Below are 252,090 nucleotides of genomic sequence, written 5' to 3'. Positions count from 1 at the left end.
TACATCAGTCTATAAATATGTTTCCCTAAAGAGGTCACTCGGCACACAGCCAAGAGGTTAAAAAAGTCCAGCAACATGCAAACAATGCCGGGGCTTTTTCTGGGTCGATGCACATCCTACGACCAACAAATTTATACACATTTTGTTTTGTTTGTGTATAATCAGATGCTTCCTTTTCCGACAATTCACCAAACCACGTTCAACAATGAGAGGACCGACAAGGACAGACACAGAAACGAGTCAGGAGGAGAAGAAGATAGAAACAGAGCAAGAAAAAATGAATGCATTAGAAATTGTGATTCATGAATGTTTCGTAATATTATTTATAGCACATTATATAGCATGACTCAATCATTTTTGCCTGTAGAATTCTTGATTTTTTCTGTACTACAAAATAAAACATTAAACAAATATTAAAAAATGTTCTCTTATGTCATCAGACAGTTAAACACTTAACTTTGAACACTGTGATCATTGTAAGAAATGAAAGAAATGAAACTGCGTGATGGAGCAATGAGACCAAAAGAAGGCATGACAGACCAGAACCCAAACTGTCCTCTGTACTGAATGTGTGGACCGGTTTTTGGAACCATATTGACCAGCAACTGCCTGGATTCCAGTGAATGGCAGATCTAGCACAAGTGTAATGTAATGTAACACACCAACAAACGGAGAAAAACAAACAGATGCTCTGCATCCCCAGCCAGAAGTCTCCCAAGGGACGAGAGAGATGCTACGTGCAGATGCTCAGTTCAGCTCCACTTTCACCATATAGTCGAACCTCCTCCATAAAGGATTTAGTTGTGGTTCGATAATTATCTAATTTAGGCCCGTTTAGAAAAAAGATTTCAAGATAATTTAAGAAGTGACTATTGAATTAAATTGCAGAGTTAACTTGTAGTTATGTTTGGATATGTATTAATTTTACATGATACTGTATATGTCCCTATGCTTATTTATTATAGAACCATTCTATGTTTGGATGTAAACCCAGCTGTTGCTATGAACGAAAAAAAAGTTAAAACCTTTAAAATATTGTTTCTCTATGGCTATAGACTGTTTCAAAGCAACAACATTAACAAACGTTACTGCGCATATGTGTTCGTGGACTGCCCTTAACTTCCGGTACACATTCACTAACAATAGAGCGCCTGTAGATCATTTCTGATAAAAAGCCAAATAAACCGAGAAGAACCGTTACTTGGCTAAACTTGCCTCTCCAATATTTTGAATTTTGAATGCGATACCAAGCTCAACCACTAGATGTCAATGACTAAATTTACATGCAAAGCAATAATGCGATTATTTCCAATAATCAGAGCAAGGACTTAATCACAGTAACATGTTTACATGTCATGGGAACACCTCTTTGCTCCTGTTTACATGAAAGTTGAATTAGTCTGATTATTACACAGCACAAACGATGATCTCAGGTAGGCTACAGTAGGTGTGTTACTGGCTATCGTTTTAGTATTTTTGCGTCAAATGCAAAACACCATTATATGGATGTATTTTATGGTTATTCGGCGGCGTGATATAGAAATGGGATGGAAAATACCTCTGCAACAGTGGTATGCGCTGTCATGGCGTTTGCGTTGTTTCTGTATGAAGATATGGAGCAGAGACTGCTGACAGCGAGTTGTGTTGACGGTGAAACTACAGATTGTCATGTTTACAATGAATGAGCTTAAGGTGCGTGAGAGAAGCACATGCGCACCTTGGTCAGAGCAGCATAAATGCGATTAAGGTGTTTACATGCCTTCTTATTGCGATTAAAACTGGCGTATGCCACATATGTTACTTCAATTGCTTACTGCGATTATGAGCTCAATCGCATTATTTAGATCGAATTATTGCGTTTACATGAGGTAAACTGTAATCGCATTCGCAGTATCGCCAAAATCCTATTATAATCGCATCATGAGGGTGCATGTAAACGTAGTCATTGTCCCATACGGTTTCTTTAAATATGACCAAACTAGACGACCCATTCAACAAATTGTTTATTTAATAAAATTAACATACAAGACAATTCAACAAATCGTTTATTTAATGCAATTATTATACAGTAAACATAGTTATATTATTAGATACTAGTCAGACAGGTAAACAAACACAGACCGGAAGTTTACTGCAGTCCTGGGACAAATGAATGTCTGCAGTATTGGAGTTAAACTTGAATTCAAGTCTCTTTGTCAAGAAACAGTAATGGGACAGCTTGTGGAATCATGGGGTTGTGCTGATTAAAGGGATACAACATGAAAATTCTGTCATCATTTACTCACCATGGAGTTGTTTCAAGCCTATATAAATTTCTTTGTTCTGTTAAACACAAAGAAAGATATTTGGAAGATTTCTGGGACATCACTGAGTACCATAGTAGGAAAAACTAAAATGATATAGTCAAAGGTGCCCTAGAACGGTTTGCTTTCTTAAATTCTTCAAAGTATCTCATTTTGATTTCAACCAAAAATGAAGCAATAATTCTTCCTACTATGGTAGTCAATGGTGCCCCAGAATTGTCAGTTGCTCACATTCTTCCAAATATCTTTCTCTGTGTTCATCAAAACAAAGAAATGAATACAGGTTTGAAACAACTCGAGGGTGAGTAAATGACAGGAGTATCCCTTTAACCCTTGCAGGGGCTTCTCTAGCTTACCGAACTAAGGCAAGCTTTGTAACATATTGACCTTTCCAATAGTAATACTAAAATAATAAGACCTCCACCTACTCGAGTCTACTCTGGGTCCAGCTAACTGAGTTTACACAACAGACTACTGTATAGGAGAAACACGAGGCTCTGATCGGTCAAGAGTTTTATAGCATTACTTACTGTATTTTGGATTGGGAATATACAGAGAAAAACCATTTCCCCACCCATTTTTGGCAGGACCATAGAGTCAAAAAAATAAATAAACTGAAGAGAAGCAGAAATCTTTGACGGTGTGAGCTTGAAGGCCAGTGGGCGTCCTTAAGCGAACACGCAGCTCATATAAGAGCCCCAAGTCCCATCTGTTTTTTGTAGGTCACAATTACATCATGGACTTTATGGAAAAGACTCCTGACCTATTTTGGATAGTGACACACCTTTTGTTGCATTCTGTACCGTTTTGTCACAGTGACCACAAGAGAAAGACTAAATCTGTACATTGTGCTGTAGCAATCGAAGACAAACAACAGCTAAAGCTGAAAATCCTTGACCGACGGAAATGATATCGGTGTTTCATTGGTGATCGAACACACACTCTTAAAAATAAAGGTGCTTAAAAGGTTCTTCACAGCGATGCCATACTGTAGTAGAAGAACCATTTTTGGTTCCACAAAGAACCACTCCGTCAAAGGTTCTTTAAAGCAGTGGTTCTCAAACTTTTTCGTTGTAAGGTCCCCTTTGTGTAGAGTGCATCGCTTTGCGGCCGCCCAAATAAAGACTTATAATCTTAAATTTAACATTTTTATTTAAACAAAAACATATTCGGTTATACAATGCTGAAACATCAATTCCTTTGTCTGGTGGTCTTATTTTTCTGATGTTTGATTGCATAAAATCTATGATCAATTTCTCAAAAATTTCTCAATTCCACAAAATCTGTGGCCCCCCTGGATCCATCTCGGGCCCCCCCCAGGGGCCACGGCCCCCAGTTTGAGAACTACTGCTTTGAAGAACCATGCATCTCTTTCTTACTTTTTTGTAATCTGAAGAACCTTTTTTCGCCACAAAGAACCTTTTGTGAAACAGAAAGGTTCTTCAGATGCTTCTATGGCATTAAAGAACCTTTTGAAGCACCTTTTTTTAAGCGTGTACTAAGCAATGAACACTAAGGGTCTAACAAAGGAAGCGGTGAGAGTGTTTGCAATTCTCCAGACACAAGCGTGACTCACGCATCTGAAACTTCATATACCTCCACATCCTCATTACTCTCCAGGTACTTAAGGCTTCGGGATGTTTATTGACCCTGTAAACTCTCCAAATATTTCCTTCGTCTCGGTGTTTTATCTGCATGAATGAACACAGATGAACTGCCCTCACATTAGGTTTCTCTTTGATGATTAAGAGCCATGTCATGACAACTATTTTAGCACCGGAGGACACCGAAGAGCTCATGTCTGAGATGTAATGAGTTGCCATTGCGTTAACCATTTAGCTGGAAGGAAAAACACAATACATTCTTATTGTAAATGATTATTTGAAATAAAAATAGCTTGAGGATTTGGTTGGTATCGTTAGAGCTGACCTTGCCAGATTCCCTCACTGGCCCTTGTCAATCATGGCCTCCTACTAATCCCCACCCTCTGAATTGGCTCTATCTCACTCTATCTCTCCTGCACTGTGGCTGCCGTTTCATCATCCAGGTGAGAGAGAGACCCCCCTCATATGATTGTAAAGCGCTTTGGGTGTACAGCAATACACAATAAAGCGCTATATAAATGATTCATTCATTCATTCATTCATTCATTCAACCCAAACTCTTGAATTGTTTTTGTCTCTCTCAGGGATGTTTTCCTGGCACTGATGAATGGACTCAGGTTAAGTACTGACTTTGGCCCTGGTAGGAGGTCATGCATGTTCCTCTCCTGTGAGTAAGCTAAACTACACCACATGCTAAACTTCCACCTCTCTCACACACGCACACGCACACACACACACACACAGCCAAAAAGGTCATTTTATTTTGCCTTTTGAAATGTGCAATAACTTTATTAAAAAAATTATAATGGAATAGACTTCAATTTTGTCATGCAAAAAAATAAAACATTGGGGGGACTTTGGGTGCACTGCAGAAAACAACTAGTAAGATTCACTTAATTGTTTGTGTAAATTTGCGCAAAATTTACACACAGTTCTTTAAGTAAAGTTTACTTTAAAAAACTGTGTGCAAAAACTTGACACAAAAAATTAAGTTCCATTTATTTACAAAACTTACACAAAAACTTATTACACAAAAAAATAAGTAAATCCTGAAGTTGTATTTTACAATGTGGTGTTTCAGAAAGGGGGGATGGTTGATCTGGAATTGCTTTTTGTAAATTCTTCTTCACATTATCCAAAAGCGTGTGTATTATCCTGCAGTAACTGTAAAAATGAGAATGCTATGATGTCTTTATCAGAAAATCGACTGGATTCTACAGTATAAGATACTAGACAGTACTAGATAGTCTCTCTCTCTCTCTCTCTCTCTCTCTTCCTGTCAGTGTTATGCAGCTGTTTCTCTTGCTCATGTTCTTTAATTCCTCTCAAATCCTTTGTATGTTAACTCTCTCTCTCTTTCTTCCTTTGCATCTTTGCACTCTACTCTCCATTTTGTTTCTCTCCTTTTTTCACACATTTGTTCATGCTCACTGGGACTTGACAGTAAAATACTTTAGTCTTCCCAAGTTTTACATACATCGACACCATTTGAACTAATACTTGCCTGATTTTCCTCAAAACTACAAACATCGTGATTCGGTGTCACAAAAATATGACTCGTTTTCTGAACAACCTGACCAGCATAAAAAAATTGGCTCAACCAATTGTTTGGGGCGGGACTATGCGTGTATCTGTCCAATGGCGGACAGAAGGAGTATTTGGGGAACAAATTAATTTTAATGACAGTAGTTGTGCAGAATTATTTATTAACCTTTGACATTAGTTTACACATTTCATACTTGCTGCATCGAAAATTCCTATTGTAATGTGCATAATGATACAAAGTTGTCACCAGTTATCTTGTGCTAATTGGAGAACATAGATGAGAATTATTACAGCAATCTACTGTAAATTACATCACGGTTAAAAAGTTGTGTGTGTTTGTTTTGCACACTCGCTGAAGATCTGTTATTGAACGTGTGGAGGCGGTTTGTGATACAGCTGTTGGATAAGTAAAGACGGTTTACTCAGGGTACAATAACAACCTCTCCACTTTCCCCTGTCATATCAAAATCTTTGGACATGCAACAGCTGTGTCCAGCAACACATTTCCTTCTGATAACACACACCCTCTTACACCATTTGTCCTTTTCCTCTCTGGGACTCTCTGTCTCACTCTTCTATTTTATCTCTATGTCTATTTTTAGTCCCATCTGTCCCAAACACCCTTTGGAGAGAAGGCACATATGCAGTTTGACAACTGTCCCCCGTAAATAAAGACAGCAGACCCCAACCTAAAATTAACTTAATATCCACACCTGTCCTAAACCAAACAGGAGTAGAAAAACGTTTTAGACTTTTAAACACCAAAAAAAAGAAAAACGTACGATTTCAATGATCTAATCCCTCGATGTGAAGTATTTGTTGAAAACTGAAAACTGGAGGAATTATAGCTCATCTGTAAGTGCTTGTGTATGTCTGGACGTCGAAGCAGCTTGGAACACTGGTTTGTTTTTCACAAAAGTAAACATTTGAAAATGTGATCACTAGATGGAAAAGTCAAATTGGAGAACTGCAGAGATATTTGAGGCGAACTCTATGAGTAAGCCAATACATAGCCTACATATCTTTATTTTCTTAAATAAAAGAAAATTATTCACATACTTAAATGTTGGATGTTAAACATTAAAGAAATACAGTAACATACTTGCAATATAGGGCAACACTCAAAAGAAGAAAAACATTACGTGTGTAATTGGGGTAGTTGTTTCTTTGTCTGTACAACATTAAAATTAATTCTTCAACCGTAATCATGATGAAAAACCCACCCACAAGATTTGCTAATGCATAACCAGAAGTTCATGCCTACAACCATAGTCCCACAGTTAAAGGATTATTTAAACAATTTTATAGGTTAAAGTACACACAGACCCCAGAGGGTTAATATGATACAATACAACACAATACAATGCAATATAATATTACTATCAAAATCATCCTGGTGGTGGTATAAGGCGAGGGGTTTCTCCACAAAACATGTAAACGTCGCTGAAGTGGAGGTGTGACAGGAGTCTGTCAGTTTTTAGCGATTAAAATATATCGGCAGTTGCTGTCTATGGATCACAAGCGCCCCAAAAACACTTAGTTTTTCTTCTGTTGAGATGTGATTTAAATATCCGTGGCTTGAAACAGAAATCAAATTGACCGGCTTGTGCTGTATCTATGGAGAGTGTAGTGTAAGCCGCCACTTTCTTGCCCACCTACCCCCCACATGACTGAAAACTACAGATACACAAGATGTACACTGTCGATGTATTGTACGTGCATTACTGTAAATATAAAAATAAAATATTTTTGAAAATATTTTGTAAGCGATTCGACAGCATTTGTATTCAAAACACGTCTTGTTTAACAAACAAGGCTGTCAAACGATTCATCGCATCCAGAATAAAAGTCTGTGTTCTGTGCATAAACACATTTGTAAACACAAAAACATACACATGTACATATATTTTATATTTACCAATAAATGTATATTTTTCTTAGATATATGCAATGTTGGTGTTTATAAACACATAATATCCACAGTAGAGATATATTATGTAAACAGATTTTAGTCTGGATGCGACTAATCGTGATTAATTGTTTGATAGTCCTACACACAAGTAATTTTTTTCATTTTCAGCTTTCATTTCATTTTAATATTCCGAAGAATATCTTTTAAAACGATTCATAAGAATCCTAAATAGAAGTTATGTAATAAAATATATTTAACGCAAGAAAAAAACTAAAAGGTGTCTGAATCAGTGTATACGACAGCTATGAATTGCACAAAGACAGTTTTCTTTTTGTCAAAGCGTTAGTATACACTTTCATGTTGTCTGCAAACAGCAGAGAGCACTGCAGCACACCTGTGTGTGTGTCTAAACCACTGTCACAGACACGCACACATACCATCTTTAAAAAAATGGGCTATGACATTTTGAAACTCTGAAGACAACAGATCTGGGAAGTTACATGTTGTAAATCACAATGTTACGCACAAAAAAGAAAGTTCATTAACTTATGTGTTGCTGTCTGCTAAAATTCATCCAAAACAAAAACAGCCTCACACACACAAACACATGACAGTGCCTCCCTAAAGTGATCTGTATGTGGAAGGTAATCTGTCTATCTTGTGGTAGGGTGAACAAGTGCAGATGAGAGGAGACACATAGGCAGGGTGGGGTGTATGTAGATGCTGTCACACACCTGCGCTCAGCCGGAAACCACAGCTGGCTTTGAGACCACCTCACAACAATTATTACACAACCTCTCTCTCTCTCTCTCTCTCTCTCTCTCTCGCTGGCTGGCTGTGGGAAAGCTCATCGCAAACTCCTACACATCTTTTACTTTTATCTCTGTTTTTCTGTGAAACACACATGTTAACCTGTGATACGCGTTCAAGAGCGCAGCTTCCACACAGGAAATGTATTTTCAATTGATTCGTATCTATCTTTGATGAGCGCAGTGGGATTTATTGAGTTAAGGGCTACAAAATGTCTCTGGCTATAAATGATTTCCCATACAGATACTCGAAGACACGAGCAGAAATGCATTTGAGAGACGGGGGACAGGGGGGGGAACGCTAAAAAACACCCGGAGGTGAATTTACTAAACATTAAGTGAACCACTTTAAAGTTTAGAATTTTTGTGCAAAAACCTGCATCTTGTTCACCAACGAAAGGCCATCCGGTGCAGATACAGCTTTCCTTCAGTGCCGATGAGACTGACCCAATTAATGTTGAGTTATGAAACTTTCTCGATCAAATGTTTACTGTGGTAATGGTGTTGGTGTTTGGTCTTGACGGATGACATTAAATCTGCTTTACGCACATGCTGATATTGATATTTGTTAATGTAATGACTGATGCTGTGTCTCATACAGCTCTCTAGATCATGAATCTGTACTTGACTTTGGGCACTAGTATGGGCCCTGTCTCATTGATAATTCATTTTTAGGCTACTAAGCGCTTTGTTCAACATCACCAATTATGGTAAATGGTGTATAATATTTGGGCATGCAAATGTCAACCATGCTTTTTTACCATACTGATGTAATTTCAGTCAGATAAGTGCCGTTTGAATTGTCTGTAACAGTCCATATTCCTCATAAATAGGCACATGAAAATAAAAATACATATGAAAATTAAACTATATTATGAAGTGGCATCTGTTCTCCATTTTGTATTTCTTCTGGTTTGTGCATTTTAACTCATTGCACCTTTTGTCCATAACTCATGCATTATTCTCTCTTTTAAAAGGGAAGAACTGTGCATAGAGTGATGTCTGAACTCTATCATCAGGACTTTAGTAAAATACAGTATAAACAGATAATTCAATGTAAATACATTCTCTAACAGTTTACATGTCACATCCATAACGCAAAATGTCACGTGATAATTGACCATTTATTAAACGTTTGCCTTCTTTATAACTTCTATCGCATTCCGTGATGTTATTGTTTTGGTTATCTGTTGATTGATTTTTGTGAGTGGTTTCATTGTGCAAATTTGAGAAAATTGTATTTGGTTTATGGTTAGAGAATCGATGCTCCCCGATTCATTTTTATGAAACAAACATCTGAGTGCACTAGACTGATTTTGTAAACGAAATAGTTCTTAAAATGGCTGATATGTGGTTGAAGGTGAGGGGGCGCCAGTTTGTTTTAAAGTTTTAACAGATAGCATGACATGACTGAACTTAACCAATCAGTCCGCAGCATGGTTTCCACGCTGACTGCAACTACATTGAGTTAATTCTCACTCCCCCATTGAAGCCAGCTTGAATGTCATTTAAAATAAATGTTTGTTTACATGTTATATTGATCATGAGAGTTACAGTATTCATCAGATTGATTAATTGATGTAGCTGGACAATTTCAAAGCATTGACTGAGGTGACAACACCGCCACAAAGTACACCAAATCAAGACACCGAGCATTAAACAACGGCCTGCAAGATGGGCAAATGCAGCAAATTTGGGTGCATTCGAGCTATTGCCTGGTTTGCAATTCCTTTAAGAAATTAGCATAATATTTAGAGCACAATGTATGCTTTGAGATTTACCTCCCAGTAAAACAAACGGTAAAAAATGAAATTCTGGATGTACCGTACAGTACTGAGCTTGTTTATGTGTCTGTCTGTGCACATTTGTCTGTGTGAATTTGTAATGGGTAGAGCGTCATCAAAACAGGAAACCGTTTATGTTGCTAAAACATACCATTTTTAACTCTCGCAGGCAAGCAAAAATAAATACAGCACTGAGGAAAATGTGCGTGTGAACGTGAGTGTGTGTCTCTGTGTGTGTGTGTCTGTGTGGGGTAGAAAGAGAAGTAGCACAGCAAGGGAAAAGAGACCGAGCGAAGTGCAACAAACGCCACTGAACTGCAGAAAAGCCTAGTGTACTGTAGTCACAGACCCAATCCAATCCAAAAGAGCCAACACAGCCTTGGGAGGGACAGACACAGGGGTTTGATTTTTAAAATGTCCTTTACTTCAATATATGTAAGATATAACAAGGTCAAATCATGCAATATAAAAGAAATCCTACTCTTAGAGGATAAATTACGAAAATGGCAAGCAAATCAAACTCAAATGTGTCCAAATTGCAATTTAAGATCAAGAAGAGAGCACAGTGTTCCTTCACTACTCTAACACTAAAATCTGAGAAGTTATAGGATCTCCCATAGATTTATAACCACAAAAGTCAATGAACACTCAAAATTTTGGCAAAGGGTTGAAGAACATAGAGACATTATGTTCAGCTTTGTTATTCCGTGTCTTTCGAAGCAGAATAAAAGAGAGAGAGAGAGAGAGAGAGAGAGAGAAAGAGAGAGAGAGAGAGTATGTAGGCTACTGTAGTCTAACACACAAACACACTGTACTCTATTAGAATGGCTCAAATGGATTTTGGTGTATCAGGTCAAACCCTCCAGTCTCATCATTTTGTGGTCTTTAGCTTACAAAAGCAATAAAACACTTCTCAAAAAACAACGTTACAACCATTTGAGGAAGCATACAGTATATACAGAATCCATAGCATAAATAGTGTGGGATGAATTATAGGCCAAAGTTTAACACTTGGGGTTAGTGGTTTGGTAAAATCTCCAACCCTTCATATGAGCAATAAGGATGCTTGCCTAAGCAAACACCACTAATTATAATATTTCAATGTCAAACCACTTAAAAAAAATATACCGTACAGAAGTACTGCACCACGACACAATGTAAAAATGTGCTTTATTCAAGTATACTGGTTGTGTCAGATGTGCCATGCTGTTACTATTTATATACTGTAATTTGTTTGTAACAGAATGCAGACAAACATCGGACTAAGAGAGAATCCCCAATCCCCAATCCCCTGACGTGCATTTACAAGTCAAAATCACTCTCTTGTTAAGTGTGAGATTATTTGATAACACACACATCCCAGTACTGAGGAGATGAACGTCTCTATCCAGTGCCAATAGGGGAAATGATTTCCCCCTGCAAGCAATCATCAGGGCAGACCCCATATTTGAGCCGACACAGACCAGCTATTGTTTTTGTCTTCTGCATTTGGTGTTTCTTATTAGTCACAGCTTCACTCTGTGCATAGCTGTTGACCCACCCTGTGAGAAAGAACGAGAGAGAGAGAGTCTTGTTAATTAAAGAAGGGACGGGAGAACCGGGCTCAGAAATGGGCAGGTCCACACAGTCCCAAAATGGCCCTGATCAGTTTTACACCAAAATGTAGACTCCAACTATTGGAGAATCACTCAAGCCTTTATATTAAAGGTGCTGTGTGTAGTTTTTTGGAGGATCTATTGACAGAAATGCAATATAATGTACATAACTATGTGTTCAGAGGTGTATAAAGACCTTACATAATGAAGCGTTATGTTTTTATTGCATTAGAATGAGCTATTGCTATCTGTTTATGTCTTTATTGGAAACCTCCGCGTCTGTGGTCCGTGGCAACCCGTGACAGAAAGTCATGTTATATTCATCATTTTATGGCCATAATTTAATGTTGTAAGTGTCTGCGTATATATGACTAGTAAAGACAATCATTTTAATTTCTTACCATTAAGTGTTTTTCCTTTGCAATTAAACTGAAAGTTGGCATGAAACAGAAGTAGAGATCTTCTTTTCATTAATTTTCTATTTAAAAATATTTTGGTGGCTCTCGAATATACCTGTCTAGATAGGTGCTTGAATGAAAAGGTTTGGGAAACGCTGGTTCACATAAGATTTGTTGATACATTCACTCAACCACTCTGTGTAAAGAGTTAAATCTAGCTTTACAGCAGACAGCTTTACTCATTCAGAATAACCGGATGTTGCTTGAGATTTAGGCTGTCTTATCCAGTTAGCTGACCTGTGAATATTAGCACTGGGATCATGGGAACTGTTAAATGAACAGTAGTTGCTTTATCTATAGTCACAATGTTTGTTGTTCTTCTGAGCCAAGAAATGAAAATGCAGTATTAACGTTGATAAATGACTAGAAAATTCTTCCAATTTCATAAGGTTGTTTATAGCCACCATCAGTGAAGGTCATGGGCTGTCATCGGGGACTTTTTGAGGCAGACTAGGGGACTAATGGCAAGCTCACACTACGTGATTTTTGGCTGGATTTTGCTGTTGCGGACAGATTTCCAAGGTCTGCGACAAAACTCCCGTTTCATGACCAAATCGGTGCTCGTTTCGGTCGCCAAAGCTTTTTAAGTATAAGCAGGTCAGCAACATGATCCGGACCTGCGTTGGGCCATCCCAGACGCTACAATATTTTCAAACCTGCTTGATATTATCGCCAAGTGATCTCGTTGCGTGTAACACTGTGGAACTAATCCAGCCAATCACAGGTTCTTTGACGCAGAAGGTTTACGTCAAATTATTGCGTCGAGGAATTAAAAACTGCTGGCTTATATTCATTAACATTGCAGAGCATGTTAACTTGCTATTGTAACAGACATAACGCTATTTTAAACTATCCTTCAGTGACAAGTTTGTATAATAGTAGATGGAAAACCCTTTAATAACACTTCAAAGTTTCTCGCTCCATTCCAATCCACCATCAAACTAAAAGTTAGCCGATGTGGGAGATGATTTCGCTGTTGGTCGCATCTGCTCCTCGACTAAGGTCTTGTTGTTAGTGCACTTTGTCTGCATTGTGTTGTGTAGTAAGCAGGATAAAGGTTTAAAATCTAATGCTGCTAATCCTGCATTTCAGGCTGCTTAAATCAGCACGCACAGTTTTAAATTTGCTTCATTTATTTTTTCTCTTTCATATCTGTAAGCGGCAGGACCAGCGGTCTTCAGCCCCCACAAACCAGCCTGGAGCCTGCCACACAAAGCCAGGCAACCTCGAGCTGTGGTAAACATACCCATTGTTGTAATTATATTGATTATTGTAGGTTTTTTAATGTTTTACTATGAATTGTGCAATTAAATTGTGGTAAATTATCTTAGAAGTAGCCTAAAAGCTCAAGCAAGTTTTTCTACACCAAAGCACCCGTTAACTTTTTACAATTGCCGTTACAATTAAATGATCATAATTAGGCTAGAAAATAAAATATTTTATTAATGTAATGAAAATGAGAAATCGCATCGGAATCTATTTTACATTTGTTATACTAAACGAAAAAAAAACACTATTCCTAAAAACACTATATTGTCACTATTCCTTTTCAGTTATCAAAACAGTAAAGCGTACACAGACCTTCACCCTATCTCAAAACTCAAAACAACAGCTCACGTCCATATTGATAAATGCCAAGTTTTGCGTGGAAACGACCGTACGACCAGTTTTCGGTCGTACGCTCGTTTCATAAATGAGGCCCAGTAGTCAAACTGTTGCGCATTTTCCAACTCCACAATTCCTACCAGCCCACAAACTTCCTTCAACCCCAACAAACCCAATGTCAGGGGCCTGAATTATAATAGGATGGAGTCCAGAAAACAAATCCAGCATTGCAATAATCTGGTTGAGGAAAACGAAAAGAGACACGAAAAGAATGCGTCCTTTGCCAACGTGACAATTATGTTTATGTGAATCAAAACACAACAACAAGTTTCGGCCAATCACAGCGGTCGCCTTTCTATTGTTTTAGAGATCAAGCCGAGATGAAGTTACAGCGTCAACATATACATCCGTAGCGGTCCCGTCCGGGCGGAAGAGAGGCCCAGTCCCACCATATGCAAAAGCAATGCTAATCCACGGCAAACCCTGGGGACGCACACTTCAAGCTTCACGAACCTTTCCAAAAAAAGAGCTCACTATTTTTATCGGAATGACGCTCCCAGAGGGAAAGCACCAGCACTGGGCTGTTATGGTTTTCCCTTAGATATGTCGTCCCTCCAGAAAATCTAAATAAACACATGGAAAACCACAAGGATATATCTGGACCGTGGTGCGGAAAGCGGGGTTTTTTTCGGCTTCTTTTTTCTCTCCTCTTCCCTCTCTGCGATTGTACTCTTGCATGCATCCGAATAAAGACTGAAGGGGAACCAAGAGGGTGGAGAGATGGAACACACAACAATCAAATAAAGAGATCGACTGAGAGATTTGGGCCCAGTGATGGTCCATACGTATTTAGATTAGGAAATATGCTTTGTGTGATTAACTTCACTGCGATAAGCATTTTTTTCTCTAAATGTTGTCAGCACATATTTTTGGATCAGATATTTTCAGCTCTGCCTTGTAGTTTTTGGCTGGATACCGCTATAAAAACATGACAATAGGAAGATTTCACACTAAACACCCAGTGCCCAAGCCTTGACCTACCATTAGGGTTTCTGAATACCTCAGTGTGGCAGTGTGAGCACAGAGATTTATTTTGAATAAAAACAGAACTGAAAACTAAATGGGGAAAATAGCGCAGCAGCTTCATTCTGAGGCTGGCAGGGAGAGAGAGCGTCATGAAAGCCCAACATCATGATGGCCACAATGACTGTTTCCATCCCCAGCGTTTCCTACCCAGTCTTAGGAATGGACTGGATATACAGACATCAGGACTCTAACCAATGGCCTGTCAAATCAATTTTTACAAAGTAAATATTAAAATATTTCAAGGAAAGTAAAGCGTGAAGCCACAATGGAGGGCTACATACGCAAAAGGACACAAACACAGGCAATACTAACTGACGTCGTTCTCTAGTTCGCACATAAAAAATAATTGTTAGTCTTCTCACATGCTAGAAGCCAAACATATGAATAGCACTTACAGTAGCCTATAGGTCACTTTAGTCAAATGAGTAAAATGTTTCATTATTTACCTTCTACATAGAAACTTCATATTTTCCTATTTACAACTTGCATATCGCTGCTGTCCTTCGGTAACCTCGCATCTCTATATTTCGTGATTTTAATTTTTTGACATAAACCCTTATTATTAGTCACTCTTTATGTTTGTCACTGGGTTTTGCAAATATCTAACCAATAAAACGTATTAATAGAAGTGCTTGTCGACTTTGACAACACAGTATTTAATCATTATTTTACAGTGTTTTTTCAATTCCCAGAAAAAAAGCTAATTTGAACATGGAGGATTCAGAAAGACAGCGTTGCAGTTCGCCCCCCCAAAAAAATCTGTCATCATTTATTCATCCCCATGTCATTTTAAATCTGTATTTGACTCTTTCTTCTTTGGGAAACAAAAGAAGATATTTTGAGAAATGTCTCCGTGCTTTTATGTCCATACAGTGGAAGTCAATGTTGTTTGGTTGTCAACGTTCTTCAAAATATCTTCTTTGTGTTCTGCAGAAGAAAAAAAGTAATACAGTTAAAAAAAAGACAGGGATAGTTAAATGGTTAAAAAATCATTTTTGGGTGAACTGTCCTTTTAAGTGCCATTTAAAAGTGTCTATTTTATGCACATAAAAATACAGTAGACATCAATGTGTCATCTAAATAGCCCGCAATATTGTATTATTAGCAAATGTGATACGCACAGCAGGCAGGGATGGATTACTCACCGGGCCAATGGGGCCAGTGCCCAGGGGCCCTTAACTAGCATGAGCCCGAGGGGGCCCTGGGTTTCATAGTCTCGTGGGAACTTTGGCTGCTTTCTTTGGTCAAGGCCCGCCCAAGAGGTCATATGACTGACAGGTAAAGCAACCACGTTTGTTTTGTGCCACGTCATGTTTAGAGGCGTGGAAATGTCCCCACAGTAACAGACCGATGTACATTCACGAATAGGTCAGAAGTTAACAGCAACAACAATGTTTATGAGTTTATGTCGTGAATCTCGCATACGTCTAAGAATTTGGCGTTTGGTCGATCGTGAGGAATTCTTATTGGAACCGATGTAAACGCGACAGCTTACTACTTCAATCAGGCTTCATTATTTTTAGCGTAACCCAGGCATTTGACGCAGAGCAAGAACGGTTTGGATACTCGCGATCATCTTAACTTTCACTTTCTATTACTGTGAATGCACAGCTAAGGGAAAGAACTGAAAAATTTTGGGAGGGGGGCCCTTGGAGGTCACTGGCCCCGGGGCACTTTGAAGTCATAATCCATCGCTGACAGTGGGGGATGATCCACTTTTTGTATTCTCATCCCAGCCTGGACCGACGAGGACACCATTGTACATGGGAGGAGAGATTACTCACAGGTATGTAATATATGAGCTGCTGTGCAAACTAAAAAACTGTGTGGAAACTTTTTATTGGCAAACATGAAAAACGGAAATTATGTCTGTGTAAATTGTGTGTTTAAAATGCCGAAAATATTCCTCCCACGTAGAGTTAGTCTTTGTAAGACGAATTCTTGGGGAAGATGAATCAGACTCCGTAAACAGAGATTTGTGACCAAGGCAGGGCGTTTCCATGACGACCTCTCAGTGAACTCGGCGTCTGCGAGATAACCCTGTCCTTACCCTGAACGCTTTGTCAGGCCACGGCAGAGATTCAAACAAACAAACACAGCTGCACAAAGGAAATACTTTCACTGCAATGTGCCGCCTTGAGCTGACACCCGTAAAATCTCTTCTGGCCGCTCTCCACACACGCATCACCTGTTCCATCGCATCTCTGGGTGCGTTAAGGATGGCGGGCCGATATGTGTACAGTGGTTTACTTATATTGTGTGTCCGTGTTTGTGCGTTCACCCAAACAATCCCAAAGACCACACACACCAAAACACACACTGAAGAACAAGACACACGCCCACGCTAGATCGCTCACGCTCGCAACCCCCACACACACACACATCTTCCTGTTGACTGTGGCTCGCGCCGTCCAAATCCAGCTGCAGGAACAGTTGTTCGCTGCTCTTCCCGGATCTCCACGGAAACCAGAGCCTGGCTGTTATCGGATCCCGCTCGACTTTCCTCCGCGGAAAAGAAGAATGCAGCGAGGAGGAGAGAGAGAGCGAGAGAGGGAGAACCTGAACGAGTGGTAGGGAGGGGGGGGGATGGTTTGGTCATGGTCCCGTGTGGGAATATTTAATAACAAACATTAAAAATACCACAGAAAGACTTTGCCACATTCCCACGGTCCAACTACAGCCAGGGCCTGACAGCACGGTTATAAATACCAGCTATAGAGTGGCCCCAGAGTGCACTTACAGTACAACACACACACTCGTACACACACACACAAGGAACGCACACAGACTCACATTCAGCACATATGGATAAACAATGTGGAGTCCTGCGGATGCTTTTAGAGGCATAAACATCCGCGTTTTGCGTTTGAGGTTAATGTGTAAGATGCATGCACACACAAATTTATAAACAGACAAATTCTAAATCAGCAACGCATGTGTCCTACGAATGCGATCCCAGAATGCACAGCAAACAAATCCAATGGCAGATGAAGAGAACTAATTGCCCTGTTGAAGAAAACAGCATATTCTGGGTTAGGTGTGTTTTGATGCTGGTTTGACCGGCTTAAACCAGCTAAGGACCAGCACATGACCAGGGTCATTTTCATTTTCAGCACATTAGTAAATACACTGTATGCAGAGCGGAAAGTGTGCCTTGCTCTCAAGCGCTTTCTGCCGCCATGTTGCTTTTTTTTGGTGCCGTTGCCATGGTGAATCGTAATATGGGAGCTCCATTGATCATGGCTTGTCGTAGTCGTGGTGCATGCGTTTAACTCAAGGTAAGTCTACACAGAGTTGATAGAACTAACTCAAATCAGCTGTTCTGAAACCAGTAACTCAAAGTTTCGCATCTCGGTGTTAAACAACTCAGAGTTCACATTTTAACTCGGTGTTGGTTGAACCAGCACAAACCATCAAACCAGCATCAAAACTTACCAAACCAGCATATGCTGTTTTTTCAACAGGGTGCTGATTCTCTATCATAATTCATTCTTTCAAAACTGAAAAGTGTACAAAAATAGTTTGTGTAAAATGTTTCCTCATAAAATCAAAACGGACTGTCACCTAATGTTTGTGTATTGTGGTTATTTTTGCATAGTACAGCATCACATCGTTCGTTTGCTAACATGTTAACCCCAAACAACAGGCTAACAAAAGTTTAGCTGCTTATGTGCCACGTTCTGAGTTCTGTTCTGTTGGAGGTTAAAAGGAAAATTGTATCATTTATTCACCCTATGTCATTCAAAACCTGTATATGACTCTTTCTTTCTCCGTTGAACACAAAAGAAGATATTTTGAGAAATGTCTCAGTGGTTTTGTGTCCAAACAATGGAAGTCAATGGGAGCCAATATTATTTGTTTATCAACATTCTTTAAAATATCTTCCTTTGTGTTCTGCTGAAGAAAGAAAGTAATGCAGGTTTGAAATGGCATGGGGTGAGTACACAATGACAAAATATTTTGGGTGAACTACTCCTTTATCATCCTACTGTATGCAGTGTTGGGTGTAACTAGTTACTAAGTAATTAGTTACTGTAATTTAATTACTTTTCCCTTGAAAAAGTAAAGTAAGGGATTACTCTTATTTTTTCTGTAATTTAATTACAGTTACTTCTGATGTAATTAACTAAATACTTTGTGTAATATGTGTGTGTGCAGAAGAGGAATTTACATCAAAATTCAAATGTCTAACTTTAAAATCCATGCTTTAATGTATAATTCTCACATTTGTAATTAATAATACTACTTTATGTAGTTTTATATTATTTATTTGAATGAATTAAAAGTGCCGTTTCAAGTCTATCCTTGAATCACTTAACTCATCAAGGTTGATGTAGGATATAGAAAGTAATTAGTAATAAGTAATTAAATACTTTTTGAAGAGAGTAACTTGTACAGTAATCTAATTACATTATCGAATGTGTAATTAGTAACTAGTAATTAATTACTTTTTCAGAGTAACTTACCCAACACTGACTGTATGTAAGCAGCATACAGTTGACTAGGCCTTAGAACAGAGCTCCTATTTTCATCTATGTACTGACCATTTTGTCAAGAAAGCTCTTCCATCCTCACACTGGACCGTCCGAGGAAAACAGGGGAAGCTCTCAGTGCCTTTCTTTCCGTTCCTGAAACAATGAGACTGGAAGCTGGCCGTCTGCCCCCCGGTTCAGTGTGTGTTTCTGTGAACAGTATGTGTGCGAGTTTCTCTAGCACTCAGCTTTCACCGGACATAGGGCTTAACCCAACATGGCTCCCTCATTCCTGTTATTGGACAAGACATTAGTCTCAATGTCAAGGAGGTTTGGGCCTTGTGTGAAAAAACAGTTTGGTGTGTGGAAATTTCTACAGTTTGACAGGCTGCTTTGAAGTATTTATAGAAATGTGTGACATAAGTTTGCTTTACAATAACACTATACAGTCTTAAAAGTCCTGGGTTGTTTTTGACCCATGCTGGGTATTTATATAACAGACTGCTGGGTTAAAAATTACCCAATGCAATTTTAACCCAATTGCTGAGTTGTCTTAACCCGTAGGTGGAAACAATTTTCCATATTTTAAAAAGTTTTTTAAATTATCACAATCATAATACTGCAACCCTGAATAACTGCATTTAAACAGACTGTATGTCGGATATCCATCACATTTTATGTGTGTCTACTTTGACATCTGCTCTCATTGAGGTCTTTGAGTGACATCCATCTAGCATTAAAGTGATAGTTCACCCAAAAACTAAAATTCTGTCATCATTTACTCAACCTCTTGTCATTTCAAACCTGTATGACTTTCTTCTGCAGAACACAAAAGAAGATATTTTGAAGAATGTTGCTAACCGGCACCCATTCACTTGCATTGGTTTTGTGTCCATACAATAGAAGTGCATGTTGAGTGCTGTTCGGTTATTTCTTCAAAATATCTGTTTTTTTCTGCAAAAGAAAGTCATACATGTTTGAAATGGCAAGAGGGTGAGTTAATGAAGACAGAATTTTCATTTTTGCATGAACTATCCCTTTAACAAGGCTGAATTATTTGTAAAATCTTACTTTTGCTGCACATATAGACTTTGTAATTGTACTGACGTTTGATAAAGTGCAAAACTAGCGTGACTGTAACACAAACTGGCCAGATTAATCACTACCATATTATGACTACAATGCTTTAACGCTCAGCTTGGGACATTTCAAACAATACTTCAGAGAAGAACAATATTTAGGCATTATTTGATCTGACTCTTACAACAGGCACTCCCAGAACACGCAGAGGAGAGCGTTTAACTCATCGCAACAACAACATCTTCTCTTGTATCTTATTCACAGAAGCAACGTCTCGCTAAGGCCTGCGGAGAGAGTCACACAACAGAGGGGTCTCACTGTCCTGAATGTTCACTATTGCTCACAAAGGCGGGTTCCACAGATCATATTTATTGCTCTAATAAAATGAAATGCATGGCTGTGGTGGCAGAATTATTGTGCAATAAAAGGCTGAAGAACCAAAAGATTCTTACCGCAATAATCGAGTCATAGACAGCACAGAAATTTCACTTATGGGCTGCTCTGATGTCATAATCCATGAGTCAAGTCAGTACCCTGTTGAAAAAAAACAGCTCAGGACAAGCTTAAACCTGCACATGACCAGCTCATGACCATCTTAAACCAGCACATGACCAGCTCAGGACCAGCTTAAACCAGCACATGACCAGCTCATGACCAGCTTAAACCAGCTCATGACCAGCTCATGACCAGCTTAAACCAGCACATGACCAGCTCAGGACCAGCTTAAACCAGCACATGACCAGCTCATGACCAGCTTAAACCAGCACATGACCAGCTCATGACCATCTTAAACCAGCACATGACCAGCTCATGACCAGCTTAAACCAGCACATGACCAGCTCATGACCAGCTTAAACCAGCACATGACCAGCTCATGACCATCTTAAACCAGCACATGACCAGCTCATGACCAGCTTAAACCAGCACATGACCAGCTCATGACCAGCTTAAACCAGCACATGACCAGCTCATGACCATCTTAAACCAGCACATGACCAGCTCATGACCAGCTTAAACCAGCACATGACCAGCTCATGACCAGCTTAAACCAGCACATGACCAGCTCATGACCATCTTAAACCAGCACATGACCAGCTCATGACCATCTTAAACCAGCACATGACCAGCTCATGACCAGCTTAAACCAGCACATGACCAGCTCATGACCATCTTAAACCAGCACATGACCAGCTCATGACCAGCTTAAACCAGCACATGACCAGCTCATGACCATCTTAAACCAGCACATGACCAGCTCATGACCAGCTTAAACCAGCACATGACCAGCTCATGACCAGCTTAAACCAGCACATGACCAGCTCATGACCATCTTAAACCAGCACATGACCAGCTCATGACCAGCTTAAACCAGCACATGACCAGCTCATGACCAGCTTAAACCAGCACATGACCAGCTCATGACCATCTTAAACCAGCACATGACCAGCTCATGACCAGCTTAAACCAGCACATGACCAGCTCATGACCAGCTTAAACCAGCACATGACCAGCTCATGACCATCTTAAACCAGCACATGACCAGCTCATGACCAGCTTAAACCAGCACATGACCAGCTCATGACCATCTTAAACCAGCACATGACCAGCTCATGACCAGCTTAAACCAGCACATGACCAGCTCATGACCAGCTTAAACCAGCACATGACCAGCTCATGACCATCTTAAACCAGCACATGACCAGCTCATGACCAGCTTAAACCAGCACATGACCAGCTCATGACCATCTTAAACCAGCACATGACCAGCTCATGACCAGCTTAAACCAGCACATGACCAGCTCATGACCATCTTAAACCAGCACATGACCAGCTCATGACCAGCTTAAACCAGCACATGACCAGCTCATGACCATCTTAAACCAGCACATGACCAGCTCATGACCAGCTTAAACCAGCACATGACCAGCTCATGACCATCTTAAACCAGCACATGACCAGCTCATGACCAGCTTAAACCAGCACATGACCAGCTCATGACCATCTTAAACCAGCACATGACCAGCTCATGACCAGCTTAAACCAGCACATGACCAGCTCATGACCAGCTTAAACCAGCACATGACCAGCTCATGACCATCTTAAACCAGCACATGACCACCTCATGACCAGCTTAAACCAGCACATGACCAGCTCATGACCAGCTTAAACCAGCACATGACCAGCTCATGACCAGCTTAAACCAGCACATGACCGGCTCATGACAAGCTTAAACCAGCACTTGACCGGCTCATGACCAGTTTAAACCAGCACATGACCAGCTCATGACCAGCTTAAACCAGCACGTGACCAGCTTAAACCAGCACATGACCAGCTCATGACCATCTTAAACCAGCACATGACCAGCTCATGACCAGCTTAAACCAGCACATGACCTGCTCGTGACCAGTTTAAACGAGCACATGACCTGCTCATGACCAGCTTAAACCAGCACATGACCAGCTCATGACCATCTTAAACCAGCACATGACTTGCTCATGACCAGCTTAAACCAGCACACGACCAGCTCAGGACCAGCTTAAACCAGCACATGACCAGCTCATGACCATCTTAAACCAGCACATGACCAGCTCATGACCAGCTTAAACCAGCACAAGCTAGCTCTTGGCCAGCTTAAACCAGCACATGACCAGCTCATGACCATCTTAAACCAGCACATGACTTGCTCATGACCATCTTAAACCAGCACATGACCAGCTCAGGACCAGCTTAAACCAGCACATGACCCTACCTAACCAGCACATGCTGGATTTTTTTCAACAGGGTTTGAAAATGAAGCTGCTTTAATAGTCATAACAAATATTAAAGGGATCATTTAGTTGAACATGAGTATTTTTTTCATCATGTGGCCTACCCACCCTCAAAACCAGATTGACTTTCTTATGTCAAACACAAAATACAGAATGTTGAGACTGAAAGTCCCAGTCACCATTCATTTTCATTGCAACTTTTCATGTAATAAAAATAAACGAAACATTTCTTCCATCAGTGGACTGGCGGTCACACCTGCTGCTCACAGGTGTACAGATTCAAACCTACAGCCGTACAGCCATAGACAAGAGGACATGGACATCATCCTCATTTAAGTGTCTGATGGTCTACAAATCTCTCTCAACTCTCAGCATCACACATTATGACTGCTCTGGAAACACACTCACTCCTAATGAAGTGGCACTGATGCAGGAATAAACTAAACTTCATTTTTAGGCAAAAGCAAAAGATGCACAATTGGGGGTGCCAGGCATCAGCCGCCACTGGAAATTTATTCTCCAGAGTGATGAGACAAGAGAATGCAAGTCGGTCCAACAGAGTTTGGTAAATGCCAGGAGAACATTACCTCCCTAATTTGTATGGTGCCAGCTGTGAAGTTTAGAAGGAATAACAGTCTGGGGCTGTTTATTAATGTTTTGGGCAAGATATGGTTGTTCCAGTGAGGAATTCTAATGCAGCAGCATATGGCGTGTGCTTCTGGATTCGTCTCTGATCGCAAATGCTAATGTCTGTGTACAACAACTTATTTGGCCTGCAAACGTTACAGCTTTATAATCAGAAACGTATTTAGACGCATTGTGTAGAAAAGCAAATATTAGATGCCTATTTTAGTGGAGCGAAGCTGTACATGCCCAATAGCAAACTATTCAAGACCCAGTACATTCGGCGAACATGTGGCAAACTTTAAAAAACTCTAAAAGTCTAAAATGTATTAAGAAACATTCTTGCAGTAATGTTAAAAGAGCATTTTAACAACATATGTAATTACTATTGTAATATTTAATTTGTAATTTGCTAAACAGTCTACAATCATTATAAAAACGTTGGTAAAACATTATTCTTTCATAATCAGTGTAATGTTTCAAACATTCAGAAATAACTTTTTTAGAACTTCTAGTCACTACAAAACTAAAAATGACGTATTCTTAAAAAAACCATGTGCACTATTAATGTGCGATAAAAACCGTTAAAAATGTGCAACCTCGCCCCCTATTGAAACAGTGGCTGTGTCCGAAATAGCCCCCTATATCCTAATATAGTGCACTATTTGAGGGGACATCCATTTTTAGTGGTGTCCGAATTCATAGTGGACATTATTGAATGCACTCATTCAATCCCATGATGCATCATAATAACCAATTTACTCACTCGTCGTCACCCGCTCCTTAAAGTGGACTATATTAGTGAACTAATGTAGGGATTAGTGAATGAGGGTAGGGGGCGTTTTCGGACACAGCCAACCTCTCTTCACTTCCTGTCACGAGTAATGGTGCGAGGGCGGGGCTATCAGAGACTCATTTCTGCCCAGAAAAATTGAAGTAATTACTTGACAACGACCCAATCAGTTCTGGATGGACAAAATCATGCTCTAGTTTTTCTCATTTCAGAAGCTGTTTCACTTAGATAAACCTCACAATACGGAAAAAAAGATAACCGCTACTTCCGTTTCATGCCGACTTCATTGGGAATGTAGGCAAAACGTTCTTAATTTGTTAGCTAGGCTAGCACTCTGACTCGCATGTTTGGAAATTGCTGTTCAGCCTAATTTGCGCAATTCGTTTGCCAAAACAACGCAATTAAACCGGTAACAGCGAACAAAGTTTCTTAGTAAATTTCCGCTGCATTTGATATGCTAGTTGCTGTCAAATACCGTCAACGGTATGTTTCAATCTGCCGTATGCATGTACTGTAGCCAGTCTCTCGGCCGTTGCCTCATGTGCGTCAGCACTCTCACCGCAGTCTCTCTTTCCAAAATCTCTCCCAAGTTCTTCCTAACCCCTACAAAACCACCCTGGCCTCCCTGTCTCTCTCTCTCTTTCTCACCCAGCTGTGCGGAAAGTGAACCCCATTTCCTCAACTGCCTGTTTTCTCCCTTTCTGGCGTGATGTGTGGAAAGCAGCCTTCATTTTCTGTGGTCACCATTCCAGGGGAGCCTCCCTCATTCCTGACGGTTTATGTCAAACAAGCTTTGCTGGTCTCCTGGGCAGCAGTAAATTAAGCGCTGTTTAAATACTCATCTTATTGAGTTTTCCTCTACTTTTGCTGTGTATAGAAATTGCTGGTGACTTCTCTGGTATGTCTTTCTCCTGAACTTTACACATTGTTTGTGTATGATTCACAGCTTTCAGTGCATGATGCATGGGTTCAGAGATCGGGAGGTGGCTGTACTATCTAACATGATACCGGTTATTTATTCAATTAGCTTGTGCAGTAACATACAATGGAGTGCTGTGACAGTTTCATTTGAATGTATTTAGGGAAGTAATTTTACTTGTTTGCTTATATTTTTTGAGAATGTGTACTACCAACCGACCTATAACCAAAGCTATAACTGACGCGATTCCCTTACAGTGGATTTTAACCTTCTTGACTTTAGGGCCTCCATATTGTGCACAACAATATTTGAAGGCCCCACTCACTAATCTACCTTGGCGTAACTAAAAAGATGTTTTTTTATATATAAAAATATCCAAACACTATAATATATCATTATTTTTAGTTGTTTAAGCTTATTTTCATTTTTGTTTTGTCTTATTTGAAATACTTTGAAGTCATCTTGAGAACCCCTTTGAGAAACTCTGAGGCAGTTTCATAATTAATGAACGTTGCTGCAGATCTGCTTTAAATCAATCTGAATTGCATGAAGTGCAAATAAATAAAAAGGTGACTAAGCTATGACCTCAGTAATTTTACTTTAGTACATGCTTATGATAGCGTAAGACAAGTCTCATAAAAGGCATCGAAATGAAAAGTTAATACTTTAGCGCCCCCTGTTGGCCTAACATCACCCATTTCTTTTACGATGAGATATGCCGTGTTGCCAACAGAGGGCGCACTAAACTAATAGTGATCATCTTAATTTCATTGCAATGAAGCAGCTCGAGGTGTGATTAAGGTTCTTTAGACTATTTAGTTGGAAAAACACTGTTAACTAAAATACCAACATTGTTATTAAAAATTCAAGGCATTCCTTTTATATATATTTTAAAGTCAATGTAATGAAACTACCTTTGTGAAATTTATGGTAGGTTTTTATTGCAGTAAAACCATAGTAACTTAAAATTAAACATGTAGTTGTAATAAATCTGCCCAAAAACCCTGGTTACTACACTTTTACTATAATACAACTGTGGTAAAATGGTAAACATTTTTAGGCCTACTTGGAAAAACAGAACATTCCCATCTGTCAGTTTATTTTTCATAATTTCATCCAATCCAGTAGAATCATATCTGATTCTTAGACATTTGCTGTTTGATCCTTAATGTATCACTACAGGAAAAGTTCATTTGCAAAAGCAGATTACTCCACTTTTAAAACGTATCAAAAATCATGTTTTGTTTTATTGTGCATTCCAATTAATATCAATCAAACTGCATTTGGGTAATAATTCAAAAAAACTTTACAGCTAACTAACCCAAAAAATTACAAAATACAATACAAATACAAAACATGATAACATAATGATAAATTAATTATGAAAGAAATTCCATAAGCATTCCTTTAAGGAATCTTTAACAGGTGTTTCTATGAAACTCCAGACGTGTTTCCAACTGAGAGGAAACAGGACAAAATCAGTAACGGACTGAAGTTCGATTATAATGGAATGATTCCAAATCATTTCAAAGTGGAGATTTCTTCATCAAACAGAGATATACTCACACTGCTCAAGCCGGGGATAACCGACAGTAACCATCACCCCTCCTTCACTTAATTTTACCCTTCGTTGCTGATCCTAATAGGACTACAACTAGAGAGAATTGTGCATGTACAGTATGTGTGTGTGTAGTTAATGAACACATCAAACGCAAACACACCGGGGGATATGGATATGTTCCACAGTAGGGTTTTCTGCAGCCCGCTCGCTTGAACAAACATATTAATATTGCAACGTTTTCACTTTTAATGAGACAAATTACAGGGCTGCCTGTGATTTATTATGACTGGTACACAAATGCACAGCTGTACAGTACTGAACAATACGTTCTAAAGTCTCCCAGCAAAAAGGTCTCGGCATGCAATACTGCTACTGATCTTTAAATCACATTCACAAGCAAATTTACATACCCAACATATCCCTATGATCGCCACAGCACTCTTTAGACAGCGGAGTGTGTCGTGTTTGAGGTGTATTATGTTATAACAAAAGCCAGCGAGTGGTGGTTTTGGCCTTGGTTTTGGTATCAGGATAATAACCGTCTGCACACTCAGCGCCTGTGATCGCTCTGAGGAGAGAAATAGCAGCTCTGGTTCAAGAGCGAGAGAGGGACGGTACGACAGATTATTTTGTTCTCTCGTCTCCCATCTATTACATGGTCAGAGCGGTTAAGCTCTACGTGAAATCGGCCAAGATTTCATGCCACAATACCACAGAGCAGCTTTAGTTTAACCTACACACTAACCTCGCTCTTAAACTGTGGGTGGCTGCAAATATTGGATTCTGGGGCTTATGGTGGACAGACATTTCCGTGTAGATTTGGCCACAGTGGGAAGAAATGTTTGTGTGCGACTCTGACAACAAATCGCCAATCGCATAGTACTGCACAGTTTTGGACAGGATACTTTGCCATGTATTGTAAATATCATTGTACGTTAAAAGGATGGTTCACCCAAATATGTAAATTCTTTCATCATTTACTCACCCTCTTTCAAACCTGTGTGACTTTCTTTCTTCTGCAGAACACAAAAGAAGATAGTATGAAGAATGTTGGCAACCAAAACATCGGCAGTACCCATCGACTTCTATTGGATTTGTGTCCATTCAGTAGAAGTGAAAGGGTACCGCCGTTGTTCAGTTACCAACATTCTTCATAATACAGTATCTTCTTTCGTGTTTTTTTGGGGGGAAACTATTGTTTTAATGTGTTAATCCTTCAGTGTGTACCTTTGATTTCATTATTGTACCAGATGGCACCACTGAAGACTTGCATAAGCAGGCTACAATGCCCATGCAGTTCATTGATATATAAATTGTTTTGTTCAAAAATTAATTAACTAATGAATAATGATATACATTTTCTAAAAGAATGTACGTGAAGTAAGATTTTTATGCTTCAAGCCAGTGGCGTAGCGTCTGGGTATGCGAGGTATGCATGTGCGTATGGGCCGGGGGGATTGGGGGCACGTAGGGTTAGAAAATACTGTAGGGTTAGAAAATGAGGACTGATCTCAGATCTGGCATGGGGGTCGGGCGTCGGCTAACAGGTGTTTAATAATAAAGTGTATGGGTAAGGTTAAGGGAAAGGTCTTTATTGTTCCAATTAGTTGGCATCCATTTAATCATTTTAATACATAGCGTATAATCATTTACACTCTATTATTATTGTATAGTGTATAATGTACAACATTACTTTGTTTACCTTGCTGGAATGAAGTTTAATTAATATAGACTCTGATTGAGCTCGTCAATGTCTGATTGAGGTAGCCAAACAAATTAAGGATTTTATGAGAAGGCTAATTTGAATGAAATAATATGATATTAAACATACAAAAACGTATAATTAGCCTATTTGGAAAAACAACACTGAAGCCCCAGCCCTAAACCTGATAATGACTGGCACTCAAGCGCGGATTAACGCACAGGCTTGCCAAGGCTGCAGACTATAGGGGCCCCACCTGTTTAGGGGCCTCTGATTGGATTCTTTATTTTGAATTTACTTCAGCGCGAATAAAAAATAGACCCTCATTGGCCCATAAGAAATATAACAAAAAATAAGCCGGTGATTGGATAGATGTTACTTTTGGGTCACATCTGTCCAATCAGCTGCTGGTGAAACGTTGTCAATCATTTTCATTTACGTCACTGCTATTGCTAGACGGCATAACGGCAAAATGTCTGAAAGAAAGTACAATAGTGGAGCACAAAAATGGAAAATGCAAAGGTTAAAAGAACAACGTGACTAAGATAGCAGCAGGAGGACTGGTGGCAGCTCGCATTGGCTAACATCGGTGCTGCGGTTGAGACAACTGCAGCGGGATCCTTAGCCGTTGCAGCAGTTAACTCATCATGTCATAGGGAGTTTTCAGGGAGTTATTCCACAATGACACGCATATTATACAGGTTGGTTTTTAATTATGGCTTTGTTTTATACACAGTTTATGTAATGCACAGTGGTTTGTGTCTCAGTAAAGATCCACCGAGGCGTTTTTAGAGGCCGTTTATATTTCACGTGTACTTGTATAAAACTGGAGCTTGCGCTCTTGTGGTGTTTGCCGTTGCAAAGTAACCCGGAATGTAACGTAAGAGGAAACACTGTAGTATTTGATGTGTGTGTATTCCGAGTGCGATTGTTCTGACGCCCCTCGCAGCGTTGGTTTGTGTCTCAGGCTCAGCTTGATTCTGTCGAACCTACTAGTGTTGTCAAAAGTCCCGGTGTTGTGTAATATTCAGTTCCCGTGAAAAACTGTTCCAGTGGGCGGGGTTAGTGTGAATATTCATTTCTCGTTCCGCGGTGGGTGTGGCCTTTTGACCAGCGCACAAGCGACTGGAACGGAGTGTGTTGTCGTTCTTCCCTAGTTTTGTGAATTATTTCGTTAAGGTAATAAAGCTGGATGGTCATATGCCCCGTTTAGATGTACAACTTTTTATGTTATGCACATAATATGGTTAAAATGCTTAGTTTTGCATGTGGATTTTAAAAATCGCTTTCTCATGGCCATGCGGCAATGTTTTTGCTGTGTAGCTTACGTGGATGACACTAATCCATAGGCCTACTAAATAATTGAATCTAACACATTTCTCTTGTTTTTCTCTTGTTTTCAAAGCTGGGTCCTAGTTGCTGGTTTTTTCTTTTCATATCTTTCATTGACTGCAACTACTCTCAGATGTGGTTCCATGCATGTTCAAATAAAGATTTGTTTAAATGTTCTCTGGTGTTGTTTTGAGTTGACTCTTGTCAGTATTTTTGTTACAAACCTTACAACAATTCAAAAGATCCATGAGCAGGTGAAATGTGTTTATTGGTGTTTTCCCTGTGAGCTAAAAGACCATTTATGAGAGAACAAACGACAAAATGGACATATTGAAATTATTGCCCATAAAAGGCTTTCCTTCTAGTACTTACACACGCATGCACACACACACACAGAGAGAGAGAGAGAGTCCATTTTCCCCATATTATTCATAAACACATGCAACAAAGCATTACACGTTGTAGGCGTTGCCAAAATCCATGTTCTCTCTGGATGCACAATCACAAGAATTACAAAGTTAAATAAATAAACATAATTGACCCAAATTGTTTTGAAGCACAGCAGCCAATATTGACATGTTTCGCAAAGAAATGGGCCCGTGTCTGCTTCAAGAGAGTGGTATGTATATACGCAGGCACACACACACAACATATATAATATGAAAAAAGTTCAATTGACGCATTTGTTTCATCAATATTAATTGCATAATGTTGATGCTTTTATTTCCACCGATGACCTGTCAGACTTATGCTTGACATGTGGGGACAAATATCCTTTCACACAAGATTACACAGAACTCTTGGGTCTGTTAATCAGCAGTTACTCTTTGAATGTTCTTTAAGTGTTGCTTTAAAACATGGTGTAATGTCATTGTCTTGTTTAGATCCAGTGCGACTGCTGTAATGGGTGGTTTCACTAGGAATGTGTGAACCGACCCAATTTAAAGGATGTTTTTGTTTGTCCTGGATGCCAAGGTCCTGTTTAATTTTGGAATAGGATTTCTACATACCATTTGACTAGTAATAACCTAAATCTAAATTAAATACATCTCTTTAGCCTGAATTTACAGAATACATCCTGTGTCTACAGTTTAATAGTAAAATATTAAATTAAAATAACAGTAATGATTATGTGCTGTTAGAAATTCATAAACTTCAGTTAACTACTCTTTGTCTAAGGTGCCCTTCCACCTTACCTCAGGATCATCATATCATTTCCAGATCCAGTCTAACAGACTCATTGGAGAGATGATGCCAATCCCTGTGAACGACAGACGCACTCGTTCTTGCTGTGCTGTGAATGTACTCTCATCTTAATTCACTCCTAGGTTTTTTTTGTCATGTAAAGCTGCTTTAAAACTCAAAATATAGAATAAAATGGATTTTGGGGAAATAGGAAAAGTTGACTGTGTGTGTGTGTGTGTGTGTGTGTGTGTGTGTGTGTGTGTGTGTGTGTGTGTGTGTGCGTGTGCGTGTGCGTGTGGGGGGGGTTGGGTTAAGGGTAAACCCTACGGTATGGGGACAAAATGTCCCCACAAAGATGGCAATATCCAAAATCCTTGTCCTTGTGGGGACATTTTTTTGTCCCCATGAGGAAACAAGCTTATAAATCATACAGAATTAACTTTTTTGAAAATCTAAAAGAGCAGACAGTTGTATGTTAGGGGTAGGGGTAGGGAATATGATATACAGTTTGTTAGGGGTGTTGGGAAAAATCGATTCACCTAACTATATTCTTTTTAAAACGATTTAAAAATCGATTGGTTTATCAGAATCGATTTCTTTTTTTTATTTTACTTCTACTAAGCGGTGGTGGAGTTACCACTTTTATTCCAACAGAGGGCGTAAAGCATATCCCTGATAGCACACATACATCTGGTTTACGTCTATTTGACGTCTGCATTTACATCTGCAAGACATCTACAATACATAGTTTGCTCATCTGCAATACGTCTCAGAGATGTCTGCTGTCAGACATCATATAGACATCTAGAAGATGTCTGTAAGATGTTTATGATTTAGAATGGATGTACAACAGCTCTTTCTAAGATGTTTAGCAGATGTTTTTAAGCAGCAGATCTCCAGATCTTTAGCAGACGTATTACAGACGTTCAGACGTCTCCGAGACGTATTGCAGATGAGCAAACTATGTATTTAAGATGTCTTGCAGATGTAAATGCAGATGTCAAATAGACGTAAACCAGATGGATTGTGCTATCTGGGATGTTTGTATCTGTATTAGACGACGTCGTATCCGTTTTAAGATGGCGAGAGGACGCAAAAATCCTGGCCGAGTCAGCGGATCAAAGCTCGGAAATTTTTTCGGCACCTTCACGTTTCAAACCCCAAGTGTGGAAACACTTTGGATTTGACACTTTACCGGGAAAAGCAGCGCTAGACATGACTAAAACGGTATGCAAACTCTGCCATACACCGAGTTTCATGGTTCAAGGTATTTAAAATATACACTGTGTATGTGTATGCTCCTGAAATAAAAGTTCAGAAAGATGTGATGCATTGTTTTTGTTAATATGACTCATAATATACGTCAGGACTATTCAATTAGTTTGTCATGAGGGCCAGTTCATGAAAAGCATCCCAAATGAGGATGAGGAGAGATATGGCTTTGCAATATGAGGGATGACACAACAACAATAAGAAATCCGTTTGATTTTTTCCCAAATTCCGTTTTTTCTGTTTTAATTTTTCTGAATTTTCCGTCCTTCACTATACAATAGTCATATATTTGCCCACATGAAAAAAATACTTCAGTATACTACAGTATTCACTTATAAACTATATTAAAAGCCTACAGTAGATACAGTACGTTGAACCATGGGAAAATAAAAATAGAAATAATAGAATCTTACATGATACATTTGAAAGATTCTGTGCCATTCCGCGTTATACAGCAAAATCTGTTTAATGCCTGAAATCCGTGATTCAAGGGCCGTGTATGTTGTATTTTTAAATTTTTGCCCCATAAGACACACAAAGTTTTTTCCTACATTTAAACATGCTGATGTTGTATGTTAAACTGCACAACAACAACATCGGTGCATTGTAAGACGCTCAAGCAGGCTTTTCTACATTCAAACATGTTCATGTGTTGTATTTTAAAACTGCATAACAAAAAAGGAAACTTCACCCTGATAGCACACATACATCTGGTTTACATCTATTTGACGTCTGCATTTACATCTGCAAGACATCTACAATACATAGTTTGCTCATCTGCAATACGTCTCGGAGATGTCTGCTGTCAGACGTCATATAGACATCTAGAAGATGTCTGTAAGATGTTTATGATTTGTACATTATGGATGTACAACAGCTCTTTCTAAGATGTTTAGCAGATGTTTTTAAGCAGCAGATCTCCAGATCTTTAGCAGACGTATTACAGACGTTCAGACGTCTCCGAGACGTATTGCAGATGAGCAAACTATGTATTGCAGATGTCTTGCAGATGTAAATGCAGATGTCAAATAGACGTAAACCAGATGGATTGTGCTATCTGGGCAGTGAGTGAAACAACATTAACCTACACAGGCGCTATTCTCCGCCCTTGCCTCTGTACTTTTGAAATGGTGGTCCTATTCGTGCTAACAAAATGTCAGAAATGAAACTAATAAAAGTTATCATCCGTCATCGTCCTGTTCACCGCGTCCCACAGGAGAGAAGGCTTGCGAGTCGCGCTACTCGCCTAACGTCACGTGACTCCTGCTTGGTGTTGGTACAGCTCGTGCTGAATGGAACAGGCGCACGTCACTTCAGTACTGTAGGGTCCGTTCCCGACTGAACAACATTTATTCTAGAGATTATTTTTCACACTATGCTACTTGAAGGACCGGAACAAATTACATCGAAGACCGGGTTCGGCCCGCGAGCCGCCAATTGAATAGCCCGGATATACAGTCTCTCCAATGGTATCAAGTATTTTCCTAGTCTTTAATAAGCAAACAAAAATCACAATAAATTGTAATATCAACTCGCAATAGTTATATAATCGCAATACTCAATAATCGCAATATATATTTGTAATATTCTGTGTTAATACCAAGCTATTCGAGCTGCACACGTCCAAGGCATCCCGTGGAAGCAACAGCTTAATGTGTTCCTCCGTGAGTACAGATCTACACCACACAGTACCACAGGGATATCCCCAGCTGAGTTGATTTTTCAAAGGAAGGTGAAAACAAAGATACCCTTAGCCTTTCCAAGCATCATTGCTGCGGACGCTGACATCCGACAACGAGACGAAAGAGCAAAGGCCAAAATGAAAACCCTCTCTGACACACGCAGACATGCCACACACTCTCACATTCGACCTGGAGACACTGTGTTGTGCAGACAGCAGAAGCATACCAAACTGACAACACCTTACAACGTCAAACCACTTGCGGTCACCAAAGTCAAAGGCACCATGGTAACCGCAGAAAGAAATGGACATTCTGTCACACGGAATTCTTCCTTCTTCAAAAAACTAAATCTTGGTACGTCAGATTTCTTGTTGGACTTTGAGAACGAGACAGAAGAAATTGATGTATTTGACAATCCCTCAAGATACCCCACTAGGTCCAGTCGCAGGCCCACTGCTCACCTTTCTGATTTTGTGTAGATGGCCTGTGCAGCAATATGTACATTGTTAAGGACTGTTCAAAGTTAGTGTTTCAGATACTAAACACACATAGACTGTCCACAGAGAGATTACAACATTCTAGTTTGTTGGTATATTGTTGAGTTTTCAGTGCATGTTAATAGCAACTCTACATTTCTGAAATGCATACAGTAATGTTGTTCTTGTAAAAAAAGAAAAAAAAGAAAGAGTGATGTAATATTCTGTGTTAATACCAAGCAAAGCCACGCCCATACGTTAAGTGCGAATGGACGTAAGAGAGATTACGTGGAGCGCAGGGCGGAATAAAGTGGCGACTGATTGTTCATGCATCGATGTCAAATGGTTATGTTCAACGCAAAGTGATAAAATAAAATGCATTACAATATTGAATCGGAACACAAGTATCGGGATAGTATTGAATCGGTAAAGTAGTGTATCGTTACACCCCTACAGTTTGTACAGTGTAAAAACCATTGCGTCTATGGTATGTCCCCATAAAACATGGAAACCCAACATGTGTGTGTGCGCGTGCGTGCGTGTGTGTCAATTTAGTAGGCCTATGGTTTAGTGTCATCCACTACACAGTAAAAACATTGCCATATGGCCATGAGAAAGCGTTTTTATAAATCCACATGCAAAACTAAGCATTTTAACCATATTATGTGAATAAAATAAACAGTTGTACATCTAAACGGGGCATATGACCATTCACTCTATTACCTTAACGAAATAATGTGGTATTAAGAGAGCAGACAACACACTCCATTCCAGTCGCTTGTGCTCAAAGACCATGCCCACCGCGGAACGACCAATGAATATTAACACTAACCCCGTCCATTGGAACAGTTTTTCACGGGAACTGAATATTACACAACACCTGTACTTCGGGTCCAAGTCGGTACCTAAAAATAAAAAAGTTGGCAGTACCTAATTTTCATAAGACCCGGTAGCACCGACGTACCGGGACAACCGGGTACTGATGCTCTGTCTGACAGGTTGTCAGTCGGAAACTTTTTATAGACGCAATAAGACGTGATGAGCGGATAAGCGCGGCTCCGATCCACAAGAGATGCGCACAGAAATACTTCAGATTCAAGTCATATCACGAAGAAAACGAACAGAGTTTTGTGGTGAAAGGAGGCAACATTCGGATTTATTTGTTCAAGTTCAAGCGGAAAGTTTCTAATTCTGTTCGCGTTTGCATTATGAATGTTGTATCATATGTTAAGTTAAAGGTTACATTAAAATAAACGTCCCTGTTTGCGTGTTAATTATTAACCATTTAATGCTTTTATAACTGTAATGGGGTAAAATAAATGGGAGGACAGCCTATCTGTAATCTATATGCTAGAAAACTAGCATACTAACTGTATGACTAGCAATGTGTATGTCTTGGATAGATAACTCTATTAGGTTTAAAAAGCCACATTTAAACTAAAGAAAAATCTATCTGTTGCATTTATTTTTTTAATATACAGTTACCTTGATGTAAGTAATCTTGTGTAAATGCAGTATAAAAACGGATGTTTGTTTTAATATTGCATATGCATGTTTGATCAGTCAGTTGACTTACTGAAGTTTATTCTATTTGTCTTATACAGCAGCAGAGATGAAAGACTGCAGTGAGCACCGTTTCAGCAACAATTAACTTGTATACTTCATGTATACAAAATGGCATTGCTTTTTATACATTTATATTAACAATGAGCTTTATTACTAAAATTGTGTTTCAATTAGCATGTACTGGTGTTTTGCTTTGGTACCGAAATTGGTACAGAGAACCGTGGAAAAAAATCTGGTATTGGTACCGACTACTGAAATTTTGGTACCATGACAACACTTGTCGAACCCTGGTGCGTTTGCATTCATCTTACATCATCAGTAATGTGCATGACACATGATAGTAAACAACACTTGGTTTTACTGTATACTATGTTCGCTTACAGAGCTTTTTGCTGCTTGCAAACAGACTATCACAACTATTTTTAATTCTGGAAACATCGTATTACCATTCATTTGCCGCTCTGATTCCACTCGCAATGCGCAAAACAATGCAGGCTCACTCCTGCTCAAATCCAAGGTAAATTACCAATGATATCATCTCTTACACGTGTTTTAATGAAGTAAATACATTGTAATCGGCTAAAGCGCATGCGCAGGATTCGGTACCCTGGTTCGGTACCCTGGTGCGCACCTGAGTTCGCGTGACATCTTTTACATTAGAGGCTTTTCATGCAAACCATGCTCCGTTCCGAACTAAACTGCAAAAGCGTGAAAGGCACCTGAAAGCCACCTAAGGGGGGCCTCACCCAAAGAGCAGCCTAGGGGCCCCTGACCGCCTTAATCCACCCCTGCTGGCACTTAACCATATTATATCATACAAATGAAATCACACCAATGATTTTGAGATTGTGTTGGGTTAGCTTTACAGGCTAACTGATTAGCATTCTAACAAAACATTTCTTAATTTTGTCACATGAAATATCATATTATGACACTCGGGTTGGACAACCCCCAGTCCTCATTTATTTAATTATTTTCATTAAATGAAAAGAGCGGGCTGGATCTGTAGAAATCTCTTGAAAAAAAACCTGTAATATTCTGCCAGCTGGGGCGCCAGAAAAACATAATGCTATTTTACATTCAACAGTTTATTTCTGTAATTTAACATTTTGACATTAAAAATACACGAAAATTCTGTAAAATAAAACTGTAAAATTGTTTTTTTTCAGGATATTTATATCTATATTTATGTGTATGTATGTAAATATATAATATAAATATATATAAATGCATTTTTTGTGTTCTACGTTTTTAAAGAAAGTAATTAAAGTTAAGAAAAACATGAGAGTAAGTGACACAATTTGAATTTGTGGGTGAATTAGTTTAATAATTTATGTATTTTAATTATGTATTGTAAAATAAAAAAGTGAAACTCAGGGCTCTAGAGTGCGACCTTATTTCTCAATGGTGCGACTAAGAAAAATCTGAGGTCGCACCGGTGCGACCAGCCGTTCCAGGGAGAAAAAAAGTCTCTGCGACTCTGAAAGTCTTCCTGTGATTCAACAACAGACACACATTAGGCGCATATCGTGGTCTAAACCAATCAGAGATGAGTGCAGGGCGGGCCCCCCTCTGATTGGCCATGTTCCAGATTTTCCTGTACGTGTGTGTACCAGAGGTCGCGTTAAACGAAAATTCTCTGTCATTGGCAGATTTTTTTTACCAGTGACAGAAAAATCTGAAGGCCGTCCGTCCGTCCGTCATTTTGACGGATTACAATGATGGCAATTTGTAACTCCCCGTTTCCCTTCATTAGAGCGTGATATGCTCTCGAAGGGACGTGCGTGTTTTCACCCGTCAGTGTTACTGACTAGACATATGTGATGCGATCTGGGAAAACCCGTCGGATGTCGCGCTGGGACGCGGGAAAGACAGTTCACCTATCAAAGTAAACTACATAACATGAAGAATGAAGGAGCATCAATGCACATTCCCCGCCAGTCCTGTGTAAACTACGACATGCAAAGTTTTTTATACAATGTTTTTGTGAGATGACAGAGCTCCCCGTCTGCAGCACTGGGAGTTATCCGATCGAAAAACATACAAGGGATGATCAAAAGTCCAGACACTATGCAAATGATAAACAAGGTAAAACTTGCTTCACTGCTTATTAGTTGTTGTCCGTAATGTTTGCTAGTTTCCTTGTGTAGTGATAATGGCAGAGCTCTCGTTCTTTAAGTGTGCCCTGCACCATTTTCCTTACTTTCGTTTTATTCAAACGGTTTTGTACAGTATTTTAAGACTTCAACACTAGGAAATGTTTTTTTATTAAATTGTTATTAGAGTAAGTCTTTAACCACTGTAAAGTGACTTTTACTTGTGATACTGGACTGTTGTGCTTTTATTTTCATCACTTAACCTTAAACCCGTTTTCCTCCAAATTCCGTTCCTGAAAATCATAGCGCTTCAGCCGACCTCAGCCATAACTTTTGTTACATACCCAAGGTATGAGCAAAATAAAAATGATTTGGAAAGGGCTTGAATATGGTATCAAAAACTGTAATATATAAATTTGCACCATGTGTTGGGTTTTCCCAGATCGAATCACATATGAACACAAACATTAAAACATTAAATATATAGATGAATATAAACAACAACGGCTTTATTGGGCATTCAGTTGTATTAAAATACAAGTTCCGAGACGCAAGTACAGCGTGATGACGTCACGAACAAACTAATTACCACCTAACGCCACCTTGCACCATAGTGACAGGTAATAATAGATTATGACGGACTTTTTATGCGCCTGTCAGTCAAAATGACGGACAATAAAAAGTCTAGCACAACCTCTGGTGTGTACGTGTGAAAATGCGTGTGCTGCAGTCAGACAGAGAGGGGTGGAGCCTATAGGCCCGTCAGTTAAACAGAGTGGATGTAGCGCGGATGATGAGAGAAGATGAAAAGAACGATTGACAACATTTTCGTGAATAATGTTAAGTTAAGGCCTGATCCGTCCGAAAATCATAAGCAATGCTCTGACACGGAGCCATCAACCTCCCAGGTTATGTCAAGCCCTGGTCCATTTATCTTGAGCTGTTTTAAGTTTCAGTTCGGTGAAGCACTTTAAGCACCAACACTTTTTCAGTAAGTTACCTTTCTTGTAGAATTGTGCTTCAAAAATAAAGAACTTTATGATGACCAGATTGTTAGTTAATCATTTACAAGTCAATTTTGCCTATATGGACAGCGATTTTAAAAGAAATGAACTGGTAAAACTTTAAAGTAAAAGTGTTAAATGCGATGCGGTCGAAAATGTTGGTGCACCTAACTTCTGTGCTGGTGCACCTAAGAAAAAAAGTTAGACGCACCAGTGCAACCAGTGCAAAAATTTAGTCTAGAGCGCTGGAACCTGTAGGATTTTTAATCAGGCATTAAAGGGATACTCCACCCAAAAGTGAAAATTCTGTCATCGTTTACTCATACATTTTTGGGTGAACTATCCCTTTAAATATAATACCCAAAATGTTCACAACAATACCTTTTATGTTCTTTTATCCAATGTAATCGCTTTATGTGTCCAAGAGGGATTTCTTTCTATAATGCTGGACACCAGCAGCACATCCCATTAGTGATCAGATGTTCAATAGCTGTGGCTAACTGGCAACCTCCAGTGATAAAATTGTTAATTGTCCATGTGAACCCCCTGCAGAGTATTGGACATGTTGTTTTCATCGGGAAAAGGATAGTGTGTGTGGCTTTCTGTTTAATGAAAGGCTTGTAGGAGACTATGTGAGGCAGCCTGTAATCTTCCACTGAGATGATTCTGATTCCTTCTATAAACATGTCGAGCAGCAGTGCACTCAGGAGATACCTGCCCGAGTCCAGACTGATCAGTCACAGCTGCTCAGATCAATACACACACTCTCTCCCATTTTCCAATAGTGACTCTCTCACTAACACATTTAGGTTTGCCACTTAAGTCTGTGGGGCTCTGCAACAACGGGGAACCAGTTGAATGAGGGATGAGGAAAAAAATCAATGTGAAGAGGTAAGGGTGACTAGGACTAAAGCAAGTAAGTGTGACTGATAAATGAATAAAATTTGAATGAGAGGGTGCAAAGATTGGCATGAATGTCAGAGGGTGTAAACACAAACTAGTGTGATGAAATATAACGAGCAGAAAAGCATAAAAGCAAATTTGATTAAAAATAAAATTTAAATTAAAAAAAAAAATCAAATTAATTTGAATATTTGCCAGTACTATATTTTCAGTTGACATTTTGTTTCTTACATTCATTTTTTGGCTTAAAGTCTGAGTTGATTAGCATATAAAATCTCTATCTTTAGGAACAAACAATCAAAAATCACATAGGCCTACATATAAGGTGATACTTATAAGAAGTCTATTTAATTCTTCAAATTTATTTCTATAGCATTTTTCACAGTTTTACAGAAACACATTTTAGCAGTAAAACAGGACAAAAGAAATTATATAAAACATGAAAGAAATATACAATGGTATTAAGACAATGTATTGTGTTCTATGAGGACATTACATTATAACTGAATGTGTGGTTTACTAGTAATATTTTAGTCGGTTCCTTTCAAAACTCGGAAAGCCTTTGAATACAGCACAATACAGTAAGGCTATCTAACTTATTTTTTGAATGTCTGTTTTACATTATAATCCGCCTTTTTAAGGAAGCATTTTAAACGCCAGCGCCGGCGTCTTTTTCTGTAGCGCAGAGCGTCTTTTGAAGTTGAAAAAAGTTTAACTTTTCTGAAGAAAAAAAACACCCTACGTCAAGCACCTTTTCCACAGCTAACCAATGACAAGCGAGTAGCGAGACCTGTCGTTTCCATTAACTACATGAGAGGAATGTGATTGGTCAAGCAGAAAAAGTTAAATGGCCAAACGCCGGTTGGAGCATAGTTTTGTATAAATGTAAGTTTAATTTTTACTCAATAACTTTTTGACTGCATTTCTAGCAAGAAATTAGTTTTGTACTTTTTAAATGAAGAGTTTGTTTTTTAAATTGTTCAAAAATCATGTTTTGTATTATGTTATCGTGTTTTTATGGTGTTTTATTGTGTTAGTTAGCTGTATTTTTTGAGTTATTATGGCTGAAATCAAAATTATCTCATTTTTGAACCAAACTCTTCAAATACTGTATGTGATTGGTTATTGCAAAGACGCTGTCTGTTTATAATTCAAATAGACTTCCATTACGCTGCCTATGAAGCCTGTCTGAATGTGTTTCTCTGAGCTGCCTTCCTGCACAAACGCTGCCTCCAAAGTCATTGCCAACTGCTATTTGTAACCACTAAAAAAGCACCATTGTCAACTTTTTCTTGTCAAAAAAGAAGTTAAATGTGAACACAGCCTAAGTAATGTTAAGTATAGATTACTTTATAATGCCGTTTTTTGTTCTATTAGATCTACAGAGGTTGTTGTTAAAAATGCAAAAATCTCCACAAAAAATAACAGTACACATTTATTAACATAATTCTAGTGTGATAGAATAACATTTTTACAAGCTAATGGGGAGAAGTAAGTATCTGTAGCATTCTACACATGCTTTCAGCAGAAATGTTTGGAAACAATAATATTCCTTTAGGGGACATTTTGTGATTAAATTCAGTGTGTGTCCTGTTTTTTTTTTTTGGACGAAAGGCTCAATTTTTTTATTTGTGTTGAGAGAGAAATGTGTGGCGTTAGTCCACGTCCCCTCCCTCCCATCCCTCCTTCTCAAGGTGACACTTCCATCTGCCCCTTCCCTCACTTTTCCAATCTTTTCTTAAACGCCCCTTAAGAGTCGATGTCACAGCTTTTTCATGGGGTTGCTGAAGGATATGCTTTACTCTCTGATCTATATTCCATTCATGCCTGTATTTCCATTCTCGTTAGAGTCAGTGTCCATTACAGACACAAAGATATTTCATTGCAACTGAGAACAAGGGGGAGAGAAGGACTAGAGAAGCACAATTTGCATGAAGCAAGCATTGTGTCCCTCAGAGGAATTTATAAAGAGATGGACAAAGGGAACTCTCATATCAGCAAATGCATGAACAAAATACTCACGACTCTCATTCACATTCCCTGACCACCTCAGCACTGACATTTGATTAATTGAATTCACGAAATCGTTCAATTCTTAAAGGGGTCATATGGCGCGAATACATGTTTTTCTGTGTCTTTTGTGTGTTATAAGTTGCCCATGCATGTATTAGACATGTAAAATTCCAAAAATTAAAGTGTGGGAACAAAAGATGCATTCTACACCTCGTGTAACCACACCCCCACAGATCTATGTCAGTTGGTGGTATGATTTGAATAAGACCGCCCAAATGTATACGCAAGTAAGGTGGGCGTACCTGTCAGTACAATTGAAGAGGAACCTGATGTTCCAAATATGGTAAGAGGTGTTACATTTCCGTCACACGCTTGCAGTATTCGACCAATCACTACGCACTGGTTAACTGGCCAATCATAGCACACCTCGCTTTTCAGAGCAATGAGCTTTGTAAAAAATCTGAGCATTTCAGAGCGGCGGAGCAAAGAGGAGATTCAAACATGCACGGTATGTGGAAAATACAGCATTTTTTAACCTTAAATCGTGTATACACATTGCGTTACATCTCAAACAAATGAAAGTATTCATTTTAGCCGTGTCATATGACCCCTTTAACATTTTCTCAATAAACTCTAAGGGATGCTTGTCCATGTTACTAGTTGCTAGTTGGTTGCTAAGGTGCAGTACACTCTAAAAAATGCTGGGTTATTTTCAACCCATGTGTTGGCTCAGGCTCAAAAAGGGACAAACCCAACCGTTGGGTTAAAATAACTCTTTTAACTCTTTCTGGGTTAAAAATGTAGCATCTTACCCAACAATGGGTTACACCAACCCAGAATTTGGGGTTGAAACAACCCAGCATAGGTCCATTTACAACCCTACAGTTGGCTTTGTCCCTTTTTACACAATGCTTGGTTGAAAATAAGTCTAAGGGTGTGCTTAGCGGTTGCTAGGGTGTTGTTAGGGTGTTCTGAGTGGTTTCTAGGATGATGCAAGGTGATTCCAAGGTGGCTATAGTGGCACAAGTCACAAATCATGTCATTGAGTGTGCTCCATTGTAATTGTTCTTAGTTTGCACATATGTGTAAGCAAATGGAATCAATTAGAAAAACAGAGAGGCGGAGACTGTCGGAAACTGTGATTGTAATTCACAGCGTGTATGTGCTTAGTGAAGACTCCTTGAGCAGAATGCACATTGCCCTTGTATGTGTTTTGCTGCATGCAGGCGTGATCTGGTTTGCAGCATTGTGTGCCAGTGATGGGTGTGGCCTTTAGTAACCTCAATTCATTCAATAGAGGACACATGGCTGTTCAAAACCTATTGAGCTGCTCGCCTACTGACAGCATGTATGCATTAGATATGTGCTCCCAACATGAGGGCCGTTTCAGACAAAAAAAAAATTCTCTGAAGATACCTTTTTGGACGAATTTGAAGGTAGCATTGTATGCATTAGGCTATTTATGAATAAGGCAGTCCCACAATACATTGCTATGAAAAGATGGCCGATGAAGTTGATTATGGGTTATATTGCTAGCATGAGAGAAATATGATTATCAATGTTTTTTTTTCAATACTGCACACACTGTAATAGCTGAATGTAATTTAATCCACAATTCTTGACTTTTGCCTGTATATCGCCATCTTTGTTAAAAAGATAAAATTGCAGGTTACTTAACATACTTATCTTTTCACTGGTCATATGGATAAAACGGGTCAAACTGACATTTTCAGCAAAAAAAGGTACAGATTGCAGTTGGACTTGCACGCATTATACTTTGTGCATTTCAAAGAATTGTGTTGGAAGTGTTGTACTGTGCTAAAGCCACACTTTTAATATTCATGTAACAAGCGTAACTGTTTCTCTGTGTGGCATACTGTTTGTGCAATCATACTTGTTTCTAAGAAATGTATCAATGCTAAGTGCAGCCCTTCACTATAGCTAACTATATGAGTGATTGAAAGTGGTGTACAAATGTATATTATTAAAGCCGCCTTAAATATTTTTATTCATTTTGCATAGTTGTGCTTGGAGTTTAAATTGAAGCGTGGCTTTGGGAGGAATAGAAGGAGGCTTGGCAAAATATAACACATGGGCAAGGATTACTGACTTGTTTTGGACTGTGTGTGTTGTGTCCAGGTTCAACATGTGATTGGCTCCTGCAAGCTGATTGGTATTGAGTCCCGAATGACCCAACAAGGTTAAAAGGCATGTCACCAGTTCCTTTGGAGGGAGATCTTGGGGGGTTGATAAAGCTGTGTATGGGTTGTTGGAGTCTGTTGAAGCCTGGTTGTCATATTGTTTTTAGGTTAAGATTTGATGTATTGGTTTATGCTTGACCTTTGCCTTTTTTTTCTGACACTGAGTTTGGGTTGTCCTCTAAACTGAGACATGCCTTCGTAAATACACAATTCTAAACATCTTTACATACTTATATATTGGGCAAGTAGGGAGTCTGATTTTCTTTATTGTAAACCTTTTGTTGAACTTTATGGTTAGGGAGGTAGGTAAGAGTCCTGTTTTTTATTTTATTTTATTTGACTAGATGGGAGGGAGGTCTAACAAGAGTTTTTGTTTGTTATTTTGGCGTGTTTAGCTCCCGAAGACTTTATCCCAATCCCCAAAATAAAGTTATTGTTAATTATAAGTTATTATTATTTCAGACAATTTAGCGAAAACCCATTCAAAAACGTTTAAGGCAATGAAACCAGAAGTGCTAAAATGTTAACTTGCTTCTGGGGTTTGCATGCAAAATATATCATCCTTGCGATACTGTTTTGGTTTTTCGGTACAATAAATTAAGTAAACAGCAAATTACCCATGCTCTTTTTGTGGCTTGTAATTGCTGTAATTAAATGTGTTTTACATAAATATTTATGGCTCAATTGATTTAAAAACTGATTAATGATGTCAGTCCACTAGACCCGTGAACACCATACAAAGGTAATGTGTAGATTTTCATACTGTTGCAATATAACTAGCCAATAAAAAAAATCAGTTGTTTCTTCTGTAAAGTACTGTATACAGGTGCTATTATGCATGTACTGTTTGTACAGAGCAAGTGATAATCTGTGATCTCTCTGCAGCATGCAACACCATCAGTCAAGTGTGCTGGTGAAGGCTTAAGTGTCAATTACAAACTCAATCACTCTTCACCCACCTAGACGTCACTATATCCCTCATCACACCAACAAAGAGAACACTCACTTGTCTCTGTTTAATTCCCTTCATTGTGTATGTACTTCATTTGTTTTCCGTCTTTCATCTTTCCATCTTCACTGATCTTCATTATGCAGTCATCTGTTTTTTTAATAAAGTGCCTTTTGTGTCATATTAACCTGCGAAAATAGATGAAAAAGAATTTGTAGCTTTGATGAAAATGTGTGCACTCGGGCGGAGGTTGTACTGTAGATAGTTTAAAATGCTGATGTAAGCAGGGTGGAATGGAAACTGCAGAGAAAGAACCCACCTAATGATGTATTGATCTGACACAGCCCCAGGGCACACACACTTCTTACGCACGGCGCTGTGTGTCTGTGTGTATGGATGTACATTTGCATTCAAGGTGCGTCACTTTCAGACTCACAGACAGACAGCAGTGTGTGAGACTGAGCATGTGCACAGACGAGAATTTGAGACTATTTGCCTATTGTGATGGATCTCATTTGTAAATAAAGGTTGTAACATTTCCCACAAGGACTAACACAAACACTTCTCCTGAACTGAGAAAGCCTCCCTCTGTGTCTTGATACCAACTCGATGAAAAACTTAAATATGCAATCTGTTTCTAATGAAGCTAATGTCATTAAAGAGTGCTGCTCTACATTCAGACATATGATTCAATCTTATTACACTTTTACTTAATACAAACTCTGATCCACAGTCTAATAGACAGTCTATTAACATTAGCAACAGCATTCATTGACATCCGGAAAATCACTCTAGATTCAGATCACTTGTAAATTTCCGATTGGCTCACTGCATTACAAAATGCTGGTTATTTTCAAACCTGTATTGAGTCAAAAAGAGACAAAATCAGTTGTTGTGTTAAATTAACCCAGTAAATGGTTTATATTTGACCCAACAATGGGTTAAAACGATCCAGCCTTTTGCATTGAAACAACTCAGCATAGTTTAATTTGCTACCCAACGGTTGGGTTTGTCCTTTCTTGTAAAACGCTGGGTTACGGTATTTTTAACCCAGCATTGGTAAGGGACAAACCGAGCCATTCGGTTAAATTAACCCTAAAAAGTTTATATTTTACCCAACAATCGGTTAAAACAACCCAGCATTTAGAACTGAAACAACCATAATAACCATTTTTTAGAGTGTAAACAGTTCAAAACTGCCATAAAATTGTGTAGAACCATTAGATCCACTGGTGCAAAACCTAAAATAACACTTATTCACATTCACTTTGCAGAAATATTACATTCAAATCCACTAGATTTATATGTTCAGAGGTTGATTCTCTGTTTAATTTAAAATCAGAATTACAGTGGTCATGACATCAAAGTTAGTTTTTGTTTTGACATATCGTCACCTTAGAATTATAAAGTTCTATCGTACATTATGGTCAAAATTGATTTATTCACATATTCTTATTCTGTGTCAACTTATTTACATTATGCCATGTTTGTTTTTTAAAATGTGTACATTTTGGGACTTTTTTTAAGAATACAGAAAGGTTCTATCTACAAAATCAAATTATAACTGGGTTCTATAAGGTTCTATCTGCAAGCCAATCAGCACTTTGAATGCAAATAAGAGGACCAATCAGGATCACCTTTCTTTGTCATGTGGCCGGGCTCCTCAGTGACAGTAGGAAATATCTGAGGAAACAGTTCAATGTTTAAAAGAAACCTCGAGGTTGACTGTTTTATTGATATTCTTGTCAAGGAGAGCAGCTCAAACTACACATTTTTTTGTTTTGTTTTAGGTTTTGTTGAGGAGATTATTTTTTTATATTTATAGAAACAACACTACCCAGCAGCGCTAGCTTCCTAATTCCTGTGTTTACACAAACTCTCATAATGCCTTAAATCTTGGAATTATTATTACATAATTTGTACAATATGTTATTTCAGCCATACTTATCTCTAGAAAGTAATTTTACCTGTCCCACCTTCTGTGGATAAAACATTTAGATACAACAGTTAAGCACCGCCTTTTATAAAAGTGTCCTAAAATATGAAGTAAGTGTCATAAATGTACATGTAAATGTAATGTAAAATTTTTACACATTATTACAACACTTGTTTCATGGTTTAACAAAAAATATAAGTAAATTGTTTATGTTGCTTGAAAATGTATTGCTTTAATGAATGTTTTGTATATAGAACCGAAAGTGATTTTTCAGAATCAGAAGGTTCTATCTGCTTTTGGCCTGTTCCAAAAATCCCCATTTACAAATTTCAGAAAATGTTGATATTGTACATTTAGGGTCTCTGTCTTTTCACGTTTGAAAGAGATTTGTTCCCCATATCATTTTTCGATATATGAAATGCAAAAACTTTGAAGGTCAATATCTCAAAACTACTCACAATGCAGAACCTTATAATTCCAATGTGTGTTCAGATTGTTCCTAAAAAAAATAATGTTTTAGATTTCAAAACTTCCTCTCAAATGCAATAAGAGGATATATTGAAACTAAGCTGTAAAACAGATTTTTTGGATTTTTATAAATTTAGGACGCCATTCACCTGCCTTCACAACAAGACATTAAAATCTGCTTTTACATAATCGCCTCTTTGAGCCATTTATACGCAGTTGGCTACAAACCATACAGCCACCAGGACAAATACTACTACTCCTTATGGAGTATACTGTAATTGTTGTTGTTGTTATTTAGCAAACAATAAATGTGATGTGATGTTTGGGAAGTTTGCCAGTTCAGTTCTTGGCTAAGGAAAGTCAACATCTCTGATTATCCTTCCAAAGGATCCCAACCTCATGAAACCCCTTGTAATGTAGCCAATGTAACTGTATATTTGTCTGCCAATTTGAATCAATAGATTATATGTAATCGCGGAAAAACACTTATTTTATAGGTATGTGTTTAAGTAAAGCTTTTTTTTTGCAGAAATTTAAAACAGGACAAACTGCAGATCTTGAATACGGCAAACGAAACAAGTTCATATTCATGTAAAAAAACCCACAATGTTTTACATGTATTTTAGGATCAGATCAAAAATGAATATTTGACTGAATAAGGCTGATTTTTTCATGGGTCTTTCATGGCATTCTCTCATTGCTGTTGGGTGACTCTGTCCATCCTGAGGTTTGTTTTGATTGACATTCAAAAGACGCTGGACTGGAATTTGCTCATTAGATGCAGAAATGCTTATTAAAGGCAAAACTGAGCTGTGTATTATGGCTGGCAAATGATGAATTATGAATTATGTTAATTTTGGACCCTGGGTTAATACACAAAAACTAGAATACAGAATGAAAGTGATGAAATGTTAAGTTCAGTAAAATCATAGCTCGGCAGTCATCGCAGCTCATCACTATTCCGATTTCATACAGATTTAATTTCAACAACCAAACAAGGACTAACACGGGAGACATCAGAGGAAAACGTTCATTTGAGAAAGAAGGATTGGACTGTCAGCAGTCAATAAAACAGATCAAATGAGAACATGTTTGATATGTGTGTTTTGATGAAACCTGCTGAGTGTTGTATTTAACTAATAATTTCGGAAAAGAAACTCCTGGTGCAGGAACGAGGGAAATTCTCTATTGCGGTGGAAACATTATGAGAGAGGCACCCAAGAGTGTTGTTTATCAAGAAAGATCTATCCAGTAACCACAGTTGCAGTTCCCATATTGACTGAAACTAAATGGACGATGAGAAATGTAAACGGAACTGCTTATCAAGCTGTTAGGGGTGGGTTGAAGAAAACAAAAGAGAGAGTTTTCTGTTCTTCTGAGGGCGGCTTGTGCTGTTTATGTGAAAAAAATTACCGGAGGCAGATTTGTCATTAGAATATTGATCGAGTTCGGGCTCTCCGGAGACGAAAGCAAAATTAGATTACAGCCGAAAAAAGAAAATTGCAGCGTTTGGGAGAAGTGCTCGGCGTAACTAATAAGAAGCTGTTGAACGGACTTTACTATATACTGTACAGTATATATTTTCCCGACGGATTCATACATATCATGAGAGGCAATGCTGAGGTTGTGGTTTAAAATATGCCTGAAACAACGACATTCGAAAGAAAACAACTCGACAAATAACCCAAGAATCCCTGCAGAATTGTACAGTAGTTTTCATGTTGTATATTTCTGGATCAAATGTTCTGAATCTTTAAAGCCCAGTTCATACTATACACTATAAAGAAGGGGGAATAGAACAGAACAGAATAGTACACCTTTATTGTCACTGTACAGATACACACAGTATTAACTACTGAATATGGTGTTTGAAACAGATGCATTAAGCGTCCCCCCACCCCAGTAGCACTTGCCTTTATATCTGTTTATACCTGAATGTGTCACACACATTTATAAAGCAGCATTTCCTCTAGCTGTGATGTCAGATATCTATGAAAGAAATAAGTAACATCACAGTTTTCTGCTCATGAACATACTGTACAATCACGATATAAACTGAACAGCTATTCCACATCCAGCATTACAAACCTGTAATCTGGTGCAAAGCTGATATCGCATCACTTTGATTTCACATCTGAGGCACCAAAGTGCGTTAAACACTATTTATTATCTGAATTAAGCATAATCCGTCTCTTATTTCATGTGAGGGATTATCCCTGTAGGAGATGTAATGTGCTGCTGGCACAGCAGGAATACTTCACACTGCACCATCAGCATGACCTTTACACTGACAACATGTACTCGTGATAATGACACTACAGTCTCTACTCAACCATCTCCCATAGCACGCAGGACTCACAGCCCAATGCTTATTCTACCTAAAAATCATCACAACGTTTTTTTTCGGGTTCTAATTGTGGAATAATTTAAGTCCCAAAAGGCAACAAAGGTGACAGATCTTCCTCTTTCCTTCTTTGTCTTTCAATCAATCGTTAGCATTCGCCGCTCGTTTCAGTTCTTGTTTTCATGCGATGGCTCTCTCTGACCTGCAGGTCGATACTGTTTTATCCACCCCCCCCAACATCACGTGTTACTCCACCCTTAGCTGGTAAAGCAGCATTCTCACCAGTAGCTATCAAAGTCTGCATTTTACACCAATTAACCTCTACTGACATTGAGCTCATCTCTCGCTTGCTCTGTCTCATTTTCATTCATTCTCTGTTTGATACACATTCACCGCCTCACTGCTTGCTTGAGAGCACCTTCTATCAGCACCTTCTCTAAGATCAATCCATTGATACCACTGTAAAGAAACTTGATAAGCTTGATAAGTATCTTTTTAATAAAAATATTTATAATGTGTTTGGAGCTCTACTCATAAAAATGTACCGTATTAGCAGCTATACACACTTTATTACATGACAATGAGTAATTGTATAACATGTTATTGTACAGCTAAGAATACAAATCATTTTCTGTAAATTGTAATTCATTTATACATTTTTTAACACATTTCAGGACTGAACATTAATGAATTGTGAGAATATATGTTAATATACATGTGAGCAATAAAGTACTTTATCCTGAATAAATCATGGCTGAAGGGCGTTGTTAGGCACGATGCGAAGCGGTTAACACACAATACAAATATTAAAGCCAAACAATATCAATGCAACTTCATGAAGTAATATCAAAGTTTTCCGTGTGCTGGAAAAAATTGTTGTTTACACCCTGTCTAGGATGTGATGTGGTGCGAGGCGACACGACAGAACACAATAGATCCCATTTTAATTCAAAGTTTTGTCCAAACTGGACGTGACGCGATGCAATGCGCTGCGACAAATGCCTTGTTCTTAATGAGTTTGTCATGTCGGGTCGCTATGGTGTAGAGAGGGTGTAAGGGTGGTTGCTGTGCAGTGATACACAGAAACATTAGGTTAAGCGGTCATAACTGTGCTCTATCATAAATAAAGCACAGCCATTGACCAATCAGAATCGAGGACTGGAACCGTTTTATAAATGTGAATATATAACAACAAAACATGCTTAATTGTGCACCCCATGCATACTTGCATAATAATTATATCTAAGAGCAGATATACTGTATAAATACTGTTTAAATGAGTACCACAGATTTACAGATGAGTCTTCATTATCTGATTGATCAATCAGATTGTGGCATTAAAGTAGATTTAGAGTCCAATTGTTCAGATTTTAGGGTCCAATTGATATTGCGTTTGGGTTTCTTTGAAATTTCCACTGTTTCCAGACCAATAAAAGTGCACTGCACCCCCAAACGTCAGTCAATACAATTTTTGTCTGAGCTGTGAATGAAAAATTTAAATAAAATAATTCATATTTTCTCCTTATCGACTTTTAGCATTTTGTATAGCAATAAATATTAATAGTAAAATAAAATGTTAATGTAAGAAAAAATTTAATGTAGAATCAGTGTTTCCCCTACACCAAAAATCCTCCCCACGTGGCAGCTGCAGCTTCTCAGTGATGCATGTTTCCCATACATTTCTAATCTGTCCCGCCAGTGTTGCTAAGTTAACAACTCTTTCAACCCTTTAGCAACTTTTGTTCAGAAGAAACGCATAATGACAAACCTAGCATCTTTTTGGATAAACCTTAGCTTTCATTCAGTGGGAAAATGTTGTCAGTACTGCCCCACGAGTGCAAGGTCTCGCTTTCCCGGCGCAGGGATTGTCTCTCTCGGTGTCTACTTTGTGCAGTGAAGGGTAGGGAGAAGCAGCACATTCAGTTCACCGAGTTTACTATTATTTGTGAAATTCAACATAAGAAATACATAAAAAATATCACCATTCCATTAAAGAACATATACGTTTTTGATCATACTGCTGTTGCAATCATTTTATTAAAGCAATAAATCACTTGAGAGCACGTACGTTAGATATTTTACCCAAGTTCATGAAATGCATGTTTTAGCTTGGGTCTATGTATATGTTAACAGTAAATATTCAAGAACAGCTAGTTTATCGAAACCATTCAGTATGCATAAACACTCTATGCATGACAGGATATGCAGCATGAATATTCAGAATGTGATGTGAATATTGATTTTCATGTTAGCATACTCAGAAGAAAGCACAAAGACAGCCAGACAGACATACACATGCACACAGTATCAGGTGAGTTATTTAATGATCACCTCATTCCCTCCAGCACTAAATAAATAATGAGAACACTGTTAAAATTCTGCTCAGATTCACTCTCTCTCTCTAAGGAAGGTGTTGGCACTTCACAATCTAACCACAGATTTCTAACCTTACAAATGCCATTTGGCACTGACTTGCTTGTTTTTACCAAATCGTGTTTAAAAGCAATTTTTGGCTTAAAACACCAAGCTCTTCTTTGCTCTGTTTTGGAATTGCTTTTATTTTCATTGTAGTTTCTCATTTTTTCATGTTTCACTTTTCTACAAAGAAACCCTTTTTTTAATCCTATTTAGCTTTTGTCATGACAAGCTACTATTTTACAGTTTTATGATTGAACTATTCTGCTGTTGCTTCTAACATTGGGCATTATTAGAAGGAATTCTGCTGCATTGTCTCTCTGATTCTGTCTGATGTTTTATTTTTTCTTTGCTTGCCATGCTGTGTGAAGGACAAAATGAAAGAGTACATTTTCAAGCCTCTTAGGGTCTGTCAAGACAGAATGAGCTCCACATGTCTGTGAGGACATTTCAATGTACGAAAATAATTAAAAATTCACATTTTAAAGTATGTAAATCATGTTATGAGAAAATGTTGGTATGATACATGGATGTGTATATTGTGCATGCACGAATGTATGATGCATTCAATAGATCAGCCATGTTGGTTGGGAAGGAAATTTCAGACAATAAATAAAAAACACATTTTTATGTAGGCTTACAGGAAATATGAGCCTTACAATTCCACTTTAAACCCACAGGTACACCTGTCCCATTGACTTCCATTGTAAATGCATTGGTGTAATCATAATTTTGTGATAACAGCCTGTCACAGATGTTGATAAATATAGCTGATCATCAAGCTGTGCAAGAATTTGGGGTGGGCGTGGCTTTGAGCACTTTCAGGTACTCTATTGAGCTGTGGATTTCCATTACTGGACATTAGCAACTGACTGACAGCTCACAAAGACTAAATGGATAGGCTCTATCTGTCGTGAATTATGGAGCAACTAAAACTACAAATGGGGTCAGTTGTATCTCAGGCAAACTAGATGACATTAGTTCATCTCATGCAGAGAAGGCCACTGTTGAACTAAAGCAGCACCTGTGTAATGCAAATATTAAAAAACTTTAGCTGGATGCAGTTGTAAAACCTAATATGAGCAATTATAATACCTCATTTTATAATGGAAATGCCATCCGATTTTTCCAATTTCAAGTGAAATTGTGTGATACGTTTTGTATTGTTCCTCAAGAATCAACAATCTCCATGAGCTAAGCTAAGGAGAACGAGAGACCGAAATAAGCAGTTTACACTTCTCTGTCTTCCCTGCCCAACACCCCAAATACTCTGATGCCCTTCCTTCACACACGCGCACACACACACTAATTACATTACAGGTCTTGGCTCTTTTTCAGCTTTCATCAGTGTCTTGCACCTGTTACCTAGTTCTCATTTTCACTAAGGTTTTTCTTACATCTGCTCCTTGTTTCCATCGCTATAATATAAATAGTCCAATTGAAATATTGAAACAACTCCAAACATCCCCTAAAATAAGTAAGCATCAAGGGTCTTTCCATCTCAATGAGCTCCATGATGCTTTGATCCATACAGAGGATAAATGATTCATATTTCACAAGATCACAGACCTGATTCAGACACACTAGCAGTGAATCTGTGACCCTATGAATATCACATCCATTAGCACATAGGAGGTTTAAATATGCATTATGCCGACTGAAGGACAGAGACAGCAACGGGTGAACGAGAGAGAGAGAGGTGGGGTGGGGTGGAGTGAGGTAATGCATTTAAGACAGGCAATGAATGGAATAATAATATTACTGTATTTTTGTATTACTGTATCAATTGTACATTTATGTTTTATTATTATTAATATGTATATATTTTTGTTCATTTTATAATATGTCTTTGTTTTATCATATTTAATACTACACTATATTTTTATGTGACATTTTTATGTGTTACGTGTACCGTATGTGTTCTGATGCTTTGACAATACTGTACGCAAAACAATCCTGTCAATAATGCGTTAATAGTAGTTTAAAAATATTAATAATATTTATTAGAATGTGTTTATAATAATGAGACATTATATAACTGTAAAATATATTACTTTTTACTAGCAGATTTATTCTATCTAAATGTAATGTATGCCTGTACTCGTGTGTGTCCTGATGCCTTGGCAATATCATTCAGGATACATTTAAGTCAAGAACGTACTTTACAATCAAAAATTAATAACCAGTTATTGAGAGCGAGAGAGAGAGAGAGAGAGAGAGAGAGAGAGAGAGAGAGAGAGGGGCTGCAGGATGTAGATTTCTGTTGCATCCTAAACTACTCCTCCAGTGAATGTGTCTGTGTGTGCGTGTGGTTGGCTTCTCTGGGCGTTAATGTCTTTGTGGTGCTGTCTCCCTCTCTCTCTCTTTCTCTTTCTCTTTCTCACTCTCTCTCTCTCTCTTTCTCTCTCTCCGCTGCAGTGGGGGAGTTTATTCAGCCGCTCACACGAGGGGACGAGACATCAGCAACCTCACCTCACCTGCCTGCTCTCCCTCTCGTCTCCTCAATCAGAGAAATGCCGCTGTAACCCGGACCGGACTTTTATGTGTCAGCTGCAGGAACTTATACAGTTTGGTGCCTCTTTTCAAATAACCACTCCTTAAGGATTTGGGGATTTTGGGGAACAAGAAAAGCCAGCATGGATTACTCAAATCCCAGCCAAACAAAAGGATTCCGCACTCTTGGGAGGAACAAGCGAGAAAAAGAGGGATGATACGCCGACTTTATAATGTCCTGTCTTTTCTCGCCCCACAACTTGAAGGGTATTACCAGGGTGTGTTGATGCTGCATGCTGTCTAGTTGAGAGAATGCTTTTGAGACTGTTGCATTGTTTTTGTCTCACTTTTTATCCCATTCTCTTAAAATCTTTCCTTTTTACTTCTTAACTCTCCTAATAAACTCTTTGAAGCGATTGTAAGTGAGTGTCTACGCAACAGACTGTTTTATTTGCATGACCGCTCATGTTAACGCTTGACCCTCTGTTTATGTGGGTGTACTAGGGCGACGCCTGTATGTGTGTCGGAGCGCTCGGGGTCTGTCTAGCACGTTACTGCAGCGTGAATGACTAGCCTGAAATCTCAAACAGCGGGGTGCGTGAAACAGCATGACCGCCTTTGACAGTTTAATGAGGTTAAAGCTTTCGCTGTTGTCGAGGTAGGATTGAAACCCTGTTTTGTTCAAAGTTGGCATGTGGATCAAGTGAGGATAAATAGGAGTTGTAGTTAAATATTGGGAGGTACTCAAGTAGAAATGTTGTTACAACGTTTTGCATGTTGGAGCGGAACGTTGATTTTTCCTCAGAAACTCAGTGTGAATAAAGTGTGAGGGAAGTACGCAGAAACAAAGAAAGAAAGGCGGAAAAGGTTCAACAAAATAGATAGCGTTAGATGGCACAAGCTTAAATTAGGTAAAGTTGTTGTGAATCTGTTTCATCTTGAAGGATCTTGAAGACTGCTGCCTCATATTCGATGAAGATTTATACCCACCTTCACACAGCTTGCCTTTCAATTCTCCTCTGCAGCAATGTGTGCCAGTAGGATGACACCTAGATAGCACAAAGCGGTGGTTTTAACACAACGGACATTGAAACATTTCTAAAAGCAAATGCCTGATGATTATGTTTCACAAACCACTGAGCACCAAAGGCGTCCAACTGGTACCTTATTAAGAGAGATATGGATTTCTTTGTGACAGAGCACCACTGACCACTATTAAGGGCTTGTGTTATTTAATTGAATTTTCTTTTATTGATCTAAATAATAGTAGCATTTCAGTCTTGAGGCATTGGGATAATGACTGCTTTTGTATGCAAACATGGTTTTTCAAGAACGAAGTAAAAGTTTATGTTCAGTTCCATGCGAAGTTGCTTTGCCAGCTGCTATTCATCCATATTTTTTGCTCACAGACAACTTCTGTATTGAGTCATGTTTGTATCCTGAGCGTGTTTGGTCTAATTGTCTAGAATCGTGACTTGTGCAGATGGGAGGCCAGTCAGACAACGCTGTTTGCTGTCATTTAAGCAGATGTAGCTAGGAGTGTGTGGGATTCAATTTCCCTCAAGCATCTTTTTATGCACATTGACCCTCTAACCTTACGGTTTTATGTGCTATCCTTTTTGCCAATTTATTCAGCATGCAACATGAGCATGTTCATGTTTGTTGAATGCGACTATTTACACAGTTTAGAGTGTTTGAAAGGCGAGATAGACAAACAACACCCATGTGAAGTGCGGAAGGTGATAACAGACAGGTTCGGAGAAGATGGAGATATTGGAACCGTTTTCGCAGTAAATAGAAAGTAGAAGCAGGTGTAGAAGAAGCTGTTGAATGATTCTGTATGGATGTGGAAAAGTGAAAAGTCAAACTCTTCTTTGAGATCCACGGCAGATGAACGAGAAAGAAACCTGGTCACTTTTTATGATTAAGGGTGAGAAACAGCGAAAGGACAGTCTGGAAGAGAATCTGATGCCACAGTCAAGAGCATGAAAAATTGTTGCACAGAGAACATTTAGCGATTCAAAATGAAAATGGTATGTCACATAAATTGATTCTTAATCAACGCAAACACTATGACACTGCTCTGGAAATAAACTGAGAGGACTGATGCAAGGACAAAACTGGTGGTCAAAGGACGCCAAATGATCACTCATTTCGTCGAACAGTAATTTACTTGCTTTACCTGGAACCTGCTGCATTTACGGCCTCTCTTGGATGAATATGATTGCCCGTCCAATCACCCATAAATCCTTCCCTCACTTCAGAATGAAACACTGAACACAACACAAGCCTTTACATGCAGCATTTACTGATTTGGGAATAATATGGCTGCAGTCCCAGTAAAAGCGCTGGAGAAAGTGGCTTTGATGAAGTCGTGAGTGTGGCAGCGAGCCGTAATTTCATGCCGGTTTCCTGAATTAAGCACATTAGTGAGGGGCTGCGAGTGTGGCACAGCATTACATTTTAAGCACAAATGGACTTCACAGTGCACAACAGACCTGAGATGTGACTTTTTGTACCATCAAAAAACATTAGTTTCATTTGAACAGGTTTTTTGCATTTAAAACTTTTTTTAAAAACGGCAGCTGAAAAGCTAGTTAATGGACTCCAGCACAAAGACCTACACGTGTACCGTCTCTGAGTGTTAAACTGGAGTATACCCAGAAAACTAGAAACGATTCAGCACAGGAGTGTAAAGTGGGAACTGAACAACCGTGACATCTGCCCAGGGAGATCTAGTGTATGATACTGTTTCTCAACTAGCACAACTCTTCCTTTGCGGAAAAGACAGACAGCTATTGTTGGACTGAAGGATTTGGGGCCGTCAGAATGGGTTGCAACATGTGCGTGGTGCAGAAGCCTGAGGAGCAATACCGGGTCATGTTCCAGGTAAGAATCAAAACTGGAGTGTGTCAGATGTCTGACTTGTTTGCACCTGGACATAACCTGTATCAATATTTATTTACATAGAAAGGCTAGAAATTGATTTTATGAGTCTGTACATCATCTATTGCAGACACCTGGGGCCATATCACAGAAACTTCCTCAAGTCCTATAATATGAACAAGTTTCAGATTGAACCTTGGTTACTAAACAGATAAGATAGGATTGTGAGTTAGGATGTTTCGGTAATATAGCCACTTAGCAGGCTCTTTAAAATCTTTTTCTTTAACATATTTTTGTTTCTGATCAATAAAATTCATTTTACCATCTGCATGTGCAGTAATAGCGTGATGTTGAGAGCACCAGTCAAATACCTCTGGGTTTTTGAGTTCACCTGCCCATTCAGTCTTAATAGTTAATGGTGAACATGGCTTGCTTTAAAGGGGGCTTGAACCTTGAGGCTCGGTTTGAGCTCTGACCTCAACCACCCCATAATGAAAATGCACAGTGGACGCATAAGAACAGTGAAGGTGGAGATGGGGAGGAGGAGGGATGCCAGAAGAATTGTCACGGGAAGGCAAAGACTGCCACTTATATATGCACATAATTATGACATATTATTATTGACAGGACTGAATGTTTAGGCTCCTCCCAAACGTACATTTATAAAATAAAATGGAACATGCCAATAGAAAAGCTGCAGTAACTTTTCAGTGCATTTAGCATCCACTTAAACTGCATTATGTGTGAAACAAATATGTGATGCGAACAGTTCATTGAATCTTTAGCTTGTCTGACCTTATTACAATCTTGTTTCGCATCTTACATGTGCTTCTAATTTATTCTGATATTTGCTCTCTAAACCCTTTCACTCTCTCTCCTTGTAATCCCGTTCCCACGAGTTTCCTCGCTGTCTGTGGCAGCAGTAAGCTGCTTGTTTGTTTGTCTTACTTTAATGAGATTTAATGAGCTTTACTACAGCTGGAAGAAAACATACCATCCAAAACATTGCATTCTCAAACAAGGAAGCAGTCAAAAATTCCACTGAGGTTTTGATTTACAACTGTTTCGGCCTGTTATATTTTTTTCAGTTAATATAAAATGCGCAGAAGTGACTTGCAATGAAGCGAATTGCAGCTGGTGTTTGAAACTAGAGGTGACTTTGAGGAAAGCCACAGATACCCGAAACGCTTTTCTGGGTGTGAAATTGCACCCAGACTGCATGCGTTTCATCGATAGAAAGTTTTGTCGATAAGAGACGGCTGATACTAATAAAGCCAATTAGCAGAAAACTGGATGCTTTAACACTAATGAGCTGTTTGTGTACAGATGGAAAGGGCTGCAACCGTGTAATTACCAACATCATCATTACTTATGCATCCAGATTACTGATTCACACATGCTAAAATTTCCAGAAATAAAGAAAACAAACATACCCACAATGTTCAGTGAAAACCACTGTGGTTTCTCCTATATAAGAACAGAGAGATTAAGAGACTAAATGATGCCTTTATTAAAATCTAAAAATGCCAAGAGGTTTCACTAATGGGACGGTGTGGGGTTAGGTTGTAGAAAATACAATTATGTAACATTTATTTGCAAAGTAAATAAGCCATAAACTGGTTAATCTCCCCTCTAAAGTTCAAACCTCTGTTGTGCTATCAAATCATTGATCTACTTGTTTAAAGGTCCCGACCTAACCAAACGTGATGCGATGAGATTCCTGCGATAAGCAATTTGTTTGTCCATACCCGAACGCGAAAAAGTCGTGGGATGCGACAATCAATCACAAAACACAGCCAATACACAAAACTTTAGTCTGTTGTGACAATGGCTTTCCTGTGGCTACGTGGTTCAGTGGTTAGAGCATGGCACTAGCAATGCCAAGGTCATGGGTTCGATCCCAGGGTATTGCGCATAGTCAGAAACAAATGTATAATACAATGCAAAATGTATTTTTTCAAATGCGTAAATGATATAGAGTTTTCATACCACAGGAATAATTAGTTCCAGAACGATTTGGCGGAAGTACCTGCTCTTTGTTGTGTTTGTACCGCAGAACCGGACAGAATTTTACTTCAGGAAAACGTTTTGGAGAACAAATTTAGCTCCTTCTGCATAGCAGGGTCTAATCCAGAAATAAAGAAACTATACTCTTAAAAAGAAAGGTGCTTAAAAGGTTCTTCACAGCGATGCCATAGATGAACCATTTTTGGTTCCAAAGAACTATTCAGTCAAAGGTTCTTCAAAGAACCATCTCTTTCCATTTTTTCTCCACAAAGAACCTTTTGTGAAACAGAAAGGTTCTTCAGATGTTAAAGATTCTTTATGGAACTAAAAGGTTCTTCTATGGCATCGAAGGACCTTTTGAAGCTCCTTTTTTTAAGAATGTACCAGCGAAGCAAACGTGTTGAGTGGCTAAACACGTCACAGAAAAGTGTTTTACAGTTTTATACTGTACGTCTACATTACATGCCAGTTATCAAGAAACCCTCCACAGACAACACAAACACAACTGCAATAGCGGTGATCTTCAGTTTCACCAAAGAGGTCCTAATGGCGATGCAAATGCAACCAGGAAAATGGCCTGAGGGAAAACTTAGTTCGCGAACGACAGTCCTTTTACATGACTTTTGTTCCTGAAATTAACTGGTGGGAAAGCGGCTATAGTCACAGATGTGATATCCCAGATGTGACAACCTGTCATGGAGGACTGAATCAAAAAAATTTAACATCGGGACATTGTGAGGTGTTGCAGACATGGGGTTGGTTTTTGTCACCATGACACACTATGTGTGGTAAAACAACACCCTGACACCCATTGTCAATTACGAATCACCACAATGAATGTCGAATGGAACATTCCAAAATCAGGCTGAAATCATGATAGTGTGAGCCCAGCATTAGGCATTCACTTTTTCCAGCAGGCAGCTGTTAAAAATATAAAATAACTTAGTTGTAAGCTTTTCAACCAAGATATGAAAAGAACCAGCTCATAAGAGCTGGAAAGGATTTGTTTCTCAATCGGACCCACTGATCGTGCTTTATTGTATCAGGCTTTAGCACTTCTTGAACATTTTGTAAATAACGATTTACAGTTAATAATACAGTTAATCTGGAATTCATGTAGATTGGGACAGCTGTTGACAGTCATCTGGAAATTTCCCAATTTACACTTTATGAGTCATTTTGTGTTGATTTTGTGCTAAATTTGTTGAGTTTATAGTAAAACAAAATTTGTTGTCCTTAACTATACATAGATATGTGTTCAGTTAAGGACAGGTTGTGCTGTTATAAATAGATTTTAGAGTGTAGTACATGAACCAAAAACTGTTATTTTTCCTCAAAAAAAAGGTCAAAGGGTCAACATACATAATGAAGGTACCAAGCAGAGTTGTGAGAAACCCTGCAATAGTTTTCAACAAAGGTCAAAAGAAATGGGAGAAAGCATTGTAAAAAAAAGTACAATAGAGATTTCTTGACAGGATTTGATTTCTCCGAGGACGCCTGAGTTGAGAAACAACCCCCTGAGCCGACAAACCGTACTGTATGTAATTTGCTCCATAATTTTTCAGAATTTTGTGTGAGAAAAACAAGCTTGTTCGATCTGGATGAGATTGAAATCGCAGAGTACACCTGCAAAGCACAAATTCACTTGACCTCCTCAAGGGGCAAGAATTCAGTGCCGTCGCAAAAGGTTTTTTTTCTCTTACTGCTGTTCAATTCAGACCGCGAACTCATAACTCAGGTGAAATATGATTTCTTTTGCTGTGGTGCTGTGCAGAAGAAACTGGTGTGGTGAGTGAGCAGTCTTGCTCCAAACATCTCTCTTCAGCCTCAGCAGATGGATGTGTTGAAAGTAACCCGTACACGTGTCAACACTAGACGCAATGCAACCTCGCAACAAATCTTTTCCATGTTATTTTGAGTTTTTGTCCACACCGGCCGCTACAATGATGCACGACAAGCTGCAATTGATTCTATAGTAACTTTTGAAATGTCATACATCAAATCTAGTACACACGGTGTTAGACAATGTGGAATTCTCTGGAAACATGGCAAAACGTCAAATGGAGCTGATAGTACTACACTATAATTCCACACACAAATTCTAAAAAAAGTTTTTTTTTTAAAGAATTTTTTCGAACATTCTACGTGTAAGAATAACGTTTTTACTACAACGCTTTTATAACATTTCTCTTTTAAGATTACTTCAGAAACTTTTTTCAGAGAACACTAAGACAATGTTAGCTATCGTACTGCTAACGTTTACTGTTTGCTGGGTTAACCTTTCCCCAGAGTCCATCACCCTTCAAATAAAGAACAAGATGACAGCTAAACCTTTTTTCCTTTTTATATGGAGACTTGCTTAACTGCCCTGCTTGTTTTTGCTGAAAAGAGTCTCACATTTAGAGTTTTAGAATAGGTCTCGTAAAATATGTTCAGACTGTCCAAGCTACCAAAGACTGTCTGAAGAAACATCTGAGACCATATCTGAACTTAACATGATAACTTAAATAAATCTTCTGAGCTGTGAAACGCATCCTCAAAGCAGAACAGTTTTCTTCTGGAATTAAACTTATAATGAAACAAATAATAAAGCTGAAGTTAAAGAGAGCTGGACTTCAGTCATGACAGATTGAGAAGAGGGTTATAGAGGAGTGAGCTGAAGGATAGAGATGATGAAGAGCATTAGAGGAATGAATAGATAGGAGGATGGATAGATGGCGGTTTTTCTTCGGCTGTTTGCCCTCAGACGACACAAGTAATTGATTTGTATGCATCGCAGAGCAGGAATGAATCGGTGGACCTTGGTGGCTCGTCGGGAATGGTGGGGCTGTCCGTGACAGTGCCTGGCTGTAAATATTCTGGGCTTCTCTGTCGATTTTAATCTGAGTTTCATCTCTCTTCTAGTTTCATCATAGCCGCAGTTGCTGGACTTAATACTCGTCACACAAGTGAGTCACATTTAAAACTCAACTCGGCTACACACTGAGACCACAGACTGCCTGACACAATACATTTGCTTTTCCTCAAGGAAATAGCAGCGCTTAGGCAGTGAAACAGTAGCTGTTTCAGGTTATAGACTCTGGTTCTATGTAAATCAAATGCGGCATTAGAGCCGTTGATGCTCAGGACACGTGAGAATAAACACAATGCAACACATGAGACTATTGCCAGAAAAAAAGGCCTGTTGTTATGATGGAAAACAGACGTCTGGAAAAAGAATTACAAATATTCTAATAGATTAGGGCCCGGTGTCACAGACAAGGCTTATCTTAAACCAGGACTATGCCTTAGTTAATTTAGGATATTTAAGTCTCTTATAAAAATGCTTTAGAAAAATACATTACTGGTTTGTGCATCTTAAGCCAAAACAATGGCACTGATATATTTTAAAATATGTCAGGTCAAGTTATTTTCTGTTCAAACATTCATTTTAGTCTGGGACTGTCTTAAACGTTGTCTATGAAACCGGGCCTAAGAATACCAAACATTGTAAATTAAAATATTCTTCTTAATTTCATTTAAAAGAGACAGAGAAAAGTGTTAATGATGTCTGTATATTAAGCGTCTCAATCTGAAATCATTTAATATTGGAAAGAAATACACTGCTGACATGCAAGCTGTGTAAAAATGATTAGAAATGTAGAATACACAAAACACACATTCACAGATCAAGCAGAACAGCATTTGACATGGATGGCGGATTACTAAAAGAAATGTTATTCTCTTTGATCTCCATATAAACATTATAATCCCTATATACTCCTGAATCCTTACATCCTGGTTCTGGTACAACAATAAATAATGTAGAGGCCAATAAAAGAAGAACTTTGGTGGGGGGGTGAACTGTTCTCTTGAAAATTTGAAAAGACGTATTCACTTAAATCATGTCTTAGTCCCATTTTACTAAACCCACGTCTTACGTTCCAAACGTTATTTACCAGACAACACTGCTCTTTCAATATGCTTTGCAAATCCATTTCCACCTATTAGATATGAAACATGAAAATCAGCCTTAGAGGAAACAAAAAAGGATCCCACACAAACACATCAACAGTATAAAAGCAGGAAAATGTTTATCAGATGTGCATGTTGAGGCACATGTGTAGTTTCCCTTCCACTTGCAAAACCGACAGCAGAATAAACACCATCAATCTGCCCGGCACACTAGTGATATCACACAACCCATCAATCACTCCGAGCACCCCCTTCCCCTCTCTCTCTGCAGCTCTCTCTGTTTCTGAGCTGCAGTGGAATGGGATGCTGTAACTATGGCAACCAAACTCATTAGGCAAGCAGAATGCGTCTTCTTACACTGAATTTTGTGTAGTTACATTAGTATTAATGAACATATGGCACGAATATGGTTAAAGTGATCAAAGAAGTGCTGCCTATGTCAACACAAAAAAACACACAGTGCTGCGACTTTGCTCGACCACACCCTGCGTCACTGTGCCAGACATATCATCATAGATCTTTTTTTTCTTATCGAAAGGTTTCTTTAGTGTTGTTTGTGTTATTTTAAAGGGGTCATATGACACGGCTAAAACGAATATTATGGTTTGTTTTAAATGTAATGCAATGTGTATACATGATTTAAGGTTAAAAAACACTGTATTTTCCACATACCGTGCATGTTTGTATCTCCTCTTTGCTCTGCCTCTCTGAAACGCGAGGAATTTTTACAAAGCTCATGGCTCTGAAAAGCGAGGTGTGCTATGATTGGCCAGATAACCAGTGCGTAGCGATTGGTCGAATACTGCAAGCGTGTGACGGAACTGTAACGCCTCTTACCATATTTGGAACATCAGGTTCCAAAGCAATTGTACTGACAGGTACGCCCACCTTACTTGCGTATACATTTGGGCGATCTTAGTCAAATCATACCATGAACTGACGTAGATTTGTGGGGGTGTGGTTACACAAGGCGTTTCAGGCAGGTCTGGGTGAGCATTTGCTTTTAGATAGAATGCATCTTTTGTTCCGACACTTTAATTTATGCAATTTTACGTGTCTAATACATGCATGGGCAACTTATAACACACCAAAGACAAAGAAAAACACGTATTCGCTCGAATCGCGCCATATGACCCCTTTAAAAAACTAAAAACACTCACTGTAGCAAATGCTTAGCAAGACACTTACAAATATGTGTAACACCCTAGTAACTGCTTAGCAACGCACTTTAAACACTCAGACCGCAATAGCAACTGCATAGCAACGCACTTGAAATGCTCATAACACCAATGGTTTAGTCACACATAAACAGACTTAAAACACCCTAGCAAATGTATAGCAACACATTTAAAACACTCAAGCAACTGCACAGCGATATACGGAAAACACTTAGACATTTAAGTAACTGTATAGCAACACATTTAAAGGACTGCACAACAACGCACTCATTATATTCAGAACAGCCTAGCAACTGCATATCAACATGAGTAAAACACTTAAAACACCCTAGCAACTGCATAGCAATGCATTTGAAACACTCTAAACACCTTAACAACTATAGCAATGCCCTAGCATGTTGTACAGGCAGCCACCACTAAGACCGTGCTTCCTGTTTTCATCCTTTTGCATAATTTCATAGAGGTGTTTCCCAGACCTCACACACACATACATACACGCAGTACATTAGTAGTAGATCAGATCACAGGAGTGTTTAGTAATGAGGGCTGAGCACCATGTGTGTGTTTAATTAATCCCGGTGGAGTTAATCGTCAGGGGAGGGATCAAGATCTATTCAGTATGGAAATGAGTGTCAACAGTGTGTCAGTGAGGTTCATCTTTCACCTCATCAGTATGTACCCCAACAGGTATCTCTGTCAGATGTGTGTGTGGGGCTATGTGCAGGAGAAATGAAAGGGTCAAAGGGCTGTAATAGAGAGAATATGACAGCAATACTGATATGAACCCACGCAGATAATAGCTTTGGTCCAAAATCTTGATGAGCTGCCTGCCTAGGCAGTATTTTGAGGCATTATTGGCATGAGGCGAAGGTTTTTGTAAGTAGGACACTAATGTTTGTTTAAAAAATTGTCTATTTCGTATGAATTCATACAAAGTGAATCGAACAAAACCATTCGAATATTAAAAAAACAAAGCTGTCCCTGGCAGCCAGATCCAACACAAGCTCACAGGAATTGGTAAGTATTTTACGAGGTAGCTAATTCGTATAAAGTTATACCATCTCATTTGGACGTTTTAGTACTCCAATGACCTTAGGTTTAGGGTCAGGGTAAGTGGAGGGATTCCAGTATTGCTTTCATCTAATAATCATAGGTTTATTTACGTTTGACATTGTACGAATTCATAAGAATTAGCCGTCTCTTGAAATAGTTACGAATCTTAAGGCGGCATTGCATTTCTTCTTACAGACCAAGCAATCCGAGAATGCATTGTGACATACTAAACCCAGATGGCATGGAGAGTTAAAGACATATTAATACCACATTTCCTTATTTAAATCTTAAAATATATGATGGTGATTGCTTAGATACTGGAGCGAGAGAACTCACTGGATTTTTACATAGTTAATATCTTAGACAACAGAAAAAAACAACAGAGAAGTCCAGAGAGAGCAGATATCGACTAAACAATGAAGATGTTAGACTCTCTCATGGTGTATGTGTTAAGATACTGCAAAAATGAACAATGATCCTCTTTGCAAACAAAAGCAGATTGCACAAACAATGCCTGCTGCGACATCATCCAATTGGCTTGTTTTTTTAAGAGACTTTCGTACATAATTTTGTATTTCATTTAAATAAATCTACAGCAGCATGGCCCCAGTAGACAAGATAACGCTCCGCTTCATAGCATCCGGCTGTGAAAGTGAATTCTCTTGACGAACTGTCTGCAGGCTATGATATGAGTTCTGCATAGCTGATTTCTACACACAAAATACATGTTGCATATGTAAAACTATTCATCTCAAATACTTTACCTTTATACTTAATAGAAGAAAAGAGAGCGAATTCATGCGCTTTTAATTGTCATATGTTCCAAAAAACTGGCAGAAAATGCAGAAATAATTCTACAGAGGGGAAATTAAAGTGTTCTCGCAGTATCTCAAAGAAAAATTGTCGCTACAGGCTTAATGATTCAACAAAACTCTTTCAAGCTACATGAGTAAATGTATTGCTGCTCCCAGCATTGAGTTTCTGTGTAGAGAGTGTTTACTCTCAACCGCTGTCGAAGGGGAAGCCCCAAGGGGATGAATGAGAATATTAGTATTCCTGTCACTTACATCACTGATGCGCCACACTCTCGGTTTGTTCTTCCCCGCAGAAAAAAACAGGTGTCAATGTTTTGTAGTGAGACGCATACACTACCACAACATGTTAAAACAGTGGTGTTAGTTTTATGTCTTATACAGAGCCAAATCACGAGAACTGTTATTTAAGTAGCAAAGACCCCCATTACAATCCTTACATTGCAAAAAAGTCTCATCGTATTTTCTGTTTTACACATTGCACATTAGTGCCCATATTAATTCTTAGGAATCTCATTATCAGGCTTCTATGAAGGAACATAAAAAATGGAGCTAATTACTCACCCATTGTCGGAAACAAGACGTCCGTTGTGCTTGATAACACTCAGTGACACTCTGGGCTGTGGATTTCATGTAAATTAATTACAATTTGGATGTAAATGAGCTCCTCCCTAACGGAAAATTACATTCCATGATGACTGTTAATGGGCCACTCCCATTAAAAATGTTGTAATTGATGGCCGTTGTCAAAAGCGAAACACAATGTGGTAACCCAGAAGTTCCTGCATAACCGCAGCAGAAACACTTTGCTCTAGAATTCTTGTAAAACAAAGAAATTGTAACTTTTGAACCGTCTTATTTGTAAACCATTTCTGTATTTTGCCATTATATCATTGCTTCGTACCGCAGACGCAAAATCTATGGATTTGCAGTGTATACATAACATTGTATAAACAAGACGATTTCATGCAAAATGAGTTGACTCATCTGAGTCATCTGACTCAACCATCTGAGCCTCACTTTCTTTCTATGTCTATTATCCTTTCACAAATAAAGTCTAAAAAAGCCCAACAATAAACATTTTTATCGTTTTTGTGTTTTTAAGCGTGTAACAATTGAATGACAAGCAATGCAAATGGTTTTGATCTCTTACACTCTAAAAAATGCGGGGTTATTTTCAACTCAGCGTTGGGCCAAAAAGTTACAAACCCAATCCCTGGGTTAAATTAATCCAGAAAAATGTTTATGAGACTGTCCTTCAAAGAAACAAACCTATAGATCATTTGTACAAGCATCTTATTACGACCAACGGTTCCGATTTAAGGATGAGCGCCCTCTAGCGCCAGCAGCTCATTATGTACTACACGTACTATGTTACGTGTATTGATGTGCCGGGTATTCCATTGCTTTAGATTGTTCACTTTTTATGCATTTAATACTTCGTATTTGTTATAGTATGAATAATTTCATGAATATTTAGGGTTTAAAAGATCTTTTGTATCTTTGACGCTTATTTTTTAGTGTCTGTTTCTTCACTCAAACAATTAAATGTTCCTGAAATAAACTCTTAGAGGAACTCTGGAGATATGAAGTTCATGTGTTCATGTCCTCATAAAGCACAGACGTAGACAAATTCATGAGCATCACGCGTGTAGCACGTTAAACTGTGCAGTTCATTCACTCAGACACGCAGAACAGCCAGATGGCATGTGTAAATAACAGGAGTCTAGTTTTATGGACTCAATGCAACCGGAAAATAGACTAAAACTATGTAAAATAGCATTTCAATAAGCTATCACTTATTTCTCCACATGAGAAATGTGAGCGTGTGAACAGACTAAAATGCATGTGTCTCACAGAGTTTAGCAGGTTGTGCGTTGGTAATAATGGTCTGTGGGGAAACGCAGTGCTCCGTGTGTAGTGTAGTTTAATGGATTCATTAAGTTGAGAATTTTGTTTTATATTCTGTGTTTTATGTTATGTAATAAGTTAATGGGTTACGTTCCTTGCTCAAAATGCATGAATGGTGTAGTGTAAATACACTTAATTAATCCTAACGGTTTAAATTTAAACACTCCAAAAACTGTCATCATTGCAAATTTATAGCGCAATATATAATTTTATAATGTAAGTAGACAAAAGTTTCTCCTGCTGCTGGTAGAGGCGCTAATTCAGTGAACGGTCCAGTGCGTCGTATTTGAGGTAAGGAACAAACCACTTTTCTTGTCATATGAGTTGGAGGACAGGTAGTTATATTTGAACCAACAATGGATAAAAACAACCCAGAATTTTGGGTTGAAACAACCCAGTATAGGTTAATTGTAACCCAACGGTTGAACCCTTTTCGACCCATCGCTGGGTTGAAAAAATAACCCAGCACTTTTTAAGAGTGTACCATGGGGTATTTTGGGTTTGCAAGTAAACTTACAGTATATAAAAGACAAAAAGAGAATGAATATGTATTTTCCCCCCATGTTTTAATTTCAAATCATTTTGAAACTTAAATCATATGAAATATCTAAGGTGTTTATTTTAGCATGAGTTTGTGGCTACACGTCCAAAAACCAACACATGGATTCTCTCTGGATTTGCATATATATGATCTCTATATCTATAACTCTTCTACCAGTGCTCCAGCATGACCATTTCTAAAAACCATTGGAGAAGATGATGGAAGGTGATAAGTGGCCAACCAGCATCTCAGCATCATTACTGATCCCATTAACCACTTCAGACTCCATCTTTACATCTCTCTCCAGCTTCTTCTACGCACTTTTCGCTCCTCTTAAGATCAGTCCCATTTCTCTCTCTCCCTCCCAGGTCTCTCTACCATTCCTTATCCCCTTCCCCCGTTGTCTTTCTCTGTCTCTCACGCTCTTTGAACTCCCCCTCCCCCTTCTATCTGCTTTTGAAGGAATATTGAAGACTAGCCCTGTCTTTTGTTTCTTTACTCCAAATTCCAAAGTGTACTCTCTGTCTGTCTGCTTCTAGACGGAAATTCCGACGGACATAAATTCATCCTCAGTCGTGCAAAACTTTTGTTTTGTTTAAGTCTTGCATGCACTAATACATTGTCCTGCATGGCCGTCTGGGCTCACGGTCACTCCGTAAGGTTTAACATCTTGACTACTGTGCAAGATATAACAGCGGGTGGAAAGCTAAGAACATGCCAGCCTTATCTCCCTCTGCCATCATTTATCTGCCCCCACCCCCATTGTTCAGGATCTCTGGACTATAGCCCTGCAGCCGCAGGAGTGGACGTGCGGGGAAAGATGTTTTCCGCATTACGGCTGCTTGAATTAGCGTCTGGGGATGTGGTTATGCCTCCGTATCCGAGATGAGGATGTCTTCTATGTAATAAATCATCGCTTACTGTTAATTAAACCGTCCATCCAAACTATGCTCCAAGTGAGTGTGTGTTTAGGGAAGAGGCGTTAAACTGCATGCATGATTTCGTTTATGAAAGCCAGTGCCCATGATGGTCGTATCCTTGGATGTGATATGACAAGAAGAGAGCAGAGAGGGACAACCTTTACAGCGAGACTATTAAACGCTGTGGGACACTGAATCCTCAGGCCTAATGTTGCAAATTCTGGCAAATCAGAGCAGCAATGTTGCATTGAAATAGATTTGAGATGAACAGATGGGTGTGCGGAAATCTCCTGACGGTGGACAAGGTCAGTCTCGGCCAAAAAAAAGAGTGTGAGCAAACTGAAGACACATGGAATGTCTGCCCGGAGAAACCAACCGCTATTTACGATGATGTGAAACGCAACTTATGTGACTTTCATAATTAGATGCATTTAAAGATTTTAGATGCATTCAGCGAGAACAAAAAATGTAGTGAGTTTTGATTCAGAACTATTGTAGTCATTGGAATAGGAAGAGATTGGAGAGTAAAAAGTGGGCGTTGAGAAGGACCCACAGAGATGGAACAGAGATATTTCATTATGCTGAAAGGCTATAAAGAGCGAATATTTTGATTTATTTGTTTGTGCTCATTTTTTGCCCAAATTTCAAGCCAGTTGGGCCATAACCAAGTCGGTGGAAGTACAGCCTTCCCATTCCAACATTCACAAAACAAACAAGCATGGCCGCCAATCAGACAATCTGCATTTAAGAAGCACAATGAGATAAATGATTGCACAGATTCAAACACAGCAAAAGCACGCACATCAACTTGAAATGGGTGCTCGACCAAAAACAAATCATATGAAAAAATGTATACAAAGTCGGCACACCAAGGCTCCAAATATTTTTGGAGCCTTGGTGTGCCGACTTTTTATACATATTTAATCTATGCATCTGCACTAAAAAACATTTATACGTATTTCAGCCCCCTCGAAGGAGTATTTCACCTTCAAAAGGAAAATTCTGTCATAATTTACACGCCCTCTTGTCATTTCAAACCTGTATGACTTTCTTTATTCTACAGAACACAAGAGAAGATATTTGGAAAAATGTTGGTAACAGAACAGCACAGCCCCCCATTCACTTCTATTGTAACCGATGCAAGTGAATGAGGGGCTGTTACCAACATTCTTCAAAATACCTTCTTTTGTGTTCTGCAGAAGAAAGAAATTCATACAGTTATGAAATGACAAGAGGGCGTGTAAATGATGACAGAATTTTCATTTTGAAGGGGAACTACTCCTTTAACAGACCAGCAAATCAGGAGTTGTAGGGAGTAGAAAGCGAGGGAGGAAGTGTCTGTGCTTTGGGTGGGCCGGATTTCAGCAGCTCTGAATGCTTTGATTAAGTTTCTCATCCTGACCTGAACGAGAGTATCTCACTCTTTCTATCAGAGTCCTGCTGAATATTAACACTCTAATCCTTATCATCTGACTTGCCACAGGGATCATGAGTCAAAGCTGAACCAACACAGTGAAACATAATTTGAGAATGTGTGAATACTAATTTGAAGATTTATTCACTGATTCATTTCAAGGGTTTATAAAACCATAAATGTCTGGAAGGAAGGGCGGTGTACCGGACGTTAAGTTTGGGCCGCAAAAGCACTTGCGCAGTAACGTTTGTTTATGCTGTTGCTTTAAAACCATCTATAATATATATATATATATATATATATATATATAGTATATATATATACATATAATTGCTAAATATATAATTGCAATAAAAAACTGTAATTTTAATAATTATAAAAAACCATTGTTGTTTTTGGATGCAGCCAATAAAAATGCTTCTCTGTCAGTGTGCGTCCCAACAACAGAACCTATCTTAAGGGAAGATCACTTCAGAAAAATGAACAATGATGAACCGGAATCTGGCCAAAATTCTGACTAAGGATAAACTGTATCTTAAATGATCCCGGTAAACTCTGTTTGATAATGATGTTGCATTCCTGTCAAGGAGACAGATATTGAGCTAAAACACAAGCATGCAACAGATCCCAAAACATATGGTAGTGCTCCTCAGATGCACATGTGATTGGATGGTGGGAGAAAGCAGAGTACTTGAAGGAAACCCAATGCAATACGAGGAGAACATCCCAAAGGAAGATCTCACCATTACCTTCTTGCAGTGAGGCCACACGAGATCCACAAATAAGTGTGCTATATGGGAGAAAGTCTTTAAAGATTCAGTAGATCAACCTTTGTGAAAAATCTACGTACAAAATCACGCTGCTTCCAAACACTGCTAAAATATATGGAAACATATTTGAAAGTACATCATCTTAAGGCTAAAATACACTACAAGACTTTTGCTCAGATTTTGCACGGATTTTCAGTCTGGACTTGTTGCAGAAAGTCTGTGCCAGTCTGCAGATATGATCAGTTAATGTGTTTCTATCTGAAACTTTCAAAAAGTCTGCTAGTGTATGATGTCTAGTTTAAAAAAAAGTCTTGTAGTGTATTCCAGCCATTAAGAGCATGCCATAGGGCATGTTTAAACCACAGCTGTGTATCGCTCATGTTAAACTCTGAATCATAAATCACGCACGCTCTTCTCTGCACATATTGAGTTTTGTGGTCATTTATCACCATGATTCTTAATTCTGCTGAGTTGTTTGTAGTTTCCCTTATTGGAGTTTCTCGATTGTCCCGTCAGCGCTAAATGAACCGGACTTGCATTAAGAACTGCTGTCTCTTTAATACTCTTTTTTAATAATGCGTTTGCTATCTTTCTTTTCTCAGAAGAGACAGATAAACAGCATGCTGTGTTCCATTAACGGGGAAGTTGGATTTAAGGTTATAATGTTTTTTTTTCCGTGTTATTGTGAAATAAATGTTGTATATTTGTTGAAGTGACGTGTTTGGATGTTTTTTTTATTCTGTATTGTGCGTCAAGCCTGTCATTTTTGTGTATGTTTATGAAATATTGTTTTTTGTAATGTTTACTGAGTGTGGCATTCATACACCTGTCTTTGATTTAATATGTTTGTTTCTGGCATAATACATATAGGGGCGGTTTCCTGGACAGGGTTTAAGACTAGTCCTAGACTTTAATGAATGTTAGAGCTGTCTAAAATTAAAACAGCTTGCGCTGACATATCTTAAAAAAACATCAGTGCCATTGTTTTGTTTTAAAATGCACACAAGTCATTTCTTTTGTAAAACATGTTTGTAAAAACTACTTCAATGTCATTTAACTAAGGCCTGGTTTAAGATAATCCCTGTCTGGGAAAGCACATAATGTATGTCTATCTATGAACAACTCCTTGAATTTACAAACAAGCTCTACCTAGACATTAAGATGATCTTTTTGATGTAACATCACTTCTTGCGTGGCCATTATGTCTTCCTGTGTAATTATATTATGGCATGCATGCTTCTAATAATAATCTGTTAAAGGAGCATATCCTAATTTTTTATATTTTAAAGTCCCAGTGAAATTAAAAAAATACGAAGCTTATTTTTCCATGAAATATTGCAGCGTTTATTGTAAAGAGTTTATCAATGTGGGTCATTCTCTTTTAAAAATTCAAGTGTCCTCATAATCTTCCGTTAAAATCTGAAAATGCACTTGCGTCCTGTAGTGACTATCCATCTTAGATGACGTATGTTAGACGGCTTGGGCGGAGCCTCCGTTAACTCCTCCCCTTCAACTCTCAGTCTGCTGCCAGTTCCATTTCAAAATGCAACGGCTGTTTTTACACATCCAATCAATTCGCAGTGAAAAACGCAAGCCACTCCCACTAATTTTCTCCTTTGAAATTCCTTTTCACTCGGAAATGCATCAGAATACAGAAGTAAAAACGATCGCAACTTCCGGTTCACAGGGATTTTAATAATCTAATAATTGTTTTAATAATTAATTTTTTTTATATTTCACATCATCCGTGGATATGTTGAAATGAGCTCACACGAATGGTCATTTTGTAGTGATTATCTTAGGTTTTACAGCTTAGCATAAATAAACGATTTATTGTTTTATTGTTTATTTATTGTTTTTACATACTTGAAATGACCCCTTTAACAAGCCAAATCTACCACAAAATGCTGTACAAATGAGCAGTCCTGATCCTGGCTCTTTCTCTTTTAACGCAGGTGAACAGTAAAGGTTTAGCTCACCACTCTCGGGATCAGAATCTACATGCGCTGCACTGCAGGCGTAACATGAGGTGGAGTCAGAGGAGGAAAGTAGGTGTGCCCGGAGTTGCTGGTACCACGATCGTAATGACTGACTGTGTAGACAGCGGGACACAGACAGATATCAGTTTCCAGCACATGGTGACGTTAGGCAGACCTGTCCATCACAACAGACCAGAATCACCTCCTTCACCTCCACTTCCACCCGTGCCTGAACCCTACCTCTTCAACCAGCTGTAAGTGTGTGCATTTAGAGATGCTGCGTGTGATTTAATGAAAAGTAATACATTACTATAAAACACGGCTAATGAATAAATAAATAAGAAAGTATGTTTGTATAAAGAACATGATGTCTACACTGTAAAAAATGATTCTGTGTCGTAGTACATTTCATGAAGTTATTTGAGTAAATTTTACTTAATACAATTGTGTTCTTGTTTTTTAACCAAAAGTTAAATTAAAATGATAGAAATAATCTCAGAATTCTAAATGCACAAATTATTGAGTGAATTCAACTTAATTTTATTACATTCAACCCACTTAAACTTGTATAAAGGATATTTACTTAATTATTTTGTGGTTGGACTGCATGAATTCTTTTAGTTAGTTTCCCTAACTGAGCAGTGAATTTAGAGTTCCCAGCATGCTTTGCTGTATTCTTGCTCTACCATTTGGTGCTACAGAAATAATGCATTTCATTACTGTCATAACTCAGGAAGGGTTCATTCTGAATGTTGATTTTTCTCGATTTAGTCTGTAATATTGTGTTTCCTCCCCAGACCACCTCTAGACCACATGTACTACGACCCAACAGATTATTTTGACATTAGTCAACATGAGGTGGACAGACAGGATGATCTGGAGTATGAGGTCATTGTCTCTTTAAATTTCCTCTATCACAGACTCACAATCTTCTCTCAGACTGATATACTGATGAAGTGCTTTATCTCTGTTTTTCTTTTCTCTAGGAGGTGGAACTGTATAAATCTTGCCAGCAAGATAAACTAGGTTTAACGGTGTGTTATCGCACAGATGATGAAGAGGATCTGGGGATCTACGTGGGTGAGGTGAGAAATGAGGAGTAATGGGAAAATACATAATACATTTATCTAAAATGTCATATTAAAGTGATAGTTCACCCAAAGATAAAAATTCTGTCATTATTTACTCACCCTTCTGTCTTTTCAAACCTGTATGACTTTCTTCCGCAGAACACAAAAGAAGATATTTTGAAGAATGTTGTTAACTAACTTCCTTCAAAATATCTTTTTTTTGTGTTCTGCGAAAGAAATAAAGTCATAAAGCTTTGAAATGACTAGAGGGTGAGTAAATGATGACAGAATTTTTATCTTTGGGTGAACTATCCCTTTAAATGAATCTCTCTGGTATCAGTGTACACACAAGACTGAGCAGATTTTTATTTTATTTTAACTATAGCAAAAATCATCCATTTAGAAAAATTCAAGTAGATTTTTCACACACATTTTCACATGCGTGTGTACAGTTTTGAATAGCAAAAGCATAACTGAGGGAGGTTTTATTTTTATTAAAATTTATTTTACAGTAATTAACAACATGTCGTAGTTGCTGTAAAATGAATACAAAATATTCCTTTAAAGGAACAGCTCACCCAAACAATTTCAAACCTGTAAAAATTGTGTTGTTTCCCTGAACACAAAGATATATAAAAGAACGTTTGCAACCAAATGGTTCTGGGGCACTATTGAGTGCCTACTATGGTAGTCAATGGTGCCCCAGAACTGTTTCGTTTCCCACATTCTTCAAAATATCTTTTGTGTTCAACAGAACAAAGAAATGTATACAGGTTAATGTATGTAAATGATGACAGAATTTTCATTTTTGTTGAACTGTTCCTTTAAGATGTGTAAACTTGATATACTGTATCTTGCCATTGCAGGTGAACCCCAATAGCATTGCTGCTAAAGATGGGAGAATCCGCGAGGGAGACCGAATACTACAGGTACAAAAGGCTAAACAAACCCCTCTGTCATCATGTTAACTACCTAACAGATGTTTATAAGATTATTTGAACCTGCACCGAATGTGTTTCTGTTCAGATAAATGGCATGGATGTTCAGAACAGAGAGGAAGCCGTAGCCATCCTTACCAGAGAGGACAGCACCAATTTTTCTCTACTGTTGGCTCGACCCGACGTTGAGGTGAGATTAACCTTAAATTTTAATAAATAACTGTAAATACATTTCCGTGTTCAAGCTATTCAGTCAAAAGAATTGGTTTGGTAAATGATCAAATGTATTGAATAACGCAGCAGAAAGCACATTTTAACTGAAAATATAATATAATATAAAATATATAAAATATAATATAATAATATTTATATTGTCAAGCCTCTGGTTTGCTTTTTCAAAGAGGAAACAAATGTGTTAATGTGCAGGAGGTGAAATGGGCTTCATTCTGTTCCCTGTTCACAAATGAAAGCAGACAGGAAAGGTGGCGTATAGGACACAGCAAATTACAGACGAGGAAATAAACGGAGAGCATTGGACACATGTGGAGGGCTTATGTTGTTGTCTGGGTTCGGCAATCCTTTATTCCACTCAAGGTCATACTCAAGAGACCGACTCATTAGCACATACCATAATACACACACAATGAGTCACTACTGTCCATTTCATTTACTTTAAAACATTCGATAGAGTCACAGACAAATGCAAATGTTTTTGTTGTTGATAAATGGAGCTTACACATGCCAAAATCACGTCCATAATGCAGCACTCCAAAACATGCTCTAAAAAGTGTTGCAAGGAGGTCGCAAACAGTGCAGAATGGGTTCATTAAACACCAAATTAAGAGACAAATGATAACGACAGGCTTGTATGAGGACAAATGAGACTTAACATCTACGTATGTCTCTCACTCTCAGAATGTTTTCATCGATTGGCCCCAAACTTCATGGTCCGACGTCATGTTTTAACTGTGAGATTGAGCATATTTAGTCCATAAAAAAGCCACGGCAACCATCCCACTGGTAAATATTTAAATAAAACATAATTCACAAACCCACTTCATGAATACAAATAGACTAAATCAGCATTTATGAAGCTCATTTAGTATGATCTTAATTGACATAAGGCTGTGCAAGAAATAAAGGATATTAAGTTTGAATAAAAATCAGAATAAGTACAAAAATGCTGATAGTAAAAACCTTCATTTATTTTCATTAACATTTAAAAGTGTATAATTGAATAAAACAATTAAAACAATTTATGGAAGCGCTAAACAATATTTTACAATGCAATGCCTATAATCAACAATACATTAAAATAGTTTGAAACAAAGTAAAAAGTAATTAATATTTTCACTAAATAGTGAAAATGTATTAAATTAACAGAATAATTTAGAATAAGAACCAGGAGAGTGAAGGGTCATATGGGAAATGCTTAAAGATTCTACCGCTTTCAGGGTTTAGGGTCAGTAGCACACAAGTGTGTATGTTTTGTGGAAGGTACAGATGGTGTTTGAGCCTCTGGGCCTGTATATTCCCCAGCACAGGTGGCTCATCTGAGAAACCTCTCACTGTTTAAACGTCTCATACAGCAGATGGGAAAGACCCCCATAGACAGATATAGAGCATCCAAACTGTGACCCAGACAAACACTGTCCTCTACTGTTCAAACAGGGAATATTTTCATGTTTGACTGTTTTAGTATTTTAATGAATCCGTTTTTTAACACTCTATATATACAACTGTGGCCAAGATGATGTCAGATTCAATTATACCATGAAAATATGAGGTTTAAGATTTTTAACAAAATTATTTGGCAAAAAAGGAAACTGCAGCATATGAGGAAATGTTTTTATTCAATGAGAGTCCAGCATAGAAAGAAATTCCTTGTAGACGACCTTCCCAGGTTGAGACCTCAAGAAGCTGGATGGTAAAACGATTTTGCAAATTCTAGTCAAAGAGTGGCTTTTGAGTTGTTTTGACGAGAATATGAATATTTGTTGGTCCTGGTATAGTAATATTTTGTAGTCACTTTCCTGGGTCTTGCTCGTATGTCACCAAGCCTCCTTAAGTTCTTCTGAGAGCTAAGCTTCAGTTTACACATTACACAGAATACACAAAAATCCCTAATATACTTTTCACGCTTGTTTAAACAAATGGCAAAGACATCAAATTTCAATTTTTTAAGTATTTATTTGGCATTTGCACAATTTAAACACATGGAAAATGGGCTTTAAAATGTTTGTGATGAGGCTCATTGTTACAATAACTTTCCATGGCACATATGACAAATACACAAAATTAAAATACACAAGTGAAGGGAACTGACATGCTATTACTTTTACAGAACTATAAAACAGGCAGAACAATCAAAACAGATAAGTGACTGTAACAATACAATCAATTGGCCACTGTATAGTTTGCATGTTTTGAATATTTTGCTCACTTGTCTTTTGGTTTCCTTCTTAATAACTGATAAACATTCTCAAACCCCTTTCTTGTCAGAACGAGGCAGATGATCTGGATTTGGAGTTGGATGTGGGCCTGGATCTGGAGGATTTGGACAATGCCTCTAACTTACCCAGCCCTCAGCATCATAGGAAACCTAGCTCCTTGCTGAGTGACATCAGCGGGATCCGAGGCGGTCGGCCCAACCTGTGGCAAACTGCACTCAATAACAGCCAGGAGTTGGACAGTGGGGTGGGTCGCACTGATGAAAGCACACGTTGCGAGGAGTCCTCCGAGCACGACCTCCTGGCTGATGATGCTACCAGCGCGTGCACGACTAATGCCACCAACACACCCGGCAGCATGCGCAAGTTCCTCGCTGCTCAACACGGATGGGAATTCCATTACAGTAATGACTCACTACTGGGGACAGATGGGGTGGGAGCCGCAGACCACGGTGCTCCTGAAACACAAGGGTCAGGGACAAGCCGAGTTCTGATGCCAGGGCTTACAGAGGAGGAATACGAACGTTACCGTGAGCTGCTGGAGATCCGGTGCCTTTACGAGAAGAACGGAAATGCGCTTCTTTATTTCGACAGGAAGGACCATGGTGCGGGAGGTGATACTGCAGTAGGTGGTGCTCCTGTAGACATGAACTGCAATGAGAATTTGATGCAGCATGAAATTGCTCTTCTGGAGGAGGAAATTCGACATCTGGAGTTCAAGTGGCGCAACGTTTTGCGGGCTCAAAAGATGCAGCAGTTGCGACAACGCTGTCTAAAGGTCTGGCCAGCTGACGAAGAGGACGATGAAGATAAAGGAGCCAAGTCAAGGTGTGGGGTTGCAGAGGCGCTCCACCATGAGCTGTCAGATATCAACGAGATCCCAGAAAGGGAACGCTCTGACAAGGAGAGTACAAGTGCTTACAATACCGGTGGGGAAAGTTGCAGGAGCACACCTCTGGCAAGTGAACGGCACCCTGGAGATTCCAGTGCCTCTGCAACTATGAGACCTCGGGCACCACGTCACAGAACGGGTTCAAGTAGGGATAAGAATCTAAACCTGCCTTCTTCATCAGAGGCCAAGAGAAAGAACGAAGAACAAGGAGACAGCAGGAACTCCAGTCCAGCAACAAGAGTTCGGTCATTATCTCGGAACGGCGGCAACAGTAAGAAAGGCTTGGATGGGGCACGACGAGGGTCCCAAGGGACTCTATCTTCTGGGATAGTCAAAGGAGGAAGGAGTGCAGAGAACAGTCCATACCTGTCCCGTCGCCGCTGTGGAAGCACATTGCCTCCACGTTACCAGAGCTGCATGCAATTGAGGGATATTTCTACCAATGACAGCCCAGACATTAAGGACACTAACGTAGAGGTCACTGCTAACCCGACTAGTGTAAATAGAGACTCGGCAGCTGCCCCTGCAACTTCTCTGAGTGGACCACCGCTTCCTCCAGCTTCACCTCGAATGGAGTGGAAGGTAAAAATCCGCAGCGATGGTTCTCGTTACGTGGCTAAACGTCCAGTAAGAGATCGTTTACTAAAAGCCAGAGCCATGAAGATTCGGGAGGAGCGTAGCGGGATGACCACGGATGATGATGCGGTGAGTGAAATGAAGATGGGGCGGTACTGGAGCAAAGAGGAACGCAAGCAGCAGCTGCTGAGAGCTCGTGAGCAACGCCGCCGCCGCGAGTTTATGATGCAAAGCCGACTGGACTTCTTGAGGGAGAGAGAGAGGGAGCAAGATTACGGAGCGCAGGGACAAGCTTCAATACTTGAGCTCAGCCAAAAGAAGAGCATGAAGAAACGAAGCCGCCGTATTTTGGACAACTGGATCACCATTCAGGAACTCCTGGCTCACGGGACCCGTTCAGTAGATGGAAAGAAAGTGTACAACCCTTTGCTATCTGTGACCACAGTTTGACAAGTGAAGCTGGAGTTTTAACATACATCTGAAGGAAGCAGGCAGAACTAAATGAGAGAATAAAGGATAGAGAACTTTAAATGAAGAACAAAAAAGAATTTGATTTGGCGGTCCATTCAGGAAACAATTAAGATGTAAATGTACCTTCCAAAACGGAAAAAAGGTGCAATGCCAAATGAATGTGAACTTTTAAGTTGTAAATTGCTTGAAATGTCATAATCACATGCACATGCAGACTATTACAAAGTGAAAAGAAGGCAGTTCTGACTTTGGTTTGTAATCATAATTTAATCTTTTAACATTTGTACATGAGGGGGGGGAACAGACAAAAAACAAATTGTATTTTGATCTCATGATGGTGAAGAACCTAAAAGCAGGTTGACTAACTGGAAAATATAAGGTGGTCAAAACAGTCAATAACTGTTACTTTTCATAACTACCTTGAGCTGATCTAAAGCACATTACTTATTGAAGAACCAAAAAGCACACAGATAACGAAAATACACAAAAGTTCCAGCACACAAACATAGGCACAGTGAATGTTCATGTCAAACAATGACATTGGCCAAAAAAATCGGATGCAATGATTGTATATTTTTGGGATACATTGGACATTTTTATCATTACTGAATTATGACCAGCTTGCGAAATCCCATTTGCAGAAATTTCTTTGATATTGTAAAAATGTGCATGTTGTTTGTAAACGTTTAACCATTGTTGAGTGAAACTGTCGAGTGAAAATGTTGCAGTGTTGTCTATAATAATTGTATACAGGACACTAATATATTGTGTCCAAATCTTCATAACATGTTGCAGGTATAAAAGGACAGGATGTTCTCCAAAATGTTTTTGAATAAAACTTTTGCAACGTAAGCACTGAATGCTTTACTTTCATACTTTCACAAATCAAAAGTTCGCACTCACTGTATATTTTACTGATGTAATACTTTACAGCAACATAACAGAAAAACTGTCAAATTGTAAAATCAGTTTTCTGTAAAATTATCAATTTACTTCAATACATCCCAGATGGCACAGGTACACCTTTAAGATCTGGAAAACATCTGCTGTGTAAAAACATCTTAGAAACAGTGTGAATCATAAACATCTTACAGACATCTTCTGAATGTTTATATGACATCTGACAGCAGACGTCTCAGAGACGTATTACATTACGAGAATGTAAATGGAGACATCAAATAGACGTCTTTCAGATGTATGTGTGCTATCAGGGATGTGCGTAGACGTTCTTACCCTGATAGCACACTCCATGTGGTAGAAGTCTATTTGACGTCTGTATTTACATCTGAAATACATACTGTAGTTTGCTCATCTGCAATACGTCTCAGAGACTTCTGCTGTCAGATGTCATATAGACATCTAAAAGACATCTGTAAGATGTTCATGATTTAAAATGGATGTAAAACGGCTCTTTCTAAGATGTTTAGCAGATGTTTTTACACAGCAGATGTCTTTCAGATCCAGATATTTAGCAGACGTCTTAAAGACGTACGTGTGCTAGCTGGAAAATTCAGGCAAAACCCAGAGCTGATGAAATGTAAATATTAATTGCGTTACATATAGCAGTATTTACATCATATAGAATTTCTTTCATTTGCTGCTACATTTTCATCAAATAAACACAAGACGACATACTGGATACCATCTCTTCATTTATTGGATGTACAATTATGAAAAATAATAATCATAAAAAAGACTGGAAGCCCAGGATTATGTACAATCGTTCTCTTTGATTCTGTGGCAACATCTCTCAAACATTTCATTGTCAGTCTCATGCTCACTCGCAAACATGATATGTTGAGCGTTAAAAAGACTTTACCCTCTAGATATGACAAAAACATGACCAAGTAAACAAACCAACAAAAATTACATACAGTATTACATACATATACATATATATAGAGAGAGATATCTATAAAAGCAGAATCATTCAAGTATCAAAAGACAGACCACCCAGAATTATTTTACAATTAAACATTGTTTATATTTTAATCATTAAGCTGCGGATATAATCCAAACTATCACCGTTGAACTTTCTAACGTGATTAGTTGTGCAAACACTGCTGCTGTCACAGGTGCTAGCATTAGCATCTGCTTGTACTTAGCACTGTACCCATTTTTAATGTATTGTGTTAAAAACAAAGTGGAAATTAAAATAAAAAGTACCAGACTTAAAATGCTCGTAAACTAAGGCTAAATGCTTACAGGAATATTTTCCATCTACACATCATATTGATGAATTATCTACACACACGCCTAAGGACATTGTTGCCAGAATGAATATGCAAATTTAACATCTGAATGTATTTCTTTTATTTTGTTAAAATATGTTTTATTTTTAACCAACCCTACTTTCTGCAACGTAATCATTACAATGAAAGACAAAAAGTTGCATTATAAACCCTTACATATAAACAACTCCGTGTTGTTTGTAGTGTCACATTAACATCATTTTGTATTAGAAATCACAGTATACTTGTAAAAGTCACAAAATATACCAGAATTGGACTGTACCGTTCTCGTCCCATCAAAGTCTTTCGATAATTAAAATAGTGTACCGTTACATAGCATTGTATCTCCCATTTATCTTTCTGTGATGTACACAATCCTATTAAAACATGACGATCAAATTCTCTAACCCATATGGTTTAGCGTTTCGAACTTTATTTTTTACAAAACCTTGGTTGTTTGACTTAAAATACTGACAAAACCGATTTATAATTTCTAGGTATGGATGGATTTACCTTAAACTGCTATAACAGGACAAGACTATATTCAACCAGTCAGTGTTTTGCTAAACTGAAATCAGTGTTTCTAACTTAAACTAGTTTTATTTCCCAAGTTATCAGACATAATATGAGCTACTACACTGAGATGAATTGGCATCGGTTCGGACACATCTTGCAGGTGTGTAGAACAGCATCAGTTCACAATGAAAAATAAAACAAAGCTCAAAGAGAATCAAAGCAATGATAAAACAACACTGGCTCTTGTTATTGCCCGAAAATACAGTGATGGTGCGTTTGTTCTTCCAGTGTTTGAAAAAACAAGTCTTTGAACCTGAAATCTTATAAAAGTGAGATTTCTTTTTTCCCATTTCTTTTTTCCCGAGGATGAGAGGGTTTTGTTTACTGAGAGTGGCGCAGTGGACGGGATACTCCGTGTCTGTGTTCGGCTCGTGTGTGTTTAAGAGCAAAGCCATATGATGGACGCAGTGAGTTTGCTGCAGGTTAGAGAAAACACACACACACACACACACACACACGCACACACACACACACACACACACACACACACACACACACACACACACACACACACACACACGCACACACACACGCACACACACATATGATGGACGCAGTGAGTTTGCTGCAGGTTAGAGAACGCACACACACGCACACACGCACACACGCACACACACACACACACACACACACACACACACACACACACACACACACACACACACACACGCACACACACACGCACACACGCACCAAACAAGTGATGTTTTATCCAGTCATGCTGCCATTGGCATCCAACTTTTCTTGTCTGTTTGGCATCCAACACAGTTGTCAGCTACAGAAAAACACACATACAGGGATTAAAAAAATGTAAGGTTTGGATAAAATGATAACATTTACAACACACATTGGAAAAGAAAAATTAAGAGGAAGGTAAGAAGTCACCCCAAACCCCTCGGACCCCTAAATAAATTCTTCAACTATATTCAATAAGGTTGACACAAAACTGCTATTCATAATTATAACTCAATGTTGAATCAATGTTGACAATAACCAATGTTAAATTAATTTTGCTATCAGGGTTGTGTTGGCACATACTACAACAGTCGGCGGATTCATTCGGTTTTCACATAGCGACTTGTTTGCAGCGATCCAAGGGTGGCAGGATCTTGTGAAGGATAAAGGATTTTGCGTGACAACACGAGACAGAATGGCGTAAGAAAAATAAAGGCGATGAAGAAATAAGCAGCAGGTAATAAAGTTAGTTTGGTTATGATCTTGAACACTTTTCTCAAGATGAAACTGACAGACTGTCAGCGTGTCTAGTATTTATATTCGCTGTGTGCTACATATTTGTAAATGCTTAAGCACCCATCTCTTGTGATCACATGAGGATTAAGGCTTGTGAGAAATATCGAAACACATTTCCACCTTCAAATCCCGAGACAGGAACATGAAACAGCCAACAGCATGTCCTAGCCACATCTCGGATCGATATGCCGTGACACTCTTGGACACGTGTTTGCCACAACACTGATATGAGACGGCTTATTCGGCAAGTACTTGATACAGTCACTGATACACATGCGACATTATTTTACTTTGACGTGTTGGCATCAGACACATCGCGAGCGTTCTCAAATACTTCTGTGATTTGGTTCAGACGTTTAGGCCCAGCCTGGTCTGATTACTCAGACGTAAGACTGCATGTCACATCACAGTGTTAAACACAAATCCATATTTTGGCAGCGAAATAAAAGAACAGTAATGTAACGGCTTCCAACGTCCCACCTGGATGTAAAATACAGGACTGAACAGATGCCAGGGTAGTGCATAGTAACAAAACAGGACTAAGAATTCATCAAGTCCTCACAGTTCATAGACCGAAGATTTAAAGGAAACAACGACTAAAAAAAGCTTGCATCTGATTATCTACTGGCACTTTCCATGAAAAGGGTACAAAACAGGAGAACAGTGAAAAAAGGAGCTTAACCACTCAATGTTTGTTTTATGATTGCTTCCAACTAAAATATTTTTTTTTCACAAATTACATAAAATAATTAAATAAAATTACTATTAAAAACTGTTTCAATCATTATTTAAAAAATGAACCTATTGAAAATTAATTTACTTGTAATGATTGACTAAATAATATATAAATAATAATCAGACTAAATAATAATCTGACTAAAAGAAGCGTAACATGAGTTTTTAGAACTGCCTGTTTATAATAAAACCACTGAAATAAATAAAAGACCTGTTCAGTTTATTTTATACTATTTGTTAATGAAATACATAAACCTACAATGTCAGGATCTTACCTGACACTGATATCCCAGTGGCAATAGTCTTTTTTTTACCCTATTTATTTCACTAATATGATGTTTTTTGTATATATGGCACCTACATCCATAATGAATGGGACAGAGCAAGCGGAAAACACCCAATGGTATGAACTTCAACAGTAGTTAATGTCGACCAAAACACAGAAAAGCGGACAACAGAGTTTTACGAAAAACCGTTTCTTAAATTGCTCTGGAATTTTAAAGAGTTTGTGACAAAAAACAGACTTGGTCACAAACTAAGTCTGTAAAACACAAATTTCTCCAGCGTTCCCTGGAAATACTAGTTTCATCCCAATAAGGCTTGATAGTTTTAGCTTTGTAAAACCATGTTACATGAATCTGAATACAGGTTAAAATGGACAATTCAGAAATAGACCTCAAATATCATTACTTAACATTGTAATATAGAATGGGCAATAGAGTTATAGTGTTTACACCAAGAGCGAATTGAATTATTTGTGCGAGTAAATTACATACAAAGTCAATGCAAAGTTGCAGACAGACGTGAATGGCGCGAACTGGGCGGTGCGACTGCGCGAACATGCGATATTCGTTTCAATCGCGTCTTCAGCGCAAGTTGAAACATTTCACAATGAGTGGCATATTTGGGCAAAGAGCTTATTGACTACTACAGTTTGACACGTCCTGTGTATATTCACGCAAGTGAAGCGAAAAACAAATAATCCTAGAGTAATATAGAGCGTTTGATGTGAACACACAGTTATTAACAACGTTAGGTTACTGCTCAGTAAGGGCTAGGTAGTTTGGGACTAAACCGAAATATGCCATAAATTAAAAAAAACATTTAATGAAAAATATTCGAAATCATGTACTAAAACGAGGGCGTATTTTCAAATTTTTATGCTTCTGTATTACGATTACTCAAAACATATAAGAGAAGGTCAAGACTACTTGTCGTGCAATGAACAATGCTAGTTTATCTAACATGTCAAATAGTTTTTTTTGTGCCTTTATTGCATTAATAAAAAGGGCACCAGTTTGTACCCTACTCATTTAAAGTGCCTCATATATCCTGTGATCTGATGCTACATATTCGCAGAACCAGTGGTTTTTATCTCAAAATGATGCGGACGACGATGACGAAGTTCTTCATCAGTTCGTCACTGTGACTGCAGCCAACGTCTGCTGGAGAAGCACCAGAACAGGAAAAAATCAAAAACATCAAGAGAAAAAACGGTCACTATCAATGATGAATGGAGAATCCATTGGACAGTGTCAAGTTTTAGTTGTGTCAGTTGTGAAGAATGACTGTACTAACAGAGATGATCTGGTCCTCGGCACAGTTTGACTTTGGTTTCAGGCCAGTCTGGATGAGACTACAGGTGAGAGATGCTCCTAAAGTGAGCGGCATAGCTTTACAAACTTAAAGGGCTACGACCGGACAATCGTGAGGACTGAGGGAAATCTGTTTGTGAAGGTTTCTTTGGGCCGGTGTAAGCCTCAGGAAAAGATGGTTGGACAGTAAGAGCAGAACCTCAGCAGGACTGTGTGAGACAGACAGAGTTAAAGGAGCAGTTGGCTTCCGTGTACGGAGGTGAGAGAGGAGGAGTCAGAGTCTATCTAGAGAGTAAAGGCACAGAGCGAAAGAAAAGATGAGAAGGGAGGAGCGTGGAGGAGAGGATCGTCCAGTCAGAATATGGTGGTCTCGTACTTGGTGCTGACGGTGCGTTTGGGATCTTTGGAGTCCAGGATCCAGGCGGCGCTGCTCTGACCGTGAGCGTCCACATCCATCGCTTCCACCTAAAAAACACACACACTTGCTGACTGGATGTGATTAAGAATTGATTTCAGTGTTAATTCAGATCAATATGAAAATAATTAGCAGGTAGAACTTAAATGTACTCCAAGTCAGTTTGAATAAAAGTGTGGGATAAATGCATAAAGGTAATGTAATGGATCATGAGACATGTTATTCTTCAAATGACCAACAGGGGGCTCTACAACACTGAAACAGCATTTTGTAGTCCAGAATGCAGCTGAGAACCACCAACATAGATGTAGTGTTAAATGCAAAGCTCTAGGAGATCTTTGCAGGAGGTCTCACACAAAACTCTGGAATATGTTTTACATTTGCATTTATTCATTTGGCTTTCATCCAAAGTGACTTACAAGTAGGAGAGCATATAAACATTTTTTTAAAGTCCCCATGAAATCAAATTTAAAAATTTTTGTTGAGTAAATTAGCCTTTATGATATTTATAGTGTACCCCAAAACACCAAAATTTGCTTTTAGAAAAAATAACCATTTAAAGCTTACAGTCTCTCACTTCTGCCAATACAGATAAATATTTTTTATGACATCATTCTGCACTTCAGCTTTTCATCACGCTGTGAGGTAAACTAAACGCTAATGGCTATTTTAAAGGGGGGAGGAGAAAATAGCACATTAATCTTATTACATTTCTCCAATATGCCCTCGGGGATTCATTCTTTTCACTAGATGCAATGCATCTGCCACTGGGATTCTGCCACCTCCTTGAAGCACATGAGATGCAGTATTAAAACGTGGCTAAAACAAAGTATCTGAAGAGCCAGAGTTGGCTTTCGTCTGGAACATTTCTCACGTTGGCAGCAGGCCTGTGGTGCCTTAAAGTGCTGCACCCGTAGGCAATGCACTGGACTTTTTTAACCATGTGTGTGTGTGTGTACTCTCACCCCTGACTTGCGCATACTCCCTCGAGGTTTGGGGACGGGTCGGCTGCTCTTGGTCTCGATGATTTCTGCTCCCCCTGCAGCGCTCTGCTGTTGTCTGGTCCTCTGGGCCTGCAGTGCTAGCTGATAGGCCACTTCAAATGCCTGTCCCAGTGTCAGAATGATCTCATAGGTCAGGTTCTGGCAGAGGGGCGGAGACGGCGCAATTAACAATGATGATAGGGCGCTTAAACCATTATCACAACAAATATCAGTGAGTTCTCACAACGGTAGCAATCTTCCGATGAAGGATCTTTAATACCATCATCAAGAGTCATACATCAATAATCTGTGCCATTAAACTGCACTTATGATACATTATAACTCATAAACGTCTAATAACAAGCTTAGTTACAGAAGGTAATGTGATAAAGAGCAAGTACTTTATATAATTGTACATTAGACACTGAGTTACAAGAACTCTTGTAAGGAACCCCATGTAAGTTGTAAGTTATGGTCCGTGTTTAGCGTGCAGATCCACAAGGTTGTCATCCATCAATTCATCTATCCATCCAACATTCTTGACTGTAAAAATATACCTCTGAAACTCCATATAAGTGCGCAGAAGAAAATTTCTCGGCTTTAAATAACTGTTACCATAACAGCGCATCTGACATCATTCGTTTGTTTGTTTGTCTCACCACGTCTACGGTGCTGAAGACGTGACAGTAATGATGACTGCTCTGCAGGTCTTTAGTGATGTAAGCGAAGGTGCAGAGGTCTTCTGGGTCCTGAGCCGCGCACGAGATGTTCCTGATCTCATGTTCTGCGATGATGTTCTGGACACACAAGACCAAGTGTTTCGTCAACAATTGTTATAACCAAACGTAGACCAGAAAAATGAACACAACTGCGTACTTAAAATCAACAATTTTGCAGAACATGTCAGTTTTACTTCAACCAATATAAAGATAAATAACCTGCAATTTTATGTTTCAAACAGAGATGGAGATATAGCGCAGCTTTAGTTGTAATGTTAAAGCATCCTCTATTATTAGATTAATATTAAATCAGTGTCTCATGAAACGCATCATGTGATTTCGGTCACATTAAGCTTCATTTTATGCACACGGACGTCTGTGTTTAAAAAATGCAGTAGCACACAGACACCCGCGACCTTTAGAAACGAGAAAACGGCAAAGAGCAGCCAAGAGTCACTAAAGAATTCCTTCAGCAAAGAAAGGCCTGTGAGCCGCAGGCCTGTTTATCCGTCTGTTAAGAGCAGGATGATGTCATCACCTTGTTGGCAGCATCAATGAATTTCACACCCTTGTATGTGATGGAGAGGACGATGGTGGGGATCTTCCTCATCTGCTCTGTCGACTTCTGAGAGAGAGAGAGAGAGAGAGAGAGAGAGAGAGAGAGAGAGACAGAGGAGAGAGAGAGAGAGAGAGAGAGAGGAGAGCGAGAGGAGAGTTAAGAGATTGAGACATGGAGGAGAAGATGATTGAATTGAGAGATGAGAGAGAAGAGAGACAGAGAGTAGAGACCAGAGAGAGGAGGGAGGAGGAGGGAGAGAGAGTAGAGAGAATTTGAGAGAGGAAGAGGAAGGGAGGGGGGAGAGGAGACGGGAGAAGAGAGAGAGAGAAGAGGGAGAGAGGCGAGAGGACGGGCCGATGAGAGAGAGAGAGAAGAGAGAGATGAGAGAGGAGGAGAGAGAGAAGAGGAGAGGAGGAGGATAATTGTAGGGGGAGAGAGGAGAGAGAGAGGGAGGGAGGTGAAGGGTTGAGAGAGAGAGAGAGAGAGAAGAGAGAGAGAGAGACAGGGACAGAGAGGGACGGGGAGAAGAGGAGAGGAGAGAGAAGAGAGAGCAGCAGAGAGAGAGAGAGAGAGAAGAGAGAGGAGATGGAGGAGAGAGAGAGAGGGAGAGAAGATGAGATAGAGTTCCCGAGGGTGATAGTGCCTGGGGCGTCGAGGGGATGGGATGGTGACGGAGGGAAATGTGCCGGTAGGACAGATGACGGAGAGAGAGAGAGAGAGAGAGAGAGAGAGAGAGAGAGAGAGAGAGAGATTTGATGGGTTAGATTTGACACCAATAACAGAAAGAGGGAAATCAGTCAAAACATGTCAGGGTCACATTTTGCATTTAGAAATTATACTTGACAAAGATAATCATGTTTTTCATATATCAATATATATATGGTTATACAGCAGCTGGAAAAAACTGGAGACAATTTCAAAATCATCTTTTTCTGATTTAAAATGTACTACTTATGGGTGGTATATATGTTTAGGTAAAATTATCTTTTTTTTTTCATTCTGTGAACTACTACAAATATGTCTCCCAAATTTCTAATCAAAATATAGTTTCTATTTGCAGGAAATGAAAACTGGAGAAACAGGTCAAAATAACAGAAAATGCTCTGTATTTTTCAGACCTCAAATACTGCATAGAAAATACAGCATTCACTTTTAAGCAACGCTTAAGCAAGTCTTTGTTCACACTGTCCCGACTGACGGACCGTTCACTTCCGCTGCAGTCTATTGATCTGCTGAGCCAACTGTTCTGCTAATTATTTAACTATTTACACGCTCAGGTAAACATCTGCATATCACAACAAAAAAAACCTCTAAAGTGCAAATCTGCATCTGTCTCGCACAAACAGGCGGCCAGCGAGGCAGCCCATTTTCCACTTCCTGCACAGACCTTGTTAGAAGGGGTTTAAATGATAAAAGTGTCCTTTGTGTGCCCACGTCCTGCTGCAGAAGACTCACACTGGTGGCATTTTACTCTCACAGCGATGCAAAATATAATCATATCCTCCCGGTGTCCTGGTGTGACTGCTCACAGCAGACCTTCAGATAAAGAGTCCGTGAACACCTACCCTCATTTTAGCACAGGCGTCCTGCGTTGACTCGGTTCCTCGAAGTTCTTTAATGAGCATTGAGCCGAGATACTGCAGAACAAGTCAAATTTGAGATTAGGTTACAGTTCACAAACGCAAGTTTAAGAGACTTCAATGTATAAAGATCTACAAGAGAAATGTTATTACATTGGCCTCATATCCACACGATTCAAAGATGAGCTTTTCAGGTTGATGGTGCCAGTTTTGGACCGGCGTGTAAGGTGCCGCCAAACTTGGGGGTCGTAAGGTCAAGCGAGGTTCCCGTTGACGTTCCTCATACCTCTCCTTAAGAAAAAACGTTTCAGTACAGCTTGGGTACATTCCAAAAAATCGACCAGAATCGTGGATGTGAACTCACCTGTGGTTGTGATCTGTCATTGGGCCTTTGTCGGGAGGTCAGGTCGCAGTCAGATTCGGGTCCTTTCCTCCTCCCAGAATCTATTGTGGGCAGCAGAGGATCCATTGAGCATGTGTAGGAGTCCGAGTGACTCAGAGGAGATGAACTCTGTGACACGAGGTCCTGACACTGAAAAATAACAACAAGGTGCCACATGAAGCGATCAGAAACCAGAATTCATAAATGAAGAAAACCTATCGGGGATTGGAAACACAGTCCATTCAAGAAACTGTAGTGTTGTCTCTTCAAGCATGCAGATATAAGGGGCAGATATGTACATGTCATGTGTATTTTATATACTGTATGTCCATCACAATGTGTGTCGTACGGCGAGGAATGCCCAGGTGCCCAGCGTCAGAGATCCCAAGATGAATAAAAAGACACCACCATCGAGTGTTCTAATCAAAACTCTATTTAGTAAACTCTACTAACTCTGATCTGAGAGAGGCGGGGCGGTTTGACCGGAGGTTCCTCATAGGGCCGTTCGGCTAATGATGCAATAATCCGTTTCCTGTGACCCAACAGCGTGATCTTCAGCACCTACATGAACAGAAACGCCGAAAAACAAGGGAAATGATTCATTAGACAGCAGCGCAAGTATTCTGTCCAATAACTTTGGCATTAATAATTCAGTACTTCAAGAAATTCAATCCTTTCCTCAAACCAAACACGTACACAATTGTTTCTCTTCATTTCAAGCTACATACCGGTTTGGAAACTACAGTTTCATACCCTCTCTGCAAAAAAATGTAACACTGTTGAAAAATACTGCACGTGTTAAAGAAATGTTGGTCTTACATTAACAATCTCTAATTCCCAAAGGTTCTTCACACACTCAAGTGTGCGATAGCCTCTGGACAGGAAGTTGTGCAGATATTCCTGAAGACCCAGAACATCCAACCAGGCGGCGAGAGATGTGCTTCCATCACAACCCAATGCTCTCACCTGAATAAAACATAAAAACAAAGCGAATCAGACAGCATGCTAATGTTCAGCTGACAAACCCTGAATAAAAGTTTATAAATGATTATAAAAAGCAAAACAGAATAAAACACTACTGTTGAAAAGTGTACTGCAGCTTCATTTACTCTATTTCAGAATGTTAGCATGCATTATTGACAATATATAATAACACAAATGTAAATTTGGAAATGAGTTTACATTTTAGCATCTTTAGGGCAGTCGACCTTCGACTTGTACAAATTTTGCTCTGAGGTGGTCTTACTTTTTTCCTCATTATTTGGTCCAAGTCACCCAAAAAAACTATTTATTGCTATTCATTTAATTTATTCAAAACATTTAATGAAATGAAACGCTGTTTTCGTTTGTAATTAAGAAATGAACATGCTGGCACAATCATATTTTTTGTCTATAAAGCATTAAGCAACCCTCAGATCAAAAGAACTACTTTCAAACAGTAGTGTAGATGTACAATCTTTGCCTGTGATGAGATCACCAACCTTTGGTAAAGAGCGAGCAGAATTCAGGATCTTTCTCCGGTGTACAGGATCCGTGATGCCAATTTCCTTCAGATCCTGTTCTTCCATGACATCACTCCCCTACACAAACACACACAAGCAGTCTACATAAGTACTTTTCCACCATATGAAGAAATGCCAAGACACTACATTATTGAATATAACGTGGAAGTCAATATATTATTTGATTTCAGCATTTCAGTCTAAAGTTGAATCTGTTTTCCAATGCATTTGTATCCCTTGGTTCTCACTGAGCGTGTTTTGGTGTCTGTAGCAGTTTAGAGGTCAGCGGTCACGCCTGAAGGCTTTTTTATGAGTTCTGCTTAATAATCAATTATACTAAATTGTACCAAGACAGCCCTGATAAATACACAACACCGGGTCCATGTGTCTTTATGTGGCTCAGTGTACAAGCACAATGGAGAAAACCCCGAATCAATTTCATTCTCTAAACGTTCTCTGCTTTCAACGGCACACACACATGGTTTCTATTTTATGGGCATACGGTTGTAAAGAGGCATCTCAGCACCGTCTGCGTGTGTGTGTGTTACACAATTCTTTGATCGATGTCATATAACACTAAACACAATAAATGTAACCGAAGAAGCAACTGAGCGATCGATGCAACTGACAGTGGAGAAAGTGCAGATCCCGTAGTGATGTCACACACGCACACACACACGATTTTCCCATCAGTACAGCTGTGTTTGTGTCTAGCCATTACTCGATCCACAATGTGTATTCTGAAAGAAAACATTCGCACCTCTGGAGCACCAGCTGTCATTATGTGCCCATCAAGAGTCAATTTCATTTCAAACAAAGAAAACAAACAAACGAAAAGGAATACCTAAACTAAACACAAAACAAAATCACTCACATTTCTCTCATTTACATTTTTGTGATTGTTTGGGTGGCTGTAACGTATAAACGCATAACTAGCTCACAAAAAAAACATTGAACTATCTGCATATGCAAGTCTATTGGCAGCTGGTGACGTCACCGCTTGCTCTCAAATGACAAATATGTGATTTGTCATCGCACGTGGCACATGGTTTAAAGGGGTCACGACATTATATATCTAAATTTCCTTGATCTTTTGACCTAGAAGAGGTCTTGGTATCATTAATACATCCTGTAAATTTCATATCTTAAAACGTCCTCCTCACCAATAACAAAAGCATTTTTGAAATCGTTCTCCGGCAAAACTCGGCCGTATAACTGGACCTTAAAATAAAGTGTGACCGCATTTTTTTCTTGTTTATAAAAACTATGACATTTTACTTTTTTTTAATCTCACATTATTTTACAGCCAATGGCAGTGTTAATCTATTAAGGCATACAAGTCTTCGTAGACAGGGATCCCTTTAAAAGGGAAAACTTTAACTAAAAGAATTTAGTCATTAACTTAATTTTGTCATTTTGTTTTTCGCCTTAAACTTTAGTTATGTTAAATCTACACCTCAAAATAAAAAAATAAAGTCATGACCCTTGTAACCAAGAGTAGTTTGTACCACAATAGAACTGTAGTTTGGTTCTCTTGGTCTAAACAAAAAAATAATATTTATATATTTAGTCTTGGTTTACTTAGCGTTCACACCGTCAGCCGAGAAATTACGAAGCACACAGAAAATGTTTTAAGGAGTCAAAATATTGCAAAATCTTGCCAAATCTCATTTATTTAGGGTCATATTTTGTTATATTATCTCATGATTTTGGTTCGTTTAGATGTCTTTGAATCACAGTGGGTTCTTTTCTCACTTTTTAGGGATCTAGGTCTGCTTGTTGGCGCTTTTTCATATGAAGTGCAACAACAGAGCAATTGCACCAGAGTTCGATTTAATCGATCCCAAACACACCCTAAACATATTGATTGGTTGTATTTTTTCAGTGTGAAAACACATACTATGACAAATCACAGAATTTCAGCAAGTAGTAAGAAAATGGTGGCATGGATGATCAAAACAAAAGATAGCCCACGAAGCTGCAGATATGCCGTCAACCGAACACGAGAGGTAATGCTCTGATGGATATATCGACAAATAAAAATCTAAGACACGTCGCTGCTTTTTCATTCAGGCCTTCATCACTCACTCACACACACACACACACACAAAGCATGAGGAATCTAAAGCACTTTCAGTCCGATCCATTCATTCGTATGATAAAGCGAGAGCGGGTTGGGCAGATGGGGAATAGGCTTAAGTTATACTGCCCAAATCATTTAGAGTGAAGAAACGCCTGCCGGCTGAATGCAGAGAGGATGTGCTGGATCGATCTCTCTCTCTAGCCTCCATTTTACCTCTATAACCATCTCATCTTTTCTCATTAAAGCCTTTCAGTGCGGTCGGAAATCACACACACACGGTTTATACTTTAACAGACAGGATTATGTGACATAATGAAAGAAATAAACACCTGATACAGTAGCTGAAACTTTTGCCTCTATATAGCCATCTCTGTTTGAAACATAATGGCATAATGAACGCTTGGGTGTTTCATGTGCGTTCACATTCCTAACCATAAACAGCTTTCATTCACCCTCATGTCGATCAAAACGTGTGTGATTCTTTCTTTTGTGGAACACAAGAGAGAATCTTTTGAGAAAGGTCTCAGTGGTTTTGTTCATACAATGGAAGTTGTTGGCTTATCCAATTTTTTTGTATATCTTCTCTTGTGTTCTGCCGAAGAAAGAAAGTCATACAGGTTTGGAATAACACTAAGGTGAGTAAATGATACAAATTTTTTGAAAATGAATTATTCCTTTAAGTCTGAGCAGTAGTAATACGGATGTATTTCTTTAGCAAACACTACTGTCAAAAGCTTAAATGACTACGAGCTCAGGAGACACTGGGGCAGAGCCAAACTTCGCAAGTAAAGAACACTTCCTAGAGTTAGCCAATTTCATTTGGGAATAAAACATTGATTCCAGTTGAGGAGAGATTCCTCAAGACAGTACAGGATCAATTCAGCCACTAATAAACACATTTCACAAAATAACAACTCCATTCCACAAGCAATGTAAGACCCATCAAAGAATTATCTTAAGCCAAAACTGGCTATCGGTGGTTTGGAACAGTGGAAAACTCAGTGGAAATCTCACTAATGCAACTAATGGAACTTTGATTTACTTCTGCAAAATGATGCAGTTTACTGAAAAAGGAACTCTTAGGGTGTGTTTACAGTTATTTTAATCCGGAATCAAAATAAAATAATGCATTCAGCTTTACGACATATATTTTGTCACAGAACATTTATTCAAAATGATGCTGTGTGCCGGGCCAAACCAAAGATAATCAATATTAACAAGATGCTGTAGTTCTATTACTATAAATAGGGAAACGTGCAACGCTTAGCACAGCTGCTTGAGCAATGGAGAATCAATCGCTAATCGCTAGTCAATCAGCAATCGCTACACACTGATGATTCTCTGAAGAACAGGTTCAGTACAGCGTGTTGTATTTATTTATTTATTATGGCGTGCCAGATTTGGCCAATACTGAATAAATGTGGTGGTAGTCATATTGAAGTCAACATAAAACTGTCTTCCCTAGTCATGTTACTTTCATAATGTTAAGAACTGACTTCATGTTGACATGAATGTGATTAGGGGTGTGTTGTATAGAGTACAGCATGTTGACTTGAGTGTGTGTCTGGACTTTTGTTCTCATAAACGTCTGTATTGTGAATAACTGAATATTCACAATACGCTTTGCTGGCAATATAAATTGAAGCAACTTTGCAAATTTCCCATAATGCATAATTACATGAAATACAGTCTAAAACTCAGATGAAACCTTCCATTATATTTCAGTACGAGTAAAAATAGCGACACAAAAATTTGAAAGGGCTTCTTACTGCAATACCCCAAAACATCTCATCTGTGCTCAAAGGGGATCGTCGTCTTTTGGACAAATTAAAAAGTAATGCAAGAGACAAAGTGGAAGGGATTGATAAAGACAGAATGGGGAGATGAAATGAAAGGAGATGTGGGGCAGGAATGCCTTTCTGGAAAGAAACTGTCAGGTTGCTGAATAAAAATTGCCCCTTCTCAAAGCAAATATATTCAGAATTACTGAAAACCACTGTGTTTTGGTAAACACACAATGTTTATTATTGGAACTATAACGGTCAGGAGCTCTTTAATATGCATGAAACAAAACTGGTTGAAGACGAGATGTGAACTGCAAAATTTTTTATCTTTCCACTTAGATTGACCATCACTACAAAATGAGAATGTGATGTAGAGTAGAGTAACACTTCCCCACTTCAGATCACTGGGCAAATTCAAAAGAACGGCTTATGGAAATACAGATTTTACACTAAACATCAACGGCGTTCATAACCCATTTAACTTCTGTCATGTCTCAAATTTTAGCAAAAAAATTATTGGACTATAGACCCCTTTTGGGCCGACGTCACGATTACGTCACAGCATTAGCTGGAGGCAAAACAAGGGGAAAACTGGAGGCGGCTCATTAGGAGTCATTAAAAAGAAGACACTTTGGGCTACGTTCAACATGTTTTAAAATTGTTATAAGTTCAAAAAGAAAAAAGTTAGAGAGGCTGAAGTACATTGAAATAAAAATATTTGTTGCATTACACATTTACACACCTAATCACAACACAGTGAACAAGTTAAGTTATTTTTCACATATTAGCGCATATATAAGCTAACTTTGTTAGCAGTTAGCCAACGACCGGAGACTAAACATTAAGGAAACTGTTTTCCGTTGCTGTTTCTACAGTTTTCATAAGTACATTAGTAGAATTGGGGAGAGAAAACAGTGAGAAGGTTCATGTTATGTGTCAGGTGTGTTAAATAGTTGCATTTGCTACCGTTTGCCACTGTGAGTACACATGAAGAGTTTGGTTCCAAAATGAGATAACTCAAAAATCATGTTTTTTTATTGTGCATTCCAATTAATATCAATCAAACTGCAATTGGTTTGCTTTGATTTACGCCATAATAACTCAAAAAATAAAGCTAACTAACACAATAAAACACAATAAAAACATGGTAACATAATAAAAAATTTGATTTTTGAGTTATCTAATTTTGGAACAAAACACTTCATATAAGCATCTAAACATGTATACTCCCTCAGTTTCTCTTTACTATACACGCTTGGTTTCTTTATCTGTGGCCTGTATCACGAAGCCAGTTTTTACCCAGGTAAATTGGCGATTAGTTGAGCACACTCCGAGTTTTCGGGCTCAAGAAGGTGGATTGGTTTTGAGCAAGTTTCGTCGCCATGGTAATTTAGGCTACATGGCTAACCTGCTCTGGAGCAGGTCTTATTCTGGGTTAGAGATCGCAAACCAAAACTGGATCAATCAGCTGTGAGAAAGTGACATATATCTGACGCAGTGAAGCCACCCCCTCGTATCTCTCGCTCCAAATAAAAAAAATTAAAGTGATAAGATGTTAGAGGGAAAATCTTTTGCGGCTAAGTGTTTATTTGTATTGTATATTTACATTTATTGATTATAATTCAAAACACATTCATAAAATAATTATATGAGTTGATAATTAATATTAATGAATTAAAATTAAACACAGCATTTAAATTAATATAACTATATTCGTATGAAAACAAACTTCAATATATAAAGCATTTTAAAGTAATGAAGCAGACATATTATCTTTTGATCTTATTGTAAACCTATATAAATCATTTAAATTCAGTTGATTCTGCATTGATATAGTCAGTAGCTGCCTTCTCAAACTTTCACTGCAGCCATGTTTATTCCTGCCATGTAAAAGTCTTTCAATTCATGACATTTTTTCACAATGATCTCTTAATCTTCAACAGAATGAATTGCACTTGATGAGAAGTAAATCAAACTGATGATGCTTTCCATGTTCCATGTGATTGGCTGTTTGCCGCACGTGTCACACTTTCAGGTGCACACACCTCACAAATTCTGGATCAAAGCGGAGATGACAGAGAAAGTTTATACCAAGCGTTGTGCTACAGCTGAACCTGATCTAAACCAGGTTGGGTTTGTCTGGTTTTGTCAACTCAAAACTTACTCTGCAACTCAGTGTTTGTTAACCTCGCTTTGTGATACAGGCCACTGGGGTATGTGTGGATGTCAGACCACTTAACTGGTATGGAAGGTAATCCTGACAGTTCCTCCATCTATTGAGTGAGTGTGTACAGGTCGGCCAATCTGGTTCCTTCCGTTAAAGTTCACATATTCAACAACAGTCCCAGGCAGTTACTGACCTTACACATTCAAAGTAAATCATATTTTCTCCAGTCAAAAAAACAAGCTTTCAAACCATGCTTGCTAGCGTTAGTAAAGCGGCCAGGGGAATCTTTCTGCTTCCACCTAAGCTCCGCCCACAAAAACGCATCACAATGTTTACTAACAAAAAAGGGGCCTATACCAAAATGCAAATACTGCCCCTTAACAAAAAAGTTCAGTTTTGCATAAAGTATATTTTTGTCCAAAAAGAAAAGCGACACGAAATGAAATAAAAATGAATTGTTATATTCTTACAAAATACATACGTTGATACGAAATTGAGGTTTTTCCTTTATAAGCTCAATGTGTATGACAGAAACAGACCAGCATACAGGCACCTGGCAAATTTAAGCTCAACCCATTTCTTACTACACTCCACTATCACAATCAGGTTTTTACGTAAGAGAGTACAGCTGTATGGGCAAGCAAAGATTTATTAATCCATACAGTACATAAATCAGCACAGGTCCTCAAATGCATTCATGCAATCAGCAGTCAGCAAAGAGACTGGTCTCCAGTATCTGTACAAGTGTAATTGACTATATGCATGGTTACTTCCTGGTTTTCGATAAGCCAGCTCAGGTATTTCCGGTTAACTGATGTCGTTTTGCCCTCAAAAATTGTAAAAAGTGATTGCTGAATTGAATTTGCTGAAGAAAAACACAGAGACGCAGCAGTGTTCAACTGTTCTCCTCTTATGCCGCTTAAATGTAACTGGTATATATTTATCTGACTAGATTATAAACTAAGTATTAAGCTATTTGTGCTGTTAAAGCTACCTCCGAAAATTGAAGATACCCCCACACCAATGAGTGATGGTTCATCTGAAGTTTTCCAGCTGGCTTATATTATTGCAGAAGTTCTTAAAGGGAGACTTCACCCAAAAATGAAAATTCTGTCATCATTTACTCACCTTCAAATTGTTCCCAATCTATTTAAATTTCTTTGTTCTGATAAACACAGAGAAAGATATTTGGAAGAATGCTTACAACCAGACAGATTTTGCCCCCCATTGACTCCTATAGTAGGGAAAAATACAATGGTAGTCAAAAGTGCCCCAGAACTGTTTGCTGTCCTACATTCTTCAAAACGTTCAACAGAACACAAAATAAAATAAAAGTAATATTTCCTAGTATGGGAGTCAATGGGGGGGGGGGGGCAAGATCTGTTTGATTACAAGGATTCTTTCAAATATCTTTCTCTGTGTTCATCAGTACAAAGACATTCAAACAAGTTTGGAACAACTCAAAGGTGAGTAAATAATGACAGAATTTTCATTTTTGAGTGAACTATCCCTTTAAAGGCGCAGTTCTTGATTAACAGCGTCCACTTGCGTTGTATTATAGATTTGCCATGAATCGCTCAGTCCAAACACGACGGTGGCCACCACAGTACAAAAAGATGTGGTTCTCATGTTGACGCAGGGAAGAGATTTTGCGGGCATTAGAAGGACTGTAGAAAGAGCTATGACTTATGTATTACATAAAATAAAAGATTTGTGGATTTTAAGTATAAAAAGAAGGATTAAAGTCAGGCAGGAGCTAGGACCTGTGTTAATATTATAAAGACTTTACAGCAGAGACGCGTTATGACCCGCGGTACTGAGGCTTTTAGCAGAGATACTCACAGATATCTATGGAGATACTTTCCAGCAGAGACGTTGGAGAGAAAGATCGTCTAAAAATCACCCCCGAGGAGGATGCTTTGATTCGGATCAGTATGTGAGTAACATACTAACATACCAAGATATGTTGTTGTGTAATGTTAGCTGTGTGACAGAGCAGTTTTGAGCGTCATTGTTTATCTGGAACCGCTTTAATATTGTACTCGTCCAGATACTTGAGAGAGAGAGCGAGAGCGCGCTGGAGCTGAATCTGGAGAGCAAGCGAGAGCGCGTTTTACTCTTTTACTCAATGATGAATAAACTTACAGTTAATCCGAGGGTCACATGCGTTCCGCACCGGAGAGCACGATCCGTACGGGTCATCCCGCGATCCATTTCACCACGATACCGCAGTGGAGAGGAAGAGGAAACGTGCGTTGTAGAGTTGTTTGTCCGTTCAGGGCTGCTGTACAACATGGCGGCGAATTCAATGTATATAGGGCCGCTCTGTATGTCGATATAAACAGCTTATTCTAAGGTATTACAAACATAATGGTTCATTACGTAAGGTCTTTACACCTCTGAAGAAATAGTTTTGTATATTATATTGTATTTCTGTCAATAGATCCTCCTAAAAATGCCATATTGTTCCTTTAAGAACAATCTGCGCATATTGTCAATTGCGAAGTTCACCTCTAACTTGCAGATTCAAATAATACAGTATTGTGTAAGCGTATCTTGTCACATGACTAATTTGAAGTATATCTTCATAGTATCTAAGCTAACTGAAACAAATGAATATTGGGGGTTTAGGTATGAAAATCAATTACTTTGCTTTTAAGACATATATAGTAATGGAAATTGTAGACAGATAACTTATTTAGGATGTTGTTATAACACCCACACATTGTTTTTTCACAGAAAAATAACACTGCTAAATAAATGTGAATGTGGGATAGTTCAAAACTAATCTTAAGCGCAAAATGTACAATAATATAAGTCATTTTAATTTATTATTTTGAACATTTAATATTTTTATTATTTTATTTATTACATATCTGAACATCAGTAATCATGACGATGATGTAAATGATGGTGCCCTTGTCTTCCATTTGTCAATTGAAATAAAAACACGTATCGTGATGAGTGCCAGCCCAATGCGTCAAGACAGCTCATGCCTACACATCAACACGCACAGCCATCAGTGACCAGCGTGGCTATAAAACCTTCATTACTCCTGCAATGAGATGGTCTCTATCTGTAATTTACAGCACACACGTCGCCTCCTTCGGCCAGCTGAGGCCTTGGACCACAACACCATCAATCCTCATTACCTCACATGCTAAAAACAACACAGCATCTCAGTTCTTTGATAAACCCTGTGGACTTCTCAATCTGGCTACAGGTAAGACAATCTAACACTGAGTCATGGTGGTCTGAGTTTGCGGGAGCTGTTTCTACGTATCAATTTGCAACAACATACAAAACAACCAAAAATAGAAGACTCTTTTTAAGGGCGACATTTGTGGTTGAGTAGCCAAACCCAACCACCAAAATCCATATATTGGTTAAAATAGTGTTAATCTTGTATGGTCAAGCAGTACGGTCAATTTTTTGATTTTCACACAGTTAGGAGAGAAATGTTGGCTGATGTTACAGAAGCTTGCTTTTTCTCAGTGCGTGGGATGATGTGTTGCTTCAGCAGTTTTGAGCAAAAGTATGTCAAAAGTACAAATATTATGACACAACAAAAACTATGGTTGAACATTTATAATCAATTACAGATTCTCTTTTTGTATCCAAAGATGTTAGCCAGTCATTAACATACAAACGTTTTAAAAGTATATTAGCAATAACAATGACAAAGTTTGGATTAGTAGCAAGGATAAAAATCTGGGAACTCACCATGAACCGCAGGTCATCAAAGCCGTTGAGTAGCAGCTTGCTCTCATACTGCGGAAGGCCTATATGCTCCAGCCAATCACCAACAGGCTGATCGACTAGCCGCCCAGCTCCACCTGTAGACAGAGGAAGGCGCTTGAGCAGGGAGAAACCGTTGAGACGGTAGCATCGGCACTCGGAAGAAGAGACGTGGCACTGCCACATCATCCTCGGCCAACAGTGCCGAGAGCACAAACACCAGGAGGGCAGAGGCGACAGTGTCCCGGCCGAGAGGTGTGGCCGCTCCCACAACAGGGGGGCAACCACGCTTGCTACCAATGAACGAAACTTTATGTTCCTTGTTGGGATGAAGATGACGGGCACAGTGGTGGTATTACTCACAGTTTTAGGCAAAGCATGACTTCCTGAGTGAATCAACTGACATCTAGAAGTTTATGATAAGTTTGATGTTGCTTTTTAGATGTTGCTGTAAAGAACAGTGCTGATTGCTGAGAAAAATTGGTAAATGTCAATGTTTCCCATTTGAATCCAGAAAACTAATTCAAAAGTTCTGCAATGCAAAGTGAAAGTTGCATCTAGTGATTAAGACGCTTGTCCACAGAAACCTCATCACAATAATCCACAAGGAGACTTCAAGTGAAAATACCTGTAAAGAAATAATCCCATTCCTTATAACCTAGAAGAGGTTAGTTCCAGAAGGCGTGAGCGTGTAGATCCATCTTCGTATGCTTTAATTCTACTTGACCAACGGCCATTTCAAAAGGCCATTGTGAAACACTTGGATGAAAGTTGAAGTCCACATTGAGGTAGGTGCAAAATTAACCTGAGCTGATATCTACCTCAACCAGGCCTTTGTTGTCAGTGCAACTCTACCAATGACAGAAATGCATCCACACACTAAATGTACTCTAAATGTACTTGTAATTAAGTACAAGTACTCACTACAATGTGCAACAAATCTACTGATCTCCCAAGAGCAAGTAAATTGCTGTGGTGCTCTCTCATGAGCCTTTAAACTCCTAACAGTAATGTGCGTACTGTGCCCTTCATCTCAACATCATGCAAATTAACTTCCAATCCAATCTCTTTGAGAACTTAAAAGCCGGGAAGGATTGCAAGACTTGCATTGTACAAAATCACGCAATGGCTTTTGGGATCAAGCGTACACAGCTGTTTGATAAAAACATTACTTCGGGGAAAAAGCCAAACTACTGAACTGCTATTTGGCAGGCAAAGAGAATATAAGTAAGCTTTACTAAAACTCTTGATATATCAACTTAATTCGACACCAACCATGTCCTTCTTAAATTGAATTTAAACACATCAGCTAAGCTTATTACAGCACCAGGCTTTCTAATAAAAGCACAATTTAAAGCAAAGCAAACGTGAACCCATCACTCCCGGGGACTTGTCTCTGCCCGAGTCATTCCACTTAATCAGTGACGCTCAATCACAGAGTAGTAGAGTTAGTTGTCCGGCAAAAAAGTCTCCCAGAACGATCCGGTAGAACTCCAAACAGTGAACGCAAGCACACTTCGTGCACATCAGTTTATCTTCAGAGAACGTTGCAGACGTCGAGTTTCTCTAGACATCACGGCCACCGGTACTTGCTGTTTTAGTAATGCAAGGTCAGAGGGGTGTCAGCCGACCCTCCACCCTGCTTCACAGAACGCCGGGGAAACTTGAAACACTTTGAACGATTGATGGTCTGGATGTTCCAGGAAGCGAAGCAGTAATCCTGTGATCACTAAAGGTGCGGTCTTCTTGTTCAACCGGACGGTGTCAATTCTGCTCTGCAGCGCTCTCGCGCCGTCTCCTCCTTTCTCTCGCTCTCTTTGCCTTCCCCCTCCCTCCCGCTCCTCCTCCCTCTCCATCTCCTGCCCTCCCTCTCTCGCTCGCTCATCCACTAAAATAAACAGCAGGCCAGCTGTCCATTGTTTAAGGACTCATCCAACCATTGTTCTGTTCATTGACCCAACCACAATCACTGCTATTTATTCTTTCTATTGTTTACGCCAACATTATAGTCATTGCTCTAAAGCACTAGAGAAAGGAGTTGCAAAGCTATCTGTTGATCATCAAGACAGTCGAGAACAAACACAGAGGCATATGCTTCTAGGCTTGAGGGTGCAGATCTGGGTTTATTGGTGATCTGCAGGGCAGTGCTTCTGATTCCCCTGACACACAAACATGTTAATATTTTAGCACCTTTTGCCATACAGACAGAAAACAAGCAAAATCTGCCAGCAATTCGGTTGCAGGAGTTTGTTGCTGTCATGTATTTTTTATGTAAACCATTGCTTGAAGGGACAGTTCTCCCTTAAATATGAAAATTCTTGATAATTTACTCAAACCTGTATGACTTTCTTTCTTCTGCAGAACACAATACAAGATATGTTGAAGAACGTTGATAACCAAACAACACTGTCCACTATTGGCTTCCATTGTATGAACACAAAACCACTGAGACATTTCTCAAAACAATTTCTTTTGTGTTTCACAAAAAAAGCAGGCAAATGCAGGTTTTGAATGACATGACGATGAATAAATGATGACCGAATTTAAATTTTTGAGTGAACTGCCCTTTTAAACAAGGATGAAAACAGCCAATTACATTATAACATAAAAATGTGTGTGGCTGGCCAGTGCCAAACTGGCCAGCATGATGCGAGAGTTCTGTGATTGGTTGCCAAGGCTTTCTTATACAGTGGCTAGGGTCTTCTGGGTGGTCATTAGGGCATTGCTGCTGTAGGTGGTTGCTAAAGGGCCCGAGAGCCCATCCTAAGTCCAAAGCACAAATGTGAGGGATGAGTTACATGGACATAATACCTGCAGTTTTCCATACCTCCATTGTGCCTGCAGGAAACAGGAAATGAGGTCAGGAGACAGTGTCATGTGACAGAAGGATGGAGCAAGGACTGGTACTCTAGCTAGGCTTTGTGTTTATATGGGCCAGTGAGTCCAGCTGGAGCACAGAGGACCCTTGCGGCGATACAAAACCCCTTTAATGGTTTATAGGCTTAGGAGAAAGATCAACTCAAGTAAAATTGATGCTTTATTCAAGGATAACTTAAGACCACAAGCTTTCCCATCTGATTAAAGGCACTGGTGGTGCAGCAACAGTGATGCTCTCGACAGTTGTAGTTGGGTTAATTCTAGAGGAAGGCCAATAGCCGAGCTCCCTCCATATAAAGCAAGGTCACGCATCATCAGGTCTGAATTGTCAAGCATCCCAGCATCAATTGATTTAACTCTCAAGTGTCCCCTCGTCCTTCGACGGCACACTGGGATTTCTCGCTCTCCATTTAAAGGGCCAGCCAAGACCATATCCTTCATTCACTAATGCAACCCTTCTGGACTTGGCCAACGTCCTCCTCTTGTCCATCAAGAGATTATTGTGTTTCACTGCTGGACTGCTCAGTCAGGTCTCCTTTCATAAGGGAGTTGATGAAATGCACTCAAATGCTTCATAAAGACACACGCTGCTCAGTTACAGTCCAGAGACAACAGCTCTGACTACCAGACTGGGTAGTTTTAATATTAAAATTCACATTTCTGTCCTTAGCTATTTATAAATGAATAACATCACAAAGATCTTGTCATAAACATATTGCAACATTTCCACTATTTAAAGCGACAGTTCACCCAAAAATGAAATTCCTGTAATCATTTACTCACTCTCGTCATTTCAAACCTGTATGACTTTCTTTTCTCCCACAGAACCCACAAAAGATATTTTGAAGAATGCTTCAAATTGGTTTTGTGTTCATACAATAGAGGTGAATGGGTGCCGCCACTCTTTAGTTACCAATTCTCTTCAAAATATCTCCTTTTGTGTTCTGCGGAAGAAACAAAGTCATACAGGTTTGAAATGTTAAGAGAGTGAGTAAATGATGAAAGAATTTTCATTTTTGGATGAACTATCACTCACACTGGAAGTCTTCTAAAACAGATCACCTACAATTTTGAATTATATTCTGAGAGGATTTTGCCTTTATCGGGGTCAAAAAAATCTCAGCAGGTGGACACAAAACTTTAAAAACGTTGTTTACTCTGGGAAAAAACTGCTATGTTTCAACCCACGAATTGGGTAAAATATGAACAAACCCAACTGAAAATAGCCATATTTGATCCAATATGGATGGATTAAAATGCAAGTAAAAATGATTACTTGTGCCATTGTGTCCTTTTGTTGGCCAATGTTAGCCTAGCTAAACAAACATAAACATATGTTTACACGAGTTGAAACTGTAGCAATAACTCCTACCTGAGACGGGACAGTCCTGGTCTTTGGAGAAATCAATGCCAGCTCCAATCAGAGTCATGATCTTCTCAATCTGTAAGAGACAAACAAACCAATGTGGAATAACCATCTTCAGATGATAACTAAAGGCTATCAGAAAAAGCAGTTTCATTCACGTTGGAATTTTTGGTAACACTTTATTTTACAGTCCCCTTGTTACACGTTACATATATTTACTGTAGCATTAACTATACATTTTGCATAATTACATGTAACTAATCCTAAAACAACACCCTAATTCTAACATTAACCCTATAGTAAGTACATGTAGGTAATTATTACTCAGTACTTAAATATATATTATTAAACTGTAACACAAGACATGTAAAATAAAGTGTAACCGAATTTTGAATTCATGATTTCCAGGCCAAGCGACAAGGCAACAACGACGGAACCAACAGAGATATCCATAGGTTTCGTGCAGACTGCAAAAAAAGAGATGACCGGATGTTCAGATGCTAAAATACTTACATACACCGGCTCTTATTCAATCCAATCAGTGCATTGGTGTCACATCACCAAGCCCTGGCTACCCATGCAAAAACTGGGAGACAAACCACCATTTACCCCACAGCCTGTAAATACCCAAGAAACAAGAAGATACCCAAATACCCATTAAAACATGCAGGAGAACAAGAAAACAGTATATGTGGAACGTCATTTCATATCAGCATATTTAAAGTTATCAATCACTACAAAGCAAAAACACCCGACGAAGAGAAATAAGGGTCAAATTAGATGTTCTGCATCATCTCTCTATGGTCATGTGATGATATCCAGTAATTTAGCCAAACATGCTCAAGGTTCAATATATTGGAGTCAGCACTTACTGATCACTGATCAGTCCCATTAGTGACTGACAGTTCAGCGCAAAATGACATTGGCTGACTACTAAGCATCAGCATATATCAGCATAGCCTTGGGTCACCATTTATATGTAAATCTCACTATAGATATTCATTAATTCAGAAAAAACTGCTGTATCCAAGTCACTGAGTTTAGGATCTCTGTCCTTAACAGTTCGCAAATCTGCTCGTGTACTGAAGGAGCTCATAATTCTTCAGTTACGTAACGTGAAGGCACTTACCAATGGCACACAGGAATTCTTTTAATAGGAGAATAATGTGTCTCTACGACTGATAATAATCGCTGGCAGAAAGTCATGCAAATGCTTTTGAGAAATAAGAAAAGGTGACTTAGTAAAGGAGGAAAACTTCAGTTTCAGTGACAGCAAAGCCGCCGAGCGATTGCTTATCAAGCGCGGCAAGGTCAACAAAAGAAAGAGACAGAGGAGTTTGAATTCTTCCACCGCTGCGCAGATAAGACGGCCCAAGGGGGTTTGCGAGAGGACACAATCAATGCGTACAAACTTATTGCGACAGTCGATTTTTTAAAGGGACAGTTAACCACATAATGAAACACGAAAGGAGATGTTTAGAAGAATGCTGGAATTTTCCATAAAAACACCATCATTTTATCCGTATGGTTATGGGGCTTGCAAAAAACAAGTCATGTGGAATATTTTTATGGCGCTTTTATGTCCTTTTTGACGCTCGGGACAACAACAATACTTGACTGGCAGTTCTTCAAAATATCTCGCTTGGTGTTCCACATTGAAAGGAGAACATCATACAAGCTGGGGACAACATAAAGGTGACACTCGCTGTGCGTTACACGGCAGCTTGAGGTTTGTTGCGATTTCAGCAGCAAAAAGTACTCTTGAGGTTTAGCAGTGTTGGGTTTCTTACTTTTTTGGTGGCTCGTGGTCTCCAGGGAATAGAGAGAGAACGCCTCTGTCTCTGCAGTGAGAAAACCAAGTTTTGGTTGAATTGCTATTTTTGATCAAAGGGAGAACAATGTTTGGTCTTCAACAACAGAACCACGGACAAACTCTTTTACTGCAGCCAGTGAAAACTAAATATGTGGCATCAAATGTGGCTTTGGCACCCTTGTAACCACACTTCCAGGAATACACCATTTGAAGGGACACCGATTTTTGTGAACACCTGGATAAGTGGATTGGAAAAGAAGCGGAAAGGTTGTGATCTTGAAATTGATGCCGTTTTTGATGCACCAAAAACTTTCTGATTTACGGATAAACTGCAAAAAGTCTTTTCATTCCAGACTCATCCAGAATCCATCAGAAGACGAGGAGTCATCAATTATATCTGACATCTCCTTGTCACACGGCAGGTTTCGCATTTTCAATGTGCAGCACATCGCCTTCACAGCACAGGACTGTCAGTTTCTATAGCTATTATTTGCCTGTTTTTAAACAGAAATACAGATTAAATGTATAAACAGACATAAAACGTGTATGCACAGAGGGGAAATATATTGCCAACATGGAGTCTTCCATATGTCTACTCCACTGTTTCTGATGAATGTGGAAAAAAATCTGCAAAATGATGTTTAATGGATTGAAGTATCACACAATCTATATAACTTCCCCAACCAGACCGGTTCAAACCCCCAAATAATATTCCAAAAGTATGCAATTAAATAAAAGAAAATAATGCACTGACTGATATCAAAAGACCAAACAGAGAAACTCCACTTTGCCAACTGTGTTCATCCCTTGCTTGAAGAATCAACGTCTCCCAGCTAGTTTTCTTTAATACTATCACTGTGTTTGCTGACCTTATCACACAACTTATAAGATGAATAATAATTATGAATAATGAATGTGAAGCCGTGATTTATTTCCAGTCAGACAAGAATGCTAGATCTCAAACAACAGTGATGACAGTCATAACAAGAACACTTAACACATAACTGATCCATTATAATGATACTCTTACGCATGTAATGGGACATTTAAGAGGTAAAGATGTGCAAATCATTTTAAAGAAGAAACAGAAACCTCTTTCTCCTTATACCAGACCAACTGTGATATGAATGAAAATCAAAGCCGCAAAAAAACTCCTCTCTTGTTTTTAAACCCAGCTTAAGAAACTATTTCTTCATCTGTTTTTGCTTTTATCTTAGTTTTTCCAAAGAGAACAGGACACACTTCTCAATACAGCTTTAAGCTTATTCTAGAGAAACAGTGCTGCATACAAATAAGGCAAAGCATCATGATCACACACACCATGTTCTGCTAAACTAATACCCCAAACTAACAAATAAATGAGTACACGCTAAATAAATAAAAAACATATATTTCATGAATTAGCAAAACAGCTTGCATCATATTTGGCCTGTAATGGCAAAACAGCTCAGAGCCAACAAATTTGAAGAATTATGTCTGAGGTACACTAAGCACTAGCTGTACTATATCTAAAAACACATCAAATACAAATAAACAAAACATCTGCTTCTTAAAGGAACAGCCCACCCCAAAACGAAAATTCTTTCATATTTTATTCACCCTCGCTTTATTTCTATCAATTGAAATATCATTGAATCTTGGGTATGCCATGACAAAACATGCGTTTGACAAGTTATCGGCATGCCGCTTTATTTAAATTTAGCGGTTGGATCTGCTTGGAGCGGTTCACATTTTGCTAAGTAAGCTAAAAACATGATTTTTTTTCTTTCACAAACATATCTTTTAGCTTCAGAAGGCGTTTATTAACTCACTGAAGTCAAATGAACTACTTTAATGATGGATGTCTGCGCTCTTTGGAGCATAGGAATTTTCTGTAAGATAACAATGACATATACAATGATTAAAGTGTATTGTTAGTCTGTCATATACATCTTGAACGGCATGAGGGTGAGTAAATTGAGCGAATTTTCATTTTTGGGTGAACTATCCCTTTAATTTAAATGCATTATAACAACAAGCACTGGTTTTTGTTGAGAGGTCATCGAGTGAGGTTTTGGCCCGTCACAGCCAATTGGAGTGTCTGATACAGGATTTTGGACCATTGAGATTTAACTATGATCTCACTATGATAGAGTCTATGCATTGACGTCACTTTCCCACTCAAAACACTGGCAAAATAGCTGCTAACAACAGGAGAAACCAAGAAATCGGGACAAAAAAACGCAATTACTTGCTGAAATTAAAAGCATTTTTGGACTCGACGGTGATCCTTACGACTTATATAGGAACCAGGTGTCCTTGGACACTGAAATATTGCATAGAATTGCGTTTCCTGATATTTATTTTGTACCTGATTTCAACGGCGGGGGAAATACACCAAGCAAAGCCTTAAGTAAACATTTTCTACTCAAGCAAAACATGTTTAGTGGTTTAATAAACCGAATCTTACAAGATTTACATTGCTGCTCTAAATGTTTACAGTGTTGATAATACATAATCTTTAAGATTGTATGAAATACATCTGCCTAGAATGTTAAAAGACATACATTTACGCAACCATATAAAGGTGTAGAAAGTTATACGCTATTACGGTATGGTTCAACAAAAACAACATACCTGAGCTGAGTCTGATATAATGGCTAGCAAACATCCACGTTTCAGTATTCCATTTGTTTCAGCAAATTGCAGCGATTCATTTGCTTTTTTCTATCCTTCAGCAGTCTTTAAAAGGAAATATATGATTTCATGCTCAATCGGTTTGCACAATCAATCGCACAATAACTTTATTCCGTTCTAAATAGAGTACAGATAGAGGTAAACACTGCTGCATTCAGTCTTTCTGCCACTCAGTGGGCGCGACTCGCTTGACCTACATGTGCGGTGATGTCATGTGCATACCCTCTATCCAGCACAATGTAATAAGACTGAAATCAAGCGACCAAGATAATGCTCTACAGCTCACTATATTCGCAGCTGGTTAGGACAAAATTTAGGACAGAAATTAGTAAAAGTGCCTCACTTAAAGAACCTCTTATCTCTGAGGTAAAACTCCCCCTCTCTCCACAGACTTCACCATCTTTAAAGCTCTTTAGAGTATCATTCATTGCCTGTATTGAGTGGTTATTCGTAAAGGTGGCTGCGGACGTCGATAGCCCAGTTCAATATTTAAGAATGAGATGAGAGAGCGACGGAGAGACATTAGTTCAGTGATGAGCTCAGCAGTCTTTGCTAATGAAACATTTATTTCATCACTAGTCTGTCAGATTAGATTCATTGACATGCATGATGAATACGGCATTCAATAAAAAAAAACTTCCAAATATCTACCCCATGACCCCATGAGGGGTTAAGGGGAAATGCATAATTAAATACACAACGGAGATTGCCAAGCCTTTGAGCAAACCTTGTTCTAAAACACACACAACCTTGAGCCGTGGGCCACTCTCATCCAACATGAAAATTGTATATTGGAAAGACAATTCAGATCAGCATCAGTGGGATAGCATGAGGCATTAATGCACCTCAGTGGAGAAGATAAATCCAAACCGGTGAACCCCGCGGGTACAAACACACACACGCCCAAAACAAAACACTGATATTGATTCTTGAAGCCTGTAATCAGTTTCTTTAGATAATACAGAGAGTAGAAGAGAGAGAGTCATTGAAAAAAGCCAATAAGGGCCTCTTCATGGTAAACCGCTCAAACAATACACAAGTCAAAGGCTACCGTAGAGTCACAGGTCGACAGCTGAAGTATAGCCAAGCCGTGGGGTGCAGAAGCCGAGGATTGTGTGTTTGGGATACAGCAGTTCTCTATTCTGAAGGGGGCCACAAAGACCCCAGGCATCTGGCAAGTCTGGCACGACTGAACAAAAGGATCTAGAAAGTGTGGCGAACATTTTTCACAAAAGAAGACTGGCATTCATTCAACAGGCCGAAACTCAGACAGGATCCTGCCAAGACAGGTGCCAGGAGACCCAGAGCCAGTCGAGACATTCACATCCACAGATCAGAGCAGAACAGTCAACAACGGTAAATCACAATCACAGCAAAGGCAAAAAATGTGTTGGCCAAATCAAATGGAAAAATCATATTTATGACAGACGCTTGCTGCTCATCGAAGTTTGTGATATTGTTCGCATAGTTTAGAAAAAGATATCAAATGCTTAGGGGAATAAATAAAAAACATTGTAAACGCTGGTGTTTGTGCTGGAAAATCTTTAGCGAAAAACGCTTTGATATGCAAATCGTCATACTGGTCCATAAATTTTAAGACATTAAGCAAAATCATAGCAAATGCTGGTGGGGAAAACAGAAAAAAAATATGAATCTGCTTATTCGTCAACTTACAGCGTTTTTGATTAAATGTTCTGGAAAAAATCAAAAGTAAACAAATAAAAGTTTTGTTGCATGCTAATCGTTATTAGCCGTATCTGCTTTTTTCGATTTTAAAACGTTTTGTGATACCAAGCAAACACTTCGCAAATGCTGGTGCAAAAACACTTTTCACAAGAAGAAAAATATGAATTTATTTATTAATCACCTGACTGTTTTTTAGTTAAATGTTTAGGGAAATAAAAACAAACAAAAGCTATTTCATCATGATTAGTGATACTGGTATTCAGAGTTAAAGTTTTGTAAAAACCTTAACAAAACTTTAGCGAATCTTGGTAGAAAAAAATCGGCAAGCAGAAAAAAATATGAATTTGTGTATTAGTCACCTTATAGTTTTTAGTTGAACGTTTAGGGAAATAAAAAAACAACAAATAAACAAAACACAAATTCCAAAACGCAACCATTTATTATGTATTATGTAATAATATATGTAATATATATTATTCACGTAAACTACATCACACAGCCTCAAAAATGTTAAATAAATAAATAATGACCATCCCTCCACAACTACAAAAAGTGAAAAGATCACATTTGTGTCCAGAAAATCTAGATTTAAGATCCATTTTGGTCTGTTGCTATCTTGCTATTCTGCGATGTCCACCAACACATACGTCACTATAAGATACAGTACAAAAGTCCTCACAAAACCACTGTATCAGAGACTGACGTCTACATGACGCCTACTGAAATCCACCTCAATGACATTTGCTCTGAAAAACTGTTGCATATAATTCTCTAGGTAGAAAACAATCACACTCACAAACGCTGGTCTGGTAGAAGCCATTGGGCCCAAAAGAAACGCCGGTCGAATAAACGCATAAACAGACCGGAGATGATGGGGACACGACCATCTCATTCAGACCCCTCTGTGTCTCTGAATCCCCTCCGTCTGTGAAGACCACCCCTCTCCACATCAGCCGACCCAGACAGAGCTCTTCCTGCATCGTCACGTTCTGTGTAATCCTGAGGTCTGTATTTCCATAAGTATGAGGTTCACCCCCCCACCCCCCAAACAGAGACCCTCATGCAAGTCAAATCCTCCTATGGATGAAAAATGTGACTCTGCGCATGTGGGAACAGGGAGACGCACACACACAGTGAAAGTGACGGGTGTTGCGAGTTCTTGCACCCACACGCTGTCATTCAAACCGGCAAAGTGTCCCGGGCCAGCCAGCCGTGACCGCTGGGGGAGGAGAGAGAGAAATAGACAAACAGAATACAAAAGATGAAGAAGAGAAAGTGCTTGGACTATAGGGACCGCAGGGAAGAATCTCTCTACACAATGTAAAGTGAAGTAGGGTTTTATTTATTCGGATTAAAACTGTGTGGCGTATGTCCGTGCACAAATTTGCAACCAAAATGCTGAAGTGTTCGGGATGGATGCCAGGACACTGCAAGCAGTGTTTGTGTATAGTTGCTGAGGTGCTATATGGACAAATTCCAAATTGAGTTTTTGCGCATTTGAAGATTTCAGGAGTGGGACCCCATTTGTAGGAGCTTTTCAAACTTAAGTAAACTAAACTTAAGTAAATGTACCCTAGTTTAGCTTACTGAACATGTGACAGTCACTTCAAAAAAGTGATTTCCATTTGTGATCATGTGATCTTTCTTTGTGATTTCTTGCGATGCTATTTACAATTAATACGGTGGAGGATTCAGACTTACAAATGTAAAAATAATTCAGTTTATTTCATTTTAATGGGTAACACCGTGTCTACACCGGATGCGACCGTCAAATTGCTTTGTGCTTAATGGGTTTGTGATGTTGTGTCGTGTCGCATCGCGCTACATCCAGTGTGGACAAAATGCGAAATTATAATGGGTTCTGATGGGTTATATTGTCTTTTTTCGTGTTGCGTCATGCCGCATCCGGTTAAGACACGGTGTAAGACTAAACATTATTTAATGCATTAGCTAACATGAACTAACAATAAAGAATATTTCTAATGCATTTATTAATCTTAGTTCATGTTCATTTCAATATTTGCAAATACATTTTTAAAATGAACTGTTGTATCTGTTAACATTAGTTAATTAGTTAATGTTTTAAATTAACATTAACAAAGATTAAGAAATGCTGAAAAACCACATTGATTGTTAGTTCATGTTAGTTAATGCATTTACTAAAGTCAACAAATACAACCTCATTGTAAAGTGTTACCCTTAAGTGTAAAAACAACATTATTCGTCAGCATTAGAAATATGCTATAAGAGGAGCAGGATAAGGATATGGTTTAGTTTGTAGAAATTATGTACAAAGGGGTCCTATTACGCATTTAACAACAAAATCGTGATTTTGTTTTTGTATAAGAATAGGTTGTTCAAAAACACATTAATTTGACATATTTTAAGCATACAGATTTAAATAATTTTGTTTTTAAGACAAGAGAGGTAGACATATAGACAGATAATTAACAATGATAGATATTATGTATGTAACACTGCCTACACAAACATACCACATCAGCTAAAAATAAAGAGGCATTTATGCCAGCAGAGGGCAACAGAGAGTCACAAACAGTGTGTGAAAGTCATGTTCTACACAACACACACAGCACAAGATTTCATACAAATCTCAAATCTTTGACTCATGAGAAAGTATGAAGGTATTTTTGGTGCAAAACAACTGAGCGCCTGTGAGACTGGAACTTGCAGTTGAAGACGTTGGCCACACATGTGTATCAGTAAATTTGAAGTCAAAATTTGCAGTTGCAAACCTCTCCTCTCCCGCAAACACAACAGTTACACCATCTTGAATCCTTCAGTGCAAGTGCACAAATCCAATTCTACAAATTACGAGCTAAGATACTCATGCACTCACATTTTTAGCAACAATTGCTGCAGTAAATATGGTGCAAAACACATTCACACACCTGCACCAAAAGACGTGCGTTCACAGACGAGTTTTGCAAATCAGTACGTGTTTTCATGCAATGAGAGTTGAATGCTTGTAAAATATGTTCTCACAAATTAAAGGTTTTATTCTTGCACATTGTTCTAGCACAAACACAAGAACATAACTACAACTGCTTGAATCCGCTGCTGCGAGTCTCTGACGCAAGTTCGCACCCTCTCTCATTTTGCACCACATTTCTGCGGGATATATGGCGCAAAAGTGATTTGTGCATTTGCAGAGGCCAAACCAGCTAGTTTAGTGCCCAGCAGGTGGCGCCCTAACGCGCAAGTGAAAAAGTCTGCAAGACTTTAAATAAGTATGCTGGCCAGCTATGTTGACAATGCCTTATTAAAGCAGCTCTAGATAACTTTTGCTCATGGTTCTCCCATGTGGTTGATAAGCGCAATTGATCTGATCACAGTGTCGTAAATACTGTCGCTGTATAAGCTTCCCCGTGGACAGCGCAATGCACGTGAATTTGTTGACTAAGCAGAAACCGCTGTTACATCATGTCACTTCGTAAAGTGGATACTGAATACTGTTACATCATGTCACTTCGTGGATTTGTGCACTTGCACTGAAGGATTCAAGAATGTGTAACTGTTGTGTTGTGTTTGCGGGAGAGGAAAAAAGGTTGCACTTTATTTTATAGTCATGTTTCCCATGTACATACCGTGTAGGGATGCACCGATACCGATACCAGTATCGGCCCGATACCAAGCTCGTGTACTCGTACTCGTACTGACACACGGATACCAAAGACCGATACCTCACGTGACATACATAGAGCCCTATGATTTCCGCAATGCGGAAAACGTGGACGGAATCCAGGCATTTCCTAAAAAGAAATTAGCGCTGAACAGCTAACGCAACAGTTAACGAAATATTCAGATACTGTTTAAATATGTATTCTGCTTGTTTTGTGTTACCGTGTGTGAAAGAGTGGTGCGGTTGCGTGTACTGAACGCATTGTGCTTGTGGAGCTTTCAGCGCCAGCGTTTCACTGCACGAGGACACGAACACATAAACAAACACCATTTGCGGCGACCCGTCAAAATAAAAGTCCGGTTAACTTAAACAAACGCTCTTTGCGGCGTCCCGTCAAAATAAAAGTCTGGTTGACTTGAACAAGTTATAATACACTCACATTTTACCACCCACCCCTCACATTTTTATAATTCTGACCACAGAGTATATTGTTTACTTTAGTAAACGAAGTAAATGTGCTAGTAAAATTGTGCTACTTATCATAAAAAATAAACTTGATTAAAAAGTAATACAAGAAGAAACAAAAGAAAAAAGAAATGTACCAGTAAGATACTGGTTTATTAACATTATTTATACATTATATCAGGCACGGTATAGGTATGCGGTCGAGTACCGAAGAAAATATTCGGTATCGTACTCGTCTTAAAAAATACGGTGCATTCCTAATTTGGGTAGAGAGAGAGAGAGAGAGAGAGAGAGGAGAGAGAGAGAGAGAGAGAGAGGAGAAAGAGAGAGAGAGAGAGGAGGAGAAAGAGAGAGAGAGAGAGAGAGAGAGAGAGAGAGAGAGAGAGGAGAGAGAGAGAGAGAGAGAAAGAGAGAGAGAGAGAGAGAGAGCGAGAGAGAAAGAGAGAGAGAGAGAGAGAGAAAGAGAGAGAGAGAGAGAGGGGGAGCGAGAGAGAAAGAGAGAGAGAGAGAGAGGGAGAGGGAGAGGGAGAGAGAGAGGGGGGGGGGAGAGGGGGAGCGAGAGAGAAAGAGAGAGAGAGAGAGAGAGAGAGAGAGAGGGAGAGGGAGAGGGAGAGAGAGAGATGCACACGGCAAATGAAAAACCGTGTCAGAAGGGGTTGAGGAGATGAAGAAAATTGCTGAGTGATTTCATTTGCTCTCTGACCTCCCGTCACTTCACGTTGAATTCATCCACACACGAGGAAGCAATATCACAGGTGCTGCTACAACAAGCACACAAACTAACTGAAATTGTTACTGTTACAACGAACAACACGTGTCCACCCCTAGTGAGTGAGGTCACTACAGTTTTGATAAGGACGATGTGAGAAGTAATGAGAAAAACATGAAGACAGAGACAACCTTTAGAAATCCCCGAGCTTTCGCAGATATCCAGAGTTTGAAGAAATAATAAAATCCTTTAAGTAATGCACTATTATTCACAACTAAGGCTTTTAGGAATAAGAATGAGGTACTAAAATGAGGTTCAATACAAAAAAGAAGCAGAAGAAACACATTCCTCTGCTTAGTAAGAACAGATCGGTCTTCCATCACCTGCGAGCGTTTCTTCTGACCAGACGTGATGGAAACTGTGCACTTGTATCCAGTTTCTAGATCCTCCGATTGAAACCAAAGCTACAGCGACAGATGAAACTTCAATCTGACTGCTTTTCTCAAATTTCCAAAACCCTTTTAAAGAAATCATTCTGCAGAAAATGTCATTTTAACGCCGAGGGAAAGATGTAAAGACACATTGTTTTAAAAACAGTTGCCATGTACCAATTTGCAAAAGAGAAAATTGTTTGAAAATCACCAGATGTACTGGAAAAGAACAGTTTCAGCATTTACATTTTCTGAATACATAAGACCTTTAATCGCTGCGAAAAGAAAAATGGCCAGCTGAAAAGGTCAAACATTTATCATACATTCCCTGCATCTCATAAACAACATTCCCCACAGACTGACTGTGATGCTACTAACAGCTTCTAAAGTGAATTAAAACTGGTTTAGCTCAAACATTTTCTTTAAGCGATGCACTGAAATGAAAATTCTCGACCACAACCTGATTATAAATTCAATTTACAGAGTTTTTACAGAGAGCTAACTCAGCTGCAACAACTTTTAAAATATTAATTGTGAGCTGACTTTAGCTCAACATATATATGACAACACGTGCTTGGAAAAACAAAAACGACAAAACACAATTTTCATTTATTTAGAATGTGAGCTTTTTAAATCTATTTCGAACATTCACATCGCTCCTATTTATTTTTTTGTACATCCAGGACACAAGGGGGCGATCTCACCTCATCCCATTCTGAAGTAAACGAAGGTGATTTCTCCAGCCTCCTCTTCGCAGTGCTGCAGTTGGACACCGACTCGCTTCGGCCACCCAGCCCCGTCCCTTCCTCGTCCGGTGGGGACACCAGCAGGTCCGAGTCGGACTTCGAAAGGCTACGAGCCAGCTTGAGATCACCGGGCGGAGGCATTCTCCTCGTTGACGGAGAATCGCGAGCAGGCAAGTTGCGCTTCGGCGAATCCCGTGGCTCTTTGTGTACTGTGGCGTAGATAGCTTGAGGGTCAGTGTCCTGGAGAACGGTTTCCATGACGACCGCCGAGGTGGGATTGGGGAGAGGCGCGGCGCCGGTGGATGTGTCAGAAGCTTCGCAAGACTTGACTCGAGAAGAAGGCAGTTTGAAAGCTCCCTCCCTGTGGTCGACCACCGGTGAGGAACCGTGAAGCAGACCGGTGAACTGCTCGGGAACGGCTGCGCTTAAATCCTGCGATGAGCTCTCTGTCAGAAAACAGAGGAAAAACAGAGAGTTACAGACGGACTGGGGAGCGATATCTAGTGTGAATAACATGAAACCGCCCACACTACCTACTGTCCAGTGCCTGAAACAGATCGTGTATTGTTTTCAAAGAACAAGAAGGAAAGAAAGAAAGCACAAGATAGGCTCACCAGTTGCAAAGTGTTCGAGTAAGAGATTCCCAAGCCCAACCTATGAGCAGCTGACATTTCTCCATAGAGATTTGTTTGTGACTTGCTTGCACTATCGCCTGTACTATCGCCTCTCTCTCCGTCTCTGTCTGTCTCTCTCTCTCTCTCTCTCTCTCTCTCTCTCTCTCTCAGTCACATTTCTAACAAGCAGACAGCTTTATAAGGCTTTGCTTCCAGAGAAGTTATGCCTCACAAGGATTCCCTTCATTATGAGTGGCACGCTTGAAACACGATCCACCGAGAAAAAAACACACAGACTCCATGACACAAACAGCATTCTGTCACACCGCTCCGTGCATGACTGTTAAAAGTCAAATTCCTGCTCCGTAATTATGAAAAACTTTCTTCTGAGGCATCACAGACACACACTTGCGTTGTTATTTTAATTCTTCTTCGAGGAAAACCTTATATAGACCGTTTCATCAGATGCGCACGCAGGGCTGCAGTTAACTTCCGGTCTGTGTTTAGCAAATAAATTGTGTCTAATAATATTTAAACTATTTATATTTAATTTATGTTAATATTAGTGCTGTCAATCGATTAAAAAAATTAACCAGATTAATCACACATTTTCTGTGATTAATCATGATTAATCGCACATAACAATAATATTTTAAAATATACTTTTACATTTTAATAATTTCACATTTAATCTTCAAATTCATGTAGAAACAACATATTTCTTTAACAGCGTCATTTTATGAATGAAAGAAAACATTTTGATATTAGTACTGTAACTGATGTCTCTATTAAATTGATTATTTTAACATTAATTATAGCCATTCAACAATATAATTGAGAGCTATCATGAAATATACAGAAATTGAAGGAAGTTCTCAATCACTTTAGAGTCTTTAATGCTAAATTATAAATTAAATGCAGAAGAATTCTCATTAAAGCTACAAAATCACATTGATTTCTTCTTTTATTTTGTTCTTTGATTAACATTAGTGACAGGAGTCACAGCAGCACGTTTAAGAACGCGGCCCCTTTAAGAGCTGTCTCAGTACGCAGATCTGACAGTCACCGCACTCCCATTTTCACAACTCTTTGCATTCATTTAAGATTTTATTTTACACTTTGAAGTCTTGCTTAAGAAAATGCTAGACAAAACGGGCTTTCTGACATAATCTTGTATGGTTTTATCCATTCAAGCACGAAAGAGAATTTAACACGGATGCGCTGTCTGACAGAGATTCACCGACGCAGCCTTCAGCCTATGACTGTTTACACCAGACTGGGCATCGCGTTGCGTTTTGCGCGTCCCACAGTTTAGAAGCTGTTTATCTTCATTGAACGCGTCAAAGCAACTGTTTAAAATCGCGCTTAAGTGGTTTAAAAGCCTGTACACGAATAAGAGCGTGATTACATAATGTAACGCTAGACAAAGAATGTCAAAACAAACGGATGCTGCGTTAATTGCGTTAAATATTTTTCACGTGTTAATTTGAAAAAATTAATCGCATGCGTTAACGCGTTAAAGTTGACAGCCCTAGTTAATATTTAATTTAATATTAATATTATTAAATATTTGATTGTATAATGATTGTATTAAATAAACGATTTGTAGAATTTTGTTGTATGTTCATTTTATTAAATAAACGATTTGTTGAATGGGTCCTGTAGTTCGGTCGCATTTAAAGAAAGCGTATGGTACATTGACATCTAGTGGTTGAGCTTGGTATCGCAGTCTAAATTAAAAATATTGGAGATACAAGTTTAGCCAAGTAACGCTTCTTTTCGGTTTCATTTGCTTGTAATCAGAAATAATCGACAGGCACTCTATTGTTTGTGAATGTGTACCGGAAGTTAAGGGAAGTCCATGAATGCGCGCATGTGCAGTAACGTTTATATTGGATGTGTATTTATTCATGTAGATGCTATAGACTTGTCAACAGTCGAGGAGTGGGTGCAAACTGCTTCTCTTTTATGACAGTAGTTGACCTGACATAATATAGCGGCATTAGCATACAATCTCTCCGCTAGTCTCCTTTGAGATTGCCGCAAGTACTTGTGTTGTGAATTGCCTTCTGATGGATTCAGGAACGCAGTGAAGTGTAAAATCGAGCTCACATTGCTAGAAGCATTTGACCTCACATGGGAGGAGCAGTGGATCTCAATTGAGGGCAGGTCTGTTTTGACAAGGTTGAGGAAAGCAAGGATAAAACCAATTAAATGCTGCAATCCGAGATGATTTCAGCCATAAATGAACAAAAATCAGTTATTGAGGAAGTACATCACAGAGTGAAGTGTTCAAAACTGTCTCTGACTCATAACAGTAAGATTATAATAAGGATTTATATTTGAGCTGTTGGGTACAGTTATGTGGCAAATTTGACATAATTTGACTTCCACCCACTTAAAGATGAGCACGTATGCTACATTTTTACGTTTCAAACAAGCATAGAGCTTGTTTCTCGTCTTTTAAGTTCCTGGTAAAATGTGACCTACTCTCAACTCAGACAGATCATGAAAACACACACACACAGAGAGAGAGAGAGAGAGCTGAGAGAGACCCTGGATCTGTGTTAGCATGTGCGACTGAAGCCCAAGCCATGATGTAATTTTATTCAATTAGACCCTCCGGAGATGTAATCATCTCTGTTCTCCGTCCAAACCTCAAGACTTCAAGTTAACACTTCACATTGACAGCATTTCTCCGAGCTAATGTCAGGTGTTTACTGAAACAACATGTCGTGATTCCAGTAACTACAGGCGTGCAATGGTGACTCAATGTTTAATGAAACAACAGCGGTGTAGACCCCAGCCGAAATACACTGTAGCTCCGTTTCAAGCCACCTTGCTGTCTACATAGGCATGATCCGATAGCATACGCTACATAAACACACTATTTTATTAGTCATGCACATCACACAAGTACAACTCGTGTGATACATACCAGAAACTCATTGACAACTGAATCAAATAGAGCCTCATGTTGCTAAGAATAAAGGCTTTATGGCAGGCATACTTTTTGAGTATACTGTAAGATATTTGAGACAATTGTAAAGGTGACTACAGGATCAAAGCTGAGGAAAACAAATGGTGCCTTAAGTATATTTGATTTTTTTACAGCGGTTAAAACCCAGGTCCTCAAGGGGTGGATAAAAATGGGACTGTAAGATTCTTTTATGAAAATGCTCATTTAGTCAGTTTGTATTCTCAGCCAAAGCTGCAAGAGAGTGAAACACTATCCCATCAACAATTAGAAGATTGGATACATATAGTTCTTTTAAGTATCTTAAAAACAGGGTTACTTGCATTGTCAACATTAGTTAGTTACTCTTATTTTAGTCTTTTTTGTATTCTGGTATAAGATGCGTTGCTTTGTTTTGTTTTTAGGATGACTTTTTAACATTCTGTCCAGGGTCTAAAGATGGAAAAATCCCCTTCTAGGCTAATTTCGGCACATTTACAGAAATGTTTACTAAAGTGCAATGTCCCTGCAAATCAATCAACTTAGACAGACTCGAGTTGTGTCTGAAACCGCCTCCTATCTGCTATATAGTGAACTATATTGGGTGTCCCCTACCTTCCCTACATTTGGTCAATCTTTGTTACCCACAATGCACTCTGATTTTAAGTGTACATTCGATGTACCCTCGCTCATTCACTATTCCCATGATACAACACGAGACGGCCGCTTGATTAGAATTAGCTGGAGGACACTCTGACCGTTAATGCATGATTATACACACTTATGTTTGTTCTTATCGACAGTTATTTTCTACTTTTAAAGAATAAGCAGATTAAATGAATGTGATAAACAGTAGTGTTTTATTTTAAATATATTCAATCGTAGCATGTCTGTAAGTAAATGTGACGGTTGTTTTGTTTTCTTTATTTTAAACTAATATAATAAACGTGACAAATAAAGTGAAAATTGTCTTTATATGTCATCTCACAAGGTTTTGGAACAGACCTCATGTGTGCATTAGATAAATTCAGTCACCCTCAGAAGAATTTTCCACTTTTGGTAAACAATTACTTTAGATTTTGACAAGGGCACAAAAATTAAGTAAAAAAAAGTTGCACAAGCCTCCAAACAAAACAACAAGATAATTCACAACAGCTCACAATAACTTGCAACACTTTGTTGTATGACCTTCTGCTGCCAGTGTGAACTGACATGTCTTGCACAAGGGTAAGGAGACAGTTTTGATTACTGATTTTTGTGCATCTGTCTAATAAATGATTTTTGTTTATTTTTAACCAAAAAGGTACGCATTGCGGCTTTAAAGCAACACTTTGTAGTTTTTTTACCTTAAAATAATGTCTCTAAAATGATTTAGGTGGTAGAACAACTCTTAACCGAAGAATTCTACTGCTGCTGCTACCTAAGCAGCCTTAAGACTTGTACACACCGGGACGTTAACCACACGTGCTTATCGCCAGCATTTTCGAGACATTTTTCAGCGTTCATACCCAAGCGATTTGCACTGGCGATGAGCCGAGTGAACATGCAAATTCACTCCTTGACATCGATTGCGCTTAATGAAAAACAGAAATACCCCGGTTCACAAGGTGGCGCTTTGCAACTTTATGCTTCCGACACACGCTTGTCACACAGAAGAATACATCTTGCTTCCTCTTCGTCAATGTGTGCTCGGTAAGACGTTTTGTGCTTGAGCGCCACCAATTTGTGTTTAACTGTAACTTTAGCAGGTCCAGGCACGTGAACAAAAGCGCCAATCTCATTGGTCGGCCAGTTTGTAACGCGGCACGTCAAACCAAAAAAACCGAGCCGGAGGCGTTTATTAAAAAATTACGCTTTTACGCCTGCTGTTTTGCGCGTCGGTGTGCACACTCACATTGGCGCCCTTTGTTTAGTCACGAGGCGTTAAACGTCTATGATAAACGCGCGACAAGCCTTTATAGCGGCTACAACCACACTCTTTAAGTTCTGTGTTCGGGTCGGTACACACAGCCCCGCCCAAACGCTGGCCGTTTCTCAACTCCAAGAACGCAAAGAACGGACTTGTGTTCTCGTGGAGACCGGTCTTGCAGAAGAACGAACTCATATGGACGCGCCACAGTGACGTCTGGGACTTCAAGCAGGTACCCTTCGCACGCAAGGATGCATTCGATGCATCATTGACATCGAGAACACATCCGGGTACTTTTATGCGTTCTCTGTTCTTGTGTTCTTGAGTATTGGAACCGGACTTTGACGGTTATTGATGACGTAGAGCGAGAACACGAGGACACAAGACCGCTGAAGAACACATATTGAGAAATATGCATTCGCCAGTACCATTAGCTTAGTAAACAAATTCATGTGTATTGCGCTGCCCACGGGAAAGCTTATACAGAGACATTATTCACGACACTGGTAACATACAATTGCGCTTATCAACCACATGGGAGAGCTGTGAGCAAAAGTTCTAAAGTGTTGCTTCAAATAATTTTAATTTCCAATATGACACCATTCAAAACTCAACATGATGACTTTGTTACATTATTGTTGTCAACACAAAACATTATTCTGTTTAAAACAGAGGTTTTCATGTAGAATGTCTTCAGTACAGGAATGCATCTGTCTAACTGTGAGATGCAGACAGGAGAAGTGTGTTCGCCTCACACTTTTTTTGGGTGTGTTGCTTTCCTTCAGCGCGACTGACAGGTGCTGAGCTCCGCACGGTTGCTGAGGTGGCAGCTGAGGTTTATGAAGCATGTTGAGGAACGAGAAGGGCGGACGGCATGGGAGGAGACGTTAGGCTGTTTGTTTTGCAACACAAGGCGAGTTTGGTGTTTTTTTTATAGGTTCCAGTGGCAGTCTCTCCCAGTAAAATGTACAAGTAATGCACCTAATGCATCCGTTCTTATTGCCTTTAACAATCTGTTCTGTTAGTATCTAGTAGTAGTATAGTATCTGTTAATATAGTATCTGTTTTGTTAACAACCACGTGGGAAAAGCATTACTCTTGAACTTGGAGTGGTAATGCTAACTCGAGTCGTATTACACTTAGTAAACATTGTTCTAAGTTTGGAAAGGATTTCTGAAGAATGACTGAAGCAGGATCAGAAAGGGTCACACATAGACAGATCATGACATGCATATTGGGACAAGTTTGTCAACAAGTTCTGGTCAAAAGTGACGTATACATTTTTAAGCTAAATATTGTAAACTGAAGCACAGCTTTTTAAGGTGACTTTAAGGAAGCTTGGCAAAAAATTGAGTGAAAAAACACATGAGCGAAGATTACGAAGTCGAGGTGACTGGACTACATGACTACAAAATATTCCAACAATAATAATAAGTGATAAAACTGTAATCAATTTACGCTTCACTTTCTGTGAGCTTTTTGTTTTTTATGCATTTTTGAATAAAACCCATATTCCCTGACATGCTGTAGTTTACCTAGGTATTTATAATTTTAATAAATACCTTTAAAGTTTAGTGTTTCGTCCATTTTTTGCACCATACATTTCAAATTTTGATGGTTTAATCAAACCTGGGGGTTCATCAAAAGCAAATATTGCACAAAATTAACTTTTAGTGAAAAAACACTTTTGTCCACTACTGTATGTGAAAATTTGTGCGTGAGTGACGTGAGCTGACAAATATTCTCAATTTGCACGGAAGACCGATTCGCACTGTGTATTCACGCTTAATTCGCGTTTGGTGTGAACACAGCATAACTATTAAGATAAAAAAAACTATAAAGACATAAAAATGGTAAAACTCTAAAGCATTCTAGATTTAAGAGAACAGTACAGTGCACATTAAAACTATAAAAGTACTATAAAATTTAGAAAAATAAAGATAATGAGAGAAATTATATTGTTGGCACATGAGCTTAAAATAAACATAGCGCCGCGTCTGATGGTGCGGACGCTAATATAGTTTATCTTTATAGTCATGATTCATAGTGTGAACGGGCCTTTACACAGAACCAATTCCATTTAAACACCTGAACTTCTTTCGCAAATGTGGACAGAACAAAACTACAATGAAAGAGAGAGTACAATGAAAATAAGTATACTAATAAATGCCCAACCTCTGCCTGCAACAAACATACAGAGCGTCTAGTGAAGTGCAATCCACCTTGACAAAGTAATCCACCGGACAGTAGCGTACTGACCGTCAACTCCTCCGTATGTCAATGTCATGTTTAACTGATAATTTTAAAGATTTTTATGTTCAAAGACCTAGTGAGCTGCCTTGTTACCTACTCTCTACAGGCAACAATATTCTATGGCAACATCGTGCAACGATGTGACCGATTTGGACGTCTCTATGGCAGCATCACAAATCTGAGTTCCTTACCTTCTCACGCTTCGAGGTCACTACTGTGGTCAGCTATGAAAGTCATTTCATGCCGTTTTGATGGCATATGGGCCTAGCTGCACATCATCTACTAGTACATTAGTACATAATCCTATACAATGCAACTTCTATTGAAGTCCCGAAAAGTGGAAAAGTGAAAAATGTGTAGTTGAAATCTTGTTTTTCACACCCTAAGAGCAATTCAAATGCAGAAAAAAATTCCTCACTAAGGTTTCATAATTCATACATGAAAAGGTTAAACAAACCGCATGGGAAACTTGACAATTGATTTCAATAGAAAGGTGTTAGCATGACGCTAAGCTAATTCTAACACAAAAAGCAAAAATACTTAAAGCCCCATAAGACATTTACATTTATGCATTTTGTACTATACATTTGTTTCTGATGAGCAATCCCTGGGATCAAACCCATGACATTGGCGTTGCTAACGACATGCTCTAACCACTGAGCCACAGGAAAGCTTCAAGAGTGAAAGCGAAGAGAAGTGCAAGTGGCCCTTAATAATGGATTTAAATGGAGGTAAATGTTAACATGACGCTAAGCTAACAACTCAATATTCAAATGTTGAAGCATTTTTACTTAATTGAGCTTTAAATAGTTTCTATATTAAATCAAATAACTATTTGTGCAATCAATGTTTTTTTATTGCACTGCCCACAGGATTTTCACTGAGAATACTGGAATGCATTCTGGGATAGTCTTGGCCACAAATGACATATATCCAAAACGTTATTTTTAAAATGCAACACAGCTTACTTTTTAGTGACTTTGTGTCAAAAACATGCCTATGATATTTTAAAGGGGTCATATGACACGGCTAAAACAAATATTATGGTTTGTTTTAGATGTAATGCAATGTGTATACACCATTTAAGGTTCAAAACACTGTATTTTCCACATACCGTGCATGTTTGTATCTCCTCTTTGCCCCGCCTCTCTGAAAGGCGCAGATTTTTTACAAAGCTCATCACTCTGAAAAGCGAGGTGTGCTATGATTGGCCAGTTAACCAGTGCGTAGTGATTGGTGGAATACTACAAGCGTGTGATGGAATTGTAACGCCTCTTACCATATTTGGAACATCAGGTTCCTCTTCAATTGTACTGACAGGTACGCCCACCTTACTTGTGTATACATTTGGGCGGTCTTATTCAAATCACACCACCAACTGACTGTCGTTTGTGGGGGTGTTTACATGAGGCATTTCAGGCAGGTCTGGTTGAGCATTCGCTTTTAGATAGAATGCATCTTTTGTTCCAACACTTTCATTTTTCTAATACATGCATGGGCAACTTATAACACCGTGTCTGCGATGCGACGTGACACATCTAGCTTGTTCTAATGGAATTGTCGCGCTGCATCGCGCCACGCCCGGTGTGGACAAATTTTTTAATTATTATGGGTTCTAATGCATTCTATTGTCTCTTGTCACGTTGCGCCGCATCCGGTGTAGACACGGTGTTCCACACCAAAGACACAGAAAAAAATGCATTCGCGCCTATGACCCCTTTAAAGCGTTATCTATGTAGGCAGCTCGCAAGTTTTAAGAAAACAACTTTAGTGTTGATTGTGTAAACTCTTGTGTTTCCACACACACATACAGACACTTACCTGCAGATGTCTGGCCTGTGGTAAAAGCCGGTGCTGGCAGCTGCAGTGCGTTTGTGCTGGACGCTGGCGGTCGCAGGTCACTGTGTGAGGAGTTCTTCCGCTGAAACAACAGCACCAATCATTTTCATACATCGAGGAATGTCTCACACTTTTTTACAGCTGCGATACAATACCCCTCAAACACACACACATACAGATCTTAAATCAAACACACACACACAGTCAGCTGCTGCATACTGATGATAATGAACTGTCCACTACACAGCAGATAGTGTTCAGACAGCGTGACAGATGTGAGGCTACACAGAATGTGAAGTAATGAACCAATCTAATAAACAAAGTTCTGCAAGACTCACCTGAGGTAGGACACTGTTGGAAGACTTGGCCGACGGCTCCTCATCTGGAGACACAGACAGATTATCAGATTATGACAGTATATAGCTACAATTTGCAATTTGAAGTGAATTGTCAGAAAAAGAAGACAATATTTAAGTGGAAGAAACATCCCCGTTAGGTCATGTATATAAACGTTGGGGGGGCAAAGAAGCCACAGCCACATTTCGTCAGTAAAGCCTGCATGAGGTCTCATAACAGTTTGAACACTCTCACCACCATGAAAAGGTCAAGTACCAATTTAGTAACATGTCAACATGTACCCGTTTTGTTTTGGGAGGCTTTGGGGGTTTTGGTCTGTGCGGTGAGCAACAGCTCATATGTGTGGTCCTCCTCTGACTCGACACGTTCATCAACACTGCTGTTGGTGTAAACCGCCTGTAGAGATAGAGAGACAGATCAGCAGCACCATTAAAATGCCACACAAACAGGTTTGATGTAATAACAGCTGATGTTACAGGAGCTGAGTGCGATTGGCTGACTCGACATGACACGGTCCGGCGAGCGCGAATTCTGCTGATGATGCACAAGCAGGTTTTTGAAATATACAATATGGTCAAAATGAGTCGCTTGTAATAATCATGCTTATTGAAGTGAAAACAAATCTAAACACTGAATTACATTACAGTAGACAAGACATTATAGAAATAACACACTTAATATTATGCTTTTTTGCACAATGGTAATAGGAATGAGATTTTTAAACAAGTTAAAATCATATAGTGGCTACAGCATAAAAAAGGCCAAGAAAACAAACCAAGTATAGTTCACTATAGTTTGTTAGTGAAAAAACAGCAGTCAATCTTTTTCTAATATAAACAATAATATTTATTGATTATTTGATAATGAGCTTATTCAAAAATATGTATTGTTCTATAAGAAGTAAACATAAATGTGTGTTGTTAATATGGAACTTTTAATAGTAAAACTAACATCTGAAGGTTGTCATCTTGTCTTTTTACTTTATTGTTGGCCTGTTGAACAGATCCGATTCATGTACACTGAAAATGATGTGATATTGCTGCAGTGAACTAGCCTGTGTACATTAATGCTTGTGCTTTTGAACTTTCTAATTTAAAACATCCGAACCAAAACCTATTTTAAAAATTAATCAAGATAATATTTGAATGACAAAAGTTCAAGTAAACAAATATCGGTATCATGACTGGTCAATAGCAGTTTGTTAAAATCGGACAAAAAAATGCATCCATGGAAATTTTGTTAATAAAAGTGTGGTTAATTGTAGTAACATAGTGTTATATTTTAAAAACGGCCATAAAACAGACTGAAATAGGCTTGTAGCAGATTTTGTGAACTTAACCCTCATATTTTTAATCAAACTGAACAATGATCAATCTTGATACTCCATCTATTCCCTGCAGTTGATTTGTCAGCCGCAGGATTTCAGTATTGGTCATGGGCGGCTGAATCTGTCCAGACCGAAGCTTGGCTGTGTTGCGGATATGCTCAGCATTAATATTTACGAGGCGGCTGTTTGATTTGGGTAGGCGTGCGGAAACGGCAGTCAGCGAGTGGAAACACAGAATCAACAGTCTCTCTGTTGCTGTGATATTTAACATTGACCCACCCTGCAACACTGCTGCAACTGAATATGTGCATTTATTACCCACATACACAAACACAAGCATATTGATTTGAGTTATTTTATTATTTAATACTATGGTATTACAGCATATTACGTGTACCGTTTTGTTTTTGTAAGGGAATATAAAACCAAAAGCCAAGTAAATACTTCTAAATATGCTTTTATATGCAGTCTATAAGTGAGAGTTTACCTCAGAGCTGAGCTCCTCCTCCTGCCCGTGACCGGCCTGATGAGAAGACGGTTGATCTTTCTAAAGAGACCAGAAACAAAGACTTGGTTTGAAATCACACATGAAATAAAGTAAATTTACAAAGTGATTATGGTTCATTGTGAAAGGTATGGGTGGGACCTTTAAGATCATGATTCACTGTCTCCATCTAGTGGACGAAACATTGCTACAGAAAATACTCACATTTAAAACAAACAAAAAAGATTAAAAATCGTATGTACTCAAGCCCGGATTGGCTAATCGGGAGGACCTGAAAGATTCCCGATGGGCCGGTCTGTTTTTGTGGCCGCGAGGGGCGGTGTTGTTATGCCACTGCAGGGGCGGACTGGCCATCTTGCATACCGGGCCAAAACGCAAATGCATGGGCCGAAACGCAAATGCAAATGCGGACAGATGGATGGATTACGAGAATGCGAACCCCCAACCCCCCCCACCCCCCGTCGACGGAATGGATGGAGGGCCGCTTTTCAGTCCCAATCCGCCCTGTACTTGTTCTTACACAAACAGAATGCTTATCGCAATAACTACATTCAAATTACACTTTGTTATTTTGCTCTACAACTTCAGGTTCACACACACTTACCTTCCCGCCTTCACTGTCCGGTCGTCCGGAATCTCTGTCCGATGATTTTCCGCTGGCGAGGCTGTCCAGTGAGTGACACGAGGACGCTTCGCACAGAGCTTCATACGGGCTCTCTTCCACGGGAGCCGGAGCCAAGCCGGATATGAGCTCACTGACCTGCTGCTCCATTTCTCCTGTGACCGCACAACAGAAACCCACATTACAACATCTGTGTAACATCTATCTCGAAAACACAGAGAGCATCAGCCGTTTGACTAAACACCCTCTCACACACAAGAGCTGACGTTTAGTAAAAGGTGCTGAACATGATTTTTGCTATCCTGGCGTTTTAAAGAGAGGGTGTGTGGTTGAAGGGATGGGGGCAGTGAAGTCCGGAGGTTTACAGTTGTATGTATGTGTGCTTTTGCATTGTATAAATATAGAGATTCAGCAGAACGCATCAGGAAGGCTGTCTGTCTTGGCAGTGCGGGTTCAGGACACGTTGCTGGCAGAACTTGAACTTTAATAATCCAAATGAAGCTTGGTTTAAATAATAAGTCAAACCAATCCACACTGTTTATCTAAAACGTCACATCACATGCAAGTTATATAATTGGCCAAACACATAAAGAAACAGAAAATGTATAGTATTATGTAAATAAGGTAAGCAAGGATCTTTATGGTTTATCCTCTTACCTTTTCTCTTTGGGCTCAGGTTGTCTTGAGGTGGAGGCACTGGTGGAGGGGGAAGAGTCATGTCTGTCTTACGACCGCTCATATGAGCTGCAGATAGAGAACACAAACGTAAGAATGACTGAAGACCAACACCGTAGTTACATTTTAATAAATCCTTTTTTTAAGGAATAGTTCACTTTAAAATTTATATTTTATGATAATTCACTCACCCACACCCGTGTGTTCATTTCTTCTTGTTATCCATTTAATGCACTTAAACGGGAGGCCAAATTTCAGTTTCATCGCTTCAAAAGGCTTTACACGACACCAGCTGATGAATAAGGGTGTTGTCATGGGATTCCATGATTCGCGTCTATGGCTTCCGTATTACACAATCACATTGGAAAGGTCACGGAAAGGTAAGCGGAAGTTCCGACCCAGTGTGGAGAAATAGGACCTTTCAAAAGTTCTTGGATGTTGAAGGACACGTTATATGCCCTTGTGCAAGATTATTGTTTAAAATGGTCAGTTCGTGTGCATATTAGGGATGTTGAAATCTACGTCACGCGTAACCTTTCCTATGTGATTGAAGTCATGGATGCGGCAGTGCAAGCCGTATATTTATGTTGAAAGTATATCATTTTTTTGTTCTCTTGGAAAATCGTTTCGCTAGACAACACCCTTATTCATTGGCTGAGCCTTTTGAAGCTGCGATGAAACTGACATTTGGCCGCCCGTTTAAGTCCATTATATGGATAAGAACCCTGGAAAGCTTTCCTCGTAAGCCTCAATTTGTTTTCGACAGAAGAAATAAACACACGGACGGCTTGTCTGACATGTGGGTGAGTGAATTATCATGAAATTGTAATTTTATAGTGAACTATTCCTTTAAGCAAGCGTATGCTGTTTTAAGGGTTTTAACATGTATACTAAAACTAAAACACAGGATTTTTCTATCTTTGTTGTTGTTTTGAATTAGTCGCCTCATGTGACACATCACCAAGCTTATCGTTTACAATTTGAGCTGTCGGGTGTAATTTTATGTCAGATTTATGTTCATTGAAACTGCAATTTCGTGTTTCAAAATGAAATGGCAAAATGGAGGCGAAAGTTACAGACTGCATCTTTAAATGTAGTGATGTGTGTGGTATGTGGTGTATGAACGTCACAGCTCTCACCCTGTATGAGGCCAGCGATCTGTCTGCTCTTCTGAGAAGGCATGTCTCTAACAGTGTCCAGCGCTGTCAGATTTTTTCCGTCGACGATATTCACATCAATACCTGAGGAACATTCACACACAGAAGCCCAGTTACAACCCTGGGCTTCCAGGACGGTGAGATTAAAACAAAAACACAGTTTTGAGCGTTTACCTGCGTTGAGAAGTTTTTGTACCACTTCTGTCTTTCCAAAGAGAGCGGCTTCATGAAGAGCACTACCTTTTTCTGTCTGGTAACAAAAACACATTCATGTAACAAATGGTAGACTCCTTAAACATTTAGACTGAAAACAACATTTGGCATGTGGCGTTTATTTCAAAGATAGATGGAACATATTTTTTGTTCAATTTAGGAAAAGAGATATACAGGACACTGTCTGGTTGTAAAGCGTGTCCATTGTGATCATCTAACCTTCATAAATCCACATAAAACTACCCGTACAGACATATTCATAAACATACTTGTATTCTCTATGGGCGGCACTACCTCATAAACATGATTTGTTTGCTTTGCATATGCTTCTTTATTAACTAAAGCAATGACAAACATTATCACAAGTGACTTGAAGGGATAGTACTCCCAAAAATGAAAATTCTTCAGATTGTTTCAAACCTGTATAAATGTCTTTGTTCTGCTAAACACAGAGGAAGATATTTGAAAGAATGTCAGCAACTAAACAGATCTCATCCCCCATTTACTGCCATAGTATGGAAAATAAATACTATGGGAGTCAATGAGGGATCAGATCTGTTTAATTACTGACATTCTTCCAAATATCTAACTTTGTGTTTCGCAAAACAAAGAAACGTATACAGGTTTGAAACAATCTGAGGGTGACAGGCATGTGATCGGCCAAGGACAAAAAAGAAGGAAGACGGCATGCACCCTCGCCCAATAACCCCCCCTCCCCCAAATGTACACAAATAGTCTTTCATGTTAATAATTAAGTGTTACATATTTAAATAAACAGGCAACTATTTGCCAAAAATAGATATGTTTCACTTGGCAACAATAATAATTACCCCAATTCTGACTGGCAATTTTGGTATTATCAGTTGAAATATGTATTAGTTTAATAGTCACTTAAACACTATTTAATCAAATAGTTTGATGCTTTGTGCACATATTTGATGCTAATGTCAAATAAGATGGCATTCATAAATGGCACCCCTTGAGTAATTTATACTACTCTTCATTTTATTGTAATCAGCGATAATTCCTTAAACAATAATTGAACACCAAAAGTGAAGAATACTGTGGTCTCAAGAGAGTTCCATACACAGAACCTATCAGAACCTAATGAAGGCCGCATGTTGTCCAGACAAACCAATTTTCACGCTACAACAGACGTCTCAGCAGGCTATTAAACCAGACCATCAGGGCTGCGATACAGACTGATGCTTAGAGGGCACAGAGATGGAAAAACAGATGTCCGGTTGTTAGCGTTAAGTGCGTGAGCAGGTTTCTCAGGTGGACAAACAAGTGTTCTGGCAAGGCGTTAAAGAGTAACTATAGATCCCAGTGAGAGATAAACAGCGTGAACACAGAGAAAACCACCTGTTGCAAGTGATAAAAACTCCAGCACACACACCTGCGCTGATATGAGCTTTGATGATTTAACCTTTTTAAAGGCAACATGAAACAGCATTTTAAGGTATAGTTGGGTCTCTAGCAAATGGGGAAGGTCCTTCAAAAATGTCATCATGCCTGGTTAGCAGCATGAAAACCCATAAAAGAAATGACAGATACCATGCATCAAGAAGATAATCACAGCAGCTGATACCGCTACACCGTCCTCACCTGGTAGTTGATGTCCACACCGGCTGCCAGCAGCACCTCCACCACGGGCAGGTGTCCGTTATGGGACGCCAGGTGGAGAGGGGTGTGTTTCTTAGTATTGCAGTTGAGCAGGTTGGGATGTGCGCAAAGCAGAAGTTTGACCACCTCCAGCCTGCCGTAGAGGGCGGCCAGATCCAGCGGCGTCTCGAACTTGTTATTGCGCATGGTGGGGTCGGTTAACTCCTCCAGTAGCAGGTGCACCACCTGAGTGTGTCCGTACTGCGCCGCACAGTGTAACGGCGTTTCATTGTCATTGTTCTGTGGAAAATTAAGACGGGGAAGGAGATGTTCATAGACTGAATCTCTTCCGGACAAAGAGATACACATTTTGAAAAGCTCAATCTTGATTGGTGGAGATGGAAGCTGCAGCCATTCCTGAAGACCTGGCTTTGTGATGTTCGACTCTTTGAGTCAACACTTTGAAATAAAACCTGCATTTGAGAGCATGACCCAAATAAACGAGACTGATTTGAAACTGGGAAGAATTTTTGAAGCTCACCCAAAACAAAGTTGGAGATTATACAAACCAAGACAGACTTATTTCAACACCCTGGTTTAAATGGCAATTGCAAGACCCTCAATAACAGTAAGCAACAGCGCATGAAGACAAGAAGCAGTTTATCTTAAGCTCTCAAATGAAGTCATTGATCAAAGATTGTATGGAGAAAGGCAGAGATGTGAAGAGCATGCAAGCAGGACATCACATACAGTACCACACACACTCATGATCTCTTAAAGAGTTCGTCTGCAATACAACAAACATTAACACTTACAAAACACAACAAACACTGAGCTACATCAAAGATGTTTATTTTAACAAGATGCGCTACTGCCGTTACAATGAATGGCGAGGAATTCAATGCTCAACATGGCCGCTCTAGCGAAGGAAGTCCCGCCTTCCAGTAAAACGAGCCAATCATCAATGAATAAAGACGGTTCTCTTGGGCGGGGCTCTCGTGAGGCGCTGCGCAGGTGCAATAGATGAGGTGATTTTTATCGCAATTTAAAGTCGGCATGAAGTTAAAATGATCATTTGAATTGTTTTACACAGTGGTGAAGTATTTATTTGAAATTATTTATCCGTGCACATCTTTTTTTTTTATTCATTTGCACTTGTAATCTTTAATCAAAAACGTTAACCCCCTCTCGAAACGACCTCTTCTTCAGTTCTGGTCACGAGGAATGGCGCGAGGGCGGTGCTGCAATGACTGACAGATTGCAAACTGCCGTTCAAATCTTTCACCTTTTAACGACCCAATCAGTTGTCGTTGATTTTTTCTCATTTCAGAAGACGGTTCACTTGGGTACATGTCACAATATGGAAAAAAAGACAATCATGCCGACTTTAAGCTTAGCAAACCAAAGTCATTCAAGTAGATAGGACTGTGGACGTAAATAGCTGCCCAGAGGCGTTGCAAACATAGCCGCCAATTAACACGCTCCCTTGAGTGGTAAAACTAAGGCAAAATGGCTGCGTTCAATAGGAGGAACAAAAACCGGGACTAAACCACGCAATTATTTGCTGAAACTACAAGCAGCTGGACTCGACGGTGATCCTTACGACTACATATGACTTACAAAGGAATCAGGTGTTCCTAGACACTCAAATGTTGCGCGGAATTGCATTTCCTGATATTGTAACCATTCATTTGCCCAGTGTTTTAGCACTCAAGCAGGCGTGCTCATGTGGGAAAGTGACGACACGTGCATACCCTCTATATACTGCCATTTTGAGTTTATCATCATCTGATAATATACATAACTGCATCACTCCAGGAGCTACTTACAGACTTATTAATGCATTACAATAATTTTACATTAAATCGTGTTGTTTTGGTGAAAAGTATGTCAACAAATCAAACAAAGGTGCACAATTCAAAGTACTTCAGCAGGCTTTAGGTTTGTAATTCAGGGAAAGTGTTGTTCAAATCCTGACCAGCAGACGGCGCTCTATTACTATCATATTGACTGGATCCCAATTGTTATACAGCAGTAAATTACAAGGTGGATACTGGAGCCTAATTATGATCAGTACCATATAATTTGAACAAAACTGAGTCCTAATATCTTCACAGCTCTGTGTGGAAGCGAAGACTGTGTTAAAGTGAGTAGTGTCTGTGGGTTCAACAGCAGATGTCTGATGCACAGAGGAAGAGATCGGTGAAGCCCCCGGGCACACAAGCCAGATCTCTCGCGCTCTCTCACTCACAGAGGCAGGGACAGGCTGTGTCCGAAATAGCCCCCTATATCCTAATATAACGCACTATTTGAGGGGACATCCATTTTTTGTGGTGTCCGAATTCATAGTGGACAATATTGAGTGCACTCATTCAATCCCATGATGCATCATAATTATGAGTTTACAACCGATGTACACTCACGGCTAGCTGCTAGCTGTCTATCCTGAGGCTCGCGCTGAATGAATTCCTGCGTCTCGTCAGAAGCGCCCGCAGCGTTTCCAGTGCACGAGCGTCCGACTTTACTCACTCGTTTTCACCAGCTCCTTGAAGTGGACTATATTAGTAAACTAATGTAGGGAAGAGTGAATGAGGGTATAGTGGGCGATTTCGGACAAAGCCACAGATTGAGGGAGGAAGAAGACAAGCATAGAGGGAGACAGACAGACAGAGAGAGAGGGAGACACGTGAGAAAGACAGAGAGAGAGGGAGACAAGTGAGAAAGACAGAGAGAGAGAGAGACAGACAGACAGACAGAGACAGTGAGAGAGGGAGGCAGACAGACAGAGAGAGAGGGAGACACATGAGAAAGACAGAGAGAGAGGGAGACAAGTGAGAAAGACAGAGAGAGAGAGAGACAGACAGACAGACAGAGACAGTGAGAGAGGGAGGCAGACAGACAGAGAGAGAGGGAGACACATGAGAAAGACAGAGAGAGAGGGAGACAGACAGACAGAGACAGTGAGAGAGGGAGAAAGACAGACAGAGAGAGAGGGAGACACATGAGAAAGACAGAGAGAGAGAGAGAGACAGACAGACAGAGACAGTGAGAGAGGGAGAAAGACAGACAGAGAGAGAGGGAGACACATGAGAAAGACAGAGAGAGAGGGAGACAGACAGACAGAGACAGTGAGAGAGGGAGAGAGACAGACAGAGAGAGAGGGAGACACATGAGAAAGACAGAGAGAGAGGGAGACAGACAGACAGAGAGAGAGGGAGACCGACAGACAGAGAGAGAGGGAGACCGACAGACAGAGAGAGAGGGAGACACATGAGAAAGACAAAGAGAGAGGGAGACAGATGAGAAAGACAGAGAGAGAGGGAGACAGACAGACAGAGAGAGAGAGAGGGAGACAAATGAGAAAGACAGAGAGAGAGGGAGACAGATGAGAAAGACAGAGAGAGAGGGAGACAGAGAGACAGACAGAGAGAGAGGGAGACAAATGAGAAAGACAGAGAGAGAGGGAGACAGACAGACAGAGACAGTGAGAGAGACACATGAGAAAGACAGAGAGAGAGAGAGACAGACAGACAGAGACAGTGAGAGAGGGAGATAGACAGACAGAGAGAGAGGGAGACAAATGAGAAAGACAGAGAGAGAGGGAGACAGACAGACAGAGACAGTGAGAGAGACACATGAGAAAGACAGAGAGAGAGAGAGACAGACAGACAGAGACAGTGAGAGAGGGAGATAGACAGACAGAGAGAGAGGGAGACAAATGAGAAAGACAGAGAGAGAGGGAGACAGACAGACAGAGACAGTGAGAGAGACACATGAGAAAGACAGAGAGAGAGAGAGACAGACAGACAGAGACAGTGAGAGAGGGAGATAGACAGACAGAGAGAGAGGGAGACACATGAGAAAGACAGAGAGAGAGGGAGACAGACAGACAGAGACAGTGAGAGAGGGAGATAGACAGACAGAGAGAGAGGGAGACACATGAGAAAGACAGAGAGAGAGAGAGAGACAGACAGACAGAGACAGTGAGAGAGGGAGAAAGACAGACAGAGAGACAGGGGGACACATGAGAAAGACAGAGAGAGAGGGAGACAGACAGACAGAGAGAGAGGGAGACAGATAGACAGAGAGGGAGACAGACAGACAGAGAGAGAGGGAGACAGATAGACAGAGAGGGAGACAGACAGACAGACAGAGAGGGAGACAGAAAGGCAGACAGACAGCGAGAGACGGAGACAGACAGAGAGGGTAGGAAGGAGACAGACAAACAAAGAATACAGAAAAACAGAGAGACATAGACAGAGACAGACAGAAAGTGTCCACAGCAGGAACCAATGGGACACTGAAGCGACAACCAAACAATCAGAGTTAATACAAAACTACACCTGCCATCTCCCCTCAGAGACGAGACGACATAGCGAGCCCTTTATTCATCAAACAGGAAAACAGAAAACCACAACACACACACACACACCCACACACGCACAGGCTTTGGTTGACTATCCCCGTGGGCACAGTCCATAGGCGTAATGTTTTTATACTGTACAAACTGTATATTCTATCCCCTATCCCTAACCCTATCCCTAACCCTAAAGATCATAGAACACTTTTTGCATTTTTAGATTTGTAAAAAAATATTGTTCTGTACAATTTATTAGCTTTTTTGCCCCTGGGGACCTCAATTTTGGTCCCCACGGTAACACGAGTCCCCATGTGTTGGTGTGTATTCAGGTTTAGGTCCCCACCGGGATATACAAACATGAACGCACACACGCACACACACACGCACACACACGCACTAGAATCAGATCCTTTTGACATGAGCCCTCAAATCTTTAGAACCCTGAGAGTCTGCGCTGCTGTTCTGCTCACATGAGGGACGTATGAAGAAACTTCAACCGACCCAAATAAAAGACACCTTCACTGAAGAGAAAACATCTGGAGGTCTGACTGAAGTCAGCGTGCAGCCGATATCTGATGGCAGATCTCCACTTTCAGTTTCTCTGTGACCGCAGTCTGAGTCAACGTCTATTTTAACTCAATCCTACACAAAAGAGTTTGAAAATTCATTTCCCTTTACTTTCTCTCCTCAACTGAACGAGGAAACGATCTGAGCGTCAGCAAGTTCTCATTTCTCTGGTGAGGAAACGGCGACCACAGAATGAAACCTTTGAAAAGAATACGAGCTTTACACAAGAGAGTCATTTTCATGTCGATTCAGGTCCGCTGACGGTCGCAATCTTCCGTCTTTAAATAGAAGAGCTTTCAAACCGAAAAACAAAGGTGCGTCTGAGATGGGAAGTACTGACTACATTGCGTTTACATTTGACCCGCATGACCCAAAGCCTTTAAAGCACTGAAACAATCTACCGTTCAGCTCTTGACAAACTGACAGCATGGATCTGTTAGTAAAAGTATGATATGAAATGCTTTATTAAATATTCATTCACTTAAAGGGACAGTTTGCCCAAAAATGAAAATTCGGTCATCATTTGCTCGCCCTCATGTCATTTCATACCCGTATACATTAATTTGTTCTGATGAACACAGAGAAAGATATTTGGAAGAATGTTAGCAATTTTCAATTCTGTGACATCATTGACTGCCATAGTAGGACAAATTAAATGGTAGTCAAAGGTGCCCCAGAACTGTTTGTGTTCCTCACTTTTTGTTCAACAGAACAAAAAAATATTGCATTTTTTTCCTACTATGGTAGTGGACGATGTCACAAAACTGAAAATTGCTGACATTCCTACAAATATCTTTCTTTGTGTTTAACAGAACAAATACATTTATAGAGGTTTAAAACAACCTGAGGGTGAGCAAATGATGACAGAATTTTCATTTTTGAGTGAACTATCCCTTTAAAGGAGATGTGTGAAGAAATTAATCTAAGATGTTTTGCTGTGTAATTTTATTATGCTGATGAAGAACAAGGGTCAAGAAAACGTGAAAACAGATCTAATATTCTGTGTCGTCATAGAAACAGCCTCATCTAAGCTCTGGACTAAACACGTTAACACAAGCCCAAAGTGATTCATCTTGACTTTCTCATCACGTTCAAGCTCTCTCTCTTTGTTTAATAAACCGGATGACTCTATTTCCGAGAACTGCCATCCCTCATCCATTCGCATGTTTGCATCCACACGCGAGCATGCGAACCTTCCCGGAGGGTGAAACCATACGAATGTGCGGATGACCTGATTATATGAAACGCGGCATGTGAATCACTCTGGCATGTTGGGATTACTCGAGAAGGAAGAGCGGGTCATTATGATACGCAACATGTTGGCTTTGAACACGTGTGCGTGTGTGAAGATAATCGGTAGTGAAAGCTGACCTACCACGTGATGTCACGCTGATTACATCATCACAACCTGTGTGGAGGGGAGAAGGGGCGATTACATCATCAGTGTGTGCCCTGTGGGAGGGGGGTGGAAACAGCTGCTGCTGCTGCTGCCACCAGAAAGCCACATGAGAGGAATAATAATAGATCACCATAAACGAAAGGGACTATTGTATTTAAAGGGAAAGATTTAATTAGGATGAATATACGAAAATAATTGTAACTTCATACATTTTAAACACTGTTACATTTATTTGATACTATTATCAGATACTATTCAGATCTCGTGAAAACTAATAGCAGGAATATCTTGGAAATAAAAACTGACTTTAATTTGGGGTTGAAATATGAGTCGTGCTCTTGACAGGTTTCCGCATCTCCACACATATCCCTCATGTATGAGCACTCTAATAGATGCGTCATCTCTCACGAGGGCACATAATACTCCAAATTATCCAAACACACACACAGAGAAAACCAGCACAGCGGGGAAAAGAACAAGCTTTTAGAGAGAGAAAAATGGTCTCGGCACACAGCAGCTGATGTGATTTTTTGAACAATTTAACAACGTGTGGGCTGCGTTTGAGCAAGCGCTACTGAAGTACCCTGGAAAAAACACTTCACTTGATTAAAGCATTGAATGAGGGAGACCTAAACTTCAAAACCTGGTGGGCTCCAAAACTGTCCATCTGACAATTAAAAAAATGTAACAATGCATATTTCTCTTAGGTAGCATCTACAGAATAATGATCTGTCAAAGAAATCACTGAAAAATGACAAAACTATGCATGCACTGAACTATAAATAACTGAAAAATGTTGCGCAACCAGTCCATCCAGCCTAGTACTGGGCCTGGTTCAGATCTTCAGGTTTAAATCTAACACAAATATATAATACAGTATATTCTTCGTAGATGAAGTAGTCCCAGTATGTATTGCACCAAACTCAAGTCCTTTAATTTTCAAAAACAATCATCCAATTAAATGGTTATCAACCTGTTTTCCCCCCATAGTTACAATATCTGCAAAATGTACCTGAAAACGACATACGACTGAAAGAGGATCTACACATCGAAGAAAATTGATACATTTAAAACATTATTATGTGTTCGTGCAATTTATCTCTTCTTTCTTGCTACATGCATACGTACCAGAATTGTTCTGTTTTGTATCTTTCTTTATTTACTGTGAAAGTTGCTACAGCATACACACGCACATTTGACTTGAAAATGTTTCTCTTCGGGTTTATGCATCCAACATTATCCAAAGTGTAGAAAACAATATGTTGTCTTTGAAACATCACACTTACTATTTATCAAACATCTTTAAATGCTTCTTTATACATAAAATGATGTAAACGTATATGTATTTTACGAAAGGTTCATCATATTTACACCCCTGGCTTAGAGAATCTGAAGCTGAAGTTAAATATTACACTAAATATTTCCACATTTTTACTTTACAGATGAACCAGACTAAGCTGAATCTCTACAGTATGACATGAAATCCTCTTGCCTATACTCAATGATGACCAGGCAACTTTTTTTCATCTTCACACAGACGATGCTAACTAGGTCAGCTGAGAGAGCGAGAGCGAGAGGGAGAGGGAGAGGGAGAGGGAGAGGGAGAGAGAGAGAGGGAGAGAGAGAGAGGGAGAGAGAGAGAGAGAGAGAGAGAGAGAGAGAGAGAGAGAGAGAGAGAGAGAGAGAGAGAGAGAGAGAGGTTCCCCACAGACATAATCAAGTTTAAGTGGACCTGTATGTAATGAGGCTCTCCTGAAATAAAACCGTAGCAGAGAGGTGAAGCTTTTAGGTGAGCCTCTGATGTGCGGAGAGACGGTGCGTGTTTGCTTTGTATCCGTGAGTTTTTAATAAGTGGTCTTTGCTAAATCTCAATCAACCTCCACTATTTGCATCTAGGTGATGAAAAAAACAAGTAAAAACCCTCAATACGTATTCTGAAGGAAGGACCTCGGCCATATCTAGGGACCAGAAGATGGTAATGACCACCCCAGGGCTCTACTTCCCATAGCCCCCTAGCCTAGCAACCATTCAAGACTCTTTGGAAACCGAAAGCAATGCTCTAAAAACACCTAAAGAAGATCAAAACCCATCCATTCTGTAGCTTCTCTGCCATTCACCATTCGTCTCTTTCCTTCCTGCCTTTCATGTATCCGGATTTCTTTCTAGATGCGCCGCAGGCTCTGGCCCTCGGCAATCCAGCCATAACACGTTACCATGGTTACGCCCCACCTCTCTCTCTGTCAATAGTATGCCACGCTGACGCAAACACGCATACGCAAAAGGCTGCCTCCGTCTTTAATTCAGCAGCTCACACACACGTTCTGACACCAATGTAAGCCGACAGATACACAGAAAAGCTTCTTGACTCTGAGTGTGTGTGTGTGGCACAGCGGGTGTGCTAGATATGAACGGAAAACACCATTTAATAATCACAAAACCCCCCTGAGTGACACACACTTCCTGCCAGCTCATGAATTATTCATCGCCGCTTCAGTCTGTTCGGTTCTAACCTGCCTGATCTTTCCACACCGGGAGCGATCCGAACCTTCTGTGCCACTGACTGAGAGCAAGGAAATCGAACGGTGGTTGTTTGTGAAACCTAGAAATGGTCATTTAGCTATAATGACAAAATTCACACACACGCATGTTACACAAACAAGCACACGGCACTCATCAGATTATCAAGACCCAAATCCCGCGTGCAAGTGCTCACATGTTTTCATATGTACACGAGACATATGTGTGCTTGTACGATCATTCACAGACGTGAGAAAAAAGTGAAACAACACTGTCCCCGACACAGAAACCACACAGCCAGACATGACGCAGCGAGGTAAAGCGTGCAGGTGAGAGGTCAGAGGTCATGGGTACACACCTTGGCATTAATATAGGGGTCAAATGGGCCACAGCGTTTGAACTCTTTGTAGTCTAGAACGCTCTGGGAGAGGGAGAAAACAGGAAGAAGGATTCAGCCGCGCGCACACACACACAGTGAATCAGTGTTAATGACCTTCATGATAACAACTACACACACTGGCTTAAAATCTGTCGATTGAAAAGAAGTTGAATTGGCATAAACACTGAATGATGAATGAAGTTGTATTGCTGAACGGCGAAACTAAATTGTTTCAACTAAAAATATGCATTTGTCAATAAAACCAAATCAAACGACAGAGAATAAACCAACTTTTATAAATGGCAAAAAATGAAATGACAGTTTCGAAGAAGCCAGAAAACTGGAAACTTGCTGTAATTAATAAAAAGAAATATGAATGTGAATATTAATCTAATATAAATGAATCTAATATAAATTAGGGCTGTGCGATATTAAAGAAAAGTACGATATACTATAGCATGCTTAATGATGCGATATTCGATATGCGATACGATATTTATTTTTCTATCTGCATCAACCTAATACTTAAAGACTAGACCACTTCACAAGATGTAAACACTGGTCCAGACTCCAGAAGCACTTCCGGTTTCAGGTTTTTTTTTAAATCTCACATATATAATTGAACATTTAAGATATTCGTTTTACATTTGGTTAAAAGTGTTCTTAAAAAGGAAGTTCTTTTGAACCAGCTTTGGATCAGCGTTGTTTACATCATCCAAAGTAGTCTGTGCGTAACTTCGAATTTTTTAAGTAATTCAGTCACTGCGAAATATTGCGATACGCACATTTGCGATATTTTGATCATTTCTATATATATTGCGCAGCCCTAATATAAATCAAATGTATTTAAGATGAAACCTCTGTTTGAAACATAAAACTGCAGCCTTAAGTGACTCTTTTTAAGTAACTTTTTTCAGCTCCTGTTTCAATTCATTTTGGGCCATTCGTGCTAATACATCTCGATCAGAAATGAACACAGAAGTTAGGAAATGAGGATGGTCATATGACTTGCGGCATCACAGATGAATAAATACATGACAGTCATTCCAAATGATGCAGAATTGGAGTATTAGATAGATGACAGACTGTTACTGCATTCGTCTGGGGACATTTGTGCACAATAACAGCCAAACCCTGGTGCTCATGAATATTCAGACTCATTCATTATAAGATGTCACAGTTTGAAAGTAAACAGGCAACAGCTTTAGAGCAGAACGGCGGGAGAGAGCGAGTGTCAATGTACCAGAGCAATTCAGTCCATCAGCCTTTAATTGTGCTGTTTGAAATATTCCTCTTAGAATTCCGTTTACACAAAAAAGTAAAGGTTTTTGCGTTTTTGAGAAGTTTCACGTACACACACGACATCGTTATCAAAACGTTCTGCATTTACACGGATCCGGGAAAACTAATAAAAACGCTGTTTGTTTCTAAAAAAAAAAGAAACACTGTGCCTGCACACATATGCATACCCTGTTTTAAGATTTATAAACTTTTTTGGCATGTATGTGTGTTTAGAGTTTGTGTATATATATACATTGTCTCCACTGGTTGCAGTGGCGCAGTTAATCTACTTTTTGCTGGAGAAATGATAATGGGTATGTCACGCGGCACAAACATGCAGCATGGAAGCCGCCATTATTGTTTTGGGAATACTCGCGCATGCCTACAGACTGAACACGTAATACGCAAGTGTATGACGTCATCGCTTTTGAAAAACGCCGACTTCGGAGTTCACACGGACACGATAACGCAGTTGTTTTCAAAAACTTGCACTTTGAGACCCGTTTTCAAAAGTTCGCTTTTACAGTCCCCCAAAACGCTGTTGTCATGTAAATGAACAGCAAAAACGCATAAAAAGTTTTGTTTTTAGTTGAAAATGTTCTTGTGTATTTCAAGTATTGCTATGAATCAACTTTGAAATAAAATATTATTTTGCATTATTTTGCTTACTACAGTACATTGTTAGGCAGTATGGTAGTACTGCATTGAGAACTGGCTAAACTACCACAGTTGTGTTATTCATTTTATATGAATATCAGTAGCTATATGTGCTGTTCGCTTGTTTTTACATTTTCCTGAATTTGAATAATCTACAACCAAAGTGTTCTTGTGGTTATAATAACAACTGTATTGATTTAAAGGGATAGTCCACCCAAAAATTGAAATCCTGTCATCATTTACTCACCCTAAGGTTGATCCAAACCTGTATTCATTTCTTTGTTGTGTTGAAAATTTGTATTTTAAAGAATGTGGAAACCAAACAGTTCTGTGGCACCATTGACTACCACAGTATTTTTCCTACTATGGTGGCAATAGTGCCTCAGAACGTTCTGCAAACATTTGTGTACAGCAGAACAAAGAAACTTAAACAGGTTTGGAACAACTTGATGGCGAGTAAATGATGACAGAATTTTCATTATTGGGTGAAGTGTTCCTTTAAAAGCCCTTTAAAACATTTAGCTACTAATGCGGACTTGTACAACCCCTCATAGATCACGGTTCAAAATTTTTAAAACAAGAATTACTATTAAAAAAAATCCCTCAACTTGAATAGTTCCCTGTGTTTAAAAATGTGTGAATAGCTGTTATGCGACTGACACTGGTGTAAAAATAGTAGTTGTGAAATGAAGATTGGTTGTAGCTTGTTTAAAGAGTGAGAAGTCAGTGTACTCTCGTTCAGCTTTATGTTCACACACTCAGTGTAAATGAGAACAGTGTGAAGAAACGGTAAGAGGAAGCAACAGCCTTCCTGATAAACTGCTGCTATTCCTGAGATGTCACAAATGTCTAACCCTGTCATTACTGAATTTACACACGTTCCCTTAAGTCAACACCCTCACAATACCGCTACTTGTGCGCTTTAGAAATGTAAGTTAAAGGCACAGTTCACTGGAAAATGACACTACAGAAAAAGCATACATTTCAGTCCGAAACGTACAAAACTTTTTGTGGACATTGTTAAAAACATCTTTAAAAAATCAGATGTAGCTATCCATCTGTAAAAATATATTTTTATTTCCTCATCAGTACAGCTAGGGGTCTTGGAAAGTCTAAAAAAATCTGTCCACATGCACACTTTGAAAATCTGGAAATAGTACAGCAGTTTTTTTCCATCAGTAAGTATCATGTGTTTTTACTGTTAAAGGAAGAGGAAAACGTATTATTGTCTGTGCTGATGAACATCATGTCACAAAAAAGGCATTATGTTAAAAACAACCCACAATATTTCCCTGAATTTGGGCCGAGAGGGGTTCAGTGTTGGGTGTTCAGACCTGTTCATTGAGTTTGGGGTGAGATGGCCCATGATGGATGAGAAGTTTGACGATGCGTTGGTCTCCCTTCCAAGCAGCGAGGTGCAGAGGATAACAGCCCTTGTTGTCAGCGATGTTCGTCATAGCCTCGTTTCGCAGCAGTAACTCGACCACCTCACTGTGTGTAGAGAGAGAGAGAGACAGAGAGAGAAAGAATCCAAGATTAAGAAATCTTTCAGTGTGTAACTGGCATACAAAGGTTAGTGGAAGTGAAACGAGAACGCAACGTTGTATTAAAGTTCATTTCAAATGTTTTTATAAATTAACTTAATAAACCACTTTCAGGGCTCCAGACTAGCTTGTTTTACTAGGAGCACTGTAGCCCCTGACTGAAAATTTTAGGAGCGCAAGCAAAAAATTTAGGGGCACACCTTAAATCAGCCATCAATGCAATTATTCATATTTACCCCAAAATAACTGTATTACTGATACTAACAAATAAGTTACTTGATGACAGCAGATTTAGTTCTGCTATTTAAAAGACCCAGAGCCTACTGAGAAGCATTGTTATTCATTAGTGCTAAATAGAGAGACTGTAATCTGAATTAATTTGAACCGACAGAAATTGTGCTTGTCAAAAAGGACATATTTAATTGTTTACAGTGTTACACATTAAAGCAAAATGCTTTAACCCTCGCAGTTGACTATCACACACAGCCTGTGGTGGTTGGCTCTACTTTCTACTTTCCAGGTCGCACATTTGCGAGTACTTGTAAAAAATGCTCGCCCTGTCTCGAAAACTGGTCGCAAAATGCGACCACTTGGTCGCAGCATGGAGCCCTGACTTTATTTATCACAGACTAAATCACTGAATCAGATCACGCCCAACAATATGCCTGCCTCTTATATCCAAAGACGTGACAGCCTGATGTCACAAATTGAGATTTCTTGCAGGTATGTGTCAAAGATCAACAGATGACTGAACTCACCTGTGTCCATTTAAAGCAGCGTGGTGTAGAGGTGTGTATCCAGTGCTATCAACACAGTTCACATTTGGTCCCCTCCAGATACTGCAAAACAAACAGAGGACACAATTAAAGCCATCATATTTAAAAACAGGAACAATACATGCATACATTTATATTCATGCTTTTGGCAGACGCTTTTATCCACAGCGATTTACATTCCATTAAGATACACATTTGTATCAGAGTACGTGCAATCCCTGGGATGGAACCCATGACCTTAGCGGTGCTAGCGCCATGCTCTAACCAATTTGCTTCACGAAAGCTTTTGTATGCAGAAGTCGTTTTGCAAAATAAAGCCAAAACGTATAATACAACTGACAACATTTATACCATTGACCATGTTATCATTGTTTCACTGATCTATACATTAAATCAGATCTAGATCAAAAGGAATATAGTTAAATTGGTCTAAAGTAGTGATACTACATTTCCTCCAGGAAACATTTAGAAAGCGGTATGTGACAAGGAGCCTGTGAATAAAATGACCTTTTACAAGTAATAAAACATGTGGTTTTAAAATGAGCAATACCCGACATCTTGTCTTCATCCCAGTCTAGCATTTAATAAATCAAAATTAATAGCACTGTTCACACAAAAGCATTCACAAAATGCTCCTACTTATAGTATTTAAGTTATTTACAATATTTACAATTAATTCAACGCAAATATCCTACTTTCAATGCACAACTCCAAGTAATAATCCAAAGCTTTGCTTAACTACTAAAAATGATAATACATTGAAACTGAGCAAGCTTTTCACCCCATCTAGAGTACATTGTAAGCAATCAACAAAAAACTACACCACTCCCAATATAAAACAATAAAGCTGGCCACAAAGCATGATAAATTGATGCATGTGTTTGCACAAAAGCTTTGTTTTATTCTGGAAGTGTTCTAATTTACCGCGCTGCATACTTGCAGTGTGCTAACAGACGCAGTGACTGAAAGCCTGGATTGTGGTGGACGAGGCACTGATAACCTGGGGGGGGGCTAATGCCATAGAAATGAACAACCGAGGACAGTGATGTCCAGAAGCAAACCATTCTGAATGAATCTATTGGTCAACACTATATTTTTATAGGGCTGCTCATATAGCCGACTATTCCTTATTCGATTAGAGGACACTTATTCGAACAAATTTTAATTTGTCGACTGTCGCAGCTTATCTTTTTAAACATGTACGCACCACATAGCTGGGTAAATGTATTTGCTTTTTCAGATATTTCATTCGAATAGATGAAATAAGTGCCTGCAATATAGTACATATGAGCGCGACCGGAGATGACAGAAAAAAACATAGAGAGCAGCGGTTTTATTTCTGCTTTGACAGATGTGAGACAGCGCCGAACACTGAATGCGTGTTAGAAATGGCATGGTGAGAAAACATTCTGCTTGGTACGTTTTTAAACCACACTTTTAGGTCTTTCGCCAGCATAGTTTAAATCCTGTCTGGCTAGTGCGCTTCTCATAATGTTTACGCATGATGTCCGTATGCGGTCTCTTGTGGCTGTTCATTAAACGCAGCAAAAACAAAACTCAAAACAAAAGGTGACAGAAAAAAGCCAAGTCTAACTACTTAAGTCTAAAGGTCTTTGAACATACAGTCCGAAATTTTCGTATGCGTTTTTTCGTATTAGGCTCTCGTTTCTACGGTGTCTCTGAATTGTTAAAAAAGGCCACTCAAAAGGCTTGACGGATGCAAAAAACGCAGAAAATCAAACCCAGTCCGAATTTTTTTATGACGGACGAAAATATCGGAGGCAGTGTGTAAATGTGATTGACACAACGTGAGGTCGTATTTATTTTTTAACGTGTGGAAATTTCGGGTGCAAATTTCGGACTCAATGTGCAATGGGCTTAACACCGCGGCGCTACTCTCCTATTGCAACACTCCCACGTCCTGCCAGGGACAAAAATGTATAAATTGCGAACATCTTAATACAATAAAAATCGAACTATACACTACAACTGGGTAACTACTACCTTACATGCATAACAACCTGTATTATAGTAATTTAAAGGTTACATATATTTTGCAGCTCCAGACAAATTTTATTTGGTGGGAGAGGGCCCAAAATGGCTCTTTTGGTCGCAGAGGTTGCCGACCCCTGGCCTAAATGAACGACTACGAGTCGACTACAGAAATCTCTAGTCGGGGACAGCCCTATATTTTTATGGTTCTTTAAACAAATCATAATTCTGAATCTAACACCATTACATGATAGAAGAAGCTGTGCAAATACATTCTGCTGGTATACTTGTCCTGAGCTTAAAACACTTTTAAAATACTGACTGCTTGTGTTTCTTATCTGCTAACATCGCACCCACAGAATACACCACCCAGACAGCATCTACAGGCTGTGTGATGCATAGTGAGATTTTCAAGATGACACCTACCCATCACAAGAAAAATCTATAAAGCTGATCAATTTATACATCAGTTCCAGTCAAACTTTATTATCATCAATGACCAGAAATCTGTGTGCATGAAATGATCTGGAAGAATCTCTCTCACTGTAGCTGCAAATGTATCACGTATGTCAGCATCTATATAGGATACAGGACCTGTGATAGGAAATGTCCCTGATTCACAAAGACAGTAAAATCATGAAGCAATTTGTGTCACACATACTCGCTTGACATCATAACAAAGTATCACATACGGTATGAACAACACTCGAGGAACAAAAGAGGAAGCTGAAAGGAGAAGCTGGCAGTTGGTAGGCAGAGAACACATCTCGTGATGTCACTCAAACTCATCTGACACTCCCATCGCTCATAAGTTCAGTGTTCATCTGAGGTAGAAAGCAGCATTACATGGGGAAGGAATGACAAAATTACACAAACAGAGAAAATTGTCGCTGGTTTATGAACTGACCTGTGTCAGCATTACATGTGTTCAGATTGCAGCTTTAAACAAGACAACATATTGAATTTACAAGACACAAAATAGGTGACTGACTAAAACAAACAATATGATAAACGTGGTTCTGACTGTTTGATAGTGTCTTTTATTTTTTTGATAGTGTCTTCACAAAGGAAGTGACAGGGCAGTGTGGTTGAGCTGGACCTTATGACAAAAGACACAGAATTCAAAATGATTTCCTCATTCAGCACACTAAGGAGAAAATCAAACTATATACACAACATGCCACTCTGCTTATACAGAAACATACTACTGTAAAACATGTCGAAATAACAAAACAGCATTTTAGCTAAAAGCATTTAGCTAAAATGTAACTGTTTGCTACAAATGAACTGTACATTTTGGGCTAATAACAGGCTACTGGATAAAGTTTTCTTAAGCTTTACAAGGATTTACAAGAAAAAAGGCAATTAGATAGATTTTTAGATTTATCATTAAATAGTTTTGCATTTTTACCATTGTCAGTTGGCCATCACTCTTTTAACAGGTCATCTACAGCATGCTTGGCTCACAGTTTTGCATTTATGAATTTATTTCATTCAAAGCTTGACTGTGAACAAATGTTTGTCTCTTAAAGCAACACTTTGTAGTTTTTCAACCTTAAAATAATGTCTCTAAGAGTTGTTTTACTGCTGAAATAATTTTAAAGGCAGGGTGGGTGATTCTGTCCAGAAACATTTTTTGTCATGTTGGTTGGAAATATCTTTACATCCTGATAGCAATCAATAACTATAGTGGTCAAATAATATTTGTATAATTATATATCGTCTGTGAAAAGCGTAGGACCAAAAAACGTTCGCCCAATCAAAACATTCTGGCCGAACGCTGTGACTTGGGCGAACATTTTTTGGTCCTACGCTTTTCACAGACGATATATAATTATACAAATATTACTTGTCATGTGTACAATTTCAGCCAACGTATTTTGCATACCACTGCGCACCCTGTTCACACAGACATCATACGTCATCAGCGCCGCATCGCGCTCACGTCCACTGTGTCAATGTAGGGAGAATGGTGCACAATCAGCGACAATCAAACTTTCCTGTAGAACCGACAACAAGTAAATCTACAAAAGGAAAGTCTGTTTTTGAAAAAGCAGTGACGAAAAAACATCTGGATCACGAAAAGGAAAAACTCGAATTAACATCGGTTCAGTTTTTACACGATGGAGACAGCTCCGGCAGGAAAAAGGGTCTGAAAGACGATACCATGGTCGCTCTCTTTCTTTTGGACAGGTATGTACATGCTTCGAGAAGAATTTAATGTATTTAGTTTGTAATTCGTGATTTATGAAATACATTCATGTGTTTGGAGGAGGCGTGGCTTTGGACGGCGAATCGCATGGAGGGTGGGATTATAGTTTCAGTGCTAGCAGGCTAAAGTTAGCACCTTTCCAAATCAACCACCCCACCCACCGGACGAATTCTACTGCAGCTGCAACCTGAGCAAACACACTCTACACCGGATGTGGCGCGACGCAAAAAAAGACAATAGAACGCATTTGAATCGATTACAATTTACAATTTTGTTCAAACTGGATGCGGCGCCGCGACAACAATCCCATTAGAACAAGTGTCGTGTTGCGCCGGTCGCATCCAGTGTAGACACGGTGTTAGTTCTGTGTTCGGGTCGGTACACACAGCTCCGCCCATCACCTGCCTGCGGAAGAGTGCGATATGGTTTCCAAACAATGTTTCAGCATTCGACGGTTTCATCAGATTAGTAAATAAATACATGTGTATTGCGCTGCCCACGGGGAAGCTTTTACAGCGACATTATTTACGACACTGGTAACAGACAATTGCACGTATCAGCCACATGGGGGTACCGTGAGCAAAAGTTCTATAGTGTTGCTTTAAAAAAAGATCTGTCTGTATTAATATTGTCTGTACAACTCTTAAAGGCTCATGCTTTGCAACTTGTAAATTGTAATTTGATTTGTTTGTGGTGTATTTTTTTTACTTTCGCAAAGCAACCAACTTACCTAAAACACACTTGTAAAACTTGAGCTCCATCACTGTACATCATAATAAAAATAATAGATATGTAATATGACATCACATTCCACCAAACGGGCATCTCTGACCCACTGAGTTTATGGGATTATACTTTTGTGTCTTTTTTATACAATCAAAAATTCTGTGTTTGAGAGTAAAACTAATTATTTTGTAATTAAAAAATAAAAGATCGCAAAAAAACTCCGAAATTGATAACAAAATTATTTGCATTGCATGCAAATCTTTGAAATTTTTCTTTGTGCACTTCAAAAACGTTTCATCACGACACCACAAATGTTGCTCTCTTTTCTGCTGTCTTTTTTTTGCGGGTCGAAAAGTTTTGATTGCGAGTTGAAAAGTTTTGCTTGCGAATAAGGCTGAATCTCAGTGGGCGGTCTCTACGCTCCAGGATGAAAGACCTCAATTATTGGTCAATTCAATCGAAGTGCCATGACCATTAGCCTCCCCCATCATGGCCGCCAGAGCGGGGTAGCAATATGAAGAGCAACACGTCATTTGCAAGGTACTTTGGCTCATTATAATACCTTACTTAATGTTATAAATCCTCTAAGTTCATAAATGTGGATAGCTCGTGTGTAACCATTCATGTTTTAATCTAATTATGTAACGTTGGCTACTGTACTAGTGATACCTCTGTATAGTTTTTATAGCTAGTAACTTGATAGCTTAGCCTTAGATAGTAGCTTTAGCTTCTAGAGTCTGTTAAACTAACTTAAGTTGTTTTATGATTGCTGTCTCAGCGCGATAAAGTTAGTTTTGAGTGAGATTAGCCTGCTCGCCCTTGTTTTATACAGGCAACAGTCTTACACCGATAGTATTACCATTCTTTCGTTTAATAATATGCACTTAGTGTATACAGACATTAAACATTTACTCAAAAATGTTGACACATAATAGAACAGACATAACTGATTTTATTATTTAGTATAACGTCACTACTGAATAGGTTTAATATATGAACCTTAATATATAACCTTCAATATATGTCCCACTTTTCAACTCGCAGGCAAAACTTTTCAACTCGCAGTCAAAACTTTTCAACTCGCAGCCAAAACTTTTCAACTCGCAGCCAAAACTTTTCAACTCGCAAGCAAAACTTTTCGACCCGCAAAAAAAGACAGCAGAAAAGACAGCAACATTTGTGGTTTCGTGATGAAAAGTTTTTGAAGTGCACAAAGAAAAATGAAAAATTTCAAAGATTTGCACACAATGAAAACAATTTTGTTATCAATTTCGGAGTTTTTTTTGCGATCTTTTATTTTTTAATTACAAAATAATTAGTTTTACTCTCAAACACAGAATTTTTGATTGAATAAAAAAGACACAAAAGTAATCCCATATGAGCTCAGCATTGATGGTATCAAGGCAACTGGCACATGTTGCTGCCAGGATGGAGGAGACTGCCGGACGGATCATCCAAAGCCTCTGCAGTGCTGTTGTTTCACACACAGGTCATTTTTTACCCCACAAACCCACTTAACTGTTTTAGACAACAAAATCAACAATCAACAACACCAACAAACCATACAGATAAAGTTTTGATACCTCACTGGGACAACAGCTACTATTTCACTACTTTATTACACACACTGTGTTTCTAAACCTACAGGCTGAGAAAGAGACAGAGAGATGTATACACAGCATGGCGTGCAGTAAAGTGGAATTCTTGGAGTAGTTTTAAAGCACTTTGGAGACTGGGAATCTCACAGGGTGGGAGGAGGAGGTCATGTGACACATAGGCTGATCAAACAGGTCAACACACAGAGCTACAGAACAAATTGGGGTTGTTCAAAACCAATATCAGTGCAATATTATTATCTTTGCCAATTTGTATACCACTGATTAAACTAATATGCTATTGAATATTATTTCATTTAATCAGTTAAAAATGATTGCAAACAAACAGCTTTCTCGTGTAAACTGTGCTTCAGGTTTTAACACATCTAAAAGTATCATGAAGCATCACAAAAAAGATGATATTTTAAAGAACGTTGGTAACCAAACAACATTGGCTTCCATTGTATGAGACATTTAGCAAAATACCATCTTTTGTGTTACACTTGTGTTCCATCTTCTTTTAAGTCATATAGATTTGAAATGAGGGTGAATTCATTTATTTTTGGGTGAACTATCCCTTTAAGACGAACAGCAGTTTCATTTCCCACTCGAATGCATTAGTACCATGTTTTTGTTAAAGTATCTGTACATTTGATAAAACCGACAGCTTGCAAGACCACATTTTATTATGCAAATGAAAACCTTATTTCACTACAAAGACATCTGCGCTTCGTAATCTTGTGGCATATTTCCTTTTGCATGTGAAAGGCATGCCCGTCAGAATATATTAGGAAACAGAGAGAGAGAGAGAGCATCTTAGAAGAGAAGAAGGCCTTGAGTTGGCACAAAGGCCCAGAGCTCAGCCGGCAGTCCGCTTCAGTGCCACTGAGCACATCTCTGCCTGGAAGCCAGCGGGGAAGCTCAGCCATTCACAGCTCAGATTAAAATAATGAACAGACGAGAGGAAACTTACATAACAGCTCTAATAATGTCAACATTAAAAACGTTACCGGCGAAAAGCCCTTCTTTTAACCCAGCCTGCATGTGGTAAAACCATTGTTAGTTTCAGTGTTCAACGGTGTACTACACTTACAAAAAACTATATTGCTCATTGTAAGTTCATGTTACTTCATAAATTTCCTTATGTTAACAAATACAACCTTATCGTAAGGTGTTACCAAAAATGCTTTATTCACCAGGTGCATGCACACAAGTAACTACCGTCATGATACTAAAAAATACAGTTCAGTTAGAATCACAACGGTATTTACTACTAACATAGGTTTGCTTTATGTCTTATACAGTACATGAGACCAACAATAACTGATGAAGACAATAAGTTACAAGTGACATGAGGTACAAGGCATCCAACACATGACAATGCATGGAAGCCTTCAATAATCTGGAGGCTTTTATAATAAGACTCATCTCAAGGGCATGAGTCACCAGCACAAGCGGATCATCTTCATCCTCAAAGATGAACTGAACACAATACAGAGGGAGAGAGGATGAAGGAGAGCAGAAATGTAAAGAAAACACAGACGCTGAGGGAATGGAATTGAAGGATTCTGGCAGTAAAAGATAATCCCTAATTTCCCAGAGGTGGTATCGCCTCAAAGACTGGAGCCTAATAGAAACTGGCTTGCTGTAATCTGGCGTCACTTAAAGACATGGAGGTGAAAAGAAAATGTGAAAATATCAAGTGCTGTGAACTGCAGGAAATGAAGAAATCTGCAGAATTCTATTTCTCAAATGCCCTGTCATAGCTTTCTATAGTGTGTTTCATCAACTCAAATTCAAGTCCATGTAAAGCTAGATTCAGCACAATAGGTCTCACTTCTATTTGGGAGGTTTCCACAAATACAGGCATATTTTTAAATATCCCATTCAAATGAAATAATAGGAAAGCAGACGAAAGTGAGGGAACAGGTGAGGACACAATTAACTCGGTCTCGGATTTCTCCTTGAGCCAATTAGTGGTGTGGCGGACGCACTGCTAGGGATTAGCCGTATCTCACGGCACACAGCCAAGACGTGGCTGATACACGGTGCCCACTGCCAGGGCACTGGAGTTAAATTAAGTGCACTGATCACCATGCCAAAAGCAGATGCATCATTGGTAGTGGTGAAACTGATCGCGGTTGATCCGTGCGGGTCGTGCTCTACGGTTCAGTGTGCATGTGACCCTCGGATAGCATACAAACACTCTCTCTCCAGTATCTCAAAGAGTACAATATGAAAGCCCATCTTAACATCTTATCTTAACTTAACTTAAACCGCTGTTTAAAGCTAGCTGTAAAAATAAAGTAATGTTGTGATGAGTCAAAGCACAAATGACGCAATCCACGTGCAAACGGGCACCACTTCAGCAATTTTGACGCGCCACCCACTCATAATTCGGTAACGCACTTGAGAAGACGAGAGAAAGCCAGTCAAGATACTTACTCCATGATTGTCACCTCACAACACCCGTCACATTTATAATCTGATCTCTAGATATGTTTACTCTGCATGTTTATATCATATTTATTTGTTATACATGTTGTCATTTTTTTTAAATACTGCATTCATACTGTATGACCTAGAAGATAAATGTGTTAAATTAATCTGTTGATATCTTCAGGGTATTTTCACAACTTCATTTTTATAAAATTCTCTAAACTGCTCATATTATAATAATAAAACTATGATGAGATAGGGCTGGGCGATATGGCAAAAAAGTAAACTCGATAGTTTTTTTCTATATTGATCGATAACGATATTTATTTCGATATATATTTAATTAAAAAACTGTATTTAAAAGAATCTATTTTAAATACAGTTTATTAACAAAAGTTAACCTTTATCCAGTTAAAATTCAATTAAATTAATGCACTGTTGCAACACAGAGGATATTAGGCCATAAACAACATGTACCAGTTCATTCAGTCTCATTTTGACTCAATTGACTCGTTAAGTAAAGGGAGTGTTCATTCAGTACATTCAACCAATGAAAGGGCTCCGTTACTGTGTACATTCGAACGCTATTGGCTCAGCACCTGCGCACATACATAACGCTGCAATAATGTCTTGCTCGAGTAGTGGGATTCATTCAATGCATTCAGTGAACCTTAGTCTTTCAAAAAGACATCTCACATAAACTATAGTACATTTCTTTAATCATGCAAGCATCTTACATACAAGGTTCAATACTTTAATGTGCACACAAACTCACTTCATTACATCTCTTATCTGTACAGGGCAACGCTGGTTTGTTTCATAAGCACCAGATCATGTTAGCAGATATGTTAACGATGGATATAAAAACGTTTGTGCTTGAGTTTCGAAGTAACTCGCTTGCAATTGCGCCTCAAGTTTGTTTTGTTTAACCGGCGATTGCGAAAAAAAATAAGACACTTGATAAACCGCGTGATGACAACTCGAGGTTAGTTTCACTTTCGTTTCCGCTTCCAGTAATGTTTTCCTCCTCATGTCGAGTTTTCTTTGCCAAGTGCAGTATGAAATGGACTTTGTACTTTGACGCGCATGATAAAAGCTGCACGCTGACGCGTTGTTGCGTTTATTTCTGCTGTCTGTTAGACTGTAAGATTAATCCATATCGAGTCAAAATGCCAATAGCTTATCATCGTTTTTGAAATACATTTTATCGCGATTCGATATGATATCGTTTATCGGCACAGCCCTATGATGAGCATTTACGTTAGCTGATCCGAAGAATGACCCTATCCTTGACCCAAATCTGAAAATGATCCGAAAACGTAAGTTTTGCAATCCGTCGCACCACTAATCATTGGCACACATCCGTCAGAATTCCCTTCATCCATTACCAACGGTTAGCCTTTCCTTTATCAGACGCCAAATTGGTGTCCTGCATCACCGCCGTGTACAGATTGTAAGCATGCTGAAATGCATTAATTTGATAGGCTTGGAACAGGTTAAGATGGACTGGAAAAAGCTGCTTTTACGTGGTATTCCCAAACCCTTTGACCAATGAATTTTAATGATTGTCCCTGTCATTTTTGAATACTGCATAGGGCCCTAGTTCTCATCTCAAGGTTTGAAATATTAAAAGTATACCTGGAAAAGAGTGTTCACCTTTTTGCACTTCCTCTATACAACATAAAGTTATATACATCTATACAGCACAATTTTTCCCATGAGCCTTTGTCTTTTAGAGCAAACTAAAAACATACCAATCCATGCATAATAACCAAACGAATAATATTTTATTCTGTTATGGTTGATGCTATCGTCTTATTGTCCATTTCTTTTATTCAAATTATTATTGGACAACATAATTAATATTAGTAGTAAGCTAGTATAATACAAAACTTGAAAACTGAGACTCCTACAAAGTCACACATTCAGTAGACCTAAAAGTTTCAAAATAGTAATAAAGCATTTATAGTGTTTGTGCCAAACAAGAAAAAAGCAGATGAAGTAAAAACATTAAATCTAATAACGTGACAAGGCATACCAAGCCACTGTCTCACATTTCTAACATGGTTTTGGGAAATCCAATAAGCATCCAACCCATACACCCCAGAGCAGATGCCAGGAAGGGGTGACTATAATCCTAGTCTCGCGGAGCCAGACCTGAAGGTCTGGAACTTATCGCCGCTTTCTTTGGCAAAGGCCCACCCAGGAAGTCATATGACTGACAGGTAAAGCAACCAATCACGTTTTGTGCCACGTCATGTTTAGAGGCGTGGAAATGTCCCCGCAGTAACAGACCGGTGTACATTCACGAACGTGTTGAAAGTTAACAGCAACAAAATGATTATAAGTTTATGCCGTGAACCTTGCATACTTTTAAGAATTAAGTGTTTAGTCGATCGTGATGAATTCTCAAAGCAACCGTTGCAAACACGACAGCTTCCTTCCAGACCGGATCCAGACGGATGTTGTTTCCAGACGGACCGTTAAATAACGCGACACGCAGGTCTCCCGGAAATCCTGTGAAATTCAACCAATCAGGTGACGACTTCGAACATGCTGAAGTGTTTCCAGAAAAGTGTGCCTTATGCATCAGACGTTTAGCCAACGGTCCGTGGGTGTGACGTCTGAGGCTGAGACTACTATAATCCGAACACCTTTTGCCAGAAGCTTGGGGTGGTCTAGTATAATAGTTAAAGATCTGGAATAGTAACCAAAAGCTTGTCGTGCGAATCTTGCAAGAAAGAGCGGTTTCAGGAGTAACCTACAATTGTTATGTCCTTAAACAATACACCTAAAGGCCGAAGTATGGTCCGTCAGTCCGCGTTTGCATGCCGTCCACATGATGCATTTTTCGACATCAGAAGGGTCCGCGGCCGTCCACACACCCCGTCCGCATGAAGCCCATTTTTTGAGACCGTGATGAGTATGCTCAAGAAGCTGTGCGGACGCGGAAAGTCAAGTATACCCGTGGCTTAAGTCTTTAATGCTCAAGGGAAATCGTCCCTTTAGGAAGTCCACTGTAAATCGATTTGGGTACATCTGTAAATAACAAAAAAATGACACTCTTACTGGGTTTCACGCAGACTGGTTTCAGTCCCATTACAATTAGCAGTGGCACCATTCCAAACCAGCAGACACGATTGCATTTCATAAATTAAAATTCTGTCTGCAATTAAACATACCATTCAGGACGGGTCCGGCTTTGAATGTACAGTATTTAATGATCTCATCATTCAGAATTACACAAACCCAGTGTCTTACGAGCAACAGATGATTCATCTTTGGACAGATTAAAATACATTTGTATTTCATAAATCCAAAACCTGAAAGACCAACGGAAGAGCCAAAAAGCATTTTAGGGCATATTTCCAAAATGTATTTTAGAGTGACCACAGATAACAGTCAAACAGACTTCACATTATGAGCACCAAACGCCCCACTTCTTCTATTTGGAAATAGGACACTTCTGTTCCAGTTTGGCCGCTGGAAACCAAGTTCAGTGTGGCAGTGCCAAGAGACTAAAACGAAAAGTTGCACAGATGCTGGAGTTGACCTTCAACCTCTAGCACAAGCACTGACAATTCAACAAATGACAAACCAAAGGCAACCAACACGCACAAAGGATAACAGTTAAAGACAGACATGCAAACAGAAAGAAAGACCTCAGTGGTTTTATGTTCACAGTCAATGGGTAATTCGTTGACTAAGCTGATGCAGCCGGCGAATGTTGTTAGCACATAGCATGCTAGCTACATAGCACATTTGCATTCACCCAAAATACAACGCATGTACGCGAATGTGTTTAGTAATCTCCGAAAACAGTACTTTTCTGTAGTTATATTTTCGGAAGTTACTAAACACACTCGCCAACAGGCGTTTTGTTTTGTGTAATAGCATGGTAGCTTACCTAGCATGGTAACTACAGATACTGATAACATTACTCAACGACTGAACTGCTCAACAATTATGTGCATTACGTGCATGAACTAAGGAATCTGCAACTTTTGACTGTAACTTTTTGTGGTTTGGTTTACAAGCATTACACACATTCATGACGAGGCACGACATACGGCAACATTACCTTATCTTTTGGCTACCTTACGGTTATAAATTGTGAGCCAGTAGTGCACCACTGAACAACCTGAACACAGCCTAATAACAAATAAGCTCAAAATTACAGGACAGTAAGAAAAATGTATATTTATGACTTATAAATCCAGTAGCAGGACGGCTAGGTCTCCATCCGCTTTGCGACCTGTTGCCAATTTCAGCTCGTGCCACCTAGTGTAAGCCTGTCCGATATTTATTCGTGTTCGGGCTTGTGTCCGATCACTGTCTTTCTATGCTTTGCTCCCGCCGACAATACTCTCTTTGGTTTCTAGGTTGTCTCTGCTAGGGCTGGGCAAAAAATCGTTTTTTTAAATGAAGTCGCAAAAGCCGCAAATCTATTTTTTTCCTTTAATATTTTCGCAGGCACTGAACATTCATTAAAGTCCGGGTAAAGAGAATTCTGAGAATTGTTTCTAAACACATTACAGATTAGAAATGTATTGCTGAAACACATTACAAAGACACAGAAGTATGTAGTACTGAATTGTGGAGTTAAACCGTTAAACAGTTTTTCACCAATTCTCTGTTCAGGATTTTTTGGGCGGGGCTAAAACGGGGGATCGATGATGCAATGGACCATCCAAGCATGCATGGCCCCTCCCCTACCACTAGAGCGCCTAGCATCATCAGGTGTTCTGCTCAATCACACTTGACTTCTTTTTTGAAGCTGTTAGCGTCTGTTTTAAATTATAATCCTATGGAGTAAACGGTGTTTTCCAAAAAAGTTTTTGATAACTTATTTTATTTACTTGTTTTTTTCTCCATTCAAATTTGGCTGGGTGGTTAATAACACACTTTTCTGTTGTGTGACAAACTCAGAACACATATTTCAATGTCACTTTACTCGGAATTTAACGTAAATGTTATTGCTACTACTATCCACTACATGTCACTTTTCTTTTTACAACGGATGTTAAAGAGTAAGTAGCATGAGATCATGAAAATTACATTTCATGCAGTGTGTTATGTTGCCGTGTTTGAAAGTAAGCTGTCTGCCAAGTTGTAAGTCCGAAGGTGAATAAATAACAAAGTTATTGGCTTGTAAAAATGGGAGTCGACTCTGAATCATGCAAACAAGACATGAGCTAGTCCGAGTCTCTAACCGCCGCGTATCTACGTCACTACACATAGTCCCCGCCTACGTTTTGCTGGGACTGCCGGGAAAACTTCACTACTAGTCTCTCCTCCCCCAAAACACTGTCGCTCGTTCGTCATGCGTGTTTATCATGTCTAGAACCTGTGTTCTACGTTCTGAAACTAAGTCCGTCTTATTTCAACTACCAAAGGAAGAACTTCTGAGGGAACAATTGTTACAATTCATTTTTCAAACGATACCAAAGGAGTATAACCCCAGGGTTTTACTGTGCGTGCGTCATTTCACCAATCTTGGCACGTTCACTGCAGGATATGTGAAACGACTATCCTTGAAAGAGGGGGCAATACCAACCTTATTTGGAGCTGTTAGCTCCACCGAATCACAACCTGTAAGTGTAAATATTTATTTTTGTCTTAACTTCAAGAAATATTTGTGTACCTTATGTCTGTGTTTAGCTAACGCTTATATAACGCTATCATTAACATGTACCGTTATTTCTGGGGTATTACAGTTTGTTTATCTTGCTATTAACTCGGCTAATTTAATTGTTCAATCTATTAACTATCAAAGTATTTATTTCAAAAACTGAGTCGAATACTATCTGTATTGTAATAACATCTGAAGATACGAACACCGTACACTGTATGCCGTGTCAACTAGTCCAAGTATAATACTGTTACAAGAGAATTGTAAATGTCCTTTTTCTTACTGGCATCTGCAGAAGGATCAATTAATTTTCCAAATACTTTCAACGTTTATGAACTTAATAGAATGTTTTATGAAATCATTTTTATGACATCCAACCACCTGTAAACCGTAATCCAGTAATGATGGTAGGCGTTCCATTTGCGACACATGATGAACGCGTTTGACCAATCACAACAGACTACACCATCTGACCAATCACATGACACTAGGCTAGCGGATAGGAGGGGACTAGACGGATGAATCGCGGAACGAATCATTTGCGAGTCAGACAAGAAGTATGGTAAGAATAACTGCCTATTATTACGACATAATAGTGTTTTTACACCTTGTATGTACATAAACTTGTTGTTGGACACTCCATAAACCAAAGTAGGACCTTAAAAATCATATGCTACTTGCTCTTTAAAACAGGGAGCATTTTCTTCATTTATTGCTTTATTAACATGGTGGATGAGGGTGTGTTGTCGAATTTAACATCACCTTCACTTAAAAGGCAGAGGTTCACATGATTTCAGCCTCTCTTTACAGCTCATTTTGTGCCATTTTGTTGTTATACTGTCTCTTAAATGTAAATTAACCTGAAGGTATGCGACTGTTCTGTTTCAATATACCCCAGTGCGGTTAAAGTTTAATTTACAGGTTTGTGGCTCTTCATTTCATTTTTTAATTCACCATTGTAATCTGATGTTTACTGGTCTTTTTTAGAAATATCTATAGGATTTGTATTAAATCTGTAATCACTGACTCGAATCGGAATATCAGAATCGATACCCAGCCCTAGTCTCTGCCATGGCGTTGGTTTTGAGACTTGCATATTAGATATTAGCTGTTGGCTAACTTCACCCAGGCTACGAGTAAAATATGTGACGTATGCCGTAAACCAGGTCACACGCGTCCGCAGGCAAGGGATGAGTGGGGCTTTGTGTACCGACCTGAACACCAAAGTTACAGAGCGTGGTTTTAGCAGGAGGCTGCTCAGGTTGCAGCGGCAGTAGAATTTGTTCGGTTAAGAGTTGTTCTACAACTGAAATCATTTTGGAGGCATAATTTTAAGGTAAAAAAACTACAGTGTGGCTGCATATAATAACAGCAGCACAATAATAAAAATGTACAATAGCAATAAATGATGCGGAGTCATGGCCAAAATCAAAACATTTAGGTTTTTCCCAACTGCTGATGGGTGTGATGTTCTGCTGACAGTGAGGAGGAAAACAGCAACTCAATGAAAATGAGCAATCAAGATGTCTAGACAAGAGTAACTGCTGTCCAGAAAAGACATTCCAGCAGCTAACCGGTCCAAATAAAACTACGTTTGAAGTTGTAGAGTACGAGCAATGGCTTTAGAAGTGCAGTTGCACAAACAGCGGGTGGGCCAAGAACTAAAGGAAATTAAAGGAAAAAGCATCAGCTAATGAAGAACTGAGAGCTGCTTTCAGATTAAACTCAAGATGGTATTTTACAATGTCACACAGGCACATTTCTAAGCCAGGAGAATTTAAACACCCATTGGTTTTTTTTTCCATTTCTAGGTCTTTCACACTCCAAAACTCCCAAAATTTTACAATAATAACTGGACGAGTTGTTTCCGGAGGACATTCTTCAATTTCAGGTGAAATGAAATGTGGAGGGTCAGATAAACAAAACAAAGATGATGTTAATCAAAGTCAGTCTTCTTCAGCTTTTACAAAAGCGTCCGGGTACGGAATGAGATGCTTGCCTGCGTGCTTTAATACTGAAACTAAAAAACAAGAACATCAATCATTTATTGACTCAGACCGCCAAGACTTCTTATTAGAAACAACTGCATCAGCTCTTTACTTCCAAGATAACTAGTTCAGCAAGTTTCACACTTCATCAGAACATATCACATTTGTGCCTCTTTCCAAAGAAAGCAACACAACTTCTCTTTCAAATAAAAGATATTTCAAAAAGGGAAAATGTGCTTGTTTTCTATGAAATTGCAGTTCTGCTTTTGAACTCGCAAGGATTTATTTTAGCCCCTTTAGTTCCTGGAATGCCAACATGTGGGTGTCAGATTCCTCTCAGTCCTTTAGTTGTGAATACAACGGCTAGATATTTATTCTGGATGAATTTTTCAGAGGAGCCGTTAACACTTGCACTTGATATCACCTCAAAATGATTTCAAAACAACTTTTCTGCAATAAAAGTGAGACCAAAAGTAACAAAATAAACTACTCAACAACTCACTTGGACGGCCAATAACAGAATGCTCCATTAATGTCCATTACTCGAACCTCAACCTGTTTAAAAGTTCACGTCTTCTTAATTCAATGTAAACACACAGAGAAGGTGGTTTGGCAGTCCTTTTGGCATAGTTAGAGGATTTGTACACAAGCCCCTGAGTTGATATACAGTTCCTGATAAACCACATTCCAGTCAGTTGAGTGTGTTTGTGCGTGTGTCTGGAGATGATTTAACAGGGTAGGAGGTTCTGTCAAGCAAGCCTAGCAGTGCATTCTGGGTCATGACTGACAAGTAGATATAACAGAAAACTTCCTAATGATCTAATCCTGAAGTATTTAAACACACACTTAGACAAGGGAAACAAAAAAAGATACAGAGGAATAATATGGTATGTGTGAAAACAGTCACTGAGATCGATTCGAATGTGTCAGTAGTCAAACGACTATTATGCTTAAATAAAGCATAAAAACTAATTTGACCAGAATAGCCTAAATAGGCCTCGTCTAAAGCAGTTTCCAATAACCGCTTTTAATTTTTTAAATTCCTAACATAAGTAATATTTATTTCTTGCTTATACTATTCTATACAAACTAAATAAATAAACACACTAAATCTTTTTTTTCTTCAAAATTATAACTACAAGTTAAGCGTGTAGTTTGTTATGTTAAAGCTGAAGTTAAATGTAGGTCAGTCATTAATAGGTTGAAAAGTTGTGCTTGTTTCACTCAGTACTGTGGGTTTGATCTCATTGTAGCAGCAATGGCAGATGAAGGAAGTGTTCAGGAAATCTGTATTTTTCTACTGGCCTGATCGCGCTGGTGGTTAAAAATGTTACTGGCCCCACCACAAAAAAAGAATAAATAAACAACATAAACAGTGGTTTTCAGGTGTTACAAGTTGTCTAACAGTAGATATCAGGTACAGAAACTAGGGCTGGGCGATCTTCCCAAAAAAGCATATCACTATCTTCATAAAGAATCTCGATCCACGATCTGAATTGAAATACAGGGCTGTACATTAAAGGGGTCATATGGCGCGAATACGTGTTATAAGTTAACGTGTGTTATAAGTTGCCCATGCATGTACTAGACACGTAAAATTGCAAAATTAAAGTGTCGGAAAAAAAGAAGCATTCTATCTAAAAGCGAATGCTCACCCAGACCTGCCTGAAAGGCCTCGTGTAACCACACCCCCACAAATCTACGTCAGTTCGTGGTATGATTTGACTAAGACCGCCCAAATGTATACGCAAGTAAGGTGGGCGTACTTGTCAGTACAATTGCAGAGGAACCTGATGTTCCAAATATGGTAAGAGGCGTTACATTTCCGTCACACGCTTACAGTATTCGACCAATCACTACGCACTGGTTAACTGGCCAATCATAGCAAACCTCGCTTTTCAGAGCGATGAGCTTTGTAAAAAATCTGCGCATTTCAGAGAGGCGGGGCAAAGAGGAGCTACAAACATGCACGGTATGTGGAAAATACAGCGTTTTTGAACGTTAAATAGTGTATACACATTGCATTACATCTAAAACAAACCATAATATTCGTTTTAGCATATTACCTTTAACTTTTTTGCACATAGCACTGGTGCTACAGAGGTTTTGTAGCACAGGCCTACAGTTGTACAGGTAGCACAAGTATAAAACGTCTGTTATCATCTTTAAAAAACACAAATGCAGATCATCGCATAAATAGACTGGTTAACAACAAAGGACATTAATGTTATATACAAATGGATAAATTAGGGCCATATCATTTTTAGTTTACCCATTTTTTTATTATACAATAGTAATATATTTTTCCACATAAAAATACTGTAATAGCCTATACTATAGTATTTACTAGGCCTTTAGTAAACTGCAGTAAAATTCCTAGATAATATAGTGTGTTTGAACCTTACCATAGTAAATATTGAAGTATACTACAGTTGATCAATTTACAACAACAATACCTCAATTTGCTATATCAAATACTATAGAACACTACAGTATTTTATCATTCGAGCGTTTAGGTTAACCTGTGTTCTATTTTGACGGGTCGTCGTGAAGACGCTGCCACAATAGACACTTGAGTTTCAGTGTGTGTGTAGTTCAGTGACGATAGTTTTTCTCAAACAGTGCAAACAGTTAAATGCACCTGAAATAAACTCAGGGCAAGTCTGGACATGATGTTCATGTGTTTATGTCCTCATACAGTGAGACGCATACAAATCCATGAGCGTCACGCGTGTAGCACGTTAAACTGTGCAACACATTCACTCATACACGCAGAGCTGGCAGATGACAGATTTAAATAGCAGGATTCTGCATCCGCATCACGGAAATCCCCTCGGTTGGTCCGTGATTGACCCATTTTTCTTCCTCGTTTCCGGGTCCGACCCCACGCAGGGCCCCCAAAAGTGCGTAGGCCCTTAGAATCATCCTAACCTTCACCCCTCACGCCCCTCCACAGTGTTTTAAAAATGTTGTTTGATGAACATTAAAAACAGATATGTTTATCACGCTACTGTCCTTTTAAGAGCTAACGCATTGATTTAATATACTGTAAGATGTTATATTTCCCAGCTGTTTACTCAAATATTTTTAATATTTAAATTGGCAAGGCTTTAAAATGTAATCAGCACTGGTTTGTCAACTGCCCCAAGTATCATTTATGCTGGCCCCTTATGGTAGAGTCATTTCTTATTTATGAAACAGAGTTGGTACAGAGAGATTTTAAACTGTTAAAAAGAGAGAAAGGGATGAAAATTGGACATGTCCTATGCCGGCCTCAAACCTGAATCACCCGCTGGCACAATGGTTTTAGGAGCATGTGTGCTAACAGCTACAAAAAAGCAAATGAGGAGCTACTAAGACACAAAAAATAACCAAAGAGTTCAGAAAACAGCTTGATTTAAGAGTAAGTGTGTTTATAGTGAGCATTCTCCTAAGGGTTTGAGTCTAAGCGTACTGACTGATGCCACACTGTTATGTGAAATCTTTTGAATTCGCCTTTATTTGAATCAAACTACATCTGATACAAAAGTAGCTAGTCTATAAAATAAAAAAAAGGAATCAATACCAATCTGACTTTGGTTGCACAGTTCATGAACCAAACCACATCACTGAAGGTATGCGGCTGCCACATGAAACTAACCTCTGTGTGTCAATTCACACAACACGAAAGCGGAAAAAGACACAAATCAACCTCTAAAGTGTTTCAGAGGGAGGATGTGTCATAAAGGGTTTATGAATCTGAAACCATTTAAACAACTATTAAGACTTTTTTCAGAAATAAAACCTTTAATTTATACAGTACCTACAAATATATTGGGAGAAGTGTTTGATAATCTGCAATGTGTTGCCAAATTGTCAAATGATGGTTCATTTTAAACAGAGTTTTTTATTTATTTTCATCATTTTGATTTATTATCCAACTGCTGACAACAAGCTTTGATGTCTTTTGTATCATAAATGGTTGAGCATTGCATTGGCAGCGTAAAAGGATGTGGGTTGAACGTCCCAGATGAACGTCATATGCCCATCTCTAACTAGAGATTACGCCAGCTCCAACTGAACATGCCGTGCTATCCTCCTGCGAGAGCCTGCGGACCAACTGACCATCCCAGCTCCATCTCAGGCAATTCCATCACCACCCAAGAGCAAAGACGGACTACTTGTCACATTAATGCTTAATTTACAATACTTAGTATTTAATGCTAAACTTACATCACAAGACAGTAGTTTGACGTTATACACTCAAAAAAATGAACTGTCGCTGCTGTTAGTTTTACTTAACCCATCCTTGTTCACAGTACATAAAGAATGCAAGTAACTGAATTAACGCAAGTTAACTATGTTATTTATACTAAAAATGTAGATCTGTCAGCTTTACTTAACAAGTGTTTGACTGGTCAACTTAACATTGTTGAGTAGAACGCAAAACTATAATATTGGACCTATTGTTGAGTGTACTTAATATAAGTGTTTTTCAGTAAAGAAAAAAGACTTGTTTGTGCTTAATGTTCATTTATCTTTAAGGGTTAAAAGAGTTTGTTGTCCTTTTTTGTTTTAGGGTTGCCATTGTTTAGAAGAGTGGTACATATGCTTAGGCTGTGAGAGGTTTATGCGCGCCCATGATGTCTATTGCATCATTCAATGAGCTTTAACTTTGCTATGCCAGTACTGAGATGCCTCTCATCTGATCTGCTCATTGTGTTTTGACTTACATGCAGTAAGTCTGTAGATAATTTATGTATGGCAACAAAAAGTACAATTGAGAAGGATAAATATTGAGTTTAATTAACCTAAAATTACTGGTACAATCGGAACGGTTTGGATTTACTCAAAAAAGTTGTGTCAACATTACTTAAATGTATTTTGTTCATACAACTAAAGTGTTATTTGTTCAAATTACTTAATATTGTTGCGTGGAACCACTTGACGCAGATTTTTTAAGTAAATTCAACAAATCAATTTTTTGAGCATAGCTGCACTCAATTACATTATGCCATTACTAGTTTCCCTGCTTATAACATTCCTCTGTTGTCTGATATTGATCAAATAATAAGACCAATCTAGACATAAAAAGTTTCAACAAATGAAACTTCCTAAATCACAACTAATAAGCTCTCCCTATTCTTCATAAACATTTACTCTGTAACTTTAAGGGCGTTTTCACACCTGTGTATCGATTGCTTTGTTCCGAAACCGGGGGTTAAATCGCTACAATATTTACATTTATTTTAGTTCGGTTCGCATTCACAAGGCAATATTTCCAAACGGACCAAACTTTGTTAATAAAAGTCACGTGCGAGTAAACTCTCATTCGATTGGTCAGAGTGCATCTGTTTATTTTCCGGCCAGTAACGCGAGTGATAATGAGCGTCAGCTGCGCGTTGTCTCACGTATCTCACGGCAGAGCTCGGGAAGCATAAAAGGAGGAGAAGGACGAGAGAGAACCAGGCCTGGATTTTATGTTATGTTTTATTGTGTTTGTGTGGCCGGCAGTCGACTGTGAGGGAGCTGTCAGCACTTTACTTTCGTTTTGTTGTTTGTTTATTTTATTAAAAGTTTGGTTTAACGTTAGCCGGTTCCCGCCTCCTTCCTTCCTTACTTTGAACATTGTTACAGGGAGCCATTAGCAAAACAATCCCTTTTGCATCACGCAACTTTACATAATTACCCATCATACATTGTGATACAGTCCGGTTCGTTGGTCCGTTGGGTCGGATGGCTTTCACACGTCTACCGAACCGCTCCAGAGTTCGTTTGCAATCGGGTTGAGACCACCTTGTTCAGGCGGTCTCAGAGCGATTGTTTTGGGGCAGATCATAGTGCGATTACCGTGTTCACATATGCCTAAACGAATCGAACCAAGAGAGAAAACGCACCAGGTTCCGAAACAAACCCTTATGTGTGAAAACGCCCTAAATCAAAGTCACTGAGTGCAGCTGTGACACGTCTGAAGAGATCTGGCCCTCCCGGCTGAGACTGAGACCAAACATGAAAGATCACTGTGTGGTTTACTTCGGTGTACTTTAAATAGGTTAGAAGAAACTATTTTACATGTGTTATGTCATGTTGAATATGTAAACAACAGCTTTAATGTAGAACACAATGCTTTCTTCTTTCACAGACATACAAGAGCTTGCTGGGAAAACTCCACATCACTAAACAGGCTCAACTTCAGCCTGTTTCCTCAGACAGTTTCTGCAGCTCTGTCATTTCTGTTAAAGCCAGAACCCCAATCCCGATCGGTTTCCAGACACAGCAGATCTTCAGGAAGCACCTGCTTTTTCCTCTCGCCCGCAATCCTCCACAACACTGGCCGCCCATCAGAGAAACTTCTCTTTAGTAAGTTTTGCAGGACTAAGACATGACAGTCAGCGTGTAAATAGAGCCTGATCAAATCTCTTCCATTCCTGACAGGAGTTTGTACATTAGTTCCCAATCCACTATGACAGCCTTTAGTCATAACGCAATAGAATAAAACTCTTCTTACAAGAAAAGAACTAAACCACTTCAGTCGATTGACTTTTCTCTCAAACGTTTTCTCATTTGGTGATATATAAATATAACAAGCCATCTACAGCATAAGAGGCACTTAACACATAATGTGAAGTACTGAAAGCATAGTTTGAGCGTTCTTTGTCCAGTTTCATCGGTTTAAGTGAGAACATTCATGCCATTACAGACAAACTAGAGAGAACTTTCTCCGGACCTCCTAAGACTTCGGACAGGAAAACATGCAAACAGATGGAAACTGTCTGTCAAAGTAGGGCTGCTCGATTATGACAAAAATCATAATCACGGTTAATTTGGCCAATATTGAGATCCCGATTATTTAACACGATTACTCACTAAGTTTTAAAACAACATAGAAAAATAAAAAAACTTGGCTTTTAAACTGTGAATTCAACTGAAAAATAAATGTAAAGAAATAGCACAGCTGAACAACTGTAAAGGAAGGGGGTGCGCTGTGGATTTATACCACAAGAAAAGAGAGGATCCTTGCAAAATGGAATGCGGCACAATAATCGTTTTACGTCGATTATTTTGTTTTTGTAATTGCTGAAGGCCAAAATTGACGATTACAATTATTTTCGATTAATTGCACAGCCCTATGTCAAAGCCATAGATGAATTGGATTAAGTGTGCATAAATAGATCTGTTCAATCACACAGACAGATGTCCAAACCACACCTGTCCAAATCTGAAGGTGCCGCCACATTGGAATGACACGTTCCTTGAAGGAGAGCAAGAACGATGCAATCCCTTTCAAAACAAAATAACAAGTCTCAACACGAGGCCTTGTTCCACACGGTTCAGAGATGAAGGGAAGAGAAAACAATGTCTGAGTTTCTCGATCCTAGATTGCTCTTGGTTATTACACCAAACCGGTCCATCACAAAGAATGTATGTTGAGAGCCTTCTGAGGCTGTACACAAGAGGTTTGTGGAGTAAAAAAGAAGTCTCTGGTTTGAGGGATCCTCTGACGTACTGAAAGCATTGGATACTGTCCACAGAGGCTCATACTGAAGCAGAATTCAACACGACTTGAGCCTTTCAAAGCATTTAAATGAGTACAGATGTGCCGCTACTGAAGAGAAGAAACTCCTCTGGGATTCACAGCAAATTTAGCACCGGCTATCTTTAAAGGGACAGTGCCCCCAAAAATTGTATTTCTGTCATCACTATATTCATTTTGTTTTAAACCCATATGACCTTTTTCAGTACGAAACACACAGGACAGAATGTTGATTTTATTTCAAACAATGAAAGTGAAAGGTGACTGTCGGTAGCATTCTGCCTAATATCTCTTTTTCAGTTCCACAAAAAGAAAGAAAGCCATGAAATATTTATATTTTGGGTGAAATGTCCCTTCGAAAGAAATAAAAACTGTGTCATAATTTATTCACCCTCATGCGGTTCAAAGCTGTATATGACCAAAGAAGATATTTAGAGAAATGTCTCAGTGGTTTTTTGTTCATACAATGGAAGTCAATAGGGGTCAATGTTGTTTGGTTACCAACATTCTTCAAAATATCTTCGTTTGTGTTCTGCAGAAGAAAGAAAGTCTTACAGATTTGGAATGACATGAGGATGAGTCAATAATGAAATCATTTTCATTTTTGGGTGACATCCCTTTTTGTGCCACTTCCTATTAACAGTGTCTTTACAACTTCCTGACAGATAAGAATGAGGTGTGCTGCTGAACCATAACAACTATATTAGGCTGGTCTGATGTTTGAGATATTTAGATATCTTCATTCTTTATCAGACAGTACAAATTTTATCGGTTGATCAAAAGTTTCCCTTGCGGTACACTTATCTTGAACACTTGAAAACCTTGACCTCAGCTATAGCTCTTAAATGGATAGTTCAGCCAAAATGAAAAAAGCTATGTACGCTTGAGCATGAATTTCAAGTGCACATCTCATGCACTAGGAAGTTAGTAGCTAGTGAGGGCCTTTGCACATTGTTCTAGACTAGATCCATTAGCCAATGGCTTTCATGGCTCAGGTTATTTGATTCAAATCCTAAATACAACCACTGAGAAAAATGAATGGACAGTTTCCGCCAAGTATTATAGACTTCCTGGCAAACAAGAACATTTGAGAGCAATTGGCAAAGGAGATGATATACTGTAAGTGCATTGCGACTTCTTTTTGAATGTTGCTTGAAAGAAATTTCAAGGTTTCAAACATGCAGTCTTTTGAATGCCACCCCAACTCTTTAACCACCACGAACCAACCAAAATCATGTCCCAGGTTTAATCTTTATTGGTAGATCATTGACAAATCCAGGAGTCTGCCTTAGTTATATCCATATTCTCCGTCGCCAATGGCATTATAAATATCCATATCTCCCCGGAAACAATTGAAAATCTGCTGGCAAGGCACGCCACTGTACACAAAACCACAGTAAGACACCACAGGCACGACAAAAGACTATTGACATTTACATTACACAGGCTAAATAACCCGCCACACACAAGCGCAGCACTCCCTTTAACACCTGCCAATAATTCAGCCTCTGCTAAGTAAATACAGATTGATGTCTCTAAAGATCTTTGGCCCAGAGAGGAGAGGAGAGGAGAGGGAGGACAGACAAGAGAACATTCTTTTATTCTGTCTCCTGCTGGCACCGCTCCAGACGATCACTCGTTTATTTACCTCTGACACACGCTGGGCCTGTCGCTCCCAGTGAGGAGCACTGCCGTGCCAGACATTGATCCGCCGGACCAGGCGAGACGAGACGCAGAGATGCCACTGGGCACAAAGAAAACCTACAACCGGGACAATGGGTGGCATAACGGGTGGCATGACATCTGAGCTTTAAATGAATTAGAACACAGAAGTAGGAAGATCCTGTTTATAGTAACTGAAAATGGGGTAAATAGCATAACAACTATTTTAACTGGTGTCATGGATCATGCATGATATCATGCAAAATGGCTAAATTGAGGCGTGTTGACACTGGCAAACAGAAGCTCTTAACCATTAGCAAAAGATACAATGTAAAAAAAAAAGTAGGTTACAAATCCAATGATCTAAATATGATCTAGTGTTTTTACCATTACATGTCAAACTAACATACCAGTATCATGTGTACACTGTATCCCCTTGAAAAGCGTTATAGTTCAAATGATGTGAAGACTGTTTTGTAGACATATAAAAAGCATCTAATGCACATCTTACATTTACATTTATGCATTTGGCAGCTTTTATCAAAAGCGACTTACATTGCATTATACTATACTTTTTTTTTCTGTGCAATCCTTTTTTTTTCTGTGCAATCCCTGGGATGGAACCCATAACCTTGGCATTGCGCCATGCTCTAACCACTGAGCCACAGGAAAGCTACGTATGTTAACTTTGTGCAGGGTTTATGCCATTGAAATCTAATAACAATTTCCACATTTTGGTGAAAGCTTTAGAATAGAGGAAATAATGACATGAAATCTCAGCTGTTTCTCCTACACAGCAATGAGATCAAATTGAAAACACACCTTCCTCCTGAATACAAGACCCCAGTTACCTCAAGAAAAGTGACTTTTCTAAATCTTTTTGTTTTCTGAACACAAACATTGCTGGTAAATTTCTTTCAAGACCACATTATGTCATTTTATGCAATTATGCAATTTCTATTCAGGATCAGAGTTACCCCATTCGTATTCATTTTTAGCTCCATACTCCCAGTGTAGGTCTGACGTGTGTCTAATTTTATTTCTCCAAATACATTTTAGGATTAGCGTCGGATACAAAGTCTATACCTCAGTTGTTTCATCTGTATCCCGGCAAGAATGACAGGAGATTCCTTGAGCTACTTTTGACAGATACACATACTGTACATATTCGCAAACAACATGTTTGTGAAATTTAGAAATGAAAATGAATATTAGGAAAAGCGATGAGTATTTGTGTTGTTATTTTCATAAATATAATAAACAATTTGTCATCACCGTGGTTTAAAATGTATATGCTTTTATTTTGTTTTGGATAGCCCCTATGGAACATTAACCAAGGTTTAAATAACAATAACTAACAATAGTTAACTAACTATTGGTTTTATTTGTAGTATCATAGTCATAGTAAGTACAAAGGTACTATGGTGTTACTACATAGTTTAACTTTACATAGTTTAACCATGGTAAAAACATGGTTACTACATAATAAAAGCATGGTTCATTTTCCTTAGGGAAAACGAACGAAGGCTATTCTGTTTAATCCAGTGTCAACAACCAGCAGATTCCTATTGTAACGACTCCCGCTTTATGTTCGCCTAGATTTATATTAAAGTTGACTTTAAGGTATTCGCTTACTCCGAAAATGACTGTAAAACAAACCTACCCTGCGCAAAATCCACTGAATGTATAGTAACGTGTGACAACTAAGTTAGCCCCGGCTTCCCCTCACATAAAAGCCTCTCATCCATCGCTGTTTCATTCACTTACCTGAGCAGACTAGAGAGCGGGTGGGAAGAGCTGTGCCCGCCGCTCCCGACATTCCCGGACGATCCGCCGCCTCCCGCAGCGCCCGACCCGGCCGATTGTCTCTTGCCGGACAGGTGCTTCTCAACGGCGGCCAGATTCCCGGTGCGCGCCGCCTCCAGCAGTTCCTGCTCCTTCCCCATCTCACGGCGAGGAGGAGCGGCGGAGAGACGATCACACGGGCACACGAATCGAATGCACGCCTATCCAACGCTGTAACGAGCATCCACGCGTTCAAACGGCGCGCTTTCTGTCCGCTCCGGTCCGCTCGGTACACCAGCGGCGGCTGTTTTCGTGTTATTCCCGATCCAAGCGCAGCCGCTCCGGGGAAACTTTCTCTTCCAGCGCCTAGAAACTTCCTCTGGCACGGCTCGACACGTCACTTCCGCGACTGGTGCGCTCCGTCGTGACGTCGCGTTTGGTCCAAATTATGCAGGATCGTTTCATTACACTAATGATGCTGGAATAGCATTTGGGGAATTGAAATCGATGAAAGCCATTATGTGAACCCCTAGTCTTAACACTAATCTCAATATCCTGACAATAGAGGAACAATAAATGAGTTGATCAAGGATTCACGGGACATGATGCTTAAGACAAAAAGCACTTGACAGATTTTGACTACCGGGCTTCCAACGGGGGGTGGGGGTGGGGGTGGGGGGGGTTTGGGGCTTTGCGGGGAAAGGTGGGGGAATGCTTAGAAAGATGGCTTAAATATTATGAAACAAAACAAGCATTAAAATGAGCTGAAAAAATATAATTCTTAGTGTTTGGATGCTTTTATAATGACCATACGCATCTTTTTTTATTATCACACATCTTTCAAGCTAGAATATGTTATTAAATATCGTGAGTGGGGGCCTTCAGATATTGCTGTGGGAGTCAAAGTTGATGTAGTCACAATTCTTGGATCATTTATTGCAGGTGGTAGCCTAATGACATGAATCTCATTAACAATCAATTTTGGTCTCTGAAAATATTTATTTCATTATTATTATGTGCTAAAGAGAAATTATGTTTTCAATGATAGTGATGAATGCATAGTGAGCTGATACAACTCTGCCTCCGGTTATTCTTTAAGAACTGTTTTGGCTTTAGCAATTTACACACGACATAAAGATATTGTGGATATATGGGACTTTATTGACTGGTTTATTTATCTGAATATCAATAAATGCTGAAAATGAATCAACTCTTGTGCTTTGTAGTGATTCTTTTGTTTTCTAGATGATTCTAACATAAACATATTATACATTGTTGGTCATTTAAAGCAAAGCTTTGTTAGGTCACAGACTACCTGTAGGGGAATAATGTTACTGTCATGTAAATACTTTTTTCTCAATATTTTGCATTTTAATATTTGTCCTACGTTTGGACTTTCATAATAAATGCATATTTTTAAAATAAAGAATAGAATTTCTATATACATAGTATATATCTAAATGTGATTTAATAATAAAAAAGTTACATTCTAAAAAAGTCCATTTGTCAGTACATCAATGTTAGGCTCATGTTATTGTGCGCCTGGCTATAAATTGATGAACTCTTACAATAGGAATATGGAATAATTTGGTAGAATGTAATTTTTGTAACCCAGAAGTTGTTTGCATTTTATTTCAATTTCTTGGTATCATTATTCATCATGTGTGTAAATTATCAAGGCGAGACGTCGTTGTCACGTGGAACCCGTTACTTTTAAAGCGCTGCTTCCACTGGAATGTTTGTATTTTTTTGTATTTATCATGTATGAAGTTGACAGCACATTTCTACAAAAGGGGCCATTCGATCGAATTACGTTAAAAGATCACAGCTGTTAGTGTGCAAATAAAATAGTGCTGCTATTCAGCTCAATGGACTGCTATGTACTGTATGTGCCTCTTTACGGACGAATGTGTCAGGTAACAAACAGTCATTAACAAGTAGCGTGCGACATCCAGCGGGTAAAACTAAAATATTCTACAGGACTTTTAACTTGTAATCAACCGGATGTTGTTCTGACTGACGCTACAGTTTGGCTACATTCTTCATGTTTTCAAATCTTTATTTGATTTAGCGTAACGATAGTGGTTTAAAAAAGCAGATCAAAGCGGTTGTTGGTCTGAGGTATGTTGTATTTTAAAGTTTCATATTTCTTATTTGCATTGTGATCGGTGTTTACGCTTAAACGATTGTTTATTGTGTAACGTTAACACACAGCACCACACCGGCATGATTTACTCAGTATGTTCACGAAATGCCATGATATGTTTAAGACAAGGAATGTTTAAAGTAAAAAAAATGTATACAGATATATTTATTGTTGTGAGGCGAGTTTGACTCTTAAAAATGAATGATGGTGATCATGAGTAAATTTGACCAAGGAGTTCCATGCGTGAATATATGTGAAAATGACTATGGTCATATTACAGTAATGAGAATGAAGTTGTCGCATAATTAGAATTGGAGAGGAGAGTGTTTAAACAGAGCTTAATTTACATTAAAGCAACAGCATAGCAAATAATGGCAAACGATCTTAATACTCCTAAAGTAGTAAGTAGTATAAATACAGGGTAACGTTTATTGTTGTTTATGACATCTTAAATTTACCTCATCAGATTTTCATCTCTTAGCCAAACCATGGCAGACCCAGCCCGTGTAAAACCTGAAACTGGTTTCAGTGAGACAAGCACCCCAGCCCAGAGGTCCAAGCAGAGCGAGGGTTCAGGTGATGGTCCGGTGAGCGGCAGTACCTCCTCTAAACCCACTGCAGTCCAGACCAATACAAAAGAAGACAAAACTGTAAGTCACTCAAAGTCCTGTCCGAATGAAATTTGTTCTTTTTTTGCTGTTCTGATTTATATCGCTGCTTCACTTCACGTTAGAAGTCAGCTGAACATACTGCTGCTGGTGAAGAAGAGGAAGAGGGATCTTCATCTCTTCACCCCCCACCTGCTAAAAAACTAAAAGTGGAGCAAGACAAGAAGAAAGAGAAACGACATAAGGTTGATGAAGATGAAATACAAAAGATGCAGTGAGTTGTGCTTCATGAATAAACATACTGGTGGTTTAAGTTGTTGGGTAGTTTAAAGACTTGTTTGCTTTCAATTGTTGTCCATCAGAGTTTTAGTATCGTCATTTTCTGAAGAACAGCTGAACCGTTATGAGATGTACAGACGCGCAGCTTTCCCAAAGGCTGCCATTAAACGAGTAAGTACACCAGTTTTAAATGTAGTGGGATCACATTCAACTAGAATTTATACCAGACATTAAAAAAGAGTCCTCCTGAATGCATTCTTCAATGTATCCCAAGACCCTACAAAGTTTTAACATTTATGTATATTTTATGTTTTATTGTTTTTCAGTTAATTCAGTCCATCACAGGATCATCCGTTTCTCAGAATGTGGTCATCGCCATGTCTGGGATTTCAAAGGTGTTTGCTGGAGAGATAGTTGAGGAAGGTTTGTCAAATATAGTAAACGTATACCAGTGTTTCGCCTAGGTATACGGCTTTGGGGGTGGACGGGCTTGCAGTCTTTTCGCATTTTCTTTGCGACGGAGGTCCGGACGACAATACTTTTTTTTTAATAAATAATATTTAATCAATTGAGCCCAGTCGAATATGTACTGTATATAAAAAGTCTATAACATCTAATGTTTTATCAGGCATTTATTTTATATTCTGATATCCACAGCATGTACGTATGAAACTGAGAAAATGTGTTGTAGGGTCTTGGTGCTAAAGCGAAGTCCTAGTGGCCTATTTTAATATTTAAAATAAGAACTACTGAGAACAGAATGTAACAACTGAAATGAATTTATCACGAGAAGTACTTACAAAGTTACTAACAAGTTGCCTTTCCATGCCATTCATACTAGAACTGATTCTAAATAATCTTTCTGATTAAAATGTGATTCATTATGAAATGCTCTTAACATGCTGATTATTAATCCTTTTAATATCATTCATGCTAAATGTAGATACAAGACGTTATGGTTTATAATTTGTCACAAACCTATATCGCAAACAGTAAACTGACTGACAGCTAAAAACATTTTTGTTTACTTGAGCGTTACAGTAAAAGTGTCCATTTATTTGCCTGCAGGTCTTTTATATGGTAAAGATTTTAGTGGTAAAAATTGACGTGAATTTTGTAATGGATATTGAACTTTGGAGTCTGCCGGCTTTAACCTGCTTTGTCGTGATTGGAAGGGTAAGTCAACTGTGTTGTTAGCTAACGTAATTGACCCTAGCTGTCCTTGTTTGTAGGTAACTTAGCCAGCATAGCTATATCACTGACCTTGCAGGTTAAACATTCCCAAAAAACTAAATTACCTTACAATTGAAGGAGCCATGGGTGGTGGTCAGACACAATGGGGGTGTGTTAGGAGCCCACTGCGATTGCACTGCTGGACTAGGCGAGTGCTGCTCTCATGTGTCTTGTTTAGGATTTGGCAGCATAACGACAGAGAGGGAGAGATAGCGGTCACATGTTGGTTAGAGCATTTTATTGCAGTTAACCATTTAATCGTCTTTCGGGGATTCGGGATCCTTAGGAATATGATAAAATGATTTGCCCTTCGCTTTCCCCCGCCTGTTCTGGCATCCTGTCGCACAGCAGCTGTCCATCATGTTAAAATAGTACGATTTGTAAAGTCTATACAGCCTGGTTTTAAATTATTGTTTGACCACTCTCCTGAATGCCTGCCAAAATGGCAGAGTTCTGATTGCTCTATGGTTCATCATGTCCCGCGGAGTGGCGTGCGTCTTATCTGTACTTGGGCTGGAAGCAGGAGAGTGAATGTTGCCATTTTCACCACCCTGGGAGCGTTTAAAAATGCAAATATTTTTAGGTGCTTGCTTTTCAGGTGGTTGACGTGACATATTTTCCAACACGCGCTCTCTGTCCGCTGGTGGGACTGTGCTTACCTGTGATGTGCGCGCACGTGTCTCTCTGTGTGTGTGTGTGTGTGTGTGTGTGTGTGTGTGTACTGTGCGCTCGGGGACGGAACTCGATACGGCGATTAGAGGAGAATTGTAAATGCGCGACCATGTAGATACAGAATTGACACGCCGCCGTGTAAATAAGATAAATCCCATAATGCTATTTAGTTTGTTTATTAAAAGAACAAGGTATAAACATGTTCTGTAAGGTCACCTTAAATTACTTCTCTTGTGATCTATATAGAAAATTAAATGAACTTGACATTCAAGGGGGCGGGGGGTGCCGTTTGAGGGGCGGGTCACCCCCTAAGGTAATGGTAGGTGAAACACTATTTACTATATAAAGATTAGGATTTGAGTAAAAACTGTTAAGCTGTTTTTCTTGCATTGCAGCACTTGATGTGTGTGAGAAGTGGGGAGACACGCCACCCCTGCAGCCCAAACACATGAGAGAGGCTGTGAGGAGACTGAAGAGCAGAGAACAGATTCCCAACACGAAACACAAACGCATCCTTTTCCACTGAGCGCCAGCCACACTCATGACTCATTGTCTCCAGTTTTGTTCATAAGGTTCACAAAATATGTTTACTTATTTTGTCTGCAAATTCTCCTCTTGAGAAATCAGCACATTTGAAATGACAAAAAAAAATACTCTTTTATCATTAATGGAATTGAAGAGTTGCAGGTAAATACTGTACAATTTCTCATTGAAACTAAGAAATGTTAGCATATGGGAGAAATGTCCTTCTTAGTCTTTTTATTGTGTTGTAAATTTTGATTTGTCAGTGAAGGGTCACTTGTTTGTGAAATAATTAAATTGTTTGAGAAAATATGCAGTTATTTTTTATTAGAAACTGGATCTTCTTCACTACTAGTTTCGTCCAAGACCTTGTTTAGGGTTATGCAAAGTTTACATTTTCATTGATTTCCTGCTCATTTATGACATTGTGGAAATGGTTGTGTCATTCTAGATCTCAGTCGCACAGTATCTCATTTATCGCGTCAAAGAAACACCAAACAGAAAACAAAGCCGTGTTTTACTACAAAATCATAAGCATTTAAAAAGTTAAACCAAGATCACACCACAGATTATGTAAATTCTCTTTATTTTGTGAATTTGTTTAGTTGGCCCATAGAATTGTTAAGCAATAAATGTTAAAGGAACAGTTAAACTGAAAGTACTGTTATTATAGAGTTTGTTTAAAATATAACAACAGTATACATACAGTAATTGCAAAAAGTGATGTCTAGAGGGCATATTTGTATAATATTTGCTAATATTCCTTTAGGTTACATTAAACTATTTATGAGGAGTAGCCTGTAGTACAAAATGGAGAAAACTAAACAACTATACTGTGATTTCATGGCTGCTGAAGCTTTGAATGTTGATAGTTTTGAGGTGAAAGGGAAACACTTTACATTGTTTTTTTTAAACAACAAGCATATAAAAATGATTAGTCAGTATGAGTATTTGTTTCTCATGCACAAAAATCTCCAGCTTTATTTAAAGTTAAATTACAGAATATGGAAAATAAAAACTTGTCAAATTTGCTGATTGTTGATAGTAAATGATAAAATGCTTTAATGAAAAAGTAAAAATGCAAATAGGTTTCTGTAATGGTTAGGTTTATGTGAGGACAGTCTCATGATTCAGAAGGGAAAACACTTCTATTCACATCTATTTGTGTTCTGAGATAATGTAAAGTTGAATTAAATGGGTATTGTGTAGTAAAGATATTATTGACTCCTATGACAAGTTACTTGTGATGTTACTCATTTGAAATTCCAGCTGGATTTAATGCATCTGCTATTTGAATAAACATAAACGTGGAAATATTTACCTGCACATTTAGTGTGCTGTAGTTTACAATACTGGCAAATAGGCCTACATTAATTTATGAAATTGTTAAAGGACTTTATTGTTCCCAACTTCAGTAGCAAACAGGTGAAGTCAGACAAGAAAGTCTAAAAGGAATATTTATAAGTCAAAATAAAACAAGAACTATTGTGGTATGTTCCTGCCACAAGTTATCTAATAATACTAAAATATCAAGCGAAGTGTGCTTGTTGCACAAAATGGGAGATACTACAGTAACTAAAGTGCATATTTTTGTATTTCTTTTCATCATAACGTTGTTTACAGATTATGAGTAATAGAAAGCAAATCAGAAGAGCTTATAAAGATCACACTGTAGGTCCTGAAGAAGATGAACCAGGCATGTCAGTTTCCCCGATAGCACACATACATCTGGCAGACATATATTTGATGTCTGTGAGCATTTACATCTGCAAGACATTGATTGCCCAGGGCCCGTATTCTTAAAGCTTCTAAGAATCCTCTAAGAAAGCTCTTAATTTAGCTTAAAAACTTCTACGTAGGAGTCTTAGCTTAAAAGTGATTCAGGATCAATCTGAGAGCAACTCTGAGCAAGGATAGACAAAAACTTTTATCTTAGTGAGGAGGCGGGGCTGACCCCGTTGCTATGTCTTTTGAAGACTGTGATTGGTTGGTTGGCCAAGAAGGAAGAAGAGCGCTTTTAAGTATAGGGTCATTAGTTTGAAATTGCACGTCATTTTTTTCTGCGTTACCATACTCACGCACACACACAGACACACACATATATTCTTTATTTTTTTATTTACCATGCTGTTAATGTCAACGTATGTGATAGAAAATGAACAGTGACACAATAAGTCTCTGTAAGTGCTGTTTGTTTGTGTGATCACTATAGAAGGTTGTGACAGAACCAAATCATCTCTGCTGCAGCGCTGCATTTCTCCAGTTGCTAAATATGTTCATGTAGTGATTTCTTCTATTTCTGGCGATATGGCATTTCTCTAATAGGATCGGTCACAAACATCTAATGTGTTGTGTCTTATTAACTCACTGTCATTCAATTCAATGTCATTTTATTTTATAGCACTTTTACAATTTGCATTGCATCAAAGCAGCTATAGAAGAAAACCAAAACCAAGATAATCAAAAGTTGAACACACACACACACAAAATCTGATAAACCTTAAAAGTAATATGGAAATTGTCATGCATTGCAACACATTTCTTCTCACTTTTCGTTTTTCGTCCATTTTCTCTGCTGCTAAAGAAACTCTTAAGTCTCTTAAAAGTCCTCCTCGCTACTCCTAAAATGTTGGACCTTAAGAGCTCTTTTAAGGGTTAAGATGCTTTATGAATTACTTTCTTCTTTACTAGGATCTTTTCTGTAATTCTAAGGGGAAACGCCTCTTTGCGATAAGATTTTTCATATGGGCCCAGATCTTTAGAAGACATATCTTACAGATGTAGGCTGGGTTCAGATTATTCATAAAAGAATCCACACAATAAACACCAATGAAATGCAATGACATCTTTAAACTCTTAGCTGAATAAAACAAACTATTCAGAACTGAGGACTAACAGGTGGAATTGGAAAATCAGTCTCTGTGCAGAAATTCATTCTGGAATTGGGCTAAAGGAAAAGCTAAGCAGAATGTCCACCTCATATTTCCACTTCCATTCAGAACTCTTCCTCTCGTAATGATCGGTTAAACACAATCGACATGTTTTTTTCTTTGCTACATTTAAATCACTTATTTTCACCACTCCCATATATAAAAAACTACATTTAACGTATTCACAACAGCGTACCACAGAGTTGTCTGCATAGCAATAACAAAGTTAAATGCTGATTGGATGTTTAAAGTGAAAGTGAAAGTAACAAGGATCCATTTTTGTTAAGAGAGGAGAAAGTACGCGAGAAGAATAAAACGTTCAGTGAGTGTTACAATTTACATTTCATACTGGGCAACAAAAAAAACAACATAACCCAAGAACAGATTAATTGACCTTCAAAACTATATAAACTACTCCGTAAGACGCCTAATATTTAAATTGTTTTGTCGCCAGGGATAATACTGTAGGTCTACAATTCGAGAGACTGGCAAACAGTGACTGTAACGCAAACGAAAACCCCATTGTTTTTTCTGCGAATTACTGTAAATGATGCCATGGCCTCGATCTACAAAGAGTCTGTCTGAAGAAAGTGATACAGAGACAATGAGGTGAGATTTTCGCAGTCCGTTTGTAAAAGTCGGTTGGTTGTTATTCTGTAGCATATACTGTATTGTTGCCTTTTGCTAATGACAAAGACGTCAATTTAAAAAAAATCGTTTGTATTTATATTTTTATTGGTAAATGCAGAACAACGAAGAGGCACAAGAACGCAAGGTAGGCTATAGCCCAATGAGATTAAGCTAAATATAAGCTAAATATAAAATGTCATATGAAAACATATACATGCAAATTGTTCAGTGCAAATTTACACAGCCTTAATAAAAAAATATAACGGAATCCTGCGAAGTTAAAATGAGCCAGTTTTCGCTCACTTGATGTGGTTTTTCATTTTTCGAAAAAGAGTTAATGCGAATGGGAGATGAAAACGCATTTGCCGAATAAATTCCTCCAAAAAGTCACGTAACTGCACTATGAGACTGCGAAACCTGACTAACCAGAGTAGCCTACTGATCTTGCATTTATTGTGTTTCGTAATCGTCTGCTTGCGCAAGTATTATTATATATGAAAATTATAATACAGTGGCTTACTATTCTTACTGATATTTAGTGGCAGTTTATTAGGACAGTGACGGCTGACTAGTTGGATGGAAACGGTTCTTATTCGCAAATGTTTTATGAGATATTTCCAATTTTGCACAGAAACACTCGGGCTTCTCCGCAGCACGAGCACAGAAGGTGCACACGGCCGTTTTTAAGGTTGGTAAGCGATCAAGTTTATTGAAGCGCTGTGTATTTTCGGGTTAATATTTTTGATAGAAGTAATTTCAAGTTTAAACAGCGTTTAGAAGCAGACAACTCTATTCTCGCATCTGACCTCATGTTTGGTGATTAGGACTCTTGCATTCATCTATGCTTAAACTAAAGACAATTAGTAGTTTTTGATTTACAAACGAAAAAAAATAATCGCTTAACTATATTTGTTTTCATAGCCAAATTATTTACGATTTATTATAGATGTGTGCCATCACTACATGGCTTTTACGGCATTGTTTCTGCCTTTTGTTCACACAGGGCGCTTTCCGGGACTGATCCCGTTAATGTTATAGGTCCCCTTTCCGGAATTATTTTTCGGATCTATCCGGGATGCGTTTGCGTTCACACAGAAGGCACTCTGGCAATTTTTTGGCAATTTTCCGGGATCAGCAGGCTGTGTGAATGGGGATTTAACATTGTCAGCATTTGAGACCCGTGATCGCGCACCGGACAGAAGATCACCGCGATCGCGGGTCTCAAATGCTGACAGGTCATATATCATTAAACACCATGCAACATATAGGCTATTCAAATTATATGCAAAGCCTTGCCATCACATCCAGGAAATAAGTCAGTAAATTTGAGTAAAATCACAGGCTTCACTTATCCCGTGCGAATGCGCTCACAGACAATCTCTGCAATTATTACAAATGACCAGAGGTCCCCAGGTAATACTAATCCCGTGAGAATAGGGCTTTAATCAGGTTTTTATAATGTGGCATTTTAATTGAACTATCGCTAAGACCCTCAAACGCAGATCAGCCAATGGCAGCTGAGTATCAGTTGGACGGGGACAACTGGGGGTTTCAGCCATGAGCTGTGTCCCAATACGCCCTTTTCACAATGACGTCACTTAACTTCCGCCTTTTTGCAAAGCAGTGTATCATAACATCCGTCTTGCAACAAACAAGAAGAAGAAGAACTTCCGTTTTGCCGTCGCGCTGGAATTTAACAACAGTGAGAAAAAAACTGACAGAACACGTATTCAAGTACTTATCCTAGCACCTTCGCTAACACAAAAAGAAAACAAGACACTTACCTTCATAATCAAACAGGTACTGTTCAACGAAGAATTTGTATCCTTTCTCTAGCTTTGATCTTGTCGTTAGCGAAAATTTGTCTGCAAGACGTACATCATCTAGAAGTATTTGTGGCAGATGTGCAAGCCACTTGGTAAACTCCATTCTGAGGCGCTAGTGGAAGTAACTTCTTCTTCTTGAGTTTTACTGGCGGTTGGCAAATCAGCTTATAGGTGCATTACCGCCACCTTATGAACTGGAGTGCTAGCGGAAGTAATGATACACTGCTTCGCGGCAGAATGGAAGATGCGTGACGTCATGTGAAAAGGGCGTATTCAAGGGGCTGCAAGCTTTAAGGTCGCGGACTTAAAAACGAGAACTTGGGCCCTGTCCCAAATGGCACACTTGCGGTCTCGTGGACTTAAATTGCGCGTTCTCGCCAAGTCTACGAGTCTGTAAGGTGTCCCATTTGTCTTTTTAGAGCTCAGAAGTCTGCTCACGAGCGCCTCCTTTGTGCCCTCGATGAGGTCTTCGGTGAAGCCCGCATTGACACAGACTCCACTGAAGTCCCCTACCCAGGAATCCTTGCGAGCGCCCAATCACAGAACGGATGGGAGGAGTGTCGTGGATGTCAGACATATACGTAAACATGACGGATACATTTTTAAATGTATGTTTTGATAAAATTCTAAATTAATTTATTAATTAGTTACTTATTCATATTATTGCTTATTTATTTTCTATTATGCCAGCTATTCAAGAATAAAAACTTTTAATGCAGTGCATTTTCTTACTTAAGGTAATATGTTTTGTTGTAGATCTATATCTAGTTGTCTCTGGGCTTGGTAAAGCTAAACAACACAGCTTCTTTATTATAGAGAAATATTAAATAACAACATGCATATTAAGAAGTGTATACAGAAGAATAGTGTATACAAATAAATACATATACATAAGCAGTTGCATTTACGTCATGACAAATGAATGCATTACAAACATAAGTATCTATGTATAATGCTCGGGTGGTATATCAACATATGAAATACAGAACAATAAAAACCGGCAGCTCCAGTCCCAAATAACTACAATGGGACAACAAGTGGTCGACTTCACGTGGCACTGCGCAGACTGATCAGCGAATGACAACAAAGTACCGCGAGAGAGATTAGAAAGCACCGCTTGCTGTTTCCGGTGTGATGACCTCAAGTCTGTCCCAAAATGCACTCCCACGTACCCTTGTGGACTCGTGCCTAGTGCCCTATAGGTCTGCACTTCCTGACGTCATCAAGTGTGGACTCAGAGGAGGTCCACAAGACCGGAGTGCGCCATTTGGGACAGGGCCTTGGTTTTCAAAGCACGCAGCCTCGGAAACCTGCGGAAATAAGGTCGCATTTTCGGGCTGTTTTTGAAGCAACCTTTGAATCGGGACAGCCTTACCAGTCTTCAGTCGCGCTGCTGTGACGAAATTGGTCTTAAAATGCAGCCTTCAAAGCACGCCTCCGAATGGGAAACAGCCATAAACTGTGCAATTCAGGGGGTGCATCCTTTAAGGTCGCGGACTTAAAAATGAGGACTTGGTTTTCAAAGCACGCAGCCTCAAAAGACCAAGAAGCGAACTGAAATGAGACGGTCTAGCCTCGCGGAGGAGTTCCTAATTGCCTTTTTTTGCGTCACCTGCTGCTCCTGTTGCTTGGTGCCAGCAGGACACAGCAGAGACGTTTCTGACTAATGTAAAGAACATTTCATAATGGTTAATCGTTGGTCTGATGAATTGATTTGTTCCCAGACTAATCATTTTGTCTGAGGCCAGAGTTTCATAACTATACACAGCCTAGTAGCTGTATGTATCGATTAGTTAAACGTCCTCTTGGAGCACTGCCTGTGTATTGTTTTTCCCTATTGTACAAACGTCTTATACTTAACAATAAAATATTGTGTTTTGTATCATATTTCATTTGATTAAAAATGAAAATTATCACATCAGATTACCTAAACCACATAGGGCCTACATATATTTACATTGAAAACGAAAAGAAGAAGGATAGGGTTGTGAAAATATCATATTGCGTTTTATTGGAAATGTAAAATGAAGCATATATTGGAGTTGAACTATTTAGAAATAACTGATATTTAAGGAACAGCTGATAAGTGTCACAATCAAAAGCAAATTACAACGATTATTTAAAGAGTGGTACAAATGTCTATAATGTAACACTTACAACTGCACTAGCGTTTGAAAGTTCAAAATAATTTGCGCTTTCCTTGGTGTCATGATAGAATAGCAACAACATAGCTGTCATACTGTAAAAGGCATTTCTACCGTTTTAGTACAACTATGATTTAGTAGCCTACATGTAAACAAAAACATGCAGAAAGACTGAAATACTCATAAAACATAACGACAGCTGCTTCTAAAATAGTAAGAGCTGTTTAGTTACCTTCTGTGATTCATTATTAAGCAATTTTAGCAAAAACACATTTTTTTTGTTTTTAAGGGCTTATGTTCACAAATTCACAAGTTTGCAAACTTTGCATTACACACACCTTACCGCGACCTTATTGCCATTTAAAAGAAATGACGTATGTAGTATGCCAAGGAAGAGCACCTTCGACCAACGAGAAACCTTTCGGCACGCCCATTTCTCCGACCTGCAGAGACCTCTACTTGATCGTTTTTACGGCGTTTATACTACAAAAATGGTAAAACGATGTGCCTGGGGTACTTGTAACACTGATTCAAGGTATCATGAAAGGATTGGGAATGGAAATTATTTTATTCCATTTGCAAAACCTAAACAAGACAGCAAAATGTGGGCACAGAGTTCAACCCCAATCCCAAAGAAAACGGTTATCATACTCTCATTAATTTACAATTTTCATGTTCTCAAGCAGAGCGTTAATGTCATCATGTGCTTTAACAAGGTTTCACTGGCCCAAAACGGTAAAGTTAGTGAGTCCATGCTAACATACAAACCTAAATAGCTCACTGTTCTCACGTCATGTTCATTGCAGGTCAAAAACACATAAACGAAGGTCTATATGTCAGTGCCTCTCCATATTAACCTGGTTAAATGTAAATTAATTCAAGTTTACCCTGCGTTACATGAACAGTGTTGTCATTTGCGATCATGACGACCGGCTTCTCCCACTTGCATTGTGATCTGTAAACCCTAAAAATTAATCTTGTTATAAATTACCATATTTATTGTAAAACCTTTTATATATCCCTCCATGATATCTTTAAGTCCCACTAGAATGCTCCCCAACTAGAGTGTGTGCAAAATGTGTGAAAAAACTTGGGACAAGGCTTTCACACTGACAGCTCTCATTGCAAGACATTAGCGAACTCCGTGTGCTTGTCCGAGTTAGCGGCAGTTTCTAAGGGGGGCGGGGCTTAGCGATAGGTCAATTGTGACAGATCTTGAATTTAACAGTGTTACTCAATGACAGTGTGTCTTATTTTCATACATGTTCAGCCACAATTAAATTGCTATATCCAATTACATTTGGGTATATAGCAAGTCAATGAAACAATGACCCAACACAATGATTAAAATACTTAAAGGTCCAGTGTATAAAATATAGTGTGCATTGTTGATTTACAGTACAGTAGTGTTTCCTGTGTTTGTAGTTTTTTGGGGTCTCATTGTTGATTGGTTCCCCGTAATTGTCTCCCCAGGTGTTTCTTGTCTGCTTGTTTTCCTTGATTACGTCGTCTATATAAACCACAGTGTTGACATTGTGAGCATGACATAACAAGTGGTCTGTGGTGTTTTTGAGCTGAAACACATTCTGTGGACCCCTAAGACTTATATTACATCATGAAAAAAAGTTGTGTAATGTCCCCTTTAAAATAACATTTAGAACTTTTTTCCTTTCCTTGATGATTAAGTGAACATGAGAAAGAATCTTTGGCACCCAGCTGCATGTCCATGAAAAGGGACACGTCAATGGATAATCCATTCAACTTCATCTTAGGAGACTCTTCTGCTGATGTGAGGTGAGGACAACAGTCTCTCTGTTCTCTGAGACAGAGAAGTCTGACATGAATAAAACCATAGTAAATTTTCTCAAGGGATGTATTTCAGGTAAATATCTTCGCAACGCTACCTCGTGTTGATTTAGACTTGATTAACTCACACTATGTCATTCAAAGAACAACACACTGGAGAATGCGCCAATTATAAATGTATTGTCTGTTTTGGGGGGGTATAAAATGCACATTTGTGGCTTTTGAAAACTGTGTTTAATTGCTGTTGTGTTTCAGTCTGAATGAGAAAGAATCTCCTGAACCCAGCTGTGTGTCCATGAAGAGTGACCAGTCAATGGGTGTGCCTTTCAGCTTTAGCTCAGGAGACACTTTTGCTGATGTGAGGTGAGGACAGACTCATGGTTTATAAGAATACACATTTAGTCATGAATTTGTCAGCTAAATTGCCTAATAGAATACAGAATAGAATGCCCTAATATATTTACTAAAAATATTGATATCCCCTCTGCCAACAGCAACAAACAAAATCAATGGAAGCAGTTGGATTTTATTTTCATGGTATGAGTGTTTTTGCACATATTGGGTGTTTTCTCCAGTAAAACACGAAATACTCTCTGTGTTGAGTTTGACGTTGTGTGAATATCTACTGATTTTAGGAACTTGAGCACAACATTATTTCTGTAATGAAGAAAGAGCTGAAGATCTTCAAGATATTACTGAGTCCAGATTACTCTTCATGCTCTGAGAGAGAGGAGGAGGATGAAGATCGGAGCAGAATCAAAGAGATGTTTCTAAAGATCACACTGAACGTCCTGAAAAAGATGAAGCAGACAGACCTTGCTGACAAACTACTGACCAGTAAGAGCTCTGAGTCACGTTACTATTACATGATTTTAAAGGACTCATCAGACGAGCACTTTCAACAAGTTGATATGATTTATTAGGGTCTTCATGAAATGTCTGGAACATATTTTGCTTAAAAACACTCAATGGCTGTGTAAACAAAACCCTTCTTGCCTCGTCAAAAACAGCTATGCTGACAGCAACCCGTTTTGGTGCATGTCTCTTTAACTGATAATGAGTTACAGCGAACCCCACCCCTTCTGTCCGGCGTGTCAACACAACACATGTGTAGTACTGCCATGGCAATGGTTTAGCTAAATTATGTTTCCTGAACTCTTCTGCGGTTAGTTTTGTTTTAAACGTCTCAAATCATTCGTCCGGAGACTAAAAAATCAGTCTCGGCAAACAGCGCTCACGTTGTGCGTGTATGCTTACCTAACATCCACGGAATGCGCACCTGCAAATCTCAGCGGAATTACGTGGATTTTAGCACTTGTCGTTGACAAGTTATAATGTTACACACACAACGTGAGAGCTAGTTTGCTGTGACAGATTTTTCAGCGTAAGCACGAATGATTTGAGACGTTTAAAACGAAACTAACCGCAGTGTTCGCCGCTGTTCATTAGCAAAACAAACAGCTTGCCGCAGCTGAACATATTAACGCACATAATGTATTAACATTCATACAGCTAAACTCCAAGGCCCGGTTTCACAGACAAGGTTTAAGGCTAGTCCCAGACTAAAATGAATGTGTGACCTGTCTTAACTGAATATAACTTGCTCAGAAATATCTTAAAATATATCAGTGCCATTGTTTTGTCTCGAGATGCACACCAGTAATGTATTCTTCTAAGGTATTTTTATAAAAGCGACATAAATATCTTAATTCAACTACGGCATAGTGCTGGCTTAAGCTAAGCCGTGTCTGTGAAACCGGGCCCAAGTGTCCATCTGCACTTATATACAGTGAGTTTAACACTGGCTTTGAATGTACTATTTAGCCCGTGACTGACTTAGCTCGCTTCGCTATCATATGCTAACATTATCCTCCTATATATACGGTACATGTACGTCAATTCAGACTGTTGATAAATATTACTTACATCGGCAGCTTTGTCTTGTTCAGTCGGTCTCGATCACTCTTGAGGAACAACTTTGAAGCTAATCCTGCTTGTACTTTCCCAGGTTGAAAAAGCACTCCGGTTTGAAGTGATTCGCGCAAACAAGCAGGTTTTTACTCACGGTTTCTGAGGGATTTCCACTAAAAATAAAGTAAATCCACTCCTGTCTCTTCCTAGGTTTGAACTCTGTGCAGCGACTACATTGCATGTTGTCCACGAACTTTAGCCATGGGCTAAAACTGAACGAACTGGGGCAGTTGTGGCCTAATGGTTAGAGAGTCGGACTCGTGACCAGAAGGTTGCCGGTTCGAATCCCAGGGCCGGCGGGTAACAACTGAGGTGCCCTTGAGCAAGGCACCTTACCCCTACTTGCTCCCCGGGCGCTGCAGTGATAGCTAGGGTACGTGTGTTCACCACTTGCTGTGCGTGTGTTCACTACTCTCTGGATGGGTTAAATGCAGAGGTCACATTTTGTTGCCTTGTACTTGTACATGTGCAATGACAATAAAGTTGAATCTAATCTAATCTAATGTACACCGCTGTTGCTAGTGAAAACAACAATGGTGGCAGCGCCATGGGTGGAACTGTGTAGATTAAGGGTAACATTATAATAAGATCCTGCTTCTACGTCACATCAGGAGCGAAATCTGAAACGGCTCGATTTCTCACATGCTTGCAGGGAAAGGCACACCAAAACAAAGTTACTAGAATCTTGTATTTCACGTTTTCTGGGTCGCTAGATGCACCGGGGACCCGATTATAGCACTTAAACACAGAAAAAAATTGACTTTCATCCTTTAACTTCAGAGGAAAGTCATGGTGTCTGTATTTATGATTTGTACATATATTTATATATATCTATTCTTCTGTGTTCATCGCATTTTATAATGACCAGAGGACATATTAAATTTCATTTTTCTCCATTCTTACTGATTTAAACTGAAATGTATTAAAACAAATGGAACTGCTTTCTTAAATAAAAACATTCAGTGCATTGTCTGCCCTTACATATATTTCTAATTCTTTTGATCAGTACTAGATAATTATTTATTGTGAATAATTGTACACATTTTAATCCCATCTTTCCTCTGCTCATCAGAACTCGCCCCATTGTGTGTGAAAAAACACAAATCCAGACAAAAAGAAAATTGTTTGAGACTTCATGAAGGCATATCAAATCAAGGGAGCTCAACCCTTCTGAATGAGATCTACACAGAGCTGTACATCACAGAGGGAGGGAGTGGAGAGGTCAATGATGAGCATGAGGTGAGACAGATTGAGACAGCATCCAGAAGATCAGAGGCACAGGAAAGACAAGTCAAATGTAATGACATATTCAAAGTTTTAAATGGACAAGACAAACAGATCAGGACTGTGATGACTACAGGAGTCGCTGGAATTGGAAAAACAGTCTCTGTGCAGAAGTTCATTCTGGACTGGGCTGAAGGAAAAGAAAATCAGGACGTTCACTTCATATTTCCACTTCCATTCAGAGAGCTGAATCTGATCAAGCACACAAATATAAGTCTAATGGATCTTCTGCATCAATTCTTCACTGACACAAAACACCTGAGATCAACAGACTTTGATGACTATAAAGTTGCGTTTATTTTTGATAGTTTGGATGAGTATCGATTTAATCTTGATTTCCAGAACAGCAGGAGTTTGTTTGATGTGACAGAATCAGCGTCAGTGGATGTGCTGCTGACAAACCTCATCAAGGGCAATCTGCTTCCTTCTGCACTGATCTGGATCACCTCTCGACCAGCAGCAGCCAATCAGATTCCTCCTGAGTGTGTTGATCAGATGACAGAGATACGAGGGTTCAATGACCCTCAGAAGGACGAGTATTTCAGGAAGAGGATCAATGATGAGAGTCTGTCCGACAGAATCATCACACACATGAAATCATCCAGAAGTCTGTACATCATGTGTCACATCCCAGTCTTCTGCTGGATTTCAGCCACTGTTCTCCAGAGAATGTTGAGTGAAGCAGAGAGTCCAGCACAGATCCCCAAGACTCTCACTCAAATGTTCACACACTTCCTGATCTTTCAGACCAAACTGAAGAGGCAAAAATATGAAGGGAAGTATGAAGTTGATTTTCATCAGGCTAGAAAGAGTATTCTGTCAATGGGAAAACTGGCTTTTCAACAGATGGAGAAAGGGAACCTGATCTTCTATGAGGAGGATCTGAGAGAGTGTGGCATTGATGTCAGAGAAGCATCAGTGTATTCAGGAGTTTGTACCCAAATCTTTAGAGAGGAGCCTGGACTACACCTTGAGAAGGTGTTCAGCTTTGTTCATCTAAGTGTCCAGGAGTTTCTTGCTGCACTATTCAAGTTTTTTTTCTTTGTACAAGACAAAGAAAAAAAGTGCAGTATTTCTGATTCACTGAAGAATGAAGTGGACAAGGCCTTACAGAGTGAGAAAGGACACTGGGACCTTTTCCTTAGATTTCTTCTGGGTCTCTCACTGGAGTCCAGTCAGACTCTCTTGCAAGGTCTACTGCCAAAGACAAGAAGCAGCTCAGTGAGCAGTCAGGAAATAAATAAGTATGTCAAGCAGAAAATCGAAGAGGACGTCTCACCAGAGAAATCCATCAATCTGTTCCACTGCCTGAATGAACTGAATGATCATTCTCTAGTGCAGGAAGTGCAAAAATACTTGCAAAGAAGTGGTAGTGCAAAGGGTACAAGTGGTAGTCATCTCCCTGAAGCCAAACAATGCAAACCTTGTCGTAGTAATTGGCCAGCTCTCGTGTTTGTGTTGCTGAACTCAGAACTTGACAAGCTTACACTCAGTAAATATGATCCATCAGAAGAATGTCTTTTGAGGCTGCTACCTGTGGTCAAAGCTTCTAGAATAGCGGAGTAAGTATTTTCTCATGCATAATAAAAAAAAAATATATATATACAGTATATTTACCATTTAAAGTCAGTTTAGTCATTTAAGTCAGTTTGGTTGTCATCTTTAACACACTGCATGGCAATGGAGAAAAGACAAAATATCATTCCCTCAGGGAATTACAGTGCATGCATGTGACCTACAGAAAGTGGACATTAGCAAGTAAACATTAAAGCCCCAGTGAAATCAAAACGAAAGTTTTTTCCTTTTATTAAAAATAAGTTAGCCTTAAGGACGTCACTAAACTGATATGCTCCTATGCGCTGACAAAATTCCCATTTAGAAGATCTAAGCGTTCAAAACTGACAGTCTGGCACGTGCGTTCAAAAAATCTAGAAATTCCATGACATCACGCTACACTTCAGCCTCTCATCAACGTTCTCGTCCAATCAAAGAATCCGAATAGGCCCGCCCTCTTCACTATGAGAGCTGCTGAAGCGGCGCCTCATATCAGCCACTTGTTCGCACATTTATTATGTCCTACATGGTGAATGACACACAATGCACTAGATGGGAGATGGGGGATGATCCAGACAGTCTAACCATTATCATTAAAGTCTTCATTTTGCGTTAGTGTCACGCGAACGGTTGCATGTAAGTGTACTCCGGTTTAGAGACACGATAGCACAGAGCTGATCATATGCGTCAATCATACACGCAAATCCGCTGAGAAAGCAAATCGTATCTGACCAGTTTCAGGTCTACACAGAATTGTGTATGTTAAGGCTATATGGTGCATTGATGAGGAAAGGAGAAGACAAACGCCAGTGTCACTCATCAACATAAATAACTAGCCTCAAATGACACATCACTGGTATCACTGATCTTCCAAGGGAATGATATTTTGTCTTTTCAATAGACTTTTACACCACTGTGACTATTACACTGTTAAATGCAGCTTTGCCAGGCTGACTGTGTGCCATAAACGAAACGCTATTGGTTATTTTAAAAGGGGGCGTGGTCACTCCATATTGCCCGCGCTCTCTGCATTTTTCAGTTGAAATTACGTCAACATATCAAATAATGCTGCGCGTTCCAAGGTGGAACCTGTGTGGAAATGGTCAAGCACCCACATAATTTCCTAAAATACGTCAGTGATGTTTGGTGTGTTCGACTTCATGTGGTGCTGCACAGATCTATCGCACATCAAAGTACCTCAAGAATAATTCAAATGCCTTAATGCCTTTAATTCAAGAGATGTAGGGGATCTGTTTCAGTGACTGTAGTATTTCAGTTGGACATACATTGTTTGTAATACATATTTATGTTATTATTTTCTCTCAGTCTAAGTGGTTGTAATCTCACAGAGAAGAGCTGTTCAGCACTGGCCTCAGTTGTGAGCTCAAAATCCTCAAATCTGAGAGAACTGAACCTGAGCCACAATAATCTGCAGGATTCAGGAGTGAAGATGCTCTCTGCTGGACTGGAGAATCCTCATTGTAAACTGGAGACATTAAAGTAAGATATTACATTATAATGAAATAATATAGGGTTCGTTTATTTTTAGAGTTTTTGTTTTGCACAGTATGCAGTAAAATTATGAAAAAATATTCAATTTGGCACCTTTGTAGCTTTGGGCAATTGAAGATCAACTCTATAAATCCTTGTGAACTGTTTGTTCTAGAAACAAATAACCAGATTATTCTTTTCATGGTGGATATATTCAGTGTAATGCAAAAATGATCATATAGTGTCACAGAGAGTCACAAAGAGTTAATATACAGTGACACCTAGAATTCCAAAGCTTTTGTGTTCTCATTTTTACCCTCAAATATTTCTTTATCAGTGAAATGAATTGTTTTCTTAAGGCTGCTTTTGAGAATTCCATGAGTTTTGAACTGCTGTTACTACATATTCCTGCAGGTTTCACAGCTGTGGTATTACAGATGAAGGTTGTATTGCGCTGGCTTCAGCTCTTATATCAAACCCCTCACAATTGAGAGAACTCAATCTGAACTATAATAAACTAGGAGATTCAGGAGTCAAGCTGCTCTCTGATCTACTGAAGGAGCCACTCTGTAAACTGCAGAAGCTAAAGTGAGTATGTCAGGTTTGGTGGAGGGGGAGAACCCAGATGCAGGCAGCAGTGGTGAGGTGTTAACAAAAAAAGGTTTATTAAAACAGGCAAGGTAGGGTAAGACAAGGCAGGAATACGAGGATTACAAGAACACTGACCATGAACAAGGACCGTTTAAACTACATACAGGAAACAATGAACCGACACAGGACAGGAAAAACAGAGGTTTTAAATAGAGGAATACAAACGAGGGATGATAACATAAGGAGGGTGACGGGCAGGTGACAAGGATCAAACAATAAGGAGAAGTTAACAAGGGAACGAGAGGGCGGGGCTAAAAGACGTGACACAGGAGAGAGGCGAATATGGAAGGCCCACAGGGCCAAAACGTCTCTCGCCACATATAACAAGGGATCCTGCCGTGATTCTACCACAAGATCAAGAAAGACATGACAAGATGAGGCAGAATCACGACAGAGTATTTCTTAAATTCTTGCAAAGCGCTGAAATTCTTCATATCATCACAATTTTCTTGTTTTGGTTGTTTTTTATGGTTAGTGTATAAAAAATGCAATGAATTATATAAAATAAATATAAATAAAATAAAGCAGTAAGCTCCAAGAAGCTGTGATTTAGTTAAAGCAGTTAAGGTTCTTTGTTAGGCGAGATGTGAAGCAGAGTAACAGCTCTAGGGCTGTGGTCAAATGCATAGTTCTTTATTATTTTGACATGCAGACTTATGATATGTGTTTCCTAGTTATTATGACATGATAGTCTTAAGCAAAATAAGCAAGCAAAATGCAGCGGATTTTATATCCATCATTCTAAATATGTCTTTTTCAATTTTACGTCTTTTAGTTTGTCAAAAGAATTGAATAGCTGTGCATGATATACAGGCTCTAGGACCTAGAGGGAATCCCTGGGTGGAGTGACAGAGGAGGAAACTTAAGTGAAATATCTTCAAGTAAAACAACAGAGAACAAAAATACGATAACAAAAGTAGTCTTCAGATGCAATGTACGTTATTTACAGCAAGAATCTGACATTCTAAACAGATTCATTAGTAGACATTATTACGCCCAGAGTTGAAAAATGCTCAGTTTGGAGTAGAACGCTTAGCTCATGTGCGCCTGCGGTCGGCATTTTCTAGCCATATGCCTAGCGTTTTCAGCCACTTAAAAACACCTTGGTGGACCATTACCATTAAAGCGTTACGAAACACTAAACAACTTTTATTTAGATGTTAGCAGAGTTGGTTGTGTTGCACATCACAGAAAACGATGTTAGCAACTGTAAGTTATTACATTAGAGATAACTAGTTCATTTTGAGCTCTTTTGCACTATTCCGGGCTTAAAATCCTCATCTGGCCAACGTCAAAGGATGTGACGTGGCGATGTACCATAGTACATTGTCTCATAATTATTCATGAGACTGTGTTTTCTTGACCAATGAGAAGACATTTCTCCTAATTTTTCATGACAGCGCCTGATGTGTTTCTATCTGACCCTTCAGAGAGAGGCGTTCATGGCACATGATAGTAATCTGATGGCTAAATGAAGAAAAAGCAGAACACTTACCAGGAGTTGCAAAAATACATATTCTGATAATTATATATAAAAGTATATTTTTATGTGAAATACACTATAAAGCGGTATATATGTGGGGGAAGGAATTCTCCCCTGAAAGAGAATCCCCTAAATATATGACAGTTGTTGAAATTGTGGCTAATATATTTTAAGATATGGAATCGGATCACTTTCTCTCATGCCCCGCCCACTCCCTCACTCTTCTTCTCACCTTGAATGGAATTCACCATGTTGTTTCTACAGTAGCCCTAAAGGGACAAACTTCTATACAGAACACATTTTGTAAATGTGTTATTTGCGAAAATGTGACAACATCTTTGTCCTGTGTCAGCCGCCATAGTGCTCCAAAAGGGAGGGGTGAGCGGTGGAGTGAGCCGTTGGTTGCAATGCACAACCACACTGCTAGATGGTGCTAAAATGTCTACATTGCTCCTTTAATGCGATCTTAATTTCTGTTTATTCTGAATTGCACGTGTTAGTCACTGCTGTGCTGAAGCTGAAGCGGGCGTTGTTATATTCCCATACAGCACAGAGCAGCCCGCAAAATGTTAAGTCTCTTTCGGATTATTAAGGCGACCGATTTAAAATGTGCCGATGAAAAATGTTTAACAAGCATATTTACCTAGAAAGTGACACGTAAATCGTCAATGTTGGTTATAATTTTACTGGTAATGAAATTACATCCCTAGGACATGCCAATTACGTTAAGTATGTAATTACAAAAATAGTATGAATATAGTAAGTAACTGGACCGTTCTTGGTTATCTTGTAACATCAGGAGATCATAAAGGCAACGTTATGAATTGGTAATTTAATGGTAATAAAATTACTGCCTGGGAAGTGCCAGCTACGCTTCCAACTGGTAAATCATGAAATTACCAAAAAATTACCAAAACATTATGTAACTGTTGCGTCATGAGCTGGGATTACTTTTATTGAGGGTTGTTTATAACTTGTTGTCATAACTTGGTCATAATCTTTATTAATTTTGTATGTTTTGTATTTATGAGAAGCCAAATGAAAAATGTCCACATTAATGGGAAAAGTTTAATAAATCAAAAGCAATGACTGTCTTTTTCTAAATTATATTGTAACAAACACACATAGTCTGAGCAACACTAACAATTCCCGCGAAATTTGTAATCAACATGCCAGAATTTCTGTCCTTCTCTCTGCAGGCTGGAACGCTGCAGCATTGGAGACGAAGGCTTTGCTATTCTGGTTTCAGCTCTGAGATCAAACCCCTCACACCTGATAGAACTCAATCTAAGTGGGAATAAACCCGGAGATTCAGGAGTGAACCTGCTCTCTGATCTACTGAGGAATCCACACTGCATATTGGAAAAACTAGAGTGAGTGCTACTAGCCTATTATGTTACGTTGTCCTGCAGTAGTTGTTGTGCTACATGTAAAGTATTTCATTCCTTGCCACGCCTAAGCGATGGTTGATACTAACTAGGGCTCGATAATAAGGACTGCCTAATGGCCCGGGGCCAGCATGGGAGACCCTCGGTCTATCCTTGTAAAAGTAATCCATTATGTCTTAAGTCAACGTAAACAGTTTGGAAACAAAACGCACGTGTAACAGTACTTTAGATCGGTGCATCTCTTAAAGGGACAGAAGCATAATTAACATCTCTGTTTTTAATGTTCATCAAACAACAACGGACAAAGACAAAAAAACACTGACTGATTAAATTATACCTTTAGTAAGATTTAATCTAATTTATACAGGCCATAAAGTGTTATTTTACATTTGATTATTTAATTTCCGTACCTGATAACTCCTATTAGACCAACCTGAAACACCTGAAAGCACTGATTATTTTTATTTGAATGCTTGCTTCATTACATTTATTTGTGCTATTGCACATACTTTGATTACTTGTTCTTATTTCATTACTGATTTTTTGTCTTAAACAATATTTGACATTTCTGTGAGTTAGGCTAATTGTTTTTTTTATGGTGTCATAACCTTATATAAGATTTCATAGATTAAACAACAACAAACTAATAACTAGACGATATTGTTTGTTTATTACTTTTTTTGTAGTGGGGTCAGTAAAAATAAGAATAACTTGCCTGACCGGGCCAGTTAAAAAAAATTACCATTGAGCCTTGCTAACAGGAATGTTTATTTATTTTTAATTGAATTTATTTACTTAACTGAACTTATGAATATTATCCTAAATGTATCTTGATGTTTTAATCTCTGTAGGGTTTCGGACTGCAGCATTGGAGAGGAAGGTTGTGTTGTTCTGGCTTCAGCTCTGAGATCAAACCCCTCACACCTTAGGGAACTCTACCTGTCTAACAATAATAAACTAGGAGATGCAGGAAAGAAGCTGCTCTTTGATCTAAAACAGGATTCACTATGTAAACTGGAGATACTACAGTAAGTTCTTCATTATTCTCCTGTAGCATGAGAAATTATTTTGACATGATCTCTATTAACATCTGTGATGAGCGTGAATTAATATCTGCTTTTTCTCTGCAATGTTTTACAGTATTTGTCCTGTAGCGGACACCAATAAAAACTAAAAACCACAAACTTGGAGTATATGCTGTAGACATATTTGAGCTGTTGGCTCACAGGTAGGCTCAGATTGGCCATCGGGACCACCGGGAGAATTCAGCCTGGCAATTGATTTTACCTTCTGCCAGCCAGCCGGTTTATTGCTTACCCAATGTACCAGAGTGATAAGTCCTGAATTTGGCCTGTTTCACGCTACTTTGGACTGTTTCACACTCCGTTTGTGTCAAGTACGCATGCTGTGTTTTCAGTGCATGTCTTTTTTCCCTTTGTCATTTGAAAAAGACTAAAAATATGACTTTGCATCACACACTTGTCTCATTGAATGTTAAGTCTGTGTCTGCCACTTCACTTGTTCATTTGCCTGAATATAACATCTGCGTCTGCTGAATGTGACATCTACGTCTGCAGCTTTACTCAAGTGGTGATGGCTGCAGAGTCAAATGGGTGGAGCTTCTGTGGATCTAGTGAAGAGACCCTAACTAACTGTTAATGTTAATGCAAGTTTAGTTGTGATCTGTTATTTAAAAAAAAAAAAATATATATATATATATAGTGTGTTCTTTCTTTTTAGCAGTGTTAGTTAAAGCTATAAATATATTATCAGACAATAAATATTTATGGCATTAATTCGACTGATCTTCAATTCTCAATTTGTTTAAATTAGCAACTAAATCCATCCTTGCCTATATAAGGCTTTTAATTTGAAATTTTTTCACATAGTATTAACACAAATGATCCTGTTCAGCAGTTTGTATGCCATTGCTTTCTTCTGCATTGCTGCCACCTCTCCCATCCAGACACTGACACTATACCAGATAGAGTGTACAGTATATGACTATACATGCTTATAATATTATATTATACTTACTGTATATTATTTATTGGAGGAACTTGGTTTTAACAAACCCTTACCAATTTGAGTTGTATTCTCAATTTTTAATTGTAAATTTTGCAGGAATACTTGCCTTGTTGCTGTTTTAATTTCCTGAACCATTCACAGATCAATATAAACACCGTGCTGGGAGAGATCCCCCATTTATTTTAACATTCTGAGCAGGTGTACTTCATATAAACGTTAGAGGTTTTGTTTAGAGAAAAATTCTCTCTTTCTCTCGACAGGTATTGGTCTAGCTTTTGCTGAAACTACTAACTTTGTATTAGCACCTATTGTATTATTGCTCCTGTATGACATATCGCTTATTGCTCCCTGAACTCTCTGTAAGTCGCTTTGGATAAAAGCGTCTGCTAAATGACTAAATGTAAATGTAAAAAGGAAGCATCGTATTTTAAGCAAGTTACAGTGTTTAGCCTTGGGTTTAGGATTCCTGAACAACATTTCATTGTGTAAGTTAATGTAAACTCCATTAACAGATAATTAATTAGATAAGATAGATTGATTCTCAACAATTGTTTACATCAGGGTCAGAAATTAATAGAGGCTTTGAAACAAAATGGTGAACAAAAATGCCCTCCTATTTCCAGATAAAAGGGGAAGACGGGCACTGCATAAAAAAAACGTACTACAACAGGCGCAATCTAAATAAGATGAAGTGAAAATGAATGAATGTCGATGACAGCATTACATTTTGATCTGCTACAGCTTTGAGCATACAGCCAATCACAGTTCAGCATATGAATATACTGGCCAATCAGAGGCATTCAATGCACAATAAAAAAATAAAATAAAAACGGAGTTACCTCATTTTGGAACCAAACTCTTCATATATATACGTATATATAGTTAATCAATGTGCACTGCCCTTGTGATGTGTCCTGAATGAGAAGAAAGTTTTTCAGTGTCTGAATCGTTTTCATAAATATTCTGCACTCCATCAGCATTCTGTAAGAGAAATCTGATCAAAGAGAACTAGTGTTGTAGTACTCGAGACCGGTCTCAAGACCCTTATTTGATGGTCTTGTCTCGGTCTCGACTTAGTGGTCTCGGGATTTCATTTCAAGACCAGTCAAGACCACAACTGTGGGAATCACACTAAATTGCTGGTGTATTGTCTGATTTATGTGTTAACATCATTCATGTGATTGGATGTAAAACTTCTTGCTTTAAATGCATTCTCCACTTGTTCCTTATTTGATTCTTCTGTAACTTTGGTTACTCTTACTGCTGGTAAATGAAGAATGGGGGATTGTCTTAAAGAAATCTGTCAACAAAATGACTACACACAAAGGCCGACAATATCGGAGATGTGATTGCAAAAAAGGTACTTGTCTAGAACAAATCTGAACTTTTGTGCATTTCTGAGCAACACACAGCCATTTTGCTATTGATTAGATAAAAAAGCAATAAAACTAATTAAGTCACTGAATGTTTTGTTTTGTTGAAGGTCACAGACTTAAATTTATCTTGGGTATTCACCGTTTTTTTATGTTGTGGGATTTTTTACCTGCACAAAAATTGTAATATGTTACAGTAGGTGAGTGATAAAACATAAAACATCCTACACATACATTTCTGCACAATAAATCACACAAGTTACTTCTATTATTATTTTATTATGACTTTTTAGTGTTTTGTGGATCTTTTGAATGAATTTTGGGAGTGCTGGTCTTGGTCTCGACTCGGTCTCGACTCCTCAAAGTCTTGGTCTGGTCTCAACACCCTATAAATAGTCCAAATGTACAAATTAAGTGCAACCCTGGGAAGAAAATCGGCCCTGGCACTTTTAAAACATTAAACATAAAACATTAACTACAATCATATGAACCATCAATTAAATATCTGCTGTGCATTTAGAACAGTGTCCTGCGTACTATTTAATGAAGAAAAACACAATTCACTGCATTAAGTAATTTCTAAGTTCATTTATCTTTTAAGAAAAAAATGACAAGTTTCTTGTGAACATTATTTATTAAGACCATTATCAAAAACAGGATTGATGATCATTATAGGATGGCTCTCGATAATGACTCCTATGGGTTGCCACTCTTCTTCAAAATGATCCTAATCCTCCTGTCAAACTGCTCCCGCTCACTGATAAAAGAAAGTGTAAAGTTGTAGACAAAATTGTTATTGGAAATAATGGCAGGATGTCATGCTTGACCATTTCTCCTTTATAGCATCCTTACATACCTTTCGTCAATGACAGGCCCTTGTAGAAATTCCTCCTCAGCCTCCAGCATGGTGAGATTTTCCAAAGCAGCAAGGGAACAGATGATGGACTATCAAAGAAAGAGTTAAGTCAAGATGGGTCACACCCCAAACAAGTAGTATCATTTCAGTATCAAAATTATTATTTTATTTTTTTGTACAACAAAACTGAGTGTCCTTTCTACATTAACCAAAACATTTTTCTAAAGCAATTGACCCTTCGCTAAGCCCCGCCCTCCTTAGTTACTGTTGCCATGCCTGTCAAGCTTTCACGCCTGGCAAGTATATTACAGTCAGTGTTGCCAGATTGGGCGGCCCAATTGGGCGGTTTTGAATTTGATTGTACGGGTAATAATTGTCTTGGGCGGGTGGACAAAATTTGGGCGGATTTGGGATCAGTTTGGCGGGTTTGAAACATGTACATTGTATAGGCTTATTATTTAACAAAACCCAAGTGTGCGTGTACTCCATCCAATTAGTAATCATGACGTTCCTAAACACGCCCACTGACGAGGTCGCAGGCAGCTCGCAGGCTAGCCCGCGGCTTTTAGCCAATCACGAGTGATAGTTTGCCACCGCCAAAGACAGTTTTGCAACTGCCAAAAGAGAGCAGCAGCCAGCACTCAGTGATTCTGAAAAGTTCAGCTGTGTTCTTCAGCATCCTGTCAAGTTACAACCGACACCCCGTTACTGTTCTGCATTTAAAGGTAGGCTTAAGATCTCCATCTCTCTTACACACCTGTTTATAATGAGTAAAATGTAGTAATAATAATAGTTAAAATAATAATATTTGAAGTATAAAATATAATTTCAATACACATTGTTGAACTCGTTATTACCGAATTGGGTATGTGAATGATCTTTAAACTAAATCTACACTGTAAAAGTGCATCGTGTGCGGTGTGAGGGCGGGGCCATGGGCCATAGATGTGAACGTCTTATGTTGTCATTTTGTTACTGTGGTTCCCTTCGCTGCTGGTGTATGTCGCTAGCCATAGCATGGTACATTAATTGTGGCATTTAAAATAACTAAATGTGGAGAAATGTAGAGAATATGTGTTAATCTGTTTAAATGCGCACAAAGAGTTAACCCCCCCAAATATTTATTTTGGCAATGTTTGTTTAACTTGTAGTTTGATTGTTAATGTTTAATAATTCGGGACAAGCACACATTCATAATAAAACCTACAAAGATGTAATGAATGTCCAATAGGTGGCAACAGCAATATAGAGACTCCTGGAGTAGACCAGAGGAGAAGACGAGTTAGCTGACGAGTGTATAGAGAGAGGCACGAGTCAGTTGTTGTGAGAGAGATAACGCTGTAACGAGATCTATGGAATGCTCGTGAATGTGCTGGCTGAATAAAAGAACCCACCTGAATCACACGCTTGTTGTAGTCTTCTTCAAGTGTGTTACAAATACTGGCGACGAGGATGGGATCGGCGGTGGCGTATTGAGTGAGTTACGACGCTGAGCATGGACCTAGAGCAGCTACAGGATCGGCTAAGCGAGGCACTGCTCCGCCTGCGGCTCGATCAACTGCAAGAGGTGTGTGAATATGCAAAAGTGTCTGCAGAGGGACAGAGTAAACGGCACTCGCTGATCAGATTAATCAGTGAAGCAGTTGAGGGTGTTATAGAGACAGAAGATGACAATGTAGCCCGTCAACATGTGAAAGACTTGTTAGCGTTTGCTAGCGGGATGACGCAACGCAGCGACCGCGCGATTCAAGATGGCGGCGGCGATACAGACAGGAGTTGTGCGGAGCTTGCGGATTTAAAGAGACAGTACACAGAACTGCATTATCATTTTGAGTCATCCACAAATATGCTGAAAAACGAAATCCAACGCTTGAGTTTGAAAGTTCCTGATGTGTCAAGTCCCCCTGTGCTTTCCCAGCAGCAGCAAGCAATTCCTGAAGTCACCATTCGACGTGATTTTAAGATTAATGGCCAAATAGGAGAACGGGGGGCAGAAAGATAAGCTGTCATACAACAACTTGATGCACCAGATTGATGCTGGAATAAGTAAAGGACACCGAGAGTCAGAGATTGTTGATGCTGTGGTTAGAGCAGTCAGTCCAGGTATGAGTCTACGTGATATGCTGGAGATTAAGACTGATTTAACCCTTTCACAGCTGCGTACAATTCTGAAAGGCCATTACAAGGAAGAAAGCTCAACAGACCTGTATCATAGACTGATAAACATCACTCAGGAGAGCCGTGAGTCACCACAAAATTTCCTTTTCCGGGCTATAGAGATGAAAGAAAGACTGCTGGCTGCGGCCCGAGAGCCCGATGGAGAAGAATCATACAGTGCAGATCTCATACAAAGAAGGTTCCTACGTGCGCTGGGGACGGGACTGTCCAACGACCACATCAAATATCAGCTTAAAGCCTGCCTGGATGATTCGACAGTCAAAGATGAAGTTCTCATCACGGAGATGAACGAAGCTGCAAGCCTTGAGTGGGAACGACAACAAAAGTTCAAGAAAAATGCACACGTGAGAGAGACAAAAGTTCATGAGGTCCAAGCAGAACTACATACGAGTCAAGAGAAAATTGTCCATGCTGTCACAGGTAAAGAACAGTCTACGCACACACAAGTGAAAGCTTTGAAAACACCACAAGTCATGGACAAGTGAGATTCTGAGCTTTATGAGGTAGTCAAGCAATTGAGAGAGGAGATTGGCGAGATAAAGAAAGTCATGAGTACGTACCGTTCCGCACCGCCCCGAGAAAGGAAACGAGGGTGCCGTGGATGTCAAGACCAGGGTCGTGGTGATCAGTGTGACCATTGTTTTAAATGCGGGCAAAGTGGGCATCTTTCCAGAGGGTGCAGAGGACCACCTGTAGGCAGATCAGAAAGAGGACACTCAGTTGACAACATGTCCGTGACAACTCACACCACAGAATCACAGCGGCTGCAACATCAAAGTCAAATCCTGTGTAATAACATTAAGCAGTTAGAAGCCCGTGAAGCAGCAAAGCAGAAAGAGAACTACCTACAGCTTATCAGATCTGTAAGTACCAATCAGCTGTCCACCAAACGCAACGCCCAATTACTGAATCTAATAGGAGAGAAATGTATGGTGAAATGTTTTTTTAATGGTGTGGAAACTAAAGCATTATGGGATACTGGCTCACAAGTCTGCCTCGTTAATGAAAAGTGGAGAGAAGAACATCTTCCACACACCACACTACACAGCCTCGATGAGATCCTAGGACCTGGAAGCCTCACTGGTCGAGCAGTCAATCAAACAATCATTCCATTTGAAAGCTGGGTTGAAGTGACGTTCAAGTTGGGAACAGATAAATCCACACCACTGGAATTTGAGGTACCTGTATTAGTTTCAAGTGAGGATGGAGTGGCAGAAGAACCAATAATCGGGTACAACGTTATCGAGTATCTACTGAACAACGGTGTTGAGCTACCCACCTGTGTAAAAACCAAGGCCCTGAGTACCGCCCTGTCCTTCGACTGCAAGAAAGCAGAGGTGTTACTGAACTTCGTGGAAGGTCAAGACCACGAGTACAGTGACGGAGTAGTGAAAGCAGGAAGGTCAGTAACAAAAATTCCAGCTAAGCAGGCTAGAGCCATTAAATGTTGCATCAAAACGGGCCCTTTGTTATCTGACCAGGATGCTCTTCTTGTGCCGAATGAGTGTGCAACGTTGCCAGATGGACTGAGGGTAGACGAAAACATTGTCCGCCTCCAGAGAGGAACTTGTTCACGCATCTGCATTCCTGTGGTGAACGATACTGTCCATGACATCTACCTGCCTCCACGTACAGTACTGGGCCATGTACAACGAGTTAAAGCTGTTTACCCGGCTGAGGTGAGACCAGCGACGGCCCGGCGAGAAAGTGCAAGTGAGACGGTTACACGCATGACTCCAGGCCTGATACCCAAGGAGAATGAACAAGAAACTCAGTCTTCAGGAAATGTGGAGATTATGCTCGCCACACAAGAAAATGACCTCTGGGACCCTCCAGTCCGCGTTGACCATCTAACACCTGACCAGCAACAGAGAGTAAAGCGGCTTTTGAGGGAGGAGAGTGGTGCTTTTTCTGGTGATGACAGCGATGTGGGGTGCATTCCATCTCTCCAGCTAAAAATCCGCCTTTGTGACACCACACCTGTAAAGCACACTTACATGTCTGTTCCAAAGCCCATGCACAAAGAGGTTAAAGAATATCTGGAGGATCTGCTGAACAAGGGTTGGATTACTAGATCAAAGTCACCATACTCTTCGCCGGTCGTTTGCGTGCGCAAGAAAGATGGAACTCTTCGCCTTTGCTGTGACTACCGGGAGTTGAATAGGAAATCCATTCCAGACCGACACCCCATCCCTCGTATACAGGACATGCTTGACAGTTTGGTGGGTAGCGCCTGGTATTCTGTTCTCGATCAAGGCAAAGCCTACCACCAGGGATTTGTAGAGGAATCCAGCCGACCTCTCACTGCGTTCATCACGCCGTGGGGATTGTATGAATGGGTGAGGATCCCTTTTGGGTTGTCAAATGCACCTGCCGAGTTTCAAAGGAGCATGGAGGAGTGTCTGAGAGAACTGCGTGATGAGGTATGTCAACCTTATTTAGATGATAACTTGGTGCATTCAAAAACATTTGAGAATCATCTTCAGGATCTTAGGAAAGTGTTACAGTCTTACCAGAAACATGGTGTCAAATTAACCCCTCGGAAATGTGAAGTGTTTCGAAACCAGGTACAATTCCTATTGAAGCTGGTGACCAAAGAAGGGCACACCATGGACCCAGCTGACATCGCTCCAGTCCAAGCATTGAAAGAGATGTCCCATAAAACGGTTGGCGAAGTGAGAAAATTAGTAGGTTTCCTTTCTTACTACCGGTCCTACATTGAGAACTTTTCCCGCAAGGCCGCACCTCTTTATAAGCTGCTCACTGGAACGACTCCAACAGAAGGAAAAGTTCACCCAAAGCAGAAGAGAAAAGGGAGAAGTCGTCAGGGACAGCTCGCATCGTCACATCTGATCATATGGACAGATAAGCATCAAAACGCCCTCAGTGAGTTGATTGACTGCTTGTCTAATCCACCTGTGCTGGGATATCCAGACCTCAACGAACCCTTGGTACTCCATTGTGACGCTTCACAGGAAGGACTTGGTGCAGTGCTGTACCAGAGGCAAAGTGGCAAGCTAGTTGTCATCGCATATGGATCAAGAACCCTAACCCCTCCCGAGAAAAACTACCACCTTCACTCGGGAAAGTTGGAGTTTTTGGCCATGAAGTGGGCCATATGTGAGAGGTTTAGAGACTATGTTTACCGTGCACCATCATTCACTGTGTACACAGATAATAACCCCCTCACATATGTGATGTCGACAGCTAAGCTGAATGCAACCACGTACAGATGGGTAGCCGAGCTTGCCGACTTCGATTCACCATCAAATACCGTCCGGGAAAGTCAAACGGGGATGCCGATGGCCTCTCTCGAATGCCGTTGTCGATGGAACAGTATATGAGAACGTGCTCCGAAGAAGTGCAACCTGATGTCATGGTCAGTATAACTCAATCTGTAATGATGCAAAGTCTAGAGAGAGGCCCCTGGTTGTGTCCACTTACCATTGCATCAGTGCTGGCAGCAGAACAGGTGGAGGATCGGGTCATGTCAGTCGCAGAGATCCCCAAGGAAGTTCTGAGAAAAGCCCAAGAAGAAGAGCCGGAAATCAGAGAGGTCTTGATGAGTCTCCGAAATAAATCACGGCCAGTGAAGAGCAAAGAGGCTCGGGGACTGATGAGAGTACGAGCTAAATTATATTTGGATGAGCAGGGTCTATTGTTCCGAAAAACAGTCACCCGTAATCAGCTGATCCTGCCAAAGAAATACCATGAGCTTGTTTTTAAGGAGCTACACCAAGACATGGGCCACCTAGGGGCAGAGCGAGTGCTGAACCTGATCCGGGATCGATTCTATTGGCCCCGCATGCAGAAGCAAGTGGAGCATTATGTCACACGTGTCTGCAGCTGCTTGAGAAGCAAGCGTCCGAACAAGGTGACTCGAGCTCCTCTGACGAACATCACCACCACATATCCTTTTGAGTTGGTCTCAATTGATTTTCTACATCTGGAATCGTGTAAAGGAGGTTATGAATACATCTTAGTTGTGGTGGATCACTTTACACGGTTTGCTCAAGCGTATGCCTGCAGAAACAAGAGTGCCAAAACAGCTGCAGAGAAAGTATTTGGAGACTTTGTTTTGAAGTTTGGATTTCCCACGAGATTGCATCATGACCAAGGCCGAGAGTTCGACAACAAGTTGTTTTCCAAGCTGCAAGAGTATAGTGGGGTGCAAGGCTCTCATACGACACCGTACCACCCGCAGGGAAACGGGCAAACTGAGCGATTTAACCGAACTTTGCTAGCAATGCTGAGAACCTTACCTGAGACCGCCAAAGCCGACTGGAAGACATCACTTGCAAAGGTTGTGAATGAGTACAACTGTACAAGAAATGAGGCGACGGGGTTTGCACCCTATTTTCTCCTTTTCGGCCGTACACCCAGATTGCCCATTGACATTATGTTTGGTGTGCCATCGAAAGACCAACACCCTTCTTACCAAGACTACGCTGAGGACTGGAGGAAAAGAATGAAGGAAGCTTACGAGGTAGCCCCACGAGTGTCACACAAAGGGAAGGAAAGAGGAAAGGCTTTGTATGACAAGAAAGTCCATGGAGCTGAATTGCTCCCCGGTAATAGATTACTGGTTCGTAACTTTAAGGAGAGAGGTGGACCTGGAAAGCTCAGACCCTTCTGGGAAGAACAAGTTTATGTTGTCACCTCGAGGAAGTACCAGGATAGTCCAGTATATGAAATCCGACCTGAGAGTGGGAAAGGAAAAACAAGAATATTGCACCGGAATCTGTTACTACCATGTGACTACTTGCCTGTCGAGAAGGAACACCAACCTGGAAGATCTGAAAAAGAGGAAAAAAGCAAGGTTAGGAAAACATCACCCCAGCAAGATCAAACACACTGTGAGAGTTCAGATGGTGAAGAAGAGGAAGAGTGGAGATGTCTGGTTGGAGTGCCAGTCGACAGAGAGAGTCAAAATGACCGTATATCTGTATATCTGATTGAGTTCTTTACTAACACAAAAAACTGCAAATACATATACATCTTTAGAGTAGAATTCATTCATAAGATTGTTAACTTTTTTTATTGAAGTTGCAGCAAAAATCAACCCACTTCTTTTAATACTACAGACCCAAGATAAAGACAATTTATTTTACATTTCACAAAAAATGAAATAAAGCAATGTTAGTTTCAGAAACAGAAACAGACGAGAGTAAAGTTGAAGTATTTTATTGTTATCTTAGACTTTTGTGAGATGAGTACAAAAATGAAAAAGGTAAATTAAGTGACATGTTTAGTTATATTTTATTGTTTGTACTTCTTTTCAGTCACAGAGTTCTTCAATTTAAGAGTTGTTTGGGAAAGAGAAGATTCTGTAATTTAATGCAGCTTGGAGAACTGCATTTAGGGAAATTTGGGGAAATTGTAATGTTCAATCATTTATTCAATGAAAACAAAAAAAATGTGTATTGAAGAAAAGTTAATATGGTTTTATATACAGTATACTGTCAATTATAGTTTGTGGATAGAAAATCAGAATCTGCAAAAATCGGAATCGACAGGTGTCGTGATTCACGGCAGGATCCCTTGTTATGTGTGGAGAGAAACGTATTATTGTCCTCTTGACAATAATATGCGTTCTCTCCGGTGTAGTGTCTTCTAGCCCCGCCCTCTCGTTACCTCGTTAGCTTCTCCTTAGTGTTTGATCCCTGTCACCTGCCCGTCACCCTCCCTGTGTTATCATCCCTCGTTTGTATTCCCCTATATATTGACCTTGTGTCTCTTGTCTTGTGCTGATTCGTTTTGTGTTACTTTGTATTGTTCCGTGTCTCACTCTCTAGTAAGTTCTGATATATTGCTCTTGCTGAGTCTTGTGTTTGATCAGTGTAAGTCCTGTCTCAGTTTTATTGATTACCTCGTCTATTTGTTTTGTCCCCCACGTGGGAAGTTTTGGTTTATGTTTTGTATTCATTCGTAGTCGTGTTTTCATTTTGTCTCCCCCATCGTGGGTGTTTGCCAAATCATGACAGGCAGGTTTCACTTGTAATAAAATCGTAAATCGGAATCGGCAAAGAAAATTGCAATCAGTGCATCTCTATATATTATACCTGCTCCACCGGTCTGGTAGTACACAGACGGCCAGCTGGGTTTACTGGGGCCGATGCCATTTATAGCAATGACCCGGAAGCGGTATTCCACAAATGGTGTTAGTTGTAAACCAACAGACATCAGGTTGCCAGTGTAACTGGTCAGGTAATGCAAGCATGTGACGTGCATTCCTCAGTATCAGCAAACTTCCCACATTTCAGAAGTGCATCAACGTTTATAGGCTATATATTTGTGGAATACGCTGATTTTTTTACTATTAACAGATTAACAAAACGAAAGGGGAAAACAGTGACTATATGCTGCTGACTTTGGTTCAGTTTGTGAGGCGCAGTGCTCCAAAAATAAGTTCAAGGAAAGGAGATGACAGAGCGCATCCTGTAAATTTTCTTTATTTTGCAAAAGCACAATGTTCTGTTTTTAGTTCAATTGTGCAGTATTCCTATCGAACGACATACTCATAATCATATCTGTTTGACCATAAATCATCCTGGAGTTTTTTAAGTTGTTTCTGCTGTTATAAGTAACAGCTCAAGCGATTGCGCTGGTGCACAATGCACAAGTTTAAAGGGGGTAGAAACGTGACAGTTAGGTAAAACAGATCCTGCCCCAAAATTACCCCAATCCCCTTTAAATATTATCCTGTCATGTGTAACATGTAGTGTGTGTGGTCTAGAAATTTTAGCATGTCTATTTAATTATGAATAAATGCTTCATGAGACATACAGTGTTGCTTGTGTACATGCATCAAACTAATTGTCTTTGACTATATGTGCATCCATGACAACTAAGGGCGTTTTTAGATTGGGCTCGTTTGCTGCAGTCCGAACTTGAGTGTGATTGTTCCCGGCGCCCCCTGCAGCGTTGGTTTGGTTTCAGACACAACTTGATTCTGTCGAACTGTGGTGCGTTCGTCTTACATCATCAAAAATGTGTATGCCGCATGACAGAAAACAGAACACGAATCAATATATTGTGTTTTTATTAATTTGGTGCTATTATACGCAGCAGAGTAAATTACATTTGGGTTTACTGTATGCGCGTTGCATGCAGACGGCTTTCTGCTGCTTGCAACCAGACTATTTTGAAAAAACAGTGGATTACTGTTGACCTGCCGCTCTGATTCCACTCGCAATGCTGAAATATGATACCGCCTGCACTCTCGCTCGAATCCAAGGTAAATCATCAAAACTATCATCTCTTACATGTGTTTTATTGAAGGAAATACATCGTCTTAAATGCATGCGCAGGTCACTTTACTTCCTCATCAAGTGCGCACCCGGGTCCGTGTTGCTTTCTGTAATACATTCCAAGAATAGGAAGGCGGGAATCGGCGAACATTAAACAAACTTTTAATAAAATAAACAAACAACAAAACGAAAGTAAAGGGCCGACAGCTACCTCACGGTCAACTGCCGGCCACACAAACATAAATAAAACTTAACACATTGTCCAGGCCTGGTCCTCTCTCGTCCTTCACTCCTGTTGCTCGTCCTTTTATGCTTCCTCTCCTCCGTGAGAGATGCGAGACCGGTGCAACGCACAGCTGACACTCATTATCACTCGCGTCACCGGCCTCGCACCGTTCCCTCATGGCTCTCGTCCCGCCTTCCTCGTTACACTTTCATATTCATGCGAACCGTGCCACAGTTCGAGAGCAAACAAAATCAGACCACCTCCTTCAGGTAGTCTCAGGTTCAGTAGCCAGGTGCGCACCCGGGTTCGCTTGACAGCTTTCACATTAACGATTTTTCATGCGAACCGCGCCCCGTTCCGAACTAAACTTCAAGTGTGAAAGCCACCTAAGAATGTTGCTATCAGGTGGGGTTCTCCTGTGTTGAATGAGAAAAAAAGAAAGGAGACCGGGGCTTCAAACCACCAACCTGCCCATACCAAACCGAAGCAATGTGAACACAGGAGGACCCCTATGTTCAATGAGAAGTAAGAAGGTGGACAGGGCTTTAAACCACCAACCTGCCCATATCAAACCCAAAGTACTAACCACTACACCAGTTGGCCTATTGTATGGGCATGCTTGAAAGTGAAGCCCATCAAGGGCAAAGTTTTGACAACTATTGCTGGGGGAACTGTCTCTCACAGCTGAGAATTCTCCTGTCACATACCGCTCCCCCTGTGTTCCATGAGATAGAAAGTTCATACTCGTCTCACATTTGCACTGCTGACTTTCAAAACCACAAGAAGTAGGTTCTCTGAGTTTCAGGCTCATATAACTAAATATTTCAAAGCAGGAAAACGTATTATGACAACTAACAATGTTGCTGTCAGATAGGGTTCCCCTGTGTTATATGAGAAATAAGAAGGGGGACCGGGGCTTCAAACCACCAACCTGCCTATCCCAAACCCAAAGCAAAGTGAAGGCAGGCCTCAAACCAATGACCAGCCTATCACAAACCCAAAGCACTAACCACTACAGCAGTTGGCTTAATGGATTTGCCTTGATAAGTCCATCAAGGCAAAATTTTTCCAGTTATAGCTTTTGTACTGGCCCGCTTGAAAGTGAAGCCCATCAAGAGTAAAATTTGCCAGCTATTGCAGGGGGAACGATATCTCACAGCTGAGAATTCTCCTGTCACATACCGTTCCCCTTGTGTTCCATGAGATATAAAGTTCATACTTGTCTCACTTTTGCACTGCTGACTTTCAAAACCAATACAAGTAGGTTCTTTGAGTTTAAGGCTCATATCATTTAATCTTTCAAAGCAGGAAAACGTATTATGACAACTAAGAACATTGTTCTCAGATGAGGATGAGGAACATTGTGTTCAATGAGAAAAAAAAGAGGGGAACCGGAACTTCAAACCATCAACCTCCCCGTCTCAAGCCCAAAGCACTAACCACTGCGGCTGCGGTCTCTATATTTTTTTTGCGGCGGAGGCCCGGACAATACTTTTTTTAATAAATAATGTTAAATCAATCAATCTAATGTTTTATCAGGCCATTAATTTTATATTCGGATAGCCACAGTCTGTATGAAACATAGAAGGTCTGGTAACTGAGAAAATGTTGTGTAGGCTCTGGTGCTGAAGCGAAGTCCCTGTGGTCTATTTTAATATTTTAAAAAACTACTGACAACAAAATGTAACAACTGAAATAAATATATCATGAGCAGGAGTACTTACAAAGTTACTAACAGCCTTTCCATGTCATTCATACTAAAACTGATTCTAAATGAAACAATGAAATGCTCTTAACATGCTGATTATTTATGCTATTAATATCATAAATGCTATATGTTATGTTAGGTTTTATAATCTGTCACAAACCTATATAGCAAACAGTAAACTGACTGACAGCTAAAAATACTTTATTACTGCTGCATTTTCGTTTACAGTAAAAGTGTCCATTTATTTACCTGCTCTTGGTGTCTGCAGGTCTTTATATGCGACGTGTCTTTGGCGGGAGAAGCAGCGCTCATGGAGCGGAAAGGGTTAAAATGAAGCGCGTTTGGCACTAAATAAAGATATTGGTGGATATAGCGGCAAAATATAATCAACATATATATACTCCTGAGTGTGCGTGATGTGTACAACTCAGTTATGTAGACGTGCTGCTCAATTTAGACTACAGAAATAGTCCGATTTTTTTAATGGTTCATTATGTCTTGCAGTCCTGGATGGAACGAAAGACAAGCTGGGTGAAAACCTGTCATCCGGTGGTAACTGGACTGTTGCTTGTCAGGGGCAGGGCATGCGTTTTTTCACCACCCTGGGAGCGTTTAAAAACGCAATTTTTTTATCTGCTTTTCAGGTGGTTGACGCGACTTATTGTCCCACACGCGCTCTCTGTCCGCTGGTGAAAGTGTGCTTACCTGTGTATGTGCGCGCACATGTCTGTGTGTATGCGCGCGCATCGGGTCGGAACTTGATACAGAGAGCAGAGGATAATTGTAAAGGCGCGACCATAGGATAGGAAAGGTTACCTTAAATTACTTCTCTTGTGATCTAATGCTACATAAAAAAATTAATTAACTTGACCTTCAAGGGGGGCGGGAGGTGCCGTTGGAGGGGCGGGGCGCCGCCCTAAGGTAATGGTAGGGGAAACACTGGTGTGTGTGGTCTTGAAATTTTAGTATGTCTATGCAAATATAGATAAATGCTTCATGAGACAGTGTTGCCAGTGCTTAATTTGTAAATTCTGAGATGCCGGAACAAGGGGCGTTGCAGATCTGGCAAGTTAGTGGGGTTACGTATCAGGAAACGCGCTTAAATAGAGACAGGAGCAGTCACGGCACCCATGTGGAGCAACGCGCTCTTCAGCTGCGGCTTGGTTCAAATATAGACATGCGGCAAGCAGGCTGAATTAGAGAATGACGCAGACGAGATGCGAATGAGGTGCAACGCGCTCTCTTCACTCGCAGGCAGTCACCACGAGAGAGCAAGCTTCAATCCCGATTACTCTGGGGAAATGGAGAAAGCCATGTGCCGCGCATTTTCCATGCATTTTTAATGCTTTTGAGATGGTACTGGTCAGCTCCAAGCAGGGTCGCATCAAACTGTACATCCCCATAATTAATCGCAGTCTTTGCGATTAGAAAATCACATTTTATCACATCACGATTTAATCGCAAATGCAATTAATCGTCCAGCCCAACTGAGAACCCACTTGTTGTGGTGTTAAAACTTAGCAGTGTTAATGTGAGACAACTATGAACTATCTATCTAAGGGAACGCTTAGGAAATGCTCTCTGACAGTAACATTCTCAGCCGTCAGATAATGTTCACCCTGCACCAAGCCACACACACTACATGTTACACAATAAAGGATAATGTTTTTTGGGGGGGTAATATTAGAGCAGAATCTGTTTTGCCCAACTGCCAGGGTTCTACCCCCTTCCAAATAAGGCTCAGGTGCACATGCAGTCAAAACAATTTGTTTGTTGAATGCACATAAGCAACACAGTGTCCCATGTAGCAGTTACTCATAATGGAACAGACAGTTTAATATTTCAAGGGCACACACATTACATGTTACACATGAAAGGATTATATTTGAGGGTGGTAATATTGGGTCAGGATCTGTTTTGTCCACATGCCAGGTTTCTACCCCCTTCAAACTTATGCATGATTGGACATGTATTCAAAAACAATTAGTTTGTTGCATGCACACAAGCAACACTGTGTCTCAGAAAGCAGTTACTCATAATGGTATAGACGGTTTAAAGTTTTAAGGGCACACACATTACATGTTACACATATTTGAAGGGGGTAATATTAATGCAGGATCTGTTTTGCCCAACTGCCAGGATTCTACCCCCTACAAATTTGCATTGATGGACATATGGTCAACAAAACAACTGATTTGATGCATGCATACAAGGTACACTGTATATTTAATGTAGCATTTCTTCATATTTACATACTGTAACTGGCAAATTTTAGCCTTTAAATGAAGCTCATTCAAGCAGGCCCAGTGGTCCAGTGGTAAGAGAATTTGATTTGTTGGCTGCAGGTTGTTGGACCGAGAATGGCATTTTTTATTTTTCTCACTCAATACACTGGAACCTTATCTGACAGCAAAACTCTTACTTGTCAGGATAAGTTCTAAAGCTATGATGGAAATTTGAGTGATATCAGGCTGACTCTCTGAAAACCCACTTGTTGTGGTGTTAAAAATCAGCAGTGTTATTGTGAGACAACTATGAACTATCTATCTATCTTACGAACGGTCTCTGACAGTAACGTTCTCAGCAGTCAGATAATATTTCCCCTGCTATAACTGGCAAATGTTAGCCTTCAAGGCTCCACATTCAAACAGGCCTCAAGCTAATGTCACAGTGATCCAGTGGATAGTGCATTGAGGTTGAAGGTTGTTGGTTTGAGGCTGACTTTCAAATTTTTATCTCATTCAATACGGGGAACCTCATCTGACAGCAAAATTCTTATTTGTCAAAATAAGTTCTCCTTTTATGGAAAGTTTTGTGATATCAGGCTGAAACTCTGAGAACCTACTTGTTGTGTTGTTAAAAGTCAGCGGTGTTAATGTGAGACATGTATGAACACAGGTTATGAATCTAATAGAACACAGGGGGAACGGTATCTGACAGTAACATTCTTAGCCGTCAGAAAAAAATCAGCAGTGTTAATGAGAGACAATTTTAGTAGCCTATTTAAAATGTCTAAAAATGGAAGACAATAAACTTTCACAATTTAATAAAAGTTTATGCAACCAAATCCAGTCTTAAGGCAGTTTGTGGCATAGGGACGGAATTTGGAATCTATTGATTTATGTCCATGGACATAAATTTCGCATTTTTCCCTGTCAGTCAGCACGGCCTATTTTCGTGTCACTCAGTATGACTTTTATCATGTCACTCATAGGGTTGCCAACTTTGTCACTTGAAATACGGGACAAAATTTGACATGTGCAGCAGTGCTAATTAGCATATACATGACATCATTGCGTCGTATTTGCGCTTACTCAGTTTTTCTTTCTCGAGTCGTTCATCATGTTTCTTTTCTGTTACACTGAAAACCAGAACATTGTCCATATAAATCGTGAATCCTTCCGGCCCTTGTAAGGGCTCTGTCATTTTTCTTTGAAAAATTTCCGGGGCACTTGTTATCCCGAGCGGGTCTTTCGAAGGCGTATCTGACAAAAGGGGTGATAAAAGTAGTCTTTTAGTAGACTTTTCCTCGAGAGGGATTTGGTCAAATCCACTGGCTGCGTCCAGAGAGCTGAATATCTTGGCACCGGAAAGTTTAGAGATGATCTCCTCCTTTGTAGGCAAGACAAATTTCTCCCTTTTTACTGCCTTATTCAGCTTCCTCAAATTGACACAGATACGAACATCCCCATTTGGCTTGAGCACTGGGACCATGGCAGCACACCACTCGGTTGGCTCAGTCACTTTTTCAATGATGCCTTCTGTCTCCATCCGACTCAGCTCGTCTTTCACTTTAGGCAGGAGAGGGAGAGGTACTCGGCGTGACACATTCACTGCACATGTTTCAACTCCTTCCTTTAAGACGATTCTCGCATTTTCTGTTTTCAGCTTTCCTTCCTGAAGGAACACAACTTTAATCTCATTTATTCGCTTTACTAGACCCATTTCTGTGGCTGCCGTTCTGCTTCGCAGGTTGTTTGTTTGTTTTCCTGGAAGAACATATACAAAGGCAAGAATTACTCATATCAACTGTGTCATCTTTGCATGGAATTGACCCAAATACTCCAGTTTTTACCCCCAGGGGTGCTAAGGGAAGTCTCTGCTGGATACAGTTCTTTCTTTGGTACAAGCTTTTTGAACATTTCTTCACCTATCACACATGCATCTGCTCCTGTGTCAATTTTGAAGTCCAGAGGTGTCTGTCCAATTTTCATTTGAACTGTCTATTTTTGCTCGTCTGTCTCTTTATTTACAGCCCCTAAGAACATTACATTTTCCATTTGTTCCGTTATTTCACTTACGGTTTTTGTTTTGCACATTCTTTGCCAATGTCCCTTCATATTGCACTTATTACAAGAACTTTTCATCGCTGGGCACAATTCCCCTTTTGTGTGTTGTCTTTTTCCACATCTGGTGCAATTTCTCTCGTTTCCACTGCAGGTGGCGCTGTTTCTCCTTGCTGCACCTCTTGGTCTTTGTATACGTCTCGCGCCCTCTTGTGGGCCTTCTGTGTATGACCTATTGAACAAGCATTTCACTTGCATTTCACGTGTTTGCAACCCAACTTGCACTGCAATGTCCTCTGATTGCCTCACATGCTGTATCACTTCTGCTAGCATCAATGCACATACATAAATTACATTTATGCATTTGGCAGATGCTTTTATCCAAAGGGACTTACATTGCTTGATAATATACATTTGTATTTGAGTATGTGCAATCCCATAACCTTGGCATTGCTAACAGCATGCGCTAACCACCGAGCTACAGGAAAGCTACAGGATAGGAACTGAGCTACAGCAAAGGAATGTAGGCATGAGCTGTGGTTTTTGGGAAAGTCTTTTATCCCTTATTCTGACTACCAGCAGATCATGGATGTGTTCATCCTTTTGTCACCAAAATCACAGTTTGCAGCAAGTTCATATAATGAGTGAATGTACGTCTCCGCTTTCTCCCCCGGCAGCTGGTTTCTCTGATAAAAGCATGCACGCACGTGTATCAGGTTCTGTTCCGGAATGAAATACTCCTCAAATTTCACCAGTACAACATCAAATTTCTCTTTATCCTCTTCGTTATTGTAGATTATATTGATGGTTTCTTGTACCCACCCCCCGGTGGCTGTCATAAGCATGACATAGAACGCCACGACGACGTGTGTAGCGTGATAAATAAGGAAGTGAGGTTGGGTTGGTTAATAAAGAAAAAGTGAGACCTGAGTTCTACACGAGTGTCGTACATTTGTTTCTGTATGCTTCTACATGGTGTCAGAAGTTAGCCTGTAGTTACTATGGCACAAGGACTTCGCAAAATCGACTCCCTGGTCTTTGACGAGAACATCGCGGACAATTGGATTAAGTTTAAGTGCGAGTGGCGCATATACAGCAACGCCGGTCTTTCTACAGCAACTGAAAAAGTGAAAGCGTACACGTTTCTGAACCTCGCTGGTCCCGATGCCCAGGATAAATATGACACATTCACTTTCGTGGAGGAGGAAAATCCGGAAGATTCAGAGGTACTGGTAAAGAAATGTGAAGAAATTTGCCTGCCAGTAAAGAATGTAATTATGGACAGACATGCATTCAATACGACAAACCAGAAGCCACACGAAACAATCCAGTCATACGTTGCCACGTTAAAAACACTTGCCAGAAAATGTGAATTTGGCGCGCTGCACGACGAACTGATAAGAGATCGAGTGGTATGTGGTATTCAAAATGGCACTGTCCGCACACAAATGCTGAAAGAAAAACATCTAACTTTAAACTCAGCTATCGAAATATGCATGCTTCATGAACAATCTGAAAAAGGGAACAAAGAAATAAAAAAAGAAGCAGGTTCCACAGAAATAAAGAAGGAAAGCGAAGTTTGTGCTGTGCTATATTCTACATGCTTGAACTGTAATGGCCAGCATTCATATGACCGCAGCAGCTGTCCAGCTTTTAACAAGCGCTGCAACGCATGTGGAAAATGGAATCACTTCTCTAAATGCTGCAGATCAAGCAAAACACGCACCTTCAACAGACCAGGACAAGGTCCATCTCAGACAGGCAGGGCACCCCACACCATACACAGAGGAGGGCTGACACATAGGATAAGTGAACTAGATGCACAGATTGCATACAAACCAGCAGACCTATTCTACTGTGAAAGTGTAGAGGAGCCGGCTGAAAAAGGGGAGATATTTACTGTCCTGTCCACCTCCAACACAGGGAAGCAACTTAAGGTAAAGATTGACACTGGAGCCCGGTGCAATGTATTGCCCAGAGGCGTTCTCCAGCACATCGACCCAGGCGCTAATGTGGACCACAACCATGTAGTCAACCTTGTGGCTTATGGCGGTCAGATAATAAAGACTCTAGGTGTTACCAATGTAAACTTCACATGCGGGACATTACAATTTCATGTTGTTGACAGTGATGTAAAACCTCTACTGGGCCTCAGAGACAGAGTTAACCTAGGCTTTGTGCAAATTGGTCCAAATGTGCATGCTCTCCAGCAGGGGGCCCCTGAGCTCGCAGAATACAAAGATCTCTTTGACTGCAGCACTATAGGCAAACTGCCTGTAGTATATCACATGCGCTTAGACCCCTCTGGGCAACCTGCAATATGTGCTCCCAGACGAGTGCCATTAGCAATGAGAGACAAAATAGTCAATGAACTCAACAGAATGACTAAACTGGGAGTCATTAAGTCAGTTCAGGAGCCCACTGAGTGGATGTCTTCTATGGTGGCTGCACGTAAAAAAGATGGTGCCGTAAGACTGTGTATTGACCCTGTTCATCTCAACAAAGCTCTCCTCAGGCCGCATCATCCTATGAAAACAGTAGAACAGGTGATCGCTGACATGCCCGGAGCAAAGGTGTTCAGCATCCTTGATGCAAAGTGTGGATTCTGGCAGGTGCCACTCAGTGAGGAGTCATCAAAACTAACCACCTTTATGACCCCGGTGGGCCGATATGCCTTCCTCCGAATGCCATATGGAATATCCACAGGCAGTGAAGTTTTCCAAAGGTGTATGGAGCAACTTTTTGAAGGACAACCATGTGCAATTGTTGTTGATGACATCCTCGTTTGGGGCAGCACAAGAGAAGAGCATGATTTACGCCTCAGGCAGGTCATGGACAGAATACGCACCGTGAACCTCAAGCTGAACCCCGACAAGTGCCGTTTCCGGGTGTCTGAGGTGTCATATGTGGGTCATCTCCTAACAGACCAAGGCATAAAGCCCGACCCTACAAAGACAGATGCAGTCCGTTCCATGCCAAACCCAAAGGACAAGCATGATGTTCAACGGTTCCTTGGAATGACAAATTATTTGTCTAAATTCATCCCCGGCTATAGTGAAATCACAGCACCCCTGCGTCAACTCCTCCTTCAGGATGTGGAATGGAGCTGGCAGGAACACCACGTGGCAGCTTTCACCAGACTTAAAGACCTCCTCATAAGTCCTCCTATACTCCAGTACTTTGATGTACACCAGCCAGTAGTGTTGTCTGCAGATGCCTCTCAGCATGGCCTGGGTGCTGTATGCCTTCAAAAAGACAAACCAGTGGCGTTTGCCTCAAGAGCACTTACGGAGACCGAGTCACGCTACGCTCAGATAGAGAAGGAGCTGTTGGCCGTGGTCTATGCTTGTAAAAAATTTCATGACTACATATATGGCCGTCCAGTGACTGTTGAAACTGATCATCAGCCCCTCATCACTATTCTGAGAAAACCACTACACTCAGCCTCTGCACGTCTTCAGATGATGATGCTCAAGCTGCAGCGCTATAATCTCAATGTCATTTACAAGAGATGCAAAGAGCTGTACCTAGCAGATGCTCTCTCACGTGCACACCTGCCCTCTACTGACTGGGCTGAAACCAGTGAAGACTATGAGGTGATGACAGTGGAAGCCCTCTCCTCAAGAAGAGTTGAGGAACTCAGACAGGAAACACAGGCAGACCCTTTATGCAGGCGCCTGTCAGAGGTCGTTGCCGTGGGCTGGCCTGACTCATCAAAGAAGCTGCCACATGACCTCAGACAGTTTTATGCCATAAGAGATGAGCTTACATTCGACAATGGGTTGCTGCTCCGGGGTCAGCGTTTCATCATTCCCCACTCGCTGCAACACTATTATGTCAAACAGCTGCATCAAGGACACCCAGGCCTAGAAGCAACAAAGCGCAGGGCCAGAGAAACCATGTTTTGGCCCACCATATACCAAGACATTGAACATGAAGTCTCCAGATGCGCTCCTTCTAATGCCCTCAAGCCGCACCAAACTAAGGAGCCCCTTCGACTACATGATATACCAGACTTGCCGTGGGCCCTTACGGCAGCGGATGTTTTTGAGTGGGGGGGGGAGAACACCTGGTGCTCGTCGACTCGAACTCTGGTTGGTTTGAAGTAGACCAGCTCCCTAACATGACCAGTGCGACCATCATAACCAGGCTAAAGCGCCACTTTGCCACCCATGGAGCTCCTCTGCAGCTAATGACTGACAATGCAGCATATTTCACAAGCAGGGAGTTCCAAGAATTTGCCCGCATATGGGATTTCTGCCATGTCACCAGCAGTCCCCACTACCCCCAGTCAAATGGGCTAGCTGAGAGAGCTGTACGCTCAGCCAAACACCTTCTGGAAAAGTGTGCACGTGATGGAACTGATGTGTATGCGGCACTACTCAATCTACGTAATATACCAAGAGATGGGCTGCCCTCACCAGCGCAGCGTCTACTTTCTCGGCGCACCAAGACCCTTATTCCCATGACCAAAGCCATGTATGTGCCAAAGGTAGAAACACAGGTCCAGGCAGCTCTAACACGGACTAGAAAGAGAGGAAAAACCCATTATGACAGGTCAGCCAGACCTTTGACTGCACTGCAAGCAGAGCAGACGGTGAGGATACAGACGAACAGAGGCTATGACAGGATGGCAACGGTAATAGGAAGAGCACTACAGCCAAACAGCTACCAGGTTCAGGCCGGAGATGCCACATATGTGAGAAACAGGCGTCACCTCCTACATGCACCTGAACAACATACCCAACCTACAACAGCAGAGGTCCCACTTAATAATAGTGAAACTCTGCCACAAGTACAGCCTCATGTTGACCAGCCACAAACTGAACAGGTGCAAGAACCACCCGTGGTTGTCACCCGCTCAGGCAGAATATCAAAGCCTAACTCTGTATACAAAGACTACATTACATCATAAGCACAAACTATTCATATCTCTATTATTGTAATAGTTATGTTTCTTTGAAAAAAAAAAAAATGCGTGTATATATATATATGTATATACAGCTGTTCTAATTTTCTGTATCTGTTTGAATCTTCTCTGTTCATGTTTAACATACCCAGGTATCCCGTCATTAAGAAGGGAGATGTAGATTATATTGATGGTTTCTTGTACCCACCCCCCGGTGGCTGTCATAAGCATGACGTAGAACGCCACGACGACGTGTGTAGCGTGATAAATAAGGAAGTGAGGTTGGGTTGGTTAATAAAGAAAAAGGAGACCTGAGTTCTACACGAGTGTCGTACATTTGTTTCTGTATGCTTCTACAGTTATCAAAACTGAAAGAGGCTAATATCTTCTCTGCCTCGCTTCCCATTGCATAGACCAGAGAACTGACCTGTACAAGTTTCGTTGCCTTTCTAAAGCGACAGAACCGCTGCTTCCATTCGGGCCATTCCAATGGATTATCGAAGGGAAATCGCTCCGGAGGGTTAAACTTTGCCATATTTCAGTCGGGTTCACTCTAAAGTTATTTTAAGCACTTCTGACACGATATCATGGCTTTATTCAGGGAAAACAACACGCGTTGCTTGTTCAACTCGTTTTTGCTCTTCCGCGTCAACCAATGAATCTTTACATGACGTCACATGACACACACCATCAGAGAGACTGTTTAACGCCACCACTGTTACGGCTGATTGTCCTGGGTGACCTGTTCATATCCTTTAAAAGGAGGAAGAACAAACATGATAAGGTGAAAGTCGGTCCCTAGCTCGGTCTGTTTACAAGAACACCTGCTGAATAGAAATATGCTTCATCTTTCACCTGTTTTTGCTCATTTCTAAAATTTCTTATGCCAAATAATGAAACCATGGCAAAAAACTGGAGATAAAGAGTCCAAACTGAGTTTTAATGTGCTTTAAAGATAATTTAACCCAATCCATGACCTTCCAGGCAGGGGTTCTTAATCTTTCTCATTCCGGTACACTTAAAGGAGCAATGTGGGATTTTTAGAAGGATCTATTGACAGAAATGCAATATACATTTACATTTAGTCATTTAGCAGACGCTTTTATCCAAAGCGACTTACAAGGAGTTTAGGAAGCAATAACCGATATGTCGTACAGGAGCAATAATACAATAGGTGCTAATACAAAGTTACTGGTTTCAACAAAAGCTAGACCAATACCTGTTGAGAGAAAGAGAGAGGGTTAGTTTTTTTTTTCATTTGTCTGTCAAGTATTCACAGAAGAGATGGGTTTTAAGTAGGTATGTAACGGTATTGTAAATATCGAAGTATCGCGATAGCATTTTTTTCGATACTATCGTGGTCGCATGACGATAGATCTTCCAGGCAAAGTGTAGTTTTTTCAGCCGAATGGAGCGAGTTGAGGGAAGCGGGAACTACAATTCCCATCATCCTCTGCGCTCTGCTGCCGCCCGCTACAGATCAAGTTGAGCGAAAATGGCGGATGCCGCTAGTGGCATAGAAACGGATTTACAAATTGTTGAAGCTAGGGCTGGGCGGAATGACGGAATATTCTGTTACCGCGGAATAAAATGTCAACCGTAAGAGATTTTTCTATTCCATGTATTCCGCGGAATGTAAATAAGTAGGCGTGGTTAACTCGGCGCGCTGCAAATTAGGAGCTATTCTGAAAAAAACTAATGAATTAATCCACCCGTAACAAATGAACGTATCAAACATTCTTTTGACCTTCTTTCAGGCTGTAGTCCGGTGCAGCCGGCGTCCAGTCCGGTGCAGCCGGTGTCCAGTCCGGTGCAGCCGATGCCCAGTCCGGTGTCCAGTGTCGAGTCCAGTCCGGTGCAGCCGGCGATCAAGCCGGCGTCCAGTCCGGTGCAGCCGGCGTCCAGTCCTGTGTCCAGTCTTGTGTCCAGTCTTTTGTCTAGTCATGTGTCCAGGCCGATGTCCAGTCTTGTGTCCAGCCCTGTGTCCAGCCCTGGGTCCAGTCCGTTGATCCAGCCCTGGATCCAGTCCGTTGATCCAGCCGGCGTCCAGTCCGGTGATCCAGCCGGCGTCCAGTCCGGTGATCCAGCCGGCGTCCAGTCCGGTGATCCAGCCGGCGTCCAGTCCGGTGATCCAGCCGGCCTTCCAGCCGGCATCAAGCCATGTCCAGCCGGCCTTCCAGCCGGCGTCAAGCCATGTCCAGCCGGCCTTCCAGCCGGCGTCCAGCCCTTTCCAGCCGGCCTTCCAGCCGGCGTCCAGCCCTTTCCAGCCGGCCTTCCAGCCGGCGTCCAGCCCTTTCCAGCCGGTCCCTGGGAGACTCCCAGGGCCAAAGACTGTTCTCCCCAAGAGAATCAACAAAATAGTAAACATACTGTAAATAAAATTGTATTCAGTTCTTTTTGTTTTATGTTTTTTTTCTATTTTTGAATAAGACCCATATTCCCTGATATGCTGTAGGTTGTCTTTTTTTCATAATTATACATTTATTTATATTATATTTCTGATAACAAGCAAAAGAAATAAGTCAATTACATTGGCTACTAAGTTAAAAGCCAATAGCCAAAGCCAAAAAGGGCAGTTGTGGCCTAATGGTTAGAGAGTCGGACTCATGACCAGAAGGTTGCCGGTTCGATTCCCAGGGCTGGCGGGTAACAACTGAGGTGCCCTTGAGCAAGGCACCTTACCCCTACTTGCTCCCCAGGCAGCTGCAGTGATAGCTGCCCACTGCTCCGGGTGTACGTGTGTTCACCACTTGCTGTGCGTGTGTTCACTACTCTCTGGATGGGTTAAATGCAGAGGTCACATTTCGTTGCCTTGTACATGTGCAATGACAATAAAGTTGAATCTAATCTAATATTATTTTGGGTTACCAGTAGAAGAACTATTACTTGGCTAAATTTAAATGTGACAACGTTACATGACCAAGTCAACGATTGTTTATTTAATAAAATTCATATACAATCAAATTTAACAAACTGTTTATTTAATACAGTTATTATATAATAAAATAATAATATTAATTAGTATTAATATAAATAAAATAAAACATAAATAGATATATTATTACCCACTAGCCAGACCGATCACACCAGACAGCAAACACAGAAAGGAAGTTAACTCGGCATGTGAACTCTAGGCATGACAATCACTCTAGACATGTTGACGTGTTCGCCATTTTGGAACGGTCAATATTTATACCATTGAGATTCAAATGGATTTAAATTCTTAAGAATGTGTTTATTGGGTTTTATGTATTAAAGGGATAGTTTACCGAAAAACTAAAATTCTTTCATGAATTACTGACTCTCTAGTTGTTCCAAACCCGTGTAAATGTCTTTGTTTGGTTAAACACAGAGAAAGATATTTCTTGGACCCCATTGACTACCATAGTAGGAAAAATTGCAATGGAAGTTGTGGCGAGCAAAGTAACAACACGTACAAAGATCTGCAATAACAAGCCCCGGAGGGTGCTTTATTTACAAAGTTGAATCGTGAAGAGTGCAGCAGCCAGTGGGGAAAGTTCAATAAGCTGGATGTGACTCTTCAGTGATATATTCCGGGGTGAGTAGATATGTGCAGATTGGTGGTGTGGCGTGTCTCTTTTATGACGGTCGTCAGCCGCTGGCTTCTGCATGAGAGAGAAAAGGTTCAACACGTTAGCGATCATGCATTGTGGAGACGAAACTCAGCCTGTGCCTCTTTCCACGCTCCCTAAATAGAGCAGGTGATGCGCTTCAGGTGCTGATAACTGGCAGGTGTGTCGTGTTGCTTACTTTGTTTCCTTGACGACGCTGATTGCGCAATGGGCGACTCGCCACAGTAGTCGAAAGTGCCCCAGAACTATTTGCTTTCTTACATTCTTCAAAATATCATTTTTAGTGTTCAACAGAACAAAAAATAAATCAAGTAATCTTTCCTACTATGGTAGTTAATAGGGTCCAACAACTGTTAACTATTCCTTTAGTACATAAAACCCAATAAACACATTCTTCAGAATTTTAAACCATTTCAATCTCAATGGTTTATTACAAACATAGCCTGTGCAATATTGTGGTGTCTTGGAAAACTCATCATGTTTGGTTATAAGTATTCTTCTAAATATATTTCTCATTTAACTCTCTTCTTTGCCCCCCTTCTCCCCCACCCACTTCATCTTAGACTGCGGAGGACTTCACTGTATTTTTCACTGAGAAAACATCATCCATCAGCAAACAATTCTCAGCACCCCAGACCTCGGTACACAATACCCTCACTTCTACATTGAACTCTCCTCTTTCGCCCCACTGACTGACACTGAAGTCACCAGACTTCTCTCCAGCCACCCCACCACCTGTCCCCTTGGCCCAATCCCCTCCCATCTCCTTCAGGCCATATCCAGCACACTCACACCTGCACTCACACACATCATCAACATCTCCCTGCTCACCGGCACTTTTCCATCCACATTCAAACAGGCCCAGGTCACGCCCCTACTTAAGAAACCCACATTTGACCCCTCTACTACCGACAGTCACAGACCTGTCTCTCTCCTCCCATTTATTGCAAAAACACTTGAGAGGGCAGTTTTCAACCAGGTGTCTTCCTACCTATGCCAGAACAAACTACTGGATGACAAGCAGTCTGGCTTCAAAACAAACCACTCCACTGAGACTGCCCTGCTATCGGTCACATAAGCACTGCAGCTAGCCAAGGGGAATCTAAATCCTCGGTCCTGATTCTGCTAGACATATCTGCAGCATTTGACACTGTCAATCACCAGATACTGCTAGCAACCCTGACATGTCTAGGAATCTCAGGCACTCCTCTCCGCTGGTTCAAATCCTACCTCTCCGGCAGATCCTTCAGGGTGTCATGGAGGGGCTCGCTGTCCACTGATCACCACATGATCACTGGGGTCCCTCAGGGATCGGTGCTTGGACCGCTGCTTTTTTCCATCTACACGACATCCTTGGGACCCATGATACAGGCGCACGGCTTCTCGTATCACTGTTATTCTGATGACACCCAGATCTACATCTCGTTTCACCCAGACGATACCACTGTAGCAGCTCGCATTACAGCCTGCCTAGAAGACATCTCAGCTTGAATGAAAGAGCATCACCTCCAGCTGAACCCTGCCAAGACAGAACTACTCGTGTTTCCGGCACACCCCACGGTGCAACACGATCTCACCATCCAACTTGGCAATACCATCACTCCTTCCAAAACAGCCAGGAACCTCGGAGTCATATTTGATGAACAGCTGTCCTTCAATGATCACATTGCAAAGACAACGCGGTCATGCCGATATGCCTTATTCAACATTAGAAAGGTAGACCATATCTCACTGAGCATGCAGCACAACTCCTTGTCCAGGCCATGGTAATCTCAAGGTTAGACTACTGCTCTCCTTGCTGGTCTTCCTGCAAAGGCTATCAAACCACTCCAGCTGGTTCAGAACTCAGCAGCACGCCTTGTCTTCCAACAGCCCAAAAGGGCTCATGTGACACTCCTTTTGATCTCTCTCATAAGGGCAGTAAATCACTTTCCCGCTCATTCTCCTTCACAACTCCTTCCTGGTGGAACATTCTTCCTAACTCAGTCCGGTCAACCACATCTCTCACAACATTCAAAAAACTACTTAAAACCCATCTCTTCTGTGAATACTTGACAGACAGATGAGAAGAAAAAAAACCTAACCCTCTCTCTTTCTCTCAAAGTAGTGGTCTAGCTTTTGTTGAAACTAGTACTTTGTATTAGCACCTATTGTATTATTGCTCCTGTATGACATATCGCTTATTGCTCCCTGAACTCTCTGTAAGTCACTGTGGATAAAAGCGTCTGCTAAATGACTAAATGTAAATGTCTGTGTTCATCAGAACAAAGAAATTTATACAGATTTGGAACAATTCAAAGGAGAGTATATGATGACAGAATTTTTTTTGGGGGGGTGAACTATCTCTTTAACTCATTATAACAGGTCACTTTTCAATGTTGTGCTAGCTGTTGCCTTTGTCTTTTTGTGTTGTATTAGTTTAGCAAACATAATGTTTGGGCCTACACAACAGCACATAACATTTGATATTCATACAGTGTATCTATCTGTCTGTCTGTATATATATATATACTGTACATTATCTCACAGAAGTGAGTACACCCCTCACATTTTTGTAAATATTTTATATCTTTTCATGTGACAACACTGAAGAAATGACACTTTGCTACAATGTAAAGTTGTGAGTGTACAGCTTGTATAACTGTGTAAATTTGCTGTCCCCTCAAAATAACTCAACACACAGCCATTAATGTCTAAACCGCTGGCAACAAAAGTTAAAGTGAAAATGTCCAAACTGGGTCCATTTTTTCCCTCCCCGGTGTCATGTGATTCTTTAGTGTTACAAGGTCTCCGGTGTGAATGGGGAGCAGGTGTGTTAAAGCTGGTGTTATCGCTCTCACTCTCTCATACTGGTCACTGAAAGTTTAACATGGCACCTCATGACAAAAAACAGTTTATTAATCTTTACATGTCTACTCTTACTCTTTACATGTTTATTACAGTTTATTACTCTTTATAACTTGACACGCATTAGATGTTGACTATACAACGCAAAAATTACAGCACTTTAAAAAAGGCGTGAGTAATAATTGCTTTCGAAGAACTAGTGTCAGTTATGTATTGTAAGCATGCAAGTTGTTTTGATAATAAATTGCCTGTCAAGAAAAGGAATGTACTTCTTGCGCCAAAAAATAATAGGACTCCATTAGGATATATTGATCTTATAAAACCTGGTTGGGTTAATTTGGTTTTGAGAAACTGGTTTTTCTGGCTTGAAATGGCCTTATTCAGTTTATAGCACAAAGAATGGCACACACTAACCGTAAAAAGGTTACCTTTAAATTTATTATACCTGCTAACTCATGACAAGAACCCAAACTGCCCACAGCAATGTTCCTATTGCATCAATTATATGGAAAAACACATCACTCTGGGTGTGCCCAATTCAAGAATAGACTTTTCTCAGTTATAGTATAGAATATACAGTATAAAAGAAAACATTTCTCGGATGTTTTGGTGTATTTTTGTAACCGAAAAATAAAACTCATGTTATTCATGCTGTTCAAAACCTTTGTAGAACACAAAAAGAAGATATTTTGTGAAATGCGCAGTGGCCAGAGGTGGGACCAAGTCATTGCTTTGCAAGTCACAAGTATGTCTCAAGTCTTTGCATGCAAGTCCCGAGTCAAGACAATCAAGTCCAAGTCTAGTCCAAGTCCTCAAGTTTAAGCTTCAAGTCTTTAACAAGTCATTAGTTCTCTTTCCCCAAATCAAATCTTCCCCCAAATAGTAGATTTATATTAATTTATGTCAGAAAGGCTTCATGGTGTTTTTAATGAGATGAAGTTCTGACTATTTTCACTAAGGGCACTGTTGTAGAAATTTACTTCACACTTGCTTATAGATAATAGCTGTATGAAACACACCAGCTATTCTAACCATGCTGATTTTGGGTCTGACCTCTATAACTGTAATATTAATGTATACTCGGTTTATATTATAATATACTGTAGAAGATGGAATGTAGGTCTTAATGAAGTTATAAAATTGTTGTTCTTTAGTCTTGAAAAATTCAAGGTTTCCAGTAGGAATACTAACATTTTTTATCACAAACAGAATGCAAATTCATTAAACGATACATTGTATAAATTAAATTATTTATTGTTATAAATTAATTATTAACTGTCAGGATCTGTCATGACCGGGGGGTGTGACAGAGAGAGGAAGAACCCAATTGCAAGGCAGCGGTGGTACGGAAGACAAGATTTTATTACAGGGGGATAAAACAAAACACCCACGATGGGGAAAAACACTGACAAGACTAAAATACAAAACTGCAAAATAAACACTTCCCACGAGGGGGTTAAAATAAGGGTACTCAATATACAAGACTTACGATAACAAGAACCAAAATAACAAACATGACACAATGTCGTAAATACTAAAAGAACTAAAACCAGGCAGGGAACTCAGACAGGCAGGGTATGGAACAATCTGAACAGGGCAGTTTCACGAAAAACAGGCAGTATGAAAAACTCACAAGCAACAGCACGACAGACAAGGTAGTACGAATGAGCACAAGACAATAGACATGAGTTCAAGGGTGGCAGTACACTGGGCTTTGGACTGGGGGGAACAGTCTTAGTCCTGGGAGGAACAGTCTTAGTCTTAGTGGGAGTCTTGTGTCCCACTGAGCAGGGGCGAACTGCTGGCCGTAACACCGGACGGGACAAGGTCTGTGAGACTGGCTGTAACACCGGACTGGATGCCGGCTGCACCGGACTGGAATGCCGGCTGGAGAGCCGGCGGTGATCTGTGGTGGGAACGGGATACCAGCGGCCTCGACCCTGGAGGGAAACCTGACGGCCTCGACCCTGGAGGGTCATCCAGTCCGGTGCAGCCGGCCATCCAGTCCGGTGCAGCCGGCATTTGTGTATTTGTTCCCCAGTTGTACCCTTGTGTGGACTTTAGTTTGACTCTTGTGCTCCCCACCTTGGACTCTTGTGTTTACACTGTTTTTGTTATGTTTTGTAGGATTTTGTTACTGTCACAGTCCGTTTTGTCTTGTTTGTCTCCTTGAGGAGCGCCAGGATCATGACAGACCCACGTGTTTCATGTGGAGAGAGGTATTTTTTGTCCTTATGGCTTTCCATACACTCTCTCCGGTCTCGTCTCTATTCCCACCCTCCTGTCTCCTCATTATTGCTCGTTTATTGTTTCATGCCCTTCACCTGTTACCCTCTTGATTTTATCCCTTACTTAATGCCCCTGTGTCTTCTATCTTGTGCCGGATCATTTTGTGATGTCCTTGACCCAACTTGTCTTGTATTGCTACGTACTTCTAATTTATTATTTGAAGTCCTGTCTAGTGTTGTATTTAGTCTTGTCTAGTTTAGTGTAGTCGGTCCATGTTCCTGTATAACCTTCCTGTTCTTACCTTGCTGTTCTTTTGTTTTACCCCCACGTGGGTTTTGGTTCGTGTTTGTATTTATTATTAAAATCCTTGTTTACCCCTTACCCGCTGTCTGCGCTTGGGTCCTCTGTCCTTGTTCCCTCATCGTTCCTGACATTAACTTTCCAATAAAATTTAAGTACAGTATACAACATAAAACAAAATATACAATGTTATTGAACAACATGAAGGTGAATAAATAATGTTAGGATTTTTATTTTGGGATTAATTGTCATGTTAAATAATGCATTGACTTTGAAACTGCCATATTTGAACATCATTTTTGTAAGAGTATAAAGTAAGAACATATTTTCTGACATACTGTACATATGGCAATGTGTTTTTTTGTTCACTCTTTTCTTCATTATTTCTTACCTTTCTCTAACTCTTTGTCCTTCAGTCTGTCTAACTCTTGTGCACCAGTTTGCTCTCCCTGCCCTCCAAAATAAAAATCAATCTATAAAAAATACAAACATATCTTTAAATGTCGTTTGGATTTATGTGTGTGGTATACACAATTTCTAATTTAAACACTACATTCTACAATCATACCTTCTGTTAGCTTTTAGTTCTGTTAGCTATAGTTACAGGCACAAATATAGAGCTTGTGTTCGAGAAATGTGTTATGACTGTCAACTAAAAATGTAATGCTGTGCTTCGGATTGCACAGAATGAGCAAGCGATCATGAATTATAAGCATGATAGCAACCGTTAGCTAGTTTGAGAGAGCAATTATCTTAAATATTGTATACATTGAATGCATTTAAGCAGGCTAGAAAACAAGTTGAAATCATCACAAAAATACCAAGTCAAGTCCAAGTCATGAGACTCGAGTCCACAAGGCAGTGGCATCCAATGTTGTTAGGTTAGGCTACCGATGTTCTTCAAAATATCTTCTTCTGTGTTTGCAGATTAAAAGACAGTAGAATTGCAGATTAAAAGACTTTCTTAATAGAAAGGTGGTCTGTCTAGGTTTTTTGGGAGAGGGGTTACATTTATTAAATATATTATTTTGAACAACATAACATAAGCAATTGACGATGTAAGAAACAGCAGACAATTGTGAATGCATTACAGTAATGCCCCATAGCAACTTGTACAAGTGACCATGATGTGTAGGTTGAACAACTTACAGTAGTACTATTTTTGAAAAATGCCATTGTGATATGAAAAGTGCATTAAAGCGACAAGAAAAACTGACAAAGAAAATGAAGAGTTAGGATTATTGACTACCAAAAATATATTTGACTAAAACTGTATAAAATAACTGACACTATTATGGGTGGATGTCTGATTTTAGGATGCTTCGAACGCAGAGACGTAGGGGAGGGAGATAGATAGATAGATAGATAGATAGATAGATAGATAGATAGATAGATAGATAGATAGATAGATAGATAGATAGATAGATAGATAGATAGATAGATAGATAGATAGATAGATAGATAGAAAGAAAGAAAGAAAGAAAGAAAGAAAGAAAGAAAGAAAGAAAGAAAGAAAGAAAGAAAGAAAGAAAGACAGACATACTGTAGATACATACATACATACATATGGGCTGATTTTATGCTGCCCGTCCAGCTGTGTGGTTCTTTCTCAGAGGAGGAGGAGGATGAACAGGTGAACGCAGTCTTCAGTGAGGAGCGCTGCATGTTCGCAGGCCTTTAGGGGGAGTGTTGAGGCGCGTGGAGACTGGCACGGCTTCTGTATGAAGGGGGAGAGGCTGGGAAACGACGGGAGAACAAGCGCGAGAGATGTTCGCTGACTGTGGCCCTGTCCCCACGTCCTCGATGCCTGCAAACAGCACATCCCCCTAACCGACAACGAGTACACAGAACGATCCCGTGCGCTCGAGACGGTGCCGCTTCAGCTTCTGCAATGGAGAGATATCCGCGGTGAGTCAGATCTTTTTTCTGAGGTAATCAGTCATGTTTTATGTAGGGCTGCTTACTAACACGGTTTTTGATGGACAAACGGTATTTGATGATCGCACGTTACCTTTTTATGTAAGGCGTTTGTCAGGAGTAAATGTGCGCGTGGCGTTGATCTCAGCCTCATCTGGGCTTTAATGCAGCATTATCCCTGAGTTTTGACATGGCGAATAACCACTGGCCAAGCGCAACACCCTCTGTCCATGCACACCAGTTCAATCCTGCCGATCAGCTGTTATGGCATTGCCTAAGTTGTTATTATTATCTGAAGACGAAGCGGTCCAATGTAGTCCATGTCTTGCCCTGCTGATGTTGGCCTGTAGGTCTAATGCACCGTTAAAAACGGGAAATAATAAAGCAAACGGGAGTCGCCGGGTGTAAAGCGATGTTACGCATAATGCTTAAGGCGCAAGGGAAGATGTCCATCTGACGATCGAGTTGTGAGTGTTTGTCAAGTGTTTCTGCTCCGTATAACACGTCCACCGCAGATATGGACCCAGGGAATTTGCTTAAGGCCTGTAGCGCGCTATAATTTCAGCTCTTTGGGTGAAGGACGGGGCGCCGAGGCTCTATAGCCCACACTTGGCGGTCGGGTGTGACATGCTGTGTTGCACAAGTATCCGCACACTGTTTTACTGTAACAGCCTCGACACGGTCACTGCTGCAAATATGGTAGGCACACTCGCGCTCGCACACACAGTTATGTAAGGAAACATCTTCAAACGGCCTATGGCAGAAATGCTGCATAGTTCATCTGGCAACATCGATGAAGGGCTGAAATTATGCAGCACGCATATGTTATGTCTATAGCGAATATACGCGTCGACGGTTGCGGCTTTTAGGCTCACATAGGCGTTTCTTCATTTCTCGTTAGAAGGACATTGCACGTCTGACTGAAAATTGAGCTCGTTTCCAAACATGCATTTGATTGGTAACGGTTAATGTTGGGGATTGATGCGACAGTGCGATTTTTACATTTGTGTTATGTAACATCGGCGAGAGGCTGTTGAAATGTCGTGCATTTGTCCCGGTGGAATTCCAGCGCGACACGGCTATGATGCACATTGCAACCGTGTACATGTTGGCGCGATCCTCATCAGTGTGGGCCCCTAATAAAATGATGATTCAGAAATCAGAATAGATATCGTACATGGAAGGAATATGTTGTGTATGCTGTCCGTCAAAATGCACACGAGCAGATGCGTGCCAGTAAAGGGAATAGACGTTTTTATCCATCAGCCTCTTTCGAGATCACAAGCACAGGTCCCCACATGTATGAATCATTTGGTATAGGAATGTTTACTGCAGGCCTGGCTGGTGTGAATGAGGGATGCGTTTTTAGGAAGATCACTTATTTCCTCTGTTTATCCGTGTGTCGCGTGTTAATGGTTGCTTTGGAATGTATATTTCTCATTGAAAGCATGTGTCATGGCGAGGTGGTCCATGAGATATAGACATCTCTAATGTTAAAATTCCGTGCCTTATTCCTGCGAATATTCGAGCATTATTTACGACCCTTATATTTATAAATGTAATCGTTTTTTGTTTTTTTTCGTAGTAAAACCACAGTAACCAAAAATGCACTGTGCACTCATCACAATAACCTGTTTAACCATGATATTTGCAGTACTACTAAGACGAACAGTAATCTGCAAAAAAACATGGTTACTACACTTTGACTATAATAAAACCATGAATGATTTCTCAATGGGTAATGGAACCATACTTTTATATTTAGCTTCAAAGTGGATAGTTTGAGACTGAGAGTAGATATTTTATTGGCATTATTGTGAACATTGGATGTAACAATATTATCAATATAGTGTTATCGGCATAGCAAAAGTGTCTCAATATTGTCTCCAATATTATGACTGTATGAAACCATAGGTCTTCCGGGCCTAACATAGAGAATGTTAGAAAAAAGAATAGATGTTACCTTTGGCAAGGTCCATCTGGTGCAATTATTCTATAAAAGGGATTTTTAGGTCATTTGACCCATCTCATACTAACACAAACCTCTAAGCAACAGTTATGATTAGAGGATAAAGAAAAGAGGATGCTTATGGCACATTTCCAAGTCAGCATTTGTCATTTTAAATATTGCAATAAATACCGCACCGTGGACTTTACTCCGAGGTATTATCGTACAGTGAGATTTTGATATGGTTACATCACTAGAACATTGGCAAAGTGCGTCAAGCATGTATACTGGAGAAAATAAAGTAAATTAAAACGAAGAAAAAATTTAATGAAATAAATTAAAATCCAGGGAAAAGAAAGGGAAATTGCACAGATTTGCAATATTATGGTATTTTTAATTCTCAAAAGTCTATTGTATTAATATTAAATCTACTGGTAAATATTATTAAATCTACTATTGTTTTAACCGTAAAATCAAAAGTGTATTAATTATATAGTCTCATTTAGATGACCTGCTGCCATGCTAGAGTAACATTTAGACCTCAGAACGCTCATATAAGGCGAGAGGGACCAGATTAGATATGAAACGTACATTTATTGTTAATTGATTCTGAATCCTTTTAACTTCTTTGTTTAGGGATGTTATTAATCATTAATGTTAAGGAAATATATGGATTTAAGATCGGCAACAATTTTTTTTAAATTCTCCTCATGTCTTCCAAAACCTCTATAAGACTCTTTCTTCTGTGGAACACAAGAGGAGATATTTTGAGAAATGTCTCAGTGGTTTTTGTGTTCATACAATGGAGTCAGTGGGGGCCAGTGTTATTTGGTTACCAACGTTCTTCACAATATCTTATTTAATGTTATGCAGAAGAAAGAAAAATTCATACAGGTTTGAAATGACATGAGGACGATAAAATAATTTTAGTTTTTTTGGGTGAACTAGCCCTTTAAATACAGTTTTTCTAGGAAGAAATTGAATTTTGTTGACATTGTGAAGGGGTGTAACGGTTCTCGGTAAAAAATGTAACCGCACGGTTCTCCACCAACGGCTGGAGACAAGCGGCTCATCTTAAATCTGACGACGCATTTATAACATGGTTCGTTAAAAATTATTATGCGTAAAACAGACTGGCAAAGTTCAGCTAATGTATGTTTGTCGATGGATACACATTTAATACCTACAACAAATCAAATAATGTAGACACATTTCAATAGGATTGACGTATGCTGTAATCATTCAAGCCTTGCCAATTTAAACATTTAAGTGCAAGATGATGCACAAGAAAACTCGCTTTCGCGCTGTGAGAAGATCCGAAGCGCGCATAAGGAAAGTCTCAGACATGGCGCAAATATTGAGTTGTCTTTGAAGCGCTTAAACGAACAAATTCACACACAAAGTAGGTCAACATGCCCCTCTTGTCCAGTATCTTAACAAACATAGTAGGTTATGTCTTAAGTGAACGGACGAAACAGATCAGACCTTTTCTTTTACATCACGTGACTCAGCTCATGTTTTCAACAACAGTGATATTGTGTTTAGGCATTGATTTTAATCATATTTCTTAAAAGCCTGTTTTTGTCGATAGATCCCAATGACACGAAGCCACAGTTGAAGTCTCAGGAACAGATCTTTGGATGGAACAGTAACCGAACAGAATTGGACCTGCTCACTGAGTAGTCCGAACTCTGAAGTATTGCTTTTGCTCATCCACTGCTATAAATGAGTGTCTCAGATAAAAACATCAGGGCTGGGGCGCACACCAGAACCCATACAGGTAAACAGACCAAACTCTAAATGAATGATACAATGAGTTCTTCTACAGGTCATACATCCTATACCCTATGACACATTATGAGAACATCTGTTGATTCAAACAACATCTTCACAACTATAAAGGTTTGTTTCATGAAAAACACACCCAAAGAATTCTGTCATCATTTACTCATCCTCAGGTTGGTCCGAACTCGTATGCTGTTATTTTTTCCTGTGGAAAACAAAGGGAGGATTTTTGAAAAACCTTTTCCAAACTACAAGAGCTCATAGTGACCACATATGTAAAGCTTTAAAAGGATAGTTCACCCAAAAATAAAAAATTCTGTCATGGTTTTTCACTCTCATGTTGTTCAAAACCTGTAGATGGTTACTTCTGTTAAACACAAAAAGAAGATATTTTGAGAAATGTCTCGGTGGCTTTGTGTTCATACAATGAAAGTCAATGGGGGTCAACGTTGTTTGGTTACCAGCAGTTCTCAAAACATCATCGTTTATGTTCTGCAGAACGTCATAAAGGTTTGGAATGACACAAGGGTGAATAAATGATGAAAGATTTGTCATTTTCGTGTTTGTCAACTGTCCCTTTAAAATAGTCCATACATCCAATAAAATAATCATGCATTTGTGGTTGAACCGTTTCTTTAAATGATGTAGAAAAACGTTATATTCTTGTTTAGAGTCAGAACTTTGACTTTTTTTCCCCTACAGAATGTCCTGGATCAACGGCTTCCTAGTGGCCAGAGTGGACGATCGTAAGACCGCTTGGGGCGAGCACAATGGCAAGAAGTCCAAGCGCAAGGTTGGCTCCTCTCTCTGCAACCCACGCTACATGAGCTGCCTGCGGGACACGGAAGCCATGGAGCCTCCTCCCCAGCCGCCCCATGCCCAGGCCACCCGCTCCGGAGGAGGGGTGATGGGAGGCACGGGCGGAGGCAACTTCGGTGTGCGCTGCGGATGGCAGGAGGATCACTACGGCAAAGCGGGGGGTGGGGGGGAGGGTTTGGGGCTTAAATCCGTCGACCTGGGTTTCGAGGACGGCGAGGTGAAGGGGCGCAAAGGGAACGGCTCGGGTTGCGACGGCTCCAGCGATGACACGGCCAGCGGGACGGGGTCGGTGACGGCGGCGGACTGCTGGGAGAGGATGGTGCGCGTGTTCCAGTCCAAGAAGTTCCAGTCTCGTAAACTGGAGCGCCTGTACCAGCGATACTTCTTTAGGTTGAACCAGAGCTCACTCACGATGCTGATGGGTGTATTGGTCATTGTTTGTGGGATCATGCTCACCTTTCACTGCATCCACGGACCGCCCGACGTGGTCTACGCCTCTGTGCTGTCCGTGGCCATGGCACTGTTCTTAGCATTAATGGTGGTGTGCAACCGAAACGGCTTCCACCAGGACTACATGTGGATGGTCAGCTATCTTGTGATCGGAGTGCTGATCGTGGTGCAGGTGTTTGGGGTGCTCATGGTGGCCCCCCGCAGTGCCTCGGAAGGGATCTGGTGGTCTGTCTTCTTCATCTACATCATTTATACGCTGCTGCCTGTGCGGATGAGGGCGGCGGTGCTCAGCGGAGGAGTGCTGTCCACCATACACCTCCTCACCACGTGGAGGATTAATGAAGAGGATGAGTTCCTCTGGAAACAGGTACATCCAACCACTGTAGCACTCTTTTATGAAGGAACAGTTCACCCCAAAATGTTTTCACCCACCCTTATGTTGTTCCAATACAGTATGGTGTTTTGCTCACTGGGAAACAAACAAAAATGATAATACAGTTTAAATTGAACTGACAGAATGTTAACATTATATTCATTTTTGATACTTATTGGGCAAACTGTTTTTAAATGGCCCATACATCCAACTATAATTTTTTCACCGTCAGTTAATTCAAAACCTTTGCTACTTTTTCTTCTGTGGAACACAAAATAAGATATTTTGAGAAATGTCTCTGTGGTTTTGTGTTCGTATAATGGAAGTCAGTGGTGTTTGATTACCAACATTTTTCAAAATATCTTCTTTGGCATTTTGCTGAAGAAAGTAAGTAATATAAGTTTGAAAAGACACAAGAGGGAGTAAATGATCAAAGAATTGTTATTTTTGGGCGAACTGTCTCTTTAACTTACATGATACTGATGCTTATGCTATGCTAGCACAATTATCTCAGGGTTACAGAGCATTTGTATCATTTTTTGTTGCTGTAGAACATCCTGTTAGCATGCAAAGGTCATGGGTTCTTTTCCCAGGTAACACAAACCCACAAAATATGTATAGATTAAATGCACTTTGAACAATTTCATAAAGACTTATTTATATAGCAATGTAGGCACTAAATGTAGGTTCCCCCGTACATAATTATACTGCTGTTCTCATATCTTTATTTACTGCTTTTATCCTGGAAGTGTTTAATTATGAAGATGACATAAATTATGCAAACTCTCAGAATTGAATTCCACTATGGTGATTGTCACCTGATCGTATGGACATTTCCGCCCACAGCGCTGAGCTGACATCCTTGAGTTTGTTTGCTGTTTTGCATTGGATTACCACTGCTTTAGCAGGGTGGATGGCCACAGTTTACATGAATGTTTGCCTTCTTTTAGATTAAGTTCTGTTTGGTTTTGCATACATTGCACTACAAGCTTGAATATCCCTTTATATCAAGAATGTCAGTGAGGTGTGCTGTTTATTTTGTCTGTTAACTAGTGTTTTGGTGTGGCAGGCTTTCATGTTGTGGATCAGTTAGCCGATAGTGTCTTGTCAACATCTGAACACATATGAAGGCTGGTCAGGAAAAAAGCCTAAATTATGTGCCTTAAAGCTTTAATATGTAACAATGTTTCACTAAAACATTGCACTTTGCACAATGCCACTGTAGCGAGTTCGTTGTTAGAAGGAAGGAAGAGGACAAGGTTGGCGAGTCTGACACAGCTTTATTCAAAAACCAAATGAAATAGAGCACCCAAAGTAAACAGTAAAAACGTCCACGGCTTCTCTCTCAGCCTGGCTTGTGTCGCTCGGAAGCCAGCGCAGGTCCTCCTGGCTGACTGGAAGGTTTGGGTCTGTAGCAGCTAGTGTTGAGTCCGTCTCTCATCTCCCATTGTGCCTTCCTCTGGTGCTTATATCCTCTCTCCGCGCCCTTACTGGAACGAGACACAGGTGTTGGTCGTCTGTAATTACTCCACTCACTTACCGCTGGTCTCCCGGCTCTCTCTCCTGCTGCACACCTCGCTACACCACGCTCCCCTCGCCACAGCCACTTTGTTATTTCATAATCACATTGTGGACGTTTTTCATGCTAACAATTCAAACTATTCGCAAATTGGTCTCAAGTCTTTTAAATAAAACTTGTTCCAGTGTGATACATGCTAATATTAGCACAGATCTTGAATATGAACTTGTACTGCTAGCAAGTTCTGAATCTGCTGCGCCAGGCTCTGGCTGAGCTATCTATGGCCACTGTGTTGTTGTGAGTCAAGCCAAGGACCCCGGGGGTAGGATGAAGGTCAGGCGGCGTTGGCTGAATGAACCCTGACAGAGGAGATCCCTTTCTCTCCTCGTGCTCCGCCTATGAAAATATCAACATCATGTCAAGTACTGTCACCCAGGCCTCTGTGCTCATACACAAGGAACGCTTTGTACTTTTCTCAGTGTGTGTGTGTGTGTGTGTGTGTGTGCGTGCGTGCGTGCGTGCGTGCGTGCGTGCGTGCGTGCGTGCGTGCGTGCGTGCGTGCGTGCGTGCGTGCGTGCGTGTGTGTGTGTGTGGCAAAGAGGGAGGAGTTTATGAGAGCAGGGGGAGGGTCATTGTGTATGAGGAGGCAGAGTGTCGGGTCTTGACCTCCGTGTCAACTATTTGCTTCCACTGTACAAGGTAGCGAGAGAGAATGGGTTCACAGTAAACAATGAACAGGACTAAGAGGAACGCGTAGCTCTTATTAACGCTGTGTGTTATCCACTAGGGTTCTTAGCCATGAAACGTTGGTTTAACTGGTTTATTTGCATTATTCCCTAATGTTTGCAGTACATTTCTAATGTTTATCAGGAGCTTTTAACGTTTGATTAAGTCAACACAAGTTAAAATGACGGTTTCCTTCTCACAGAGAACTACAGCTGCGGGGGGGAAATTAAGGGACAATAACAAATTTTCATTTCAGATCAGCAATTCTAGATGTATTGTGGTCATTCCATTTGAATTTTAATCAAATCAAACCTTTTAAATCAAATCAAACCTTAGGAGAGACATAAAGTCATTTAACAGCTATGTGAAAGACTGACAGCATGACAAGACGCATGAAAACTGTGATAAGAATTGAGGTCATCACATAAAAAAATTATGTTTGAAGTTTTCCTAAATACATATAGAAATATGACTGTTGTATAGCTTAAAAGTGAACATGAAACTTTGCAGTATTTGAGGTCTGAAAAAAATACAGAGCATTTCTTCTTTTATTTTCACCCGTCTCTCTAGTTTTAATTTTCTGCAAGTAAATGTGAATAGAAACAATATTTTTATTTGAAATTTGGGATAAATATTGCTGGTTGTTCACAAAATTAAACAAAAATGAATGATTTTACCTAAACACATACCTACGGTATACCTATAGTAAATTCAGAAAAACTGACAATTATTTTGAAATGGTCCCTGTCCAAGTTAGCGCTGCCAAATCAATATTTTTCAATTCATCTTCAAGTTTTGTATTGCAAAGCAGCTTTACAGTAAACACATATTATTACAAAAACAAAAAAATTAGGCAAAGGTGATGTAACTTTTTTTAAGTGATTCATCCAAAAAACAAAACAAGAAAATATAGGCGGGACTTGATTTTATTTATCTGGATTCGAGTGGATTGAAACAACCTGCATTCCTTTCTGTACAATCTTTTATATTTAGAAGATTCTGGCGAATTTGCAGAAATTGTTTGAATGGTGCTAAGTAAAAGAATGAATGCAAGCAGGTCTGCTGTTAAGATGGCTATGAAACAACATCACTTTGATTTATGTCACCGGGTGTCCGTATTCTCCTTATATGTGCTTCTATTTTTAAAACTCGTTGTTTTATGGTTTGTTTAGGAAGCACCACAAAGAAAGAGTTCACGTTTAAAATGTTCACAGAACAAAAGGTCTTTTACATCGAAAACGAGCGTTGTGGCTTCTTTCCGTAATTTAGCTTTCAGTGTGACCTTCATTGTCAATCATTTGTTTTGGGGAAAGCACTCCTGACGGCACTTATCTCTAATAGAGTAAAGCGTATCTATGTGTAGATTTCTCAGAAAGCTGCAGTATTATATAGTCCAATTTATCCTGGTGTGTGGACACATGCATTTCCCCTTTCCTGTGACTTATTAAACCAACACACTATCCTCAGCTTCTCTTTGTTTATGTGTCGGTATTAGGGGTGTAACGATACACTCAGCTCACGATTCGGTACATATCTTGATGCTGGGTTCACGATACCCTACACATCTCGATATTTTGAACAAAATTCAAAAATGAAACTGAAATTCAAATAACATTTATTTTCAAAATATTAACAATTTCAGTAACTTATTTTGTTGCACATACAACTTAATAAAGAATGTTAACATTTTAAGGCTCAACTGAAATTAGAATTAAGATCAGTGTCAATTTTGACAGCAAATTTAGATTTAGTTTTAGTCATAGCCTTTTGACTAAAATGCAATTTAGTTTTAGTCATCCCAATTTATCATAGTTTTAGTCTATTTTTAGTCGACGAAATCTACATTATATTAGTCTACTAAAATCTATCTGGATGAACTCATTTAATTGGTGTAATTAAATGTTCCATACAAAGATTTAACTGTTTCTATATAATTTACTTTACCTTAGAATTAGATTAAACCAGGTCATTACCTTTATTTTTCAGAAAAGTTGAGTCACTACTGGATATGCGTTGTTGTAACACAGAGAATATTAGACCATGAACGACATGTAGCAGTTCATTCAGTCTCATTTTGACTCAACTCGTTCGTTCAGTGAAGGGTGTGTTCATTCAGCACATTCAACCAATGAAACGCTCTGACAGAGCTCACGCTCAAGCGCTATTGGCTCGTGTCTCTTTGAAGCTGCGCTGTCTTTACTTGAGACAGAAATGAAAAATCTTTCAAAAAGACATATTACATAAACTGTATTACATTTCTTCCATCCTGCAAATCACATACTTGTTTTTTAGCATGTCATTCGATCTTTTAATATACTGTACAGTACGACTCACTTCATCGCTTCTCTGATCAGAACAGCGCTGGATTCTTTTGGCTTTATGTTGCATATCACGTTATGCAGCAGCTCACGTTAGCGGATAAATTAACATTGGCATTTAAAAACGTTTGTGCTGCCTTTGTAATGAGTTTCGGGGTGACTCGCCTGCAGTCACGCTTCAAGTTTGCTGTGTTTTAACGGCGATTGTGAAGGAAAATATGACGCTTTGTAAACCGAGACACAGATTGTGTCTTGTGCTTCTCTCTCTAGCGCACATGCGAGATAAGCACACGTGACGCACTGGCGCAGAGTAGGTACAGTAGCGTCTTGACCGCTGAACGAACAGAATTAAACATATCGTAAAATATCCCCATCTCTCTGCGATGCGCATTGTAACATTTTTGCATCGCAAAATATCGTAATATGAAGTATCGTTACACCCTAGTCGGTATGCTTGCCTTCAGTAATCAATGTGATCTGAGATGTTTTATCCAAAGCTATTTACGGTGCAACTGTGCATTCATTTTTATGAGTCCATGTATTCTCTGGGTATCAAAGCCGTAATCCTGGTGTTGGTATTGGTGTGCTTTAACATGTGAGCTACAGGAACACTGCAGGCCAGCTGATAGTCTGAGAGCAGCTAAAACTGACCACAAGAATTACAACCGGGTGTTGTTAATACTGCAGCTCCTATTTATAGAACAATTCATACAGTCGTAAAACCTATTTTTAAGTTTGTGCACATGCACATGCACGCTCTCGCTGTCGTATGGATTCATGACTCAGAAATCTAGTTTCAGTCATATGTTTGCGTGTTTCCCACGATCACGCTCTGTTTTCACACCTCATTTACTTCTTTGTTCGGTCTGTATATAAACAAATTTTTTTGAGTGTGTGTTAGTGTTAGATCACCAGTTCCAGTGTTTCCCCTAGGTTTACGGCTTTGGGGGGGGGGTGTGGTCTCTATATTTTTTTGCGGCAGAGGTCCGGACAATGCTTTTTTTAATAAATAATATTTAATCAATCAATCTAATGTTTTATCAGGCCATTTATTTTAAATTCTGATAGCCACAGTAAGGCCTGGTAACTGATAAAATGTGTTGTAGGCTCTGGTGCTGAAGCGAAGCCCTAGTAGTCTATTTGAATATTTAAAAAACTATTGACAACAAATGTAACAACTGAAATGAATTTATCACGAGAAGTACTTACAAAGTTACTAACAAGTTGCCTTTCCATGCCATTCATACTAGAACTGATTCTAAATCATCTTTCTGATTAAAACGTGATTCATTATGAAATGCTCTTAACATGCTGATTATTAATCCTTTTAATATCATTCATGCTAAATGTAGATACAAGACGTTATGGTTTATAATCTGTCACAAACCTATATGGCAAACAGTAAACTGATTGACAGCTAAAAACATTTTTGTTTACTTAAGCGTTACAGTAAAAGTGTCCATTTATTTACCTGCTCTTGGTGTCTGCAGGTCTTTATATGCGACGTGTCTTTGGCGGGAGAAGCAGCACTCACGGAGCGGAAAGGGTTAAAATGAAGCGCGTTTGGCGCTAAATAAAGATATTATAGGATATAGCGGCAAAATAATCAACATAAATGTCCCTGAGTGCGCGTGATGTGTACAACTCAGTTATGTACACGCGCCACTCAATTTAAACCACAGAAATAGTCAATTTTTTAATGGTTCATTGTGTCTTGCGGTCCGGATGGAACGAAGGATAATCTGGGTGAAAACCTGTCACCCGGTGGTAACTGGACTGTTGCTTGTCAGAGGCAGGGCATGCGTCTTTTCTGTACTTAGACTCGGAACAGTAGAGCGAATGTTGCCATTTTCGCCACCCTGGGAGCGTTTAAGCGTTTCAAAATGCCAATATTTTTATATGCATTTCAGGTGGTTGATGCGACATATTTTCCCAGACGCACTCTCTGTCCGCTGGTGGAAGTGTGCTTACCTGTGATGTGCGCGCACGTGTCTCTGTGTGCAAGAGCATGGGGGCGGAACTCGTTACGGAGAGCAGAGGGGAACTGTAAAGGCACGACCATGTAGAAACAGAGATGACATGCCTATGCCGACATGTAAATAAGATAAATAACATAATGCTATTTAGTTTGTTTAGTATGAGAACAGGATATAGACGTGTTATATAGGCTTCTCTTGTGATCTGGCGCTATATAAAAAATAAAATTAACTTGACCTTCAAGGGGGGCGGGAGGTGCTGTTGGAGGGGCGAGGCGTCCCCCTAAGGCAATGATAGGGGAAACACTGAGTTATTATAAGGGGTTTGTTTTCAAGAGCTTTGTTTTAAATGGTTTGCACAGTTTGGGTAATAAAGTTTTTTCTTTTTTTAGCAAAAGGCTGCAGTTGTTGAGCGAGTAAGTCAGTTGTCTGCTGCGTGAGTCATGGGTGTTGTTAAATATTGGCTGTCCCAGGATGAGTATTACTGGTCCGGTATCGGTCTGGCTACTGGACCAGTTTGACACCAGCTCACCAGCATCCAAAATACACATATGGATTGTGTAGGTAAAATAATCTGGATTTGGGTAAATTTGATGAAATAATACTGTCTTTTGATTGCAGACCTTTTAATTAAACGTGTCATGAACTGGGCTTGTTTATTGTTTTATACTGTTGTATGAGGTCTACTTATGACGTTCGCGTGGTTTTTACTAGGGTTGCACGATATTATCGGCACGCCGATATTATCGGCAGATAATGGCTTATAAATTAATTATCGGCATCGGCCCGCTAAAGAAAATAACGCCGATATGCTTCGCCGATAGGAAGCTGTAATTAAATCATGGTTGTAAAAGCAGCACATTCTTACATTAACTGAGTGCGCAAAGAAATCCATCTCTGTGCCCGTCAGCCGTGCACTGCCTATTTATTGATTAACATTTTTAACTAAAACACAGATTAAAAATAAAGTTGAATCCTGCCCATCGTCCATCGGGAGTAGACTTTGAACTTGAGCTCAAGCGTGCATAATATACAACGCGCCGCCCTGTGACTTTCGTCTCTGCACACCAGGGCCGGATTATCCAATGGGCATTATGGGCACAGGCCCAGGGGCCCATGCGCGCTTGGGGCCCAGGCAAGGGGAAGAAAATTTCACATAACAGCGTTTACGCCAAATTCATTTGTGTGCGCACATGGAGGTGCACACACAAAACATTGTTTCTGAATTAGAAAATCTGTCTTTTGATTTAGTCACTTTTACGAGCCATCTAGCGGCTTTTGTTCAGAAGAAGCACATAGCGACAAATCTATCCACTTCTTGGATAAACCTTAGCTTTCATTCAGTGGGAAAATGTCGCCAGTGCTGCCCCGCGAGCGCGAGGTCTCTCTTTCCCGGCACAGGGATCCCTTCTCTCGGCGTCACTCTGTACAGTGAGCGGCAGGAAGACGCACCACCGTACGACAGGTGACCCGTGAATAAAATGAGTACGAAACAGCGTTTCCAACAACCTGTCACTGTTATCGACTGTTTGGATATATAAATATGAACAAATTTCATCCGTAAATATGCACATGGTTACCATGAGGCTGTGTGAAAGATCATATAACGTTAGCCGAAATCACCGCTTTTTATTGTGAGTTGTTAGATGATGTCGCGTCATGAACTGACAACAGAAACTGAAAACACAGTAGGCTATGTCAATGAGAACGGTTTTATTGTTGTAAACATGAGTTGATATACCCTCGCGGCTGTCTTTAATCTTAAAAGGTAAGCGTTTTTTACATTTATTTGGTGGTGCTTCCATGCCAATTATGAATTATTTTATATTGATGTAATGTTGATCAGTAACTGCCCTACTTTACCAATATTAAGCCTTCATTATTAGATAATCCACAGTGCTTTTACATACATTGCAAAATGTTGACATACGCACACATATGATGATGTCATAATATATATGCTAAAGAATTATACTTATAATACTCGTTAATGCCATTTACTGTAACACATTACATGCTTAAATAAGAACGTGAGATGCAAGGTGCTTGTTATACAAATAAAGTTTAACAAATAGACAAATTACTCTTGAAGTACAATCATTGACAAAGACTGCCCATTTATTCTTAGAAAAATAAAGATGAAAATATTTGAAAATTGCACTTAAGAATATTCTTTAAAACTTTCTGTAATTTATCTTGAGAAAGTTCTTATATTTTCTCTTAAGAACAGTTTAGCATGTCCTGCATGTTTGTGTGTGAATTATGGAAGAATCTGATAGAACTGAATTGATAGGTGTGGTAGTGTGTGCTGCTTGCATATGCCAGTGAGTTACAGTATGCTGGGAAATGTCTTAATATTGTTGCAGCTGGTCCAGAAAAGCATTGTTGCAATCATGAGGTGTAAAGTATGATGGAGGATGTGTACAGGTGTTGATATAGTCCTTCAGGTTGTGATCATAGTTTGTAACTTGTCAATGTAATCCTGTAAAAGATAGAGGTGTTTATATGCATGGTACCCTATAGGCTAATTAAAAACTTTATTGTGTGCACGTGTATGGGGGGGTCCATAAAACACTTGTGCCCAGGGGCCTCTGAATTCTTAACCCGGGCCTGCTGCACACTGCCGTTTTGTAGTCTCCATTTCAAAGACACCTATGCTCTTGTTGCTTCTTTAATTAATATTCACCAAATTCATTTTCCAAATGTTTTGAAATTATTTCGTTTATCATAATTTTAAAATGTGAGAAGCAGGGCTCGACATTAATGATTGTCCGCGACAAGTGAATGTTTTGTATGGGCAAGTGAGAGATAACTTTACTTGCCCGACTGGACAAGTAAATTGAAAAAAAAATAACAACAGTGCGACTTATATGTACAATAATCAGAATATGTGCATTAGACAGAGCTGTGTGTTTGTGTGTAGTGCGTTTGTCGTGGTGGTGCTTGTTGTGTGTGACAATAATCAATGGCGCATCGGACTGAGTCCATGTAACGACATGCGGACGCGGAATCCTGTTATTTAAATGTCATCTGGCTGTTCTGCGTGTCTGAGTGAATTATGTGCACAGTTTAACATACAACACGAGTGATGACTGCGTCTGCACTGTATGAGGATATGAATACATGAACTTCCTCTCCAGTCTTGCTCTGAGAGGTTATTTTACGAGCGTTTAACTGTTTGAGTGAAGCTATCTGCAAACATGCGTCTTCCTGAAGACCCGTCAAAATAAAAGTCCCGTATTTGCTTTTGAAAATTGTAGTGCCCTTGTAGTGAATTGATAAACACTGTATACTATAGTAAAGTTCAAAAACACTA

At 39.6% G+C, this 252,090-nt stretch overlaps 5 protein-coding genes and 1 long non-coding RNA gene across 22 annotated transcripts in view; 4 read left to right on the top strand and 2 right to left on the bottom strand.

Annotated features, from left to right (window-relative positions):
* The first annotated feature begins 54,760 nt into the window (after positions 1-54,760).
* Positions 54,761-81,742, top strand: LOC130545519 (PDZ domain-containing protein 4). Of its 2 annotated transcripts, XM_057320058.1 has the most exons (8): positions 54,761-57,844; positions 73,004-73,057; positions 74,357-74,634; positions 75,178-75,268; positions 75,367-75,465; positions 76,317-76,379; positions 76,477-76,578; positions 78,891-81,742. In XM_057320058.1, exons 1-8 carry the CDS (start codon positions 57,785-57,787, stop codon positions 80,754-80,756), a joined length of 2,613 nt encoding a protein of 870 aa, XP_057176041.1. In that variant the 5' UTR covers positions 54,761-57,784; the 3' UTR covers positions 80,757-81,742. The 2 variants fall into 2 exon arrangements, with proteins under 2 accessions (XP_057176041.1, XP_057176042.1); XM_057320059.1 differs by lacking the exon at positions 73,004-73,057.
* Positions 81,743-84,169: 2,427 nt separating this feature from the next.
* LOC130571920 (ankyrin repeat and SAM domain-containing protein 1A-like) lies at positions 84,170-177,143 on the bottom strand. Of its 5 annotated transcripts, none has more exons than XM_057363238.1 (28): positions 176,525-177,142; positions 148,981-149,061; positions 148,013-148,169; positions 144,720-144,782; positions 135,522-135,818; positions 133,875-133,950; positions 133,683-133,784; positions 132,526-132,612; positions 131,851-132,023; positions 131,229-131,288; positions 129,696-129,810; positions 129,396-129,439; positions 129,040-129,139; positions 119,445-119,932; positions 109,111-109,161; positions 107,327-107,396; positions 103,063-103,175; positions 93,285-93,383; positions 92,623-92,769; positions 92,257-92,364; positions 91,786-91,953; positions 91,575-91,712; positions 91,407-91,478; positions 89,821-89,907; positions 89,223-89,360; positions 88,546-88,722; positions 87,542-87,630; positions 84,170-84,359 (listed from the first exon to the last, which is right to left on the bottom strand). In XM_057363238.1, the coding sequence occupies exons 1-28, from the start codon at positions 176,701-176,703 to the stop codon at positions 84,356-84,358; spliced, it is 3,483 nt and encodes a 1,160-aa protein (XP_057219221.1). In that variant the 5' UTR covers positions 176,704-177,142; the 3' UTR covers positions 84,170-84,355. The 5 variants fall into 5 exon arrangements, with proteins under 5 accessions (XP_057219221.1, XP_057219222.1, XP_057219220.1 ...); XM_057363239.1 differs by lacking the exon at positions 84,170-84,359 and adding an exon at positions 84,366-87,450 and having other exon boundaries at positions 176,525-177,143; XM_057363237.1 differs by lacking the exon at positions 84,170-84,359 and having other exon boundaries at positions 84,366-87,630; positions 176,525-177,143.
* A 1,405-nt stretch (positions 177,144-178,548) lies between these two features.
* Positions 178,549-183,265, top strand: taf11 (TAF11 RNA polymerase II, TATA box binding protein (TBP)-associated factor). 2 transcript variants are annotated; one of them, XM_057319145.1, is made up of 6 exons: positions 178,549-178,663; positions 179,170-179,338; positions 179,422-179,570; positions 179,659-179,746; positions 179,902-179,998; positions 181,876-183,265. In XM_057319145.1, exons 2-6 carry the CDS (start codon positions 179,177-179,179, stop codon positions 182,004-182,006), a joined length of 627 nt encoding a protein of 208 aa, XP_057175128.1. In that variant the 5' UTR covers positions 178,549-178,663; positions 179,170-179,176; the 3' UTR covers positions 182,007-183,265. The 2 variants fall into 2 exon arrangements, with proteins under 2 accessions (XP_057175128.1, XP_057175127.1); XM_057319144.1 differs by having other exon boundaries at positions 179,155-179,338; positions 181,876-183,264.
* A 1,922-nt stretch (positions 183,266-185,187) lies between these two features.
* LOC130545213 (NACHT, LRR and PYD domains-containing protein 3-like) lies at positions 185,188-204,613 on the top strand. 10 transcript variants are annotated; one of them, XM_057319612.1, is made up of 15 exons: positions 185,188-185,254; positions 185,387-185,541; positions 185,681-185,707; positions 186,194-186,250; positions 186,566-187,996; positions 191,219-191,326; positions 191,594-191,701; positions 191,833-191,875; positions 191,974-192,175; positions 194,382-196,155; positions 197,474-197,647; positions 198,053-198,226; positions 200,972-201,145; positions 202,012-202,188; positions 202,301-204,613. In XM_057319612.1, exons 6-15 carry the CDS (start codon positions 191,253-191,255, stop codon positions 202,332-202,334), a joined length of 2,934 nt encoding a protein of 977 aa, XP_057175595.1. In that variant the 5' UTR covers positions 185,188-185,254; positions 185,387-185,541; positions 185,681-185,707; positions 186,194-186,250; positions 186,566-187,996; positions 191,219-191,252; the 3' UTR covers positions 202,335-204,613. The 10 variants fall into 10 exon arrangements, with proteins under 10 accessions (XP_057175595.1, XP_057175597.1, XP_057175594.1 ...); XM_057319614.1 differs by lacking the exon at positions 185,681-185,707 and having other exon boundaries at positions 187,808-187,996; XM_057319611.1 differs by lacking the exon at positions 185,681-185,707.
* Positions 204,614-236,606: 31,993 nt separating this feature from the next.
* The window catches only part of adcy6a (adenylate cyclase 6a), a 62,564-nt gene continuing 47,080 nt past the window's right edge, over positions 236,607-252,090 (top strand). The window contains exons 1-3 of one of the 2 annotated variants that reach the window (XM_057319604.1): positions 236,607-236,851; positions 240,400-240,588; positions 241,296-242,229. In XM_057319604.1, coding sequence (XP_057175587.1) covers positions 241,297-242,229 — 933 coding nt within the window. In that variant the 5' untranslated portion in view covers positions 236,607-236,851; positions 240,400-240,588; position 241,296. Of the gene's footprint in view, positions 236,875-240,399; positions 240,589-241,295; positions 242,230-252,090 lie in introns of both variants that reach the window. The other variant, XM_057319605.1, reaches the window with a different exon arrangement.
* Positions 243,168-252,090, bottom strand: part of LOC130545216 (uncharacterized) — a 30,083-nt gene continuing 21,160 nt past the window's right edge. The window contains exon 3 of the long non-coding RNA XR_008961624.1: positions 243,168-243,725. This is a non-coding gene — a long non-coding RNA (uncharacterized LOC130545216). The remainder of the gene's footprint in view (positions 243,726-252,090) is intronic.

Source organism: Triplophysa rosa, linkage group LG21 (genome assembly GCF_024868665.1).
Source record: "Triplophysa rosa linkage group LG21, Trosa_1v2, whole genome shotgun sequence".
NCBI lineage: Eukaryota > Metazoa > Chordata > Actinopteri > Cypriniformes > Nemacheilidae > Triplophysa > Triplophysa rosa.
The sequence above is the reverse complement of the archived record's forward strand: the minus strand, read 5'-3'. Positions and strand labels throughout refer to the sequence as shown.

Coding starts and splice junctions, on each gene's coding strand:
- LOC130545519 (XM_057320058.1), top strand. CDS start 57,785: ATGGGTTGCAACATGTGCGTGGTGCAGAAGCCTGAGGAGCAATACCGG. Junction 73,058..74,356: donor ACGGGGAAGTTGGATTTAAG/GTTATAATGTTT, acceptor CTTTTAACGCAG/GTGAACAGTAAAGGTTTAGC. Junction 75,466..76,316: donor TGGGGATCTACGTGGGTGAG/GTGAGAAATGAG, acceptor TTGCCATTGCAG/GTGAACCCCAATAGCATTGC.
- LOC130571920 (XM_057363237.1), bottom strand. CDS start 176,703: ATGGGGAAGGAGCAGGAACTGCTGGAGGCGGCGCGCACCGGGAATCTG. Junction 119,933..129,039: donor CACAGGCCAGACATCTGCAG/GTAAGTGTCTGT, acceptor GTTTTCTGACAG/AGAGCTCATCGCAGGATTTA. Junction 107,397..109,110: donor GACCACGAGCCACCAAAAAA/GTAAGAAACCCA, acceptor TGTCTCTTACAG/ATTGAGAAGATCATGACTCT.
- taf11 (XM_057319145.1), top strand. CDS start 179,177: ATGGCAGACCCAGCCCGTGTAAAACCTGAAACTGGTTTCAGTGAGACA. Junction 179,339..179,421: donor ATACAAAAGAAGACAAAACT/GTAAGTCACTCA, acceptor ACTTCACGTTAG/AAGTCAGCTGAACATACTGC. Junction 179,571..179,658: donor GATGAAATACAAAAGATGCA/GTGAGTTGTGCT, acceptor GTTGTCCATCAG/AGTTTTAGTATCGTCATTTT.
- LOC130545213 (XM_057319606.1), top strand. CDS start 185,480: ATGATGCCATGGCCTCGATCTACAAAGAGTCTGTCTGAAGAAAGTGAT. Junction 185,708..186,193: donor AAGAGGCACAAGAACGCAAG/GTAGGCTATAGC, acceptor AATTTTGCACAG/AAACACTCGGGCTTCTCCGC. Junction 197,648..198,052: donor TGTAAACTGGAGACATTAAA/GTAAGATATTAC, acceptor ATATTCCTGCAG/GTTTCACAGCTGTGGTATTA.